Raw genomic sequence first — 266329 nt, 5'->3', positions numbered from 1 at the left:
TTTAGTACAGGTTGGAATTTTCTGTTGACTTTCTTGCTACAAATTTGTGATATATATTTTCCTAATTGAATATGAATTAGGGTTACTTATGTATACCTAATTAATTGGATATTTTTAAAATTTTCAATTATTTATGATATTCAAGTTGCTTCTCATTGATGTCAATTCACATCTATTTACTACTTTTTGTATAAAAATACAACCATGGCCAAATGTTAAAAAAATGAATAACTTGAAATTTGATCATGCCGTAATAAAACAAAATCCACCTATAGGGACTTGAAACAAGACATGAATCTCAACGAAAGCCACGCAGAACTACCAGGCTGCATGCATTTTCATATTGAGTATGACAAATAAAATAACATATTCTTTTATGAAAAATTTATAATATTAAATAAAATAAAATAATATTTTTAAAAAAATTATAAAACTAGTTAAAATAAAACAATTTAATTTTACTTCAATTCCAATATATTTACATTTAAATAATATACATATTATATTTAATAATATTTAAAATATTAGTATATTTATAGTTATGCATGATTTTATTTGATAATATAAAATATAAAAAATAAATATTATTGATTTTAAATTTATATGTATGTATTATTTTTAATTTTAATAATATATAAATTATATATTTATGATGTATAAGTTAATCCTGGTTCATCCCACAATAATCTTTATTGGTTTATTGTCCAATCCGATTATCAAAATATTGATTTCACTTCATCTTCATTTCTATGAAAGATGAAATATAAATATTATTGATTTTTAATTTATATACATGTATTATTTTAAATTTTAATAATATATAAATTATATATTTATGACGTCACAGGTTGAACCACAATTCATCTTGATTCATCTCGGTTCATTGTCAAAACATTGATTTCACTTCAACTTCATTTATACATAAATCGCCGGACAAAGAATCCAGGAATTTTATGTTTACGTCACCCAGAAACCTGACGGAATACGGACCTGGATTTCGTTTGTGGCCCCACAAGGCAAAAACCTAATTTGGGCCTATCTTTTGTGGGGGCTGTCTCTTGGGCTCAAAATTCGGACCTAACTTATGGACCTGGGCTCAAACCCAAACCTGCGGGTTTGAATTGGGTCAGGATGGACCCTCTTTCCCATATCTAAAGATCGAAGCTTGGCCGTATAGTAATGCAAAGAACTTATAATCTATGATATTTTGTGAACTATAAATTTCAACAGCTTATTGTATTGCAAGGTATGATTTGTGAATTATATTATAGCTGTATAATTTATATATTTATGAAATATAATTTATAAATTTCAATAATTTTTTTTAATTCAAACTTATAATTTATAAGTTATGAAAACTATAAGATAAAAAAAAAAAACTATATTTATTAAAAAAAAATTCAAATATTATAATTCATATCAAATTAGATTTTTTATTTATTTAAAATATACCACTAATTTCATTATTAATCAAAATCACAAGTATAAATTTGTGAACTATGGAATGTAATGCACATGCAGAATGACTTAGCTGCATCAATGATTCTTCTGGAGAGACACTTTGAAGGCTAAGCCAGAACTGCTCAACTTTTCTTGCATCAGAGTCTCAATCCGGTTTGCCATGGAAGGGGTTAGATAGTTGGCCCAATCTCCCGGTCCACTTGGCCCTTCCTGAAGTAAAACCTGTTCTCAACTCCCAAAGGCCTCTTTCTTCCCTTGTTCACTTCTAAATCTTTTATTCAAAACTACACTGCCTTGAATAAATATTTCCTCTATCACCCCTTATTTCTCTTCCTCCTCAGAAAAATTAAGGAAAGCCTAAGAAGTTGCCCAGGCTTTTGATGTGAGGGATGGTGTCCTCTTTCAGATCTTCATATTTGAGAAACAGCATCTTCTCAGCTCTCTCCATGCTTTCCTTCCAGTATCCCAACAGGTGATCCTAGACTCTCACAGTTACATGAACTCTTTCACAGAACATCTCAAAAGCATCCTCAAGCGGAAGTTGGTTTGAGAGTTCCAGGCGTTTGAGCTCGAATGTATACTCCCTAGCCCTTGGAAATGCCACTGTGAGATGAAGTGGTAAGCATATTTAGGGATTCATCACCTAGGAAATGTGCAGGAGTTCCCTCCTCTAGTTATCGCAGTTGGTTCCATTGTTAACTAGTCTTCATGATCTTCATATTTAGGGGAGTTAGTTGCTCTTTAAAGTATGTTTTATACTTTGGATCAAGATCGTGTTTCCTCTAAATTTTGGGCCTTGTGCTTTGGGAAGTAATATTTTTAGGGCGTCAAAGATTTAGATTCATGTCTTTGGAAAATCAACAAACTCATTTTATAATGTAGATTTTGTGTTTCTGAAAATTATAAAGTGACGTAGATTTGTTTCTTTTATTGTTTCAAAGGAAATCATTGAAGCTATTTATTCTTATTAATGTATGAGTTTCGAAAGTGATCAATGCATAAAATAAAAATATCTGAAAATTCTTAAAATGGAAAAGGTTACCTTTGGACAAATTGAAACTTCAATATATTTAATCCAAGAGTGAAAGTCATCACTTGCAAAAGTGAAAGACTCCCAGTAGAATAAGCAGCTATGGATGAAAGTAATGTTTCATTTTGTTCTAAAATTGCCTCCACGTACCAAAAAAAAAAAAGGGGGGAAGAAAAAGGAAAATTCCAAATTTTTGGAGAATTCTAAAGTCACGTAATATATATGAATAACTTTGTAAAAGAAATTAAGCCATGTAAAACAAAAAATCCAACCAGATGAAATTCAAATTGAATGTATTCTACTTTTGGATCTTAAATTAGTTAGTTAAAATAACAATATGAGATGAAATAAGAATTTCATGTTGTTAATGATTTAATTCTTTAAAAATAAAGATTTACTTTCTTCACTCATGATTTTAATCTTGAAAATCCTTTGAATTCTAGTAATTAAATTATTCCGATTATGTTCAAAGGTGGTTAATAATTTTTCAGGTTCTATTATATTTAGATTACTTAATTCGTAGTTAAGTTTATGAAAATTATAATTCAAATAGTGTTGAAGTATTTCAAGAAAAATGTTTAATCTTGAACTTTGTGAATTTAGGAATTTATTTGAAATTCCTTGTGAATTTGAACTTCCTTGTAACGATAAAATATATTTTAAAAAGTTGAGTCAATAAGATTTGGAATTTCATAGATTTACAATTTTCATGATGTATTAGAGAGAAAATATTTTGTTATATGGATATTTGATATTTTATCCCTCTGGATTATTTTATCATTCGTAAATTTCTTACATTTGTCATTTTTGTGATAAAAAGAGAGAGTAACTAGGTTTATTAAATTTATTGATTATATTATTTTTCTATTTTTTCCATAGTATTTTTATTATAGGTTTATTGTTTACATGTGTGTAGATTATAAGACATTGTCTTCATAGCTTAAAAAATGGTTTAGACTAGGATTGGGATTGGGTTCAATGAGGTTTTATTAGGATGAAGGGCCTTAGTATATCTTTTTTTTTTTTGTTACAAAATTGCCAAAGGGGGTGATTGTTAGTGTATTTAATTTAGTTGTTAATTTTGTTCATCTTTTATTAATTAGATCCAACTTACTTTCCCGAGTCTTATTTGCCTCAAGACAACTTTGAACTTCATTTAATTCAGATTTGAGTTATTTGGAGTTATAAAATTTAAAGTAAATATGTAATTATGATTGGTAAAGTTTTTGCAATGGGTAATACAAGAAATAAGAAAGAAAATGGTTAATATTTTTTTAACTTGGTTTCTCCTATGTTTTTAATCCAAAAAATTATTTTTGATAAGTTTGAAAGTTGTATTTATTTTTAAATTAATATTTGATTTGAGAAAGGATTTTTGGAATGTTTTATAATTAGAAAAGTCTTCATATTTCCAAAAATTGTTTTATAAATATAAATAAAGATATTTAATTTAAAATAAGTGCAAACTTTTATGAAGCCTAAGAGAGTGTAGCCATTTATCAAGGTTTCATCCTCTAACTCTCAAACTTTTAATATGTCTTAATAGTAACTTTCTTGATCAAAAACTAAAAAATTGCTTTGCAAAATTTCGATAAATAATTCGAAGGATCCATTAAAAAGAACGTTAGGGATGTGCAAACTATGTTTCTTCTTCTTCTTCTTCTTCTTCTTCTTCTTTTGATGTGAGGGATGGCGTCCTCTTTCAGATCTTCATATGTCAGAAACAGCACCTTGTCAGGTCTCTCCTTGCTCTCCTTCCAGTACCCCAACACATGATCCCAAATAGGCCCAAACGCATTAACTCCCTCACAGAACATCTCAAGAGCATCCTCATACGAAGTTGCCTTGACATCTCCAGGACTTTGAGTTCCAATACTGTCTACGAAATGCCAGTGTGAGATGAACTGGTCCAGTGGATTTCTACAAATATATACAATCCGACAGTTGGAATCCTTAACTGAGTGTGGCAGCAACGAGTAGGGCGCATGAGTTGCAAAAATTCTTGGGCTTGGAAGGCCATCAAGATTAATAGAATTCTGGTCATTTTCGAAAATATGAAACTTACAGCAAGGCACAAGCGCACGAGGGCTGGAAGTGTGCAGGGGGGTCTGTGCCGGAGCATAGTGGTCTCGGTTTACAATGGAGAAAGCGAGGGCCTTCAACCATGTGGTGCCTGATTTTGGGAGAGTGCACAGTAGAAAATCTGTGGCTTTCGCGTGGAAGTTTCGATGAAAGGAGATGATACCTTGAATCCAACAGCCTTGGTATTGATAGAAAAAAAAACCCATTCCAGGCCATCTTCAAAGTATAGCACCTCATTTAGCGATATAAAAATAGGTCCTCAACCCGAATCAGCCAGCCTGAAGGCTTTGAACCAGGTCAGCCAGCCTAACATGCAAATCAAAATTTTAAAATCTCTACACGTGACAGCTGTCATAACCCCCTCTCTCTTATTTATTTATTTTTAAATCCATATATATATATAATATTTAAGCCTGAAGCCAAAGTTCGAATATCAAGCCCCAACATTGAACTTGAGTCCTAAGCTTGAGGCCCGTAGGGCATGGCTTCGGCCCTTGGATTTGAGAGAATAGACTTGACCTCAAATAATCTCTGATCCAGCCCAAAAGGCCCATCCAAAGCTTGAATATTTGAACTTACGCCAGGGCCATTATAAAGATAGAATGAGAATGAATATTTTGTTTTTATTTTTTTTATTTTCATATTTAAATAATTTAACTCAAGAAAAAATTATTCCAATAGAAATGAAATCTCATTTATAAGTGGACTAAGGAGGTATTTTGATTTTCTAGCACAAGCTATTTTTGAAAACACTTTTCAAAAATTAAAACATTAAAAACCTTTTTGGATAAGTTATTTTTTTAAATATTTTTTTTATTTTGATTTTGTAAAAAAAAATTATAAATTCAATTTATATAATATAAACCGAGTTTGATTCACGTCTTATTAAAAAAAAAAAATTTAATTAAAAAATAAATTTTTTTTAATAAAATAAGAATATTAATAATATAATAAAATCATAAATTATATTTTTTATAAATATTATAAAAATATGAGTATTAACTTCTTATAAATGCATAATTGATTTATTTTGTTAAAAATAAATATTGATTATATTTCAAAATTAATAATCTCTAATAGTGTTTTGATATGATTTTATAAATTTTGTAAAGATATGAATATTAACATTTTTATAAAAACATAATTATTTTATTTATTAAAAATAAAGAATAATAATTCAAAATTAATGATTTCTAATACTATTCTATTTTAAATAAATTTAAAAACAAACAAGGTTTAATTTTTTTAAGATATAAATAAGTCAATGTTTTCCTTATATACATACATACATACATTTATTACTTAATTAAAGATATGGTATTTTAAATTTATAATCAATTAATTAGTTTTTTGAATTTTAAATTAGTCTTAAAAAATTATAATTTTTAGGTTCATTTATCAACAATAGTTTTCTTCTTTTACAATTTTTATAAATTTGTTTATAATTTATACTCTACATCAACTTCATTACTACGTATAAAACATAAATGAAAGAATTAAGGAGAATAGTGATGAATTTCATGTCTTCATCACCCAACAACTTGATGGGATGCGGAACAATTTAAACATAAATAATCAAGGATTTATTTATTTTTAATAGTTGAAAATAACCATGCTATATACAATTAATATATGCTTTCATTTGTCTCCTTATAAATTTCAATTTTGAGGCATTAAAATACTCAACCCACAATAATGGAAGTGAAAGCCACCTAGAAATCCATATTCCATGGGGCATAGCTCTTCAAGGTCCTTTAGGGTGTCCAAAAGTATAGTGTCTCGTGCTTAAAAAACAATTCAATTCTACGACTTCAAACACCCTTCTCGATCTTTTTTCTAACTTTAAGTGAAAAAAAAAATGGTATAAATCCACTTTTAATATTTTTTGGGATTATTATTTGTTTATCTACGGTTTAAAATCTCAATTTTTTATGAGAAGTTTGTTAGGGTTTTAGAGAGATTGAAAAAGAAAAAATGGAGGAAGAAGAAGAAGAAGAGGAGGAGAAAAATGGGTATGTACTGAAATTCAAAGATACTTTTAGACTATTTCAGTTGAAAAATGATGAGGATAGATATATGACACATTAAAAGGCAATTCTTCACTATCAAGAGACCTTTGGCAAAACATGCTACTAGTTGTTGTCTTCCAACCATTAATGCAGTCTAGAATTGGCTTCTCCATCTATCTACTTAATTTTTGTGAAGTCACTTACAGGCTCTGCGAATCTCTGTACAGTGTCAAGCAGGAAATAATCTTGTGGGGAGTAAAGAAATGAAAATATTTCTCCATCAATGGGACTACATAGAACTACGTACAATCTTCTCAAGTATACTCCTGAGGTGTCACACCCAAGGCAGGCATTTTTCTCTATGGAAGTAAATATGCCCTTGAAATTCCTAAACAATTGGGACTCCTTGGATCTCCCATTCTCTAGCTACTTTACCCATGGAAATTATATGGTATGTCCACATGGGAAGTCTCCCACTAATCTAATTCTATCTTCCTCGAGCATATGAGGTAAAGATCTCAATTGGCAATCTCTAAAAGCATAGTCCCGAAAATAAACCTCATTAAGTGTGAAAATTTGATCTCCTCTTATTAGTCTAAGCCAATTATCTTATCTTTCCAACTCAATTAATAATAAATATACTTTTCTTTTATAGCCAACTATAAGATCAGGGACGAGGAAATGGAAACATTTTTGCATATTAGATGATAAGTTTGTGGGATTGATTGATAATCAAATCACATACAAATAGAAAAATAAATATTTTTAACGTAGTTTGACGATCAATGTGATCCCTACGTCGAACCAATACTCAATAATATACTAATTAAAGGAAAATGAAAAAGTATAATAATGAAGCTCACAAAAAAAAAAAGAAAAAAAAAAGACCTCTCAATTATAACCATACTCTAAAAACACAACCCTAAAACAAAAATATTAAAATATACAATAGGAGTAAATTCGTTAATCATCACATAAAAAAATTTTCTTCAAGGGCGTTGCCTCCTTCAATTCCCAAACTGACTAAACAACTCAATTTTCAACGTCTCGAGCAAAGTGTAACAAAATTGATTTAAACTTCACAATTTAACATGGATTTGGTTGGATATGTTTTTAAGAATATTTTTTATTTTTAAAAATAAAAAACATGAAAACACATTATATTACCAATTATTTTCAAAATAGCCGGGTTTTCGTAAAATGGTTTTAAAAAATAAATTATTTTACGAGAATATATTTTAACTGTGTTTACTAGTTTATTGAGGTTGTTTTAGAAGATGATTGTGAAAATATAAATAATACTTGAAAATAAAGCATTATCAATAGAACTTACTTTTGGGAAATATTTTAAAATATAGAAAATAATTAAAAATATTTCAAATTCTCAAACAAACTTTAGATGTTCCAAAATAACAATTCAAACATTGACTACTTTTGCATGTTTGCTTTGGAATGAATTTCTATTATTTCTTACGTTTCATTGTAAGAGAATTTTGAACTTTAGCAAAACAAATATTTAACCATATTTTCTCATGATCCCAACGTAGAATGGATTTAAATATGAGTTTATCCTCAATTTTAGTGATCTCTTATACTAATATAGTTTTGAAAGATTTTAGGTTGGTTGAGAATTTCAAGAATTTATTTAAATTGGAAAAAGTATTTAATTTATTTTACTTCCATAAGCATGAGCCCCACGTTTTCTAGGTAAGTAAAAAATAATTTCATAACTATTTTTTCGGGGAGAACATATGGACCAGATTGCTAGTCTTGTCAAACCTTAGAGCTCGGAAAATGATGTTGATAAAAAAATTATTTAATCATACGCCTAAGACTAATGACAACATACAAGGAACAAAATGTGTTACTCCTCAATTTAATTTTTCTTTGTTCATATAAGCTATAAATAAAGTTTTAAAGTTTATTAATTTATATTAAAGGTAATCATAGATTCTGTGCTTATGTGAATAAATAAATTGTGTTTGAACCTCAATTTAAACATATTAAGTTAAATTCAAATTCAAATTCAACTTAATCCAACTCAAACTTGCCATTCAAAATTGATATTTAAATTTGAGACTCTTTTGATTGACTTTACATCACCAAGGCAATTGGTCAAGGCTTAGTCCGCCCTGAGAGATATCCCATGGTAGGGATGGTAACAAACAGGTTCGAGACGGGTCACTCACGTCCTAACCTCATTTGATTTATTTATTCAAAATAATTCTCATCCCCTGTTTTATTGAAAAAATTAAATGGGGTGGGACGAAACAGGGCAAGTAACTGGAAAAACTCACTCCATTGTCATCCCTATTCTATAAAGGTGGTGTGATAAAAATATTTGACTATATCACAGTCCCTAACTCCAAAATTTTAATGAAATTATGCAATTGGTATAAATTATGCCAAAAAAAAAAACATTTTTTTAACTCTTAAATAGTTTGTAATTTCACTATAATATATTTAGTTGAAAAAATAGGATAAGATAAGATATCAATTTTTAATATGATATGACATCCTTAAATATATATTATATCCCACCGATATGATATCTTAAGGTAATATATGTGATAGGATATGTTGTCTCATATTTATATTTAGTTTATAAAATGAATAAAAAATGAAATAAAATATGTATTGCATTTTAGTATTTGCCATTAAAAAAATATAAAATTTATCCTACATTTAGTGTTATTTAGAAATTGTTCAATAATTTAAAATTTAGTAATTTTTATTTATTTATTTACGATACTCGTGATTAAAATGTTTAAAATTTATGAATAAAAAATTTTATATTGTGTTATTTAATATAAATATATATATATATATATTAAATAACACATTTATTAGTTCTTCATTTTAATCACAAATTTAATTTTTAATCAAAATTTTTTATTTTGAAAAATAAGTAATGTAAAAAAAAAAGAACCGATAAAGAAAATAAATTTATGATATATGGGATACGTATATCTTATATTTTAGTTTAGGATTAACATATTTAATGTAAAAATGATATGAAAAAAATGATAGATAATATATGTTACCGTTTATCCTATCACATTTTTTTATTGAATATAGAATAAGAGGAGTTCTTATCACTGATATTGGAATAAAATATCTTCTTCCTTGATTTATTCGATCACATGCTACGTCGGATTAAACAAACAAGCCCTTAAAGTAATCAATATACATGCCGGGGATTTCTCTATTTAGAGAAGTCTTAGGATTGTAAGATTGCTAGAGCTGATGGAATATCTAAGATGACTAAGAATCTCTTTAGAAGTATGACTTTGGAAGGTTGTAAACATTTCATAATGTCAAAATATTTTTTCCTTTTTCCTTTTTTTTTTCAAAAAAGGATAAAATTTTAAAAATTAGTTTTAAAATTTTAGAGAATTCCTAAAAATTGATTTTTTGTAATTTACCTGAAAAAAAATACCATAATTTATTATTATTATTATTTATATTTAGAAATGAATGAATTTTTTATAAAAACATTTTTGGTAAAAATAAGACGTGCAAAGTGTAGTTTTTATAATAATCACTCCTACTTCTCAAACAACCCTAAGAGCCCTTTTAGCTGGCTTCTCCCTCCCCTACATGTCTTGGACATGAGTGCTTACCAGTTACTACATGGATCATTTGTAGAATCATTAGGGTTTTCGCCATAGATATGCCTGCATTTCATATTTTTCTACACCCAATTCATATAATACACAGCAAGCATCCTGGACTGCACCTTCGGTTAACACCCATGTGAGTTACGCCGTCTGTCGCGCTTTTTAAATACTAAATATCACAACCTTTAAGGCACGTACCCTCTGCAAATTGTTTTTAATTTGTTTTTAAAACGTTTTCTTTCTGTGTGGTAAATATATTTTCTGTGTTGAGACAGTGAGAGTATGCTTCTTCTTCACTGTACCTTGAAGACCTTGCAGCATTTGCATGAACTGTAGCCATGATTCGTCCAGACTCATTAATCAAATGCTGAGATTCTGAAATGAGAGACTTTGACAACTATAAATATACAGAAAAATGTCTTGTATATACAATAATATATGGATTCTTCGATCCCAACACACGCATCAAGCAACAGCCAACTAAGCCAGTGGCAGTATTTTATGGCTTTTGTACAATACCTACGTCACGTGCTGCGATACAATTTTGGACACGTTAGATTCTTAAATGTTTTGAAAATGGAAGTCCAATCTCTTGGGAATCTGTTGAAAAGCTAACAATATTAATCATGTAAAAAAATCAGTGTGTTTCAAATGTGATGAGAGCAAAGTCAGACCCCTAAATTTAAATGAGAAGCACAGTGTGTCTCTATATATATCAGAAGCAACAGTCCCTTTCCCCAGGCAAAACAAGATCCCGTGTAATTCTCTCCCACTGTCTGTTTGTGAGATTGAGGTACTGAGTGAGATCCAGAAATGGGCAGAGCTCCATGCTGTGCTAAGGAGGGGTTGAATAGAGGAGCTTGGACTGTTGTGGAAGACAACATTCTCACAGATTACATCCAAACTCATGGTGAAGGGGGGTGGAGGAGCATTCCTAAGAATGCAGGTATTTATGTTTGTGATTTGTGGGGTTGAGTAGTGGAGTCTATGTATTAGATTATGAAACTCATGGTCAGTGTTTGATATTTGCAGGTCTTAAGAGATGTGGAAAGAGTTGCAGACTGCGGTGGTTGAACTATCTGAAACCCGACATCAAGAGGGGCAACATATCCCATGCGGAAGAGGATCTCATCATCAGGCTTCATAGGCTCTTAGGCAACAGGTCTTTTTTTCATTGCCATTTTTTTATTCTTCTTCATTTCCATTCGATAAATTTGACTAATGTGTATTTATGGCATTGTTTTATGGTGTTTGTAGATGGTCCATGATAGCAAAGAGACTTCCAGGCCGCACAGACAATGAAATCAAGAATTACTGGAACACCAACTTAAGAAAGAAAGTAAAAGGCAAGGAATCCAACAAGGTTGATGAACCAGCTGGAGTCATTCGGACCAAGGCATTTAGGTGCACTGGGGTTTTCATCCCTCCACAGCCCCCCAAAGAGGAGACTGCTACTCTTGACACAATGGTGGTGCCAGAAGAACCCTCCATGATGAACCAAGATTTGGTGAATAATGCAGCAACATCTTTGGAATCACAATCTAATGATGGGGCCTTGTCCATGGCTGTGCCAGACATGAATTCATCCGATTTCTCTATGAACTTTGATATTGGAGATCATTCCCCAACTGATATCTTTGATTCTGAGTTTTGGAAGGCATGCAACCTAGACAATGTCCTGGAAGAAGGGAGTACCAGTGGTGATACAAATGACCCATGGCCTTCTTCAGACCAGTTTCTTATGTTCTCTGATGAGATGATCAAGGATTGGATAAAAGATGATTGATTCTAACCTAATAGTGTAGCTTCCTTTGCTTGTAATTGAAGAAATTATGAGATTAATTCCTAACTTCATGGCTCTCAAACCAATTTATTTTCCCCTTGCGGCTCTAGATATTCTGTGTGATAGGGGAAATCCAGGGCATTTCCCGATGTGTTGGAGGACCTCCACTAATCTATATATTTAATATCTTTGTATGAGAGTATGAGATGCAACTTACCATTCCTCCCATTTTCCATGGATCTAGTATTATATATATCTATATATATAAGATTATAAGTGGGGAAGCTTGATCTCTATAAAAAATCTAAGGCACCTAATCAAAACAACTTCTAAATACACACAATAACAATATATATATATTTTCATGGCTTGAACAAAATAAATATATAATAAATTTTAAATAATATAAAATTTATTGGATCATTCATGATCCTACAGTGTAACTAAACTAAGGTTATAAAAAGAAAGGATCTCATTATTGTATCATTTAGTACATACATATTGCTAAGTAATATTAATCAAATCTGGACATGTATATTCTTAGGTGGTGTTTTTTTTTTCTTTTTTTACTTAATTCTAATAGAATTTAATAACTAAATAGTACTAAATATAAAGTTATTTAATTATTTTTTAATATTTTGTTTCTAATTAAGTATTAGAATCCAAATAAGTCCTTATTTTTTCCATTTTACCCATTTTGTTATAGAAACATTTTGTAAAGAATATATCATCAATATAACATGTTACGAGTCTAAAATATTTTTTTTACTAAAAATTGCATATATCCATACTCAACTCCTAAGTCATATTTTCAATAATAAATTATAACTTTTCAACTCAATATTCATCTCCATTAAATTAAATAAAATAATCCAAAAAAAAATGCAATATTTCACTAAAGTTATAAGTAATAAAAACAAATAGCATCTTTTGAAAGTTAAAAATATAAAGGAATACCCTATAGCAAATACCTAAAAATACCATAAATTTATTATAAAAAATAACCTATTATCTGAAGAAAAAAAATTCAAAAACTATTTTTATGTAAAATTTTATCATGTTTTTTAAGTTTTTAAAATTGTTTTTAATTCTAAATAATAACAAATTATTTTCAATAACAATTCCCAAACATATCCTAAAGAACTCTAATTGATCGATTTGTTGCGGTTGCTAAGTTCCTAGATTAATAAGAAAATATCCTTGTACTAAAACTAATAAAGTTTCAACAAAAGACAAAAATTAGTACTTTACAAGCACGACAATATTTAAATACATAAATAAATATACTTCTTATATTCTCATCATGATCCATGCAATCATGTTTGTTAATAAAGCTTTTGTAAAAATTTTAAATGGTAAATCTTCCTATTAATTAATAAATATTGTTTTGTTTTCTTCAAAAATGTTGATAGTTTATTAATACATTTAAAATCAAATTTTAAATAATGGGATTTATATTTTATTTGTTTTGAGTCTTTAATTGTGTTTAAACTCTTGTAAAATATTTATATATTATGTTAAATACATAATAATAATAATTATAATAAAAAAATTTATAATTGTACTATATTGTTATTAATATATCATATAAATTACAAAATTTAAATTTAAGTACTAAAATTTTAATTTATAAATATTAAAAGTTATAAGTAATAAAAACAAATAATATCTTTTGAAAGTTATATTTTATATTTTAAATTTGATTCACAATTAATAGGATTTGTTAGGAATTTGAGACTAATCCAACCTATGGTAATCACCCTATAGGGGAGGTGAATAGGGTGATAGTCTCTTTTTCACAAATTTAAACTATGTGAAAGTAAGAGACAATTATATGCAAGTATATAATAAACAATATAAAGACAATTGCATATAATTTAAAAGAGTAGGAAAAAGAGAATGCAAACACGAGATTTATAGTGGTTCGGCGCAACCCGGCCTACATCCACTCTCCTCTAGCTTCAATCCCAAGCCTGAGGTTCCACTAATTCAAGGCTTCCAAACCAAGCCTTCAAGCTATACAATTGGATTATGGTTCCAATTCACCCTTTTGGACTTTTGGCCCCAAGCACCCTTTACACTTCTCAAGTGATATCCCACTCTTGAACAACCCTTCAAGTGATATCACACGCTTGAGAAACTTCATCTCAAAGGTTTACAAATAAAGATCTCACAAAATCTTAGCACAAAACTTTTAAGCTCAAATGATACAAGAAAACTAGGATTGAATGGTGCACTAAAGATAATTAAAAATTTTAAAAAAATAATAAACTTTATCTAAATTTTTACAATATCTATCAAAATTATGATCAACAAATAAAAATAATACATTAAATATTAAATATAAAAGTAATAAAATATAAAAAATAAATATAAAAAAATAAAAATTGAGAAGCTACTGTCATTGCACAGGCCGAGGAAGGGAGGGGGTGGGGGGTTACAACCAGGGGTTGGAGCAGCTACTGCCACTGCATAGGCCGGGGAGGGGGGTGGTGTGCAATCTACAGTCAGTGCCGGATGAGGGGTTACAGTGGTAGGAGCTTGTCGCGGCAGATTGGGGATGGGCCTGAAGGCTGGGCGGCAACTGCTGCAGATAGAAGAAGGTGGGTTGGAAGGAGGTCCTCTAAAACGACGCCGTTTTTATGCCAGAAACATCAAAACGACATTGATTTAATGCTGAAAAACAAAAAATAAATAAATTTAATTGAACCATCCGGTTCGAAGGGAACCAATTGATCCGTCCGGTTCATCGATTGAACTACCGGTTCAACCGGTCTGATCCCAGTTCATCCTATTTTCGGTCTAATTGACCAGACCGAACCGAAACCGTGACCGGCCGACGGTCGAACCAGCTGGTCCAGTTTTTAAAACCATGAACAATTTGAAAAATAGTTTTTGAGAACAATTTTTGAAAATTATTCTTTGATTTTTATAAAATAAAAATTTGTTTGAAAACCTAAATGTTTTTAACCTATTTTTAATATTTTTAAATATATTTTAAAAATAATTTTTATATCTAGTATTTTATTTTTAATCATTTCACATGTTTGTATAATTATTTATTAAAATAGCCTTCAGAAAACAAATGAAAACTTTCAGAAAACAACTAAAAATGTTCTTTGAAAACATCATGTTTTCTGTTCTTAAGAACAAAAAACAGAAAACAGTTTTTGGTTATCAAACGTATTTTCTATATTTTTTATTTTGGAGAACAGAAAACAATTCTCAAACAAACTCAAATTTGTTTTCTATTTTATGTTCTTAGAACATAAAACAAAGTGTTTTCAAATAACATTTTTTAATTATTTTCAATTGTTTTCATTTATTTTCTGATGTTTGTTTTAAAAAATAATTATACAAACATGTAGAATGGTTAAAAATAAAGCATTATGTATAAAAATTATTTTTAAAACATATGTAAAAGTATTAAAAACAAGTTAAAAATATTTCAAATTCTCAAACAAACTTTTGTTCTACAAAACATTACAGTACAGCTTTCAAAATTAGTTTTTCAAAACTGTTTTTTAAAACAATTACCAAAAAAGGCCGCTACAAGATGATCCAAGATAAATAGGTTTTATAAGTTTTAGGAATATAAACTAATAACAAAACTGTTTTTTAATGAAATTGTATTTCATTGTAATTAGATTGTTAGTAATGAACGCTTCAAAACTATAATATAAAAAGCATAATTATTTTTTATCTACTTTCATAAAAACTTAAACTTGTAGGATTTAGACCCGATAATATGTAATCTAACAATTATAACCCCTTTATAAGGCTAAAGTCTACCTCTTTTTTCTTTTTCTTTTTCTTTTTTCATTTCATCTATTTTTGAAGAAGAATGATATTTCACTTTTAAAAAATGCAATCAAGTTGTTACATGACCACTTTAACTCTTTTGAGTCAGTGTCACATGGAGAGCATATTATTAAGAGACATAATTTAAAGTACCTAAAAATGTAGTGAATTCATCAGATGGAAAATTTACCTACTATAAATAAATGAGGGACTTGGTATCGTGATGAACATGTAAGGTTATAAATGAAATTTCACTATTTATGAATCTTGTGGCATTATTCAATTGTACATAAGTGATTTTGTACCATTAATGTAAGAAGCATAGGATCTGTTGATCTTAAGGTTAATTTCATTCACATCTCCTAAGGTTTTGGTTAAATACATCTCGATCCTACAAGTTTGAAATTTCATCATACACTTCTTTTATTTTGAGTGAGAGAGGAGATGAGTGAAAATAAGAAATGAAAAGGATATAGGGGGTATTTGATGAAATTTCAAACCTATGAAAATTAGACGTATTTAGTCAAAACCACTAGAGAGATGAATGAAATTAACCCTTGATATAATAATTAAGTGGTTAATGAAGTGAACAACTCATAGGAAGAATAAGTAAACGAGAGAGTGATGAAAATAATAAAAGTTGAAGAAGAGAATTAATATCTACAAAGTTTTAGGAATAAGGCCCATAGAAAACATGTATATCGGTGGGATGTTACAAAATTTGAATCTAATTAGGGGCTTCAAAATTTGTATTGAATTTTTGGGATTGGGTTTGTTTATCAAAAGTTGATGGAAAATTTTGAAAAAATAAGAAGAAGAAGAAGAAAAAGAAAGAGAGAAATGGTTTTAGAGCATGTGGGAATGTTTTTAAAAGTAGTTTTTAAAAATTAATTTTTAAAAACAATTCTTAAAAATAATTTTCAATTTTTTTTTAAGGAATAAAACTGTGTTTGGAAACCCAAATATGAACAATAGTTTTATTAACTTATTCTATGCATTCAATGTATAAAATTATTAAAGTATTTTCCATATTTTCAATTATTACTCAAATATTTCTTGGAAAATAACTAAAATACATCAAATTTGTCAGTTTATTTTTCTATCAATAATTTACCAAACATATTTTCGAAGTTAAAAAAAGGGAAATTGTGTTTGCAACCAGCTATTTGAAAGTAATATCACAATTAAACTCCAATAAGTTGGAATATGAGATTTAATTGTCAAAGGGGAAAATATTATCTTTCTCATGCACTCTTTGTTGACTCCATTTTATGTTCCTAGATTGTCCTTCCATGCCTCCATGTTAGCTGCAACCCTGTCTCCATATCAGCAGCAAGCCCTCCATGTCACAGGAGAGCCTAAAAATTAAAAAAATGAAAAAATCTGAATTTGAAATTTATGAAAAATCACACAACCCGACAACCAGTTGTTATTTCCCTAATCTGAAACCTTTCTTCTCTCTTATTTGGGAACATTTCTCTATCTCTTTTGGCTTCATCACCCACACAATTCCGAGACCCATCTAAAATTTCCCAAAAATTGTCTCATTTGAGAGAAAAAAACCATTAATCCAAAACTCCAACTTGCGTGTTTCTCTCTTGTCCACATAAAAGTGCAACGAAATGGAGCATTTCATCCTAAGAACGCCCGATTAAAAGACAACTTCAAGAGGCACATATGTGATTGTGAATTTACTATAGCAGTGCGTACCCAAATGGAAAACTGGAATCCAAAATATTGGCTTCATCAACCAGATATCTCTTCCTATCATTGAGTCGCATTTTGCCCTAACCCGAAATTGAAATTTGAAGGTAAATAATTTTTATTTATTGTTATTTAGTTCTTTTGTTTGAAATGAAGCACATCAACGATTTTGTAGTCGTTGGTGGACTTGAACTTTTGTGTTGGGTTGTGGAAACCATATTATTCCCAAATAACCATATGACCTACAAGTCACATTGAATCTAGATGGAACTTACAGCATATCCGGTTGCAAGTCGCATTGTTATTTTGGAGACTGTACCTTAGGTACTACCTTAATAGCTCTTAGGTACCACCTTAATGTACCTTAGGTACTACCTTAGTTGAAGTTGGGTACTACCTGTCCGAAGCCTCAGAATTTCATTTGTGACCGTTAGAGCATGCCATTATGTGATTTTTTAGTGTGTTCAATTGGTTCACCTTTGGTATTTTGGGAACTGTACCTTAGGTACTACCTTAATAGCCCTTAGGTACCACCTTAATCAACCTTAGGTACCACCTTAATCAACCTTAGGTACTACCTTAACCGACCTTAGGTACTACCTTAGTTAAAGTTGGGTACTACCCATCCGAAGTCTCAGAACTTCATTTACGACCCTTAGAGCATGCCATTATGTGATTATTTAGTGTGTTCAATTGGTTCATCTTTGATATTTTGGGGACTGTACCTTAGATATTACCTTAATAGCCTTTAGGTACCACCTTAATCTACCTTAGGTACTACCTTAACCGACCTTAGGTACTACCTTAGTTAAATTTAGGTACTACCTATCCAAAGTCTCGGAACTTCATTTGTAACTCTTAGAGCATGCCATTATGTGATTATTTAGTGTGTTCAATTGGTTCACCTTTGGTATTTTGGGAACTGTACCTTAGGTACTACCTTAATAGTCCTTAGGTATCACCTTAATGTACCTTAGGTACTACCTTAGTTAAAGTTGGGTACTACCTGTCCGAAGCCTTGGAACTTCATTTGTGACCCTTAGAGCATGTCATTATGTGATTATTTAGTGTGTTCAATTGATTCACCTTTAGTATTTTGGGGATTGTACCTTAGGTATTACCTTAATAGCCCTTAGGTATCACCTTAATGTACCTTAGGTACTACCTTAACGAAGCTTAGGTACTACCTTAGTTAAAGTTGGGTACTACTTGTCTGAAGCCTTAGAACTTCATTTGTGACCCTTAGAGCATGTCATTATGTGATTATTTAGTGTGTTCAATTGGTTCACTTTTGGTATTTTGGGGACTGCACCTTAGGTACTACCTTAATAGCCCTTAGGTATCACCTTAATGTAACTTAGGTACTACCTTAACGGAGCTTAGGTACTACCTTAATTAAAGTTGGGTACTACTTGTCCGAAAACTTGGAACTTCATTTGTGACCCTTAGAACATGGCATTATGTGATTATTTAGTGTGTTCAATTGATTTACCTTTGGTATTTTGGGGACTGTACCTAAGGTACTATCTAAATAGCCCTTAGGTACCACCTTAATTAACTTTAGGTACTACCTTAACCAACCTTAGGTACTATCTTAAGTGACCTTAGGTACTATCTTATTTAAACTTGGGTACTACCTATCTGAAGCCTCGAAACTTCATTCACAACCTTAGCTTGTTATATTTTGAATTTTGTAGTTAATCATCACTGTTATTATCCTAAAATACGGTATACATGTGTGAATTATATACTTTTTGTACTATCTTTTGCAACAGTCATTACTTGATTGATTATCAAAAATTAACCAACAACAATTATGTCATCAGATGACGAACATGCAAACATACTATGTAGTGTTTATGGGTCACAGACATGGAGTGTATGATTTTTGGGTTGAATATCAAAATAATGTGCTCATTTATACAGGGAGTGTTTACAAAGCATATACTTCTAGAGAAAAAACTGTTCGAGCTTGGGTGTTCTATGAACCAAGATGGAAGAGAAGTGATGAATGTTCATCAACTGGCAAACCAAAGTCCGAACATGCAATTTATGATATCCATTCCTTACAAAATATTTCATATACATATGTAATCAATTTCTTTGTTGGCTTCTTTGTAGCATGTGTTTTGCCACTTATAAACTGTTATGTCTCTTCCTCAATGGACCCTCTATCCTTTTTTTCCCCATTTATTTTTTCATTTTCATCATAGAATAATAAGATGGTTAAAAATTCTTTATTTTTTCAATCCAATTGCTCTTTTGATTTTGGAAAAAAAAAAATATCTTTATCAATATTAATTTGGCTAGAAGGAAGACAAATTTACCCAAGCATAGCATTACAACCAAAATATAAAAATAATAATAGAAATAAAAAAAACTCATGGTTTGAAGCATCTTGTTTTGGTACCCATTATTAAAACCCATGAAGTCTGGGTAGCAAATGAAGGAACTAAAACTTGTAGAAGAAATGATATTGATCATTCAAATAATTCACATACACAAATAAATGTGGGTTAGTGTAAGAGGCCATAGTTGTTTCATCATGAACACAATTTATATTATTTTCCCTTCTATGCTTTCGTGATTCAGCCACAAATTCAGTTTCAGCTCATTTAACTATTGCAGGGGAAAGAATCACATGAGCTCGCATGGAAGCCGCAAGTCCATTACCCTGTGACCCATACTTCACAACGATGATCATATTTATTCATTTCAAATAGACAAATTGATTCAGAATCTGACTATATTATTAAATATATTAAAATAAAACTAAAAACCACTTCTGCAAAAGCATAACCACTTCATTCCAATAAACTACCACATTAAAAAAACCCAAATAAACAAAAAATCTAATTTTCATCTTCATGAAGCATCTCAAACGATATATTTTATAGATTATATAAATTCTAGCTGGTATACTAAGAAACTCAAGTGTTTTCAACACAAAATGAAACATATGAGAGGATTTTGTGTTCAAGATTTGACATCATAGTTGATGCCAGGGAGATGAATTTTTTCATGGTCTCACATGCATGTAGTACTCTTGACTCTTGAGAGAACTCTTAGAGAAGACTAATCCTTTTTGTGCTTGTGAAAAGAATACCATCAACAATATCAATCCATATGTAGTGCCTTAATAAGATATAGTAAAAAAAAATAAAAAATGAATTAAAAAATTTACTCAATTTGCAATATTTGTGTATTCAAACTAAAACCTTGTGGTGGAAGATTCTAAGGCATTTTGCTACCTTTCAAATGTCAAACTTCAAGATTAAATCTACAAATGTCCACGCATCTCCTCAAAGAATCTTGACCCATACAACAAACTCTAATTAGGTCTGAGGTTTGGTCCTTGAGTCTTAGTTCAATTTATGGATATAGAGAAATTATCTCCCCTTATGGATGACCTATTGCCTCTCCTTTTACACATTCCTTTTCCTGTCAAGGAGTTGGATATTCCTCTTAACCCTAAAGTTGATTGTAATCAATCTTCTAAGGTAGTCTATATTCATGATTCTATGACACTTCTTCTGTGATTACTCCTTCTGGGGACTCTTTAATGAATGTAATAAACTTAATTCTTTTAGAACACTTATCAAATGACAATTTTTAACAAATGGATTAGACATAATGGGCCTTTTATCCATGGTATTGAGAGAGAGAGAAAGTTAGAGCCATACCAATTCTTTTACATCCTTCTTCTACTGCCAAGTAGGATTGTCTAGAAACTGAAAAGTTGAAAAAGTTTCTGAAAAATTCAATCTACTTTAAAGTATCAAGAGAACAATCAAGATAATTTTTTTTTTTTTTTTAAACTAAAACATTTCATGAGGTAATACATACAAACCAGCAATAGTGGCCGAGTTTTGCAGCATATAATCTAAGTGTACAGTGATTCTCATACATAGAGGATTTCCATGTAATATGGAAGGTTACTAAGCTACTACAGAAGCAAACACAGACATTAACACTTCTGCCTTTCCATTATGCTCAAAGTTGACTCAAGGTGAATAACCAAATGCCTTCAGATGGTATTAAGACTCAGGGCACTGATTTACTTGCTTTAATTGAAAGTTCATAGACTCGATCTAATAGTGCAAAATTGTAACAGTATTCCTAAATTACAAATTATCAAGTTTGACTACTTAAAGTACATGAAGCTGTTAACATTATTGCATAAACTCACTGAAAATGTTTTTAATTATTAAAAATTATATTTTAAAAAATAAAATAAAACTAGAAAATTAAGTTTTAATTCTAAGTAAATCAAATTTTGATTTTCTAGTTTTAATTATAAAACTAGAAATAGTTTTTAGGGAAAAATGATAAAATGAACTTTTAATTGACAAGGTATTAAACAACATATCTATAAAATTTTTTTCCTTATATAAAACCCTCAGCAAAGGAGAAAATGACTGATTGCTTCAATAACTATGCTGATAACAAATAATGACCGGCCAACAATTCTGCACTAAGACCAGTAAGTATTTCTAAACCATCTACTTTGAAACAACTATGGATGGTGATGAAGCTCAAAAGAACCAAAATTCTAGTTCATGCTAGTTGTTTTATTATAGATATTTGATTTTATATAAATAATTAAATAAATCAAAGTTTTCAAGAACTTCAAACCCAATCATCAAATCTTGTCAAATAAAACTGTGAACTGATTCAAAGAAAATGATTTGCTTAAATTGAGAACTTACTGAAAATTAAAAAAAAAAAAAGAGTAAAAAAAGTACATGCTTGGAATTATGGAAAGAAAATTTCACTTTTATTTTCTAGGTAACCAAACAAAGAACTGAAGAGAGGGAGAGAGGGAGAGAGAGAGCGTGTACCTCGAGTTCTGGGTTTTCAGAGAGTCAGGTCGGAGCCATCATTGGTGCACTAGATCGGACAGGCAGTCAGAGCCGTTGTCGGTGTACCAGATCGAAGAGGGCGAAAGTTACCTTTTTTGTTTGTTAGGGTGAGAATGAGACTAAAATTAGGGCTTTTCTTAAAATTTTCCTTTTTTTGTTTAATTTTTTGGCATTTTTTAAGTTTCTAATGTGGACATTGAGCTGGCCCAAGGGGAGGGCAATTTCGGTATGAAATAACACCTCACATCAGAGTGCATAAAATGAAGAAAAAAAATTCTATCAATGAACATATCTTGAGTAATGCAAAGTTGGGTTTTGAAAACAACATTATTTGCAAATGGGCCTCCCAAAATACAAGTTTCCCTTAAAAAAAACTATTTTTTATTTTTTTTAAAATTATTTTTAAGAACCATTGTTAATAGGGCCTTGGTTTTTTTTTCTTTTTTAATAAAGATGAAGAGTAGATGAAACATAAAAATAAAAATAAAAATAAAGAACTAGAACTCATTATAATTTGACTTAGATAAAGGCAAAATTGTAAAGTCACATGCTCAATTATTTTCCCACTTATTCTACACTAGTATAAGGTACGCATAGATGTGCTGCACTTATACTTGCTATTTAACCATGTGCTCTTCACTATGTTGCTCACTCTGCACCCACATTTTCATGGAGAAAATGGAAAGCTCCGCAATCCCCCTTTTTGAAGAAGTAGATTTTGAGAAGCTTAGCGATGAGTGTCAACAACTACTCGCAACCCTTCCTAGAGAAAAAACCTGGGATGGAAGCTATTACTATCTATATCAAGGCTTTTGGTTCCGGGCTATACCCCTTCATGGCATCATTCTCTTTCAGAAACACTTCCAGGTAGAAGACGAAGATGTATTAATCATCACTTCTGCAAAATCAGGCACCACTTGGTTGAAGGCCCTCACCTTTGCCATTGCCAACCGAAAAGATTCCCCACTCACTCAGAGCCCTTTGCTCACTACCAGCCCTCATCAACTGGTACGTTTCCTTGAATATGACCTTTATTACATGAAATCGGAGTATCCCGATCTCCAGACCTTCCTCGCCCTAGATTCCTTGCAACCCACCTACCATATGAACTGTTGCCGCCGTCCATTAAAGATTCTAAGTGTCGGATTGTGTACATGTGTCGAAATCCAGTAGACAAATTCATTTCACTGTGGCATTTCGTAAACCACAATCGCCCTGAACCCCTGCAGCCAGATTCACTAGAGGCTGGTCTGGAGATGGTGTGCAAGAGAATTGAAGGATGTGGACCATACTGGGATCACGTGTTGGGGTACTGGAGGATGAGTAGGGAGAGACCAGAGAAGGTGTTGTTTCTGAAATATGAAGATTTGAAAGAGGACATCATCTATCAATTGAAAAGGTTAGCCCACTTCCTGGGCGTTCCTTTCTCTGAGGAGGAAGAGAGACAAGGGATGATAGAGGAAATATCAAGATTGTGTAGTCTTGATAGCCTTAAAAACTTAGAGGTGAATATGAATGGAATGCACACCAGTGGACTTAAAAATAGCAGTTTCTATAGGAAAAGAGAGGTGGGAGATTGGGTTAATTATGTAACCCCTTCCATGGCAGAGCGAATTGAAAATGCTTTTGAAGAAAAGCTCGGTGGCTCTGGTTTATCCTTTAAAATGTCCTGCAACACTAAGAACGAGGATAATTGAGTATTACTTTGTTAGTTGGATTTATATTTAATGTTTTAAGTTTCTTGGTGTTATGCATCCTTGTATTTTAGACTTTTATGTTGATGTAACAGTATATAACCATGAGTGTTGATTTTCTATGCATTCACTCTTTTGCATTATAAAGTTTTCATTTTTTTCATTCATTAATTTCTTTGGAAAGTGTATCATGATTTGAAAATATCAGGTTTGATCAATGTTTTAAGAACCAGACTAGTGATTGAATCGAAAAAGTTACCGGCTCATGGTTCATTGTTTAGATCAGTGGTCGAACCGCGATCAAACCGGTGACGTCATAAATATATAATTTATATATTATATAAAATTTAAAATAATTGTAAGAAATTAAAATTATATATAATTAAAAATTATAATAATATTTCATTTTTATATTTGACATATCAAATTAAATGATGAAGATAAATATAAATGTATTAATATTTTAAATTTTATTAAATAGAACATATATAATATTTAAATATAAAGATATATCTAAAATGAAAAAAAATTATAATATTTAATTTCATTTGCATGTCTTTGTATTTTATTATTTTTAAATTATTATATTAATTAATTTATATTATTTTTATAATTATCATTATATAATTATTATAAAAATAAATGTGAAAGGGTTTTATACAATAAAAATTTGAAAAAAAAAATTAATTTTTTTATATATTTTTATTTGCAAATATAATATAATGAAAAGGTTTCATAACTTAATGGTTCAGCCTTAATTTTTACACCCAAAGGTCCCATACTCGAAAATGGATCAAAAATATGTAAGGATCATGGGGTATAAAAGGCATACAAGAATTTTTGACTTGAAAGACTAAAAGCTTATTGGAGTTGATGACAAATGGGATGGATGGGATCCTCATGGAGTAATATAGTTTCATCAAAACGACGTCCTTTTGGCTTAAAAAAATAAAAAATAAACAAAATGTTCGATTCGTTAAGAGCCACCTGGTTCAAGCGATTCACTTATTCAACCACTGATTCACAAGCAATTAGATGACTAAACAATTTGCTAGGGTGGATCGAACCGATTTGTTCACCGGTCGATAGTAGGATTGGTTGGTTTGATTCAGTTTTTAAAACATTGGTTTTGACGGATACATCAATAACTTAATTTTATGGATATCAACAGTATTGATGGATATTTTAACACAAAATATAAGTGAGACAAAAATTAATAAAAAATAAAAACTCATAAAAACGTTGGAAAAACTCAAAAAATGATAGAAAAATAATAATACATTTATTGAAGTTGTTTTAATAAGGAAATTAATATATATCAAAAGATATAAAAGAAATTAAGATATATAAGTATTTTTTTCATTTAAAATGTTGATAATTTTATTTATAAAATTATATTTATTTTATATTAAATTATTATATAAAATACATAATAAAAAATTAAAATTTATTTATTTATAATATTTTTTATTTTAATTAATTTATAATATAATATATAAAAGATTTTATATTCTCATTTAACCTAGTGGTAAAGGTTGTTGATTTCAATCTCAAGGTTTTTAGTTGAAACCCTACCTTGCATAAGTAATTTTTCTATTTAGGTTTGAAAAAAGTAATCCCACATAGAAAGTGGGAAAGAAAGTGGTGTTGTATTGAATAGGTTAGTGCCCCACATGCTTCCACATATCCTATTGGGCTCAAGCACTAGGTTAGTGCTATTAGGACGGCCTATATGCATGATTTGAAATTGCATGTTAGTCTGAAATTATTGAAGTCTTGAAATCCCTACTACTCCTTTACTTGATAACGCTATCGTCTGAAATTGTTGAAATCTTTAAACTCTCATTGCTTGTGCCTAAGAAGACAATCTTTAAATCTTTGAAGTACTTAATTCAAATATCTTGATTAGAGAGATTTATCACTGATCCATTAAATGGCTTTAGCTTTTACTTATTTTGCATTTGAGAAGTTCTATTCTCTCATTTCTATAATAAAAAAAAAAATTGTACATGAAAAATGATAAGAGCAATTGCATGATTGGTACATAATCACACGGCCAAAAACTTTTGTTAGGAGAGGGGCAATGAGAAAATTAATATATGGTCATCATCTATAAATTATAATGTAATTAATGGTATTCATTATTGTTAAAAAAATAAATAATGATTGAAATTAATTATGAAAATTTATCAACTTAAACAACCAAAATCCTAAGAACATTGAAAAAAAAGTTTTAAGGTTTATAAAAAAAATTATCAAGAACATTTGAAGGAAAATTTCAAAAGAACTAAAAATAATATGAGAATTGATTAGAAAATTTCAATAATTTTGATAAATTTTGTAGGAAAAATACTTAATTTAAGTGTCTAGTTATAGTATCAAAGAGGTACCTACCAAAAAAGTATGATCAATCTAGTATCACACTACATTGAAGTTTCATTTTTTTGTTCTTTAATCTCATTCATTTATACCTTAGTTTTATCTTTATATACCTTCATCCAATAGCCTTTTTTTTTCTTTTTTCTTTTTATACTTTCATCAGTGGAGATTGAGATTTCGGTAGATACCAAATCTATACCTTAGTAAATTCTTTTTTTAAATAACTAAACTTTAAGATAGTTAAGAGTAAAGTTTTGAATTTAAAACTTATGTAAAATTTGATAGCAAATTTTAGAAATGTATAATGAGTAGCTACTTTCTTTTTTTTTCAAATTTCTCTATTTTATATAGGAGTTATTAATATTATTATAGAAAAAAGAAATATATCAAAAGAGCCTCTTAACATTATAACTTAATATTAAAAATAATTTGAAATAATAAATTAAAATAAATAACTTTTTTGAAAATAAATTAAAATAATGCCTTAGTTGTATTTGTTTCTTTGGTTGAACCACATGTTTTTGCTTAAAGCTTTACCGTTACAAGGCCCATCAATATCTTTTCTCACTACCATAGGTAAATACATATCCCCATTTAAGATCAAGTTTTGTGGGGTTTTTAAAGATAACCAAGATCTCCATATCCAAGTAATTAAGATTCTAACCCTTTCGAATAAAATAGACTCATGTTGGTTGTTCCACAAAGATATTGTAGTACATGTTGGACTCAATTCCGTTTATAAGTTGGCGTGGAACTATATCTTGCAAACAAGCTTACAGATGATGCACTCTTTGGTCATATATAATTTGTAAGATACATCAATGCACCAATAGCATTGAGATATGATATTTTTGGACCAAGTAGTTCTTCATTATCTTCATTAGGACGGAATTGACTTTTTTCATTTTAAGTGAACAAACTACCATCAAACAACATAATTGAAGTGATTTATCTATATCAAAGCGCTTCAAGACTTTCTTTGTTGACTGATAGACTAACATTCCATTTAAAAAAATTTGTGATATGTTGGTTGAGACAAAACTTTGTTTTTCTAAAACCTTTCATCCTAAATTCTTTCTTCAAATAATTTGCTATTCTTGTGAGCTCTTCAGAAGTCTCAATAAAATTTAACTCATCCACATATATTGCAATAATTGCAAATATGGTTTTTGATTTCTTAATGAAAATGAATGGACATATAGATTTATTCACATACCACTCTTTTAGTAGGTATTTTTTAAGGCGATTATGCCACATACGTCCAAATTATTTTAATCCATATAAGGATCGTTGTATCTTGGTTGAGTACATGCTACGAGGATTTGTAATGTTTGCTTCAAGCAATTTAAATCATTCAGAGACTTTCATCTATATATCATTATCAACGTATCCATATAAATGTGTCGTGACAACATCCATGAGACACATATCTAGTTCTTTTGAGACTGTCAAAATAATTAAAAATCGAAATGTGATTGTGTCTATGACAGGAGAGTATGTTTCCTTATAGTCAATACTAGGTCTTTAGGAGAAATCTTGTGCCACTAATTGCTTTATATCTTATGATTTTATTTTCCTCATTGTTTTTTCATAAAATAAAAAAGAAAAAGAAAAAACACACACACACACACCCATTTGTGCCTAATAAGCTTTACGTCTTCAAGCATTTGGACTATAAGTCCGAATACTTCTTGTTTTGTTAATGAGTTTAGCACTGTTTGGATTGCTTCTTTCCATTTTGGCCAATCATACCTATGTCAACATTCATCCGTAGTTTTTTGTTTAGGATCCTTATCATTTCTTTGATGTTAATAGCCACTTGGAAAGAAAATTATTATCAATAACAAGAGTATTTCAATCCCATTTTTTTATAGTATGGAAGTAACTAATTGAGATCTTGTTATTTTGAGGTATTTATGCCTCTTTATGGGATAATTATATAATTTGTTCCTCTTCAAGGACCATTTGATTGTTAACTTAGGATTGATCAGTCAATTTTAATAACCCACTTTCGGGTATAACTTCTACAGGAGTGTCCACCTATTCATATGTTTTTTCTTGTATTTTCTTTTTCTAGGGAATTACATCTTTTGAGTTGACAAGTTTACCATGCTTCAGACATGACTTAGATTTATTTGCTTTGATATTACTTAATTGTCCTATAAGGACATCAATCCGTGTTGGAGTATTTACTTTGGTTACTTTCTTAGCATCAGTGAATGCATCTAGTAGTTGATTCACAATTTTTTGCAAGTGAATAATCTTTTGAACTTTTAGTTCATATTGATTTGTTTGAGGATCAAGGTGAGCAAAGCGAATGCATTTCAAGTTATTTTATTATTTTCAAGTCTTTTTTAAAATAATTTTACTCTCCCTAAGGACAAGAAAATTGTCTCAGCAAAATTGCAATTGACAAAACATGTCATAAAAGCATCACCTATTTGGGGTTCCAAATATTGAATGATAGATGGAGAATTAAAATCAATATAAATCCTAAGACACCTTTGAAGACCCATCTTAGTCCTTTGAGAAGGAGCAATAGGGACATGGATAACACAACCAAAAATTTGTAAGTGGGAAACATTTGGTTATTGATCAACTACAAGTTGTAAGGGGTGAGAGATTACAGTGAGAAGAAGGTCAAAGATGGATTAAGGACACAATATGGAGTATAGCATGACCCCCAATAGAAAGAGGTAATTGAGTTTTGAGAAATAATGGTTGAGCTATCAATTGAAGTTTTTTGATAAAGGATTTAGCTAAATCATTTTTGGTATGAATATGAGCAATAGGATGTTCAATGTTAATACCAATTGACACACAATAGTTAATAAAGAATTGGGATGAAAATTCACCCGCATTATCAAGATGAATTTTATTGATAAAGTAATATGGAAATTGTGCTCTTAAACGAATGATTTGAGAAAGTAGCCTTGCAAAGGCGACATTATGAATAGAAAGAAAAGAAACATGTGACCACTTAGTAGAGACATTTATTAAAACTATAAAATACTAAAATTGTCTACATGGAGGATGAATGAGGCCACATATATTCCCACAAATTCTTTCTAAAAAGGTTGTGAATTCTAAAACAACTTTGGTAATAGAAAGTTTGATAATCAATTTACCTTGTGAACATGTAACACAATTGTAATCATTGGGCAAAAGAATCTCTGGGTTCTTTAAAGGGTGCCCATGAGAGTTGTTAATGATACGCTGAATCATGGATGATCCTAGGTGACCTAGTCATTCATGTCAAAGCATAGAGGTATTTAGGTCATATAACTTTTGGTTCATGACAACATATACTTCAATAGATCTAATGGTCAACCTATAAAAAAAAGAAAAATTAGGGACCTTCTCTAATAGATGCTTTTGTCAAAAAATAAATGAAGTAATATAGAGATATTTTATATTTTCATAGTTTTAATATGATATCTATTTCAACTAATATCTTTGAAACTAAGAAAATTTCCTTTGGATTTAGCAGAATATAATGCATCATCAATGGTAAATTTGATTCCACCAAGTAATATAATAATGACTCTTTTAAAGCCTTGAATCAAGTTTACAAAACCTGATATTGTATTTACATTGATCAGTGGAAATGTTAAGTTTGAAAAATAATTTTTATCTCAAAGAATTGTATGTGTTGTTGCACAATCCACAAGTCCTATATCTTCATTATGTGTTGTGTAATTAGGAAGATCCATATTTCTTATCATATAGAAGTTTTTGAAAATACATGGGATTCTAGACCTTGATATAGTCTTGTTGCGTGCTCCTCTATTATATCCGAGTGCTCTCCTATTGTGTTGATAACGTATCGTAGAAAATCAAGTGGAAGGAAAAGAAAATGAGAAAAAAGGAAATATAATGTCATGGAGGAAATTGAAGGAAAATTCATTAAAGGTCTTCCCCTTTTATATAGTCATAAAGAGATTTACATTATCACGAATGATCATCCATAAATTTACACGACGCAACAAATTCTCAATTATAACAAGGTCTACTCATTTTTTGGTGTTTATAATTTTTGGTTCTTTTTTCTATATTGTTTTAAATTAGTGAGTAAAAACCCATTTTTTCCTTTTATAAATGTCCCTATTTTCATACCTAACTTTAATATTTTTTTAGAATATTGTGATTGAAATATAATTTCTTTTTATTTTAATTTGATAAAAGTTAGAAGTCTCATTGGAATAAAATTATTATTTTAGATTTTTAAAAAGTTTAGGAAATATTGTGTCTAAGAAATTCTATTTAAACAAGATTAATAATGTTTTTAATTTCTTAAAATTTTAAGAAAAAAAGCTTGTAAGACAAATAATAACATATGCTTGTTTATTAATAATCTTAAAATTTAGGAAATTTTAGACCGTACTCACCCGCTCTACACATAATAATATATTTTTATTTATTAAACAATAAAAAAAATTAATTACTTTTAATTTGATATCTAGTTTTTTTATTTTTATAGAGTTGTCATGATAGTATAATATTTTTTAAATATAAATACTTAAAAATGCTTAAAATTTTAAAAATTTTGTTTTATTTTTTCTAAATTAATTTTTTTTATAATTTTTATTAAATAATTAATAATAATTAATTCCTTTATGGAAAATATTAAAATAGTTATAAAAAAAAAATGCTGATGTGTTTTCTATTTTAGTTATTTTCATTTTCATGTAAAATTAGGGACTGAAGCTCGACGACGTCGTTTAGTTCGGTTAACCTTTGTCTCCCTCCTCACTTCAAGCTGGATGGTACCTTCTGCAACTGGTCCATGACCTGCGCCGGAGAAAAGGTGTTCTCATCCTTACCCTCCTCTTTCTTTACTCAAATTTCCTGCTCCGCTTGGTTGCTCAGAAACCCTAGGAAAACGAAAGACAGGATAAGAACAAGAAAGATTAAGCCTTCTAGCTTCTCGTCTTCATTTCAACTTCCATTGAATGCTGTGCAATTCCTCTAGTGATTTGATTTTTAACTAGTAAACAGAAGAGCAAAAAATGCAATTTTATTTTATTTTCCCTTTTCTTTTCCGCGGTTTGAAAATGATACCAGATAGGTCGAATTTTTTCTCATGACATTTTTAGCTTTGGAAATTCAGGGCTCTGGAATTTTTGTCGTCTGATAGTTGGTGATTTATTCGACGTTGTGGTTGAATCTTTGACATGGTAAGTCCTTTCAATATAAACTGTTTCATTTTGGTGGTTCTCTTTGGTGGCATTTTGTAGCTTTGTGTCTTGCTGATTTACTTTTGATATGCCATTGTGATAATGTCGTGGTTTATTTTCTTTTATTAATTTGTTTCTCTTTGGTTTTTCTGTTTATGTAATCGTGTTAGCATTTGTGTATTCTTCTCAGGAAATATTCAAGCAGGCCTTACTGAAACCTGGGCCACCGGAAAGTTTTGCTCTCCAGGTAGTGCAAGAGGCCATAAAACCTCAGGTACTTGCCCCAAATCCTTCTCTTTGAAATGATATATATATATATATATATATATATATATATATATATATATATATATATATATATATATATATTTTCCCTTCCATGTTTCTGGCGATCTGCACATATGGATGGTTTGCTTCTTTGTTCAACTTGAATGTAAAATTTGAAATTCTTTATGCCCGTACTTTTGCACTTTTCTAGACTTTCCTGATAACCTTGGTTTAAGTCCAGTTCTGTGAATGATCGGAATTTTTTTTCGGAAAAGTTGGAGCTTAAACCTTGGGTTTATAGCATTGACATGCTAAATAACTTCATTCATTAGAGGGTGTCATGGTAGCTTGCTGACAAGGTTTCGGGGAGGTTTGATGGGATTGAGTCCTTCCTCAATATGGGTTTAGGGGGGTCATAATTCTGAAAAGAGCCCCATTCTGGATCCCATAGTGGCCTTTGGAAGAAACCCCAATTACATTGTTCCTCTTTGGCTTGCTAGTCAAAGTTCTCCACTTTTATGTCTGAGATTGATCGTCAGATGGATTTTTCTTTGATATTCAAATAAGAATATATATATATATATATACTGGAAGAAAAACTATGGCAGTTACATTTGGTAGCATTAATTTCTTGACATTTTAGTATATGCAAATCTTCCATTTTTGGGTTTATGATGATATGCATTCCGACTAAAACAATGACTATAACAAACCAGTACAACATGCTTAGTTTCTTTATTTTGCATGTTCTTTATATGGAGTCATCTTGTTTAGTTTGATCTGACCAGGTGAATTGACTTTCTCGACAGAAGCAAACAAAACTAGCTCAAGATGAGAATCAATTGTTAGAAAATATTCTTCGGAAATTACTTCAGGAACTGGTGGTATGTAATATTACCATACTGGCCCATAGAATTTTACGGTTTATTTTCATTACACTTTTGCTTTTGCATTCAAGTGTAACATATTTCATTGTCATTGATTCATGAACAAGTACAATGGAATATCATATGAAAGAAAATCAATCCTGAATGGTCATGATTCTAAGTAAATTTGCTCTTCTTATCCATTTTCTTTGAGTCATTATTTCATTGGAAGGAAACAAACACTAAGGCAGCAAAGAAGCGTACTACCATTCAGATGCACCATCTAAATTATGTAATACATACCATAACAATTTAGTTATGTATAAAATTGTACTTGTTTACAGCTGCATTGATGTAATGCTTGCATACTAACATGCTTGCCTTGCTTGGTGCTTTGCTAAAGATCCCATTCGGCTGCAAGTCAGTAGAAATTATACGGCCATAAGTTTGGATGTCATCTTTGTGAGAAGTAACATTTTTTTCCTTTACATGCTTCAGTTTTTTCATGAAAACTTATTGCCATGTAATTTTAAATTGAAGAGAGGCAGAATGAGTTGCAGATAGGTATAAAAATTGCATTTGGGTGAGTCAGCATATATTGGAGTTACTGTGGTCAGTAAAATTCAATTTTCCAAAGAGAGAATGACCTAGACAACTTGCAAGTGGTATGATTTGTAGTTTGATCTTCTTCAAATCAGTGGAAATGAAGTGGCCATAAGTTATGTCATCTTTTTATGAAGTAACGTTTTTACTTTGATATGCCTTATATCCTTTCATGCAAATGGGAGGCAGAATGAGTTGCAGTTGGGCATGTTTTGAAAAAATTGGATTCAGGTGAGTCACAATATATTGGAGTTGGTTGCCCAGTCAATTTCAATCATCCAAAGAGAGCCATGGCCCTGAAAACTTTCAAGTGGCATGAGTGATAGTTTGATATTTGGCTTTAGCTGAGAAGGAAACAACTATTCTTTTCCCCTCCCCACCTTACCTCCTTCCAAGTTCCAACTTTTTCCCCTAGAAGATGATTTTGAATAGAGAATGCTGATGAACTTTACTGCACCTAATAAGAGTTTCTTTGGTTCTGAACTTCAAATATGATTGGATATTGTACTTTGATGTCCATGATGAAGTTATTGTTGTGGATTGTTTGGGATTTATAATAGTTTGAAGAATGCAGGAATTGATTGGGGAAATACCATGGTAAAATTGGGGCCCAGTGATATTGACCAAATCCATCAAGGTCCAAAATGAAGGGAGCAAGTGTGTTGCTGCAGTGTAAGGGAAATCTGCAGTTTGATTTTTAAGAGTCTTGTACTGGTCAATATTAAATTTTGGCATTCTTTAGGGGATAGTTACAGGGGTTTGTTTAGGAGACACTTTGGAGAGTAATTGCCACAAAATAAGGAGTTGCTTATAGTGGATGAAATCCCAAGGTAGTGAGTGCTCTGCTGGTTGTGGCCTCTGTGGGGCTATAAATGAGGAGCCTTACTTTTAAAAAAGGTGTAGAACTCAGGGTGGCTTGTAGAAATTCAATTAAGTTTTGGAATGATATGTTAATGGTGATGGTGCATTGAAGACCAATGGGTTCACCAATATGGAGGATAGGAGGAATGACATAGTTCCAGTTGAAGGCAACAAAAGGTTGAAAAGAAGGCCAAAGAAGATGAAGGTCAATGTAGTAGAAAAAGCATGTTTGTCCATGATCTGTGAAGGTATAGCTCTAAATGGAGTTGAATGGTGAAATAAGATTTATATTGCCAATTCCAAGTTGTTGGGAGTAAGGCTTGGTGGAGTTAGCTTGGGTGGTATGATGATGCGCCTCTTTGATGGAAATTCCTTGAGATACTTCGTCCCTACTTACCATTATTATGATGTGCTACTTTGAGTTGGGTGGAAAATGATGTAAGAAGATAGGTATTTGAATATCAGTCTTCTTTTTAGTAAAAATTTTCGCTCATTATTGTTTGGCTTTTTTTTTTTTTTTCATAGGTCTCATTATTGTTTGGCATTTGAATATTATAATTTCAAAATTTAAAAGAGAGTTGAAGAGAGTAGAGTGCATTGTGAAATTCAAGGGTTTTTCAGGTAGTGGGGCTGGTTGTGGCAAGGAAGGCTGGGATCAACTTCAATTTGCAAATGAAGTTGAGAATTATTTCTTAACATGTGAGGGGGGCTAAGGATAGTGATAAGAGAAAGATAATCATGTATGTGATTTGTATGTAGAAAGTTGATTTAGTTTGCTTATAGGAAACAAAAATTTAGGAAATGTCGAGGGAGCTTTTGAGGAGTTTAGGGCTGGGAAGATTTTTGGAATAGGGAGTTGTGGGTGTAAGGGGAGCCTTTGGTGGGGTGCTAGTGTTTTGGGATAATAAGGTGTTGGAGCTTGTGGGTAGGGAAGAGGGTGAATATTTGATTTCATGTCGATTCAAAAATTGCGAGGATGGCTTTGTTTGGGTGTTTATAAGGGTGTATAGGCCCATCTTGAGGAGGGAAAGAGAGGGTTTTAGGCAAAGTTGGGGGCCATAAAGGCTTGTGGGATGACCCTTGGTGCATTTTATGTGATTTTAATGTAGTAAGATTCCAAAAAGAATGCAACAAAGGTAATAGATTGTCTTCAGTTTTTTTTTTTTTTGATCAGTAAGAAAATATGTGTATTGCAAAAGAGGCGCTAAAGAAGCGACTCAAATAGATACAGAGAAGAACAACTCACCCCCTTACAAAAGAACCCAAACCAATAAGAAAGCACAAAAAAACCCTCTCCTTTATCGTATACACACTCATTCAATAAAATCTATTAAGGTCGAAGGCCCATCTTTTATCCACAATTTGGTTTCCTACCAAAGTAAATACACAAAAGAAATTTTCAGCTTTTGGATGGACAACACACCGTCCTCAAAAGCAATTGAATTCCTAGTCTTCCAAATAACCCAAAACAAGCATAACGGCCCCAAAAGCCACGCCACCTTCCTCTTCTTGCCCACAAAGGAGCCTCTCCAACCTATGAGAGTTTCCTTCACCGAACGCGGAAAAACCCAAGAAACTCCAAAGAAAGAGAGGAGCAAAGTCCACACCTCCCTTGTTCTTTCACAATGAAGGAGAAGGTGGTCAATCGACTCCCCACACTTTTGACAAATAAAACACCTATTTGCCAAAACCCAACCCTTCTTTTGCAACCGATCCAGAGTCAAAACTCTACCCCACAAAGCCTCCCACACAAAGAAGATAATCTTGGCTGAGCACATGACCTCCAAATAATCTTTGAAGGGAACAAAGGTGAAGAAGCCGACTGCAGTGCCTTATACAAGGACTTTATCGAAAAAACCCCGTCCTTTGATTTCACCCAACTCACTCTGTCCTCCTCATCCACCCTCACCATCTTCCCTTCTAAATAACCAAGTAACCTTCCCATTTCTTCCATCTCCCAATCATTAAACGACTTATTGAAAGTAGGAGTCCAACTTCCCCTCCTATCCCTCTCGGCTGTCCAAACTTCATTTACCCAAGCCTCTTTTGACGTTGCTAATGAAAAAAGAGAAGGGAAAGCCTCACATAAAGGGCTGGTACCACACCACTTATCTTTCCAAAACCTCACATTCTTACCATCCCCCACCTCAAAGCCAAAAAATGGGGTTACAAGCTGTCCCACCTTATTTATAGCTTTCCACAAGCCAACTCCATAAGCCTCCCTTATCTCACTAGATCTCCATCCTCCAATTTCCTCCCCGTACTTCCTTCTGATCACCTGATTCCAAAGAGCCTTTTTTTCGTTAGCAAAGTGCCAAGACCATTTGCCCAAGAGAGCCTTATTGAACAAACCAAGGCTCTTGACCCCCAAGCCTCCTTTACTTTTGTCTTCACACACAATCGACCACCTTACTAAGTGAGGTTTTTGCTCAAGAGAGCCACCTCCCCACAGAAAATTCCTTTGTATTTTTTCCAACCTCATTCTAACCGCCCTAGGTAAATGGAAGATGGACATGAAATAGATCGGAAGGTTGGACAGAGTACTCCGAATTAAAGTAATCCTTCCTCATTTTGAGATGTATTGACGCTTCCACATAGCCAATCTCTTTCTGAATCTTTCCTCTATTCCATCCCATACACCGATAGATTTGAAAGGGGCACCCAAAGGCATTCCTAAATAGGTGGAGGGTAAATTTCCCACTTTATATCCATATTCAGCCGCAAACTCTCCCACATTTTCAACTCTACCAATTGGGATCAGTTCACTTTTTTCCATATTCACTTTTAACCCTGACAAAGCCTCAAACCACATTAACAGCCAGCACAAGTGTGTCAACTGATCCTCTTTAGCTTCACAAAACACCAACGTGTCATCAGCAAACAATAAATGTGTAATCTGGACCCCTTCACCCCTTCTTCCTTGCACAATACAAGGCGTCAAAAAACCTCCAACAACTGCTCTTTTCATCAAACAGCTAAAAGCCTCCATCACTATTACGAATAGATAAGGCGAAAGGGGGTCTCCTTGCGTTAAGCCCCTTGAGCCCTGGAAAAAACCCGTTGGACTGCCATTCACCAAGACCGAAAAACTGACAGTGGATAAACACCACTTTATCCAACTACACCACCTTCCTCCAAATCCCATTTTCCCCAACACCGCTAATAGAAATGACCAATCCACATGATCATAGGCTTTCTCGATATCTAATTTGCATAAAATTGCCCCATTATTACTTTTCAGAATTGAATCTATTGCTTCATTTGCGATCAGAACTGCGTCCATAATTTGCCGCCCCTCCACAAAAGCATTTTGAGACAAAGATATCACTTTGGCTAACACTCATTTTAACCTGTTAGCCAAAACCTTAGCCAACCATTTGTAAAGCCCTCCCACCAAACATATTGGCCTAAAGTCCTTCAAGTCCTCAGCCCCCCCTTTCTTAGGAATCAAAACTAAGAAAGTTGCATCCAAGCTTCTTACAAATCTCCCCGTCTCATGAAACTGTCTAAAGAAATTCATAACTTCCTCCTTCACAAAGTCCCACGCAAACTGCCAAAAGGCCATTGAGAAGCCATCCGACTGTGGTACTTTTTCTCCACAACAGTCTGCCAGCGCCTCAAAAACCTCCTCCTCTGAAAAGGGCTTCTCCCTCTTCACATCCCCCACTTCCAGCCTTTCAAAAATTAACCCATCTATACTAGACTTCCATTCACCTGGATCTGTCAACAGCTCTTGAAAATTTCTACCAATCTCCTCTTTGATTTCACTTTCCTCAGTTAAACACCTCCCATTCACCTTTATTCTATTCAGCTGATTCCTCCTTTTGTGAGCATTTGCTATTTTATGAAAAAACTTGGTGTTTTTGTCCCCCTCTTTCAGCCAGATTTCCCTGGACTTTTGCCTCCATGAGACTTCTTCCAATAAAGCCCACTTCTTATATAACTCCCTTGCCTCTTCTTCTTCCATTGACAGAGAACGAACCCTCTCTTCCTTGTCCCAATAAGCTATTAAAATCCACGCTTTTTGCTTCTCGCAGTCAATCTGACCAAACACCTCTTTATTCCAACTTCTTAACAAAGGTTTTAAAGCCTTCAATTTTTCAGTCAAAATGAAACTAGCTGATCCGCTCACTTGAATCCCCTCCCACCACTGTTTTAGCACCTCTTTAAAGCCCTCACTTTTCAGCCACATATTCTCAAATCTAAAAGGCGTGGGTCCTCTCCTCATTCCTCCCCCATCCAGAAGGACTGGGGCATGATTAGAAACCGGCCTAGCCAAAACAGTTTAGACCGCTCCTTGGAAATGAGATTCCCACTCGTCAGAAATAAGGAATCGATCAATTCTTGACTTTGATCGATTATTGAGACCTCCACACCACGTGAAACTCCCCCCTTGAAGAGGCAAGTCCCTTAAATCTAGCTCCTCGACCACCTTTGAAAATCTCATCTCCTAGGACAATCGACCCCCTCTACTCCTCTCATAGGGGAATCTGATCATGTTGAAATCTCCTGCTACGCACCAAGGTTCATTCCATATCCCTCTAATTGCCCCCAACTCACTCCAAAGTTCTTTTCTCTCAGCTTTCACTGTGGGCCCATAAACTCCTGAGAAACACCAACAGAAACCATCCTCACAGTTCTTAAATCGGCAAGAAACAGTAAATTTGCCCACCTCCATCTCCTCTAATTGCAATACCCTGTTATCCCAAAACACCAAAACCCCCCCAGCCGCCTCCCTGGAATTTAAAACACCCCACTCCAAGCATCTTCCAACCCTGAGGCTTTTGACCAAACCATTCGACATCTCTTTGATTTTTGTTTCTTAGAGACACACTAAGTTAACCTTCTGTGATTTAATCACCTCCTTTATTAATTTTCTCTTTTCCCTATTGTTTGCTCCCCTTACATTCCACGACAGGATTCTTAGCTTCATCTAACAACCTCTTGATGGCCCCGATCCCCTTCTATTCCACCATAATTCACCGACCACTCTAGTTTCTTTAACTCCCAGTCAAATTTCGATAGTCTCTGGCCTTTCCTCTTTTTTCCGGTGATCCTCTCAGAAACATCCCTTCTTTCCCTAATTCTGTTGAGGAGTTTCAAGATCTCTCTTTCAAAGCCCTCCGTAGGCATTCCCAAGCACTGACAAAATCTTGCCAGACAACTATACCTCCAAGACTCCTCGTCATCATCTTCTTTCTCAGCCTTGTCGTCCCTCCCCTCTTCCACCAAAAAAGAAATACCCGCTCCCATCTGATCGTCCCTTTCTTCCGCCGGACACACTCTCAACGGAGTAAAGTTTAACCTCCCTTCACTTTCCTTCACCACAGTGCCAATATCACATCTTTCCTCCATTGCCATCACAACCCCCTCCCCCCCCCCGAGAAAGTAGATGAAGAAGAGACCCGTCCCCCCCACAAGCAAACCGCAGAAGGCTTAAGAGTGGAATACCTGGCATTTTCCTCCATCAACCACTCGTCCGTAAACGAAGCCCTTCCATTCTCACTTCTCTCCGCTGCACCAGCCATCTCGCCAGGCAGGAGCTGCACTTCGAACCAGTTTATTGAGAGCGGCCGACCGAAATAAGCCCTAGCTTCTTTTAAACGACTTTCCTTTGTGGGCTTAAAAGAATGGCAAGCCCACTAAGCTTCACTTGGTTGTTCCTCTGAAAGACCCAGACTGGGCTTGCAATCTACCCCATCCGGCCCAAAACAAGGAGGGCTTGAATGGCCATCACTATAGGCCCGCCCCGACCCTCCGTTGGACTGCCCCTTTTCCCAGTAGTCCGTGGCCCACTTAGCTTCTCCCTCACTTTTAAAGCCCAATCCATATGGACTTGAGAGACTTCAAGCATGGACTTACACTGATCAGGCCTAATAACCCCTTCACTTAAGCCCACCTCTCCTTTCGCTTTACCACCATTCTTCTTCCCCAAAGCTGAAAAAGTTTCAGCTGTACCAACCGTCCCGTCTCCATCAAGTTTTTCTTCCCCTCCAGCTTTTCTGACTGAATCTGCCCCCACAACCTCTGCAACACGCCACATTTCCTTTCCTTTGCTACTGCTACTCTCCGTGCGTGAGCCCACTTCCCTTTCTTCCCTTGCCTTCTCCTTCTCTCCCCCCTTCATCTTCTTCATCGACACCACCTTAGATAACCATGGCAGCCTCTCCTACCACAGCTGTAATGCATAGCAGTATTCATCAACCGCTAAATGCATAGTTCCCGGAAAAAAATTCCCCCTGTTCTTCACCAAAATTATGGCCTACTGGAGCTAAGAGTAGTTCTTTGTTTCTCCATCCACCTCAACAAAGCCTCCGCAACAATCTCCTATTCTCTTAAAAATTTCTTCACTCCAGCAATGAAACGGGAGTCCCACCACTCTTACCCCGACATCTTTTGTTTGGCTTCCTGCCTTTAAGCAGCCTGCCTCCACGCTCCATCTCTCTAAATGCAACACTTTGTCCTTAAATTTTCGCGTCCCCCTCTTTAGTGTTCTCTCTGCCTCTTCTTCATCTTCGAACTCCAGCATCATGAGAGGTCCTCCCATACTCAGCACTCTCAATCCTTTTCTTAAGTTCCAAACGTGCTCCCCCCATTTTCTAAACGTCTGCAACTCCGGTTTCCCCACTGACCCGATACCCCAACTACCAACAAGGCACCTGCCCAGTCCCTTCTCCCTATTCCTTAATCCTCTCCCTCCAACTTGAAGCCATAAAGCATCTCCTTGCTTTCCAGCCGGCTCCTTGGTCACATCCGTAAAAGACTTCTTCTCACCCACCGCCTTCTTTTCAATGCAGTTTTCTTCCTTATTTTCTATTAACACCCCTTTCAATTTTGACTCACCTCTTGAGGCTTCTTTCAACTTTACTTCCTCTTGCGTTACTACCCCTAAATCCTGTAGTTTCTCAGCAAACAAAGCCCAACCTCCTGGTAAAGCCTTACCTTCGGGACCACTAAACAAAACCTCTTAGACTCCACATCAATACCATAACAGAGAAAGTATCTCCCTGCCCCATTTTCGTGTCTTTCCACTTTAAACTTTCTACCCTCTTCCTCCCACACTTTTGCTAACCTTCCTTTCCTTTCCTCCCTGCAGCATTCTTCAAGACCTTCAAGAAAATTTCTCAAACTTGTCACCCTAAATCTGATCCAAGAGGATAAACCTCTACTCCTTTCCACAATGGTACCTCGTTTCTTCCCTCTGGCTTCCTCTACTGAAACCTCAAACGTCTTCGACTCAATCGCAAACCACCTCTTTCCCCCTCTCATCTCATTTCCCCGATGTTTAAATGTATGAACTATATTGTTGTATATGACATAGAAAAACACATTTAGATTGTCTTCGGTTATGAGAAGGTTCCCGAAGGTGATTGAAGAGTTGGAGTTGCAGGATCTTCCATTGTTAGGGGCTTAAGTGTGGGGAACCGAGTTATCAGTCCTTATTGAGATTAGACTTGTTTTTAGTGGTTGAGAGATGGGAAATCCATTTTAGTGGGGTGGTTTAGAGCACTTTGTTGAAGCTTGTTCTAGATCATGTGCCTGTTTTGCTAGATGGGGATGGGATGAGGAGAGGAAAATATGTGGTTAAAGGGGGAGGGTATCAAAGAATTGCTTAAAGGGTGGTGGATGGGGTATGATTTTAGTGTATCTCCTTTTCGTTTCGGTAGCAAAGTTGAAAGCTTTGAAATAAGACTTGAAAATTTTGAAACAAAGAGGTTGTTGACAATGTTTCAATTAGGAAGAAGATGACCTTAAATTTGGTGGGATTTTAAGATTCTAAGGAGAGAGAGGGGGTCTTTTCTCAAGAAGAAGAGGAAGCGAGAAGCACAACAAGGGAAGAGTTTTGCAAATGGGCCCTTTTCAAAGAAGCTTCGTAGAAGTAGAAAATCTAGGGAGATTTTAGTAGAACTAAATTCTTCCACAAATAGCCAATGCTCATAGGAGAAGGAATTTTTCGGCCGAAGTGAAGGTTAATGGGGCATGGCTATTTAAGGATAATGATATAAAGGAAGGAGGACATTGACCTTTCACAACCTTTTGTCTAATCTAGAAGAGTAGAGACCTAGCATTGATTGGGTGGCTTTCAATACTCTTAATGGGCATCGATTGGGTGTTTAGTGCTTTGTTGGAGTTGAATGGGAACAAAAACCCAGGTTTGAATGGGTTCTCAATTGAATTGCAATTGGGATTTTGTGAAAAATAAGGTGACGAGGTTTTTCAAATTGTTTTTTGAACGAGGGAGGTTTGAGAAAAGTCTCAATGCTACTTTCTTGGTATTAATCCCCAAAAATGAGGGAGCATAGGATCTGAAGGACTTTAGACCTATTAGCTTGGTGGGAGGTTTATATAAAATTCTTGCTAAAGTGTTGGCAAAGAGATTGCAGCGGGTGGTGGGAAAAGTAGTTTCCAAGTTCCATAATGTTTTTGTAGAGGGAAGACAAATTCTTGATGCAGTGGTGATAACTAATAAGGCAGTTGACTCTGTGTTGAAAAGTGAGGGATGAGACATTATGTGCAAACTAGGTATTGAATAGGCTTATGACCGTGTTACTTGGAACCTCTTAGTAATAGTTCTTGAAAAGATGATTTTTAGGTAGAAATGGAGAGGATAAATTAGATGGTACATTTTCATTGTAAAATTCTCAATTTTTGTTAATGACACGACACCTTTTCTAAATTTTTTCAAAGCTCCAAGGAATTGAGAGAGGGGAAATCTATTCCCCCTACTTATTTGTCATTGTAATGGAGGTCCTTAGTTGTTTGCTAAAGAGGGAAAAGGAAGGAGGCTACTTGTTAGGTTTTAGGGTGAGTGGGAGAGGAGGTGAGGTGGAGAAGGTGTCTTATTTGTTGTTTGCAGATGATACCTTTGTTTTTTATGAGGCTAATTAAGATCAAATGGTTCATTTAAGTTTGGTTGCTCATGTGGTTTAAAGTTATATCAAGTTTGAAAATTAACTTTGAAAAGAGCAAGTTGATTTTAGTTGGAAGGGTGGACAATACAGAGGAGTTGACCTATGAATAGGGATGTAGGCTAGGAGAACTTTTGTGTGTTTACTTGAGGCTTTCATTGGGAGCTTCAATAGCCACTTAGGATAGAGTGGAAGAGTGGTTTTACAAAAGGCTATCGATGTGGAAAAGAAAATATATTTCTAAGGGGGGGAGGCTTGTTTTGATATGAAACATATGTTCTACCTTACACCTATATTTCATATCATTGTTTTTAATTCCAAGATCAGTTAGAATGAGTTCGAGGCTTGAGAAGATTCAAAGAAACTTCCTCTAGGGAGGAGGGCCTTTAAAGAAAAAAATTCATCTAGCGAAGTGATCAACTATTTGAACGAAGAAGAGAAAGGGGGGTTTAGGCATTAAAAGTTTTTCTTTGCTAGATAAGGCTTTTTTGGCCAAGTGAAGTTGGTGTTATGCATCAGAAAGGAACCTTATGGAGATAGGTTAAAAGTGGAAAATATGGAGAGGAAGAAGGTGGGTGGTGATCTTATGATGTAAGAGATAGGTACGGTGTGGGGTTATGGAAAGCTATTGTGGAGGAAACGAACTATTCATCTTTTGTATTTTAATGTAAACAGGAGGGAAGAAAGCTCTATAGAAAAATGGTAGTTCAATTTGATATTGTCTTACAAGAAGTTAGAATATAGGTGTGGGCTAAGTAAATCAATGGACAAAGATCCTATTGAAAAAAAACCAGTGGAATTGAAGATTGGGTTATAAATACTATGGATAAAAGTATTAATAATTGGAAAATAACAGTTCTAGTTATAGTAAACTTTTTTAATAAATAGGAATGAAAATTTCAATTTAGAAGTTGAAGAAAATTTGATAAAAAATAAACTACTAATACAATAAGAAGACTTTGTATATGACCATGAGTTGTAAATCTCGCCCATTCCAACATGGAAATTACTAAACTTATTTTTTCTCAAATGAACATTTATTATGGCTCATCTTGACTAGACTTAACTGTGTAAGGTTCCAAGAAGAACTTGAATTGAGTCTTAACCCTGTAAGCTTCCAAGAGGAACTTTAATCCTTGTCTATATTCCAAATTAAGGCCTATGCGTTGGGATTAGTATTCCACTTCTCTTGTAAGTCCTCAAGGGTGCTTCCATAATGTTTCTCATTAGGAATTATTATCTTCAATTTGTTTTGGACTTTAGGAAAGAGCATCAATACCGGGTTACGACTTATGTTGATAAGAACTTCTTTATTGCTACTTATCTATGGGTTACTCATGAAGGTATGTAATGTAACTGGCAAGGGGATTAGGTGGGCAGTCCCTTTGGTTGTTTTCAGGTTGTTTCTTGGGGATGTTGGGCCAAATGGGGTTAAGTACTGTTATGGAAATCACCATGGGAATAGAGCTAATTGTCACAGGATGCACAAATGACCCTCCCCATGGGCTTATATAGGAGGAGGGAAGCTTCTGGTAACTCCTGGAGCCATCTACACTAAGCAATTAGTAGGAAGAGTGTGGAAGCTTCTAGAGAAGTCTAGAGATGTCCACACATCTCTACACTATGGTAGAAGGCATGAGAAGAGTCTAAGGCTTTCTAGAGAGTTCCAGAAGTCTCTTGTATATTCTTGTACATAGGGTTGTACATAGAATTGTGTAGGGTGTTCTAGAATATTCATGAATTGTAAGGAACCCTCCAAGGTTCCAAAGAGTTCCATTGGTGCCTAAAAATAGGTGAGGGCCTCATTTGGCTAAGGCACCAAGCAAGTGAGCTTTCAAGCATTGTATAGCTTCCTTTGAAAGCAATAAAGCTTCCATTCTTTAAGTGTTGCCTACTATGCCCTCTAAAGCTTCTAAGTCGGGTGCATCTCAACCTAGCAAGCCAAACATTGAGAGTAAGGTTGACTTAGCAAGATTAAGTATCTTGACTTGTCTAAGTGCTGCACGAGCTTAGGAAAAGATGAAGTCCGTGACAGTTGGTATCAGAGCACGGCTATGAAGCAGGCATAGTGAAGGAAGCATGTCAGGCTCCAATGTGGATGAGACTAGTGAGCAAACCTATGGGAGGGAGATTGAGCCTGCTGCACGGGGCAAGGGCAAGAAGGATAAGTCTCGTGATGCCTTAGCCAACATGGAGGCAAGGTTAGCCAAGGTGGAGCTAACCATGGCAGACACTCGGGATGGGGTGGACTTGATTGAGCAAGGCATAGAGAAGAGCTTAGAGGATCTTAGGGAGCAGATCTAGGACCTTTGTGAGGGGGTGCTTGTCTCACAAGTTCAACTAGTGTCACACGAGGATTTCATGTCCTTGCAAGACAAGGTCATGAGCATGTTTGTTAGCATGGAGTCAAGGGTGGAGGCCTTGGCTGCACACATGGAGGCTCGAGACCAAGAGGTTCGACAAGAGCTGACCATTTACAAGACCGCAGTGTCAGCACAGGTTATGACCACTTATGAGGCACCAAGGGTGGAGGTGCCAAAGCCACACACGTTCAGTGGCAAGAGAGATGCTAAGGAACTAGACAACTTCTTGTGGCACATGGAGAGGTACTTTGAGGCTATCGCACTAATAGATGAAACCACTAAGGTACGTACCGCGACCTTCTACCTCACCGATAATGCTACTCTATGGTGGCGTCAGAGGTTTGTCGATATAGAAAAGGGGACCTGCACCATAGACACATGGGATGCCTTTAAGCGAGAGATCAAAAGGCAATTCTACCCTGAGGATGTGGTGTACTTAGCAAGGAAAAATATGAAGCATCTCAAGCACATGGGCTTGATCCGTGAGTACCTTAAGGAATTCTCTACGCTAATTCTTGTGATTCCCAACATGTCCGAGGAGGAGCTACTATTCAACTTCATGGACAACCTACAAAGTTGGGCCGAGCAAGAGTTGAGGCGACGTGGTGTCCAAGACCTAGCCACGACCATGGCGGTAGCGGAGTCCTTGGTGGAGTATAAGAGGGGAGACTCCTCCAAGCCCAAGCCACAATCCAAGGGTAATCATGCCAAAGGTGGGGGAGACAAGGGATCACGGGGCTACACTCCTAAGGAAAGATCAAGCAAAGGCCCTAGTGGCAAGGATGGCAAATGCAAGGACAAGCGGAAGGAATTCATGCCTAGGACCAATTGCTTCCTATGTGATGGTCCACATTAGGCATGAGATTGCCCCAAGAGGAAAACCCTAAATGCCATGATCGAGGAGAAAGAAGAGGGCGCATAGTTTTAAAAGACTCAAGGCGCACATAGGTGCAAAGTAGTCCTGGAGCCTGAGGCGCAAGACACACCTAAGGCACGAGCTTTAGTGAAGTGAGACGTACCCTAATTTACATATATCTTTCCTTTATTTTTCTCATTTTTTTCCTCTATTTTTCCTCCTCTTTTTCGTCTTCTTCACTTCTCCACTGCACAACTAAGGCCAGGCCAAAATTTGGGAGAGTTGTCAGGTTGAAAACAACCAGAAAAGGGGGCTGGAAGGGAAAACAGGGCCAAAACGACGTCGTTTTGGCTTGTTTTTTATTTTAAAGGAACAGACTCCAAAACGGCGTTGTTTTGGCTTGTTCTTTTTAAAATAAAAGAGTCAAAACGACGTCGTTTTGATTTTAAAAAGTTCTAAAACGATGTTGTTTTTGACCTTGCTCTTTTAAAAGAACAGGGACCAAACAACATCGTTTTGGTCCCAAAAAATAAAAAAAGAAATTAGGGCTTTTCTTTGCCCTCTGCAACCTGGCGCTGGAGAAGAAGAGAAGGAGAAGAAGAAGGAGAAGGAGAAGAAAGAGGTAGGGGATCGAGGGGCACCTGTGGACTGCATCGCCCCTTGCCGGAGGCGAGCGCCTTGCATGCCTAAGCGGCGCCTTTGTGAAGAGGCGTCGTGCCGCCCGGAGCCTAGGCGCGCTTTTCACAACTATGGGAGAGCGATGCTCATGTGGGATCGTTACAACTCCTAAACGCCCTCAAGGCCAAGCCGGTGCCTAAGACACCTCAAAGCAAAGGGCTAATGTATGTAGAGGCCCTGGTGGACATTGATGCCACTCATAACTTTGTCTCGGAGGATGAGGCAAAGAGGTTAGAGCTCTAAGCATCCAAGGAAGGAGGTTGGCTCAAGGCAGTTAATTCAACCGCCAAGCCATCACATGGTGTAGCACGCGGGGTGACTATGCGCATTGGCTTATAGGAAGGAAGGGTTGACTTCACAGTGACACTCATGGATGAATTTAAGATGGTATTGGGAATGGACTTCATAAGGAAGGTCAAGGCTGTGCCACTACCCTTCCTATGCTCGATGGCTATCTTGGAAGAGGAGAAGCCATGCATGGTCTCTACGGTCATTGAAGGTTCGCACAAAACCCCCATGATATCGGCTATGCAAGTTAAAAAGGGGTTAAAGAGGAAGGAGGTGACCTACTTAGTCACCCTTAAGGAGGAAAAGGACGATGGGTCGATGGAGCCCATGCCTAAGGAAATCAAGGGAGTCCTTGATAAGTTCAAGGACGTGATGCCGCCCGAGTTGCTCAAGAGACTCCCACCTAGAAGGGAGGAAGACCATAAGATCGAGTTGGAACTGGGAACTAAGTCCCCTGCTATGGGGCCATATAGGATGTCACCGCCCGAGCTGGAGGAGCTAAGGAGACAACTCAAGGAGTTGTTGGACGCGGGATTCATCCAACCTTCTAAAGCTCCCTATGGCGTGCTGGCCTTGTTTCAAAAGAAGCATGATGGGTCCTTATGGATGTGCATCGACTACCGGACACTCAATAAGGTAAAGGTAAAGAACAAGTACCACTCATTGCTGATCTATTTGATCAACTTGGTAGGGCAAGGTACTTCATTAAGTTGGACTTGAGATCGGGCTACTACCAAGTGAGGATTGCGGAAGGGGACGAGTTGAAGCCTACATGCATGACCCGGTATGGCTCATACGAGTTCTTAGTGATGCCCTTCGGTCTTACCAATGCACCAGCAACGTTCTGCACACTCATGAACAAGATCTTCCATCCTTATCTAGACAAGTTCATGGTGGTATACTTGGATAACATAGTCATCTACAGTTGCATCCTAGAGGAACACGTGGAGCATCTAAGGAGAGTCTTTAAGATCCTAAGGCAGAATGAGCTATATGTAAAGAAGGATAAATGCTCATTTGCTAAGGAGGAGGTGAGCTTCTTAGGACAACATCACCATGGACTTCATTATTGGGCTACCTAAGTCGGAGGGCTTCGGTTCAATCATAGTGGTAGTGGATAGGTTCTTTAAGTATGCTACCTTTATAGCAACCCCTACTGACTGCACCACGGAGGAGACGACAAGGCTTTTCCTTAAGCACGTGGTTAAATACTGGGGGTTGCCTAAGTACATCATCAGTGATTGTGACCTGCGCTTCACTGGGAAGTTTGAGACGGAGCTCTTCAAGCTTATGGGTTCCGAGCTTCATTTCTCTGCAAGCTTTCACCCACCGACGGATGGGCAAACTGAGGGTGAATGCTTTGTTGGGATTATACTTAAGGCACTTTGTGAGTGCCAACTAGAAGGATTGGGCTAAGTTGCTAGATGTGGTACAATTCTCATACAACTTACAAAGGAGTGAGGTGACCAACAAGAGCCCGTTCGAGCTAGCTATGGGGCAGCAACCACCGACTCCTCACACACTAGCGATGGGCTATATGGGGGGAAGTCCAGCGGCTTTCAAGTTTGCTAAGGGGTGGCACGAGCAAGCCGATATAGCTCACTCATACTTGGACAAGGCCGCTAAGAAAATGAAGAAGTGGGCTAACAAGAAGCGATGTCACACAGAGTATAAGATTGGAGACATGGTGCTTGTCAAGCTCTTTCCTCAACAATTCAAGTTGCTAAGGCCGGTGCACAAGGGCCTTGTGAGGAGGTACAAAGGACCCTTCCCCATACTTGGGAAGGTTGGCAAGGTATCCTATAAAGTTGAGTTGCCATCAAGGTTGAAGATTCATCTTGTCTTCCACGTGAGTTACTTAAAACCATATCATGAAGACAAGGATGATCCAAGCCGAGGGTTATTTAAGAGGGCACCTACAACTGTAGTGAACTCCTATGATAAGGAGGTAGAGTACATCATCGCAAATCGAGTCATAAGGAGATGAGGGGTGCCTTCGGCTACAGAGTACTTGGTGAAATGGAAGGTACTACCAGAGAGCGAGGCTAGCTGGGAGCCAGGGGACGAACTATGACAATTCCAGGAGTAGATTAAGCGGTTTTGAGCGGAGGGCGCGATGAGGACGTCTGCGATTTAGGTGGGGGAGAGTGTCATAGGATGCATAAATGACTCTCCCCAGGGGCTTATATAGAAGGAGGGAAGTTTTTGGAAACTTCTGGAGCCATCTACACTAAGAAATTAGTGGGAAGAGTGTGGAAGCTTCTAGAGAAGCCTAGAGATGTCCACACATCTCTACACCATGGTAGAAGGCATGAGAAGAGTCCAAGACTTTCAGAGAGTTTTAAAAGTCTCTTGTGTATTCTTGTACATAGGCTTGTACATAGAATTGTATTGGGTGTTCTAAAATATTCATGAATTGTAAGGAACCTTCCAAGGTTTCAGAGAGTTCAATTGGTGAGGCCAAGGTACCAAGGAAGTGAGCTTCCAAACATTGTATAACTTCCTTTGAAAGCAATAAAGCTTCCATTCTTTAAGTGTTGCCTACTATGCCCTTTAAAGCTTCTAAGTCGAGTGCATCTTAGCCTAGCAAGCCAAGCATCAGGAGTAAGGCTGACTTAGCAAGATCAAGTGTCTTGACTTGTCTAAGTGCCACACGAAAGACTAAGTCCATGACATAATGCTCTTTGCTAAAAAATGGTGATTTCAAGGGGAAGTGCGTTGAAGACGTTGAAGGTCTTGGTGGAGAGGAAGACCTCTTTGGTTAGGTTGGAAGGCGAGCACGGAGGAAAGTGGTGCTCGATTACAGAGCTCAGTAGAGGCTCTGTTTTTGTCTTAGGTTTTGAAAAGGATGCAGTCGGGTGGATGATTGAACATCTGACGAAAGCCATCGAAATGAAGAGCCACCTGGGTTTCAACAGAAAGTTCAGGGGAAAATGCAGTGTCCACCTGATGGAAGTTGGCTTCAACAACCACGGAAGGTTCATAAGGATCTCGGAGTTCGCTACCAACAGAAAATCTTCTTTTTTGATTATTCCCGAGGGCAACAAGGGCAAAGGTTGGTAGAATATTAAAAACGCGCTGTCTTCAATGATGGTGGTCCCCTCTTCGAATGCAGTCGAAAAAGAAAGGAAATTTAGAGGGGAAAGCTGTTCCCACAATCACGTGGGTTCTCTGCACCGGTCCTACGTGAAAGCAATTAGTGGTGAAGGACCAAGAGGAGGTGGTCTTGTTCCAGTTGGGAGGTGGGCGCAAACCGTGGTATGTGAAAACAATGATGATAGTGTTAATTGGGTTGAGGTTGGAAGATCGGTGGCGAGAAGCATAGGGAAGAAAGGCGTTGTAACGATTGTACCCATTTCAGGTGGAAAAGGAGTATTTTTCGTTGAAACAACTGAGGAAGCTATCTTTCTCCATGATTTGAGGAATTTAAGGGTTGAGGAAAGGAATATAGTCCAATTGCGAAGGTGGTCGCCGAAGGAAAATGCGGAAATAGAGGGGAAGTTCAGAGGAGGCTAGATTGAATTACGGGGGTTGCCATTTCATCTATGGCCTGAGGTATATCTGAAGAAAATTGTGGAGCAATGGGGAACGGTAACTGATATTGATTGGCGAATGTTGAAGTTGTTCAATCTTAGCAGGGCGAGGTTAAGAATCGCAATGAAGGATAGGGCAGTCCTCCCAGCTTTGTTAGAGGTGACAGACGGGGATTGGGTGTTTACAGTTGCCGTCGTAGTGGTCGGAGATGAAGAAGGCCGGAGAGGTAGTGTAAAGGGTGAGCTGACTCGGGAGGCTTTTGCATCTCACTAGGGGACAGGTGGAGGAAGACGAGGGGAGAGAGTCAGATCAACGACGGGGGGAAGATACCGTGTCGGGGAAGATAGCAGATTGAGGAAGGGGGGAGAAAGGGGTATGGCTGTGCTTTTCTCAGAGGGAACACGTGGCAAGGGCTGTCAGTTTCCATCGCTGACTTGTTTGAATTCAAATAAGACGGTCAATGAGACTGAGGAAGCGGGAGGAGATAGGGCCGGAGGACACGAGGCCACCGCCGTTGTGGGCTGTTGGGCCTATGAGAGGAAGGCCCAGTCACTGTCTAAGACTGGTCCAAAATTTGCTAAAATGGGCTGCAAGTCCAAAGGCCCGTCGGGGTTGGGCCTAAGCCTAGAAGAAAATAACCCAATTGAGACGGTGGTGTCGTTACGAAAGGAAGAAGATCCTTCTATAGCCGGAAAGGGGAAAACAGCTCCTGGACTCCTTGAGGTTCAGTCGAGTAGCTCCGCGAAGAAGAAGGTGATGTTCGATTCAAGCTGTGGTCAACCCTCTTTCCCCTAAGCTCTGAGCGCCGATAGGGAATCCGGTGTTGCAGCGAGCCCCTATTGCATGGAAAGAACTAGGCTGACAGCGAAGAAGACCCAAAGGAAGAGGCTTCAGGGGTCGATTTTCAAGCAAAACGAGGATCTAGTGCAAGTCCTCTCTTTTCTCGTCGATTTCCAAGGTTTCGAAAGAAGAGTTTAGGGGAAGGGGCTTCGGCATTGAGAAACGAAGCGACTCTGAACAATTTCTCCTTCGACGAAGACATGGAAGGATTATCGGGCCGAGTGGGGTCCGATTCTCGTGGCTTAGCAGTCATGGTTTTGCCCTCTTCGCCAGAAATCAGAGGTAAAGGGCCTAGCTTTATGGGGAATTGTGGATTGATAGTTGCGGAAAATCTGGAGGTAATATCGTCATCACATTTTTAGTCTCCTTCGTCATCTATACCCCCTTCTTGTGGTTTGACTTATTCCTCTCTGAGTCCTTCTGCTCCCATTCTTCCCGGTTCAGCCTTTCAATCTCAGGTTCCTATGGAAAATCGAGTAAATTCTGATTTTTTTTTTCTAAAAAGACGACGATGCTTATGAAGGTCAAACTTATATCCCTAATCTAGAAATGGAGGTAATCCAACCTGCTTTTCCATACCAGATGTTCGAGTGTGTCAACCCTCTTTCGCCTAAACCAATTTCGCCTATTAAGGCCTCCAACATGGTTACAGTTAATCAGGGAGTTACTGCGGGCTCCCCTTCGGGTGAGTTCCAAATAGAAGGACTGTCCCCCTAGAAAATGGCAAAAGTGTGTGAGGTTTTAAAGTCTCTGGATATTAAGGTATATTCCAAGAGGAAAAGCAGATGCTCCACAGGATTGTGAGACCTGTTGGAATTGGATTGGAGATTAGGGTCAGTAAGTTTTATACATGAAGATAATCAGTTGGAATACCGGGGGTTTGGGTTCAAGGAAAAAGCGAAGGGTGGTTAAAGATTTTCTGAGATCAGAAAAGCCGGATGTAGTGATGATTCAAGAAACAAAAAAGGCGGAGTGTGATAGAAGGTTTGTGGGTAGTGTATGGACAGTCAGAGATAAGGATTGGGCAGCCCTTTCGGCGAGTGGGGCTTCGGGTGGGATTTTGATTATTTGGGACTCTAAAAAATTGCGTAGTGAGGAGGTAGTATTAGGCTCCTTTTCGGTTTCAATCAAGTTCGCATTGGATGGATGCAAATCATTATGGTTATCTGCAGTTTATGGCCCAAACAACTCAGTACTTAGGAAGGATTTTTAGGTGGAGCTTTCAGACATTTTTGGTCTTTCTTCTCCGCGTTGGTGTGTGGGCTGCGATTTTAATGTCATAAGGAGAAGTTCAGAAAAACTGGGAGGTTCTAGTTTAACCCCAAGCATGAAGGACTTTGATGATTTCATAAGAGATTGTGAATTGATAGATTCACCTTTAAGGAGCACACCATTCACTTGGTCAAACTTGCAAGAGCATCCCGTATGCAAGACATTAGATCGTTTCCTTTACTCAAATGAGTGGGAACAATTATTTCCTCAAAGTCTTAAAGAAGTTCTTCCAAGATGAACATCGGATCATTGGCCGATAGTCTTGGAAACCGATCCATTCAAGTGGGGCCCAACATCGTTCAGGTTTGAGAATATGTGGTTGCAACATCCTAGTTTTAAGGAGAGCTTTAGAAGTTGGTGGAGAGAGTTTCAAGGAAATGGGGGAAGGTCACAAGTTCATGAGGAAATTACAATTCGTTAAGGCCAAATTGAAAGAGTGGAATAAGGCTTCTTTTGGAGAGCTAAATGAAAGGAAAAAAAGTATCCTGTCTGATTTAGCTAACTTTGATACCTTGGAGCGAGAAGGGGGTCTATCCCCTGAACTTTTAGTCCAGAGAGCTTTAAGAAAAGGGGAGCTAGAGGAGTTGATTTTGAGGGAAGAAATACATTGGAGACAAAAAGCTAGGGTGAAATGGGTTAAGAAAGGGAATTGTAACTCAATTTTTTTTCATAAAGTGGCTAATGGCAGGCGAAATAGGAAATTTATCAAGGTGTTGGAGAATGAAAGAGGTCTAATGTTGAATAATTCAGAGAGCATCAAAGAGGAGATATTAAGGTATTTTGAAAAACTCTACACGAGTCCTTCTAGAGAGCCTTGGAGAGTGGAAGACTTAGATTGTTCCCCTATATCTGGTGAGAGTGCGTCTAGGTTGGAATCCCCTTTGCAGTGTTTCAAGATTGTTGGGAAGTGATCAAGGAGGATCTAGTGAGAGTGTTTGCAGAGTTTCACAGGAGTGAGATTATCAATCAAAGCACTAACGCTTCCTTCATAGTTCTGTTACCCAAAAAAAGCATGTCAAAGAAAATCTCAGACTATAGACTTATTAACTTGATCACCAGTCTTTACAAGATAATAGCCAAAGTGTTAGCAAGGCGTCTAAGAGGGGTACTTCACGAAACCATCCATTCTACTCAAGGAGCTTTTGTTCAAGGGAGACAAATTTTGGATGCAGTTCTCATAGCCAATGAGATAGTGGATGAGAAAAGACGATCAGGGGAAGAAGGAGTTGTCTTCAAAATTGACTTTGAAAAGGCTTATGACCATGTGAGTTGGGGTTTTTTGGATCATGTGTTGGAGATGAAGGGGTTTAGTCCTAGATGGAGGAAATGGATGAGAGGCTGTTTGTCCTCGGTATCTTTTGTAATCCTAGTGAATGGTAACGCGAAAGGGTGGGTTAAGGCATTTAGAGGTTTATGACAAGGAGATCCTTTATCCCCTTTTTTGTTCACTTTAGTTGCAGATGCATGGAGTAGGATGTTATTGAGAGCTGAGGAAAGAAATGTCTTGGAGGGTTTCAGGGTGGGTAGGAACAGAACAAGGGTATCCCATTTACAATTTGCAGATGATACCATCTTCTTTTCTAGTACTCGAGAAGAGGATATGATGACCCTCAAGAGTGTTTTGCTAGTGTTTGGGCATATTTCTGGGCTGAAAGTTAACCTTGACAAAAGTAATATCTATGGCATTAATCTTGAACATAATTATCTTTCTAGGTTGGCCGAGATGCTTGACTGCAAGGCTTCTGGGTGACCTATACTCTATCTGGGTCTTCCTCTGGGAGGGAATCCCAAGTCGTGTGGTTTTTGGGATCCTGTGATTGAGAGGATCTCAAGAAGATTAGATGGGTGGCAAAAGACGTATTTATCTTTTGGAGGCAGGATAACTCTCATTCAATCTTGTCTCACCCATATGCCATGTTACTTTCTCTCCTTGTTTAAGATTCCCACCTCAGTGGCAGCAAAAATTGAGAGATTGCAAAGAGATTTTTTATGGTCAGGGGTTGGGGAAGGCAAAAGAGATCATCTGGTTAGTTGGGATGTAGTGTGTAAGCCGAAGACGAAAAGGGGATTGGGATTTGGAAAGATTTCTATAAGGAATTTCGCTCTCTTATGGAAGTGGTTGTGGAGATATCCTAGGGAGGGTTCAACTCTGTGGCATCAGGTTATTTTAAGCATTTATAGATCACACTCCAGGTTGGGATGCCAACAATATAGTCAGATGGTCACATCGTTGTCCTTGGAAGGCCATTGCACAAGTCTCCCAAGAGTTTTCCAAATTTACTCAGTTTGTGGTAGGAGACGAATAGAATTCGGTTCTGGGAAGACTTGTGGTGGGGGGACCAACCTTTGGGGGTCCAATATCCAAGACTACTTAAACGGATAAAAATACTCCTATTTCTTCAATTCTTGGATCTACTCGCCCATTCTCTTGGAACTTTAAGTTTCGTCGAAATCTTTCTGATTCTGAGATAGAAGATTTAGAAGGCCTCATGCGGTCTCTTGATCGTTTACATATATCACCTTCGGTTCCAGATATGAGATCCTGGTCTTTATCTCCTTCAGGACTTTTTACAGTCAAATCTTCCTTTCTTGCTTTATCTCAATTTTCTGATTCGCCTCCAGTTTTCCCTACTAAGTTCGTCTGGAATTCTCAAGTCCCCTTCAAAGTCAAGTCCTTTGTCTGGTTGGTGGCTCACAAGAAGGTTAATACTAATGACTTGCTACAGTTGAGAAGACCCTACAAAACACTTAGTCCCGACATTTATAAGTTGTGCATGAAGCATGGAGAAACAGTAGATCATCTTTTTCTCCATTGCTCTTTGATGATGGGGTTGTGGCACAGATTATTTCAATTAGCAAAGACGGATTGGGTCCTCCCAAGGAGCATCTCTGACATGTTATCTACTAATTTTAATGGTTTTGGATCTTCTAAGAGAGGGATTGTTTTATGGCAAGATGCGTGCATCGCGTTAATGTGGGTGGTGTGGCGGGAAAGAAATGCAAGGATTTTTTAGGATAAAGCAAGGAATTTAGAGAATCTTTGGGATTCTATTCGTTTCCTAACTTCTCTTTGGGCTTTTTGTTCTAAGGTTTTTAAGGGGATTCCTCTTAACGTGTTACAACTTGATTGGTTAGCCATGTGTAATCCCAATGGGTTGGTCTAACTAGAGTGTTTGCTTGTTTTTTCTTTGTATTTTCTTATATTTGATTCCTTATAGTTTTGTTTTTTTTCTGATGGGAGGATTCCTCATCCTTCTCTTGTACTTCCTTTTTATCAATATATTCCTTTGTCGTTTCCTATAAAAAAAAAATAATAATGCTCTTTGCCAAACTAATCAATTTTACTGTAATCATTGAAATTGGGATATTAGGCTCAATGGAAGTATTGATGGAGGAAGCAGATGTGGGCATTAATAATTTTTTGATGAGAAACTATACAAGTTTTCTAATAGAAAAGTAAGTAATTGTCAAAAGAAAGAAGGATGAGAAATCCTTCCCAACCCCCACCCCCCCCAAAAAAAAAAAAAAAAGAGACGTATTCAAGAGTATAAAAATAGAAAAGCAAAAGAGAAGTCCCTATAGTAGAAAGTCTTTGGCTTCCCGACCTTATGGGAAAAGAGCAATAAAACTCTGGGGGGCAGCGGCGGCGGCATAGGCATGAGATCCCAATAAAATCAATAGAGGAAGGGGCTTCTCTCTTGGCCATCCTATCAGCTTATTGATTGGTTGATCTAGGTCTCCATAAGCAAGAGAAAAAGAAGAGTCTCTTCTCTTGGGTACTAATGATTTTCATGTAGAAAGGGTCAAGACATTGTTCTATCCTGGTTATCTCAAAGCAAGAGGGTCTTGGAGATGGTGTTTGGATTGACAAAATTCCTGACCTTTTAGGGGGTATGGTTGCTCTTCCTACAGCGGTCAGCCATGTAGGGGACGAGTTGGCTAAGTATCAAGCCTCATAGCTAGAAAAGTTTGGTGGAAATTTCTTGCCATTATATATTTTTGTCAGTATTTTTTTTTTCTTGTTGGATCTTGAGAAATTCTCTACCATGTGGGCAATATGCTGCATTTGAGACATTAATTGCTGTTTCTTCTTCTTCTTCTTCATTTGAGACATTAATTGCTTCATTTGCTTCTTCTCTACCATCCCTGTACTGTGTATCCGTTCGGTGACTTAAATTGCTTGTATTTTGTGCAGTCATGTGCCGTTCAATCAGGGGAGAAAATTATGCATTATGGGCAATCAATTGATGATGAGGAAGCAATCCAGAGTCAAATTCCACGCCTTTTGGGTCTGTACATGCTTTTACTATTTTTGTAAATAATGCATAAAAAGAAAAATTGTCAAATACCCAAAGTTTGAATGCAAGATATCTCATCTTGGATTCAGCATCCCGATGCATGAAGGGAATTATGAAGTCATCCCATAAAGTGTGATAAAATACCTAGAAACCAGATAAGTTCTTTAGTTAAGTAGCCAAATAGAAAATTGAAATGCATTTCTTTCCTTCTATAGATTGATTGACTCTAAGAAAACTGAAATGAGAACTAGAATAAAGCAATTAACTTTACTCTTCAGTTGCTTCTTGAAAATCATCAAATTAAGATAAAAAAGAGCATGGGCTCCTAGCATGTAGAAAAATGCATTGACTTGGGGCATGTGGTGTGTGCAAGCAACAAATCAAGTATTCAACATATCATTAAGCATAACATGGTTGTGTACCAATAGATAGATGATAATAACATTATGCAATCTGAACATGAAGTAAGAATAAGCAAATAAATCTACTTACCCAGTATGTTTACATATCATCATGTCAAGTAATAAATTAATAATCCCAGTGTCACTCTTGAGCAAGTAGAAATAGAATACTCTTGACAAACAAACACATTCAGTGCTACCACAATGTGAAGCAGAATTTGATCATTAGTGCACAATAACTAAGGAAACAACTGCAGGAATGTCCTGAAAACAATCCAAATTGTAAAGTCCAGAAGTAGTAACAATGCAGTAGTTCATATGGGATGTCCTGATCATTAGTGCACCTCACTATTCTAGATAGGTCCAATGTTCTCTTAATCCAATGATCTTATCTACAAGATGGTGGGAAATTTTCTTGTATCTTGAGTCAACAAGGAAAGTACTGTTGTTGACTCCTTTTCACCATTTTTGAGATTCCCAAATGAATGAATGTTGATACAAAGAAGAAATTGACCCAAAACTGATGTGATTGCACTATTATTTCTAATTTCACGATTGACAGTGATCATTAAAATTGGGAATATTACAAAGTACAGAAATGAAAAACCATAAGAGAAGAAAAGCCCTCGCCTTCTCTTATCCTATAACTTTTTGTTTTTGTACTTTGTAATATTCTCAATTTTAAAGATCATTGTTAACTATGAAATTCGAAATAATAGTGCAATCATAGGCGTTGCTTTGTTAGTCTTTCACTAGTGAGCATTTGGCTATGATAGTAGTATTGGATGGTCTCACGACATTCATTTCTTTGGGAGTCTCAAAAATGGTGGAAGGGGGTCGACAATAGTACTTTCCTTGTTGACTTAAGGTACAAGAAAATTTCCTACCCTCTTGTAGATAAAATCATTGGATTAAGAGGATATTAGACCTGTCCAGAATAGTGAGGTGTGATCTATTCAGGAGGTCTAGAGAGGCACAACAAGAAGCTGATAGACTAGTCAAGAGAGGAGCTTCAACCCTCTATTCCTTTGTAAGGAACCACGTTGCCCTCCATTGCTTCAATCTTGTTTATCATCTATCCCTACTTATTTCATTTCAATTTTTAAGGTCCCAATTAAAGTGGCCTCTAGGATTGAGAAATTGCAAGAGACTTTCTTTGGTAAGGTTTTGGGAAAGGGAAAAGAGATCACCTAGTTGGTTGGGATCATGTGTGCAAACCCAAAAGGGATGGAGGATTGGGGTTAGGGAGAATCTCCTTAAGGAATAAAGCCCTTCTAGATAAGTATTTGTGAGGTTACCTATAGAGAACACCACTTTTTGGCATAGAGTCATCTAAGTATTTATGGGTTGCACTCCAATGGTTGTGATGCCAACATTGTTGTTAGGAAGTCATATCATTGTTCTTGAAAAGCTATTTCTCAGATTCTTGACAATTTTTCTATATTTACTTAGTACTTAGTGGGAGATGACACTAAAATTTGTTTTAAGAGGATACTTGGTTGGGCAAATGACCTCTCAAGTTTCAATTTCCAATTTTTTTTACAGTTATAAGGTGTAGAAATGTGCCTGTTTCATCAACTGTAGATCGATCCTCTACTTGTCAATCTTAGAATTTCAATTTTTGATGGAACATTTCTGATCTAGAGCTTGAGGAATTAACTATGTAGCCTCCTTTCCACCTTATTACATGTGTAATCACCTTCCTTTTTAGATGAAAGGGTTTGGTTTTTGACTCCCTTAGGGCTTTTCTCTATGAGCTCATTCTATAAAGCCCTCTTAGTTTATCTTGCTTCTCTTGTCTTGAACCCTTTTGCTCCCATTAAGTTAATGAACTTAAGAGCTCCACCAAAGCTCAAGGCTTTCGGTTAGCTTCTGACTAATAAGAAGGTTAATGCCAATGATTTACTTCAATTGAGGAGGCCTTACCTCTCAACCTAGATTAGTGTGTTGTGTGATCAAATAGTAAAGAATCACCTAATCATCTTTTTCTTCGTTGTCCCACTACACTAGAACTTTGGCATAGATTGTTCGGCATAGCCAATCTCAAGTGGGTTCCTCCCAAAGGCATAGAGATGTTGAGAATCTTCTTTAAAGGCTTTGGCAGCCTATCAAAAGGGAAGACTCTTTGGTAGGTGGCTATCTTATCCTTGATATGGTTCATATGGTTAGAGAGGAATGCATAGATGTTTGAGGATAAATAGAGTCTGTGGATCCCATTCGTGAGTGGATTTTCTTCTTTTCTTTTGTATGGACCTTGATTGTTGAACCTTTTGTGGATATTCCTTTATATATTTGAATGCTCGATTGGAAGAGTGCTTGCTACTTGAACATGTCAAAAAAGAAAGTTATGATTCATTTGTTACCCCTTAGGAAGGTTTGGTAAAGTTAAACTTTGATGGATGTTCTTTAGGTAATCCTAGATAGATGGGTATTAAAGGAGTGATCATAGTTCTCTAACTCTCAAGAGAACCTCACTTTTTCACTCAAAAGAGTTGTACCACTCTTTTTCTCTCAACTCTAGGATGGCTAGAATGAGGAGAGGAGACCTTTATTTATAGGCTCCTACCACCACTAGGTTTTCCATGTAGATCACACGGTATTGCCAAATATATGAATGAAAATATACAATTCTGATTTGATTTACATGCTATTGCCAAATATAAACGGCAATACACGATTTTGTTTTGCTTGTGTCCATAATTTCCTCATCCAACATTCTTTATATATATCATACACACACAGATATATGGTTGTGAGATTCTCTGTGTATATTTCGTGTCCTAAAATCAAGGACTTTCTGACCAACAATATGGTTGTCCATGTTAGCAAGTGGGCGCAACCATGTGGTCATCCACATGCTAGACAATAACTTCCCCAACTAAAACATAGCAATTTGACATCCAAGTGGTTGTCCACTTGTTCTCTCACCCAATATATTCCTCAAAGTTCATGCATTGTTTTGGGACTAAGACCTTCTTTTACTAACACATGAATTTAGACCACCTTTGAACAAATCTTAATCGATATTTTGAGAACTTTTCAAGTATAAATAACTTCTAAGGCACTTCATTTAAGTCGGTAATGTTGTTAAGAAACATAAGATATTTTCATGAAAAGTTTGAGGTTCAAGGTAGTCTCTTAGACTAGGTAAGTCTTGCCATCCTCACTTGGAGCACAAAAAACTTCAATTACATGCAAAACAGCTCAAAGACAAGCTTAACTAAGGTCTTCATGAAAATTATAAGGTCCTCTTGCACCTTCCTCTCAAGTCTTGCAAATTGTCTTGCTTCTTGAAAGAGATACTTGAATTTTGTAGTATATATGATAATGCAATCCTTTTGAACCTATGCACTTAAACAATAGACTTATTACTGTTTTTTAACCTTTGCTTTGTTCTCATCAAAATTGAGATTACTCAATCCTAGGCTAACACTTTCGAACCAACATTTGTACATCTTTGAAGGATTGCTCATCCTTCTTATATTTATTATTTAATGCATGAAGATATTTGTTTTTCTTCCAAAGAAAAGGTTTAAGAGCTTTGGACTTTTGACCACTTTGCTAGCTTTCTCCTTTCTCTTTTTGGATGTTTCTTTTTTCCTTGACCTTTTGATCTTTTCAGTTGTTTATCCTGATTACATCTTATGTATGCTTCAATGAATTAATTTTACCCTTAAATGACATTATTGTAATTATTCTCTCTCTCTCTCTCAATTTTTTTGGTTATTACTAGACATTGTGCTGTATCTTTGTGAGAAAGAACATGTTGAGGGTGGTATGATATTCCAGCTATTGGAAGATTTAACAGAAATGTCTACAATGAGAAACTGTAAAGACATCTTCGCTTATATTGAGAGTAAACAAGATATATTGGGGAAGGTATGCTCTGATGTAATTGTCGGGTGGTGAAATTCTTTAGTTCATGTTATCCATGCATGGCCATGATGCATTCTTCTTAAATTTGTGTTTCCATTACACACAGCAAGAGCTCTTTGCACGTGGAAAGCTTGTGATGCTGAGGACGTGCAATCAACTTCTTCGTCGTCTGTCAAAGGTTGTTTTAATATACCTTAACTTATTTTCAAATATTCCATTTTAATTGGTGTCAGTATCGCTAGGCTGCTAGCAAGGTTTTAATGCACCTCTCTGCAAAGGTGCATTTAAATAAAATATTGGGCATAGTCATTGTCTGCTAGGTGTCTAGTTTCTAACATGTAGGCATCATTGTGATACATATCCTAGGACTTAAAATCATATAAACAGCTGAAGAATAGGGTTTCACGGGAATAATATTCTTTCATTGAGATTATTCTTTTATGGAGTTTAGAGCATATACAAATCCTTCAAATTAGGAAACTAAATCACTGATTAAAAGGAAAGAATAACTCCTAACAATTACTTTCCTAAAAATACAAAGATTGACAACTAATAAATAATTTACAGCTTTACAAAGTTATTTCTTTCCATATCAGTTTCGGTTTTCCAACACTCCCCCTCAAGCTGGCTTAAAGATATCTTCCATACCCAGCTTGCCAACTAGAAAATCGAATTGCCTCTTGTGTAGTCCTTTGGTGAAGACATCAACCACTTGTTCTTCAGTAGGGATATAGGTCATACAGACCAATCCATTGTCTATCTTCTCTTTAATGAAATGCTTGTCCACTTCCACATGTTTGGTGCGGTCATGGAGAATCGGATTGTGAGCTACTGAAATTACTGCTTTGTTGTCACAATACAACTTCATAAGAGATGAACCTGTCATCTTTAACTCTTCCAGTAATCTTCTTATCCACATAATCTCACAAATACCATGAGCTACAGCTCTAAACTCAGCCTCAACACTACTTCTAGCAACCACGTTCTGTTTTTTTACTTCGCCACGTAACCAAGTTGCCACCTACAAATGAACAGTACCCAGAGGTGGACCTTCGATCCACTATGCTTCCAGCCCAGTCTACATCGGTGTATGTTTCAATTTGTAGGTGTCCTCGTGACTTGAACTAAAGACCTCTACCTGGTGTCCCCTTTAGATACCTTAGAATCCTGTAAACAGCTTCAAAATGCTCTGGTCTAGGCGCATGCATAAACTGACTAACCATACTCACTGAGAATGCTATGTCAGGGCGTGTATGAGATAGGTAAATCAATCTCCCAACAAGTCTCTGATAACGATCCCGGTCCTTCACATTCTTGGCTTTTGTAGGTTGCAGTTTTACATTCAGCTCTATAGGTGTTTTAGCAGGCTCACATCCTAACATACCTGTCTCATCAAGAAGATCAAGAACATACTTCCGTTGATTTACAAAGATATCTTCTTTGGACCTAGCAAACTCCATCCCAAGAAAGTATTTTAATGCCCCCAGGTCCTTAATCTCAAATTCCTCAGCAAGTTTCCCTTTCAGCTTCTCTAGTTCATTGCAATCATCCCCAGTTAACACAATATCGTCAACATACACAATTAAGATGGCTACTTTACCTTCATTTGAACGTTTGTAGAACATCGTGTGATCAGCTTGACTTTGAGTATATCCATAATGCTTTATTACTTTGCCAAAGCGCTCAAACCAAGCTCTAGGTGACTGCTTCAGTCCGTATAAGGACTTCTTCAATTTGCACACTTTCCCAACTCCAAAACTTTCTTCAAAACCAGGTGGAGGACTCATGAACACTTCCTCCTCTAGGTCTCCATTAAGAAAGACATTTTTAACATCCAATTGGTGTAAGGGCCAATTGGAATTTACTGCAAGGGACAACAAAACTCTAATCGAGTTTATTTTAGCTACGGGGGCGAAAGTCTCTTGGTAGTCTATCCCATAGGTTTGAGTAAAACCCTTTGCCACAAGTCTGGCTTTGTATCTCTCAATACTTCCATCTGCTTTACTCTTTATTGTAAACACCCATTTGCACCCTACAACTTTTTTTTCCCTTGGTAAATCTACAACCTCCCAAGTGCCATTCTTTTTTAAGGCATTCATTTCCTCAAACACTGCCAATTTCCAACTCGGTTCATCTAGTGCTTCTTGAATATTTCTAGGTACCACAAGTTTTGAAATATTTGTAGTGAATGCTCTATAGTTGTCAGAAAGGTTACTATAGGAGATATATTTGGCAATGGGATGTTTAGTGTAGGCTTGGATTCCCTTTCTAAGAGCAATAGGGAGATCAAGGTCAAGGTCCTATGTAGGAACAATTGGGGCTAATCCTAAACCGGGTTCGAGTGCAGATATTTCTGGACTTGGACCAAAGTGTGATGGTAAACTTAGATCAGTAACAGAAGAAGAAGAAGCATGTATATGAGTAGGAATAGAAGGAGGGTTACCTGAGACATTTAGAGAGCCATTGCCCAAGGCTTTCGGTTGACCATGTGCTAGGATGATCGGCTGGTCTTTACTTTTTCCAGGGACTTTTTTCCTTGAATAAACCACAGGCTCAAGATTGTTTTTATTTTTTTTTCATTCGTAGTATTTCTTCTTCTGACAGACCAATTTCAAATTCGGATTCAGTAGGCTTAATTTCCTTATTTTCTTTTTCAAGAGAGATATCAAGAATTACACTAGGCAAAGGTTCAACAATTTCCCAACAATTTGGTTCCACTAATTTCTCCCCTTGAAGTAAATTTTTGGTAAAATATGTGACATTTTCCATAAAGGAAACATCCATAGTTGTGTAAAAATGTTTTGTAAGGGGATTAAAACATTTGTAACCCTTTTTATTAGGAGTATATCCTACAAAAACACATTTTTCTGCTCTTGGGTCTAACTTAGATCTTGACCTTTTTGGAATGTGTACATATGCAGTGCAACCAAATATTTTCAAGGGTAATTCAGAATTAATTCGAGATTCTAGAAATACCTTTTTCAAGCACTCCAAAGGAGTGGTATATTGCAAAATTTTTGTAGGCATCCTATTGATTAGATATGAAGCAGTTAGTATGGCATCCCCCCATAAGTATTTTGGAATATTCATGTAAAACATCATAGCCCATGCTACTTCTAACAAGTGTTTATTTTTACGTTCAGCTATTCCATTCTGTTCAGGGGTATCAGAACACGAGGATTGATGTAAAATTCCTTTCTCGTTTGAAAAGGTTTCCAAAACTTTATTAAAGTACTCGGTCCCATTATCAGATCTCAAAATACTGATTTTTGTTTGAAATTGGTTTTCAATCATTCTGTAAAATTCTTTAAAAATCCTTTCGACTTCAGATTTTTCCCTCATTAAATATACCCAACAAAGACGTGTATGGTCGTCTATAAAGGTCACAAACCATTTTTTTCCTGAAATTGTGGTTACTTTTGAAGGTCCCCAAACATCACTGTGAAAAAGATAAAATGGTTTTGATGCATAGTAGGGTTTTGGAATGTAAGTTTTTCGTTGGCTCTTTGCCAATAAACAACTTTCACATTGAAATGATAAATGATCAACCTTTTGAAATAACACTAGAAATAAATGTTTTAAATAAGAGAAACTAGGATGACCTAATCTGCAATGCCAAACCATTATTTGATCACGAACAGAAAGAGAACTAATACTACTTAGTCCTTGAGCAATTTTATTACTAGGTAAATTATCCTTGAAATAATAGAGACCATTGATCATCCTAGCACTACCAATTGTCTTCCCCGAGCTCTGGTCCTGAAAAATACAATGGGATTCATAGAAGATAACACAACAATTAGAATCTCTAGATAATTTGCTAACAGACAAGAGATTACAAGTAAGTTTAGGAACATGGAGAACAAATTTAAGATCTATTCCCTCAGAGATTTTTATTAGACCTTTTCCTGCAATAGGTTAGAAATTACCATCAGCTATCCGAACCTTTTTATTTCCAGGACACGGTGAATAGGATTCAAACATGTTTGAGGAATTGGTCATGTGGTCGGATGCTCTAGAATCGATTATCCATGGAGTAGATTTAAAACAACAAGATAGAGCATATAATTCATTACCTGTGTGTGCCAAAGAAACACTAGAAGTACCGGATGTCAAGTTGGATTTCAGCAATGCAAGAAGATGCTCCCCTTGTCGTATCTCACCAAGTTTGAGGGTTAATTCAAAGATCTGTGATTGATTCCCTAAATTAGAATACATCTGATTTACATTCTCCCAAAGCTCTTGTGCTGTTGGATAGCACATGTAATTAGAGCTAATGTCTTCTTCCATAGAATTCACAAGCCATGTCATCACCATGGAATTCTCAGCATCCCATATAGCATAGTTCGGATCATCCACTGTAGGAGCCTTCTTTTCATCCATCAGGTAGCCCATCTTTCCACGTCCTCTGATGTACATCCGAACTGATTGAGACCATCTCAGAAAGTTGTCACCATTCAAGCGAATCGTGGTGATTTGGATAGAGTGAGATTCCGAGGTGGTAGGACTGATTTTTGAAGAATCAGTGATGATGGGATTGTTCAGAGGAGGTTGAGGAACAGTAATGGACTTGTTTGAAATATCCGACACGATTTTAGAGAATAGGGATTGAAAGAGAGGAAGAAGGAGGATTTTGGCAAGCAAATTGCTAGCTCTGATACCAAGCTGAAGAATAGGGTTTCATGGGAATAATATTCTTTCATTGAGATTATTCTTTTATAGAGTTTACAGCATATACAAATCCTTCAAATTAGGAAACTAAATCACTGATTAAAAGGAAAGAACAACTCCTAACAATTACTTTCCTAAAAATACAAAGATTGACAACTAATAAATAATTTATAGCTTTACAAAGTTATTTCTTTCCATATCAGTTTCGGTTTTCCAACATAAACAAAACAATTTTCAATTTCCACTGGCATGCCAGATGTCTCTTACCTTTGGATGAATGTACTGCATAACCACCTCCGTATCTTTTCCTCTGTAATAGTGTTGCATTTTTTGGACATGGATGTCTACTTATGAGTAGATGACCAAATACTTTAGATGCCCATGAAATGGGAATGCTTGTCATGGAGGTTGTTACAACTCCTAACTCACCTCTAAAGGCAATGCCATATGCGTCCAAAGGGAATGACTATGTCCTTGTTGCCTAGAAAATTGGTCTATGTTCCTTCAAGATGGCTAATAATCTCTTGTGCCCGATACTTCCTTAACACAATGCTCTCATACTAATATACTTTTCTAAGCTGCAAAGAAAACTTGGGGTTCCAATGAATATGGGGTTGGTGTACCTTACTAGCAGAACTGACCCTTCCAGCAATGCGTACTTTGGGATGGTTTGTGTTTTTTTTTTTTCTTTCCAGAGTAGGAGGTTCATAAGGCAGGATTGACATGCATCATGCCCAATTTAACCAGAGTAGGTGGGATCCACCAGCGTGTGCAAGACAGTCACCATCTCTGACAGTGTCCATCTCAGCATATTACAAGTAACAGGAGTTACTTTTTGGGCCACTATAAAAAGCTTCACTTCATAGAGTACAGATGAATAAAACTGAAACTTGCTCTTGCTTTTCAAGAGTCTCTTTAAATTTAAGGTCTTCCTATGTGTCAGCTTCCCACAGGTTAGCACTGCCACTTTTTCCATCTCCCTTATGTCACTTTCTCCAGCTCTCTTGCCTCTTGCTTTGCTTCAATCCCCCATGAACCTGGATGGCTTACTATTCCACTGGCTGACCTCTAAATTAGAAGTCAGCATAAACGCTCACAATAAAACAATGTGAATGTAATAGAAAATTATAGGGATATTTTACTAGAAGTTGAGGATAAATTATAAGAGTTATTCTGATGTTTTTATTGAGACTGTAGATCAATATTGTTGAAATAATGCCAAAGTTAGGACTTTAATTTAGGAATAAAAAAGGAGAGATCATTTAGGATATTTCCTTATGATTTAGTTTCCTAATTTTAGGAGAGAATTAAGCTAGATTGATTCTTTCTTATTCAGTCATTTGTGTATATATATGTGTATGGTGTGTACCGATTATTCATCAATAAAGGAGTTCAGAAATTCTTCATGGTATCAGAGCCAGTTTTCTGAAACCCTAATCCCTTCTGGCCACCTCTTATTCAGGCCATCACTCATTCTGGCCAAATCTCTCTAGCCATATCTCAATCCGATCATCTCTCTCTCTCATTCCGGTCATCAGTCCCTGTTCTTAGAGCCAAAGGAGAAAACGCTTTCCGATCAGTCGAATCGTCATCAGAAAACACTCACCGCCGGCAAAATTTTCCGGCGAACTTTCCGGCGACGGTTTTTTCTACACCGCAAGGAGCGCCTGGAGGAGATCTCCAATTTGTCCCAAAGCACCGGAACCAGAAACCCATCCACGCGCCGCCCACGCGCGTTTTTCCGTCCGGCGACTGCATCTCACGCGCCGGCGCGTGAGGGCGTGTGAGCCACTTTCCGGCGACGCGCTTCCTCCTCCAAGCTCGCCTGACGCCGACCAGCCACCCTTCCTTCCTGTTTGTGCAATCCAAGCCCTGCACGTGCCTCTTTTGGGGTTCTTTTGCTTCCGCGGGCCCTCTGATCAGATTTTCCGGCGTCCTCCGGCTATTTTTTCTCAACTCCAGTCCCTGCACGTGCCTTGGGAAGTGTTCTTCTACCTTTCCGGTCCATGACAAAATACGGAATGGCATCATCACAAGTATCCAGCGTCACGTCACCAGAATCAGGGGGCAGATCTGAAATTCCAAACCTTGGTGGCAATGATTCCTCTCCTATTCTCATCACAGGACACAAATTAAATGGCCATAACTATTTACAGTGGTCACAATCTGTGTTGCTGTTCATTTGCGGTAAAGGAAAGGATGAGTACCTCACTGGAGAAGCAGTCATGCCAGAAACTACAGAACCGGGTTTCAGGAAGTGGAAGATTGAAAACAGCATGATCATGTCATGGCTTATCAATTCCATGAACAATGACATAGGCGAAAATTTCTTGCTGTTTGGGACTGCAAAGGACATATGGGATGCAGCCAAAGAAACTTACTCAAGTTCTGAAAATACTTCAGAACTGTTTCAGGTTGAATCAGCTCTACATGACTTCCGCCAAGGAGAGCAGTCAGTTACTCAGTATTACAACACACTCACAAGGTATTGACAGCAACTTGACTTATTTGAGACTCACTCATGGAAATGTTCGGATGATGCAGCAACATACAGGCAAATTGTGGAACAAAAGAGACTGTTCAAGTTCTTCCTAGGACTAAACAGGGAATTGGATGATGTTAGAGGCCGAATCATGGGCATTAAACCCCTGCCAAGTCTCAGGGAGGCTTTTTCAGAGGTTAGGCGTGAAGAAAGTAGAAAGAAAGTGATGATGGGATCAAAAGAGCAACCTGCCCCAACATTGGATGCCTCTGCCCTTGCTGCTCGGTCATTTAATAGTAGTGGTGGAGATCGTCAGAAACGGGATAGACCTTGGTGTGATTATTGTAAGAAACCAGGCCATTATAAGGAGACTTGCTGGAAGCTTCATGGCAAACCGGCTGATTGGAAACCAAAGCCACGGGTTGACAGAGATGGCAGAGCACATGTGGCTGCCAACTCTGAGAGCACATCTGTTCCCGAGCCGAGTCCATTCAACAAAGAGCAAATGGAGATGCTACAGAAATTATTAAGCCAAGTTGGCAGTGGCAGTACTACCGGTGTAGCCTTCACTGCTAATCGAGGAGGAATGAGGCCGTGGATAGTAGACACAGGTGCTTCTGATCACATGACAGGAGATGCTGCCATTCTTCAAAATTACAAGCCAAGTAATGGTCATTCATCCGTCCATATTGCTGATGGTTCAAAGTCAAAAATTGCCGGGACAGGTTCTATAAAACTTACTAAAGACTTATATCTTGACTCTGTCCTCCATGTTCCAAACTTGGATTGTAATCTTTTGTCCATTAGCAAATTGGCTCGTGATCTCCAATGTGTTACTAAATTCTATCCAAACTTGTGTGTTTTTCAGGACTTGAAATCGGGGAAGATGATTGGCAGTGCTGAACTGTGTTCCGGGCTCTACCTCCTTTCATGTGGCCAATTCTCAAACCAAGTCTCTCAAGCAAGTTGCGTACAGTCTCAGAGTATGTCAGAGTCTTTCAATTCTGTGTCAAATTCTAAGGTCAATAAAGATAGTGAGATTATAATGTTACACTATCGCCTTGGTCATCCTAGCTTTGTTTACCTTGCGAAATTGTTTCCCAAATTATTTATCAATAAAAATCCAGCATCTTATCACTGTGAAATTTGTCAGTTTGCAAAGCATACTCGAACAGTATATCCTCAAATTCCATACAAACCTTCAACTGTTTTCTCTCTAGTACATAGTGATGTGTGGGGTCCCTCCCGGATAAAAAATATTTCTGGCACTCGATGGTTTGTGACATTCGTTGATGATCATACTCGGGTAACATGGGTTTTCCTTATGAAAGAAAAGTCAGAGGTCGGGCACATTTTTCAAACCTTCAATCTTATGGTTCAAAATCAATTCAATTCCAAAATACAAGTCCTCAAGTCAGATAATGCAAAGGAATACTTTACTAGTAGTCTCAGTACTTATCTTCAAAATCATGGCATTATCCACATAAGTTCTTGCGTTGACACCCCACAACAAAATGGGGTGGCTGAACGCAAGAATAGACATCTCTTGGAGGTTGCCCGGTGCCTTATGTTTTCCTCTAATGTTCCAAACTATTTCTGGGGGGAAGCTATTCTCACAGCTACCTATTTGATTAACCGTATGCCATCCAGAGTGCTTACCTTTCAATCCCCACGTCAACTTTTCTTAAAACAGTTTCCTCACACCCATGCCGCCTCTTCTGATTTACCACTCAAAGTATTTGGTTGCACAGCATTCGTTCATGTGTATCCTCAAAATCGTAGCAAATTTGCTCCTCGAGCAAATAAGTGCATTTTTCTAGGGTATTCTCCAACCAAAAAAGGGTACAAATGCTATTCTCCAACCAACAAAAGATTTTACACCACCATGGACGTCTCTTTCTTTGAACATGTCTTCTTCTATCCCAAATCTCATGTTCAGGGGGAGAGCATGAATGAACATCAAGTTTGGGAGTCTTTTCTTGAGGGTGTACCTTCTTTTCACTCAGAGTCACCAAATCCTTCCCAATTCGCGCCCACTGAGTTGTCCACACCCATGCCGCCATCAGTTCAGCCAGCCCAGCACACAAATGTTCCTTCTCCCGTGACCATCCAGTCTCCCATGCCTATTCAACCTATAGCCCCACAACTTGCTAATGAGAACTTACAAGTTTACATCAGGAGGAAGAAAAGACAGGAATTAGAGCACGGATCACAGTCAACATGTGGCCAATATATTGACTCCAATTCAAGTCTTCCTGAAGAGAACATAGGTGAGGATAGAGATGGAGAGGTGTTAATTCCCAGCATTGATGATTCTACTTTGCCAATTGCATTGAGGAAGGGTGTTAGGAGATGTACAGATCATCCAATTGGGAATTATGTTACGTATGAAGGGTTATCACCATCTTACAGAGCATTTGCTACTTCTCTTGATGATACTCAGGTTCCCAACACAATACAAGAGGCATTAAAAATTTCAGAATGGAAGAAGGCAGTACAAGATGAGATTGATGCACTTGAGAAGAATGGGACGTGGACTATCACAAATTTGCCGGTTGGGAAGAGGCCTGTGGGGTGCAAGTGGATTTTCACCATAAAATACAAAGCAGATGGATCAGTCGAAAGATTCAAGGCTCGTTTGGTAGCTAGAGGGTTTACACAATCCTATGGGATAGACTATCAGGAAACTTTTGCTCCTGTTGCAAAACTGAACACTATCAGGATCCTTCTCTCATTGGCTGTCAATCAAGATTGGTGCTTGCAACAGCTGGACATAAAAAATGCGTTTCTAAATGGGGACCTGGAAGAGGAAGTCTACATGGAAATACCACCTGGTTTCGAAGAAAGTATGGCAAAGAATCAGGTTTGCAAACTCCAAAAATCCTTGTACGGCCTTAAACAATCTCCTCGAGCCTGGTTTGATAGATTCACAAAAGCAGTCCTGAAGCTGGGCTACAAACAAGGTCAGGCTGATCATACTCTATTTGTCAAGAAGTCTCATGCCGGGAAATTGGCCATATTGATAGTCTATGTCGATGATATTATTCTATCTGGGAATGATATGGGGGAGTTACAGAATTTGAAGAAATATTTGTCAGAAGAGTTTGAAGTTAAAGACCTTGGAAATTTGAAATATTTCCTTGGTATGGAAGTGGCTAGATCAAGGAAGGGAATCGTAGTCTCTCAAAGAAAATACATACTCGATCTTCTTAAGGAGACCGGTATGCTTGGATGCAAACCAATTGATACTCCTATGGATAGTCAGAAGAAACTTGGTATCGAGAAAGAAAGTACACCGGTAGACAGGGGGAGATATCAGCGGCTTGTCGGGCGCTTGATTTATCTCTCACACACTCGGCCAGATATTGGCTTTGCAGTGAGTGCTGTAAGTCAATTCATGCACAGCCCCACTGAGGAACACATGGAAGCAGTCTACAGGATTCTTAGATATTTAAAAATGACACCAGGGAAAGGCCTATTCTTCAGAAAGACAGAGAACCGTGACACTGAAGTATACTTAGATGCGGATTGGGCAGGAAACATCATTGACAGGCGGTCCACTTCCGGATATTGTTCTTTTGTCTGGGGAAATCTTGTTACCTGGAGGAGTAAGAAGCAATCAGTTGTAGCCAGAAGTAGTGCAGAAGCTGAGTACAGAGCTCTTGCACAGGGAATCTGTGAAGGGATTTGGATAAAAAGGGTTCTTAGTGAACTGGGACAAACGAGTTCATCTCCAATTCTGATGATGTGTGATAATCAGGCAGCTATAAGCATAGCAAAGAACCCCGTGCATCATGACAGGACCAAACATGTTGAGATTGACAGACACTTTATCACAGAGAAGGTGACTAGTGAGACGGTCAAATTGAACTATGTTCCTACCAAGCACCAAACCGCAGACATCCTCACCAAAGCTTTACCTAGGCCTAACTTCGAAGACTTAACTTGCAAGCTGGGATTATATGATATATATTCTCCAGCTTGAGGGGGAGTGTTGAAATAATGCCAAAGTTAGGACTTTAATTTAGGAATAAAAAAGGAGAGATCATTTAGGATATTTCCTTATGATTTAGTTTCCTAATTTTAGGAGAGAATTAAGCTAGATTGATTGTTTCTTATTCAGTCATTTGTGTATATATATGTGTATGGTGTGTACCGATTATTCATCAATAAAGGAGTTCAGAAATTCTTCAAATATTTATAAATTTCACTTGAATTCCTCTTTAGAAATTCCTCTAGCAGTACTTTTGGGCTAAATTTTTATTTAGAATGTCATAAAGATATCTTTATCTCATCATTTATCATTTGGAAAATGTTATGAGAATTTCAGTTTTTCTGCTGATTCATGGGAAAACTGACTTTGTAGGCAAACGATGTGGTTTTTTGTGGACGAATTCTCATGTTTCTGGCTCATTTCTTTCCCTTGTCCGAGCGTTCAGGTTTTGTTTGAATTTGTTCCTGATCTTTACTTTTAAGTGATCTCTCTCTCTCTCTCTCTCTCTCTCTCTCTCTCTCTCTGTATATATATATATATATATATATATATATATATATATATATATGTGAGCATTTGTGTTACCTCTGTTTTTTGTTTTATGCTTACAGCTGTGAATATAAAGGGGGTTTTCAACACATCTAATGAAACAAAATATGAGAAAGATGCCCCTGAAGGTACCTCCATGCTGCACAGGATTTTTAACCATCTTTAAATTCCATTCCTTCTAGTTCTATTTATGTGTTATTGTTGTAAAGGTCTCTGGCTGAAGTGTAAATAATAAATTTACTATTTTTTTTCCAGGAATTTCTATTGATTTCAACTTTTACAAGACTTTTTGGAGTTTACAGGTAAAATATGCAACTTAAGGAAGGAGAGAGTTTTCTCATTTATCCCAAGTATCTTACCATTGTTCTATTTAATAAAACTTTCAGCAGAATGGGTCCATTGTGACTATGCTAGGATCTACTTATAATTAAAAAATGAAGCACGAGTTTAAACTAAAACCAGTTAATTTCCTCCTATCTTGCTGGGGAAAAAAATTATCAATTTGTAGCAGAGAAAGGCGGTGATTTAGGTTAAATATTTTACAGTTAGTAAGTTTGGTTATCTAGTTTAGGTAAGATCCTAGTGTGTAAGCCGGAGTATGGAGGTTTAGGATTAGGGAAGGTTTCTCTGAGGAATCGTATCATCTTAGGGAAGTGGCTATGGAGGTTCCTAGGGAATGTTTCACCCTTTGGCATCAGCTCACTTTAACCATTTATGGGACACATTCTAATGGATGAGACACCAACATTCTAGTGAGATGGTCACATTAGTCCCACTAGAAGACCATTGCACAAGTTTTTCAAAATTTTTCTACACACACTTACTTTGTGGTTGGTGGGTCAACCTTTATGTTCTCAATTTCGAGGACTTCCTAGGGTAGTCTTAGAGAAAAACCTTTCCATCTTAGCTATCCTTGGGAGCTCTTCCCTGTCTTCTTGGAACCTTAGTTGTCATCATATTCTTATTGATTTGGAGATTGAGGACCTTGAAAGATTTGTGTCTTCTCTTAATTGTATGCATTTGTCTTCAACCATTCCAAATGCGAGAGCTTGATCTTTATCCTTCTCAAGTTTGTTCTTAGTAAAATCCCTTTTTGTGGCCTTGTCCAATCTATCAAATTTATGTCCCTTTTCTCTAGCCAAATTTGTATGGCAGTCTAAAGCCCCATCTAAGGTCCAAGCCTTGCTTCTGCACATAAAAGGGTAAATACCAATGACATACATCTATTGAAAAGACCTTACAAAGCCTTTAGCCCTAATAGGTGCATTTTGTGTTTGAGAAGTGGAGAAATGGTTGATCATCATTTTTTACATTGTCTCGTGACAATGAGGCTATGCCACCATCTATTCAAACATGCTAGGTTAGACTGGGTTCCACCTAGGAGTATATGTGACATGATGATTATCTCATATAGGAGTTTGAGGAGTTCCCTAAGAGGCAAGTTGTGGCAAATCACTTGTCTCACACTGATGTGGTTCATGTGGCGAGAGAGCAATGCTAGGGTCTTTGAGGTTAAGTGGAGGATGAAGAGACACTGTGGGATCTAATCCACTTCTATTATTCTTTGTGGACCTTTTGTGCATTTGCCTTTTAAGACATTCCTCTTAATGTTGTTCAGCTTGATTGACCCTTAGTGTGTAGAACAAAAGGGTTTGAATAGCAATGAGATGTTTCTTTTTATTTTTAGTCTACACCGGTTGGCTACGTTATGTCTCCTTCATGTACTTTTATTCATTTTTAATATAATGAAAAAAAGATCCTAGTGGTGTGTGATTGTACCCTCTACATGAAGTTGGAATGATTAGGGGGTGGTGCTATCAAAGTTATATTGGCAAAAGATGCAATTTCATACCAAAATAGGCATTGGTGAAGTTGAGAAGTAAATTAAATGTAGTGCATCATACCAAAATAGGCATTGGTGAAGTTGAGAAGTAAATTAAATGTAGTGTGTTAAATTTGATGCAAAAAATTAGTGTGTTTAATAGAAGCTTCAATTGCTTGAAATGGCATTCTAGATTTCCTAACATGTGTTTTGTCTTGCTGTCTAGTTGTCCTTTAAGAGAATTCAGGCTTTGTTTGTGAAAGGGTAGAAAAGGAATTAATTTCATGGAGGAATACACTTTTCTTTCCTTGGTGAAAGTATAGAGGATGGGGTATATAGTAGATGGGTGAACTGTTGTGGGCCCTGGAATTCTCTGTTTTTTTTTTGATTTGTTGGGTACTTTTCGATCTTCAAAAGAATTGCTCCTTGGTTGATATGGAAGTTCTGTTGAAAGGGGCCACAGGATGTTTTCAAGGTTTGCCACTTTGTTTCTAATATGATGCTTATGAGAAGAGTGCAAAAGAGTTGTTTTGAGGTGTAGAAAGTTCAGGTTTATTGGTGAAGATTTTTGTTTTTATTTTGACAAATTTGTATTCTTGGTCTAGTGTCTCTTTAACATATATACATATTTCATTGAATGATAAATACAAAGAATGACAATTGATTCTTGCCAGAGTAGAAATTGGAAACACATATTTCTCCACAAAAAGCTAAAACTATTTGCTCATACTACAGGTAGAAAAAACAATATGCACACCTTATCAACTCTCTATACACAAAGGGAGGAAAAAAGTCTCTTCAAATCTGTCTATGTTTCAAAAATTAGAGAGAGAATGGCAAGGACATTGAAGGTCTCTGTGGAGGGGAAGACTTTCTTGGTTAGGTTCGAAGGTGAATCCGGTGGAAAATGGTGCTCGCTTATAGAGCACTGTAGAGGCTCTATTTTCGCCTTAGGATTTGAGAAGGAAGAGGTTGGATGGTTGATTGAACATTTGACGAAAACCATCGAGCTGAAGAGTAGCATGGGTTTCAATAGAAAATACAGAGGAAAATCCAGAGTCCATTTAATGGAGGTTAGCTTCAACAACCATGACAGGTTTATAAGGCTTTCAAAGTTCGCTTCCAATAGAAAGTCAACTTTCCTGGTAATACTTGAGGGAGAGAAGGGCAAAGGATGGGAGCAAATAAAGAATGTGATGTCTTCAATGCTGGTGGTCCCTTCCTCGAGTATAGTTGAAAAGGGATGGCAGTGCAGGGGAGAAAGGACTTTTCACAAACATGAGGGTCATTTGTACTGGTCCTTCACGAATGTAGTCAGAGAAGAAGGACCGAGGAGAGGAGGTCTTGTTCCAATTGGGAGATGGGCGAGAGCTGTGGTGTGCGAATGTCATGTTAATTTTGTTAACTAGGCTGAGGTTGGCCGTGCTTTGGCGAAAAGATTAGGGCATAAGGGTGTGGTGACTATTGTCCCCTTCCCCGGCAGAAACGGATTATTTTTTGTAGAAACCATAGAGGAAGCTTTCTCACTCAACGATTTAAGGTTTATCAGGATTAAGGGAGGGCTTATAGTCTTGTTGAGAAGGTGGTCACCAAAGGAAAATTTAGAGGTCGTGGGGAAATTCAGAAGAGGTTGGATAGAATTACGGGGATTGCCTTTTCATTTATGGTTTGAGGAACATCTGAAGAAAATAGTGGAGCAATGGGGGACGGTGACAGAGATCGATTGGCGAACATTGTAATTGTATGATCTTTGTAAGGCAAGGGTGAGAATTTTAATGAAGGAACAGTAAGTTCTCCTAGCTTTGATCGAGGTGTTAGATGGGGGATGGGAGTTCACAATTTCAGTTGCAGTGGTTGGAGTGGAAGACGACAGGCGAGACAGAGAAATGGGTGAGTCAACTCGGGAGGAGTATGAGCCTCACTTGTGGACAGGTGGCAGAAGGAGGGTTGAGGATGCAAGATCAACGGCTAAAGGAAGGTCTCCTGTTGGGGCAGTTGGTAGATTGAAGGAGAGAGGAGTTAGTCAAAAGGTTGAAGCTATTTTCATGGGGATACTTGGCAAGAGAAGACCGAAAGTGGGGAACAACTGGTTCCAACCTTCCTCGTCTTTCATTTTGAATTCAAATAATCAGAGAGCAAGGTTTGTTGGGCCAAAGCAGGTTGGCGAAGGTTGGGCTGGAGGGGACAAAGCCCACTCATCTGTTGAGGAAGGGCATCGGGCCTCTAAGCAAGTGAGAAGGGCCCAATCTCCTTTTAAGCCTAGTCCATTGGTTGAAGGAGACTTGGGCTGGAAGAGGGGTGCTATTTTAAAAGGCCCGTTTTCGAAGTTGGGCCAACAAATGGGAGGTAAGTAGCCCATATCTGAGAAGGGCTCTTCACGCAGAGAAGACTTCTCTGCAAAGGGAAAGGGGAAGTTAGGTTCAGAGGTTTCTGAAGCTCAGATGAGGGGCTCCGCGTTGAAGTTTGGTTCAAAGAAGCTGTGGACTGCTCTGTTCCCTCCAAGTTTTGGATGCCGACAAGGGGTTCGAAGTCGAAGCGAGCCTTTAATGCTTGAGAAGCCATTGTCATATTGCGATGCTCTTCCAAAGGAAGATGCTTTTGAAGCGGGAACACAGTTGGATCGAAGTTTTAGTGCGAGTCCAATCACTTTTAGTCGTTCGACAGGGTTTCGAAAAAGGTGCTCTGGGGAAGGGACTTCGTCGTCAAGAGGAGACGCGGATGATCATCAAAGGTTTCATTTTAAAGCTTATATTCTATCAAAGGGGAAGGAGAAATTGCGCAAATTCTCTAAAGATGAAGACAAAGTAGGTTCTAAGGGTTTCGAGGGTTTTGTTCATCGTGGCTCATCAGTCACAGTTTTTCCTTCTAATCCAGTAACCAGAGGAAAAGGGCTCAACTCTGTGGGGACTTGTGAAATGATAGTAGTGGAAAACTTTGAGGTATTTTCTTCTCCACATTTTTTTTCTACTTTGTCTTCTTTTCCCCCTTCATCTGGCTTGGCACTTCCACCTCTGTGTCCTTCTGTTCCCGTTCTTCCCAATTCAGTCATTCAGTCTCAATATCCTACGAAACCTCGAGTTATACTTGAAATATTTTCCAAAAAAAATGACGATGGGGCTTTATGTCATGAGCCTGTTGGCAATTCCAACCGAGAAGTTATGGAGTCCCAGTCAGCTAGTCTGAACCAATTGTCCGAGGGTTTTAACTCTTTTAAGACCAAGCCCAGCACGCCTTTTGAGGCCCCCAACCTGGTTATAGGTAGCCAGGGTGAAGCAGAGTTCTCCCCGATGGGCGGGTTCTAAATAGAAGGCCTTTCCCCCAGCAAAATGGCTAAAATTTGTGAGGTCTTAAGTTCCCTGGATATTAAGGTGTATTCTAGGCGAAAGAACAGATTTTCCACAGATAATTGAGACCTGTTGGTTTTGGTTCGGAGGTGTTGAATATAATGTATTTATAGTATATTATCTTTCCTTGTTAATATAGGTCACATGTATGGTAGTTAGGACTCCTAGCCTTGTATATATATATATATATATCTCAATTGTAAGTGCACGTTTTACATGAATGAGAATTAAGGTTTTTCTCCTTTCTCTCTCTCTCTCAACAGGAGGTTTAGGGTCAGATAGGTGTATTCATGAAAATCATCAGTTGGAATACTAAGGGTTTGGGATCTAGGAAAAAACGAAGGGTGGTTAAGGATTTTTTACGGTTTGAGAATCCGGATGTTGTGATGTTTCAGGAAACAAAAAGGGAGGTGTGTGATAGAAGGTTTGTAGGTAGTGTCTGGCCGGTTAGGAATAAGGAGTGGGCTGCTTTTCTGGCGTGCGAGGCTTCAGAAGGGATTTTGATTATTTGGGACTCAAAGAAACTGTGCAGTGAGGAGGTGGTAATAGACTCTTTTTCTGTCTCAGTCAAGTTTTTGTTGGATGGATGTGAACCCTTGTGGCTGTTCGCAGTTTATGGCCCAAACAGTTCCTTACTTAGGAAGGATTTTTGGGTGGAGCTGCTAGACATTTTTGACATTTCTTTTCCTTTATGGTGTGTGGGCGGTGATTTTAATGTTATAAGGAGAAGTTCAGAAAAATTGGGTGGCTTTAGTTTAACTTCTAGCATGAGGGACTTTGATGGTTTTATAAGTGATTGTGAGTTACTTGACCTTCCTTTATGGAACGCCCCATTCACTTGGTCAAACATGCAAGAGTCACCTATGTGTAAGAGATTGGATCGGTTTCTTTATTAAAATGAGTGAGAGCATTTCTCCCCTCAAAGCCTTCAAGAAGTTCTTCCTAGATGGACATTAGATCATTGACCGATTGTTTTGGATACCAATCCTTTCAAGTGGGGCCCAACACCTTTTAGGTTTGAGAATATGTGGCTGCAACATCCAAGTTTCAAAGAGTGCTTTAGTAGTTGGTGGAGAGGTTTTGAAGGAAATGGTTGGGAAGGTCACAAGTTTATGAGGAAGTTGCAATATGTTAAGGCAAAATTGAAAGATTGGAATAAGAATTCTTTTGGAATGCTAAAGGAAAGGAAAACAAGCATCCTGGATGAAATAGCTAACATTGATGTTGTTGAGCTAGAAGGGGTTCTTTCTTCTGATCTTTTAGCTCAAAGAGTTTTAAGAAAAGGGGAGCTAGAGGAATTAATTTTGAGGGAAGAAATTCATTAGAGACAAAAAGCTAAGGTGAAATGGGTTAAAGAAGGGGATTGCAATTCAAATTTTTTTCACAAAGTGGCTAACAGCAGACAAAATAGGAAATTCATCAAGTTTTTGGAGAATGAAAGAGGTTTAGTGTTGGATAATTCTAAGAGCATCACAGTGGAGATCTTACTGTATTTTGAAAAGCTTTACTCGAGTCCTTTTGGAGAGTAGAAGGCTTAGATTGGTCCCCTATCTCAGAAGAGAGTGCTTGTAGGTTGGATTCCCCTTTTGCTAAAGAAGAGATCTTTAAAGCCATTTTTCAGTTAGATAGGGATAAGGCGCCGAGGCCTGATGGTTTTATCATTGCAGTGTTTCAGGATTGTTAGGATGTAATCAAGGAGGACTTAATGAGGGTGTTCGCAGAGTTTCAGAGAAGCGGGATTATTAATCAAAGCACCAATGCCTCCTTCATAGTTCTTTTGCCCAAAAAATGTCAGACAAAGAAAATCTCAGATTTTAGACCTATTAGCTTGATCACTTGTCTCTATAAGATAATAGCCAAAGTTCTATCAGGGCGATTAAGAGGAGTACTACACGAAACTATCCATTCTACTCAAGGCGTTTTTGTTCAAGGAAGACAAATTTTGGACGCAGTTCTTATAGCCAATGAGATAGTGGATGAGAAAAGATGATCAGGGGAGGAAGGAGTTGTCTTCAAAATTGACTTTGAAAAGGCTTATGACCATGTGAATTTAGATTTTTTGGATCATGCGCTGGAGAAGAAGGGATTTAGTCCTAGATGGAGGACCTGGATGAGAGGATGTCTGTCTTCGATCTCTTATGCAATTCTAGTGAATGGAAATGCTAAAGGGTGGGTCAAGGCATTTAGAGGATTAAGGCAAGGTGACCCTCTATCCCTTTTTCTGTTTATTATTATAGCATATGTGTTGAGCAGGATGTTGTTGAGAGCTGAGGAAAGAAGTATGTTGGAGGGTTTCAAGGTAGGTAGGAATAGAACAAGGGTGTCCCATTTGCAATTCGCAGATGATACCATCTTTTTTTCTAACTCATGTGCGGAAAAACTGCAAATCCTCAAGAGTTTATTGTTAGTGTTTGGGCAAATTTTTGGGCTTAAGGTCAATCTTGACAAGAGTAACCTTTTTGGCATCAACCTTGATGAGAATCATATCTCTAGGTTGGCCTTGATGCTTGATTGCAAGGCTTCTGATTGGCCTATACTCTACTTGGGTATTCCTTTGGGAGGGAATCCAATTGCTTGTGGATTCTGGGATCCAGTGATTGAGAGAATCTCGCGGAGATTAGACGGGTGGCAAAAGGCTTACTTATCTTTCGGTGGTAGGATAAGTCTTATCCATTCATGCCTTTCCCACATTCCTAGCTACTTTCTATCCCTGTTTAAGATTCTCGCTTCAGTGGCTGCAAAAATTGAGAGATTGCAAAGGGATTTCCTTTGGTCAGGGGTTGGGGAAGGTAAAAGAGATCATTTTTTTAGTTGGGATGTAGTGTGTAAACGAGGGTAAAAGGGGGATTGGGGTTTGGGATGATTTCTTTAAGGAATCTTGCTCTTTTAGGGAAGTGGTTGTGGAGGTTTCCTAGGGAGAGTGCAACTCTGTGGCATCAGGTCATTCTAAGCATTTATGGGATACATTCCAATGGTTAGGATGCCAACACTTTAGTCAGATGGTCACATCGTTGTCCTTGGAAGGCTATTGCACAAGTCTTTTCGGTTTTTTCCAAGTATACTCGGTTTGTGGTAGGAGATGGGGAAAAAATTTGCTTTTGGGAAGATTTGTGGTGGGGGGATCAGCCTTTGAGATCCCAATATCCAAGACTATTTAGAGTAGTCACGGATAAAAATATTCCTATATCTTCAATTCTCCGTTCTGCTCGCCCATTCTCTTGGAACTTTAATTTTCGTCGTAATCTTTCCGATTATGAGATAGAAGATTTAGAATGCCTCATGCGTTTTCTTGATTGTATGCATTTATCCTCTTCAGCTTCATATGCGAGATCCTGGTCTTTATTTTCTTCAGTATTGTTTACAGTCAAGTCTTTCTTTTTAGCCTTGTTCCAACTACCCGATTTATCTCCACTTTTCCCTTTTAAGTTTGTATGGAATTCTCAAGTCCCTTTTAAAGTCAAGTCCTTTGTCTAGTTAGTGGCACACAAGAAGGTAAATACTATTGACTTGCTACAATTGAGAAGACCCTACAAAACTCTTAGTCCTGACATTTGTAAGTTGTGTATGAAGCAAGGAGAATCAGCAGATCATCTTTTTCTACATTGTTCTTTGACGATGGGGTTGTGGCACAGATTATTTCAGCTAGCCAAGATGGATTGGGTTCCTCCGAGAAGCATTTTTGACATGATATTCATCAATTATAAAGGTTTTGGCATTTCCAAGAGAGGGATAGTTTTGTGGCAAAATGCGTGCATTGCTTTAATTTGGGTTGTGTGGCGGGAAAGAAATGCTTGGATATTTGAGGATAAAGCTAGGAATTCAGAGATTCTATGGGATTCCATTCACTTCCTTGCTTCTCTTTGGGCTTTTTGTTTCGTGGTTTTTAAGGGCATTCCCCTTAACGTGTTACAACTAAATTGGCTAGCAGTGTGTAGCTCCAATGGAATGGTCTAGCCAAGAGAGCTTGCTCGTAGTTTTCACTTTGTAGCATCTTGTTCTTTTATTGTTGTTGTTTAGTTTTTTCTTTGGTGGGAGGATTCCTCATCCTTCTTTTGTTCTTCTTTTTTCTATCATTATATCTATTTATTGCTTCCTATCAAAAAAAAAAAAAATCTGTCTATGTTTCCTTACTTGATTTTATTGACTTTCTTAGAAGATGTTAGATTTTATGATACTCTTATTGTTCTTATTGTTAAGCCTTTGACTCTCTTTGTATACTTCCTATGTACTTGGATTGCACTCCTAGACAACCCTTTTTAAATGTGATTTTTTTTTTTTTATTTATTTAAAAAAAGTTGTTGTACGGTGGTTAACATAGTGCTCCTAAAAGGCAATTTCTGAGGTTTTCTCAGACTTCTTAAGTTCATGCATTTCATAGCATGTGATGGCTCCAAAGTTTGCTCCTGGATGTTGTTTGGTGGGGTATCGGATTCTCAATATTCTTTATCCTAATCCCCATCTCATTTGAAGGGCTAAGAATGTTCCTATGTCTTATGATAAGTCATATTCTTCCCTCTCTTGGAATTTTGACTTTCAATTTAATTTGCCTAATTGGAAAATTGGCAACCTCTTCTCTTTTGTTCTCTGTGCACAATGTGTAACCTCTTTTCGACATTTCCAAATGAGAGGGTTTATACTTTAGGTTCATTAGGCATCTTTTCCTTTATGCCTTTCCCCTCATGCCCTTTCTAAGAGTGATTCTCTTGCCATTTCTCCTTAAGCTATTTTTATCTGTAAAGCTAAAACTCCTCCCAAATTTAAAGCTTCTGCTTTGTCAGTGGCTACTAAATACTAACAATTTACCAATTGAGAACTTATCTAGTTTTTTGTCCTTAAAGTTGTGTGCTTTGCTTTGCATATGACAAAAACATGGATCATCTTTTCCTTCACTGCCTTGTCATTTTGGGACTGTGGAGAATACTTTTTGGATTGGGGCTTGTCTTAGGTTCCCTTGAAGGTATTGCAGATTTGATGCTAGTTTTTTCATAGACTTCAGGATTAGTACAAGGGGTAGAGTGATTTGGCAGGGCAGTGCACTTGCTTTAAGTTGTGGGTCATTTTGGTTGAAGTGGAATGCATTAATTTTTTAAGACAAGTGGAGGCCTCAAGAATTAGTTTAAGAAGCTATCCACTATTGTTTTTTGGTAAGTAAATAATATATATATATATATTTGAAGAATTTCTGAACTCCTTTATTGATCATGAATCGGTACACACCATACACATATATATACACAAATGACTGAATAAGAAACAATCAATCTAGCTTAATTCTCTCCTAAAATTAGGAAACTAAATCATAAGGAAATATCCTAAATGATCTCTCCTTTTTTTTTATTCCTAAATTAAAGTCCTAACTTTGGCATTATTTCAACACTCCCCCTCAAGCTGGAGAATATATATCATATAATCCCAGCTTGCAAGTTAAGTCTTCGAAGTTAGGCCTAGGTAAAGCTTTGGTGAGGATGTCTGCGGTTTGGTGCTTGGTAGGAACATAGTTTAATTTGACCGTCTCACTAGTCACCTTCTCTGTGATAAAGTGTCTGTCAATCTCAACATGCTTGGTCCTGTCATGATGCACGGGGTTCTTTGCTATGCTTATAGCTGCCTGATTATCACACATCATCAGAATTGGAGATGAACTCGTTTGTCCCAGTTCACTAAGAACCCTTTTTATCCAAATCCCTTCACAGATTCCCTGTGCAAGAGCTCTGTACTCAGCTTCTGCACTACTTCTGGCTACAACTGATTGCTTCTTACTCCTCCAGGTAACAAGATTTCCCCAGACAAAAGAACAATATCCGGAAGTGGACCGCCTGTCAATGATGTTTCCTGCCCAATCCGCATCTGAGTATACTTCAGTGTCACGGTTCTCTGTCTTTCTGAAGAATAGGCCTTTCCCTGGTGTCATTTTTAAATATCTAAGAATCCTGTAGACTGCTTCCATGTGTTCCTCAGTGGGGCTGTGCATGAATTGACTTACAGCACTCACTGCAAAGCCAATATCTGGCCGAGTGTGTGAGAGATAAATCAAGCGCCCGACAAGCCGCTGATATCTCCCCCTGTCTACCGGTGTACTTTCTTTCTCGATACCAAGTTTCTTCTGACTATCCATAGGAGTATCAATTGGTTTGCATCCAAGCATACCGGTCTCCTTAAGAAGATCGAGTATGTATTTTCTTTGAGAGACTACGATTCCTTTCCTTGATCTAGCCACTTCCATACCAAGGAAATATTTCAAATTTCCAAGGTCTTTAACTTCAAACTCTTCTGACAAATACTTCTTCAAATTCTGTAACTCCCCCATATCATTTCCAGATAGAATAATATCATCGACATAGACTATCAATATGGCCAATTTCCCGGCATGAGATTTCTTGACAAATAGAGTATGATCAGCCTGACCTTGTTTGTAGCCCAGCTTCAGGACTGCTTTTGTGAATCTATCAAACCAGGCTCGAGGAGATTGTTTAAGGCCGTACAATGATTTTTGGAGTTTGCAAACCTGATTCTTTGCCATACTTTCTTCGAAACCAGGTGGTATTTCCATGTAGACTTCCTCTTCTAGGTCCCCATTTAGAAACGCATTTTTTATGTCCAGTTGTTGCAAGCACCAATCTTGATTGACAGCCAATGAGAGAAGGATCCTGATAGTGTTCAGTTTTGCAACAGGAGCAAAAGTCTCCTGATAGTCTATCCCATAGGATTGTGTAAACCCTCTAGCTACCAAACGAGCCTTGAATCTTTCGACTGATCCATCTGCTTTGTATTTTATGGTGAAAATCCACTTGCACCCCACAGGCCTCTTCCCAACCGGCAAATCTGTGATAGTCCACGTCCCATTCTTCTCAAGTGCATCAATCTCATCTTGTACTGCCTTCTTCCATTCTGAAATTTTTAATGCCTCTTGTATTGTGTTGGGAACCTGAGTATCATCAAGAGAAGTAGCAAATGCTCTGTAAGATGGTGATAACCCTTCATACGTAACATAATTCCCAATTGGATGATCTGTACATCTCCTAACACCCTTCCTCAATGCAATTGGCAAAGTAGAATCATCAATGCTGGGAATTAACACCTCTCCAGCCCTATCCTCACCTATGTTCTCTTCAGGAAGACTTGAATTGGAGTCAATATATTGGCCACATGTTGACTGTGATCCGTGCTCTAATTCCTGTCTTTTCCTCCTCCTGATGTAAACTTGTAAGTTCTCATTAGCAAGTTGTGGGGCTATAGGTCGAATAGGCATGGGAGACTGGATGGTCACGGGAGAAGGAACATTTGTGTGCTGGGCTGGCTGAACTGATGGCGGCATGGGTGTGGACAACTCAGTGGGCGCGAATTGGGAAGGATTTGGTGACTCTGAGTGAAAAGAAGGTACACCATCAAGAAAAGACTCCCAAACTTGATGTTCATTCATGCTCTCCCCCTGAACATGAGATTTGGGATAGAAGAAGACATGTTCAAAGAAAGAGACGTCCATGGTGGTGTAAAATCTTTTGTTGGTTGGAGAATAGCATTTGTACCCTTTTTGGGTTGGAGAATACCCTAGAAAAATGCACTTATTTGCTCGAGGAGCAAATTTGCTACGATTTTGAGGATACACATGAACGAATGCCGTACAACCAAATACTTTGAGTGGTAAATCAGAAGAGGCGGCATGGGTGTGAGGAAACTGTTTTAAGAAAAGTTGACGTGGGGATTGAAAGGTAAGCACTCTGGATGGCATACGGTTAATCAAATAGGTAGCTGTGAGAATAGCTTCCCCCCAGAAATAGTTTGGAACATTAGAGGAAAACATAAGGCACCGGGCAACCTCCAAGAGATGTCTATTCTTGCGTTCGGCCACCCCATTTTGTTGTGGGGTGTCAACGCAAGAACTTATGTGGATAATGCCATGATTTTGAAGATAAGTACTGAGACTACTAGTAAAGTATTCCTTTGCATTATCTGACTTGAGGACTTGTATTTTGGAATTGAATTGATTTTGAACCATACGATTGAAGGTTTGAAAAATGTGCCCGACCTCTGACTTTTCTTTCATAAGGAAAACCCATGTTACCCGAGTATGATCATCAACGAATGTCACAAACCATCGAGTGCCAGAAATATTTTTTATCCGGGAGGGACCCCACACATCACTATGTACTAGAGAGAAAACAGTCGAAGGTTTGTATGGGATTTGAGGATATACTGTTCGAGTATGCTTTGCAAACTGACAAATTTCACAGTGATAAGATGCTGGATTTTTATTGATAAATAATCTGGGAAACAATTTTGCAAGGTAAACAAAGCTAGGATGACCAAGGCGATAGTGTAACATTATAATCTCACTATCTTTATTGACCTTAGAATTTGACACAGAATTGAAAGACTCTGACATACTCTGAGACTGTACGCAACTTGCTTGAGAGACTTGGTTGGAGAATTGGCCACATGAAAGGAGGTAGAGCCCGGAACACAGTTCAACACTGCCAATCATCTTCCCCGATTTCAAGTCCTGAAAAACACACAAGTTTGGATAGAATTTAGTAACACATTGGAGATCATGAGCCAATTTGCTAATGGACAAAAGATTGCAATCCAAGTTTGGAACATGGAGAACAGAGTCAAGATATAAGTCTTTAGTAAGTTTTATAGAACCTGTCCCGGCAATTTTTGACTTTGAACCATCAGCAATATGGACGGATGAATGACCATTACTTGGCTTGTAATTTTGAAGAATGGCAGCATCTCCTGTCATGTGATCAGAAGCACCTGTGTCTACTATCCACGACCTCATTCCTCCTCGATTAGCAGTGAAGGCTGCACCGGTAGTACTGCCACTGCCAACTTGGCTTAATAATTTCTGTAGCATCTCCATCTGCTCTTTGTTGAATGGACTCGGCTCGGGAACAGAGGTGCTCTCAGAGTTGGCAGCCACGTGTGCTCTGCCATCTCTGTCAAACCGTGGCTTTGGTTTCCATTCAGCAGGTTTGCCATGAAGCTTCCAGCAAGTCTCCTTATAATGGCCTGGTTTCTTACAATAATCACACCAAGGCCTATCCCGTTTCTGACGATCTCCACCACTACTATTAAATGACCGAGCCGCAAGGGCAGAGGCATCCAATGTTGGGGCAGGTTGCTCTTTTGATCCCATCATCACTTTCTTTCTACTTTCTTCACGTCTAACCTCTGAAAAAGCCTCCCTGAGACTTGGCAGGGGTTTAATGCCCATGATTCGGCCTCTAACATCATCCAATTCCCTGTTTAGTCCTAGGAAGAACTTGAACAGTCTCTTTTGTTCCACAATTTGCCTGTATGTTGCTGCATCATCCGAACATTTCCATGAGTGAGTCTCAAATAAGTCAAGTTGCTGCCAATACCTTGTGAGTGTGTTGTAATACTGAGTAACTGACTGCTCTCCTTGGCGGAAGTCATGTAGAGCTGATTCAACCTGAAACAGTTCTGAAGTATTTTCAGAACTTGAGTAAGTTTCTTTGGCTGCATCCCATATGTCCTTTGCAGTCCCAAACAGCAAGAAATTTTCGCCTATGTCATTGTTCATGGAATTGATAAGCCATGACATGATCATGCTGTTTTCAATCTTCCACTTCCTGAAACCCGGTTCTGTAGTTTCTGGCATGACTGCTTCTCCAGTGAGGTACTCATCCTTTCCTTTACCGCAAATGAACAGCAACACAGATTGTGACCACTGTAAATAGTTATGGCCATTTAATTTGTGTCCTGTGATGAGAATAGGAGAGGAATCATTGCCACCAAGGTTTGGAATTTCAGATCTGCCCCCTGATTCTGGTGACGTGATGCTGGATACTTGTGATGATGCCATTCCGTATTTTGTCATGGACCGGAAAGGTAGAAGAACACTTTTCAAGGCACGTGCAGGGACTGGAGTTGAGAAAAAATAGCCGAAGGACGCCGGAAAATCTGATCAGAGGGCCCGCGGAAGCAAAAGAACCCCAAAAGAGGCACGTGCAGGGCTCGGATTGCACAAACAGGTAGGAAGGGTGGCTGGTCGGCGTCAGGCGAGCCTGGAGGAGGAAGCGCGTCGCCGGAAAGTGTCTCACGCGCCCTCACGCGCCGGCGCGTGAGATGCAGTCGCCGGCCGGAAAAACGCGCGTGGGCGGCGCGTGGATGGGTTTCTGGTTCCGGTGCTTTGGGACAAATTGGAGATCTCCTCCAGGCGCTCCTTGCGGTGTAGAAAAAAACCGTCGCCGGAAAAATTCGCCGGAAAAGTTCGCCGGAAAAGTTGCCGGCGGTGAGTGTTTTCTGACGACTATTCGACTGACTGGAAAGTGTTTTCTCCCTTGGCTCTGAGAACAGGGACTGATGGCCGGAATGAGAGAGAGAGAGAGATGATCGGATTGAGATATGGCCAGAAAGATTTGGCCGGAATGAGTGATGGCCTGAATAAGAGGTGGCCAGAAGGGATTAGGGTTTCAGAAACCTGGCTCTGATACCATGAAGAATTTCTGAACTCCTTTATTGATCATGAATCGGTACACACCATACACATATATATACACAAATGACTGAATAAGAAACAATCAATCTAGCTTAATTCTCTCCTAAAATTAGGAAACTAAATCATAAGGAAATATCCTAAATGATCTCTCCTTTTTTTTTATTCCTAAATTAAAGTCCTAACTTTGGCATTATTTCAACAATATTCCATACAGATTACTACTAAATACAATATCTTTTAATTTCATTGTCATCAGTGAAAATTTCAAAATGATCTTATGCATAACTTTTCACTTTGCTTGGGAAGTGTTCGGAGTATCACAAATATCCTCTAGCCGTTCTTACCAAGAGCATGTTGTCCACCCTGAGGATCAATCAAAGCAAGATTTCAGCATGTCAGAGCCTTGCATTCGAACTGGAGGTGGTCCAACCTAATACTCATTTCAAATATTCCCACCCATTCCCTCTCTCTCTTTGTTGGGAAGAATGCTCTTCCCTCCTCTTTGTCTAGTTGGTCCCAACAAGAATAGAGGGATGAAGGGAAAGACCTTCCCCACACTCCTAGTTTCATAAGGCAAGCTGCTTAACTGCCCCTGCATTCAAGATAGACCTGGTCTAGGGTCTTCCCTTTCAAATATGAATATGGTGACAGTGGATTCAATGTAAAAATGGTTATGGATTAAATTATCCAAAAACTTGGAAGTCAAATGTATATAAAATGCCAAACAAAAGGAGGCGAACACAATACACATGAAAGTATACATGTGAGAAAACAAAAAGAAGCAACTTACAACCACAACCCCAATCTAGCACTCAATAAAATCTATCAAGTTTAGTGGAGCAGCTTGACCATCAACTAGAATATACTCGTGGTACCACATTTATAAATTAAATATAAGGGAGTCCTTAAGAGATTGGTTTGTGCACTGCACCCCTTAAAAGATTCTTTGGTTGCGTTGCTTCCAAATTGTCCATAAAAGGCAAAGAGGAGTTGTTCTCCAAGCCTTTCTTCTCTTCTTGCTCACAAAGCTCCCATTCCAATCCATTAACAAGTCCTTCACGGAATATGGGAGAACCCACAAAATGCCAAATAAAGAGAATAAAAAGTGCAATCCTCTAGCTTTCCCACAATGGATGAAGAGATAGTCTATTGATTCTTCTGCATTTGTATGCATACAACAATAACCCATCAAAAACCATCCTCTCCTTTTAAGTTGGTCCATGTTTAGAATTCTTCCCCAAGTTGCTTCTCATGCAAAAAAAAAACCCACTTTGGTAGGAGTCTAAGAGCTCTACACTATATTTGAGGGGAAAGACACTTCACCTTCTAACTCCAAGGCTGAGTAGAAAGACTTCATCAAGAATTCCCCACTTTTGCTAGCCTTCCACACCATTCTGCCCTCCTCTCCTCTACCTCTTCCTAACGTGTAGAGGTTTCGAAGAAACTCCTCAACATTATCCATCTCCCAATCTTGGAAATATCTTAAGAAGCATGGGTTCCACATGACCATCCTACCCTCTACCTCTCGAAACATTCACCCATGCCTTCTAGGAAGCTATGAGGAGAATAGAGATGAAAAAGAGTCCTTTAGGGGAACATCATCACAACCACACATCATGCCAAAATTTTATCCTTCTCCCATTGCCCTCTTCAAATCTCGTTTTGGCTTGAAAAACTCCCCACCCTTTTAATGCTTTCAGCTTGGAAGCTAAGAAGAAGCTATAGGATAACCTTCCCATCGCCCCTTCACCATATCTTTGAATCCTTCTGCCTTGGGCCACATGCTTTCAAATCCGAAAGGGGTCATACCCCTTCTTACCCCACCTTCCTCCAGTAAAATAGGGGAATGATCAAACATTGGCCTTGGCAACAAGATTAGCATTATATTTGTGAAGTGGTCCTCCTAATTGCCCGTAATAAGGAAATGATCAATTCTTGACATTGATTGCCTATTCAATCTTTTGCACCACATGAAAGGGCCTCCTGTCAAAATCAGCCAGAGGAAGCTCTTTTGTAAAGTTGGAAAATTGTCTCATGGTTGGGGAAATTATAACATGGTATTCACTATCATACTTCTCTTTAAGGGGTGGTTTTCTTGGAGTTTATTGACTTTTCTATTGGCAAGATTTTTGTTTGATTGGAGAAAAGTTTGTTGAGGCAGGACTCGGATTGGGGTTGCAGTTGTATGGGAGCCTCCACTAGTGGGGAGTCTAAAACTTATACGCTCTTTGGGATATTTGGGCCAGATGGAGGTTTCATGTTTAGAGATCAAAGTGTTAATGTGGTTAGAGCTTTCTTGAGTCTTGCTGGTTCATGCTGGCTATAGATGAAGAGATTTAGCCTTGTGGGAAGGTCTCTTTAGGCCTCAGATTATGGGTATTAATAATCATGTTGTGGAAGGTAATGCAAGCATTCTTGTGCATTCTAGTTTCTTTGGTGGCCCTAGGTAGAAGAGGTGCTTGGAGAGGAATGCCTAGATTTGCAGAATCTTGGATCTCCCAAGAAAGGTGGGATGCTTTTTTCACAGGATGGTTGGCATAGCATGGGGCCTCCTCATTATAGATTTCCGTATGGAACGTCCTTCCCATTGGATGTTTGTGGAGTGTATTAAGCTTTTGAAGTTTCTCTTGACCTTTGGTTTGCACTTTGCTTCCTGTTTAGCTGAAGGATAGCTTCATTGCATCTTCTTTCTATTTTGGTAATGAAATGTTTGCTTACTGCGAAAAAGAAATGCTTGTTTTGGTTGTCAATTCCAGTTTCTGGAAAAAAGTTTTCTTTCATTACCATTCAAGAAAAAAAGGGTTGTTGAGTCCCCTAACAAGCTAAAGGGGAACGAGGCACTTTTGACTGCATCTTTGTGTTCGAAATGACCAGAGTTTGTCCTAGAAACTTAAAAAAAATTTTGAGTGATATTTAAAAGGAAAAAATGGAACAAAGCTCAAGAGTTAGACAGCATGAACTGATTGATACATTATCCTATTATAGTAAATTTCCTGATAAATCTGTCTTACTGGTTTTCAGGAACACTTTTGCAATCCTGCTTCTATATCTCTTGCTCCTACCAAGTGGCAGAAATTTACATCCAATTTAATGGTATATCTTTTTCTCTGTGGAAACCAGGTTTTTATGTTGTTGCTTGTCTTCATTATGTGTCTATATTGCATCACAAGTTACATCAATTGCTTTCTTGAATTATGATGTTTAGGTTGTGTTGAATACCTTTGAAGCTCAGCCTTTGAGTGATGAAGAGGGTAATGCTAATAATCTGGAGGAAGAGGCAGCAACTTTCAGCATAAAATATCTTACAAGCAGTAAACTAATGGGTTTAGAGGTAAGAAATTCTGAGAAGTGTTGATGAATTAATTTTTTTTTTGCAGAGAAGTTGTTTCTGGTTTTGGTAGATCCTCTTGGTTCTATTAATTTCTTTTTCCTTTTCTTTTTCTTTTTCTTTTCTTTTACATCAGTTGAAAGACCCAAGTTTTCGACGCCATATTCTTGTTCAATGCCTCATATTGTTTGATTATCTGAAGGTACTGATGTTCATCTCTTGGTCTTTTTCATAATGTGCACGTTTCAAAGAGGTTACTGTTTTATTGTTAATTATGTTACATGATGATGTAAATTTGAATGTTGTATGTTTGAACAAGGCTAACTTAGAGGTTGAATAATCACACTACCCTAAGAGCATTTGTGATGCTAAGAATGCTGTCTCAATCATACTACCCTTAAAAGCATTTTTGATGTTGATTAGACTGTCAGCATTAATTCTTGAGACTGTGTGTGATCACTTTTGCTTGTGCCAGCATGCCCACCTGTCACATATGCAGGAGTTGCTGGTACATTGTTTATAGGTCAATTGGTAGTTTAACATGGTAATGAAATTCTGGTTAGTTGGAGCTCTCATATTTAAGTCTTTCATTGATCTGTTATTTGTAATCCGTAATCTCTTATTTTCAAAATTTGGTGGTTTGGACACATTGAAGGATTATAGCCTATTTATCTGGTTAGTACTACATAAAATTTCCTGGGAAGTTATTTCTTCTTACATAGGAGGTAATGGATTGACTTTTGTCCTTAACTCAAGACTGCCTTGGTCAGTGGAATTGAAATGATTGATCAGATGTTAACTGGCAAGGAGTGCATTTATTCAAAATGTGGAGAGATTCTTAGGATCGGTGTGAATGAGTGATAGTGAAAGGCTTATGGCCATGCCAATTAGGATTTTTTGATTAATTAATTTCGGAAGGCATTGAAGGATTATTCCCTATTTATTTGGTTAGTATTGTTTATAAAATTGTCTCGAAAGTTATTTGCTTCTCTCTCAAGAGGAGTGATTGGTTGACTTTCTTAATTCCAACCACCTTTGTTAGTGGAAGCGAAATCATTGATCAGGTCTTAATTTTTAATGAATGCATTTATCCAAGATGCAGGGTGATTCTGGGTATATGTGAAAGAGTGACATGGGAAAGGCATATAACCATGTCAACTGGGACTTTCTGATCAGTGAATTTGGAAAATAGTTCTTGATAAGTAATGGAGAAGTTGGATGTGTATCTGAGATTTTCTACTGCTGTTCTCTCTTCTTTTCAGCGGTTCCCATAGATTTTTTACCTAGATTAATCTTTTTCCTTTTTTCTTGGTTCTGGAGTGAAGGCAAAGACGCAAAGGTGAGATGTCTTTGATGTGCATAGACTGTTGTCTTGTAAACAATATCACAGCAAATTAACTTTCCTATACCTCCTGGATTATTCTCTAGGTATATTGGTTGGTTTTTAAGTCTTATCCAGAATTTATCTTAAAAGGTGTTGTTATCATGTGAGAATTAGAGAGTGAGAGTAGTGGAAAACAACATTTAAAATGTTTTGGGGATTTGTAAGAAGGCTGGTAATTCTTTTTGGATATCTATTTTGAACTGGCAAGTTTATGCGGCTTATTTTCTAACTCCTTACTTTATTGGAATTTTTTCTTGGCATATATCCATGAGATGTTAGTGCACATTTTCTTCTTTCAGTATCATTTAGAGTACTTCATGTTTCAATTTTTTCATGGTATACCTTGTTGGCTGTTTTGACCGGAATTTAGAACTTAGAGTTCCTTCTCCAAGAGCATCACCATGCCCTAGGGCTATGGCTGGGATTTTTTTTTCTTCCTTTTTTTGATTAGCTGTGTATTTTTTTCTTTCTGAACTACTACAATACTTATTATATACTTATAAAGCACTTGTTCATTGTTCTTTTGATGTGGCATAACATTATCATGGGAGAACTTCGATCAGGGGATTCTGTTGTTTTAGATTTTGTAAGGCAAATGTGCTGATAAGTGTAAAATGTTTTTATGGAAAACTTGAAAGGTTCAAATTCTTGGATGTTTTTCCTTTTACCTTTTGGTTTGGGAGAGCAGATCTTGTTGGTCTTATATGTGACTTCCATGTTACTTTTTCAATGTAGTAGTTAACAGATTCGACTCTTGTTATCTTTTTGTTCTTAGCAAAGCTTTCCTTTTCCATCACAAGTTAGTTGTCAACTGATTTGACTCTTATTTGTGTATAGGCCCCTGGAAAGAATGACAAAGACTTGCCATCCGATAGTATGGTTAGTGCAAATTTTTTATAAACTCCTAAGATATGCTTTATGTCTTTCTTTAATTATGGAGTCTGTTGAATATAATGTATGTATTGTATAGTATACTATCTTTCCTTGTTAATATAGGTCACATGTATGGTAGTTAGGACTCCTAGCCTTGTATATATATATCTCTCAATTGTAAGTAGAGATTACTATGAATGAGAATAAGGTTTTTCTCCTCTCTCTCTCTCTCTCTCTCAACATGGTATCAGAGCCAAAGGAGAAAACCTAATTTTTTCGGTTTAACCGTGTACTCAATTCCGGCGAACCGTCAAGTGACCGTGTTTTCACTCCGGTCCCCTCACTCTCTTTCCGAACCACCCCGGACAACCTCATCGCCGTCGGATCTCCACCACGCCGGCAACCTTTTCCGGCGAAATTTTCCGGCGACCTTTTTTCCGGGAAAAGACCACATATTCCGAACCGCCGGAGGCTGATCTACACGCCAGTGGAAACCCCACCGGCAACCGGCATCTCACGCGCCCCCACGCGCCGCCCTTCTCCGGCCTGTCACCCACGCGCCGGCGCGTGACGGCGCGTGGCTCACTTTCCGGCCACTTCCGACACCTCTCCAGGCTCGTCCGGCGCCGTCTTGGCCTTCTAGCCCTCCGGCAGTCCTCCCCGAGCCCTGCATCTCCATTTTTTCCCTGTTTTTGGCTTTCTTGCCATTCCGGCCACCTCCGACAGGGCTCCCCCTCCATCCCCGAGGCTTGGGTGCTGCTTCTCTTCCTCTCCAGGCACGTCACGACTTTTTTTCTCCATTGATTGCACCTCTCACAGCCATCTGAACCCATCTTAGGGCTCTCTTCGATCCAAATACGTGAATATGACCACCAAAAATCAGATCTTTACGTCTGTTCTCTCTGGATCTCCTCTGATTACCTCAGAGAAATTGGTTGGCAGTGAGAATTATCTCTCCTGGTCTGCCTCTGTTGAACTTTGGTTTATGGGTCAAGGATATGAGGATCACTTGGTTACCCAGGAGGCAGATATTCCTGAGGTTGACCGCGTACAGTGGAGGAAGATAGATGCACAGTTGTGTAGTGTATTATGGCAATCGGTTGATCCCCGGATTCTTCTTCATCTTCAGGCCTATAAAACTTGTTTTAAATTTTGGACTCAGGCCAAAGGATTATACACGAATGATATCCAGCGTCTTTATAAGGTGGCTTCTGCTATTGTCCATCTCAGCCAATAGGACTTGGATCTATCTACTTATATTGGTCAGATTGCCTCGCTTAAGGAGCAGTTCTTGACTGTGATGCCTCTTACTCCTGATGTTGGGGCTCAACAAACACAGCTTGACAAGTTCTTCATGGTCCTTACTCTTATTGGCCTCCGTCCGGATCTTGAGCCTATTCGTGATCAGATTCTTGGTAGTTCATCAGTTCCGTCCTTGGATGATGTGTTTGCTCGCCTCCTCCGTATCTCGTCCACTCAGACTTTGCCATCTGATAGCGCTTCAGATTCTTCTGTGTTAGTTTCTCAAACTACCTCTCGAGGAGGACGCAGTGGTACCCGAGGTAGAGGCCAACGTCCTCATTGCACCTATTGCAATAAACTTGGCCACACTCGCGATCGTTGCTATCAGTTACATGGAAGACCTCCTCGCACTGCCCATATGGCCCAGTCCTCTGATTCTCCGCTGCCTCAGCCTCCGAGCTCCTCCGCATCTCAGACATCTCAGGCTTCTATTGCCTCTGTTGCCCAGCCTGGTAATGCCTCTGCCTGCCTTACCCACACATCTTCTCTTGGACCCTGGATTCTAGATTCTGGAGCATCTGATCACCTATTTGGTAATAAGGATCTTTTCTCCTCTATTACTACTACCTCTGATTTACCTACTGTTACCTTAGCTAATGGTTCTCAAACTGTGGCTAAAGGTATTGGTTTGGCCCTTCCTCTGCCTTCTCTACCTCTCACTTCTGTCCTTTATACTCCTGAATGTCCTTTTAATCTTATTTCCATCAGCAAAATCACTCGTACTCTTAATTGCTCTATTACCTTTTCTGATAAATTTGTGACCTTGCAGGACCGGAGTACGGGGAAGACGATTGGCATAGGACGTGAGTCTCAAGGCCTCTATCACCTCACCTCAGATTCATCTCCTGCAGTTTGCATTTCCACTGATGCTCCTCTCCTCATTCACAATCGTCTGGGCCACCCTAGTCTCTCCAAGTTCCAGAAGATGGTTCCTCGTTTTTCAACTTTGTCGTCGCTTCCGTGTGAGTCATGTCAGCTTGGGAAACATACTCATGTCTCGTTCCCAAAGCGTTTGAATAATCGGGCAAAGTCTCCTTTTGAGCTTGTCCACACTGATGTTTGGGGTCCTTGTCGGACTGCGTCTACTTTAGGATTTCAGTATTTTGTCACTTTCATTGATGACTATTCTCGATGTACTTGGTTGTTTTTAATGAAAAATCGAGCTGAGTTATTCTCTATTTTCCAGAAATTTTATACTGAAATCCAAACCCAGTTCAATATTTCTATTCGTGTGTTACGCAGTGACAATGCCAGGGAATATTTTTCAGCCCAATTTACTTCGTTTATGTCTCATCATGGGATTCTTCATCAGTCTTCTTGTGCTCATACTCCTCAACAAAATGGGGTAGCTGAACGCAAGAATCGACATCTTGTTGAGACAGCTCGTACTCTCCTCCTCCATAGTCATGTTCCTTTTTGCTTTTGGGGGGACGTTGTTCTTACCGCTTGTTATTTGATTAATCGTATGCCCTCCTCTGTCTTACACGATCAGATTCCTCACTCCCTTCTTTTCCCTGACCAACCACTTTATTTCCTTCCTCCTCGTGTCTTTGGTTGTACTTGCTTTGTTCATATTCTCACTCCTGGACAGGACAAGCTTTCCGCCAAAGCCATGAAGTGCCTCTTCTTGGGATATTCCAGACTTCAGAAGGGTTATCGTTGTTATTCCCTTGAGACTCATCGGTACTTTATCTCCGCTGATGTCACCTTCTTTGAGGACTCACCATTCTTTTCCACCACTTCTGAGTCTCTTCCTGTTTCTGAAGTCTTGCCCATTCCCATTGTCTCCCCACCTGATGCTATGCCCCCTCGACCACTTCAGGTTTATCATCGTCGCCCTCGTGTCGTTGCTCCTCTCCCTTTTCCTGAGGCACCTGCTGACTCACTTCCTATCCCTTCGGCTTCACCTGCCCCGGCTCTGCCTTCTCCTAATGACTTACCTATTGCTGTTCGGAAAGGTACTCGCTCTACTCGTAATCCTCATCCTATTTACAATTTTTTGAGTTATCATCGATTATCTTCACCCTATTCTGCTTTTGTTTCTGCTATATCCTCTGTTCCTCTTCCAAAGAGCACCCATGAAGCTCTTTCCCATCCAGGCTGGCGACAGGCAATGGTGGATGAAATGGCTGCTCTGCACTCTAATGACACTTGGGATCTTGTTGTTTTACCCTCTGGTAAATCTACAGTTGGTTGTCGTTGGGTCTATGCAGTTAAGGTTGGTCCTGATGGTCAGGTTGATCGCCTTAAGGCCCGTTTAGTTGCTAAAGGCTATACTCAAGTTTATGGTTCTGATTATGGTGACACATTCTCCCCTGTTGCCAAGATTGCTTCTGTCCGCTTGCTTCTCTCCATGGCTGCTATGTGTTCTTGGCCTCTTTATCAGTTGGATATTAAAAATGCCTTCCTTCATGGTGATCTTGCCGAGGAAGTTTATATGGAGCAACCTCCTGGTTTTGTTGCTCAGGGGGAGTCTGGTTTAGTGTGCAGGTTACGCCGTTCTCTATATGGCTTGAAACAATCTCCTCGAGCATGGTTTAGCCGTTTTAGTTCTGTTGTTCAAGAGTTTGGCATGCTTCGCAGTACAGCAGACCATTCAGTTTTTTATCATCATAACTCCTTGGGGCAGTGTATTTATCTGGTTGTTTATGTGGACGACATCGTCATTACAGGCAGTGATCAGGATGGTATTCAGAAACTAAAGCAACATCTTTTTACCCACTTTCAGACCAAAGACTTGGGGAAACTCAAGTATTTCTTGGGAATTGAGATAGCTCAATCTAGTTCTGGTGTGGTCCTTTCCCAAAGGAAGTATGCTTTAGACATCCTGGAAGAAACCGGTATGTTAAACTGTAAACCGGTAGACACACCTATGGATCCGAATGTCAAACTTGTACCAGGACAGGGGGAGCCTTTCGGAGACCCCGGGAGATATCGACGGCTCGTAGGTAAATTGAACTATCTCACCATTATTCGTCCAGACATTTCTTTTCCTGTGAGTGTTGTTAGTCAATTCCTACAGTCACCATGTGATAGCCATTGGGATGCCGTAATCCGTATCCTTCGATATATCAAAAGTACACCAGGCCAAGGTGTATTGTACGAGAACAAAGGTCATACTCAAGTTGTTGGTTACACAGATGCAGATTGGGCTGGCTCACCCACAGATAGACGTTCCACTTCAGGGTACTGTGTTTTTATTGGAGGTAATCTAATATCTTGGAAGAGTAAGAAACAAGATGTAGTGGCCAGATCTAGCGCTGAAGCCGAGTATCGAGCTATGGCTTTGGCAACATGTGAACTCATATGGTTGAGACATCTTCTTCAGGAGTTGAGATTTGGAAAGGATGAACAGATGAAACTCATCTGTGATAATCAGGCCGCATTACATATTGCATCCAATCCAGTCTTTCATGAAAGGACCAAGCATATTGAAGTTGACTGTCATTTCATTAGAGAGAAGATCGCATCAGGATGTGTTGCTACAAGTTTTGTCAATTCAAATGATCAACTAGCAGACATCTTCACTAAATCTCTCAGAGGTCCTAGGATTAAATATATTTGTAACAAGCTTGGTGCATATGACGTATATGCTCCAGCTTGAGGGGGAGTGTTGAATATAATGTATGTATTGTATAGTATACTATCTTTCCTTGTTAATATAGGTCATATGTATGGTAGTTAGGACTCCTAGCCTTGTATATATATATCTCTCAATTGTAAGTAAAGATTACTATGAATGAGAATAAGGTTTTTCTCCTCTCTCTCTCTCTCTCTCTCAACAGAGTCATGTGTTTGTATATTTGATATCCTGTTTCATCAAGAAACAAAGGCCCTTGGTATCTCTTGTTGCTAGTTCTGAAAACTGTTGAAATTGGTGGCTGCTCTTCTTATTGAACTCTTAGTGGCAAGTTTTCAAATGTCAGCCTCAGAAAATCTGGGGTGTTGTGACTGAAAAAATATGTAATGTTGATGGATCTATTGATATTTAGGATAATGTATAAGCATTTGTGGATGTACAAAAAACAGGGAAATTTTTAGTAAGAAATACTGCTAGACAACTAAAAATTGATGATGTGGCCAAAAAAAAAAGGAAAAAAAAAAAAAAGAAGATATGGCACAGTTATGAGGTGGAATTGTTTGTGGACAAGCATAGCTGATATGCTAACATGTTTAATGACATCTTTATCTTATGATCAATGAATGAATTTTGGATAAAGTATGTAAAAGTTTTTGCATCACATTGAGAGCTTTAATAACTTCTTTATCTTATGATCAAACATGGAATAGCTTTTGTGCCATGTTGTAGGGTGGGGAATCTACCCACTACATACTTAGGCTTGCTTATGGGAGCTCCTTACAAAACAACAAGGGCTTGGGATGTGATGGAGGAGAGATTTTAGAGAAGGCTCACTCTATGGAAGAGGCAATACCACTCAATACTTTGATTAGAAGTACACTATCTAGCCTACCAATTTATTTCATGACTCTGTTTGTCATTTCGAATAAGGTAAGCTTAAGATTGGAGTAGATCTAAAATAAATTCCTTTGGGGTAAGGATGCACTTGCAAACAAACTCATTTGGTAAATTGGTCTATTGCTTGCTTGGATAAAAAGAATGGAGGCCTCGACGTTAGAAATCTATTCACTCTAAACAAGACTCTCTTTGGCAAGTGGAATTAGGGATATGTAATTGGGAGAGTTCCTTTGGAAATGGGTTATGAGGTACAGTTGTGGAAGACAATCAGAAACGGGTGGAAGGTCTTTAAAATTAAAAGTATATCTCACTTCATATTTTTCAAGAGGAGTTAAATTCAGAAAGATAGATGGTATAGAGACTTGTCTTTGGAAGAGTTTTTCCCTACATTATTCTTTATAACCACCGCTAAAGATACATGGGAAGAAGAGGGGTGGGAGCAAGTTGGGGAGAAAGGTCAGTGGAGTCCTCACTTCTCAAGACAGTATCGTGATTGAGAACTTGAAGGAGTGACAACCTTTTTACAAAGATTGCAAACAAGCTCAGTCAAGCAAGATGAAGAAGATAGAGGGGGTTGGAAGGAATCCAAGTGTGACAAGTTCTCTTTGAATACTCCTCCCTAGCCTAAGGAAGAAGAGAACCCTATCTGGCAAACATAGTTTGGAATCTCTAGGTACATGTGGAGGTGGGATTCTTTGCATGGGAAGCTTCTTGGGGAGGGATTTTGACAATTGATCAGCTCAAAGGGAGGGATGGATAATGCTGAAGAGATGCTATATATGCAAAGATGAAGAATAATCGATTGATGATATGCTCCTTCTCTGCTCCAACACAAGTATCCTGTGGCAGCTAGGTTTTTCTATGTCTAGTATGGTTTGGGTGATGCGCTCTACAATAAGAGGAACTCTATTGAGTTGGCATGGATTATTCATGGGAAAGAAACAAAATTAAGCTCCCTTTTGCCTGTTTTGGATGTTATGAAAAGAAAGAAATAGGAGGTCATTTGAAGATCTCGAACAGTTGGTCATTTGAAGATCTTGAACAGTCGGATCAAGCAATTCAGTCTTCCTTGATGAGTATATGGTTTAGAATGTACACAGATGGTCATTCATTGATCATGATAGACTTTGTTGATTGGCTTAGTTCCAAGTAAGATGAGGGAATTTTTCCCCCCTCCTTTTTCTTACTTGTTGGTGCCTATTGTATACATATGTGCTTTGGCGTGCCATTTGTTTAGGTACCGTTAGCTTTTATCAGGTTTTTGCCTATCAAAAGAAAAATATTTTTCAAAAAATAAATAAAACAAAATGAACAAAATATGGACTATTCATAATTATCAATAAATAAATAAAATATGGACTATTCATAACTATCAATAAATAAATAAACAAACAAACAAACAAATAAATATGTGGACCCTTGGTGTCAAACAAAATTAAACTTTGATAAAAGGAATTTTAATTGTTCTAGTTTGATTCTAAAAGGCACTGTTAGGTAATTTTCTTCTTCTCTTCCGGTTATTCTCTAATTATCTGAACATCTGTATTCTTTATTTAATTTCATAAAACAGTCATTGCTTCTCATTTCTCCAATCTACTTTACTATTCCTAAGCTTCTTTTTACCTTTGGATTGACCTAAGCACCATAGACCCTTAATTAATTGTTGCCCATAAATTCTAGCAAGAAATTTGAGCAACTAATTATATCTAAACTGTGTTTAGTTCCCACACATATTTAACCAATAAACCTTAAAAACTTTGTTGAACGATGCAAACATTAAAACTTGAAAGTTCCTAAACCATGAAAGGCCCGCTCTAGAGAAAAGAGGATATTAGGGTTTTCCTTCATAAGAAGCTATGGATATGGTTTTGTTTCAAGAAACTAAGGCAGAATAAAAAAAATACATTAGAAGTGTTCAAAAGGTTAGGCGTAGAGAGGGGGCTAAATTCCCCTCTTGGAGCACTCAAGGGGTTGTTTTGATTTTTGGAATTGCAATTCAGTTAAGGTGAATGAGTTCATAATATGATCCTTCTCAGTGTCTGCTAGATTTTCTCGGGAATTCTTAGGGAGTTAGGGGATTTACTTGTCTTGACTTATTTGGTTTGTCTGTTTGTACTCACTTTTGTTGAAATTTGGCATTCAAAGTTAGGGTTTTAATTTAGGAAAGTATTTTAGGAATAAAAAAGGAGAGATCATTTAGGATGATTCAATTTCCTAATTTTAGGAAAGAATCAAGCTAGATTGATATTTTCTTATTCAGTCATTTGTGTATATATATGTGTATGGTGTGTACCTAAAATATCAATAAAGGAATTCAGAAATTCTTCATGGTATCAGAGCCAGTTTTCTGAAACCCTAATCCCTTCTGGCCACCTCTTATTCAGGCCATCATTCATTCCGGCCAAATCTCTCTGGTCATCTCTCAATCCGACCATCTCTCTCTCTGGCCATCTCTCATTCCGGTCATCAGTCCCTGTTCTCAGAGCCAAGGGAGAAAACTCTTTCCGGTCGGTCGAATCGTCGTCAGAAAACATTCACCGCCGGCAACTTTTCCAGCGAACTTTTCCGGCGAACTTTCCCGGCGACGGTTTTTTCTACACCGCAAGGAGCGCCTGGAGGAGATCTCCAATTTTTCCCAAAGCGCCGGAGCCAGAAAACCATCCACGCGCCGTCCACGTGCATTTTTTCAGCCGGCGATTGCTTCTCACGCGCCGGCGCGTGAGCCACTTTCCGGCGACGCGCTTCCTCCTCCAAGCTCGCCTGACGCCGACCAGCCACCCTTCTTACCTGTTTCTGCCATCCGAGACCTGCACGTGCCTCTTTTGGAGTTCTTTTGCCTCCGCGGGCCCTCCGATCAGTTTTTCCGGCGTCCTCCGGCTATTTTTTTTTAACTCCAATCCCTGCACGTGCCTTGGGAAGTGTTCTTCTACCTTTTCGGTCCAAGACAAAATACGGAATGGCATCATCACAAGTATCCAGCGTCACGTCACCAGAATTAGGGGGCAGATTTGAAATTCCAAACCTTGGTGGCAGTGATTCCTCTCCTATTCTCATCACAGGACACAAATTAAATGGCCATAACTATTTACAGTGGTCACAATTTGTGTTGCTGTTCATTTGCGGTAAAGGAAAGGATGAGTACCTCACTGGAGAAGCATCCATGCCAGAAACTACAGAACCGGGTTTCAGGAAGTGGAAGATTGAAAACAGCATGATCATGTCATGGCTTATCAATTCCATGAACAATGACATAGGTGAAAATTTCTTGCTATTTAGGACTGCAAAGGACATATGGGATGCAGCCAAAGAAACTTACTCAAGTTCTGAAAATACTTCAGAACTTTTTCAGGTTGAATCAGCCCTACATGACTTCCGCCAAGGAGAGCAGACAGTTACTCAGTATTACAACACACTCACAAGGTATTGGCAGCACCTTGACTTATTCGAGACTCACTCATGGAAATGTTCTGATGATGCAGCAACATACAAAAAAATTGTGGAACAAAAGAGACTGTTCAAGTTTTTCCTAGGACTAAACAGGGAATTGGATGATGTTAGAGGCCAAATCATGGGCATTAAACCCCTGCCAAGTCTCAGGGAGGCTTTTTCAGAGGTTTGACGTGAAGAAAGTAGAAAGAAAGTGATGATGGGATCCAAAGAGCAACCTGCCCCAACATTGGATGCCTCTGCCCTTGCTGCTCGGTCATTTAATAGTAGTGGTGGAGATCGTCAGAAACGGGATAGGCCTTGGTGTGATTATTGTAATAAACTAGGCCATTATAAGGAGACTTGCTGGAAGCTTCATGGCAAACCGGCTGATTGGAAACCAAAGCCACGGTTTGACAGAGATGGCAGAGCACACGTGGCTGCCAACTCTGAGAGCACATCTATTCCCGAGCCGAGTCCATTCAACAAAGAGCAGATGAAGATGCTACAAAAACTATTAAGCCAAGTTGGCAGTGGCAGTGCTACCGGTGTAGCCTTCACTGCTAATCGAGGAGGAATGAAGCCGTGGATAGTGGACACAGGTGCTTCTGATCACATGACAGGAGATGCTGCCATTCTTCAAAATTCCAAGCCAAGTAATGGTCATTCATCCGTCCATATTGCTGATGGTTCAAAGTCAAAAATTGCCGGGACAGGTTTTATAAAACTTACTAAAGACTTATATCTTGACTCTGTCCTCCATGTTCCAAACTTGGATTGTAATCTTTTGTCCATTAGCAAATTGGCCCGTGATCTCCAATGTGTTACTAAATTCTATCCAAACTCGTGTGTTTTTCAGGACTTGAAATCGGGGAAAATGATTGCCAGTGCTGAACTGTGTTCCGGGCTCTACTTTCTCTCATGTGGCCAATTCTCAAACCAAGTCTCTCAAGCAAGTTGCGTACAGTCTCAGAGTATGTTAGAGTCTTTCAATTCTGTGTCAAATTCTAAGGTCAATAAAGATAGTGAGATTATAATGTTACACTATCGTCTTGGTCATCCTAGCTTTGTTTACCTTGCAAAATTGTTTCCCAAATTATTTATCAATAAAAATCCAGCATCTTATCACTGTGAAATTTGTCAGTTTGCAAAGCATACTCGAATAGTATACCCTCAAATCCCATACAAACCTTCGACTGTTTTCTCTCTACTACATAGTGATGTGTGGGGTCCCTCCCGGATAAAAAATATTTCTGGCACTCGATGGTTTGTGACATTCGTTGATGATCATACACGGGTAACATGGGTTTTCCTTATGAAAGAAAAGTCAGAGGTCGGGCACATTTTTCAAACCTTCAATCTTATGGTTCAAAATCAATTCAATTCCAAAATTCAAGTCCTCAAGTCAGATAATGCAAAGGAATACTTTACTAGTAGTCTCAGTACTTATCTTCAAAATCACGGCATTATCCATATAAGTTCTTGCGTTGACACCCCGCAACAAAATGGGGTGGCTGAACGCAAGAATAGACATCTCTTGGAGGTTGCCCGGTGCCTTATGTTTTCCTCTAATGTTCCAAACTATTTCTGGGGGGAAGCTATTCTCACAGCTACCTATTTGATTAACCGTATGCCATCCAGAGTGCTTACCTTTCAATCCTCACGTCAACTTTTCTTAAAACAATTTCCTCACACCCGTGCAGCCTCTTTTGATTTACCACTCAAAGTATTTGGTTGCACGGCATTCGTTCATGTGTATCCTCAAAATCGTAGCAAATTTGCTCCTCGAGCCAATAAGTGCATTTTCCTAGGGTATTCTCCAACCCAAAAAGGGTACAAATGCTATTCTCCAACCAACAAAAGATTTTACACCACCATGGACGTCTCTTTCTTTGAACATGTCTTCTTCTATCCCAAATCTCATGTTCAGGGGGAGAGCATGAATGAACATCAAGTTTGGAAGTCTCTTCTTGAGGGTGTACCTTCTTTTCACTCAGAGTCACCAAATCTTTCCCAATTCGCACCCACTGAGTTGTCCACACCCATGCCGTCATCAGTGATTCGTGCCCAATTGGTGTCTCAGCTGATTCGTGTCCAGCTGGTGCTCCTTGATTGAGGGAGTGATCAACAAAATTTATAACCTATAACACCATATACTAGGGTAGCAAAGAAAAAGCTACTATAGTATAGTGGCTCTAGGATCGTTCACTGGGATGGGTTTTCACTTCACAAATGATATCAATTCAAAGCTGAATTGGTGCCTTTTCATTTCAAGGTTAGCTTTAAAATAAAACATAAAGATGTTTGAATGAAAAAGGTTGGTTTTAAGCTAACCAAAAGTAGTAACTAATTTTACTTATAAAGAAAAGTGTTTCTTGGAGTTCAGATCACTAGGCTCGTTCCTCATACAAAAAGGAGAGTTCCGGTCACTTGTTTCTTTTCCTCGCATTAGAGAATTAACATATAGTTCCTTCTCCAACCGGTGTTGTACAGATGCTTCCTATTAATGGGTTCAAACACTAAATCCCTCTCACTGATGCAACTTGCAATGGTTCATGCCTCTCACGAGCACTTACCATTCAAGATGATCTTTAACCTTGGACTTCCCTTCAAAAGCTCGCAAGAGATAACTAATGGATGTCTCCTTGGAGTCCAAAAGCTTACCAAGTGTTGGCTATTCTAGAAAATCCTATCTTCAAGTCACCTCCCAAAGGCTCGCAAGGGGTAAACTAGTGCATTTCCATGGTTGGAAATCACTTGCCTTACCAAGTGTTGGCCCAGGTGACTCTAAGGTGTTTTAAGTTAACTAAAAACATAGAAATCACTAACGGGTTACACTTTCTCTTCATTAAAAACTAAAACAACAAAACTTCCAAATTATGCATGTGGAAACTTACCCGGCTTTCCTCACTCCAAGAGACAAAAAGCTTAGCCTCTCATCCTCTGTGGAAAAATCCTCAGAGTTTGGTTGGCTAGAAAATGAAAATGAAAGAGAAGACAAGAATATATATCAAAAACAGAGCAAGTGCTCTGTTCGTTGATTCTATATATTAGATTACATGATATCATTACATTGGATGCAAGGGAATATATATAGAGGAGTTTTTCCAACCTTCCTAACTAAGAAATCTTATGGTTGGTGGCTTACAAGGAGAAGAATGGAAATTTATACAAAAATATCTGAAGAAAAGATCTAAAAGAGTCGGTGCACAAATATCAGGAAGCACTAAGGACCATTTCGCAGGAGAAAATGGTGTCTGCGAGATTTCGCAGACACTCAAGAGGGCTGCGAAATATTTTTGCAACAACAAGTTAAACTCGCAGGGCTGCGAAATTGGCTTCCACCTTGAGGTTCTCAGCGTTCCAGCTTGCGGCATGTATCGGGTAGCTTCAGGAGGAATTCCATAGCACTGTACAAAAAGGCTGCGAAATTCTCGCAACAAAAGGCTGATTTCGCAACACTTTGGAGTGATCTGCTTGCAATGGCTGTAACTTCTTCGTTTCAACTCCGAATTGCGCACCGTTTGAAGCATTGGATTCTTGACTTCCTGAGCTTTGAAATGGTATATAGAATGTAGAAAATGGACTTCGGGAAGTGCTCCAAAAGTGCGCATGAAGACTGCAGCTGCTTGTCCTCTATTTTCTTCACTCTGTTTTTCCTTTCTCCTTGCTTCTCTCCTTGCATACTTTGAACGACTATGGCAAAGGGATATGGGGCTCCAAAGCTTGGTTCTTCATGAATTTGAGCTCTTCATTGCTTTGCCATGAACTATATACAATTCTCCCTCATTCTTGGATTGTTTTGGTGATCAAATTACTAACAAAAACACCAAAACTTACACAATTTGATTAGAAATGATTGCAAGGGTCCTTAACATGTTAATTGGGTTAAAAGACAATAACTACTACTCAAAAGTGTTTAAAAGGATTAATTACAAGCTATGAAATTGCACTTTTTGAGTAGTAATCAATCAGTCCAGCCAGCCCAGCACACAAATGTTCCTTCTCCCGTGACCATCTAGTCTCCCATGCCTATTCAACCTATAGCCCCACAACTTGCTAATGAGAACTTACAAGTTTACATCAGGAGGAGGAAAAGACAGGAATTAGAGCACGGATCACAGTCAACATGTGGCCAGTATATTGACTCCAATTCAAGTCTTCCTGAAGAGAACATAGGTGAGGATAGGGCTGGAGAGGTGTTAATTCCTAGCATTGATGATTCTACTCTACCGATTGCATTGAGGAAGGGTGTTAGGAGATGTACAGATCATCCAATTGGGAATTATGTTACGTATGAAGGGCTATCACCATCTTACAGAGCATTTGCTACTTCTCTTGATGATACTCAGGTTCCCAACACAATACAAGAGGCATTAAAAATTTCAGAATGGAAGAAGGCAGTACAAGATGAGATTGATGCACTTGAGAAGAATGGGACGTGGACTATCACAGATTTGCTGGTTGGGAAGAGGCCCGTGGGGTGCAAGTGGATTTTCACCATAAAATACAAAGCAGATGGATCAGTCGAGAGATTCAAGGCTCGTTTGGTAGCTAGAGGGTTTACACAATCCTATGGGATAGACTATCAGGGGACTTTTGCTCTTGTTGCAAAACTGAACACTATCAGGATTCTTCTTTCATTGGCTGTCAATCAAGATTGGTGCTTGCAACAACTGGACATAAAAAATGTGTTTCTAAATGGTGACCTAGAAGAGGAAGTCTACATGGAAATACCACCTGGTTTCGAAGAAAGTATGGCAAAGAATCAGGTTTGCAAACTCCAAAAATCCTTGTACGGCCTTAAACAATCTCCCCGAGCCTGGTTTGATAGATTTACAAAAGCAGTCCTGAAGCTGGGCTACAAACAAGGTCAGACTAATCATACTCTATTTGTCAAGAAGTCTCATGCCGGGAAAATGACCATATTGATAGTCTATGTCGATGATATTATTCTATCTGGGAATGATATGGAGGAATTACAGAATTTGAAGAAGTATTTGTCAGAAGAGTTTGAAGTTAAAGACCTTGGAAATTTGAAATATTTCCTTGGTATGGAAGTGGCTAGATCAAGGAAGGGAATTGTAGTCTCTCAAAGAAAATACATACTCGATCTTCTTAAGGAGACCGGTATGCTTGGATGCAAACCAATTGATACTCCTATGGATAGTCAGAAGAAACTTGGTATCGAGAAAGAAAGTACACCGGTAGACAGGGGGAGATATCAACGGCTTGTCGGGCGCTTGATTTATCTCTCACACACTCGGCCAGATATTGGCTTTGCAGTGAGTGCTGTAAGTCAATTCATGCACAGCCCCACTGAGGAACACATGGAAGCAGTCTACAGGATTCTTAGATATTTAAAAATGACACCAAGGAAAGGTCTATTCTTCAGAAAGACAGAGAACCGTGACACTGAAGTATACTCAGATGCGGATTGGGCAGGAAACATCATTGACAGGCGGTCCACTTCTGGATATTGTTCTTTTGTTTGGGGAAATCTTGTTACCTGGAGGAGTAAGAAGCAATCAGTTGTAGCCAGAAGTAGTGCAGAAGCTGAGTACAGAGCTCTTACACAGGGAATCTGTGAAGGGATTTGGATAAAAAGGGTTCTTAGTGAATTGGGACAAATGAGTTCATCTCCAATTCTGATGATGTGTGATAATCAGGCAGCTATAAGCATAGCAAAGAACCCCGTGCATCATGACAGGACCAAGCATGTTGAGATTGACAGACACTTCATCATAGAGAAGGTGACTAGTGAGACGGTTAAATTGAACTATGTTCCTACCAAGCACCAAACCGCAGACATCCTCACCAAAGCTTTACCTAGGCCTAACTTCGAAGACTTAACTTGCAAGCTGGGATTATATGATATATATTCTCCAGCTTGAGGGGGAGTGTTGAAATTTGGCATTCAAAGTTAGGGTTTTAATTTAGGAAAGTATTTTAGGAATAAAAAAGGAGAGATCATTTAGGATGATTCAGTTTCCTAATTTTAGGAGAGAATCAAGCTAGATTGATATTTTCTTATTCAGTCATTTGTGTATATATATGTGTATGGTGTGTACCTAAAATATCAATAAAGGAATTCAGAGTGGGGGAAGGGGGGATGATGTTGGGCGTTTGACTTTAATGTTTTAAAGAGATCATTGAAATTGTTTGGAGGCTCTAAAGTTACTACAAGCATGAGAGAATTTTATAAACTTGTCGAAAGTTGTGAGCTAGTTTGATTTTGAGGAATGCATCTTCACTTGGTCTAATAATCAGCATGACCTTGTAAGACTTTTGCCATCTATTGTTTGGGAATCAAGATTCCACCACTCTTCAAAAGGCTTTTCCAAGTCATATTTTGAACCGTTATCCTTTTCTTTATTCCCCCTTATTTTTATTGTAAACAAACAATTCATTAATGTTAAAAGAGAGAGAGAGAAAACCTTAATTCTCATTCATGTATTAACTTCTTACAATAGAGAAATATATATACAAGGCTAGGTTGAACTAACTACCATATATGTGACCTATATTAAGAAAGGAAAGAAAGATTGTACACTATAAATACATTATATTCAACAACAACTAACCTTGATAGAACCTAGATTCCTAAAAACATTCAAAAAGCCTTGGAGATTCCAAAATAGAATGAGGCAATGATGGAATAAATAAGGGCATTGAAAAAAATTGGGACTTGGGAAGTGATGAGTTTGCCAAGAGGGAAGAAACCAGTGGGCTGTAAATGGGTAATCATAGTGAAATATAAGGCGGATGGCATAGTAGAATGATACAAAGCTCGCCTAGTTGCAAAGGGGTTCACTTAGACCTATGACATCGACTATACCGAGACATTTGCACTAGTGGCAAAGCTGAACACTATACGAGTTCTTTTATCCTTGGCAGCAAACCTCGACTAGCCACTTCATCAGTTTGATATCAAGAATGCCTTTCTGAATGCTGAGCTAGAAGAAGAAGTGTTTATGAGGCTACCACCAGGGTTTTGTAAGGAAGAAGAAGAAACCAGGGTATGCAAATTGAAGAAATCTCTGTATGGTCTCAAGCAATCACCAAGAGCATGGTTTGATAGATTTGCAAAGGTGATTAAGAACCAAGGATACCAACAGGGATAGTCGGATCATACTATGTTCTTCAAACAATCCAATGATAGAAGGATGACCATCCTAATCGTGTATGTCAATGACATCATTCTCACTGGAGATGACACAAGAGAAGTAGAGAGGTTGAAGAATGTCTTAGCCACAGAGTTCAAGGTAAAAGATCTGGGTCAAATGTGGTATTTCCTAGGAATGGAGGTCGCCAGATCAAGGAAGGGAATTAGTATTTCCCAAAGAAAGTATGTACTTGACTTGTTGACTGAGATTGGCATGCTTGGTTGCAAGCCAAGCGATTCCCCTATCAAGGCAAGCAAAACGACGGAAAGCGACGGAAAACCCGTGGATAGAGAGAGATATCAGCGACTAGTAGGTCGACTGATCTACCTTTCTCACACTAGACCAGACATTGCTTTCGCCGTAAGCGTGGTTAGCCAGTACATGCATTCACTAAAGGAAAGTCATCTAGAAGCAGTGTATAAAATCCTCAGATACCTAAAGGGTTCTCCAGGGAGAGGACTATTCTTTAAAAAGAGTGACAGTAAGAAGGTAGAGATCTATACAGATGCAGATTAGGCAGGATCATCAGATGACAGAAGGTCTACTACAGGCTACTGTACCTATGTCTAGGGGAATCTACTAACATGGAGAAGTAAGAAGCAGAGTATAGTAGCCAGAAGCAGGGCTGAGGCTGAATTCAGAGCAGTTGCACAAGGTATGTGTGAAGGATTATGGTTGCAGAAACTGTTGGAAGAACTACACATTACGATAGAACTCCCCATCAAACTCTATTTCTCATAATCCTGTTCAGCATGACCGGACCAAACATATAGAAGTGGACAAACACTTTATAAAGGAGAAAATTGAGAAGTGGACTATTTGCATGACTTATATCCCTACAAGGGAACAATTGGCAGATATATTCACCAAGGGGTTACAGAAATCGAGCTTTGAAGATTTTATTTACAAGTTAAACATGATTAATATCTATGATCCAACTTGAGGGGGAGTGTGGAAATCTGGTATGATTTGAATGGTGATTTATAGGATATTGTGGGAAAGTTTGAGGCTCCAATTGTGGCAGATATTGTAGTGATTTTTTTTTTTTCATATTTGTATTTTTTCCATATTTTGCTCTCTGTGTACATGTTAAATAGGGACCCGATTATGTACAAACACACAATTGAATGAATATTTGAGTGACTCTCAGTTTCTTCAGTCCTCATGCACACTCTCTCTCTCTCTCTCTCTCTCCCTCCCTCCCCTTTGCGACCACCCTCTCTCTAAATTGGACCATCAAGAAGAGAAAAGGGTGCACTCTTGATTAACTTTCTCCCAGCACTCAAATGTATTACACAAGGCCTTAAAGTAAGGTGAAAAAGAAGAAAAAAGGGGCCACTCTTGATTAAAAATTGGGAAGAGCACAGGTAGATAATCTTCTATAATGGAAGGTAAAGAAGTACCTCATAATTAGTTCTTCAGTGATATCTGCTGAAAAGTCAGAAATCTGAAACACTTTCATATGGAAGCATCCTCCACAATTTCTGCCTTTTCCAAACCAAGCTGTGACATGGTAGTACAAGGAAACTTCCTTAGGCGGCTGGAAGAACCCTAGTGCCCAGTTGAGGAAATTACTTCAAGTGTTAGTAGTCAAATTAACTAGACATGGTTGATCCACTCCGGATTTGCCTTATACAACATGACAATTGGGAAGAGTGCATCTCAATAGGATGATCAAAACCTGTCATCCAGACAAATAAACACCATGATGAGGACCAATCTGTATGTCACGGTCAGTACTGAGAAGACACCTTTCCCCACTCCAACTAGCTAGCGGAGATAGGTAGTTTATTGTGTAACTTCTGAGATACAGGGAACATAGGCTTTCCTATTTGGAATGATCAAACCATTGCAAGCAACTCTCTTCTCCCATCCTGCTGACCCATTTGGTAAATTGGATATGATAGGACACCATGAGAAGAAACTTGGAACAGTTACCTACTAAGGTGATATAGTCCACAATGATAAGAAGGATGTGCATAAAACTGCAGGCAGGCAACTGAGCAGATCGTTGTCACCCAATATTCACCTGCTGACCTTTAATCACATCATATTCCACACTTCTGGCAAACAATACACTTATTATATGGTTTCTTCCTATGGAAGTTACTGGAAAAGTAGTCAGTCCCTAGTCATCAGTCATCCAGTTGATCTGCAACAATTTCATTTGGGTTGAGTTGAAATTATGAGTTCATTCTTGTGTGTCTTTCCTATGTGATAAGATTATAATTGCATGCTATGTTACATGTGTCATTGTTCTCTCATTATTCTGTATACTTCTCCAGCAGGCCTTTAATGTTGCTGGAATGTACTTAGAGCATCTATGCTTTGTGTTCCTTTTGATTTCATTTCTATTCACAGCTTGAAAGAACATTATTAATTTTTGGTTTAAGGAAGAAAGTTACAAAAGCATCTTTACTGCCCCTATTTTCTACAACAATGTATCACTATTGGTACTTATTTACATGTCTGCTTAAGTAGAATGATATGTATGCTTGTAGACATGGCTAGACATATGTACATCTGTTTTTTTTTCCTTTTTCTTTTTCTTTTTTTCATGTGCAATTTTCTTCAACCATATTTCCTTGCTGATTTCAGAAAGAAGAGATAAAATCTTGTGAAGAGCGTGTGAAGAAACTGCTTGAGACGACCCCACCGAAAGGGAAAGAGTTTCTTCATAACATTGAGCATATACTAGAACGTGAAAAGAATTGGGTCTCTCTCTCTCTCTCTCTCTCTATATATATATATATATATATATATATCCCCTCCCTCCACCTTTTCTTAATTGTGATAATTGTCATCTAATTTCCTTTATTCTAACACTTTCGTGCTTTTAGGTATGGTGGAAACGTGATGGTTGCCCACCATTTGAAAGACAGCCAATAGAGAAGAAAGCTGTTCAAGATGGTGCCAAAAAACGGTAGGCTGTATAGTGGTTAATTTGTTTTCAGTATGTTATCTATAATCTTATGGAGAATGTAGATATTGATGTGATTTAAGTAGAATAACAAAAGATGGGAGAACAGAAAGAAGTCTTTCCAATTTGTTGGACTTGTGTTTCTATCCCAGACAGTTCATGTACATTGGATAAGTATTTTGGAATGATAACCCGCTAGTAATTGATGCCCGCCAGATCCCACAATGGAACTGTAGGCCTCAGTCTATTGTTGAAAATCTTGGCATTCTTCTCTAGCCAATCTTCCTCTGACAACAAATGAAAGGGAATACCTCTCACCTCAACCTGCCCAAGCTGGAAAACCCCCACAGCCCCACTTGAACACCACTATCAAAGATTTACTTGAATTATATTTTTCAAAACAAGTTTGCCGATCCCACTTAAATATACTGCACCCTCCATGAATTCAATAAAGAAGACCCCTTTTTTGCCGAGAAATGGCTGATATAACTGTTCATTTAATGCCTGAGGTCTCTAATTCATCCCAGCTAAAACCCTCTTTCTTGCTGCTAAATGCTTTTTCACAAATCAATGCTCTCATCCATATGCTGACTGCTGCTCAACTACCATTACATGGACTCTCATGTGAAACATTCATGAAAGTGTGGGATGGAGAACACTGCCTCACCATGAAACTTTTCAACCTCAGGAATGCCCTTGGACCAAACTGCACTTCACCCTTCTTCTTGGTGTGAGAAAGGAGAAAATCAGGAATTTCAAATTAATCCAGCTGCTGCCATTAGGCCCCTTCAGAATTCTCAAAGGGGTGGGCCTTCTGTTCATCATAAATTCTGATAGGCTAATTGAATCTCTCATTCTTGTTCAAACCAATTTCAAATAAATGTGTCCTTGATCTTCCTCTAAACTTCCTGTAAAACCCCATATCCCTTGCCAAAGAACATGCCCTGTTCAACTGTTCTGTAGCCCTTCCAGTTGAACCCCTTGTCCCTTTCCAAATAAAAGTCTTCTGAGCTCAAGCAATTTCCTCTCCACTGCACAGAATCTCCTTTCAATCTTTAGACCTCTTTCTCAGTCCTTCAGTTAATCTAAGAAATCTCTCATTAGAATTACCTTTTCCCTTGTCGAACACACGTATTATACAATTTTGGGAGTTGACACCAATGTGGAGTTTAGGTTTTAAGGTTCCTTTCGTCATCTATAAAATCTTTTTCTTTTTTCCCTCTCAATTACCCAGAAAGATCTCTTGCATGCGTATTTCTTAAACCAGAAAAAAAATTCCCTATTTATTTTGTTTAGAACTTATTCTTTAAGAAAAAAAAATTGTAAAATAATTTTTCATTAACTGAGATTCAACCATGAAATGTATCAATCAATCACATTCAGATAACTTTACACTACTTAGATTCTAACCAATTATATCCATTTCAAATTATAATTGTTCTGATTTTCTGAAGTTTGCTTAGAAATTTTGTTTTTTCAGAAATTTCAATTACTGGCAAACATTGACCTTAAAATAAGACATAGTTAAGAAGCGGAATCCACATGAGATCTTTGACTTTGATTCAAGAGGGAATTATATTCCAATTATTTTTACACTTGTAAATCTGAATGACTTCAAGATCTTTGACAGAGAGTATGTCAGTGGATTCTTAATATGGTGAAAATTCAGTACAAAATGGATTTTCATTTTGTAATCAGAGGGTTAATATGTATCCAGTGATTTTCTTTTTGCTTTTAATGTGTTTATTTTTTCCTTGTATCTATGCCAACCAATTAAATTTGGAAAATGCATAATCAACTATATATCATCCTTGTCATTGAGCAATCATGTTTATATTAAAATTTAAAAAAATGTTTTACTAGATCCATCTACAGCTGCTGATGGAATATGTATTTCTTTTCCAGTAGGCCAAGGTGGAGAATGGGAAATAAAGAACTCTCTCAGTTGTGGAAGTGGGCAGATCAAAACCCAGTATGTTTTATTCTCTCATTTACTCAATAGTTTTGGATGATAGGCAATAAATTAAGGTTGCCATTCATTTATACATTGTGCAGCTCTCTCCATCATAGAAAGAAATAGTATGATACTTCTTTGAATGTCAAAACATTTAATTGAGAAAGTCTGCATCACAGCATGACTGTGATCTCTACTCTCCAGAAAACCCTCAATTTCCAACTAGCCTGGATTCCCTGGGGGCCTGCATTTGTCTTTGCTGATCTTGGCATTGCTCTCATCAAATAACCCATAGCATGGAAAACTTGATTCTCTGCCAGGACACTCCATCTCTTCAACTGACCCCAAAGCTAACTAAGATGGTGTTTGTTTTTTTTTTTTTTTTTTCCTTAATCCTAAATAGAACTTAAAACTAAATAGTATTTAATAGTGTTGAGTATTAGGTTGTTGGTTTTTGTAATATTTTATTTCTATTAAGCATTAAAAAAATAAAGAAAAGCCAATATGTTACTTTTTTCATTTAGAAAAAGCAAAAAAATTTGGATTTTTCTATTCAGCCAAAAATTTATAATAAGTCATAAAAAGTAGAAAAACAAACAACTTAAAGTTTGAAAGCAAATTGCTTTCTACAAAAATTTATAAAAACAAACAGTCTCTAAGTTTTTGAATGAAATGCCATTTCATTAAAAAGAAGTGAAAATTAAAAAAAGAAAGAAAGAAAGAAAAGGAAAGGAAAAAAAGAAAAGTTCCTCAGTACATAATTTCCCATTCCCAAGGAGCTTTTGATATGGTTCAATGAACTTCTAATGCAAGTCATAGCTAACAAAATCTTGGAACAGAAGGTGTTTTTCAAAATGGGCTTTAAGAAGACAATCATGTTGATTTTGATTTCCTGGACCATACTAGGAATGGGAACTGCTTTAGCATAAGATGGTGTTGGTTGATCAGGGTTTTTCTAGTCCTTGATGATCTAGCTGATGTACATGACAGGATAGCTAGGTTTGGATTAATGCTTCTAGGAAGCCCTAGAAAAGGGGATGTTCAATCCCCTTTCTTTTCTTGTTAAAGGGTGCTGGTGGTTGTACTTGAGAGAATGATTAATAGGGTGAAAGGTTTTAATTTTAGTCAAGAACGAATTATAGTTACCCATCACTTCTTTGCAAATAATACAACTTTTTCTCTTCTACTGAAAAGATTATATAGCCTGAAGCCTATCTTAAAATCTGCAGGCTGGTGTCTAGTCTTTAAAAAAAAAAATTAACCTTCATTGAGTGCCTTGTGGAGGAATCAACATCCATCAGGAAGACAGCATAAAAATAGCCTCCTTCAATGGGCTATGAGACTATCAAGATGCCTTTGAAATATGTAAAGGTATCCTGCTGAGAGGTGACATTAAAAGTCCAGGGATTTTGAGATCTATTTAGTTTAAGTGTTGAAGCAGCTTGATTGTTGGAAAAAAACCTCTGTCCTTTAAGGGATTACTTTGATTTAGTCTTTCTTGGCCGACCGTCCAACCTGCTTGTTCTCTTAGGATTCCGGTTAGTGTACCTCCAGAATTGAAAGATTGAGTGAGATTCACTTTGGCCAGGTCATGGGGAATCTAGCTGAAATCATTTGGTTGGGTAGGAGGTGGCATTAAGCCAAAGCACAAGGAGGGTTCAGGTCTTGGGAGGTTCCTTTAAAGAATAGGGCACTTTAGTGTAAATAGCTTAATTGCCTAAGGAGCACAGTAAAGATTCCTTCTCTCAAATCACACTCAGAAAAGTTGGTCTATCAATGTTGTATGGATCTTTTCACAATCCTCTTTTCTAGATGTATTTTCCTCAAATTCTGTTACCTTTTATTAAACAGGTTATTACCCTTTGTTGGTCCTATATATGAGGATTGGATTCTGTCTAACCTCGTGCATTTTTGCACACAATGATTGCTATCAGGAGACAGATGTGCACATTTGTACTTTGCTGCATAATATATTACAATTGCACATGGTCTTAGCCCCTATTCTAGTACCTAATGATTATTAATTTTATGGAAAAGGAAAAGGCTTTTATATTATAAATTTTACGCACGTATTAGTCACTAGAAAAGTTTCTCACTTGACATGTGTTGCCCAATGAAATCCTCTTACTCATAACAAACATAAAGTGAGCTAGCTATCTAACAATAACTAATTCATAAAAATCCACATCTCACAATTCATAACTTCCTATTTCTTTTCCTTGTCGAGTGATGATCTCATTGTTGGTTTTTTTTTTTTCAAGGTTTCTTTTTGTTTAGGAAGTTGAATATTTGTTAGGAATATTTTTTTACTGGAAGTCAAGGATGAGATTTAATGCTTAATACAAAAGATGGAACTTTCTTGGTTAAGTCTCTTTACACTTTTCTTCAGCTTAGAAGATCAGTGCCTTTTCCAATATGAGTTGTTTGGAATCCATGGGTTCCTCCTAAGGCGTGTATTTTTTGCCTGGGAGGCGCCTTGGGGAAAAGTACTGACTCTTGATCAGCTCTAGAGAAGAGGATGGGTATTAGCAAATAGATGTTCTCTTTATCTTGTTGAATAGGAGTCAGTTGATCACATTTTTCTACATTGTGAGAATGGGGGCTTTTGTTATCCCTTTTTGGTGTTTCTTGGGTGGTGTTGTCTTCTGTAAAAGCAACTTTGCTAGGGTGTCATGGCTCCTTTGTTGGAAGGAAATGGAAAAAAGTGTGGGAAGCAGCCCCATTGTGCCTTTTTTGGACATTGTGGAAAGAGAGAAATAGAAAAGCTTTTGATAATGAGGAACTTTCGGACCAAGGACTAAAAACTGGGTTTATTTGTAGCTTTTGATAGGTGAAGGACCATTGTCCTTATTCGATTTCATTGATTGGTTGGGTTCTTGTCGAGAAAGGGAGTATTTTTGTCTCCCTTGTCCTTTTTTGGTGCCTTGTGACGACTATTGTATATGTCCTTTATACTTTGGTGTGCCTCTTTGGTGCTTTATTAATTTTATGTAAATTTACTTATCAAAAAAAAAAAAAAAAAGTATAGGGTTGAATTTGGATCAAAAGAAAAAGAAAAAATATTAGTATAGGGTTGAATGGTCATGCTTACCAGCTTGTTAAACTAACTTACGCTTGGATTTTCCAACTTTTCTTGAGGAAGTGTAAAAAGGGCTTTCTTTCATATCCAGAAACTTAATTCTTAAAATGTTCTTACTCACACTCACCCTCCTAACAAACTTTCTACGTTCCTTCCAGACTCCAGAGCTTTGTTTCTATAAGACAAAAAGTTTTCTTTGTTTAGAAAAGTAAGATTCATTGGTTTGGGGAAAAGAGAAGAAATGAATGTTGAAGAGGAGCAATTTTACAATTCATTCATCCAGGCATAAGTATAAAAAAGGGGGCTTGATTAGAGGAGGAATGGAAGTTCTCTTGAGTTTTATGAATTTTGAAGTTGCTATTGGACAAACGTGAATTTTGGAGTGATAAGTGGTGCAGGGTGAGGTTAAGGCAAGCAGGTTATTGGTGAGATCAGGAGGAAATTAGGGTGTCGTTAGAAGCTGAAAGGGTTAAATGTGTTGAAATAGTTTTTGGCTTAACAATGGGCTGAAAAATGCTGCACAACCCCATTTGATTTTTAAGTTGAGTGTGGTTACTGTTTACTAGTAGGACAAAAATTGGATTGTGATAGTGATTGATGCATCTGGAACATGGTGTATTTAAGAATTGTAGTCAAATTTCAAACACTTCAAAAGCCAAAATAATTAAAGTTCAATAGAGAAAAATTGTGGTCCAGTTGCACAATTGGTCCATGGGGCCCATAAAATCAATGCAAACTAGGCCCTAGACAGCACATCCTTAGTAATGAGAATTAAATCATTACAGGACTTTCATCTTCTCTCTCTCTCTCTCTCTCCCTTTCTCCCTCTTTTTCAATTTAAATCTCAGGTTGATTGCTATGATATTTTAATTTCCAGATCAATAGTATTATCAAGATCAAGAATGAAGTGGGCATTGATGTCTGATCAGGGAAAAAAAAAAGTGGGCATCGATGTGCCTCATAGCCACAAGATACCAAGATGGTTGTCTGTTTTTACCTTCCAACCATTTTAATTTAAAAAGTGTGTTATGAGATAGTTAGATCCATCTTGTATAACTTTGCTAATTCCCAAGTTACCGATCTTTTGAGTGTTTCATAATACATTAATACTTGTTTTTTTTCTGATTTTGATATGAAGGGACATTCTAACATAATATTATTTGATAGTTTTGGATAATCATTCTACCGTTCTCATGCCTTGGTTTTTATTTGCCTGTCCAGAATGCTCTTACTGATCCACAGCGTGTCCGCACTCCCGCTGTCTCAGAGTATTGGAAACCCTTGGCTGAAGATGTGAGCATCCTGTGTTACTTCTACATTTCAAATTAATATAGTGATCTTTTTTACTTTTGATTCCTTTTTTCCCTTCATAACATAAAAAAAAGTTTTCTGGAGTTTTTCTTTCTGATCTTAAGCTTTTACTTGACCATGTGAACTATCATAATGAAGTTAATTTCTTGTTGGAATTGCAGATGGACTCATCCGCTGGAATTGAAGCTGAATATCACCATAAAAATAACCGGGTAGATGGTCTTACCCTATACATTTAGGTTCCGTTGGTTTGCATTCCATATGGTGTATTTACTCTATGGCCTTTTGGCAATTTGCTTGGGATTTCGTGAAGGCTGATGTGATGTGTTTTTTCAAGGAATTCTACGAAAATGGTAAATTTGTTAAAAGCCTAAATGCAACTTTTATGGTTCTAATTCCAAAAAAAGCAGGGGTTGAAGCTTTAGGGGATTTTAGGCCTATAAGCTTGGTGGGAAGCTTGTACAAGTGGCTGGCCAAGGTCTTAGCCAATAGGCTAAAAAAAGTGGTTGGAAAGGTGGTTTCCAAGGCTCAAGGGGCGTTTGTGGAAGGTAGACAAATCTTAGATGCAATGTTGATAGCTAATGAAGCCATTGATTCGATCATCAAGAACAATGAGAGTGGCATCTTGTGAAAACTGGATATAGAGAAGGCGTATGATAAAGTGGACTGGACTTTTATTCTCACAATTATGCAGAAAATGGGTTTTGGGGAAAAATGGATCAGGTGGATTAAGTGGTGTATATCCACTGCAAGTTCCTCCGTGTTGGTCAATGGAACCCCTACAAGCTTCTTCCAAAGCTCCAGAGGTTTGAGACAGGGCGATCTCCTTTTCCCTTACCTCTTTGTGATAGCTATGGAGGTCTTTAGTGCTTTTCTCAACAGGGCCATAGAGGGAGGTTTCTTATCGGGTTGTAGGGTGAAGGGTAGGAGTGAAGAAGGGGTCCTAATTTCCCACTTGTTGTTTGCTGACGATACACTGGTGTTCTGTAAACCTTCTCAAGATCAGTTGACTTATCTCAGTTGGTTACTTATGTGGTTTGAGGCCATTTCGGGATTGAGAATGAATTTAGAAAAAAGTGAACTCATTCCAGTAGGGAGGGTAAAGTATATGGATGATCTTGCTTGGGAATTTGGTTGTAGTATGGGTAGTCTTCCAACCACCTATTTGGGGATGCCCTTGGGTGCTCCTTTTAAGTCGTTACAGTTTGGGATGGTGTGGAAGAGCGCTTCCGAAGAAGGTTAGCCATGTGGAAGAGACAATATTTATCCAAGGGAGGAAGGGCAACTCTTATTCAAAGCATGTTATCGAATTTACCCATCTATCTAATGTCATTGTTGTACTTACCAAGCTCAGTCAGATGGAGATTAGAGAAAATCCAAAGGGACTTCCTTTGGGGTAGGGGCAATTTGGAGCGAAAGCCTCATTTAGTAAGATGGGAGTTGGTATGTTTAAGTAAGTCGAAAGGAGGTTTGGGGGTCAAATGTCTTTCCTTTCTCAACAAGGCACTTCTTGCTAAATGGAATTGGGGTTTCGCAAATGAGAGAGAGGCTTTGTGGAATCAAGTGATTAGAGGGAAGTATGGAGAAGATAGAGGGGGTTGGTGCTCTCGGGAAGCGAGAGAGGCTCATGGTATGGGGTTGTGGAAAGGAATAAGGATGGATTGGAAGTTGGTGAGCGATAGGATGGTTTTCAAAGTTGGTAATGGGAGAAAGGTGAGATTTTGGAGGGATAGATGGTGTGGGGATTCTCCTTTGTGTATGTCCTTTCCTTCTCTTTTTGCTTTGACTGTTGAGAAGGAAGCGTGGGTGGCAGATATTTGGGACCCCTTGGCTGAGGGGGTTGGAACCCCTGTTTTTTAAGAGCGTTCAATGATTGGGAGGTAGAGGAGGCGGAAAGATTTTTGGAGAGGCTACAGGGTAAGAGAGTTATTGAGGATGTGGAGGATATGGTGTCTTGGACTGAAACTAAGAGTGGTAAATTCTCGGTCAAGTCTCTCTATGTAGCCCTTGAAGCGGGTGGTTCATCTCTATTTCCTTCAAGCTATATTTGGAATGTGAATGTGCAGCCCAAGGTTAGTTTCTTTGCATGGGAGGCTACATGGGGCAAAGCCTTGACCTTGGATATAGTCCAGAAAAGAGGACGGGCATTGGCAAATAAATGCTTTATGTGTCTTGAGAAAGAGGAGAACATAAACCATTTTCTCCTTCATTGTTCAAGAACAAGGGTGTTATGGGATCTACTTTTTACTTTATTTGGGGTGTCTTGGGTCTTACCTTCTTTAGTTAGAGAAACCCTTCTAAGTTGGAATGGTTTTTTCTTGGGCAAAAAATGCAAGAAGGCGTGGAGAGCTGCTCCTCTTCACATTTTCTGGACGGTTTGGAAGGCGAGGAATAGATTGGCTTTCAAGGATGACATGTTGTCAATTCAGAGACTGAAACACTCTTTTATCCTTTCTTTTTGGTCTGAGACTAAGTTGCTCATAGATGATTGCTCTCTAACTATAGCTAATTTTATTGATTGGTTGGGCTCTAAGTAGGTTTGTGGTGTAGGGCTATCTTTGTTTTTTGGGCCTTATTGAAGGCGAGTGTATAGGTATTGTATACTTTGAGTCGCTTTTTTAGCGTCTCTTTTATATATGAAATCTTATTTACTTATCAAAAAAAAAAAATAATATGGGAACACCCAGTGAGAAGATGTTTTAGGAACTTTTACTTTATTTGGGGTGTCTTGGGTCTTACCTTCTTTAGTTAGAGAAACCCTTCTAAGTTGGAATGGTTTTTTCTTGGGCAATGTTGAGAGAGAGAGAGAGAAAGGAGAAAAACCTTATTCTCATTCATATGTTTTCTACTTACAATTGAGAGATATATATATACAAGGCTAGGAGTCCTAACTACCATACATGTGACCTATATTAACAAGGAAAGATAATATACTATAAATACATTATATTCAACACTCCCCCTCAAGCTGGAGCATATACGTCATATGCACCAAGCTTGTTACAAATATATTTAATCCTAGGACCTCTGAGAGATTTAGTGAAGATGTCTGCTAGTTGATCATTTGAATTAACAAAACTTGTAGCAACACATCCTGATGCGATCTTCTCTCTAATGAAATGACAGTCAACTTCAATATGCTTGGTCCTTTCATGAAAGACTGGATTGGATGCAATATGTAATGCGGCCTGGTTATCACAGATGAGTTTCATCTGTTCATCCTTTCCAAATCTCAACTCCTGAAGAAGATGTCTCAACCATATGAGTTCACATGTTGCCAAAGCCATAGCTCGATACTCAGCTTCAACGCTAGATCTGGCCACTACATCTTGTTTCTTACTCTTCCAAGATATTAGATTACCTCCAATAAAAACACAGTACCCTGAAGTGGAACGTCTATCTGTGGGTGAGCCAGCCCAATCTGCATCTGTGTAACCAACAACTTGAGTATGACCTCTGTTCTCGTACAATACACCTTGGCCTGGTGTACTTTTGATATATCGAAGAATACGGATTACGGCATCCCAATGGCTATCACTTGGTGACTGTAGGAATTGACTAACAACACTCACAGGAAAAGAAATGTCTGGACGAGTAATGGTGAGATAGTTCAATTTACTTACGAGCCGTCGATATCTCCCAGGGTCTCCTAAAGGCTCCCCCTGTCCTGGTACAAGTTTGACATTCGGATCCATAGGTGTGTCTACCGGTTTACAGTCTAACATACCGGTTTCTTCCAGGATGTCTAAAGCATACTTCCTTTGGGAAAGGACCACACCAGAACTGGATTGAGCTATCTCAATTCCCAAGAAATACTTGAGTTTCCCCAAGTCTTTGGTCTGAAAGTGGGTAAAAAGATGTTGCTTTAGTTTCTGAATACCATCCTGATCACTGCCTGTAATGACGATGTCGTCCACATAAACAACCAGATAAATACACTGCCCCAAGGAGTTATGATGATAAAAAACTGAATGGTCTGCTGTACTGCGAAGCATGCCAAACTCTTGAACAACAGAACTAAAACGGCTAAACCATGCTCGAGGAGATTGTTTCAAGCCATATAGAGAACGGCGTAACCTGCACACTAAACCAGACTCCCCCTGAGCAACAAAACCAGGAGGTTGCTCCATATAAACTTCCTCGGCAAGATCACCATGAAGGAAGGCATTTTTAATATCCAACTGATAAAGAGGCCAAGAACACATAGCAGCCATGGAGAGAAGCAAGCGGACAGAAGCAATCTTGGCAATAGGGGAGAATGTGTCACCATAATCAGAACCATAAACTTGAGTATAGCCTTTAGCAACTAAGCGGGCCTTAAGGCGATCAACCTGACCATCAGGACCAACCTTAACGGCATAGACCCAACGACAACCAACTGTAGATTTACCAGAGGGTAAAACAACAAGATCCCAAGTGCCATTAGAGTGCAGAGCAGCCATTTCATCTACCATTGCCTGTCGCCAGCCTGGATGGGAAAGAGCTTCATGGGTGCTCTTTGGAAGAGAAACAGAGGATATAGCAGAAACAAAAGCAGAATAGGGTGAAGATAAGCGATGATAACTCAAAAAATTGTAAATAGGATGAGGATTACGAGTAGAGCGAGTACCTTTCCGAACAGCAATGGGTAAGTCATTAGGAGAAGGCAGAGCCGGGGCAGGTGAAGTCGAAGGGATAGGAAGTGAGTCAGCAGGTGCCTCAGGAAAAGGGAGAGGAGCAACGACACGAGGGCGACGATGATAAACCTGAAGTGGTCAAGGGGGCATAGCATCAGGTGGGGAGACAATGGGAATGGGCAAAACTTTAGAAACAGGAAGAGACTCAGAAGTGGTGGAAAAGAATGGTGAGTCCTCAAAGAAGGTGACATCAGCGGAGATAAAGTATCTACGAGTCTCAAGGGAATAACAACGATAACCCTTCTGAAGTCTGGAATATCCCAAGAAGAGGCACTTCATGGCTTTGGCGGAAAGCTTGTCCTGTCCAGGAGTGAGAATATGAACAAAGCAAGTACAACCAAAGACACGAGGAGGAAGGAAATAAAGTGGTTGGTCAGGGAAGAGAAGGGAGTGAGGAATCTGATCGTGTAAGACAGAGGAGGGCATACGATTAATCAAATAACAAGCGGTAAGAACAGCGTCCCCCCAAAAACGAAAAGGAACGTGACTATGGAGGAGGAGAGTACGAGCTGTCTCAACAAGATGTCGATTCTTGCGTTCAGCTACCCCATTTTGTTGAGGAGTATGAGCACAAGAAGACTGATGAAGAATTCCATGATGAGACATAAACGAAGTAAATTGGGCTGAAAAATATTCCCTAGCATTGTCACTGCGTAACACACGAATAGAAATATTGAACTGGGTTTGGATTTCAGTATAAAATTTCTGGAAAATAGATAATAACTCAGCTCGATTTTTCATTAAAAATAACCAAGTACATCGAGAATAGTCATCAATGAAAGTGACAAAATACTGAAATCCTAAAGTAGACGCAGTCCGACAAGGACCCCAAACATCAGTGTGGACAAGCTCAAAAGGAGACTTTGCCCGATTATTCAAACGCTTTGGGAACGAGACACGAGTATGTTTCCCAAGCTGACATGACTCACACGGAAGCGACGACAAAGTGGAAAAACGAGGAACCATCTTCTGGAACTTGGAAAGACTAGGGTGGCCCAGACGATTGTGAATGAGGAGAGGAGCATTAGTGGAAATGCAAACTGCAGGAGATGAATCTAAGGTGAGGTGATAGAGGCCTTGAGACTCACGTCCTATGCCAATCATCTTCCCCGTACTCCGGTCCTGCAAGGTCACAAATTTATCAGAAAAGGTAATAGAGCAATTAAGAGTACGAGTGATTTTGTTGATGGAAATAAGATTAAAAGGACATTCAGGAGTATAAAGGACAGAAGTGAGAGGTAGAAAAGGCAGAGGAAGGGCCAAACCAATACCTTTAGCCACAGTTTGAGAACCATTAGCTAAGGTAACAGTAGGTAAATCAGAGGTAGTAGTAATAGAGGAGAAAAGATCCTTATTACCAGATAGGTGATCAGATGCTCCAGAATCTAGAATCCAGGGTCCAAGAGAAGATGTGTGGGTAAGGCAGGCAGAGACATTACCAGGCTGGGCAACAGAGGCAATAGAAGCCTGAGATGTCTGAGATGCGGAGGAGCTCGGAGGCTGAGGCAGCGGAGAATCAGAGGACTGGGCCATATGGGCAGTGCGAGGAGGTCTTCCATGTAACTGATAGCAACGATCGCGAGTGTGGCCAAGTTTATTGCAATAGGTGCAATGAGGACGTTGGCCTCTACCTCGGGTACCACTGTGTCCTCCTCGAGAGGTAGTTTGAGAAACTAACACAGAAGAATCTGAAGCGCTATCAGATGGCAAAGTCTGAGTGGACGAGATACGGAGGAGGCGAGCAAACACATCATCCAAGGACGGAACTGATGAACTTCCAAGAATCTGATCACGAATAGACTCAAGATCCGGACGGAGGCCAATAAGAGTAAGGACCATGAAGAACTTGTCAAGCTGTGTTTGTTGAGCCCCAACATCAGGAGTAAGAGGCATCACAGTCAAGAACTCCTCCTTAAGAGAGGCAATCTGACCAATATAAGTAGATAGATCCAAGTCCTGTTGGCTGAGATGGACAATAGCAGAAGCCACCTTATAAAGACGCTGGATATCATTCGTGTATAATCCTTTGGCTTGAGTCCAAAATTTAAAACAAGTTTTATAAGCCTGAAGATGAAGAAGAATCCTGGGATCAACCGATTGCCATAATACACTACATAACTGTGCATCTATCTTCCTCCACTGTACGCGGTCAACCTCAGGGATATCTGCCTCCGGGGTAACCAAGTGATCCTCATATCCTTGACCCATAAACCAAAGTTCAACAGAGGCAGACCAGGAGCGATAATTCTCACTGCCAACCAATTTCTCTGAGGTAATCATAGGAGATCCAGAGATAACAGAGGTAAAGATCTGATTTTTGGTGGTCATATTTACATATTTGGATCGAAGAGAGCCCTAATACGGCTTCAGATTGCGGCGTGGCACCACCGAAAAAGGGAGACGGCCTCAGATCGCGACGTGGTACCACCAGAAGGGTAGAAGAACACTTCCCAAGGCACGTGCAGGGATTGGGGTGGAGAAAAAGTAGCCGGAACTTCGCCGGAAAGGCTGTTTGGAGGGCTGACGGAGACAAAAATCCCCAAAAGAGGTACGTGCAGGGCTCAGATGGGAGAACCAGGTAGGTAGGGATGCTGGTCGGCGTCAGGCGAGGCTGGAGGAGGAGGCGCGTCGCCGGAAAAGGTCTCACGCGCCCTCACGCGCCGGCGCGTGAGATTCAGTCGCCGGCCGGAGAAGTGCGCGTGGCCGGAGCGTGGAGGGTTTTCTGGCTCCGATGCTTTTGAAGAAGTGGGAGATCTCCTCCAGGCGCTCCTCTTGGTGTGGTCGGTGTCGGAAAAAGACGTCGCCGGAAAAGTTCGCCGGAAAGTTCGCCGGAAAAGGTTGCCGGCGTGGTGGAGATCCGACGGCGATGAGGTTGTCCGGAGTGGTTCGGGAAGAAAATGAGGGGACCAGAGTGAAACACGGTCACTGGATGGTTCGCCGGAATTGATTACACGGCTAAACCGGAAAAATAATTAGGTTTTCTCCTTTGGCTCTGATACCATGTTGAGAGAGAGAGAGAGAAAGGAGAAAAACCTTATTCTCATTCATATGTTTTCTACTTACAATTGAGAGATATATATATACAAGGCTAGGAGTCCTAACTACCATACATGTGACCTATATTAACAAGGAAAGATAATATACTATAAATACATTATATTCAACAGGCAAAAAACGCAAGAAGGCGTGGAGAGCTGCTCCTCTTCACATTTTCTGGACGGTTTGGAAGGCGAGGAATAGATTGGCTTTCAAGGATGACATGTTGTCAATTCAGAGACTGAAACACTCTTTTATCCTTTCTTTTTGGTAAAAATTTGGAAACATGAAAAATGCTTAAAACATATGATTTCACAAAAATTAGGAAATATCATAACATTTGGAAATGTAACTTGAAATCTAGTGGTTTCACTTGCATCTCAGTTGAAGAGAAGAACAGAACATAAGCCTAACATGATATTTTTTTAGTATCCAAAACACTCCCTGATGGGGAACAACGATGGAAACATCCTTTGAAGACTTATAAGAGAAGGGTTAAGGCTGGTTCTAATGTCCAAGCCTTAATATGGCATAGTTTGTTTGTTAAGTTTCTATTTTAGTTAGTTAGGTTTTTATTATAGTTGTCAGCTTTTGTTAGGTTTCTATTTCTTTAGTTTCTAAATGATATTCCTTTCCTATATCTTTTCGTATTCTTACAAGGGAAAATAAGGAATTAGGAGAGTTGTCCTATTAGGAAAGGGTCATTAGGACAGTTGTCCTATGTAACTTTTCAAAGTGAGAAAAGAGAATTTAGTAAAAGATTCAGCATCCATTATGCTTCTTTTAAGGGTGTAATTGCATTTTTCCTAACTGTGATTGCCTAGGAACCTTTGTATGATTGCGAAGGATATCTTTTTATTTTTCCAATCCATCTTTTAGTTTCTTCACCTTATTCCATAACACAAGAAAGTTGCATAGTGCTAGAAATTTTAGGATCCTACATCACTCCCCATCATTAGCAGTCAAACATCCTCAACATAACTTCCGAGCTGATTATAACAATAAACAGTTCTTATAAAAAGGAAAATAGCATATTAAACAGTATATGTCATTACAACACTATATAACCCTAAATTATGGTGTTTAGGTTGTTGAATGAAATCAAAATAGTCACATGATCAGTGATCTAAGCATAAAAAGAAATTTTTACATATCTAGATACCAAGATCTATGGAAGTTAAGGCTGGATGAAACAACTCAAAGACACATACAATCAAGCAAAAAAAATTTTAAAAAATAATGAAAATCTGATTCATATATGCATGGATGAAAATTTTGAAACTATTGCTGAAATCTCACATATAATTTCAAGTATCACTTTATCCCAATGTGTTATCCATCTAATAAGATATCCTCGATTGACTTTTTAGTGAAAATCTCGAAATATTGTCAAAACACTGATGATTATCACATAACTGCTGGGAACATGTGAAATAAGTGATGCATGTGCTAGACGCATGTAACATTCATGTTTCATTGAGCCATTGTGCAATTGAAAAGTGAGGAGCTGATGGTTGGACCAAAATTTCCATTATCAAATGCTTAGATTTTGGGTGGCCCTTGTTTGAAGTCATGTCAGAAAATAATTACAAACTTTTAATGACTTTTTCTCTCGTTCTCTTTGAGCTTTGTGCTTTGTTGGTTTACTTGGGTTTATAAAGATGAGAGGTTCTGGAAGAAGATGAAATTTCCCTTTAAGGAACAGAAAAGAAAAAGGGAAAATAGCACTGTTGACCATGAGAGTAGCATCAGGTAAGATTGCCAATGTTGTGGTCAGAAAATTGCAACAATACCCCTGAAAATCTATAGCCTCGTGTTATCTGACTTCATTAGTCATATTCATCTTCTTGTCACTGATGGATCCTCTTAATTCATTTCTAGAATTATCTATGGTTGGGAAGACCATCCCTTATGCCATCTCTTCCATCGCATTTTTTCTCTTTTGAGTTTGAGGTGTCTCTGCATTGCTACCAGAATCCTGAAATTCTGGATGAACATTTAGATTGAGTTATCAAATTTCATTTGGGATCTTATTTATCCTAATGAGCAAATATGAAGATTTCTTAGTATAGTAAGTTATCAGTGACTGCATTGTGGGAGAAAACTGGCTTCTCACAAGTTCCTATATTTCAATTGCCAAGGAGTTTTCAAGAGTTCCCTATATCTATATATCTATACCTATATATAAAGTAGGGTGTCTCAAAATGTTGACATAAGAGATTGTGCTCTGTCGACATTAAAATGTGGTTGACAGATCCACCATCTTGCTTTCTTCAAAAGGTGCATTGAGTTTTTCATGTGTTATGCAAAGCATGAATTTTAGTATTTTATTATATTTGTAATGTTGGTCATTTGTCTTTATGTCAACTTTCCTTTATATAAAAATGTTTTGCTTATTTATGATGCAGGTTTATTGCTGGAAAGGTCTTCGATTTGCAGCTCGGCAGGACTTGGATGGATTTTCTAGAGTATGATTTACTTTTTCTACAAGATACTAGTTAATTAAAGAAGTGGGTTAACATTTGATTTAACAGAATGGGTTGGTTTTGCTGCAGTTTACTGAGTATGGAATTGAAGGGGTTGTGCCTATGGAACTTTTGCCTTCAGATGTCCGGTCCAAATATCAAGCTAAACCAAGTGACAGGTCTAAACGTGCTAAAAAAGAAGAAACAAAAGGTGCTGCACAACAAGCAGAGGAAAACCAGGTATTTTTGGCAGTATTAAGCTTTCCAATGTATTTGAATCATTCCTGAAAGTTGATTGTGGAGCTAACATGATTTTACAGTACTGTTTTTTAATGGGAATTTGAAAAAAGCTTATCACCTCTGCCTTTGTAGTGCCCTTCATAACAAGCCAGGGGCCCTACATTGATCTTTCACTGGGGCTGAGGATCCTCTGGCCAAATTGAGTCACTTCATTCTGAATATATTGAATTTTTTATACTTTCTCAGCCAGCCAATATCATGTAGGTCCTAAGGTCAAAGAACAATATTTGGAGCTTGTACTACGAAAATCTTCTGCCGAAGGTCTTGATTGGTCTTGTGTTAAACACAAGTGCAGTCGCATTACTGGCTAAACTTAGTAGAAACTAAGCAGTATGAAACAAGACTGAAATGCATGGATGAAGGGTGAAATCACACATTTGATGCCTACTTTATTCTGTGTCAGAGTTTGCTAGAAAGTATAAATATTGGTACCAATTTGGGCATATTTTGTACTAGTTATGGTCATATGGTAGATTTGCCGGGATCTGCAGTAAGATTGCCAACTCATTTATTTATTCCTTGTGATTGTGGTTCTCAAAAAAGAACCTTGCTGTGTTTTAAACTTCAGGATAGATCATCTTTGATTTGGTAAGTTTTGAGAGTTTAAGATAGGTAAGGTATAAGTTCAACCGTTCAAGGAATGTTAATTTTATGAGTTAAGCCTTCCTTGAATTATGGAGTGTCAACCTTTATATCTCTCTGCTTCCTCCTGTATTACCTGCCCTTTTTGAATCATAACTTGTAAGAATACAGTTGGCCACCTTTTCTAAAATTTAGCTGCTAGAATTTTGTTTTAAGAGGCTATATGCATCAATTTTCAGAAATTTTAGTGGATTCTGTATTAGTGTATTGCCTTACAAAGAATTACCTCCGGGATTGAAAGTTTGTATGGTCATTTTTTTGCCTTTTTGGTGGTTTTTAGATGTTTTGTTTTATTGTTATTGCAAGATCGCAACACCTGCAAGTGAGATTGATGGGGAGGGAACCAGAGTTGATCTTGAAGCCTCAGCGGCACCAATGGACACTGATGTCACAGCCACAACTCCAACAGCAGATGAAAATCAGAAGCAAAGCTCTGACACCGATGCAGGTCAGGAGGCAGGGCAGTCAGAAGCAGATGCTGAAGCAGAGGCTGGAATGATAGATGGGGAGACAGATGCAGAGGTTGATTTAGATGCAGTTGGCTGAGACATGCAGGACCGGCTTTCTGGACTGGCCTTAGTAGCTGACCCAAAGCCAAAATTACAGTGCTAGCTGTTTATCTCTCTTTACTAAACAAGGCAGTAAGCATTATATCACTGATAAATGCAATAATATCGTCACAATTTTTTAGGAACATTTCTTTGTAACATTAATTCCAAACTTTGCAAAAGCATTTGATTCCTTTCTCAAAACACAGCCTTGTGTTATGAAGAAGTTTCACCACTACAACAACACATCCATTGAAATATAAATACTCAAATCATGAAATCCCCATTCCACCCACAAAATGAGCTTGACGAAATAAGATATATTCACTTCATGAAATCCTAAAATGGTAATATTTTAAACAAGTATCAAGCAAGTAGAAACGATGGTGTTCATCTCAGCAGGATTAAATGCCATCCCTTGGTGAAGAAACACATTCCGAATTTTGAAGATACTGTGTTCTGAAAACATGGGCAGCACAAGTCCCTTAGCTTACTGTGCCACGAACCCCATCATGCTTTCTGCAACAAAAGTGATTTATGGTTATTGACAGCAAATGAAAAGCAAGTAGAATCCAATTTTATAGTTATTTGACCAGGTGATTGGCTATGGTACCTGCATTGGGAGATACAGTTTGAATTCTGGTGGGAGTTCTTCCGAGCAAAGGGGGTCAGAGAAATAAATTCATCTCAGCTGGCAATTTGCATGAATCTGGACTAACAATGTCTCAACATGGTCTGTTCCATATGCTCTTCTGATAAAATCAGCAAGATTCAACTGGATTGTATTCCATCCCTCATCCATTCTCAATGGCATACTGCATATATATGGCTTCACTCCAGTCATGGCCTACAACATAAAAAGAAAAGAAAAAACAGATTCACACAAGCAGCATTTTCACTTATGGTCCCATAATTCTGTCATATGATCTCTTACATATGAATAGGAAGTGCACATCACCAAAACACCATGTTCAATTCAAAAATTGATTTTTTTTTTTCTTTTTCAGGGAATGTGATGAACATGAAAAGTAGAAATTTTGGCGATTGACAATTAAAGATATTTATATATATATATATATATATCAACAACACATGTATTCAATATACATGCGCATCTATACATAGTTTAGAAGAGAATATCAAGGTGCAATTCTTTGAGACCCTGTAAAATAAAAAATGCTGCAGCTTAACTAAATGAAAGGAATATAGTTTCAATAAGAAAAATTACTATAAAACGAAGCATGATATAAAACATTCCCATGTTTCAGCAGTCAGCCTTTGGAAGTGACTTTAATTTGGATTCCATTTGCATTATCTTCTACTTAACACAAAGTCCTGAAACTAATACTAAAGAGGATAAAATTTGTATATCATGAATAGGTGCACCTGCTTGCATCTAAGGTGAGAATGGACAGTTCTACCTGTGGTTCTTACTGATAGGAGTTTCAGTTAGATGCAAAAGGTGGTAGAGGCACCCTAAGAAAAGTTGAGAATCCTTCTATCACACTGCAGGGCCTTCATGTTAGTTGCAGTCTAGAATCTTAAGCACCTTAAGAAAGAGGTGAACTTTTCTCTCTGAAACAACATGAAAAAAAAAGAAACATCATGCATCATTCACCCAGCATATTAAGCCCATGGACTCCTTTCAATTTCAAAAAAGTGGATCCTTTAGAATAATGTATACCTAGCCTTTAACTCGAAAAGCTCATGAGACCATGCATCCTACATGAGACTAATGGCAGAGACCATCTGCAGTGAGTGGTTTAGAATAACATAAGTCCTAAAGATGGAAATTTTATATGATAACTATAAAAAGAGGAAAAGATTCTATCAGTGAAAGGATTAATGAACAAATGAAAATGGGAAAATAATTATCAGTAAAAATATCAATAAACATAAGAAAGTAACATTAACCTTGTAGAAAACAATGCAGTTAAGAGAACAGTAGCTGATACAATAAAAATATGGTAATCCGTTCTTTTGACAAACTTGCATGCCCCAGAGAAAAAAGATGGAGTCATTAGTTGTTACTATAAATTCCAGTACATTATTAAATTTAAAAAGAAAAAAGTTATTTTGTCATAACTAAGAAAAATTTGTTGATAAAAACTGTTTGTTCATCGTCTTTGCTGATGGCAAGATGAAAGTGTTATATCTTCCAATTCTAGAGTCTTCTGAAACAAAGAGGGGGGTAATTATTTGAGTTCAGTCATAATACTAATGACAGAGGATAAATGCCATGACAAGATATAATAACAAAGAAACTTCACAAGTTCAATTTTGCTGAAAGCTTACTGCAGTTTAAGAAGTATGTGGATTATATTTCTTCAAGTCCAAAAGAATTTGTAGTTGTAAGTATGGTGCACCCTGCATTAGTGAAAATATAGAGGGAATGATGTACAAGTATGAAAACATTAAAAACAAAAGAATGGAGATTAAAGGCAAAGAAGCTAGTCCACATAATTTTATTATTTGCGTGTTGTAGGAGATTAAAAAGGGAATAAAATCTTATAGGAAAGCCATTTGTTCCGTATAAAGAGAATGTCAATCCCATACTATTTTGAAAACCCACCCTTCTGTCAAATTGTTGAAAGAAAAATGTAATGAGTAGCTAAGATGAGAATAAGATGCTAATAAAGATATACTACATAAAAAACAAGCTTTTTAGCCTAGAAAGCAAAGAAGGGGTGACTTCAAAATTTAGCACTGTCTATTAATCACTTGAAAAATTAATATCTTGGACAGATTACTTTGCAAATCAATGTTCACAGTTACCTGAAAAAGGCCCAAAAAAATAAGTTGCACACTGTTATTAGTTTAGTAGGAGTTGCACATATATTTGGTTGCACATTGTCATACAAAGATAGTTTCCATAAGGATGCTTGTTGAGATTAAATACATTGGAAACATGTAAAGGAAATTAATTGTGTATGAAAGAATTTACCTGGAATAACTTCTTGAGCCCATGGTTAGGAAATTTTGAACTTCTTTGACCTTCCTATTTTTCTCCTTTTCGTCCTAAATTTACATCGGAGAATTTGATGAACATGAAAAGTAAGAAGTGGCATAACAGATAAGATAGGACATGTGTGTTCTAAATGGTGAATATAAGGAGGGAAAATGGTCTCTGCTAATATTTCTTTAATGGTGACCGAGTAAACTATCATTTCAAAGAAAATGTATTTTAGAAGAACAAGAGCAAGCAAACACCTTTTCCTATAACAAATAAAAAACTTTAGCAACTCCTTGATCCATAGCCTTCAAGAGATAAGAAAAGGAAAGAAAGTGATGTAATTAATCCTAAACAGATAAGATGAAAAACAATACATTGCAACCAGTTGGAAAGCATTACAAAATTTGCCAGAATGTTGCATAACATGATTAATTCAGAAGTTTGAGAAAATCAACACTGCCCACCTCCCTTTCTGCAGGCCAAATTTTCAAGTCGGTGGAAAAATCTCTCCCAATTTTGAATAAAATAAGATCGGTTTCCTGCAATATTAACATACAAGACAAAGTCAATTATTAGAAAGCATTCCTTATTATCAAATGCAAGCAGATAAATTTCAAAATCAGAAAAAAATAAATAAATAAACTTTATCATCAAGGACGCCATTAGTTTCCTCGCAGGGGATACAGAAGATATTGGTAGGATGAAACATAAATTAATATATATTTCCAATAAACAAATATTGCCCAAGATTCAACACAAAAGTGAAAAAGATGCCCTGGGTTCCACCTTTTCCTCTTTTTCAACTTTCATGTACAGTAGGTGATTCAATGAATATGAAAGAAGTGGCAAGTTTCATACCAGATAAGGTAAGAATTATATTCTATGAGATCATCTCTGCTTAGACTTCCATGAAGAGAAACTAGGATTCTTAATGCATACATAGGGGATGTGGTCAGATGTGGTCATCATCACTATAATCTTCTCCTTTCTCTTGAAAGCACCTATATTTAAGATTGCCTTTTGGTCTTCCTCTAGAAATTAAGCAATGTCAAAGCCTAGGATCCTTCTCAACCTATAATGCTTCAAGAGAGCTGCAAACTTGGGAGATCCTTTAGTCCTTGAACCTACTACCTTGTACCAGCCCACAAACTGCATAAAAAGGACTGAAGCCTAAATGAAATTGAATTTGGAAGTAACAATGTCATTTTATTAGCCAAATTGAAAAACACACCACGTACATGAGTTATTAACAATTATGTTTTTGTTAGGAGATTATTTCCTTCTGCTAATCCTACATGTATCGATGAACTGCAGAGAATCACTTTAATATTGAAAAAGGTAAGAGTTTTACATTGCCAATAATATACCTGATTACATATAAGAGAGGGAATGGATGGCTCTACTTCTGCATGTACTTGTCATCAGATATGGGGTTCAATAAGATGCAAGAGTCTACGAAGGCATCCAGTTAAACTTCCCATTGCTAAAGACCCAACTGTGAAACGCTTTAAGGTACCGATTTGTAACATATAACTTTCCTTAAAACAACTCTATTTGCTTACAACCAGAATCTTGAAGATTTTCAAAATTCAGTTGTAACTCAACTCTCTCGAGCAACATCAAAAGCGAATAGAACTTAATCTCTCAGTATTAAGGAGAACTACTGTTGTTGTGTGGCCTTCTCAAGTATTCAAAACAGAGCAAACAGAGTCAAAATCAGATGAATGGCCAAAATGTGTGACTTTTTGGATATTCACAGAAGTTTGAACAATAACTAAATAGTCATCAACTTCCATCAAATCCCAGAAACAAAATCATTCTTGTAGGTGGTTTCTTCAGATACAATCACTTAGCACAAGACTTCTTAGCTTCGATGGTAAACTATAGCATTAGCAGCATAAGGCTACTACAACAACTCTTTCTGCAACAAGTTTTCAAGAAAATAACCTGAGTCACAATGATGAAACTTTGGATGATCATTATGGAAAAAGTAAAACAAAACTAATTAAATGTATAAAATAAACAAATGAAAAGTAGCCCACCTTATTCTCACTGGGTTACCCTTGATTCACTCATTGCACTGTAAACATTGCTTTGTAAAGAAGATAAACAACCGAGAAATAGCAAGTGTCCACACAAGATTCACTCCAAACTTAAGAGTCTCCAACATGAAGTCCAAATTCAATTGGATAGACCTACAAATTCCAAAGAAGAAATAAATATGGTGTTATCATGAATAGATTAAAGGCCAAAAAACATTTTACTTTGAGTACATGTCTAATGAGGGAAAAAATGTTAAGATTTAGCATTTTTGTATTAGTATTTATTAGTTGTGTTCCAATTATGCAGAAAATTGAAATTCAAGTTGAATGAATAATTGTGGTCCATAATGCCTGTAAATTCTGTCAAAAGCATCTCCCAATCGAAGTTCAAATAAATAAATAAATAAATAAAACAAAGTGAAAGAATAAATTAAAGAATAAAAAGTATTGCAGGAAAATTATATGCGGTGACATTTGTAATTAGAAATCGAAAGAGTAAGATTTTTTGTTGAGTGTTGAAAATGGGAAGGACCTGGTTGAATAACGTCTGCTCTTATTTGTTTTGCAGAGAGAAAATTGAGTGAAGGTCTCAATTGCCGCCTATATGAATGGCGGGGATGTGGGCAACGTGGGGCCAATCTTTTCCTCTGCCCTTTAAGCACCTCTTTTCTATGATAGGACAACCCTGGATCTCAATATATCCGAGTGTTGCTGGCAGCCCTTCCTTTGGCAAAAACTGCTGGAGCTTTGGACAATCCGAGATACAAAGATCTTCAAGGGAAATGAGGGTCGGGAGAGGCAGGGAGGCCATGGATTCCAGATTCTGGAAATCTCCAATGTGAAGACGGGTGAGAGATGTAGGAAGACGAAGGTGGCAGTCATCATGATCATGTGAAAATGAAACCACATTTTGATATCCACCTGGAGCAATGGTGAGGTTTTTGAGAGAGAGGAGCCTGTTGAGTCCCCACTCTGACAGAGGCGTCTTCAGATTCTCACAATCGGTAATGTCAACATCTCTCAAGTTGGGGGCGAAACCCAAACCCCCTTCCGGAAATGACTCTAGACTCGGACATCCACGTATTTTCAGATATTCAAGAGAAGTGAGGTTTTGCAAGTGATGATGTTTGAGACCCTTACATCCCTTAATATTAAGATATGTGAGGTTGGGCATGTGATCCGGCAGCAATTCCAGATTCCCACAATTCCAAATGACGAGGTGCTTAAGGGTGGAGGGTAACTCACCACTTGGAAATGAGGTCAGAGATGAACATCCCTCGATATTCAACTGCTCGAGATTGCAATTGCGCATAATACCCTCCGGTAGGGACTTGACATTTTCACAATCTTCAATTATCAGTTGTTTAAGTGAGGTGGGTAATTCACCTTTTGGAAAGAAAAGGAGAGATGGACACCTCATAATTTGCACTCTTTCAAGGACACATGAGGAGTTGGTGTTGTCACCATCCATCCTCATCATCATCCAATCACCTGGTAGTGCCTTGATACCCTCACAATTATACACTTCAAGTTTCCTTAGCATGGGCGGCCACCCTTTCTCCAGAATGTTCATAAGCTTCGGACACTTTCGGATTACTAACTCAGTTGCTGACCTGAGACTTTGCAATTCATTTGGCAGCTTCTCAAGATTTTCACACCCTTCTATTTCCAGATAGTCAAGACTGCATGGTAGAGCTGGCTCCTCCAAGGATACGAGTCCATCACATCCACACACCCTTAAACGCTTCAGCCCGCCAAGCTTTTCTAATCTCAACCATCTAACCTCTTTGCAATCTCTAATTTCTAAAGCTGCAAGGGAGTTGAAATCAACTCCAATTCTGCCCAACACTACTTCGTTACATGCTATTAATTTTAATTCATGGAGAGATAAAACTTTTGGAAGCGGAGGAATCAACTTTGGACATTGCGTCATCATAAGCTCACGGAGGCGAGGAAATAATCTTTCATCATCAATGAAACTGGGAGAACGCCATTCTTCCCACTCTGGCATATCCGAAAAGGTTAGAGACTCCAACGATTGAAAAGACTCCACATTCTGCCCGTAAAACTCAACATCTATATTTTTTATTCCACTCATTCCTTCAATGCGCAAGTTTTTGAGCGAGGACAATTGCCCAAGAGATGGTAACAGTGTGCAGTTTCTGCAACCTTTGAGACACAACTGCACCATCAGTGAGAATGAAGGGTTCCTCATCCAACTTGGGAATATTCCTCCACCATAAAATGAGATGGTGAGTTTTTCCAGATTTTTATGGGGTTGAAGCAACTCCAAAACTTGCATTTCATTCTGTTCATTGCGAGTATCATCAAAATCATTGCCCCATTCCATTGTTAAATCTTTAATGTTATGCTTCCCCTTCAAATCCACATCCATTGCATCTTGAGCATCCGCCACATTATGCAACCCTAAAATGGAAAGTGTCCCTCTAATATTCGACAACTTCTTCAATTCTTTTATACTTGACGAGCTATTATTTTTCTCCACGATAAACTTTGGTAGTGTTTGCAAATTTACCAAGTTACCTAAGTGCGGAGGCATCTTTTTTAAGCTCAGTGTATCGGTAATATCCAGATGTCGAAGATCAACCAAATTCCCAATGCTCGTAGGTAGCATTCTAAGAGAACGGCATTCACGCAATATTAGTGCTTGTAAATTGTAGAGCTCACTTATCGATTCTGATAGCCTTTCAATTTCAGTTCTGGACAAATTAAGATACCGTAAATGCTTTAAATCTCCTACTGAGTTTAGTAACTCTTTTATAAAATACCCACTCAAAGATAGCACTCTTAAATATCTTAGTTTGGGGAACAAGCAACTAAACACCATACTAGTTAAGCTACACCAAAGAGGTCTACCATAAATTGGTAACGCTATAAATGTTCGTAACTTCTCCACTTCGTTGAGAGCTTCAAATTTTTTAAAGATCTCAAGACGATAACGATTGTATGACACATGGCGAGTGTCTTGTAAAATGATATGGTTCTTATCATGCTTCAACTTATCCTCCAAATTGAAACATAGTTGTCCAGCAACTGATTGAGCAAGATCACTAATGAGGTCGTGCATGACGAATTGTGATCCACCATTTCCAGACTGTTGGAAAAATGACCTTGACACCAATTCACGAAAGTACTCAGCACCTAAATCTTCCATTTGCTTATTTCCTTCCAATGGTTGAATTAATCCCTCCGCCATCCATAACAAGATTAGCTCAGTTTCCTTAAATTCGTAGTCTTGAGGAAATGTTGCGCAATAAACAAAGCATCTTTTTAATTGCGCTGGAAGATGATGATAACTCAACCTCAATGCAGGAATGATGCCACATTCGGTATCCGGTAAAATCCAAATTTTGCTATTCAATATATGCTCCCATTCATCGTCTCGGTGTTTAGAGCGTAAGAGACCACCAAGCACCTTTGCTGCTAACGGCAAGCCATCGCACTTTTCAACAATCTTCTTGCCTATTGATTTTAAATTCGGATGTTCTTGGATGTCTCTGTTTTCAAATGCATGCTGTACAAATACCGACCAACAGTCATCATATGATAAAGGCTTAAGAGAGTGGTGGTAGGTAACAGATGGTTCCATCATTAATGCCACATGTGTATTGCGTGTGGTTACTATGACTTTACTTCCTTTAGCCCCTCCCTTGAAAGGGGATCGCAAGTTATTCCAATCTTCATAGTTCTTGTTCCAAACATCATCCAGGACAAGCAAAAACCTTTTTCCAGCTAATGATTGGCTTAATTCAACTTGGAGTTTATTGAAATCGTTGGAATCGTTGCTCAGTTGAGAGATGGCGCCGAGAATAGCCTTCGTTATTTTCACCACATCAAACTCATCAGACACACAAACCCATGCTCTTGGACTAAAATGCTTCACCACCGCGTCATCGTTATAAGCAAATCTAGCCAATGTGGTTTTACCCAACCCACCCATACCAATGATGGGGACAACAGCAGATTCATCGCTGAGCAGCAAATCTACGATCTTGTTTTTGTCATCATCTCTGCCATGAACTTGTGGTTCATTAAACAAAGATGTGGTGGGTGTTCTTTTCCAAGTAGTAGTTGTTGTTCCTGCAACCTTTTCCAAACCCAGTTGGGCTTTGCGAGTGGAAATATCTTCCAAGCGGCTGGTGATATCCTTGATCTTGGACCCCATGCTAACATTAAAAGTAACATGACTGGGAGTGAAACTAGTACAGCAAGTAGGGATGAGACTCCATACCTTGCTGGTGGTGGCGGCGACGGCGGCCTGAGGTTGCACTGCCAGCTTGCGTCGCAGCATTTCGGTGTTGAACTCGTCGAGGATGTCCTCCATGTCATAGGCCAAGATCCTGAGCTCAGCAAGCCAGAGTTTGACAGAGGAAGTTGCAATCTGCTTATCCTCGGCGTCGTTGAGCACTTCACGAATATTGAAGAGTTGGGTCTCCCACTTTTTGAGTTGAGAATGAATGTGTTCTTGGCGGGCAAAGGTGAGGAGATCAGAGGAGGCCAACTTATTAAACAGCACTTGAAAGGCGGCAGAAAGAAGGTGTCACGCCCCAAGACCCACTCCAAGGGCGTGACGGTCATTTCACACCTCAAACCCGAAGGCTTAAAGTATAATTTGACCCGAACAATCATATTGTAACTAGATATTACCAATTACCAAATACCTGTTCAGAGTAGCGGAACAAAATCTAAATTCCTCAAAATTCAATTTCCAAATAACTTCCAAATATCAAATGATCCAAATAAACATAACTAACAGTTAAACAAAATCCAACATAAAATCCTAAGTCAAATCCTAATGATGACCATTCTTCAGCCTAGTCATCACTCCTCACCCGAACTAAGAGTACCTGAAAATTTTCAACAATTGGGAATGAGCTCACAGCCCAATAAGGAATATTAATTCAATTCATGGATCAAATATTTTCATTTCAAATAGGAGATATCAATTTTTTTTTTTCTCATCAAATATCAGAGTTCCAAAAATACCAATATATTCAAAATTCAACCAACCAATTTCATATCAAATTCAAACACTTTCACATAAGATTCAATCAAATTCATTCAAGTTTCATTACTCTGGTTATCAAATATCAAATGCCCAGTTAGGTGAGACTTTTCAATGGGTGGCTAGCCTCAAATTGTTCCTGGTGGACGGAACCAAACACTACTAGTACTAGTAACCTCTAACCAAACCCCTAGAGGCTGGGGTCCAAATCAATTACATTCCCACCATGAAATGTAAAGGTCGACTATTATATCCCGTTGACAGGGCCGAATAGTCAACTATTATATCCCGTTGACAAGGGCCAAATAAACCAGAGTGATGTTTTTGTTCAAGTATTCAAATTTACACAACATAATATCTCCATATTTTGTGTCATAAATAAAACAAAATATTCCAACATAACATTCAGTGCAAAACAATTTGATCCATGCATGGTAACAAAATATCATTTTCTTTTCCACAATTCAAAATAACGTACAAAATAATTTAATTTTATAAATATTACATTAACTTCCCTTACCTCAAAAGAAGTCCTTGAAAGCTTGGGAGAAGAATAATTCTGAAAAAAAAAATATAATCTACTCTTCACCTAATATAACATAAGAGAAACAATTATTACTATTTATTTATAATTTAACTAATCTATTCCTTATTTAAATAAAACTAATAAATTTCCAATTTGTTTCTAATAACACATTACTAATTTAATTAAATTACAATTTTATTTCATTATAAAATTCTATATATATATATATTTTGCTAAATCTCTCATTCTATTTAAAAAAAAATACCATTATTACTATTATCTTATTCATTAATCTAAAACTAAATATTATTATTTTAAATTAACCAATTCAAAAGCCACTAAACCATTACCTAGTTGTCTCGGGTACACCAAACCACCAAACCAAAAAGCAAGTGTTTTTTTTTTTTTTTCCATTGCCATCATCATATTCATTATATATATATATATATATATATATATATATATATATATATATATATATATATATATATATATTAAAGGCTTCCATTTGCTTCCGGTACACGTACGCCCCCCATTTTTTTATTTTATTTTTTTTTTCTTCCTTCCTTCCTTCCAGTGTTGTGCACACGCGTTCTCCCTTTTTTTTTTTTTTTTTTATTTAACCCTAACCTAAAATCGAAATATTCCAAGCATTTTTTTTTATTTTAATAAAACTTAAGATCTCCCAAATTCCAATACTAAAATCAAAATATTAAATTTTCACTATTTGATATTAAAACGAATTAAAAAAATAATCTAACCCTAATCTAGATTTGGGGTTTTCCAAAAAAAATATATCTAATGCGTTTGAAATTAATCAATGAATCTAAAATATTAAACTAGGGGTTAGAATCTTACCTATAGAGATCTGTTCTTCAACCCTGAAATCTGACTCCAACCTTACGTTCTCTGGAATTCTGCGAATAGGAACTCTATTCAGAAAAAAAGGGAAAGAATAAAATTTCTAATTTATACCTAGGGTATTTATTCGTAAAATTACACTTTTACCCCTCTTCCACTTTATTAAATTAATTAATCGATTAATTTAATTATTAATAACAATTTCCTAAATTACCCTTAAAAGAAAATGTCTGGGCGTTACATCCTCCCCTCCTTAACAAAAGTTTAGTCCTCTAAACTTGACATACCTGAGTCTTGGAATAATTGAGGATGCTTTTCTCTCATCTCTTCTTCTAACTCCCAAGTGGCCTCTCAGATACTATGATTGCTCCACTGGACCTTTACCAACTTGACAACAGCATGTCGTAGTACCTTATCCATCACATCCACAATTTGAACGGGTACCTCTTCATAGGTCAAGTCCTCAAAAATTTGAATAGGCTCCAACTCCACAACATGAGAAGGATCATAAATATACTTCCTTAGAGTCGAAACATGAAACACATTATGAACCTTAGACAGGCTTGGGGGCAAGGCTACTTTATATGCCAAAGTGCCTACTCTTTCTAATATTTCAAACGGACCCACAAAACGAGGACTAAGTTTTCCTTTTCTCCCAAATCTCATCACAGACTTCATAGGTGAAACTTTCAAGAACACATGATCACCCACCTCAAACTCCAAATCTCGCCTACGATGATCAGCATAACTCTTATGTCTACTTTGAGCTGCTTTTAATCTTTCTTTAATCAAAGCAACTTTTTCAACAGTCAACTGCACAAGTTCAGGTCCCAAAAGTTTCCTTTCACCAACATCATTCCAACAGATAGGAGATCGACATTTCCTACCATACAATGCCTCAAAAGGTGTCATCCCAATGCTAGCTTGAAAACTATTGTTATAGGCAAACTCTACTAAAGGTAAATGATCATCCCAATTACCTTGCAGGTCCAAAATACAAGCTCTCAACAAGTCTTCCAAAACCTGAATTACCCTTTCTGATTGGCCATCAGTTTGAGGATGGAAAGCAGTACTAAAACTCAACTTAGTGCCCAAAGCTTTTTGTAGACTACGCCAGAATCTAGAACTGAAACGAGGATCTCTGTCAGACACTATAGAAACTAGTACTCCATGCATTCTCACAATCTCCTTCACATAAAGAGAAGCTAAACGATCTAAAGAAAAGTTGACTTTCATAGGCAAAAAGTGAGTAGACTTTGTCAACCGATCAACAATCACCCAAATAGCATTATTACCCCCTAAGGTTCTTAGCAATCCTATCACAAAATCCATGGTAATATGTTCCCACTTCCACTCAGGAATAGCAAGTGGCTGCAAAGACCCTGCCGGTCGCTGGTACTCAGCCTTCACCTGTTGACACACTAAACACTGAGCCACAAATTGTGCAATATCACGCTTCATACCTTACCACCAATAGTTTTGCCTCAAATCCTTGTACATCTTTGTCCCTCCTGGGTGGATTGCAAACTTGGAACAATGAGCTTCCTCTAAAAGCTCCCTCCTTAAGTCTTCATCATTTGGGACACAAAGTCTAGTCCCAAATCTCAAGATCTCATCATCTGACAAAACAAAATCAGGCTTACTGCCCCTCTTAACCTCCTCCATAACTTGCACTAATTGGGAATCATTCTTTTGTAGGGTCTTAATTCTCCCAACTAAGTCTGGTTGTACTCTGAAATTTGCTACAAGTGCTCCTAAGCCCATAACTCGAAAGTGGACTTGTAAACTCCTCAACTCTTCAAGTAACTGCCTTTGACAGCCTCTAATAGCTGCTAGAGAACCAACTGACTTCCTACTCAAGGCATCAGCTACAACATTCGCCTTCCCAGGATGACACTGAATAATACAATCATAGTCCTTAAGTAGTTCAATCCACCTCCTCTGTCTCATGTTCAATTCCTTTTGGGAAAATAAATACTTCAAACTCTTATGATCTGTGAATATCTCACAAGTTTCACCAAAAAGAAAATGTCTCCAAATCTTAAGTGCAAAAACCACAGCAGCTAACTCCAAATCATGAGTAGGGTAGTTCCTTTCATAAGGCTTCAACTGTCTAGAAGCATAAGCTACAACTCTCCCATGCTGCATAAGAACACAACCTAAACCCTGATAAGAGGCATCACTATACACCACAAATCCTCTTGAACCTGAAGGGATAGTCAAAATAGGAGCTGACACTAATCTATTCTTCAACTCTTGGAAGCTACATTCACAATCATCATACCACTCAAACTTAACTCCCTTCTTTGTCAACTTAGTTAAAGGTAGGGCAATCTTAGAGAACCCTTCTATAAACCGCCTATAGTAACCAGCAAGTCCCAAGAAACTTCGAATCTCAGTCACAGTACTAGGTCTTCTCCAATTAGCTACAGCATCTACCTTGTCAGGGTCAACTGAGATGCCATCATTGCTTACCACATGTCCAAGGAAAGAAATTCGGTCTAACCAAAACTCACACTTCTTCAATTTAGCATACAACTGCTTATCTCTAAGGGTCTGTAATACAATACTCAAATGACCCTCATGCTCCTCTCTACTTCTTGAGTATACCAAGATGTCATCTATAAAAACCACCACAAACTGATCTAAATAGGGTTTGAATACCCTATTCATCAAGTCCATAAAAGCAGCAGGTGCATTAGTCAAACCAAAAGGCATAACAAGAAACTCATAGTGCCCATACCTAGTTCGAAAAGCAGTCTTGGGTACATCTACCCCTCTAACCCTCAACTGGTGATAACCCGATCGAAGATCTATCTTAGAGAGCACACAAGCACCTTGTAGCTGAATAAACAAATCATCAATCCGAGGAAGGGGATACTTATTCCTCACTGTCACCTTATTCAACTCCCTATAGTCAATGCAAAGTCTCATTGAGCCATCCTGTATGGGGCCTTAGACATAGGACCTGTTCCTGGTACCAGATCGATAGTGACTCCACCTCTCTCTCTAGTGGCAAGCCAGGCAAATCCTCTGGAAAGACATCAGGATACTCCCTTACTATGGGTATGTCTTCCAACTTCAAATCACTTTCATTACTCACCACACTATCCAAAAATCCTTGGCAACCCTTCTTAAGCAAGCTACTAGCTCGCAAGGCTAAGATCATACGTAGTGGTCTGTCCACATGCTTCCCTTCAAAGCTAAACTTAGGCTGACCAGGAATACTAAACGTCACCCTTTTCTCAAAACAGTCAACAAAGGCATGGTAGGAAGCTAACCAATCCATCCCCAAAATCACATCAAAATCCTGAAGGTCAAGGAGTACTAAGTCAACTGGCATTTCCTTATAACCAATCATCACAATACAATTTCTAAGCATTCTACTGGCCACAACAGAATCTCCCACAGGAGTAGCAACAATCAAATCAAAGTCCATGCTAGCAATAGGCAAACCCAACAAACCAGCAAAAGATACTGAAACAAAAGAGTGTGTTGATCCAAGATCAATCAAGACTCTAGCAAATAAGGTGTGGATTCGAAGAGTACCTGTCACCACATCAGAAGTGGCCTGAGCATCTCGATGAGTCATAGCAAACACCCGTCCTTGGGCTTTAGGTTTCTGTTTATCCTCCTTATTTTCCTCTTTAGGCTTCCCAGTGATGAACTTCCTATTCTCTGGACAATCTCTGATCAAATGTCCTTGCTTCCCACAACCAAAGCAAGCTCCAGTCTCTCTATAGCATGGCCTACCCCATGCTTCTTACCACAAGTAAGACAAGCCCTATCTAAATTATGCGTTGCCTTCCCTTTATTCTGATTTCTTCCTGATGTAGACCTTCGCTGTGCTTGATTACCATGAGCACCATCACTCCTATTTCGCTTCCTTTGCTGTTCCTTGTACTGATGAAGCTCCTCATTATCTTTCTCTGCTATAAGGGCTTTGTCAACAACATCTAAATAGACACCAAGCTTCAGAATAGATATCTTGTTCTTCAAATAAGGCTTCAACCCATCCTGAAACTTTAATGCCTTTTCCTCCTCTGTAGCAATCAACTGTGGGGAAAAACGTGATAACTCTGTAAATTTGGCCTCATACTGAGCCACAGTCATATCCCCCTGTTCCAAACGAATAAACTCTCCCACCTTCTGCCGCCTAACACTGTCAGGGAAATACTTCTTGTAGAAAGCCTCCCTAAATTGTCTCCATGTTATGGGTCCCTGATCCTCCAAAAGTCTCCTAGTCATACGCCACCAATGATCTGCCTTTTTATCTAACATAAAAGCTGCATAAGAGGCTTTTTGCTCCTCAGAGCAATCTATGACACCAAAGAATTTCTCCATCTTAAGGATCCAAGCCTTTGCCTCTGTGGGATCTGTAGCACCAGAAAAGTAAGGAGGACCCAATTTCTTGAAGTCATCAAAAGAGCTACCCCTAGAAGATGAAGACTGTCCCTAAACATTAGTCCCAACAGCTCGAGCTTGGCGTTCAACTAAACCAGCTAGTGTCCCAAGATACCTATAGATCCCTTCTGCACTCACGGGAGGCAAACCCTCAACTGGAGGTACATCATCATTAGCCTGACTGTTTTGGGAAGATGCAGGTCTCCTTGGTGGCATGGTGTCCTATAAAGCAATAGGTGTAACTAAATTAGTCACTAAAAAGTCAAATAAGCAAATCAGAATTGTAAGGAATAAAAGGAATCAGACTAGATGAAGTTGAAACTTAAACTAATACGTCACTCATCTATTCCCAAAGGTACACTAAACAAGTTCCCATCAAGATCACAACCTAGTGCTCTGATACCACTCTGTCACGCCCCAAGACCCACTCCAAGGGCGTGACAGTCATTTCACACCTCAAACCCGAAGGCTTAAAGTATAATCTGACCCGAACAATCATATTGTAACTAGATGTTACCAATTACCAAATACCTGTTCAGAGTAGCGGAACAAAATCTAAATTCCTCAAAATTCAATTTCCAAATAACTTCCAAATATCAAATGATCCAAATAAACATAACTAACAATTAAACAAAATCCAACATAAAATCCTAAGTCAAATCCTAATGATGACCATTCTTCAGCCTAGTCATCACTCCTCACCCGAACTAAGAGTACATGAAAATTTTCAACAATTGGGAATGAGCTCACAGCCCAATAAGGAATATTAATTCAATTCATGGATCAAATATTTTCATTTCAAATAGGAGATATCAATTTTTTTTTTCTCATCAAATATCAGAGTTCCAAAAATACCAATATATTCAAAATTCAACCAACCAATTTCATATCAAATTCAAACACTTTCACATAAGATTCAATCAAATTCATTCAAGTTTCATTACTCTGGTTATCAAATATCAAATGCCCAGTTAGGTGAGACTTTTCAAATGGGTGGCTAGCCTCAAATTGTTCCTGGTGGACGGAACCAAACACTACTAGTACTAGTAACCTCTAACCAAACCCCTAGAGGCTGGGGTCCAAATCAATTACATTCCCACCATGAAATGTAAAGGTCGACTATTATATCCCGTTGACAGGGCCGAATAGTCAACTATTATATCCCGTTGACAAGGGCCAAATAAACCAGAGTGATGTTTTTGTTCAAGTATTCAAATTTACACAACATAATATCTCCATATTTTGTGTCATAAATAAAACAAAATATTCCAACATAACATTTAGTGCAAAACAATTTGATCCATGCATGGTAACAAAATATCATTTTCTTTTCCACAATTCAAAATAACGTACAAAATAATTTAATTTTATAAATATTACATTAACTTCCCTTACCTCAAAAGAAGTCCTTGAAAGCTTGGGAGAAGAATAATTCTGAAAAAAAAATATAATCTACTCTTCACCTAATATAACATAAGAGAAACAATTATTACTATTTATTTATAATTTAACTAATCTATTCCTTATTTAAATAAAACTAATAAATTTCCAATTTGTTTCTAATAACACATTACTAATTTAATTAAATTACAATTTTATTTCATTATAAAATTCTATATATATATATATATATATATATTTTGCTAAATCTCTCATTCTATTTAAAAAAAAATATCATTATTACTATTATCTTATTCATTAATCTAAAACTAAATATTATTATTTTAAATTAACCAATTCAAAAGCCACTAAACCATTACCTAGTTGTCTCGGGTACACCAAACCACCAAACCAAAAAGCAAGTGTTTTTTTTTTTTTTTTTTCCATTGCCATCATCGTATTCATTATATATATATATATATATATATATATATTAAAGGCTTCCATTTGCTTCCGGTACACGTACGCCCCCCATTTTTTATTTTTTATTTTTTCTTCCTTCCTTCCTTCCAGTGTTGTGCACACGCGTTCTCCTTTTTTTTTTTTTTTTTATTTTATTTAACCCTAACCTAAAATCGAAATATTCCAAGCATTTTTTTTTATTTTAATAAAACTTAAGATCTCCCAAATTCCAATACTAAAATCAAAATATTAAATTTTCACTATTTGATATTAAAACGAATTAAAAAAATAATCTAACCCTAATCTAGATTTGGGGTTTTCCAAAAAAAATATATCTAATGCGTTTGAAATTAATCAATGAATCTAAAATATTAAACTAGGGGTTAGAATCTTACCTATAGAGATCTGTTCTTCAACCCTGAAATCTGACTCCAACCTTACGTTCTCTGGAATTCTGCGAATAGGAACTCTATTCAGAAAAAAAGGGAAAGAATAAAATTTCTAATTTATACCTAGGGTATTTATTCGTAAAATTACACTTTTACCCCTCTTCCACTTTATTAAATTAATTAATCGATTAATTTAATTATTAATAACAATTTCCTAAATTACCCTTAAAAGAAAATGTCTGGGCGTTACAGAAGGAGCTCTCCAACAACCTCCATGGTTGGTCTGAACTTTGAAGGGAAAATGCAGAGAGAGAGAGGGAGAGAGGGATGAGAAGGAAGTGAAGAAGAAACAGATAGGTTGCCAATCAATTATGAATTTCAGCTGTACTTTGGGCTCATGCATCGTCTCTTTTGGTTGTCGTAACGTACAAAATAATAGGGTAGGAATCAAATTAAAGTTTTGTGACAGTGACTATAACTTATATTATATTTTTCAGGTGGACTTCCACCTCCCTTCTCATATGGGTTGTGGAGGGATGCGCCTAGATATTCTATTCAATAAGACATTTGCCGGCCATAATAATATTTTTTTTTAAAAAAAGTTAATAAAAGTACAAATAAACCTAATTGGCTGATTAATTATTTTTTATCATGAGACTGATTTAGACATAATTAAGACTTATTCATTTATTTATTATTTTTATAATATAAAAAATTATATTTTATAATTTAATTCTTTACCTTTAGACGTAATAATATTAGAAAGACTCAAGGCTCTATCCATCAGGATGAACCTCAACTCGCAATGTTTCAACATAGTTGGTTTGGTTCCATATGCTCGATCGCTTGGTAAAATCAGCAAGATTCAATTGTATTGTATTCCACCCCGCATCCATCCTCAATGGCATACTGCATATATATATATATATATATATATATATATATATATATATATATATATATATATATATATATATATATGGCTTGACTCCACCCACGGGCTACAATCTGCAGCATTAAAAATAAAAATAAAATAAAAAGGTTATTTGATTAAATGGTAAATTAAAACTTAATTTTTGAAATTTAACCATTTGTCTTTTTGCTTTTTTTTTGTCTCATTTTAATAAAATGTCCGTGTTATTTTTTTTTTTAAATAATACTTTCTTTAAAAACCTATATGAAAATACTTGAAATGGTAAAGAGCATTTATGGAAAAAAAATATATTACTTTTGAAGTAAAGATATAGAAATAATTAAATTCACAATTTAAGGATTATTTCATCCTATTTTAAACAAATATTTCTATAAAAAATAAAAAAATAAAAGGGCAGTGGCAACATTTTTACTTACAGTTCCACATGTTCTCTTAAATATGAATGGAAATTGCACTTCACCAAATAATTATAATGCAATTATACAATATATATATATATATATATATATATACCTTTAACTATTTTTTATAAATATATAAAGATCTTATAAATTTATCATAAAAGGAAGAAAGGTAAAATAGTCTTATATAAAAAAACTACATTAATCTTATTGTCAAAAGATCATATTTATTTTTTTAATAATTTTGTAAACAAGGTACACATATTGGATGTGTCCTGTTGTCAAAAGACCATAAAAAAAAGGGTTATGCTAAGGTACCGAAAAGTGGTTTTTCGGTACCATACCCACTTTTTTGGGCTCACAAGATGAAGACACATGGCATGGAAAAATAATAAAAAAGTAAACAAAACCAATTCTTCAGGTTGGTAACCGGTTGCCATGGGAATTAATCCCATGCAACACACATTTTTACATCCATTACAATAACCAATTATAAATTCCTGTTTATTGTAATTATTTTGTTTGGGGAATTTTTTTTGTGCAACAGAAAAATAAAGAGAAATTTGAAAAAATAAATAGCAGTTTCTTTTTTGTAATATAAAGTGATTAAACCCAAGATAATAATTAAATTTTAAATAAAAAAAAATTCAAACTAATTTGGTGATAAAATTTATAAATTAAGGAAAAGTAAATATAATTTATTTTAACATCAAATAATTTGTTGACAAAATTTGAAAAATATTTGAAGTGTGAAAAGCAATATAATTTGTTTATGAAGTGAAAAAAAAAAGAAAAAATATAAATAAATGAGATAAAATATAAATATTAAATTTATATTAAATTAATTGTGTACTAATTATTAATTGATAATATATGACCAAATTATTTCTTAGCGTTTAAATTGAATTACAGAAAAAAAATTAGTTGAAATATTGAAAATACGAAAAATGTATAATTACTAACCATATGGAAATCAAAACGCCTCACAATATTTTTTCGTACATTTCCATTTTGAATTTTGAAGAATCCATTTCACACCCTCATACAAGCGGAAAATGGTGAGGATTTCTCACAGTCTTCGTACCCCGTCCAATTTGATAATATTTTTGGATTTGGATTTTTTCGGGACTCATTCAAACACCGCCTAAGTGGAATCAACCTATTTAAACAATATCCAAGGCAAATAAAGTCCAAAAAAATTTTTAAAACTTCAAAGAAGTGGAGATTTGGGAGAGTATGAAGAATGTGAGGATTCCTCACATTCTGCGTACCTTGTCTAATTTTTTAATATTTTTGGCGTTTAATTTTACCGGGACTCATTCGAACACCACCTAAGTGGAATCAACCTATTTAGACAATATCCAAGGCATATGAAGTCCAAAAAAATTTTTAAAACTTCAAATAAGTGAAGATTTGGGAGGGTACGAAGAATGTGAGGATTCCTCACATTGTTCGGACCTTTTCTAATTTTTTAGTATTTTTAGCTTTTAATTTTTTCGGGACTTATTCGAACACCGCCAAAGTGGAATCAACCTATTCAAGCAATATCCAAGCCATATGATGCCCCAAAAAATTTTAAAAAGTCCAAAGAAGTGGCGATTTGGGAGGGTACGAAGAATGTGAGGATTCCTCACATTCTTCGTACCCTTGTGAATTTTTTAGTATTTTTAGATTTCGATTTTTTCGGATATCATTTGACCACCTTCTAAGTGTAACGAACCTACTTAAACAAGATCCAAGCCATATGATGCACCAAAAATTTTTAAAAAGCCCAAAGAAGTGGAGATTTGGGAGGGTACAAAGAATGTGAGGATTCCTCACATTCTTCGTACCCTTGTGAATTTTTTAGTAATTTTCGATTTCGATTTTTCCGGATATCATTTGACCACCTTCTAAGTGTAACGAACCTATTCAAGCAACATCCAAGCCATAGGATGCCCCAAAAAATTTTAAAAAGTCCAAAGAAGTGGATATTTGGGAGGGTATGAAGATTGTGAGGATTCCTCACATTCTTAGTACCCTTGTGAATTTTTTAGTATTTTTGGATTTCGATTTTTCCGGATGTCATTTGACCACCTTATAAGTGTAACGAACCTACTTAAACAACATCCAAGCCATATGATGCCCCAAAAATTTTAAAAAAGCCCAAACAAGTGGAGAATTGGGAGGGTACAAAGAATGTGAGGATTCCTCACATTCTTCGTACCCTTGTAAATTTTTGAGTATTTTTCCATTTCGATTTTTCCGGATATCATTTGACCACCTTCTAAGTGTAACGAACCTACTTAAACAACATCCAAGCGATATGATACCCCAAAAATTTTAAAAAAGCCCAAACAAGTGGAGAATTGGGAGGGTACAAAGAATGTGAGGATTCCTCACATTCTTCGTACCCTTGTGAATTTTTGAGTATTTTTCGATATCGATTTTTCCGGATGTTATTTCACCACCTTATAAGTGTAACGAACCTACTTAAACAACATCCAAGCGATATGATGCCCCAAAAATTTTAAAAAAGCCCAAACAAGTGGAGAATTGGGAGGGTACGAAGAATGTGAGGATTCCTCACATTCTTCGTACCCTTGTGAATTTTTGAGTATTTTTGGATTTCGATTTTTCCGGATATCATTTGACCACCTTCTAAATGTAACGAACCTACTTAACCAACATCCAAGCCATTTGATGCCCCAAAAATTTTAAAAAAGCCCAAACAAGTGGAGAATTGGGAGGGTACGAAGAATGTGAGGATTCCTCACATTCTTCGTACCCTTGTGAATTTTTTAGTATTTTTCGATTTCGATTTTTCCGGATATCATTTGACCACTTTCTAAGTGTAAAGGACCTATTCAAGCAACATCCAAGCCATATGATGCCCCAAAAAATTTTAAAATGTCCAAAGAAGTGGAGATTTGGAAGGGTACGAAGAATGTGAGGATTCCTCACATTCTTCGTACCCTTGTGAATTTTTTAGTATTTTTCGATATCGATTTTTCCGGATGTCATTTGACCACCTTATAAGTGTAACAAACCTACTTAAACAACATCCAAGCGATATGATACCCCAAAAATTTTAAAAAAGCCCAAACAAGTGGAGAATTGGGAGGGTACGAAGAATGTGAGGATTCCTCACATTCTTCGTACCCTTGTGAATTTTTGAGTATTTTTCGATTTCGATTTTTCCGGATATCATTTGACCACCTTTTAAGTGTAACGAACCTACTTAAACAACATCCAAGCCATATGATGCCCCAAAAATTTTAAAAAAGCCCAAACAAGTGGACAATTGGGAGGGTACGAAGAATGTGAGGATTCCTCACATTCTTCGTACCCTTGTGAATTTTTTAGTATTTTTCGATTCCGATTTTGCCAGATATCATTTGACCACTTTTTAAGTGTAACGGACCTATTCAAGCAACATCCAAGCCATATGATGCTCCAAAAAATTTTAAAAAGTCCAAAGAAGTGGAGATTTGGGAGGGTACGAAGAATGTGAGGATTCCTCACATTCTTCGTACCCTTGTGAATTTTTTAGTATTTTTCGATATCGATTTTTCCGGATGTCATTTGACCACCTTATAAGTGTAACAAACCTACTTAAACAACATCCAAGCGATATGATGCCCCAAAATTTTTAAAAAAGCCCAAACAAGTGGAGAATTGGGAGGGTACGAAGAATGTGAGGATTCCTCACATTCTTCGTACCCTTGTGAATTTTTGAGTATATTTCGATTTCGATTTTTCCGGATATCATTTGACCACCTTCTAAGTGTAACGAACCTACTTAAACAACATCCAAGGCATATGATCCCCAAAAATTTTTAAAAAAGCCCAAACAAGTGGAGAATTGGGAGGGTACGAAGAATGTGAGGATTCCTCACATTCTTCGTACCCTTGTGAATTTTTTAGTATTTTTGATTTCGATTTTTCCGAATATCATTTGACCACTTTCTAAGTGTAACGGACCTATTCAAGCAACATCCAAGGCATATGATGCCCCAAAAAATTTTAAAAAGTCCAAAGAAGTGGAGATTTGGGAGGGTACGAAGAATGTGAGGATTCCTCACATTCTTCGTACCCATGTGAATTTTTTAGTATTTTTGGATTTCGATTTTTCCGGATATCATTTGACCACCTTCTAAGTGTAACGGACCTATTCAAGCAACATCCAAGCCATATGATGGCCCACGAAATTTTAAAAAATCCAAAGAAGTGGAGATTTGGGAGGGTACGAAGAATGTGAGGGTTCCTCACATTCTTCGTACCCTTGTGAATTTTTTAGTATTTTTGATTTCGATTTTTCCGGATATCATTTGACCACTTTCTAAGTGTAACGGACCTATTCAAGCAACATCCAAGGCATATGATGCCCCAAAAAATTTTAAAAAGTCCAAAGAAGTGGAGATTTGGGAGGGTACGAAGAATGTGAGGATTCCTCACATTCTTCGTACCCTTGTGAATTTTTTAGTATTTTTGGATTTCGATTTTTCCGGATATCATTTGACCACCTTCTAAGTGTAACGGACCTATTCAAGCAACATCCAAGCCATATGATGGCCCACGAAATTTTAAAAAGCCCAAAGAAGTGGAGATTTGGGAGGGTACAAAGAATGTGAGGATTCCTCACATTCTTCGTACCCTTGTGAATTTTTTAGTAATTTTCGATTTCGATTTTTCCGGATATCATTTGACCACCTTCTAAGTGTAACGAACCTATTCAAGCAACATCCAAGCCATAGGATGCCCCAAAAAATTTTAAAAAGTCCAAAGAAGTGGATATTTGGGAGGGTATGAAGATTGTGAGGATTCCTCACATTCTTAGTACCCTTGTGAATTTTTTAGTATTTTTGGATTTCGATTTTTCCGGATGTCATTTGACCACCTTATAAGTGTAACGAACCTACTTAAACAACATCCAAGCCATATGATGCCCCAAAAATTTTAAAAAAGCCCAAACAAGTGGACAATTGGGAGGGTACGAAGAATGTGAGGATTCCTCACATTCTTCGTACCCTTGTGAATTTTTTAGTATTTTTCGATTCCGATTTTGCCAGATATCATTTGACCACTTTTTAAGTGTAACGGACCTATTCAAGCAACATCCAAGCCATATGATGCTCCAAAAAATTTTAAAAAGTCCAAAGAAGTGGAGATTTGGGAGGGTACGAAGAATGTGAGGATTCCTCACATTCTTCGTACCCTTGTGAATTTTTTAGTATTTTTCGATATCGATTTTTCCGGATGTCATTTGACCACCTTATAAGTGTAACAAACCTACTTAAACAACATCCAAGCGATATGATGCCCCAAAATTTTTAAAAAAGCCCAAACAAGTGGAGAATTGGGAGGGTACGAAGAATGTGAGGATTCCTCACATTCTTCGTACCCTTGTGAATTTTTGAGTATATTTCGATTTCGATTTTTCCGGATATCATTTGACCACCTTCTAAGTGTAACGAACCTACTTAAACAACATCCAAGCCATATGATCCCCAAAAAATTTTAAAAAAGCCCAAACAAGTGGAGAATTGGGAGGGTACGAAGAATGTGAGGATTCCTCACATTCTTCGTACCCTTGTGAATTTTTTAGTATTTTTGATTTCGATTTTTCCGGATATCATTTGACCACTTTCTAAGTGTAACGGACCTATTCAAGCAACATCCAAGGCATATGATGCCCCAAAAAATTTTAAAAAGTCCAAAGAAGTGGAGATTTGGGAGGGTACGAAGAATGTGAGGATTCCTCACATTCTTCGTACCCATGTGAATTTTTTAGTATTTTTGGATTTCGATTTTTCCGGATATCATTTGACCACCTTCTAAGTGTAACGGACCTATTCAAGCAACATCCAAGCCATATGATGGCCCACGAAATTTTAAAAAATCCAAAGAAGTGGAGATTTGGGAGGGTACGAAGAATGTGAGGGTTCCTCACATTCTTCGTACCCTTGTGAATTTTTTAGTATTTTTGATTTCGATTTTTCCGGATATCATTTGAACACCTCCTAAGTGTAACGGACCTACTTAAACAACATCCAAGCGATATGATGCCCCAAAAATTTTAAAAAAGCCCAAACAAGTGGAGAATTGGGAGGGTACGAAGAATGTGAGGATTCCTCACATTCTTCGTACCCTTGTGAATTTTTGAGTATTTTTCGATTTCGATTTTTCCGGATATCATTTGACCACCTACTAAGTGTAACGAACCTACTTAAACAACATCCAAGCCATATGATGCCCCAAAAATTTTTAAAAAGTCCAAATAAGTGGAGATTTGGGAGGGTACGAAGAGTGTGAGGATTCCTCACATTCTTCGTACCCTTGTGAATTTTTTAGTATTTTTCGACATCGATTTTTCCGGATGTCATTTGACCACCTTATAAGTGTAACGAACCTACTTAAACAACATCCAAGCGATATGATGCCCCAAAAATTTTAAAAAAGCCCAAACAAGTGGAGAATTGGGAGGGTACGAAGAATGTGAGGATTCCTCACATTCTTCGTACCCTTGTGAATTTTTGAGTATTTTTGGATTTCGATTTTTCCGGATATCATTTGACCACCTTCTAAGTGTCAGGAACCTACTTAACCAACATCCAAGCCATATGATGCCCCAAAAATTTTAAAAAAGCCCAAACAAGTGGAGAATTGGGAGGGTACGAAGAATGTGAGGATTCCTCACATTCTTCGTACCATTGTGAATTTTTTAGTATTTTTCGATTTCGATTTTTCCGGATATAATTTGACCACTTTCTAAGTGTAACGGACCTATTCAAGCAACATCCAAGCCATATGATGCCCCAAAAAATTTTAAAAAGTCCAAAGAAGTGGAGATTTGGAAGGGTACGAAGAATGTGAGGATTCCTCACATTCTTCGTACCGTTGTGAATTCTTTAGTATTTTTCGATATCGATTTTTCCAGATGTCATTTGACCACCTTATAAGTGTAACGAACCTACTTAAACAACATCCAAGCGATATGCTACCCCAAAAATTTTAAAAAAGCCCAAACACGTGGAGAATTGGGAGGGTACGAAGAATGTGAGGATTCCTCACATTCTTCGTACCCTTGTGAATTTTTGAGTATTTTTCGATTTCGATTTTTCCGGATATCATTTGACCACCTTCTAAGTGTAACGAACCTACTTAAACAACATCCAAGCCATATGATGCCCCAAAAATTTTAAAAAAGTCCAAACAAGTGGAGAATTGGGTGGGTACGAAGAATGTGAGGATTCCTCACATTCTTCGTACCCTTGTGAATTTTTTAGTATTTTTCGATTTCGATTTTGCCGGATATCATTTGACCACTTTTTAAGTGTAACGGACCTATTCAAGCAACATCCAAGCCATATGATGCCCCAAAAAATTTTAAAAAGTCCAAAGAAGTGGAGATTTGTGAGGGTACGAAGAATGTGAGGATTCCTCACATTCTTCGTACCCTTGTGAATTCTTTAGTATTTTTCGATATCGATTTTTCCGGATGTCATTTGACCACCTTATAAGTGTAACAAACCTACTTAAACAACATCCAAGCGATATGATGCCCCAAAAAATTTAAAAAAGCCCGAACAAGTGGAGAATTGGGAGGGTACGAAGAATGTAAGGATTCCTCACATTCTTCGAACCCTTGTGAATTTTTGAGTATTTTTCGATTTCGATTTTTCCGGATATCATTTGACCACCTTCTAAGTGTAACGAACCTACTTAAACAACATCCAAGCGATATGATGCCCCAAAAATTTTAAAAAAGCCCAAACAAGTGGAGAATTGGGAGGGTACGAAGAATGTGAGGATTCCTCACATTCTACGTAGCCTTGTGAATTTTTGAGTATTTTTCGATTTCGATTTTTCCGGATATCATTTGACCACTTTCTAAGTGTAACGGACCTATTCAAGCAACATCCAAGGCATATGATGCCCCAAAAAATTTTAAAAAGTCCAAAGAAGTGGAGATTTGGGAGGGTACGAAGAATGTGAGGATTCCTCACATTCTTCGTACCCTTGTGAATTTTTTAGTATTTTTGGATTTCGATTTTTCCGGATATCATTTGACCACCTTCTAAGTGTAACGGACCTATTTAAACAACATCCAAGCCATATCATGCCCCAAAAAATTTTAAAAAGTCCAAATAAGTGGAGATTTGGGAGGCTACGAAGAATGTGAGGATTCCTCACTTTCTTTGTACCCTTGTGAATTTTTTAGTATTTTTCGATTCCGATTTTTCAGGATTTCATTTGACCACCTTCTAAGTGTAACGGACCTATTTAAACAACATCCAAGCCATATCATGCAACAAAAAATTTTAAAAAGTCCAAATAAGTGGAGATTTGGGAGGGTACGAAGAATGTGAGGATTCCTCACATTCTTCGTACCCTTGTGAATTTTTTAGTATTTTTCGATTCCGATTTTTCCGGATTTCATTTGACCACCTTCTAAGTGTAACGGACCTATTTAGACAACATCCAAGCCATATCATGCCCCAAAAAATTTTAAAAAGTCCAAAGAAGTGGAGATTTGGGAGGGTACGAAGAATGTGAGGAATCCTCACTTTCTTTGTACCCTTGTGAATTTTTTAGTATTTTTCGATTCCGATTTTTCCGGATTTCATTTGACCACCTTCTAAGTGTAACGGACCTATTCAAGAAACATCCAAGCCATATGATGGCCCTCGAAATTTTAAAAAGTCCAAAGAAGTGGAGATTTGGGAGGGTACGAAGAATGTGAGGATTCCTCACATTCATCGTGCCCTTGTGAATTTTTTAGTATTTTTCGATTTCGATTTTTCCGGATATCATTTGACCACTTTCTAAGTGTAACGGACCTATTCAAGCAACATCCAAGCCATATGATGCCCTAAAAAATTTTAAAAAGTCCAAAGAAGTGGAGAATTGGGAGGGTACGAAGAATGTGAGGATTCCTCAGATTCTTCGTAACCTTGTGAATTTTTTTTGTATTTTTCGATATCGATTTTTCCGGATGTCATTTGACCACCTTATAAGTGTAATGAACCTACTCAAACAACATCCAAGCGATATGATGCCCCAAAAATTTTAAAAAAGCCCAAACAAGTGGAGATTTGGGAGGGTACGAAGAATGTGAGGATTCCTCACATTCATCGTGCCCTTGTGAATTTTTGAGTATTTTTCGATTTCGATTTTTCCGGATATCATTTGACCACCTTCTAAGTGTAACGAACCTACTTAAACAACATCCAAGCCATATGATGCCCCAAAAATTTTAAAAAATCCCAAACAAGTGGAGAATTGGGAGGGTACGAAGAATGTGAAGATTCCTCACATTCTTCGTAACCTTGTGAATTTTTTAGTATTTTTCGATATCGATTTTTCCGGATGTCATTTGACCACCTTATAAGTGTAACGAACCTACTTAAACAACATCCAAGCGATATGATGCCCCAAAAATTTTAAAAAAGCCCAAACAAGTGGAGAATTGGGAGGGTACGAAGAATGTGAGGATTCCTCACATTCTTCGTACCCTTGTGAATTTTTTAGTATTTTTGGATTTCGATTTTTTCGGATATCATTTGACCACCTTCTAAGTGTAATGGACCTATTCAAGCAACATCCAAGCCATATGATGCCCCAAAAAATTTTAAAAAGTCCAAAGAAGTGGAGTTTTGGGAGGGTACGAAGAATGTGAGGATTCCTCACATTCTTCGTACCGTTGTGAATTTTTTAGTATTTTTCGATTCCGATTTTTCCGGATTTCATTTGACCACCTTCTAAGTGTAACGGACCTATTTAAACAACATTCATGCCATATCATGCCCCAAAAAATTTTAAAAAGTCCAAAGAAGTGGAGTTTTGGGAGGGTACGACCCTCACATTCTTCGTACCCTTGTGAATTTTTTAGTATTTTTCGATTCCGATTTTTCCGGATATCATTTGACCACCTTCTAAGTGTAACGGACCTATTCAAGCAACATCGAAGCCATATCATGGCCCACGAAATTTTAAAAAGTCCAAGGAAGTGGAGATTTGGGAGGGTACGAAGAATGTGAGGATTCCTCACATTCTTCGTACCCTTGTGAATTTTTTCGTATTTTTGGATTTCGATTTTTCCGGATATCATTTGACCACCTTCTAAGTGTAACAGACCTATTTAAACAACATCCAAGCCATATCATGCCCCAAAAAATTTTAAAAAGTCCAAAGAAGTGGAGATTTGGGAGGGTACGAAGAATGTGAGGATTCCTCACATTCTTCGTACCCTTGTGAATTTTTTAGTATTTTTCGATATCGATTTTTCCGGATGTCATTTGACCACCTTATAAGTGTAACAAACCTACTTAAACAACATCCAAGCGATATGATGCCCATAAAATTTTAAAAAAGCCCAAACAAGTGGAGAATTGGGAGGGTACGAAGAATGTGAGGATTACTAACATTCTTCGTACCTTTGTGAATTTTTGAGTATTTTTCGATTTCGATTTTTCCCGATATCATTTGACCACCTTCTAAGTGTAACGAACCTACTTAAACAACATCCCAGCCATATGATGCCCCAAAAATTTTAAAAAAGCCCAAACAAGTGGAGAATTGGGGGGGTACGAAGAATGTGAGGATTCCTCACATTCTTCGTACCCTTGTGAATTTTTTAGTATTTTTGATTTCGATTTTTCCGGATATCATTTGAACACCTCCTAAGTGTAACGGACCTATTCAAGCAACATCCAAGCATTATGATGCCCCAAAAAATTTTAAAAAGTCCAAAGAAGTGGAGATTTGGGAGGGTACAAAGAATGTGAGGATTCCTCACATTCTTCGTTCCCTTGTGAATTTTTTACTATTTTTGGATTTCGATTTTTCCGGATATCATTTGACCACCTTCTAAGTGTAACGGACCTATTTAAACAACATCCAAGCCATATCATGCCCCAAAAAATTTTAAAAAGTCCAAATAAGTGGAGATTTGGGAGGGTACGAAGAATGTGAGGATTCCTCACTTTCTTTGTACCCTTGTGAATTTTTTAGTATTTTTCGATTCCGATTTTTCCGGATTTCATTTGACGACCTTCTAAGTGTAACGGACCTATTCAAGAAACATCCAAGCCATATGATGGCCCTCGAAATTTTAAAAAGTCCAAAGAAGTGGAGATTTGGGAGGGTACGAAGAATGTGAGGATTCCTCACATTCATCGTGCCCTTGTGAATTTTTTAGTATTTTTCGATTTCGATTTTTCCGGATATCATTTGACCACTTTCTAAGTGTAACGGACCTATTCAAGCAACATCCAAGCCATATGATGCCCTAAAAAATTTTAAAAAGTCCAAAGAAGTGGAGAATTGGGAGGGTACGAAGAATGTGAGGATTCCTCACATTCTTCGTAACCTTGTGAATTTTTTTTGTATTTTTCGATATCGATTTTTCCGGATGTCATTTGACCACCTTATAAGTGTAACGAACCTACTCAAACAACATCCAAGCGATATGATGCCCCAAAAATTTTAAAAAAGCCCAAACAAGTGGAGATTTGGGAGGGTACGAAGAATGTGAGGATTCCTCACATTCATCGTGCCCTTGTGAATTTTTGAGTATTTTTCGATTTCGATTTTTCCGGATATCATTTGACCACCTTCTAAGTGTAACGAACCTACTTAAACAACATCCAAGCCATATGATGCCCCAAAAATTTTAAAAAATCCCAAACAAGTGGAGAATTGGGAGGGTACGAAGAATGTGAAGATTCCTCACATTCTTCGTAACCTTATGAATTTTTTAGTATTTTTCGATATCGATTTTTCCGGATGTCATTTGACCACCTTATAAGTGTAACGAACCTACTTAAACAACATCCAAGCGATATGATGCCCCAAAAATTTTAAAAAAGCCCAAACAAGTGGAGAATTGGGAGGGTACGAAGAATGTGAGGAATCCTCACATTCTTCGTACCCTTGTGAATTTTTTAGTATTTTTGGATTTCGATTTTTCCGGATATCATTTGACCACCTTCTAAGTGTAACGGACCTATTTAAACAACATCCAAGTCATATCATGCCCCAAAAAATTTTAAAAAGTCCAAATAAGTGGAGATTTGGGAGGGTACGAAGAATGTGAGGATTCCTCACTTTCTTTGTACCCTTGTGAATTTTTTAGTATTTTTCGATTCCGATTTTTCCGGATTTCATTTGACGGCCTTGTAAGTGTAACGGACCTATTCAAGAAACATCCAAGCCATATGATGGCCCTCGAAATTTTAAAAAGTCCAAAGAAGTGGAGATTTGGGAGGGTACGAAGAATGTGAGGATTCCTCACATTCATCGTACCCTTGTGAATTTTTTAGTATTTTTCGATTTCGATTTTTCCGAATATCATTTGACCACTTTCTAAGTGTAACGGACCTATTCAAGCAACATCCAAGCCATATGATGCCCCAAAAAATTTTAAAAAGTCCAAAGAAGTGGAGATTTGGGAGGGTACGAAGAATGTGAGGATTCCTCACATTCTTCGTACCCTTGTGAATTCTTTAGTATTTTTCGATATCGATTTTTCCGGATGTCATTTGACCACCTTATAAGTGTAACAAACCTACTTAAACAACATCCAAGCGATATGATGCCCCAAAAATTTTAAAAAAGCCCAAACAAGTGGAGAATTGGGAGGGTACGAAGAATGTAAGGATTCCTCACATTCTTCGTACCCTTGTGAATTTTTGAGTATTTTTCGATTTCGATTTTTTCGGATATCATTTGACCACCTTCAAAGTGTAACGAACCTACTTAAACAACATCCTAGCCATATGATGCCCCAAAAATTTTAAAAAATCCCAAACAAGTGGAGAATTGGGAGGATACGAAGAATGTGAGGATTCCTCACATTCTTCGTACCCTTGTGAATTTTTTAGTATTTTTGATTTCGATTTTTCCGGATATCATTTGACCACTTTCTAAGTGTAACGGACCTATTCAAGCAACATCCAAGGCATATGATGCCCCAAAAAATTTTAAAAAGTCCAAAGAAGTGGAGATTTGGGAGGGTACGAAAAATGTGAGGATTCCTCACATTCTTCGTACCCCTGTGAATTTTTTAGTATTTTTGGATTTCGATTTTTCCGGATATCATTTGACCACCTTCTAAGTGTAACGGACCTATTTAAACAACATCCAAGCCATATCATGCCCCAAAAAATTTAAAAAAGCCCAAACAAGTGGAGAATTGGGAGGGTACGAAGAATGTGAGGATTCCTCACATTCTTCGTACCCTTGTGAATTTTTGAGTATTTTTCGATATCGATTTTTCCGGATGTTATTTGACCACCTTATAAGTGTAACGAACCTACTTAAACAACATCAAAGCGATATGATGCCCCAAAAATTTTAAAAAAGCCCAAACAAGTGGAGAATTGGGAGGGTACGAAGAATGTGAGGATTCCTCACATTCTTCGTACCCTTGTGAATTTTTGAGTATTTTTCGATTTCGATTTTTCCAGATATCATTTGACCACTTTCTAAGTGTAACGGACCTATTCAAGCAACATCCAAGGCATATGATGCCCCAAAAAATTTTAAAAAGTCCAAAGAAGTGGAGATTTGGGAGGGTACGAAGAATGTGAGGATTCCTCACATTCTTCGTACCCTTGTGAATTTTTTAGTATTTTTGGATTTCGATTTTTCCGGATATCATTTGACCACCTTCTAAGTGTAACGGACCTATTTAAACAACATCCAAGCCATATCATGCCCCAAAAAATTTTAAAAAGTCCAAATAAGTGGAGATTTGGGAGGCTACGAAGAATGTGAGGATTCCTCACTTTCTTTGTACCCTTGTGAATTTTTTAGTATTTTTCGATTCCGATTTTTCCGGATTTCATTTGACCACCTTCCAAGTGTAACGGACCTATTCAAGCAACATCCAAGCCATATGATGGCCCACGAAATTTTAAAAAATCCAAAGAAGTGGAGATTTGGGAGGGTACGAAGAATGTGAGGGTTCCTCACATTCTTCGTACCCTTGTGAATTTTTTAGTATTTTTCGATTTCGATGTTTCCGGATATCATTTGACCACCTTCTAAGTGTAATGGACCTATTCAAGCAACATCGAAGCCATATGATGCCCCAAAAAATTTTAGAAAGTCCAAAGAAGTGGAGTTTTGGGAGGGTACGAAGAATTTGAGGATTCCTCACATTCTTCGTACCCTTGTGAATTTTTTAGTATTTTTGATTTCGATTTTTCCGGATATCATTTGACCACCTTCTAAGTGTAATGGACCTATTCAAGCAACATCGAAGCCATATGATGCCCCAAAAAATTTTAAAAAGGCCAAAGAAGTGGAGATTTGGGAGGGTACAAAGAATGTGAGGATTCCTCACATTCTTCGTTCCCCTCTGAATTTTTTAGTATTTTTGGATTTCGATTTTTCTGGATATCATTTGACCACCTTCTAAGTGTAACGGACCTATTTAAACAACATCCAAGCCATATGATGCCCCAAAAAATTTTAAAAAGTCCAAATAAGTGGAGATTTGGGAGGGTACGAAGAATGTGAGGATTCCTCACTTTCTTTGTACCCTTGTGAATTTTTTAGTATTTTTCGATTCCGATTTTTCCGGATTTCATTTGACGACCTTCTAAGTGTAACGGACCTATTCAAGAAACATCCAAGCCATATGATGGCCCTCGAAATTTTAAAAAGTCCAAAGAAGTGGAGATTTGGGAGGGTACGAAGAATGTGAGGATTCCTCACATTCATCGTGCCCTTGTGAATTTTTTAGTATTTTTCGATTTCGATTTTTCCGGATATCATTTGACCACTTTCTAAGTGTAACGGACCTATTCAAGCAACATCCAAGCCATATGATGCCCTAAAAAATTTTAAAAAGTCCAAAGAAGTGGAGAATTGGGAGGGTACGAAGAATGTGAGGATTCCTCACATTCTTCGTACCCTTGTGAATTTTTGAGTATTTTTCGATTTCGATTTTTCCGGATATCATTTGACCACCTTCTAAGTGTAACGAACCTACTTAAACAACATCCAAGCCATATGATGCCCCAAAAATTTTTAAAAAGTCCAAATAAGTGGAGATTTGGGAGGGTACGAAGAATGTGAGGATTCCTCACATTCTTCGTAACCTTGTGAATTTTTTAGTATTTTTCGATATCGATTTTTCCGGATGTCATTTGACCACCTTATAAGTGTAACGAACCTACTTAAACAACATCCAAGCGATATGATGCCCCAAAAATTTTAAAAAAGCCCAAACAAGTGGAGAATTGGGAGGGTACGAAGAATGTGAGGATTCCTCACATTCTTCGTACCCTTGTGAATTTTTTAGTATTTTTGATTTCGATTTTTCCGGATATCATTTGAACACCTCCTAAGTGTAACGGACCTATTCAAGCAACATCCAAGGCATATGATGCCCAAAAAATTTTTAAAAAGTCCAAAGAAGTGGAGATTTGGGAGGGTACGAAGAATGTGAGGATTCCTCACATTCTTCGTACCCTTGTGAATTTTTTAGTATTTTTGGATTTCGATTTTTCCGGATATCATTTGACCACCTTCTAAGTGTAACAGACCTATTTAAACAACAACCAAGCCATATGATGCCCCAAAAAATTTTAAAAAGTCCAAATAAGTGGAGATTTGGGAGGGTACGAAGAATGTGAGGATTTCTCACATTCTTCGTACCCTTGTGAATTTTTTAGTATTTTTGGATTTCGATTTTTTCGGATATCATTTGACCACCTTCTAAGTGTAATGGACCTATTCAAGCAACATCCAAGCCATATGATGCCCCAAAAAATTTTAAAAAGTCCAAAGAAGTGGAGTTTTGGGAGGGTACGAAGAATGTGAGGATTCCTCACATTCTTCGTACCGTTGTGAATTTTTTAGTATTTTTCGATTCCGATTTTTCCGGATTTCATTTGACCACCTTCTAAGTGTAACGGACCTATTTAAACAACATCCAAGCCATATCATGCCCCAAAAAATTTTAAAAAGTCCAAAGAAGTGGAGTTTTGGGAGGGTACGACCCTCACATTCTTCGTACCCTTGTGAATTTTTTAGTATTTTTCGATTCCGATTTTTCCGGATATCATTTGACCACCTTCTAAGTGTAACGGACCTATTCAAGCAACATCGAAGCCATATCATGGCCCACGAAATTTTAAACAGTCCAAAGAAGTGGAGATTTGGGAGGGTACGAAGAATGTGAGGATTCCTCACATTCTTCGTACCCTTGTGAATTTTTTCGTATTTTTGGATTTCGATTTATCCGGATATCATTTGACCACCTTCTAAGTGTAACAGACCTATTTAAACAACATCCAAGCCATATCATGCCCCAAAAAATTTTAAAAAGTCCAAAGAAGTGGAGATTTGGGAGGGTACGAAGAATGTGAGGATTCCTCACATTCTTCGTACCCTTGTGAATTTTTTAGTATTTTTCGATATCGATTTTTCCGGATCTCATTTGACCACCTTATAAGTGTAACAAACCTACTTAAACAACATCCAAGCGATATGATGCCCATAAAATTTTAAAAAAGCCCAAACAAGTGGAGAATATGGAGGGTACGAAGAATGTGAGGATTCCTCACATTCTTCGTACCCTTGTGATTTTTTTAGTATTTTTGATTTCGATTTTTCCGGATATCATTTGAACACCTCCTAAGTGTAACGGACCTATTCAAGCAACATCCAAGCCATATCATGCCCCAAAAAATTTTAAAAAGTCCAATGAAGTGGTGATTTGGGAGGGTACGAAGAATGTGAGGATTCCTCACTTTCTTTGTACCCTTGTGAATTTTTTAGTATTTTTCGATTCCGATTTTTCCGGATTTCATTTGACCACCTTCTAAGTGTAACGGACCTATTCGAGAAACATCCAAGCCATATGATGGCCCTCGAAATTTTAAAAAGTCCAAAGAAGTGGAGATTTGGGAGGGTACGAAGAATGTGAGGATTCCTCACATTCATCGTACCCTTGTGAATTTTTTAGTATTTTTCGATTTCGATTTTTCTGAATATCATTTGACCACTTTCTAAGTGTAACGGACCTATTCAAGCAACATCCAAGCCATATGATGCCCTAAAAAATTTTAAAAAGTCCAAAGAAGTGGAGAATTGGGAGGGTACGAAGAATTTGAGGATTCGTCACATTCTTCGTACCCTTGTGAATTTTTGAGTATTTTTCGATTTCGATTTTTCCGGATATCATTTGACCACCTTCTAAGTGTAACGAACCTACTTAAACAACATCCAAGCCAAATGATGCCCCAAAAATTTTTAAAAAGTCCAAATAAGTGGAGATTTCGGAGGGTACGAAGAATGTGAGGATTCCTCACATTCTTCGTAACCTTGTGAATTTTTGAGTATTTTTCGATTTCGATTTTTCCGGATATCATTTGACCACTTTCTAAGTGTAACGGACCTATTCAAGCAACATCCAAGGCATATGATGCCCCAAAAAATTTTAAAAAGTCCAAAGAAGTGGAAATTTGGGAGGGTACGAAGAATGTGAGGATTCCTCACATTCTTCGTACCCTTGTGAATTTTTTCGTATTTTTGGATTTCGATTTATCCGGATATCATTTGACCACCTTCTAAGTGTAACAGACCTATTTAAACAACATCCAAGCCATATCATGCCCCAAAAAATTTTAAAAAGTCCAAAGAAGTGGAGATTTGGGGGGGTACGAAGAATGTGAGGATTCCTCACTTTCTTTGTGCCCTTGTGAATTTTTTAGTATTTTTCGATTCCGATTTTTCCGGATTTCATTTGACGACCTTCTAAGTGTAACGGACCTATTCAAGAAACATCCAAGCCATATGATGGCCCTCGAAATTTTAAAAAGTCCAAAGAAGTGGAGATTTGGGAGTGTACGAAGAATGTGAGGATTCCTCACTTTCTTTGTACCCTTGTGAATTTTTTAGTATTTTTCGATTCCGATTTTTCCGGATTTCATTTGACGACCTTCTAAGTGTAACGGACCTATTCAAGAAACATCCAAGCCATATGATGGCCCTCGAAATTTTAAAAAGTCCAAAGAAGTGGAGATTTGGGAGTGTACGAAGAATGTGAGGATTCCTCACATTCATCGTGCCCTTGTGAATTTTTTAGTATTTTTCGATTTCGATTTTTCCGGATATCATTTGACCACTTTCTAAGTGTAACGGACCTATTCAAGCAACATCCAAGCCATATGATGCCCTAAAAAATTTTAAAAAGTCCAAAGAAGTGGAGAATTGGGAGGGTACGAAGAATTTGAGGATTCGTCACATTCTTCGTACCCTTGTGAATTTTTGAGTATTTTTCGATTTCGATTTTTCCGGATATCATTTGACCACCTTCTAAGTGTAACGAACCTACTTAAACAACATCCAAGCCAAATGATGCCCCAAAAATTTTTAAAAAGTCCAAATAAGTGGAGATTTCGGAGGGTACGAAGAATGTGAGGATTCCTCACATTCTTCGTAACCTTGTGAATTTTTGAGTATTTTTCGATTTCGATTTTTCCGGATATCATTTGACCACTTTCTAAGTGTAACGGACCTATTCAAGCAACATCCAAGGCATATGATGCCCCAAAAAATTTTAAAAAGTCCAAAGAAGTGGAAATTTGGGAGGGTACGAAGAATGTGAGGATTCCTCACATTCTTCGTACCCTTGTGAATTTTTTCGTATTTTTGGATTTCGATTTATCCGGATATCATTTGACCACCTTCTAAGTGTAACAGACCTATTTAAACAACATCCAAGCCATATCATGCCCCAAAAAATTTTAAAAAGTCCAAAGAAGTGGAGATTTGGGGGGGTACGAAGAATGTGAGGATTCCTCACTTTCTTTGTGCCCTTGTGAATTTTTTAGTATTTTTCGATTCCGATTTTTCCGGATTTCATTTGACGACCTTCTAAGTGTAACGGACCTATTCAAGAAACATCCAAGCCATATGATGGCCCTCGAAATTTTAAAAAGTCCAAAGAAGTGGAGATTTGGGAGTGTACGAAGAATGTGAGGATTCCTCACTTTCTTTGTACCCTTGTGAATTTTTTAGTATTTTTCGATTCCGATTTTTCCGGATTTCATTTGACGACCTTCTAAGTGTAACGGACCTATTCAAGAAACATCCAAGCCATATGATGGCCCTCGAAATTTTAAAAAGTCCAAAGAAGTGGAGATTTGGGAGTGTACGAAGAATGTGAGGATTCCTCACATTCATCGTGCCCTTGTGAATTTTTTAGTATTTTTCGATTTCGATTTTTCCGGATATCATTTGACCACTTTCTAAGTGTAACGGACCTATTCAAGCAACATCCAAGCCATATGATGCCCTAAAAAATTTTAAAAAGTCCAAAGAAGTGGAGAATTGGGAGGGTACGAAGAATTTGAGGATTCCTCACATTCTTCGTACCCTTGTGAATTTTTGAGTATTTTTCGATTTCGATTTTTCCGGATATCATTTGACCACCTTCTAAGTGTAACGAACCTACTTAAACAACATCCAAGCCAAATGATGCCCCAAAAATTTTTAAAAAGTCCAAATAAGTGGAGATTTCGGAGGGTACGAAGAATGTGAGGATTCCTCACATTCTTCGTAACCTTGTGAATTTTTGAGTATTTTTCGATTTCGATTTTTCCCGATATCATTTGACCACCTTCTAAGTGTAACGAACCTACTTAAACAACATCCAAGCCATATGATGCCCCAAAAATTTTAAAAAAGCCCAAACAAGTGGAGAATTGGGAGGGTACGAAGAATGTGAGGATTCCTCACATTCTTCGTACCCTTGTGAATATTTGAGTATTTTTCGATTTCGATTTTTCCGGATATCATTTGACCACCTTCTAAGTGTAACGAACCTACTTAAACAACATCCAAGCCATATGATGCCCCAAAAATTTTTAAAAAGTCCAAATAAGTGGAGATTTGGGAGGGTACGAAGAATGTGAGGATTCCTCACATTCTTCGTAACCTTGTGAATTTTTTAGTATTTTTCGATATCGATTTTTCCGGATGTCATTTGACCACCTTATAAGTGTAACGAACCTACTTAAACAACATCCAAGCGATATGATGCCCCAAAAATTTTAAAAAAGCCCAAACAAGTGGAGAATTGGGAGGGTACGAAGAATGTGAGGATTCCTCACATTCTTCGTACCCTTGTGAATTTTTTAGTATTTTTGATTTCGATTTTTTCGGATATCATTTGAACACCTCCTAAGTGTAACGGACCTATTCAAGCAACATCCAAGGCATATGATGCCCAAAAAATTTTTAAAAAGTCCAAAGAAGTGGAGATTTGGGAGGGTACGAAGAATGTGAGGATTCCTCACATTCTTCGTACCCTTGTGAATTTTTTAGTATTTTTGGATTTCGATTTTTCCGGATATCATTTGACCACCTTCTAAGTGTAACGGACCTATTTAAACAACATCCAAGTCATATCATGCCCAAAAAATTTTAAAAAGTCCAAATAAGTGGAGATTTGGGAGGGTACGAAGAATGTGAGGATTCCTCACATTCATCGTACCCTTGTGAATTTTTTAGTATTTTTCGATTTCGATTTTTCCGAATATCATTTGACCACTTTCTAAGTGTAACGGACCTATTCAAGCAACATCCAAGCAATATGATGCCCTAAAAAATTTTAAAAAGTCCAAAGAAGTGGAGAATTGGGAGGGTACGAAGAATTTGAGGATTCCTCACATTCTTCGTACCCTTGTGAATTTTTGAGTATTTTTCGATTTCGATTTTTCCGGATATCATTTGACCACCTTCTAAGTGTAACGAACCTACTTAAACAACATCCAATCCATATGATGCCCCAAAAATTTTTAAAAAGTCCAAATAAGTGGAGATTTGGGAGGGTACGAAGAATGTGAGGATTCCTCACATTCTTCGTACCCTTGTGAATTTTTTAGTATTTTTCGATATCGATTTTTCCGGATCTCATTTGACCACCTTATAAGTGTAACAAACCTACTTAAACAACATCCAAGCGATATGATGCCCCAAAAATTTTAAAAAAGCCCAAACAAGTGGAGAATTGGGAGGGTACGAAGAATGTAAGGATTCCTCACATTCTTCGTACCCTTGTGAATTTTTGAGTATTTTTCGATTTCGATTTTTCCGGATATCATTTGACCACCTTCTAAGTGTAACGAACCTACTTAAACAACATCCAAGCCATATGATGCCCCAAAAAGTTTTAAAAAGTCCAAATAAGTGGAGATTTGGGAGGGTACGAAGAATGTGAGGATTCCTCACATTCTTCGTAACCTTGTGAATTTTTTAGTATTTTTCGATATCGATTTTTCCGGATGTCATTTGACCACCTTATAAGTGTAACGAACCTACTTAAACAACATCCAAGTGATATGATGCCCCAAAAATTTTAAAAAAGCCCAAACAAGTGGAGAATTGGGAGGGTACGAAGAATGTGAGGATTCCTCACATTCTTCGTACCCTTGTGAATTTTTGAGTATTTTTCGATTTCGATTTTTCCCGATATCATTTGACCACCTTCTAAGTGTAACGAACCTACTTAAACAACATCCAAGCCATATGATGCCCCAAAAATTTTTAAAAAGCCCAAACAAGGGGAGAATTGGGAGGGTACGAAGAATGTGAGGATTCCTCACATTCTTCGTACCCTTGTGAATTTTTTAGTATTTTTGATTTCGATTTTTCCGGATATCATTTGAACACCTCCTAAGTGTAACGGACCTATTCAAACAACATCCAAGTCATATCATGCCCCAAAAAATTTTAAAAAGTCCAAATAAGTGGAGATTTGGGAGGGTACGAAGAATGTGAGGATTCCTCACTTTCTTTGTACCCTTGTGAATTTTTTAGTATTTTTCGATTCCGATTTTTCCGGATTTCATTTGACGGCCTTGTAAGTGTAACGGACCTATTCAAGAAACATCCAAGCCATATGATGGCCCTCGAAATTTTAAAAAGTCCAAAGAAGTGGAGATTTGGGAGGGTACGAAGAATGTGAGGATTCCTCACATTCATCGTACCCTTGTGAATTTTTTAGTATTTTTCGATTTCGATTTTTCCGAATATCATTTGACCACTTTCTAAGTGTAACGGACCTATTCAAGCAACATCCAAGCCACATGATGCCCTAAAAAATTTTAAAAAGTCCAAAGAAGTGGAGAATTGGGAGGGTACGAAGAATTTGAGGATTCCTCACATTCTTCGTACCCTTGTGAATTTTTGAGTATTTTTCGATTTCGATTTTTCCGGATATCATTTGACCACCTTCTAAGTGTAATGAACCTACTTAAACAACATCCAAGCCAAATGATGCCCCAAAAATTTTTAAAAAGTCCAAATAAGTGGAGATTTCGGAGGGTACGAAGAATGTGAGGATTCCTCACATTCTTCGTAACCTTGTGAATTTTTGAGTATTTTTCGATTTCGATTTTTCCCGATATCATTTGACCACCTTCTAAGTGTAACGAACCTACTTAAACAACATCCAAGCCATATGATGCCCCAAAAAATTTTAAAAAGTCCAAATAAGTGGAGATTTGGGAGGGTACGAAGAATGTGAGGATTTCTCACATTCTTCGTACCCTTGTGAATTTTTTAGTATTTTTGGATTTCGATTTTTTCGGATATCATTTGACCACCTTCTAAGTGTAATGGACCTATTCAAGCAACATCCAAGCCATATGATGCCCCAAAAAATTTTAAAAAGTCCAAAGAAGTGGAGTTTTGGGAGGGTACGAAGAATGTGAGGATTCCTCACATTCTTCGTACCCTTGTGAATTTTTTAGTATTTTTCGATTCCGATTTTTCCAGATTTCATTTGACCACCTTCTAAGTGTAACGAACCTATTTAAACAACATCCAAGCCATATCATGCCCCAAAAAATTTTAAAAAGTCCAAAGAAGTGGAGTTTTGGGAGGGTACGACCCTCACATTCTTCGTACCCTTGTGAATTTTTTAGTATTTTTCGATTCCGATTTTTCCGGATATCATTTGACCACCTTCTAAGTGTAACGGACCTATTCAAGCAACATCGAAGCCATATCATGGCCCACGAAATTTTAAAAAGTCCAAAGAAGTGGAGATTTGGGAGGGTACGAAGAATGTGAGGATTCCTCACATTCTTCGTACCCTTGTGAATTTTTTCGTATTTTTGGATTTCGATTTTTCCGGATATCATTTGACCACCTTCTAAGTGTAACAGACCTATTTAAACAACATCCAAGCCATATCATGCCCCAAAAAATTTTAAAAAGTCCAAAGAAGTGGAGATTTGGGAGGGTACGAAGAATGTGAGGATTCCTCACATTCTTCGTACCCTTGTGAATTTTTTAGTATTTTTCGATATCGATTTTTCCGGATCTCATTTGACCACCTTATAAGTGTAACAAACCTACTTAAACAACATCCAAGCGATATGATGCCCATAAAATTTTAAAAAAGCCCAAACAAGTGGAGAATATGGAGGGTACGAAGAATGTGAGGATTCCTCACATTCTTCGTACCCTTGTGAATTTTTTAGTATTTTGGATTTCGATTTTTCCGGATATCATTTGAACACCTCCTAAGTGTAACGGACCTATTCAAGCAACATCCAAGCCATATCATGCCCCAAAAAATTTTAAAAAGTCCAATGAAGTGGTGATTTGGGAGGGTACGAAGAATGTGAGGATTCCTCACTTTCTTTGTACCCTTGTGAATTTTTTAGTATTTTTCGATTCCGATTTTTCCGGATTTCATTTGACCACCTTCTAAGTGTAACGGACCTATTCTAGAAACATCCAAGCCATATGATGGCCCTCGAAATTTTAAAAAGTCCAAAGAAGTGGAGATTTGGGAGGGTACGAAGAATGTGAGGATTCCTCACATTCATCGTACCCTTGTGAATTTTTTAGTATTTTTCGATTTCGATTTTTCCGAATATCATTTGACCACTTTCTAAGTGTAACGGACCTATTCAAGCAACATCCAAGCCATATGATGCCCTAAAAAATTTTAAAAAGTCCAAAGAAGTGGAGAATTGGGAAGGTACGAAGAATTTGAGGATTCCTCACATTCTTCGTACCCTTGTGAATTTTTGAGTATTTTTCGATTTCGATTTTTCCGGATATCATTTGACCACCTTCTAAGTGTAACGAACCTACTTAAACAACATCCAAGCCAAATGATGCCCCAAAAATTTTTAAAAAGTCCAAATAAGTGGAGATTTGGGAGGGTACGAAGAATGTGAGGATTCCTCACATTCATCGTACCCTTGTGAATTTTTTAGTATTTTTCGATTTCGATTTTTCCGAATATCATTTGACCACTTTCTAAGTGTAACGGACCTATTCAAGCAACATCCAAGCCATATGATGGCCTAAAAAATTTTAAAAAGTCCAAAGAAGTGGAGAATTGGGAGGGTACGAAGAATGTGAGGATTTCTCACATTCTTCGTAACCTTGTGAATTTTTGAGTATTTTTCGATTTCGATTTTTCCCGATATCATTTGACCACCTTCTAAGTGTAACGAACCTACTTAAACAACATCCAAGCCATATGATGCCCCAAAAATTTTTAAAAAGCCCAAACAAGTGGAGAATTGGGAGGGTACGAAGAATGTGAGGATTCCTCACATTCTTCGTACCCTTGTGAATTTTTTAGTATTTTTGATTTCGATTTTTCCGGATATCATTTGAACACCTCCTAAGTGTAACGGACCTATTCAAGCAACATCCAAGCAATATGATGCCCCAAAAAATTTTAAAAAGGCCAAAGAAGTGGAGATTTGGGAGGGTACAAAGAATGTGAGGATTCCTCACATTCTTCGTTCCCTTGTGAATTTTTTAGTATTTTTGGATTTCGATTTTTCCGGATATCATTTGACCACCTTCTAAGTGTAACGGACCTATTTAAACAACATCCAAGCCATATCATGCCCCAAAAAATTTTAAAAAGTCCAAATAAGTGGAGATTTGGGAGGGTACGAAGAATGTGAGGATTCCTCACTTTCTTTGTACCCTTGTGAATTTTGTAGTATTTTTCGATTCCGATTTTTCCGGATTTCATTTGACGACCTTCTAAGTGTAACGGACCTATTCAAGAAACATCCAAGCCATATGATGGCCCTCGAAATTTTAAAAAGTCCAAAGAAGTGGAGATTTTGGAGGGTACGAAGAATGTGAGGATTCCTCACATTCATCGTGCCCTTGTGAATTTTTTAGTATTTTTCGATTTCGATTTTTCCGGATATCATTTGACCACTTTCTAAGTGTAACGGACCTATTCAAGCAACATCCAAGCCATATGATGCCCTAAAAAATTTTAAAAAGTCCAAAGAAGTGGAGAATTGGGAGGGTACGAAGAATGTGAGCATTCCTCACATTCTTCATACCCTTGTGAATTTTTGAGTATTTTTCGATTTCGATTTTTCCGGATATCATTTGACCACCTTCTAAGTGTAACGAACCTACTTAAACAACATCCAAGCCATATGATGCCCCAAAAATTTTTAAAAAGTCCAAATAAGTGGAGATTTGGGAGGGTACGAAGAATGTGAGGATTCCTCACATTCTTCATAACCTTGTGAATTTTTTTAGTATTTTTTGATATCGATTTTTCCGGATGTCATTTGACCACCTTATAAGTGTAACGAACCTACTTAAACAACATCCAAGCGATATGATGCCCCAAAAATTTTAAAAAAGCCCAAACAAGTGGAGAATTGGGAGGGTACGAAGAATGTGAGGATTCCTCACATTCTTCGTACCCTTGTGAATTTTTTAGTATTTTTGGATTTCGATTTTTCCGGATATCATTTGACCACCTTCTAAGTGTAACGGACCTATTTAAACAACATCCAAGTCATATCATGCCCCAAAAAATTTTAAAAAGTCCAAATAAGTGGAGATTTGGGAGGGTACGAAGAATGTGAGGATTCCTCACTTTCTTTGTACCCTTGTGAATTTTTTAGTATTTTTGATTTCGATTTTTCCGGATATCATTTGAACACCTCCTAAGTGTTACAGACCTATTCAAGCAACATCCAAGCAATATGATGCCCCAAAAAATTTTAAAAAGTCCAAAGAAGTGGAGATTTGGGAGGGTACGAAGAATGTGAGGATTCCTCACATTCTTCGTACCCTTGTGAATTTTTTAGTATTTTTCGATATCGATTTTTCCGGATCTCATTTGACCACCTTATAAGTGTAACAAACCTACTTAAACAACATCCAAGCGATATGATGCCCATAAAATTTTAAAAAAGCCCAAACAAGTGGAGAATATGGAGGGTACGAAGAATGTGAGGATTCCTCACATTCTTCGTACCCTTGTGAATTTTTTAGTATTTTGGATTTCGATTTTTCCGGATATCATTTGAACACCTCCTAAGTGTAACGGACCTATTCAAGCAACATCCAAGCCATATCATGCCCCAAAAAATTTTAAAAAGTCCAATGAAGTGGTGATTTGGGAGGGTACGAAGAATGTGAGGATTCCTCACTTTCTTTGTACCCTTGTGAATTTTTTAGTATTTTTCGATTCCGATTTTTCCGGATTTCATTTGACCACCTTCTAAGTGTAACGGACCTATTCTAGAAACATCCAAGCCATATGATGGCCCTCGAAATTTTAAAAAGTCCAAAGAAGTGGAGATTTGGGAGGGTACGAAGAATGTGAGGATTCCTCACATTCATCGTACCCTTGTGAATTTTTTAGTATTTTTCGATTTCGATTTTTCCGAATATCATTTGACCACTTTCTAAGTGTAACGGACCTATTCAAGCAACATCCAAGCCATATGATGCCCTAAAAAATTTTAAAAAGTCCAAAGAAGTGGAGAATTGGGAAGGTACGAAGAATTTGAGGATTCCTCACATTCTTCGTACCCTTGTGAATTTTTGAGTATTTTTCGATTTCGATTTTTCCGGATATCATTTGACCACCTTCTAAGTGTAACGAACCTACTTAAACAACATCCAAGCCAAATGATGCCCCAAAAATTTTTAAAAAGTCCAAATAAGTGGAGATTTGGGAGGGTACGAAGAATGTGAGGATTCCTCACATTCATCGTACCCTTGTGAATTTTTTAGTATTTTTCGATTTCGATTTTTCCGAATATCATTTGACCACTTTCTAAGTGTAACGGACCTATTCAAGCAACATCCAAGCCATATGATGCCCTAAAAAATTTTAAAAAGTCCAAAGAAGTGGAGAATTGGGAGGGTACGAAGAATGTGAGGATTTCTCACATTCTTCGTAACCTTGTGAATTTTTGAGTATTTTTCGATTTCGATTTTTCCCGATATCATTTGACCACCTTCTAAGTGTAACGAACCTACTTAAACAACATCCAAGCCATATGATGCCCCAAAAATTTTTAAAAAGCCCAAACAAGTGGAGAATTGGGAGGGTACGAAGAATGTGAGGATTCCTCACATTCTTCGTACCCTTGTGAATTTTTTAGTATTTTTGATTTCGATTTTTCCGGATATCATTTGAACACCTCCTAAGTGTAACGGACCTATTCAAGCAACATCCAAGCAATATGATGCCCCAAAAAATTTTAAAAAGGCCAAAGAAGTGGAGATTTGGGAGGGTACAAAGAATGTGAGGATTCCTCACATTCTTCGTTCCCTTGTGAATTTTTTAGTATTTTTGGATTTCGATTTTTCCGGATATCATTTGACCACCTTCTAAGTGTAACGGACCTATTTAAACAACATCCAAGCCATATCATGCCCCAAAAAATTTTAAAAAGTCCAAATAAGTGGAGATTTGGGAGGGTACGAAGAATGTGAGGATTCCTCACTTTCTTTGTACCCTTGTGAATTTTGTAGTATTTTTCGATTCCGATTTTTCCGGATTTCATTTGACGACCTTCTAAGTGTAACGGACCTATTCAAGAAACATCCAAGCCATATGATGGCCCTCGAAATTTTAAAAAGTCCAAAGAAGTGGAGATTTTGGAGGGTACGAAGAATGTGAGGATTCCTCACATTCATCGTGCCCTTGTGAATTTTTTAGTATTTTTCGATTTCGATTTTTCCGGATATCATTTGACCACTTTCTAAGTGTAACGGACCTATTCAAGCAACATCCAAGCCATATGATGCCCTAAAAAATTTTAAAAAGTCCAAAGAAGTGGAGAATTGGGAGGGTACGAAGAATGTGAGCATTCCTCACATTCTTCATACCCTTGTGAATTTTTGAGTATTTTTCGATTTCGATTTTTCCGGATATCATTTGACCACCTTCTAAGTGTAACGAACCTACTTAAACAACATCCAAGCCATATGATGCCCCAAAAATTTTTAAAAAGTCCAAATAAGTGGAGATTTGGGAGGGTACGAAGAATGTGAGGATTCCTCACATTCTTCATAACCTTGTGAATTTTTTTAGTATTTTTTGATATCGATTTTTCCGGATGTCATTTGACCACCTTATAAGTGTAACGAACCTACTTAAACAACATCCAAGCGATATGATGCCCCAAAAATTTTAAAAAAGCCCAAACAAGTGGAGAATTGGGAGGGTACGAAGAATGTGAGGATTCCTCACATTCTTCGTACCCTTGTGAATTTTTTAGTATTTTTGGATTTCGATTTTTCCGGATATCATTTGACCACCTTCTAAGTGTAACGGACCTATTTAAACAACATCCAAGTCATATCATGCCCCAAAAAATTTTAAAAAGTCCAAATAAGTGGAGATTTGGGAGGGTACGAAGAATGTGAGGATTCCTCACTTTCTTTGTACCCTTGTGAATTTTTTAGTATTTTTGATTTCGATTTTTCCGGATATCATTTGAACACCTCCTAAGTGTTACAGACCTATTCAAGCAACATCCAAGCAATATGATGCCCCAAAAAATTTTAAAAAGTCCAAAGAAGTGGAGAATTGGGAGGGTACGAAGAATGTGAGGATTCCTCACATTCTTCGTACCCTTGTGAATTTTTTAGTATTTTTCGATTCCGATTTTTCCGGATTTCATTTTACCACCTTCTAAGTGTAACGGACCTATTTAAACAACATCTAAGCCATATGATGCCCCAAAAAATTTTAAAAAGTCCAAATAAGTGGAGATTTGGGAGGGTACGAAGAATGTCAGGATTCCTCACATTCTTCGTACCCTTGTGAATTTTTTAGTATTTTTGGATTTCGATTTTTCCGGATTTCATTTGACCACCTTCTAAGTGTAAAGGACCTATTTAAACAACATCCAAGCCATATCATGCCCCAAAATATTTTAAAAAGTCCAAATAAGTGGAGATTTGGGAGGGTACGAAGAATGTGAGGATTCCTCACTTTCTTTGTACCCTTTTGAATTTTTTAGTATTTTTCGATTCCAATTTTTCCGGATTTCATTTGACGGCCTTGTAAGTGTAACGGACCTATTCAAGAAACATCCAAGCCATATGATGGCCCTCGAAATTTTAAAAAGTCCAAAGAAGTGGAGATTTGGGAGGGTACGAAGAATGTGAGGATTCCTCACATTCATCGTACCCTTGTGAGTTTTTTTAGTATTTTTCGATTTCGATTTTTCCGAATATCATTTGACCACTTTCTAAGTGTAACGGACCTATTCAAGCAACATCCAAGCCATATGATGCCCTAAAAAATTTTAAAAAGTCCAAAGAAGTGGAGAATTGGGAGGGTACGAAGAATTTGAGGATTCCTCACATTCTTCGTACCCTTGTGAATTTTTGAGTATTTTTCGATTTCGATTTTTCCGGATATCATTTGACCACCTTCTAAGTGTAACGAACCTACTTAAACAACATCCAATCCACATGATGCCCCAAAAATTTTTAAAAAGTCCAAATAAGTGGAGATTTGGGAGGGTACGAAGAATGTGAGGATTCCTCACATTCTTCGTAACCTTGTGAATTTTTGAGTATTTTTCGATTTCGATTTTTCCCGATATCATTTGACCACCTTCTAAGTGTAACGAACCTACTTAAACAACATCCAAGCCATATGATGCCCCAAAAATTTTAAAAAATCCCAAACAAGTGGAGAATTGGGAGGGTACGAAGAATGTGAGGATTCCTCACATTCTTCGTACCCTTGTGAATTTTTTAGTATTTTTGATTTCGATTTTTCCGGATATCATTTGAACACCTCCTAAGTGTAACGGACCTATTCAAGCAACATCCAAGCCATATGATGCCCCAAAAAATTTTAAAAAGTCCAATGAAGTGGAGATTTGGGAGGGTACGAAGAATGTGAGGATTCCTCACATTCTTTGTACCCTTGTGAAATTTTTAGTATTTTTGGATTTCGATTTTTCCGGATATCATTTGACTACCGTCTAAGTGTAACGGACCTATTTAAACAACATCCAAGCCATATCATGCCCCAAAAAATTTTAAAAAGTCCAAATAAGTGGAGATTTGGGAGGGTACGAAGAATGTGAGGATTCCTCACTTTCTTTGTACCCTTGTGAATTTTTTAGTATTTTTCGATTCCGATTTTTCCGGATTTCATTTGACCACCTTCTAAGTGTAACGGACCTATTCAAGCAACATCCAATCCATATGATGGCCCACGAAATTTTAAAAAATCCAAAGAAGTGGAGATTTGGGAGGGTACGAAGAATGTGAGGGTTCCTCACATTCTTCGTACCCTTGTGAATTTCTTAGTATTTTTCGATTTCGATTTTTCCGGATATCATTTGACCACCTTCTAAGTGTAATGGACCTATTCAAGCAACATCCTAGCCATATGATGCCCCAAAAAATTTTAAAAAGTCCAAAGAAGTGGAGTTTTGGGAGGGTACGAAGAATTTGAGGATTCCTCACATTCTTCGTACCCTTGTGAATTTTTTAGTATTTTTCGATTCCGATTTTTCCGGATTTCATTTGACCACCTTCTAAGTGTAACGGACCTATTTAAACAACATCCAAGCCATATCATGCCCCAAAAAATTTTAAAAAGTCCAAAGAAGTGGATTTTTGGGAGGGTACGACCCTCACATTCTTCGTACCCTTGTGAATTTTTTAGTATTTTTCGATTCCGATTTTTCCGGATATCATTTGACCACCTTCTAAGTGTAACGGACCTATTCAAGCAACATCCAAGCCATATGATGGCCCACGAAATTTTAAAAAGTCCAAAGAAGTGGAGATTTGGGAGTGTACGAAGAATGTGAGGATTCCTCACATTCTTCGTACCCTTGTGAATTTTTTAGTATTTTTGGATTTCGATTTTTCCGGATATCATATGACCACCTTGTAAGTGTAACGGACCTATTTAAACAACATCCAAGCCATATGATGCCCCAAAAAATTTTAAAAAGTCCAAATAAGTGGAGATTTGGGAGGGTACGAAGAATGTGAGGATTTCTCACATTCTTCGTACCCTTGTGAATTTTTTAGTATTTTTGGATTTCGATTTTTTCGGATATCATTTGACCACCTTCTAAGTGTAATGGACCTATTCAAGCAACATCCAAGCCATATGATGCCCCAAAAAATTTTAAAAAGTCCAAAGAAGTGGAGTTTTGGGAGGGTACGAAGAATTTGAGGATTCCTCACATTCTTCGTACCCTTGTGAATTTTTTAGTATTTTTAGATTCCGATTTTTCCGGATTTCATTTGACCACCTTCTAAGTGTAACGGACCTATTTAAACAACATCCAAGCCATATCATGCCCCAAAAAATTTTAAAAAGTCCAAAGAAGTGGAGTTTTGGGAGGGTACGACCCTCACATTCTTCGTACCCTTGTGAATTTTTTAGTATTTTTCGATTCCGATTTTTCCGGATATCATTTGACCACCTTCTAAGTGTAACGGACCTATTCAAGCAACATCCAAGCCATATGATGGCCCACGAAATTTTAAAAAGTCCAAAGAAGTGGAGATTTGGGAGGGTACGAAGAATGTGAGGAATCCTCACATTCTTCGTACCCTTGTGAATTTTTTAGTATTTTTCGATTTCGATTTTTCCGGATATCATTTGACCACCTTCTAAGTGTAATGGACCTATTCAAGCAACATCCAAGCCATATGATGCCCCAAAAAATTTTAAAAAGTCCAAAGAAGTGGAGTTTTGGGAGGGTACGAAGAATTTGAGGATTCCTCACATTCTTCGTACCCTTGTAAAGTTTTTAGTATTTTTCGATTCCGATTTTTCCGGATTTCATTTGACCACCTTCTAAGTGTAACGGACCTATTTAAACAACATCCAAGCCATATCATGCCCCAAAAAATTTTAAAAAGTCCAAAGAAGTGGATTTTTGGGAGGGTACGACCCTCACATTCTTCGTACCCTTGTGAATTTTTTAGTATTTTTCGATTCCGATTTTTCCGGATATCATTTGACCACCTTCTAAGTGTAACGGACCTATTCAAGCAACATCCAAGCCATATGATGGCCCACGAAATTTTAAAAAGTCCAAAGAAGTGGAGATTTGGGAGGGTACGAAGAATGTGAGGATTCCTCACATTCTTCGTACCCTTGTGAATTTTTTAGTATTTTTGGATTTCGATTTTTCCGGATATCATATGACCACCTTCTAAGTGTAACGGACCTATTTAAACAACATCCAAGCCATATGATGCCCCAAAAAATTTTAAAAAGTCCAAATAAGTGGAGATTTGGGAGGGTACGAAGAATGTGAGGATTTCTCACATTCTTCGTACCCTTGTGAATTTTTTAGTATTTTTGGATTTCGATTTTTTCGGATATCATTTGACCACCTTCTAAGTGTAATGGACCTATTCAAGCAACATCCAAGCCATATGATGCCCCAAAAAATTTTAAAAAGTCCAAAGAAGTGGAGTTTTGGGAGGGTACGAAGAATTTGAGGATTCCTCACATTCTTCGTACCGTTGTGAATTTTTTAGTATTTTTCGATTCCGATTTTTCCGGATTTCATTTGACCACCTTCTAAGTGTAACGAACCTATTTAAACAACATCCAAGCCATATCATGCCCCAAAAAATTTTAAAAAGTCCAAAGAAGTGGAGTTTTGGGAGGGTACGACCCTCACATTCTTCGTACCCTTGTGAATTTTTTAGTATTTTTCGATTCCGATTTTTCCGGATATCAGTTGACCACCTTCTAAGTGTAACGGACCTATTCAAGCAACATCCAAGCCATATGATGGCCCACGAAATTTTAAAAAGTCCAAAGAAGTGGAGATTTGGGAGGGTACGAAGAATGTGAGGATTCCTCACATTCTTCGTACCCTTGTGAATTTTTTAGTATTTTTGGATTTCGATTTTTCCGGATATCATTTGACCACCTTCTAAGTGTAACGGACCTATTTAAACAACATCCAAGCCATATGATGCCCCAAAAAATTTTAAAAAGTCCAAATAAGTGGAGATTTGGGAGGGTACGAAGAATGTGAGGATTCCTCACATTCTTCGTACCCTTGTGAATTTTTTAGTATTTTTGGATTTCGATTTTTTCGGATATCATTTGACCACCTTCTAAGTGTAATGGACCTATTCAAGCAACATCCAAGCCATATGATGCCCCAAAATATTTTAAAAAGTCCAAAGAAGTGGAGTTTTGGGAGGGTACGAAGAATGTGAGGATTCATCACATTCTTCGTACCGTTGTGAATTTTTTATTATTTTTCGATTCCGATTTTTCCGGATTTCATTTGACCACCTTCTAAGTGTAACGGACCTATTTAAACAACATCCAAGCCATATCATGCCCCAAAAAATTTTAAAAAGTCCAAAGAAGTGGAGTTTTGGGAGGGTACGACCCTCACATTCTTCGTATCCTTGTGAATTTTTTAGTATTTTTCGATTCCGATTTTTTCGGATATCATTTGACCACCTTCTAAGTGTAACGGACCTATTCAAGCAACATCGAAGCCATATGATGGCCCACGAAATTTTAAAAAGTCCAAAGAAGTGGAGATTTGGGAGGGTACGAAGAATGTGAGGATTCCTCACATTCTTCGTACCGTTGTCAATTTTTTAGTATTTTTGGATTTCGATTTTTCCGGATATCATTTGACCACCTTCTAAGTGTAACGGACCTTTTTAAACAACATCCAAGCCATATCATGCCCCAAAAAATTTTAAAAAGTCCAAAGAAGTGGAGTTTTGGGAGGGTACGAAGAATGTGAGGATTCCTCACATTCTTCGTACCCTTGTGAATTTTTTAGTATTTTTGGATTTCGATTTTTCCGGATATCATTTGACCACCTTCTAAGTGTAACGGACCTATTCAAGCAACATCCAAGCCATATGATGGCCCACGAAATTTTAAAAAGTCCAAAGAAGTGGAGATTTGGGAGGGTACGAAGAATGTGAGGATTCCTCACATTTTTCGTACCCTTGTGAATTTTTTAGTATTTTTCGATTCCGATTTTTCCGGATTTCATTTTACCACCTTCTAAGTGTAACGGACCTATTTAAACAACATCCAAGCCATATGATGCCCCAAAAAATTTTAAAAAGTCCAAATAAGTGGAGATTTGGGAGGGTACGAAGAATGTGAGGATTCCTCACATTCTTCGTACCCTTGTGAATTTTTTAGTATTTTTGGATTTCGATTTTTCCGGATTTCATTTGACCACCTTCTAAGTGTAACGGACCTATTTAAACAACATCCAAGCCATATCATGCCCCAAAAAATTTTAAAAAGTCCAAAGAAGTGGAGTTTTGGGAGGGTACGAAGAATGTGAGGATTCCTCACATTCTTCGTACCCTTGTGAATTTTTTAGTATTTTTGGATTCCGATTTTTCCGGATATCATTTGACCACCTTCTAAGTGTAACGGACCTATTCAAGCAACATCCAAGCCATATGATGGCGCACGAAATTTTAAAAAGTCCAAAGAAGTGTAGATTTGGGAGGGTACGAAGAATGTGAGGATTCCTCACATTCTTCGTACCCTTGTGAATTTTTTAGTATTTTTGGATTTCGATTTTTCCGGATATCATTTGGCCACCTTCTAAGTGTAAGGTACCTATTCAAGCAACATCCAAGCCATATGTTGCCCCAAAAAATTTTAAAAAGTCCAAAGAAGTGGAGTTTTGGGAGGGTACGAAGAATGTGAGGATTCGAAATCCAATTTATTATTTTTATAATATTTATAGTTTAAATTATTTATATTCAATTCGACCTTTATTATTAACGCACCTTCACATAAAATATATAACCGCTTGCACGCAACTAAATGTTGGTTTAGATGGATGTTCGTTTACCATAATGATGTCCCTTCAAAGAAAGAGCAATTACATGTAGCAAAATGCCAAATGGCCTATCAATAGACGAATCTATGGAAGAATCCAAACAAATTACAAGTTATACCTGGAAATGTGAATCTGTCGACCGGTTATCTTCTACCGGTTTCCTACTTGTCTCGACCGGTAGCCACTGCCCATTTGAGAATCAAGCAACCAAAAGGGCCAATGGCTACCGATTGAGAAAATTACGCAATCGGTAGAAGATAACGGGTCGACCGGTTAATATCATTCACTTCTTTGGCCTTTTTTAAATTTTGTGGGGCATCATATGGCTTGGATGTTATTTAAATAGGTTCGTTATACTTAGAAGGTGGCCAAATGATATCCGGAAAAATCGAAATCCAAAAATACTAAAAAATTCACAAGGGTACGAAGAATGTGAGGAATCCTTGGGATTTTTTTAGTATTTTATGATTCCGATTTTTCCGGATATCATTTGACCACCTTCTAAGTGTAACGGCCCTATTTAAACAACATTCAAGCCATATGATGCCCACAAAAATTTTTCGTACCCTTGTGAATTTTAAAAACTCCAAAGAAGTAGTATTTTTTCATTTCGATTTTCCGGAAATCATTTCACCACCTCCTAAGTTTAATGAACTTATTTAAATAATATCCAAGTGATATGAAGTCCCAAAAAATTTTAAAAACTTCAAACAAGTGGAGAATTGGGAGAGTTCGAAGAATGTAAGGATTCCTCACATTCTTCGTTCCCTTGTTAATTTTTTAGTATTTTTGGATTTCGATTTTTCCGGAAATCATTTCACCACCTCCTAAGTGTAATGAACTTATTTAAATAATATCCAAGTGATATGAAGTCCCAAAAAATTTTAAAAACTTCAAACAAGTGGAGAATTGGGAGAGTACGAAGAATGTAAGGATTCCTCACATTCTTCGTTCCCTTGTTAATTTTTTAGTATTTTTGGATTTTGATTTTTCCGGAAATCATTTCACCACCTTCTAAGTGTAATGAACCTATAAATACAATATCCAAGCCATATGAAGTCCTAGAAAATTATAAAAACTTCAAACAAGTGGAGAATTGGGAGGGTGCAAAGAATGTGAGGATTCCTCATATTCTTCGTACCCTTCCTAATTTTTTAGTATTTTTGAAGTATGATTTTTTCGGGCATCATTTGAACACCCCTTTAGTGTAATGAGGCTATTTAAACAATATTCAAGTCATATAAAGTCCCAACAAATTTTAAAAGTATCAAAGAAGTGGAGAAATGAGAAGGTACGAAGAATGTGAGGATTCCTCACATTCTTCGTACCCTTCCTAATTTTTTAGTATTTTCGGATTTTGATTTTTTCCGGCATCATTTGAACACCTCCTAAGTGTAATCAACCTATTTAAAGAATATCCAAGTCATATGAGGTCCCAAAAAATTTTAAAAGTATCAAAGAAGTGGAGAAATGAGAGGGTACGAAGAATGTGAGGATTCCTCACATTCTTCGTACCCTTCCTAATATTTTAGTATTTTCGGAATTTGATTTTTTGCGGCATCATTTGAACACGTCCTAAGTGTAATGAATCCTCACATTCTTCGTACCCTTCCTAATATTTTAGTATTTTCGGAATTTGATTTTTTGCGGCATCATTTGAACACGTCCTAAGTGTAATGAACCTATTTAAACAATATCCAAGTCATATGAGGTCCCAAAAAATTTTAAAAGTATCAAAGAAGTGGAGAAATTAGAGGGTACGAAGAATGTGAGTACCCTTCCTAATTTTTTAGTATTTCGGATTTTTATTTTTTTCGAGCATCATTTGAACGCCTCCTAAGTGTAATAAACCTATTTAAACAACATACAAGTTATATGAAGTCTCAAAGTTTTTTAAAAGTATCAAAGAAGTGGGGAAATGAAAGGGTACGAAGAATGTGAGGATTCCTCACATTCTTCGTACCCTTCCTAATTTTTTAGTATTTTTGAAGTATGATTTTTCCGGGCATCATTTGAAGACCCCTTTAGTGTAATGAGGCTATTTAAACAATATTCAAGTCATATAAAGTCCCAACAAATTTTAAAAGTATCAAAGAAGTGGAGAAATGAGAAGGTACGAAGAATGTGAGGATTCCTCACATTCTTCGTACCCTTCCTAATTTTTTAGTATTTTCGGATTTTGATTTTTTCCGACATCATTTGAACACCTCCTAAGTGTAATCAACCTATTTAAAGAATATCCAAGTCATATGAGGTCCCAAAAAATTTTAAAAGTATCAAAGAAGTGGAGAAATGAGAGGGTACGAAGAATGTGAGGATTCCTCACATTCTTCGTACACTTCCTAATATTTTAGTATTTTCGGAATTTGATTTTTTGCGGCATCATTTGAACACGTCCTAAGTGTAATGAACCTATTTAAACAATATCCAAGTCATATGAGGTCCCAAAAAATTTTAAAAGTATCAAAGAAGTGGAGAAATTAGAGGGTACGAAGAATGTGAGTACCCTTCCTAATTTTTTAGTATTTCGGATTTTTATTTTTTTCGGGCATCATTTGAACGCCTCCTAAGTGTAATAAACCTATTTAAACAACATCCAAGTTATATGAAGTCTCAAAGTTTTTTAAAAGTATCAAAGAAGTGGGGAAATGAAAGGGTACGAAGAATGTGAGGATTCCTCACATTCTTCGTACCCTTCCTAATTTTTTAGTATTTTTGAAGTATGATTTTTCCGGGCATCATTTGAAGACCCCTTGAGTGTAATGGACTCATTGAAACAATATCCAAGCCAAAAGAGGTGTTACCTAATCACATGCCCAAAAAAACTACTTTCTAATAAGTGGAGAACAATCTATGCATGAATCCAACACTTTAACATCTTATTTCATTATATATGAAGCGGTCGAACGGTGAAATGCTACCGGTTGACCTATTTTCTCAACCGGTAGACACTGCTATTTCTTATGATGAAACACCAAAATGGCCAGTGTCTACCGGTTCCAAAAAAATTGCAACCACTTCGTATGGTGGTCGACCGGTACACGAATATCCTTTAGATGTCATTTAGGTTTTTGATCCGGTGATTCGTACACTCAAATGGTATTACCCAGTTATGACATAGATTGCATAATTAATGGTAGAAATCCAAACCCCTAGTTTATTGTTAAAGAGCAAAAAAAATTATAGAAATACCTTTTTTTCTTGGGCCTCCTTATAAATAATCACCAGTCCAACAAAAATACCACCTCAATTTGTGAAAAGAAAGCACTATCAGAGAAACAACAAAGACGTATTCAATTGGCATGCAGTGATTATCAAGAAGCTACATTGAGCGACCATTTGTATTGTTTTGTTTTGATAAATTAGAAAAAAAGTTTAATTTAACAAAATTGCATGTCTGTTCCCATTTGAAGGCTAGTGAGTTACTTAGTGCAGCAACAACCATTAAGTTCCATTTGGTTCTTCATATTTGAAAAAATACTAGGAAAAAAATATATTAAAAAAATACTTTCCTCATATTTGATTTCACTATAAAAAATTATAAAAGAAAATCAAATATAATTAAAATTAATTAAATTTTTATATATTTTTAAATTATTTAATCTTACTATAGTAAAAAAAAAAAAAAAAAGCACAATGAGCTTAAATATATAAAAATAATTTATTAAATTTAAATTTATTTTTTATTTTCCTTTATTTTTTCTTTCCATTATACTTTTCCTTTACTTTTCCTTTCTATTTTCTTTCATTCCCATTTTCCCTCGAATTTTCCGAAACCAAACATAACCAAAAGTTCAATTATATATATATCATAAAAGCTTTTCTTATCATTTGGCATTCTACTCTGCTTCTACAAACCATACAATCAAAAACTGTTTTTTCTCATACCTTACTTCCACTTGGAAGATTATTGAAAGGCTGACAAATTTTATCTTGAAAGATACTGTCAATTGATTGATCCTTGTGTCCAAAGTTTTCTAGTCATCCATTTTTCTTTCTTCCATCCAACATAATTTTCCATTTTTCCTGTTCTTTGAGATTCTTCCCAGTAGTTATTACACTGCTGATCCATATTTGCCACCAAGCTAGTAGCACAGATCTTAAGTTCCTAGAAGTCGACACATTTAATAGAATTGTTCCCTCAACTTTTGAGGATACAATAACAGACAACTTAATGTTTATTGGCACCTTACAGATCATGAGATTCAACAAGCATTGAATTGATCTAAGATGAAGTCTTTATTCCTTCTTAGCATATGCCTCTGGTAGAAGGCTTTGATCCTTCCAAGTCCATCTTCGAGAGAAGGTCGATCAATGGCAAAAGTTACTCGAGGCCAGTTCTTCATTCCCATAGCTACACCTGCAACAAATACCCCAAAATGATTAGACCCACTTCGTTTTTGTAATCCACTATACAAGCAACTACAACTAAAGTAGGGTTGCAACTCCGATGGGTACAGTCCGGTTGATAGCTAACGCAAACCTAACCTGAATTAAAAAACAATTAATCTAAGTCCAACCCAACTCCCCCTTTAATATAAGGTTCTCAACCTTATTTTTCTAAGCTCAAAATGAGTTTTGAGTTATATAGAATAACATGCATTATAAATATTATAAAAATATCAAATCGGTCTAGAGTTAGGCTTTGGTTATTGGATCATTGACCCATGTCTAACCCAAAATGAGTTAGGTTGAAAAAATTTGACTCAAGTCTGTCCAAACATCGAGTTGGGTCGGAACATCCTAAGCTAACCAAGGTTGCTTGCTTCTTACCTGTAAGGACAATCACTGATTCCTCTTTAGACAGCTTCATACACTACTCTACATCATCATCAATGTCTTCCAATAGAGACAGGTTCAGCTTGACCTGCAAAGAAACCATAATTGACAATAATCATCTCAATATTCTGAAGTGCAAAATATATCATGTTTTCTTTCTCCCTTTACCATTACAAACATGGATCTTTCTCCCGATTGTAGTAAAAGTGAACCGGTCGACCGGTAATTGGCAACCGGTTGACCTGTGAACTTGACCGGTAGACACTGGTCATTTCTTCATGCACCACTCAAACTGATCAGTGGCTACCGGAAGCAAAAAAACTTGGTACCGGTTGATGCATTTTGTCGACCGGTTGGTAACTATCAGAGAATCAAAAAATGCGGTAATTTATATTTATTTAATATACTAACACTATTTATCAATGATATTTAACTTAAAAGTGGTCTAGTTCTTAACTTAAAAGTAATAGTGCACTACATTTGAATGATCCTTACAATCCAAACTCTTCCTTTCTTTCACAGTTTGCATTGCTGGAGAGTTCTTCAGTTGATGATGATCTTGCAAGCTTGAAGAAGGAACTATCTAGGAGCTCAAAGGTATTGTCACACCCATTTATGTTTAGCTGGAGCTGTAGTACACTGTTTATCTTGATATAGATAAGAATGGCTTGTTCTTCTTGTTTTGCTGTATAGTCTCGACTGTTGGAGCTCCTTTTGGTTACTCCTTTTTCTATGGCAACCATAATTTTGTAGTAGATTTGGTTCCATCTCAATGCGAACACTTTCTTCTATTCATTTTCCTGATGCTCTATTTGATTGCTAAGAAAAAGGAAAAAGGGTGCACTAGCAACCTAAGAATTTAGTTAGAATTGGCCTGGTGACCAAGAGATCATTTGCTGTCCATGGTGAATGCTTCCAAACCATAGCCAGCACATATCAATTATCATATCAGTTTTCTTTTGTGTCAAACAGAAAGGAGAGCTGCCACCTGGGAGAACCGCGGTTGCCTCAAACACAGCATTCCCTTTCCGAGACTCTGAGATTGAAAAGGAGCTGAATGAACTGAGGAGAAAAGCAAGTGAGTTCTAGAACCCATGTTCACACCCCAAAGATCCACTTTCTACTCCAAGAAAGTTGTGTTTCTTTCACCAGAAAATTCTGCAAGTACTTTGCATAACCATTAACAGTGTACATTTACCAGTATCTCCTGAACAATGTGAGGTAATCTTCAGCATTTTATTGTTGTACATGATCCCCTTACAGACTTTCTTTTACTATGGATGATTTTTTTCATAATTCTATATCATCTAATACCATATTTAAGTTTTTGGTTCTTCATGTCATTTAATTGTGAGCATTTCAATTTATCATGATCCCGTAATTGGTAGTTTAACATGGTATTAGAGTTTTGGTTAAACAGTCTCTCCAACAACTCATACCGTTTGAATTGTCTAAGAATGCCAATGGATATTCTCAGATGGATTAAACCCAAATTTTAAATGCCATGCAAAATTTCAATAGGAGACAATGTGAATTCTGAAAATATCATATCATATATAATAATATCGCATATACACAACACAAGACTAATGATATGGAAATGTCATGCATGTGTCAACATAAAAAAGAAACGAAGGGGAGGAGGGGGGGTCTCGAACATATCAAGGCGGAGGTGGAGGAAACACTGAGCGAAGGTAGGCCATCATCTCCTCATGCTGGTGATCCATACGCTCCTCAAGACGCCCAAGTCTCTTATCGAGATGCTCAAACTGAGAGGTCATCTCCTCATGCTGGTGATCCATACGCTCCTCAAGACGCCCAAGTCTCTGATCGAGATGCTCAAACTGAGAGGTGAAGTCGGTCTGATACTCATCTATGCGATCCTCCATAGACTGGAAATGAGTATCATTGACGACTGCAAGCTCCTCCATACGAGTCCCGAGAGAACTGATCTGAGCGGATAAATCCATCCAAGGCGCATGATCGGGTGCATGAGGTGCCTGAAATGGTATCTCTGCGTGAGAAGGCTCAAATGGTCCAGATGTGTATGCCGGCTCAGATATCATCGACTGAGGAGGAGGAATGTCGCACTCAGGCATGCTCTGCTCAAAGTCCCCCTGAGGGTCTAGGCCACCCTCCATCTCTCGAATCTCGTCCTCCTCCTCATCTACATCATGCATCTGTCCCTACCCCTGGTCCTGTGGCGGTGGTCGCTCAGCTCTCCTGATCCAAGAGCCATCAGGGGCCTTCTCAAACTTCATCCGGCCCAGAGACTGCTCGTCATATGTGTCATACGTGGTTGGGGCCTCCAAATCTGTCTCGCGGCTCAAATCAACCCCGACATCCTTGAATAATCTCGTGAGGAAGCGACCATAGGGGAGGACGCGGGTCTTGCTCTCACAGCAAGATATCATATGCATCATCATCAGGTACCCGACATGAATCCGTCTGCCTGTCAAAATGGAATCCACTATGAAAGCCTCGAGGTAGGATACCTCGTCTCGATGTCCGCCCCGTGGCAACAGAATGCAGCAGACCATGTGATGAAGGATACGGCTAATCACTGTCAGACTATGTGCAGAGGGTTTGCCCATCCCCTGGGCATTGGCAAGTCCACACAGCCTCTGAATAGCCTCTCTAGGCTCAAATCCCGGGACCGTGGGCCACACCTTGGACTCATACACCCTGAGTCCAACTGATGGTATATCGAAAATCCGACAAATGCTCTCCGGACTCAAGGTGATCTCAACTCCTCTGACAGTGGACGTGATCGGTCCTCCAACCCCGTAGGTCACCCGTGAGTAGAAAGTGCTAATCAGAGTCGGGAAGATAGGCTCCGAAATAGTCACCACTGGCAGCCATCTCATCCGTCCAAATATCGCCTCAAATCCAAAGTACTTAAGCTGGGAGAAATTGATGCTTCTCCCTGGAATAACTTTCCGCTGGGCAAATTTTTGTTTATATCTCTGGTAGTCTTCGACAGAGCCGAAAAGAGCGGTGTCGTACCTCGCCTTTCGGCGAGCCTCGGACTGATCTGCCTGAGATGGCTCAGCAGGGCGCTTGCCCTGAGCCCTGGAAGCGGCTGACTCTCTCCTAGGTGCCATCCGAAAGGCTAAGATGAAGGAGACGAGGCTGAAGAGAGGGATGCACACACACCTGAAAGGCCTCAAGCGCGGGAAAACACTGACGCAGGGTCTGACGCGCCAACTATGAGGAAATCGCCCAAATGCGCAGGCCTGAGTCCCAAAATCCAAAAACCCTAGACTCCACAATCAAATCCGTACGTCTCAGCAGGCTGTTATGGCGTAAAAAATCCCTTCAGGGCAGCTGGAACGACACAAGGCTTGAAGCACCAGAAGAAATGGGTGAGAAACTGAGGCGCGGGAAGCGCTTTAAATTCTCACCCCGACGAACCGGTCGACCGGTCCGCCCCCCGGTCGACCGCCGGGCGCCCGGTCAACGCGGTCAACGCAGCGATTTATGTCCTTTTCCTTGTCTCGTGATCCTCCCCCTCCCCTTTTCAGTTAAAATCCCCAATTTTTGTGTTCACAAGGCTTAACATGTTTTTTTTTTTTGTTCATATCTTAGTTATTTTTAAAATTTGCATAGAACCACTATGTTATTTTAAATCTCATTTATTTAATATTCAAAAATAATTTTTTCTTTTAACCTTTTTATATAAATTTTAGATTTCATAATTTATAAATTGATATATTGTTTTTGTTGATTTTCTTATAGATTCTAACTTTAATATTGAAAATTTATTATTAAACATAAAAAAATGACATGCAATTGTGTTTAACTACTAATATAATATAAGATTATTACAAACATATATATTCAAGCTTGTTTAGTTTAAAGTTATAGACCTTATGAAAAAATAAACAAAAATTGAAGAAAAGCAAAAAAAAAAAAATTATTTATTAAAAAACTCATAAACGACAAATTAATATATGAAAAAAACTAAAATTATTATTATTATTATTATTATTATTATTATTATTATTATTATTATTATTATTATTATTATTGAATTTCAAAAGTGTTAACTCCTTTTCGAACTATATTTATTAATTTAAAAAATAAGTTTTTATGGATACACGAATAACTCGTTATTTTGCCATAAAATATTGGTGAGACGTAATTAACCAGAACTTTAAAAAAGTGATAGAAAAAAAAGTAATATGTATGTAGGGGCTGTTTTATTAAACAAATTGATATTTATGTCAATGATATTAATAAGCCTAAAAGAATAGAGGACAAATTCAAACGAAGCCCCCATCTTAAACTCAGTTCAACTAGGCTTGCTACAATGTGGTAATATTAACTATCTACAGAATCATATGTTCGGAAATTGTATGCTTAATTGATTTGATCGACTGCAATATGGCATGCAGACATTGACTTACCATCAATCTGGACTGGTTGTTCTGTTGCATTATTTATTAGTAGTATTACTGCAAGAAGTTGCTATCATGTATTGATGACTGTTACTTGCATGATTGAGATAATCTCATGAAATTTCTTTTGTAAGGAATGATATAGACAAAGTGTAAGGTTCATTCAATGGCTTCTTATGAATTGTGAATATTTGGTCCTGAGACGTTTTGCTGCTTGATTTTTTTGTTTGTAATCTATTTGAACTAATTCATTTACAAACATCAGGTGCTGAATCTGCTATCAAATTCTCTTTCCTTTCGCCACCCTCACTATGGACCAACATCTTCCTATAAGAAGCAAAGGACTCCTCCACCTTCCATAGGGCAAGGGAGACACCAAGGTTTCTCAGCTTGTCAGACAAAATCTTCCACCCCCTAAAAATCCCCTTGCTTCAGGAAACACTAAGGAGAACCTCTTCTCTTCCACTGACCAAATAGTGCAAAACAAAAACCGTCTTGCTCTATTACTATGCAACTCCAAGTAACGTTTACCCCCTTCCACCCAAACCTTTCTAAAGGGTTCCCCATCCTTAACAATGCAATAGGTCTCAACCCCTTCCACAAGCAAAGTCAAGCCCTTTCAACCTTAACTTAGCTGATACTCTAGGCCCTTCACCTTCCCTAAGAGTGGAACACTTGGACTCTCATTAGATACCACTAGGCAAAACCATCAATTAAAGCAAACAATCAGTATGTCCATCAAATTAAAGCACAGAGCCAAGACCATCCTCACTCAAAAGTCTATTGAATGAAACTAATTTAGATATATTCTTCATTGGCCAACACAAAATATGTAGATAACCCTTTTTCCCCTCACTTTTGGATGAGAACTTGGAATCTCAAACATCCCCACTTGAGTCCAAAATAAATGATTTTAGGCCTTATAAAAAGAAAACTAATTCCTGACCGATTTCGTGCTCATGTCACATTGAGGTACTGCAGAAGAAATAACTGCAAAGTCTGATCAACTATATTGTAACACTCATTTGTTTGTATAGACAAAAAGAAAGAGCACAGCCATTTGCAGATAAAAGCATTCAGCTATATTTCCTTCATATAGAAACCCTGATAATGAAACTTGAAAACTTTTTGACCCTGTTCAAAGAAGAACACTTCAACATTTTAATTCAATTTTCAATATTGTATAGCTATGTTACCTAAAAGATTGAACTGCACTATCCAGAAACAGGTGGTAGAAGTGACATTTGCAAGGAAATGGTAGCTCTCTACTTCTGTGGAACTTGCAGATCCATCTTCAAACATAATGTTAATAGGCAATTGCTATCTTCTTACTTCAGTGGTTTCAATAGAAGTAGGTCACAGGGGGGCAACCCATTTCCAGCAACTCTCAAATAGTACATGCCCTTAAGTCTCAAGGAAACATTCTGATCTAATGAGGCAAATCTCAATGATCAAGAGGGAGAGTTCATGGCCCAAGTGAGGGCACCTTCTTCAAACCATTTCATTTTCAATAACTATCTAATCATATCATTCTGAGATACAGAAGTAAAAATTAATCCACCAAGATATAAGCTTAATCTCAACCCAGAGAAAAATGGGAACCTAGTTGCTTTCTCAAGGAATAAGAATGATTATTTTTGCCTTATCACAGTCAACAATCAGTAAGTTAGATTCTCACGCCTCCTTTCTTGGCATGGATCAAAGATTAGATGTGAAAAAAAACTGAATACCTCCTCCTTGGAAGCCATTAATTCAGCATCTCTTGTACTTAGCAGCTGGGTTTGAACAGACAATTCTAATTCCAGCTGACCTGCCAGTAAGAAAGCATGAAACTATGTTTTCTCAAATATAACTAATCAAATGAAAATCACAGTGAGGTAAACAAAAACAGAAAATACTTCTGATCTTTGCTGCTTCAATTTCAGCTCATATGCAGTTACTCTTAGCAAACTCCAGTTTTGTTTTTAGTGCCTGGGAGGCAGCTTCCCAACTCTCTTTTTCTTTCTCCTAAATGCATCACACTAAAAAATGTTATGCATGCAGGCTAACAAAGTATCCAATGGCTGAGGAAACTTCAATAAGATTTACATGGTTGGTGCTAATGTCATTTGGAAATTAATGGTCAACAATATGGTTTGACATCAAATACAAAGTATTGTAGTTGGCATCAAATATAAAACATTATAAAAATTTAAAATACCAAACTTAAACACGGAAATTTGAATGAAAAATAAACAGAAAAAACATCATAGATATTAGGATGCTCAGCTCCTCCCAGCAGGTTGCTGAGGCATTTCCTCTTCAGGGAGGAAGCAGATGGGTGGCTGCTAGATTAAATGGGGGAACCTTTTGGAGAGTGACTGCAATATGGTTTAGCTTGAGTCTAAACAACTCCACCTTTAAATGTAAAGGCCACATGTTTAGGCTGTTTATTTAAAGAGCATGCTTCAACAGTTTAATTCAATTTTCAATATTGTATTGAAAATTGATAAAAATAACTTCTATCTATACAAATTATTCTCTATTTTATTTTATTTTTAAAAATTATTTTAAAAGAACAATGGCCAAACAATATTAAAAAATAAATAAAACAATATTTTTAAAAACAGAAAACTATTTTTAAATTATATGTGAAACATGCTCCTATCTTCTCATATTCTTGTGTGCATTTGCAAAACCAATTATCCTGGTTTAGATAGAAAATTTAAAATTAAAAGTTAATATGACTTTTTGTTTTTAAATTATTTTTGAAATAATTTTAAAAGAAAAATCTTTCCAAGTCTTTGAGAAAAATTGGAAAATAATTTAATTTAAGGATTTAAAAAAGAAAACAAACCTAAAAAGGAAATTTTTTCCAAATATTTCTAAGATTTTTAAGTTTTGTAAATTGTTTTTTTTTTTTTTGGTAAATATGATTTTCAAATTGATTTGAGTATATGTCCGTGAGTGAATCTTCTTAAGAACTCATACACAGATTTAAGTCATTATCTTTTATATTTAACATGAAACTTGGTCTCCAAAAAGACGTCTTACATCCAAGGACTAAGATGTTAAATAAAATCATTAGCGAAAGGGGTGTCTTGATAAGAGATGTGTAGGATGTCTTGATAAATCTATTACTCTTTATATTGAAAAGACTAATTTTGTATAATTCTTATTGTCCAAACACTTATTAGAGTTTGACAACTTTAAACCTAATTTAGAGATTAAATAATAAGCAATATTTTAGACTTAATTTAACAACTTCCAAAGGTCAATCTTTGAGGATGATACTTGAAGTATTGGCATACACAAAGATCTGGTGGAAGTGACTCTCATTTTGTAATGCTACTGGTTTGCTCAATTCTCCATTTAAATGACCAAGCTTGCCTTTGCCATCTATTGGTAGGAGGAATGAAAAGAGTTGGGAAAAAGCGTGTAGTAAGGATGAACCGGTCGACCAGTTATATGTAACAGGTAGACCTGTGTCCTCGACCGGTTGACACTGGCCATTTCTTGATGCACGTCCCACAATGGCCAGTGGCAACCGGTTGCAAACCAATTTGCGACCGGTTTAAGGTGTTCCTCGACCGATTGACACTCCCAATTTTTTCCCCAAAACCCAAATGGCCACATGCTACCGGTAGCAAAACAAACTACTACCGGTTGATGCATTGCCTCAACCGGTTGAAACTGCCCAAGTTTTATGGAAAAAAAATATATTAGGCTGACCGTATTCCTAGACATTATAGTAGATTAGACCAAGGGAGGAGAATACATACGTTTTACGAGGAACCAATACTCAATATAACCTTCATAACGCATGATTCTTCTATGCTTTTGAAGGAAGATAGAATTGTAATCCATGAATATCAATATTCTAGTTAGGCAAGCACCAAAATATTGGAAGTTATTCAATTCCATTTGCATAGTTTACTTTAATTGGACACCTAATAGTAGCCCAAATCTTTCATATGATATTTTGGAGTTTCTGAGGTAAAGTGAGAGCGCTTCTCTGAGATTTGGATCAACTTCCATGATCTGCTACCTGAAATTTCCAGTTTCTGCAGTAACCATTTTCTCTCTCCTTGTATGTGGTTGTATGATGACTCATCATCCAAGCTTCCTTGTTGATCTGACTTCTTTCCTGATAATTTGCTGCAGAAAATTGACAAGATGTACGCTGCTTTTACTGGCCAACCTCTCGACCAAGTGCAACAATACACTGAGAGGGATCGTTTCTTATCTGCTTCTGAGGTACATTGCACTTTTATCTATTTATTTTTGTATGTGATATCAATTCCAATTTCTTGGTAATAACCTGTACAAATCCACTCCTACCTGTAAGTTTTTAACTGGGTTGCTTTTGAAAACATCATGAACATCTATCCTATGCAAATAAACTTGAAAACACCAATGATTTATCCATCACATCCGATGTAGATTCTTACATACAGATCTGAAATTCCTTTTTTTTTTTGTGGTTATATGACATCTGGTAAATTAGCATGTGTCTAGATCTCTCTGGGGCTAACTTTGCTGTTAGTTCATATTTGCATATTGTAAATCCACCCTGTCACAACAATACTAACCATTAACCTGCCATTGTCGCCTTGTTTTCCAGGCCATGGAGTTTGGCTTCATCGACGGTATCCTAGAAACCGAGTATTAAAATTCCAGCCATCCATGGAAGATTATTCAATGCAAATTTGGAACTTGGTGCTGCAGATTGCTGTTTTGAGGATGATCAATTGTAGCTTCATGTGTGATGTCGCAAATGGTGCCATATCATGGTGCCTATCGATTTTAATGCTAATTAGTTGAGGTTCTGATTATAGAAATACAAGATTGTTTTATTTTAACTCACTTTTTGTCAGACTAATTTATTGATTTTATTGTTGAGTGGAAATTAATCCCTAAATTTCATTTATATCCTAAAAAACTAAGATATTAAAATAAATAATATAAATTTTAAAAAAATTTAAAATAATATTTAAGTAGTAAATTCATACTTTTCATACAAGAGTTAATCATATTTTATTTATATTTTAAAAATAAAAAATAGGAAGTGTATCCAAATGAAACTCAAGAGAACCATATTTTGATAATGTAAGTGAAATTCACCCACATGATTGAAATAATAAACAGAAATATCTTTGATGTCCAAAGATGGATTTAAATTCAGCAATTTGCACAAAGGTTTATCCAGGCAAATATTGGGGATTTCAGCATTTGATACTTCCCAACTTTCAGATTGGAAGCTTAATGGACTTGTCTACATTGATGCAATACAAATAATATTATAAAACTTCATGGGCAGATGCTGAATACTCCAGCATTGTCCTCAAAATTTATATAGTCTACAGCCATTGTTGGGAACTTGAGCATTTCCCTGTCATCCAAGCATGACCCCAAACTCTAAAATAGATGATGTCCTCAAGTTATACTAATTTATGAACCTGATACAACAAGGAGATTGCAGAACAACTCAATACAATAGAATGGTTCAATTTTTAATTGTCCATTCCAAATGAATGCAAAGTTTTCTGTAATGAGATGTAAATACGATTCATTTTTAACCAGCAATGGTTCAATTTTGAAGGATTTAAAAGGGTCTTTCAGAGCAAAAAGGAATTTCTAAATCTAAACCTACTTACCATAGTTTTGGTGCACCATTGAGAACTTGTAGATAGCTTTTAATAAAGAGCCATATTTCATGGACTTCAATGGCCCCATATGTTTGTAACACAATAGTAGGGTCATAACTCAATCCAAGGAATAGACAGTGGTTAGAGAATACCGTACACATGTGTTCAACTTCATTTGCAAAGTAGTGTTTTGTTAAGTGTTGAGAGACACCTAATACCCAAGGCCTCCTTCAATTGTTTCTGAAGAAACAATTGCTCACATTAGTAAATGTGATTTTCTTTCAAGAGCCCCTGCCTTCCGAAGGGAAATCCCTTTGAATTCACTCCAACCTCAATTTGATTGTCCTTGGCATGCAAAATAAAGACACAAAATAGATAGAAGAACTAAATAAAGGGTTTTGAATTAGAGTGAGCCTTTCTCCTTTAAAGATATATTGTCTTTTTCTTATATCTAGTCTTTTGTGGAACCTCTCTTTCACTCCATTTGAAGCCACCATAGATTTAAAAGGGGTACTAAGAGGAAGACCTAAGTAAGTAGACAGAAGACCACCCGCCTTATAACCAATCTCTAAAGCCCACTCTTCTAAGTTCTCCATCATTTCCATTGGAATTAATTTGCTCTAATCTAGATCAATTTACAACCTAGATATAGCCTCAAACCACATAAAATCGAGTAAAATAAGTCATTTGGTTCAAAGTAGACTTACAGAAAAAAATAGGATCAACAACAAACAAATTGTTGGACAGAAGTAAACACTACAGCTGCAGTTGGATGTGTAATGGAAATTTAAAGGCTCACAACAATGGAAATCAATGGCTCACAAGTGAGGATTAAAAATTAAAAGTTAAAACACTGCCCTTAATGGGGAAGTCAAAATTGATGCAATGCCATCGGCTTGTTACCAGCAATCTCATTTTCATTTATAGCACCATTCTAGAATTGATATTTGAACTTTAAATCTATGCAAAACACAATGGAGATATTTGTTTTCATAAGACATCCAAATGCACCTCAAATAAAAATGTATTTAAAATAGTAAATAAAGAATGGGTTTAATAAGGAAACCAAAGGGCCAACAGGCAAGCATAGCTCACCCAATTGTCTAAAGTAGTAACCGGTCGATCGGTTGTATTCTACCGGTTCAACTGGGAACTCGACCGGTAGACACTGGTCATTGCTAGGTGCGCGTCCCAACATGGTCAGTGGCTACCGGTTGCAAACCAACATGCGACCGGTTGATGCTATTTCTCGACCGGTTCACACTGCCATTTTTTTCCCCCCAAAACCAAAGGCGGGACTTGCTACCGGTTGATGCATTGCCTCAACCGGTTGAAAATACCCAAGTTTTATTCAAAAAAAATATAGTAGACTGACCATATTCGTAGACATTATAGTAGATTAGACAAAGGGAGGAGAATACATACGTTTTACGATGAACCAATACTGAGTATAACATTCCTAACGCATGATTCTTCTATGCTTTTGATGGAAAAAGTCATAACCTTCCTTTTGCCATCCGAAACCAGGGATTTCAGACTCAATATTTAAAAGACAAAAATATTCATGGCACCCAAATGGGAACCTAAATTATGTGATGTCTACCAACAATTTAAAATATACAGAAGAAGGTTTAAAGAGATGAAAATAACCTATATATCAAGAGCGATAAACAAAATAAGATAGGTATAATATATACATGTAGAGGAAAATACATCATCCATATACCATCATTTGCATTGAGCTAATACATTTATGCCATTTATGTGAATGGCCGATGACAACATCCATAAGTAATACGAGAAGTCATAATAACAAAAGGGCATTTATATTAGCCAAATTTCAAAAAATAGAATGAAAGTTTACTAACTATAAAACTAGTATAAAATGTAGAAGGGGTCATTAATGGTCTGGTCCATGAAGCGGGAAGTGGGATCGGAAGAAGACCATCAGCTCATCATGCTGGCGTCGTATAACTTGCATACCCTCTTTCACTTCCTCGTGTAAACCATCAATGCGATTCTCCAGAGATGTCAAACGTCGGTCATTGGCTAATACAATCTCCTCCAAGCGGGTACCAAGGGACTTAATCTAGGCATTGAGGTTATCTGATGCCTCAGAGTTGTCCGGTCCAATTAGTGAAGGATGATTTGTTAACGCCCTAGCTCTTACACCACCTGTTGACGGTATTTGTGTGACATTTGCTTTTGCATGAGTTCTTCCCTGTACATCCTGATCTTCATATTCTTCATCGTCCGAGGGCCCATTGTCTGAAGAGACATCAACCTCTGAGAGGGGAACGGAAGACTTCCTTGCCCATGAACCATCTTTCTTCCGTACAAAATGCATGCGCCGAAGTGAAGCCCGATCATATGTATCAAATGATTTGAGTTTTTTCCCGTCTGTCTCATTGCGCAAATTGACATCGAAGTACTTGACAATCTTTGTGATAAACATGCCATAGGGGAGAACTGAATCTTCGCTGATTGAACATGCTTTCATATGTTGGAAAATTATGTAACCAATATTAACCTTTCTTTATGTGAGAATGCTGTCAACCAAAAAAGCCTCCAAGAAAGATACATCATCACGGTGCCCTCCTTTAGGGATGAAAATGTAAGATATCATGTGATGTAGGATACGACTCAACACAGTCAACAAATGGGAAGTTGGTCTATTAGCTCTCGGGTAACCACATAGCCTCTGTAAAGCTTCTGCAGGTTTGAAACCTTCCACCCTTGGCCACTTCTTAGCTTCATACAAACAAACCCCTTCGTTTGGAATCTCTAAAATCCGACAAACATCAAACCGTTAATCGTGGTAGTAATGGGTCCTTCGTCTTCGAATGTCATATTGGAGTAGAAACATTTCACAACCTTGGGATAAACGAACTCATTGACGGAGACAATCGGAAGCCAACCCATTCTCGCGAAAAGCACATCGAAATGGAAATAACTGAGCTTTGCAAAAGCAATGTTCCTACCCGGGATTACGGTCCGATTCGCAAAGTGAAGATGAAATCGTTGGGCTAGGTCAGGGGTTGCGAACATAGATCGATCAAAGGTGGCCTTCTTACGAACCTCCGGACTTGCTTCCACGGCCGGACGTTTACCAATGTTGGGGGTGCGTTTTGCTCCATCGGAGGTGTTGTGGGTGCTTTCGCTTGGTTGTTGTCGGTCGGAGGTCTTTTTGTTGGTCCCGCGCATCCTTGATACCGCCGGCCTCTTCCCTTTCCGACCGAGTGAGGATGCTTCGACTGGTGCTCGTTTTGGGGGCATGAGTATTCAGATGGGCTTCAGCTATTGCGTGAGGATGAAGAAGACTGAAGTGGAAGACGGACGGGTTCAGGTCTCGCGCGAGGATGAAGAAGAATGGAGTAGAAGACAAAGGGGTTGAGGGGTAGAACTGGTTTGAACATCGGTCGACCTTCGTGGAAAGACATCCAGTTTATGAACTAATTAAATTTTAATTAACTTAATGTCTTACATTATATTTGCTACACTTTTAATGTAAAAGTTTCCATATGAAGTGATTAAACCTATAATGGATTAAATGAATAAATATTTTGATGTACCTTAAAGAAATTAATTGAAGTTAATTTCACAAAATTTATATTAAGAAAAATAAAATATGAGAACTTAAGTTAATTAAATCATATAAATTAACTAATCTTTTTGATTGGTACGGTATAGTCTAATGAACTCACTAAGATATAGTCACACCTAATAGATTAAAATTGTAATTAACTAACATATACTACCATAGGGGCATCAAAATTAATTATGGTTGTATGACAAAATGTTCGAATAAGTACGATATACCATGGTGAGTGAAATAAATTAATGAATCTGAATTTATTTAAAATTTCCATAAGTAGAATATCATAACTTATCTCATTTTACGTAATTAAGTGTAATTAACCTACCTTTCTCATGTCAAGGATATATTATGAAGCATTAATTAAAAATAAATTACGTTAATTCATGCAAAAATATAGTGTAATGAACTCACTAAGATATACTCATACGTATTAGATTAAAATTGTAATTAACTAACATATATTATCATAGGGGCATTAAAATTAATTATGGTTGTATGACAAAATGTTCGAATAAGAACGATATACCATGGTGAGTGACATAAATTAATGAATCTGAATTTATTTAAAATTTCCATAAGTAGAATATCATAACATATCTCATTATACGTAATTAAGTCTACTTAACTAACCTTTCTCATATATAGGATATATTAGGAAGCATGATTTTAAAAAAAAAATACCGTTAATTGATGAAAAAATATAGTAAGTAGGAAACGGTATCAAAACATAGTTACAATAAATTGGCTAAACAACAGTAACAAATGTCAATATTATCAATTAAGTCCATATCTCCCCTTTATATTTTCTTAAGTTATACAATTATCCATTTGCAATGGGTGTAAAAAATAACCACATTAGGCTGACTTTCCCAACTGATATAAATGTTATATTTAATGGCACATAAAAAACTGATGCAAATATCCAAACTATCAACCACTAAGTGTACCATTGTGGTGGTAGGTTTTCAACATGTGGTAGCCTATTAAAAAATGTAATAACTCCAGCAACCAACCACATACATATCTTAGTATATATCTGGGGGAGTTTTAGTATTGTAAGAACCTTAGCATCTGAACGAGGGCTGCTATTTGTTGGAGAACAGGTCACAAAAAACATCCAGAAGACAAATCTTCAGGTCAAGCTGCATCACACTTGGACCTTCCATTTTAACGGTATGATCTTTAACTCAATAAAGAATAGGTAAACAAATCCATAATACATTTTTTAAGCTTAATGCCTTCATCTTTGAAATGGATGGGGGAATATTTCGAAAACCTAATAGTGATTTTTAAATGGTATGTATTGATGTTAAAGAGTTTGGATTTTGATTGTCTAAAGCACATTGTTAGTAATATGCATCAGTGATCTGTTGAACAGTTGAGATTAATTTAGTTAATATAAGTGAGTCATGTTGGCTGTCAAAATCACAACATCATCAAAATTATAGGGTAATACATATTCAAATGACTTAAAAAGAGAGAATCAACCTTAAGAAATGTGTATTATTGACTCCCAATATGGGGTAAGTTTGGAATAAGTTTGGCGGTGTACCCAAAAGCTTCCGTGCTTTTAGATAGAATTATATAAAAGTCATTTTCCATGTTTTAACATATGTGACTGGCAACATTAAACATAAAGCAATTAGCCTAAATAGGGCAACCTCATAAGGCTAATTGTTTCCGTGTTATTTTAGCCTAAACCGATCCATGTTTCCGTGTTATTTTAAAGAAAGTGGATGAGAGGTATTAATTATTGTGACTGGCAAACTCCTTGAAGATGGCAACTAAGATTAATGTTGGAAATTTTGTTAACATAGTATGCCTAAATAGGGCAACATTATAACGTTCTGATAAGGAATGAAGGCCTTAATGAAATCAACAACGAAAAGAAACAATTAGCTAATCGGTTTAAATATTAAAACAGTGAATACCGGATGAGGAATTTCTCAACCGGTTGAGAAAATTCCTCAACCGGTAGCAACTGGTTAAAAAAATACTCACCCGGTTGAGAAATTTCCTCAACCGGTTGAGCCATTTCCTCAACCGGTTGAGCAACTGGTATCAACCGGTTGATGTTTTTTTTACCAGTGCCTACCGGTTGAGGAATTTCCTCAACCGGTTGACGAAATTCCTCATCCGGTAGCTACTGGTTTAAAAAGTCCACATACGGTCGACCGGCTTAATTCGACCGGTCGATAGATCTTCTGAACCAAATTTTGTGAACACCACCAAAATGCATCTCAACCACATTATAATAGCTTAGAGCAAGGGAAGATAGTAGATTCGGGTTACGAGGAAACAAACAATTGTACCGATTGTTTTTTTATGCTCATCAAGACCAACAACACCATCTGCTACCAAAAAAAAGTTGGACAATCTAAAATATTGTTATTGCACAAGGACCTCCAAAAGCACTACAACCTTAGCCCTTAGCCCCAACAGCAGAACCATGTCTACGAAGTTGAACTTAACTATTACTTCACTTGGTTGTCTAAGGACAATTTAAATTATGGTGCGTTTCTGTATAGATGTCAGACGTGGATCATTGTCGAATGCCATCTTTTGAGGGTATTGGTGTCGCACTTGCATTTGTCACAAGTTATTTCCTCAACATAATGATTTGTAAGTGATATTTAATGATTTTAAAAAGTTTTGCTTATGATTGTGTATAGCAGAGTAGTATCAATTTTGCAACATATGACCTTTTAAATGGAAAATCATGGGGAAATTATCACGTCTGCAGTATACACCGGTTCTATAATTTATCAAATTCCTAATTTTTTTTCCCAAAAAATGAGAATCGATGACGTTGTCGAATTCGGTTTATCTTCAAGTATGCAATCAATTGATACAAAAGTGATACGATAATTTTTGAAAGTATTATTGGGGAATTTTTTTACCTTATTTATGTAATGTAGATGATGCAATCGGTGAAGGAGAAAACAATCAAGCGGGAGTTTGAAGTGAAGGAGGAGGACGTCGTCAATGACGATGCATTTATCGGTGCCACGTACGACCTGGGTGGAAACGGCTTGAAACAGAAGGTGTTGAAGGGTATTTCAGATGAAGAAGTCTACAAATTGCAATTCGATCGCATAGATGAGGCTGAAACATTTTACAACATGTTAGCTAGAGTAGCCGGATTTAGTATTCGAAAAGATGATTTGAAGCGAGACAAGAATGGAGATATAATATCTCGAAAGTGGGTGTGTTCTAAAGAAGGGCAGCGAGCGACAAAGTTTATTGAAAATGACAAGCGACAGCGTGAGCCACGATCATTGACTAGGGTTGGATGTGAAGCTGCATTTCGTGTAGGCTTGAATAGGAAAGATGGAAAGTGGATTGTAAAGGAATTTATAGGAGATCATAATCATAATTTGGTCGATGCTATCAACACACAATTCCTTCGGTCTCATCAAACAATAAGTAATCCCGATAAGGCACAAGTTGATGTTTTGCGTAAAGTAGGTGTTAAAACCACACAAATTATGGACTATATGGTAAAACAATCAGGGGGACATGAGCACGTCGGTTTCACACAAAAAGATATATACAATCACGTTGATGCAATGCGTAGAAGTGAAATTAAAGACGGTGATGCAGAAGCGGCATTGGCTTATTTGTGTGGAAAGGCAGAAATGGATTCTTCATTTTTTTATAAATTCAACATTGATGAAGAAAGTCGACTAGCAAATTTGTTTTGGGCTGATTCAACTGCTCGAATGGATTATGCGTGTTTTGGAGATGTCCTAGCATTTGGCACAACCTATAGGACAAATGCCTATAAAAAGCTTCTAGTAGTGTTGGTCGGTGTTAATCATCACCATCAAACTGTTGTATTTGGTTGTGCATTATTGATAGATGAAAGTGTTGGGACATATGAATGGGTGTTGGAGACATTTCTTGAAGCAATGATGAATAAGAGACCCATATCTGTTGTAACCGATGGGGATAAAGCTATGCGTAAGGCAATTAAAAAAGTATTACCTGATACGTGTCATCGATTGTGTTCATGGCATTTGCAACGAAATGCATTCACGAATGTGCATATTAAGGACTTCTCAAGCATATTTGCAAGGTGCATGTTCATGCGTGGGAATGAAGAAGAATTCGAAAAGGTTTGGCATGAAATGGTTGCAAATTTGGGACTTAATGAGAATCGTTGGGTGACCGAGATATATGGGAAACGTAAAAGATGGGCAGAGGCGTATTTACGTGGAAATTTCTTTGGAGGGATGAGAACCACACAAAGGTGTGAGAGTATGAATGCATATCTAAATAGATTCTTAAAAATTCGCTTGCGACTCTATGAGTTTGTACAACAATTTGATAGAGCCATACTGAGAATACGGCAAAACGAGGCAAAGGCAGAGTTCGAGTCGAACAATTCTTCACCCGTGCTTTCAACCAAACTAGCCATACTTGAAAATCATGCTGCGACGGTATATACAAAAGAATCTTTCCTTAAATTTCGTGAGGAGATGAAAAATGCTGAGTTATTCTTTGTGGTTGGTGTTGTAAGTGATCATTCAATGCGGGCATACACATTATCTAAGTTTAGACACCCGAACTTAAATTGGGAAGTACAATTTTGCCCGGATATTGTAACATTAAAATGCTCATGCATGATGTTTGAGTCAATTGGCATCCCATGTTGCCACATGGTGGTGGTTATGAAGGTGGAGCATTTGGAAGAGATTCCTCAGTCATGTATTATGAAGAGGTGGACAAAGTTAGCAAAGGTGTATACAAGATCAGTACTAGTGAATGAGACGGATAACAACATGGATCGGTTTGTACGATATGGTTCATTGAGTTCGATGTGCAACAAGCTCTCCTACTTTGCGTCAGATACGTCATCTTCATTTATAGAGGCCAAAAATGAAATACAAAATTTGACGACGAGAATGTAGGAACTCTATAACTATAATTTGAAAGGGAAGAAAATAGCATCAGATGGAGCGACAGGTACTAACCAAGTTCGTGATCCAAATATTGTGAAGACTAAAGGGAATCCAGGCAAAGTGGCAATGAATGTTCAAAAGGGAAGACGATGCAGTCGTTGTAAAAGAGTGGGTCACACAATTCGAAAGTGTCCAGAAGCTACAATCCCTCAAAATGCTCAGCCGGGTTATATGGTATGTCATATTCAATAAAAATTGCCCCTAAGATTAATTTTTGTAGGTGTACTAACATAAATGACTAACATAATTGTTTTGATGGCATTATGAGTACGTAGGAGGAAACTAATTTGTCTTCCCAATGTGACATTCAAAGGGAAATGATGCCTTCAACAAATTCATCAGTTGACATTTTTGCAACCTTACATGTATGTACAATAGGCTTGTTATATAATTTCCAAACATTGATAACATATAATTCAATAATAATTGACAACACTTAATTATTGAAACATGCAGGGAATGTTAGGGGAGCAGTTGCCGAATGACCCATCTGACATGTACATAGATTGGGGTGAACTTAATAATGTAAGATCGGGCATGAAGAAACACTTTTGACATGAATTTCAGATATGCATTATTTAATGATTAGGTTTAATTAATTGGGATGGAATTGGGTAGCTGAAAAAAACAATGAAATGTGCATGTGCAGATAGCAGGATTTCAGCAACATGAACAAAGTATGTCACACCATGTGAAGGTGGGGATCCAAACAAATATCCAAATGAAAAGGATATGCAACCTTTTTTTTATTCCTTAGCGGAGTAAGGGATGGTAGGTATTAAATCAGTATTTATATTAGTTGACGTTATCACTTCCACTAATGTGTACTTTTAACTTAACTATTTAATGAAAAGTTTGAATTTTGATCAAGAGTCAAGTTGATTGATAGAATGCAATATCCTCTACATTTATAATTTAATTGATAACAAGGGATAAAATTATTGGTAAATGGAGAAACCGATTCATTTATATCATGTCGAAAAAAACGGTTAATTATGCGGATTTAATTAAATTCAATTGTGGTTAAAGTTTGACAATTAGGTGGTTATGAGTTAACTATAGGAAAGTAATCAATATGATGTAATTCACATGAAATAGGTAAATTTAGTGATTTTACTCAAAATGGGTAAATCGTAGTTAGGTCAATTGTAATGCCAGTTTCCATCAATTTCAAACCTTATAATTGAACTTAATGTTACATTGTCGAATGTTTCCATAGTGAAAATTTATTGGTACAACTCATAGCATACCCTTTTTGTGCACAATAGCATTGCAGGAGGAAACCGGTTGAGGAAATTCCTCAACCGGTTGAGGCATTTTTGACCAGTGGCTACCGGATGAGGAATTTCCTCGACCGGTTGAGAAACTTCCTCAACCGGTAGCTACTGGTTAAACAAATCCTCAATCGGTTGAGCAAATGGCCATCAACCGGTTGAGGATTTTTGTGACCAGTGGCTACCGGTTGAGAAATTTTCTCAACCGGTCGAGGAAATTCCTCATTCGGTAGCCACTGGTAAAAAATGCCTCAACCGGGTGCTCAACCGGTTGTGCCAAGCCGGTCGACCGGTTCTAGCCGTCCTCGACCGGTTGAAGTTGGCTAACAATATACGCAACCGGTTGAACAAATTCCTCAACCGGTTGATGCCCATCTTCACCCGGTTGCCACTGGTTAAAAAAACATGAACTGATTGAGCAAATTCCTCAACCAATTTGCTATATTTGTCAAACAGTTCCCACTGGTCAAATCATTCGTCAACCGGTTGAGACAATTTCTCCATTGATCAACCACTTTCCACAACTGAAAATATGAGGAATGTTCTCAACCGGTACGAATAATGCGTATGCCTATGAAAAGTGGACATAGATAAATCGTTGGACTGGTTCTTACCGGCTGAACGGCATTCGTCAACTAGTGTAGTAATGTACTAACTATATATTGTTAGTATAGATAAATGAATAATTACAGATCTGATTAGGTTAAAGATCGTACAAAATCACACACGTCGAACATGAATGATACCAATATATTACAATTTCATTTTGACGACCATATTGAAAGAAGAGTATTTGGATATTGAAATAAAATGGACTTAATCATTAATAATGTATGGTCATCGAAGCTCACAACTTCCCAATAAACATGACGATATGTGGATATGGAAATGATAAATATTTGAAAAATAAAAAATATCATAATAATAATTTTTTCATTGCTCGTGTCGACGTCTTTGTACAATAATAGCCACAATGGTTTGTTTTTCTCTATTTCCCTCGTGTAAAACTAAATCACATGCTATTTCTCAACATATTTTCATAGAATTACAAAAGTCGGAGCTCGTCATCGGATCACCATTTTTGAATCTCTGCATATGTCTAATGACATGCACTCCACAGTCCCACCTAAGAAAGAGAAAAGAAAAGCAAAACAACTTATTCAATGGTTGTCTAATTATACCTCAGGAAAAGAATAGTAATGTGAGTTATGTATTCATACTAACCCATTCTCTTGGGTCGGAATCGAAGGAGCTCAATCAATGGAGAATTGGAAGACATCTTTCCCTATGTCAGATAGTTTGAAGAACGTTTGACAAAATTCAACCTAATTTATTATGAAAGTGTTAATAAATATGGAAGAGGAAAAAATAGAATAGAAGAAAAATATAAACATGAAAGCATACCACTGTTTTGACACTCTGAAACCGGAACTTGTCTCGATTCTTCGATCGTAATGAGTCCAAAATTTGGGTATGAGAGTTTTTGAAGTCAATGACGCACAGATACCAATGACCAGGGCATTCATCATGCATTGGAATAAATAGCTGTAAAGTTAGAAAAACAATATATATGAGTTGGGGCAAAAAAAAATCTACTATATTATAGGTGAAAACAATATCTATTCTAAATTTCATATATGCAATTAAACATTAGAAATAATTACTAACCTGCTCGCAATCATCCAATTCACTAATGTACTTACTAACGATGGATGTTTTTCTATCGAAAAAAGGATGAGGACTCCCGCACAAAATCATTTGCTAATAAGAAAACATAATACGAACATTACTATATTGTACTTAATATGTAAGTAAACAACAAGAGAAATATGAGCTTACTGAAAATGTCGTGGGAAGATAGCATCTTATACTTCGTATGCCTATGAATTGTCTTTCAAAATAATTTAGCTTTGAGGCTTCTAAATTTATTACCTGTTGTTGAACAATAACTTCAATAAATTTATTTAACTAATATAGGATGCATTTGATATAAATGAAGTAGGTACTTACAACATCCATCAAATTTTGTCTAGGACGTAAGCATGCAAAATCTCCACGAACTCCATGTTCATGACCAAAGTCAACAAGAAGCTCACTAAAATAATAATATGTTCAAACAAACTTCAGTAAATTGGAAGCATATGAAGGCAAAAATTGTAACAACACATCTATGAATGTTCTAGACGCGACAAACCTTTTTGACAACGCTTTATTGAAAACATAATCAACGACAAGAGATTGAAGTACATTGAATGATTGAGTATCCACCACGTCTTCACGAATGGACATGGGGATTGACTAATTCGAAAACAAGACATAATTATTAACTACATATGTTAAGTATCAAAAAATAAGAACAATGATATTAAACTATTTGTATTATACCTCTGATGCTTCACGTTTTACCATCTTCCTTGATTTCTGTACAAACGGGGAGACCTTGAATTTACTTGGTTTCCTCTCCCTTGATGAACGTGTTTTCATGACATGATTAGGATAACCACATAGTGCTCGTAATGGTTCCTAATATGGAAAATGTCAGTAATATACATCTATTTACTATGTAATGGTTAAGTAGTTGTAAAGAAAATAATTTTTTCTTTTATATGATACATACCTTTCCATAATCTCTTGTACTCCTTTTGATTGGAAGTGGTAAGATATTTTCATTTTCGTCTGGAATGATATGCACTTCAATTGATGTAGCACATGCATCTTCATTCTTTTCATTCAAGTCCTCGGTGCATAACTTCTCATTTGACAAAGTGTGAAGATAATGTTCATTCACATTCATATTGTTCGTATCTTCCAAACTTCTCTCGCATGAGAGGATGTCATTCTTCGTTCCTTCCTCGTGCATTCTCAAAGGTTTTCCGCTTGACCTAAGGAAGAGACCTTTCACTTGAGTATAATTCTCCTCAAATTTAGCCAAAATTTTATCACAACTACTACTACTTGCACCATAAGCCATATCAAGTAGATGTGTCTTTAATTGTTGAAAGGTTTTATCCATCTCCATTAACTTCCCACCATCAACCTAGTGATATATACGAACGTGATTAATAACATCATAATACAAAGGTTCAATGCTAATATAGATAGTCACGATGAATATTGTAAAACACTTACTCGTTTAATAACATCTTTGTTTAGATTGGATACAAATTTCTCATCGTCCTCATTCTCACTCGCCATTGTCGTTACATTTCCATCAACGCAATCCCTTATCTCATTTTCTATCACCCATATTTTGAGCTACAATATATTCATCAAAATATAATACATATCAGATTTTAAATCACTAAAAACTTAAATCAATAGTAAACGACTTTCAAAACTATAACTTACATCCTCATTTGCATATCCACCAAGTTTTTTCAATCTTCGTTTCCTGTCCAAAACTTCATCATCTCCCCAAGCAGTAATCCGAGGAGAATGTCGAGTATATAGCGGTAGGAATTTCTCTTCAAAGGATATATGCTCGTGGTAGAATAACTACGAGTATATTTGACATAGATATATAGTTAGTTCATAAATTATATTAAAACAAAATCGTATTTCACTATGATGTAAATTAATTACCATTAAAAACAATAAGCAACCGCAAACCCCACTTTGTTGTTTCTTCTTAAACTCTTCAATCCCGTGCACAAGATAGGACAACACAAATTCTGTCCAATTCATCTTCTTTATTGAATCGATGTCTTCCACAAGATGTAAGAAAGAGCGATTCACAAAAAGCTTCATTGTTGGGCACAATAATGCACCCAACACAAATAATACAAAACGAACTTTAAAATCGTTTCCTCCCTCTTTATCCTCCCTAATTTGATTTTCTAACATCACTAATGGCAATCGCCCTTTTTTATCACAATATTTTTTACATAAATCATTCTTATGACCAACATCTTTGTTCATGCCAATCTTGAACCCTCTTGCCCTCAATCCCATAATAAATTCAACATCAATGGGGGATAATTTGATACAAGTATTATACAACTGTAACATATAAGTGTTCGGATTAAAACTATTTATCAACCAAAGACATAACCCATGATCAATTTTCCTACATCGAAGTTGCAAGAGGCTACCAAATCCTATTTCTTCTATGGCTGCCTTTTGCTTTGGTTCTAAATTTTCAATCACTCTAATAACTCGCTCGGGGGAGCATCGAGTCTGAAGATATAACTGAAAAGATACACAAACATCAAACATGTTTACATTAATATAATTTCCAACAAATACATAAGTAAAGAAATTAAATATTCATTACAAAAAAAAATACCTTTGGAACCACACCCTTTTGAAGTGAATATTGTTTTGAACTTTCTTTGGACTTTGCCATGAAATTTTCTTTTTCTACTTTTGAAAGTGCATTCCACTTCTTGCCCAATTTTTTCCTCAACTACATTAATTGCTCACATAATTTAAATTCTTATTTTAAAATGTAATTATATTAGACGTAGCAAAATTACTCCTTACATCATCATTTATCTTGACTCCTTTATCCTTCTCTTTCATCATGGCTAATTGATCATTACTACAAAACAATTTCAAACAAATTTAACAATAACAACCACAAAAAATACATTAAAAAACATATTATTTTACATATTTCTATTTTGCCTTACTAGTAATGTATCCAAGCGCCGATAGGCCTCTTTGGATTTCTAACAACTGCAAGTCCATCGCGTTCACTCCTAAAAATTAAATCAAAGCATTTAAGTCAATGTGTATAATATGATTTCAAATATAATAAATCAAACATACTTTCACCACCACTACAAAATCCTCCCTAAATCTATGTACATTTTAAATGGTCACAAAATTAGCATATCAATCTTTTTCAATCTCCAATTATGGATCTAACCACATTATTTTCATTAATGTCATCAATCCATAAATCTCACAAAAACCATGAAATATAATCGCTACAATATTGTAAAACACATTATCAATACTCACATTTTTTTTTTCTTCTTCTTCTAGTTATGTCTTCAATTCGGGTCTTCAAACCACGAAATTTAAAAGCCGAAAACACCCCTTAAACAAAATATAAAATATGAACAAAATACAAGGGTTATGGATAGGAGGGAGGGAGCGGGAATATCGTACTCTTTACTTCAAAACCCGAAAAAACCCCAAATATGAAAACTAAATATGGACATAATCAAAGGGGATACTAAAAAAGCCAGAACTCAAAAAGATGTCCCCCGAAACAGCTACAATATCTTACCCGAAAACACCCAATAACACAAAAACATCCAACAATACACAAAGACAACTTAAAGCACCTGAAAATAACAGTCGATGGAGATACCTGAGAAGAGTCGAGTATGGAGAAGAGAGGAAAATATCGGGAAACTCCGTAAAAAATGGAGAAAACAGAAACTCGACTGAAGATTAATCGTGAGAGGGGTCTCTATCTCCTTCTTCAGTGCTTTCTTTCCCCCATTTCTTCATTGTCTCGCATTTGCCTCTTAGGTTTCTTCCGAAGATAGGATTTCCTTTTTTTTTTCTGGAGTAGATTGAGAAAGGGTTGTGAATGTGGAGACGGGCTGGTGATAAATTTGGCACTAGACACTACTTGAATGAAGAGAGGAAAAAAAAGGAAACTAGACCCGGCTGTCGAGGATGAGTGGAGATCAGAGCACGGGGACACAACCGACTATGGAGGACAAGACGGCCGCCTATGGAGGAGTGTGGAGATGAGAGCACGAGACACAGCCAACCAACCTATGGAGAAGCGTGGAGATGAGAGAGAGCACGAGACACAGCTGGGGGAGAACGAGACACAGCTGGGGGAGATGAGAGCACGACACACAGTTGGAGGAGAAGACGCTCGGCTATGGAGGAGAAGAGAGGGGCTGAAGACGCTCGGCTATGGAGGAGAAGAGAGGGGCTGAGAGGGGTTCAAATGAGGGAAGAGAGGGAACAAACGGGAAATGGGCTGAGACCGGGAGACAACAGGTAGCCACAGGTAGCCAGTTTTTCCTTTTTTCATTTTTTTTTTTTTTTCAATGGCTGAGATTAAAACTATTGCATCCAACGGCTACAAAAAATCTGAGGTATGGTACCTCCCTCAGCACCATAGAACTTTCCTAAAAAAATATATATATTTGAATAGTTTGAACGTTGACATTCAAAATGATGATGATTTAAATGTGATGACCAACATGAAAAGCTAAAATTTCATAAATGACAAGTATATATATATATATATATATATATATATATATATATATATATATATATATATATTAACAATATGTATAAGTACCTTATTAGAATTTGAAATTAAAATTGAAGCTAAAATTAAATTTAAAAGCTTATTTTTGTAAATTTTGTGATGAACTTGTATATTGAACACATATTTTTCATTAAATTTAACTTTTTAAAACTCTACTATTCAATGTTTTTGTATAGTATGATACAACTACATTTTTTATAGAAAGCTTATCAAATGCAAGTAGATCAATTTCAAAATCAGAAGAAAAAAAAAATCTTTATTACGAAGGATGCCATCAGTTTCCATGTTGAGCCAACCTTCTTTCTCCATTGAGCAGAGTGCTTTGGATAAGGAAAGTCCTTAATAAATAGTTGGTAGAGTGAGCTTTTGCAAACCCATTGAAGACAGATTCTGGAGAGTCTTTGCTTATGTTTGATTTTTGAAAAATATTAAGAAAAGAAAAAAAAAATATTAAAAAAAATTATTTTTTTATATTTGATTGTCTTATAAAAAATATTTAAAAAAAATCAAATATAATTAAAATTAGTTAAAAACTTTTTGTATTTTTAAATTATTTAATCTATATATTGATGAATTAAAATAAGTTAAATGAGTGTAAATAATAAATAAAAATAATTTATTAATTTTAATTTATTTTATTTTTTTTCACTTTTTCTTTTCTTTTACATTTTCTCTTTATTTTCTCTCTCTCTTTTTTTTTTTTTTTTTTCGTTTTTACATTTTTCCTCAAATTTATTAAGAACCAAATGTAATATTTAAGGAAGGGTTTTTTCAAAGTATTTAGAAGGAATTAATCCCTCCTGACTACAATTTAAGTCAACTAATGCAATGATATTTTTTGAAAAATTTGGTTTGATAAAAATTCTTATTTTGATATGCCAATTTTGTCTTATCATTCTTGTTATAGAGTTTACAAACAATTGAGAGGATTCTCCTTCTTCCAATTGTTATTCTTCTTTTGATTCTTCAACCCTTTGTTTTCTTTTTTCTAAGGCTTTTATCCTTTCAGCTAAATCTTCATTTTATTAAGCATTGCATTAATTTGAAGTTTGATTTCACTTATCTCCTGTTGGAGTTCTTAGATTCCTACAGGTTTAGGTTTATTGGAAAATTTGTCTAACACAGTTTTTAGGCTGTATTCATTGTTATTTTCTAACTTCTTTTGACCATTTTGTCTTTGAATTTCTAAGAATTTTTTAAAATATTCTTTTTGAAGGTTTGGATCAGGAATGTTATCTATGATTTCTATGAGAAAATTGTTTTCACTAGATATCATATTAACCTGATGTATTTGACAAAGACAGTTTTCTACACAGTCACATGAAGATTTTGAAGACGAGCTATTTGAATCACTAGAAGAACTATCTTCAAGGAGAAGAACCTGATCATCACTAGACTCAGAGGACTGGCTAGATGAATTAGAATTTGTTTTGATAAGATTTAACATTTGCTTCTTAAGACGTTTTCCTATGTCTAAATCAGCAATGATTTCTTTAACTTTGCAATTAGGGGCAATATGACCCTTCTTGCCACATTTGAAACATTTGACATTATCCTTTTCTTTCTTTTTGGAAGAATGTTTTTGATATTTTTTATTTGAATGCTTTTTAGTCTTAGACTTCTTATAATATGGATCTTCTCTATCTTTTGAATGCTTTTTATCTTTTCTTTTAGACTTATGGGACTTTTCTCGTTTTGAAGGAGGAGTAAGGGTATTGTACCCGTATTGGGAACAAAAAGATCCTAACTCTTTTGTGGCAGATTTGAAGTCTTTTTCAATGGTGGCACTAACCTTGGCTAAAGAACAAAGATTCAATGCTTCTTGACTGACAAAGTTTGCCAGTTGTCCATATGTTAAAGAATCATAAGGAATTAAACCATTGTACATTTCTTGGATTCTTAACTGAACCCTTTGACTAAAAACTTTGGGTAACCCATTTAGAAATCTCTCTTTCCAATAGGGTTGATTACAATCAGTTCTTGAGTGTACTTTGGCAAAGTATACCTCCTTATACCATCTGTAATCACTCAACTTATGACAGTGTAAATTTTGAAGAATCTCAGAACTGTGAGATTGGAAGGAAAGGGGATCTCCTAAGAAGTGTTTGGTTATAGCATAGATTAAAGTATGAACCGCATTCGGGCTTCCACTTTCATTTGTGCTGTGTTGGATGAATCTCCTTTCTTCATCAATGAGAGCATTATCCCACCATCCTTTGAGTTGTCCAGTAAATCCTGCTATCAAATGAAAGCAGATTGTTGGATCAAGATTTCCTCTTGACTTGTAGGCTATAGAGGCCATGATCATTTCTTGGAGAATGTTGAGGACCTGATGGTCACTTACTCCATCTATGTTCCATTCATAGATGCCATCTCCATCATATTTTGATTGGACTATTTGACTTCTTTCTTCATATTGAAGATCAGGAGGAGTGGGTCTAGGATAGAAATTCTTAGTCCTACTTTGTTGTTTGAACTTATGAACAATCTTATTTATCTGAGGATCCTTATCCTCAAACATAGCCTGTATCTCATCTACATTCTCAGGAGTAATTTCTTCTATGACATTGATTGATTTTGTATTTGAAGATGAGGCTTTGTTTGACAAATCTAATTGTGCAATTTTAATTGTTAATGTTTGAAGTAGATTATGTTGGTCATTTGAAAATTTTAACTTATGATTCCCTACCTCCGCAGGTTTGAAAATTGGACAATTTTTATCTAGATTTCTATCTAGAAAATGAGGAGTAACTATCTGTCTAGAAGTTTGATGGTCTTCTAACTTATCTTCTATCCTATCAAGCTGGAGAGAGATAGTTCCTAACATTTGATTTGTAAAATTATTCTGTTGTTGGAGATTTTTACAATCTTTTAAAATAACAGATCTTTTTTCATCATCTTTAGGGTTTATGATTTTGAACGGAGAAGCTATTACTTCCATGTTTTGAGCAATTATGGTTATTTCTTCTAAAGGAGGATGGTTTGCTACAACATTTTTGGACGCATTTTTCTAAACTTGTCCCTTTTGAAACATATTGACTTCTCCAAAGGGATAGTCAATATCATTATTTGAAGCATATATTTCAAAGTATGTAAACATAGGAATATTTATTCCATTGTTTTCCATACATTTATACCATGCATCCCTAAACTCATGTCTAGTTTGGGTGGTAAGTTTTGTAGAGAAAAACCATTCTCTTTTTTCTCTATGCTTTGGAAGGTGCAATTCTTGCTTAGATACTCCTTATTTATTTTGAAGGGTTCTGTAACATCATCAATTACCATTAATTGATGAGGTTCCTCAGGTGGCATCATTTGAGAAGGTGTAGGAGAGGTTGGAGGTGAAGATTCCTCTTTAACATACCTAGGATAAGGAATATTAGGGGTAAAATCTACAGTATCCAATTTGACAGACGGCTTCCTGGAATCAACAGAGTATCTTGGAGGAGAAGAAGTTGTACTCTCCTATGCAGATCCTTACACAGAGATCCTACTACTCTGTTTAAGTTCTTTTGAAGGAAATTGGATAACAACATCTCCTTTGTCATCCTGGGTAATATAAAGTGGCTTCCTATGTTTTATAGGTTTTGGCGCACTTATCTGTTTGAAATTCCAAGTATTTGAATGAGTTAGAGATTCCCAAGGGATCTCTAAGGGTGTCATGACCGAAGAATGTTCTTCATTGGCCTGGAATAGAATAGTCATTCCTTTTCTAGGTTTGACTAAACATTTTGCATCCACGGCAGTGGTCATTGTCTTATAGTATATTCTATACACTATAAGTATATTTTTGGCTCTAGGATCCATGTCATAACCTTTAGTTTGAACATTTAGAGTTAAGGCCTTTTGAATAGATAAATCATCTATACAACTTAACTCTAAGTCAGGGAAACAGTTGAAATAAACAGGGCTATGTGCCATGTTTGATTCAATGACTCCTAACAAGGAATCATCAAAGTTGTTGTGTCTTGCATCTCTGAGGCAGACACACACTGGTTTGTTTAACCCTAATCTGGTTAAAGGTTTGATGGCTACTTGTACGGCTTCTATATGAAGAATTTTGAATTTTTCATTTCTTAAGACTTCTATGTCTCTTGGTTTGAAGAGTTCTATAGTCTCTGTTTGAGATCCTATGGAATGAGTATTTTCAGACACTTTGATTTTGTAAGTGGCTTTGAATTCAAAGGTTCCTATTTGACATATCTTTGTTTTTTCTTGTTTGGGCATCTCCCAAATTTTTATATATTTTTCAAGGACATCAATTGATACATTCAATTGATTTTCAAACTTTGAAGTGTTTTCTTCTACCATTTTGAGATCATTTTCCATCCTGGATATACTTTTATTAGAACTACTTCTACGAAGATTTCCAAATAAATTTGACATTTTGAATTATGTTTTCTTTGTTTAAGAGGACTGTTTATCGGGACCACCAGCGGGAACACCTAACGCCTACCATGGCTCAAACGGCTTACCAACGCTTGACAAAGGCTGACCAACGCTAAACAGTTGGGACTTAAACAAATATGCATAAACAAATGGCAAATTCAATTTGAAAATAAACGCAGTAAATGGCTCTGATACCAATAAATGCAGGATCGAGGATGATTTGAAAATGAATAGAAAATAAACACTTCAGCTTGAATATCAATAAGTAACTTTGAAGAAATCTCCCAGTTAAATCTGGAGGAGTCACAGCGGTCTCGCTTAAAACCCAGATAACTTTGACAAAGCTTCTTAAAGTACTTAGACTTTCAAGAAGAAGATGAAGGAGAAGATGAATATGATGCACAATAGAAACAATTGACTATTCAAATTTGAAATTTGAAATTTCATTCAAACTATGAACATATACAAGATCTTTGAAGCAAGCTTTAAACAGAACTTTGAGCTCTTCTCAATACAAGGCTTTAGAGAGAATTCTAGTGAGAGAAACTTGTGAGAATCCCTCTAAAGCCTATTGAGAAGAACTCAAAGTTTTGTTTAAAGCTTGCTTCAAAGATCTTGTATATGTACTTAGTTTGAATGAAATTTCAAATTTCAAATTTGAATAATCAATTGTTTCTATTGTGCATCATATTCATCTTCTCCTTCATCTTCTTCTTGAAAGTTTAAGTACTTTAAGAAGCTCTGTCAAAGTTATCTGGGTTTTAAGCGAGACTGCTGTGACTCCTCTAGATTTAACTGGGAGATTTTTTCAAAGTTACTTATTGATATTCAAGCTGAAGTGTTTATTTTCTGTTCATTTTCAAGATCTTATTGGTCACCTTCATAATGCTTCAATTTTCTCAAAATTTAACAACCAAATGTAATATTTAAGAAAATAACAATTATATCATAGAAAGAAGCAAATGAAAATGACAAATTATAAGGGATCCTTTTCATGGAATGAGTCTATCTGTGGTCAAATCCTGAGGCTATTGTCAAATGCCCCCTTCAACTTAAATTTTTTTACTTTGGCATATTCGATTAAATCTATCAGATTTACAAAAAATATGTAAATATAAAAATAAGAATTGTGATTGAGAACAAGCAAGGGACATGGCAATTACTGAACAAGCTTTGTCTTTCAATATTTGCACCTTTTCCAGAGAATATAAGGAGTGAAAAATGGTCTCTACTAATATTTTTGTGAAGAGAAATAGGATTCTTCAACAATGATCAGGTAATCAATCATTTCAAACAACATTTATTTCAGAAGAAAAAGAGCAAGCAAAGCTCCTTTTTTTTTTTTTTTTAAGACTAGAAAATTTGAATTCAAATTGCATCTTTTTCCACATTTGATAGAAGGAATTCAATTAATATGACAAACTGAAACTTGTATTAAGAGTCAGCACTGTGTCAGTAATGGATATACCTGATTGAGAACAAGCAGGGAGTGTGGCAATCTTTCTTCTGAAGAGCTAAAGAGAATTTTTTTTTCTTTTTAAGAAAGTATTCAAATAAATTTAAAACAGGTTGTAATTTATTTATTAAAGAAAATTATGCAAGCATACATTGTAAGGTGATTCATTGTTTCATGTTGGGAATGCTTTAATAAGTCCAGTTATTTTTGCTATTTGGGATATCTTTTATACAAATGAGCCCCATTGGGATATCTTTTATACTATGGTTTTAATATGAAAAATTAAAAACAATATTATCAAAATATTTTTTATTATATTTATATATGATAAAGATTTACAAATTAAATAATTGTTTTATTTAGTAGTAATATAAAAAAAATTTAAATCCCAAACCTTTAAATAATAAAATATAATTTTTAAATCTAAATTTAAATTATCAAATATATTATTTCTGAGATAATATTTTTATTTTTTGTCCATTATATTTCTATTTATCTTTAATTTACTATCATTAATTATTCATTACATATTATTAAAAAAAATGAAAAAAATGAAGAAATAAAAATTTTGAAATTAAAAAGGTTTATGAAAGAAGATGGTAGCATATCAAAAAAGAAAGAAAATGTGACAAGCAGTTGCCAAAGCAAGGGAAGGTGATATGAGAAAAAGAATTTATATAAAATAACAAAAAAGTGCATTTATGTGGCCGACAACATAAAATAAATAAATAACACAGATTTTCACTTATGATCACTTAAATATGAATAGAAATTGCACCTCCCACTAAACAATCATAATACAATACATGATATAAAGGTACAATCGTACATACAAATTCGATTATTTTTCATATCTTTTATCATATTAATTGTTTAAATGTACAAAAAAAATTATAAATTAATCATAAAAGGAAGAGAGGTAAAATAATCTTATATGACAAAAATACATTCTTATTATTAAAAGACCATTTTTTTTTAATGGATAATGGTATAATTTTGTAAACAAATCGGACATAACAACCTAACAAAGGTACATATATCTGAAGCATACATCTTGCTGTCAAAAGATTATATTGGAAGCGATGTATTTTTTCTTACAATGAATAATAGAGAATTTTCATTGGAATGATATGAATATTGATATTAAAAGAGAATATTTGCATTTGATAATAAGGAATGTTTTCTAATTGACTTTGTTTTGTATGTTAATATGGCAGGAAACCTATCTTATTTTAATATCAAAATTAAGAAAGATTTTTCCACCGACTTGAAAAGGAGGTGTTGATTCTCTCAAACTTTTGAATTAATCATGTCATGCAGCATTTTGACAAATTTTGTAATGCTTTCCAATTGTTTTCACTGTATTGTTTCTCATCTTATCTGTTTAGGATTAATTACACTGCTTTTTTCCCTTTTCTTGTCTCTTGAAGGCTATGTTTGGTTCCCGAAAAATGTGAGAAAAAGTAAATTTGGAGGAAAAATAGAAGGAAAGAAAAAGTTAAGGAAATGAATATAATTTTTTTTCACTTGTTTGGTTATCCATGGAAAATTCAAGGGAAAAAAAAAAAGAATTTATTTTCTTTTGTTTGGTTAACCAAAAAAAAAAAAGTAAGGAAAAATTGAAAGAAAATAAAATCAACAATTTGTTTTAGATGGTTATTAATTTGTTGAATAATTAAATAAATTAATCCAATAAAAAACTGTTGAAAAACATGAATTTTTCGACATAAAACATTGCTCATAAAAAGTCCATGCTATTATTTTTTTATTAATAATTATAAGATTTATGTATAAAATTTTCCTCATGCAATACAAATAAAATATACGAGTAATAACTATTTTTTATTTTCGAGGGAACATTTATAGCTAATAAAAAACTCTTAAAAAAATTCAGAAGCATTTTCGAAATCAAAATTTAAAAATAAAATATGTTCATATAATGTAAAAATAAAAAACTACTATATAAAATATAAAATTAAAAATTAAAAAGGATTTTCTAAATCTAAATTTAAAAATTAAATTTATAAAAATAAAAAGATACAATATAAAATATTTTTTATTTGTAAAATTAAAAAATTGTAACTTTTTATTTTTACATATTTCGATCTTACATTTAGCCAAAACTCACTAAGGAGCTCCTTCAAAATCTCCAAATTCCCCCCTCTGGTAGTAGCATGAACAACTCTATTTATCATCTTCCACTTAAAAACAAAAGGGATCTCCCCAATTTGCTCCTCCATCTCTCCACCTTCGTCGGTGGAGAACCTTGGGGGGACTACAAAATAAAAAACAAGCCTAAAAACCTCACAATTCTTTCTCCTGGCAGCAGCATAAAGTATATCAGTGACACCATATTCTCCTTCTCCAAAAACAAGAAGAGGGTCTCTTTCAAGCAGTTCCTGAACAAAACCCAAGTCTCCAGCCGAGGCAGCAGTATATAGAAACCATCCACCATAGCCAGACCTGAAACTTCAGATTAATCCAGCAATTACAATGGGGAAAAAGATAGTTTGGGGCGTGGGCCTCACCGGAAGTTCTTTGCATAAGATAAAAAAAGGAGAGGGCAGACATGCTATATATTAATTGGCATTAAACCCTAGCTACTAACATAAAGTATGAGCCATGACCTATGAAGATAAGCAAGAGTAAATGACACTAAAGATGACAAGCTTGGAATTTTAAATAATTTGGAATTCTGGAATCATTCAAGCTTAATTAATTATGAAAGAATTAATTGGTAGAAGGTTATTTAAATCATGTTGGACAAACATGAATTCAGTAGGAATCGAGATCCCTCCTAGCATACTGCCAAATCTGGGACTGGAGAGTCCATGAGGATTCCGGACTTGGTTATTTAAGATTGATTTCATAAGATGCAAACAAACACTAAAATAGTTTTCGAGTTATTTGCATTATTAGTAAAGCATGCTAAATGCTTCATAGTTTATGCTTTCTGCAGTTTTTAAGGAAGCCTGCATCATTGTATATAACAAGATCACCTAAACCAGTGGCCAACCAAAAGAACAAAACTGGCCACAGTATTTAAAATCATGTCTCAACCATGTCTCATTAGGAGTTAACATGGAGGACAAACCAGGTTTAAAATCTTGCACTAGAAAAAAACTTGGGTGCAATTACAGAAATTCCAGAATCACCCTAGAATGAAATGGGCAGAGCAGAGCAGGTTTCCCAGTTTCATATGTTCTATTGCCACCTCTATTTTAGACAAAGTCCCCATATCAAAGGACAAAGAATCCAAAACCCTTAAATTGTTAGCCTATTGTTGCCAGTCTATTTTCACTTCTCAAAGCCAAGAAAGATACACAATCATCAAATATCTAAAAAAATTTATCCATCACCATAAAGTGGGCGGCATTAAACCAAACTTATCCAACTAAAAAAGACAATTAAACTTTTCTTATATTAGAACTGAAAGACTCTTGCAACTTTGTGCCCAATACTCCCTCAGAAGCTATATAACATTGCTGAAAATTTTCCATAGTGCTAATATAAATAGTACACGCACTCCTCCACAACCCATAGAAAAACAAAGAGCCGAAATTCATCATCAACACATTTTCCCTCCATAAAATCATTTAAAAAAAAAGCACAGATCTCTAGTAATCAGATCTCAAAAACCCTAATGCTCCAGTAAACAAATACAATCAAGCATTTGTAACAGCACAGATAGATTCAAACAGAGAATGCGGTTCACACTGAAACAGAAACCAAAGTAGAATAGGACTGCTTCGGTAGTTTCCCCCTTTTTTTTTTCCATATGGACACACAGATTTTTCATTTTGGGAAGAAAAAAGCCTTGCTGGTTGTGTTCTATTTGATAACCTGATTGAGATCCATGCCACCCCTTGGCCTGCTAAGGTTCTAAATGGTATTCTTGCACAAATTACTCAACATGGCCCTTAAATTTCATTTTGGGAAGCATCCCTTAGGTTGCAATTAATTATCGAAACTGAGGCATACTAATTAGTAATTATTCAAGTTGCAGCTCCATAGCCGATAAGAGCGCATTTGAGCCCGAATCAATAATAAGAATCCATGAAACTATCTCCCTAACACCCATGAACTTCTTCAATTCAATATGTAGCCTTCACTATTACAATCCAAATCTGTCCTTATTTTCTTTCTGGTTCCTTTTTAGTTGTCAACTTGTCATGCCCCAAGCAGAACACTTCCCTGAGCTCTAGTAAATTTTCCCATCACCAGTAGTATCAATGAGCTTAAACTCTTGCTTGATCAGCCAGTTAGACCTTCCATGGCAGCAAACGATGAGCAATTACAACTCCAAATTAAACTAGTAAGTATTATCCTGGGCTCTCTTCTCTTTTCCATCCTTTTAACATCTCTGGAGGCTTTGAAAGATGAAGACAGTTTCCACCCACTTGTCTGAACAGGCTTAGGTGAAGAAACACTAGGAGAGTTGGGATGGCAGAGTGAATAAAAAAGGAAACCCTAATAACATTCAAAATCCCCATTCCGAAACCTGAAATCACTGGTCCATAAAGCCCTGAGAAATAACTCAAATCGAATTCAAACCCTCATTTGAAGGGGAAAAAAATAATTTTAAAAGCAAATATCAATCCAAACAAACTCAAAATTCCCATTAGAAACCTTAAACCCTAATTTCTAGTCAGTTGTATGGAAAAGGCTGAATGAGGGAAAGAGATCATAAAATTAAACCAACATCAAACACAGAGAAACTCGCAAGGAATGGAGCGATTAGAGAGAAAAAAGAGTTTGGAGACAGATTACGCAGAATGCGGTTTGATTCTTAATCCAGTTAATTGACGTTGGGAGGTAGTTTGACTGATAATGGGATTCAATTCATAAGGTGTGAGGTTAAGAGAAAAAAGTTCAATTCATACCTGACTTGAAGACATGGATCCGAATACATTCACTGGATTTGAAGAATTTATTTCATCCATGGGAACTTGATTTTAAGAACGCACTTCATCCATGGGAACTCGGATGCCTGAAAATGGTAGGTTTTCAGAGGCACTGGAAGGTAGTCGGAGTGATAGTGGTGGTCGTTGAAAGGGTCGATGACGGTAAGAAGCCATAGCCACCGATGAAGAGGAAGTTAGAGATGAAGCCATGGTGAACAAGAGCACGACAAAATTTTCCTCCCCTTTTCCCTGCTCTTTTTCTCTTATATTTTCTTCATTGTTTTTTAAGGAAAATTTACAATATTTTCTTTAATATTTTCCTTCATCTTTTTTTTTCCATCATATTTTCCATGTCATCCAAACTAAAGAAAATCATTTTCCTCTGCATTTTTTTTCCTTTCCTTAGCATTTTCCGGGAACCAAACATAGCCGAAGGCTATGGATCAAGGAGTCCTAAAGTTTTTTATTTGTTATAGGAGAAGGTGTTTGCTTGCTCTTGTTCTTCTCAAATACATTTTCTTTTAAATGATGGTTTGCTCAATCATCCTTAAAGAATCCTATTTCTCTTCACAAAAATATTTTCCCTCCTTATATTCACCATTTAGAACACACATAAGTCTATTTGAATGAAACTCCATTTGCTCTAATACTACCAAGACAGACTTTATTTATACTATTGGATCAGTGATCACCAAGCTAAGCTTGCACAGCAAAAGAACAATCATTTCAACCAACAACATGCAGCCAGCATTCTGCAAAATCATTTGATTCCTTGCTCAAAACACAGCCTTGTGTTATGAAGAAGTTTCACTACTACAACAGCACATCCATTGAATTGTGACCACAAAAATTACAGTATGAAATATAAATACTCAAATCATGAAATCCCCATTCCACCCACAAAATGGGCTTGACGAAATAAGATATATTCGCTTTATGAAATCCTAAAATGGTAATATTTTAAACAAATATCAAGCAAGTAGAAAAGATGGTGCTCATCTCAGCAGGTTCAAATGTCATCCCTTGGTGAATAAACACATTCTGAATTTTGAAGATACTGTGTTCTGAAAACATGGGCAGCACAAGTTCCTTAGCTTACTGTGCCACAAACCCCATCATGCTTTCTGCAACAAAAGTGATTTATGGTTATTGACAGCAAATGAGAAGCAAGTAGAATCCAAATTTATAGCTATTTAAGCAGGTGATTTGGCTATGGTACCTGCATTGGGAGATACAGTTTGAATTCTGGTGGGAGTTCTTCTTGGAAGCAAAGGGGGTCAGAGAAATAAATCCTTCTCAGCAGGCAATTTGCATGAACCTGAACTCACGATGCCTCAACATGGTCGGCTCCATATGCTTTTCTGGTAAAATCAGCAAGATTCTACTAGATTGTATTGCATCCCTCATCCATCCTCAATGGCATACTGCATATATATGGCTTCACTCCAGTCATGGCCTACAGCATAAAAAGAAGAGAAAAAACAGATTCACACAAGCAGCATTTTCACTTTTCGTCCCAATAGGAAGTGCACATCACCAAAACACCCTGTTCAATTCAAAAATTGTTTTTTTCTTTTTTTTTTGTTGTGGGAATGTGATGATGAACATCAAAAGTAAAAATTTTGGAGATTGACCATATATATATGTATCAACAACACAAGTATTCAATATAAATGTATACATAATTTAGAAGAGAACACTAAATTTCAACTTTCAAGCCATAATGGTCTTCCCCTGGAAAAGAATATCAAGGTGCAATTCTTTGAGACCCTGTGTAAAAAAAATGCTGCTGCTTAACTAAATGAAAGGAATATAGTTTGAATAAGAAAAATTACAATAAAACGATGCATGAGATAAAACATTCCCATGTTTCAGCGGTTGGCCCTTTGGAAGTGATTTTAATTTGCATTCCATTTGCATTATCTTCTACTTAATACAAAGTCCTGATACTAATACTAAAGACGATAAGAGTTGTATATCATGAATAGGTACACCTGCTTGCATCTAAGGTGAGAATGGACAGTTCTACTCGTGCTTCTCACCGATACGAGTTTCAGTTAGATGCAAAGGGCTGTGGAGGCACCCTAATAAAAGTTGGGAATCCTTTTATCACACTGCAGGGCCTTCATGTTATTTGCAGTCCAGAATCTTAAGCTCCTTAAGAACGAGGTGAACTTGTCTCTCTGAAACAGCATGAAAAAAAGAAACATCATGCATGATTCAGTCAGCATATTAAGCCCATGGACCCATTTCAATTCCAAAAAATGTGGATCCTTAAGAATAATGTATACCTAGCCTTTAACTAGGAAAGCTAATGAGACCATGCATCCTGCATGAGACTAATGACAGAGACTGTCTCCAGGAAGTGGTTTAGAATAAGTCCTAAAGATGGAAACTTTATATGATAATTATAAAATCAGGAAAAGATTCCATCAATGAACAAATGAAAGTAATGGTTATATCACTAAAAATATCAATAAACATACAAAAGTAACATTAACCTTGTACAAAACAATGCAGTCAAACAGTAGCTGACACAATAAAAAGATGGTAATCCATTCTTTTGACAAACCTGCATGTCCAGGAGAAAAAAGATGGAGTCGTTAACTATTACTGTAAATTCTAGTACATTATTAAATTTAAAAAGAAAAAAGTTATTTTGTTGTAACTAGGAAAAATTTGTTGATGAAAACTGTTTGTTCATTATCTTTGCTGATGGGAAGATGAGAGTAGATATCTTCCAATTCTAGGGTCTTCAGAAATAAAGAGGGGGGTAATTATTTGAATTCAATCATAATACTAATGACAGAGGATAAATGCCATGACAAGCTATAATAACAAAGAAACTTCACAAGTTCAATTTTGCTGAAAGCTTACTGCAGTCTAAGACTTATGTGAATTATATTTCTTCAAGTCCAAAAGAATTTTTAGTTGTAAGTATGGTGCACCTGGCATAGTGAAAATATAGAGGGAATGATGTAGAAGTATGAAAACATTAAAAACAAAAGGATGGAGATTGAAGGCAAAGAATCTAATCCATATAATTTTATTATTTGCATGTTGTAGGAGATCAAAAAGGGAATAATATTTTATAGGAAGGCCATTCATTCCGTATAAAGAGAATGCCAATCCCATCCACCCTTTTGTCAAATAGTTGAAAGAAAAATGTAATGAGAAGATGAGATGAGAATAAGACGCTAATAGAGATATACTACATCAAAAACAAGCTTTTTAGCCTAGAGAGTGAAGAAGGGGTGATTTCAAAATTTAGCATTGTCTATTAGTCACTTGAAAATTTAATATCATGAACAGATTACTTTGCAAATAAATGTTCACAATTACTTGAAAAAGCCCCCCCCCCCCCAAAAAAAAAAAAAAAAACAAAAAAAGAAGTTGCACACTATTATTAGTTTAGGAAGAGTTGCACATAGATTGGGTTGCACACTGTCATACAAAGATAGTTTCCATAAGGATGCTTGTTGAGATTAAATACATTGGAAACATGTAAAGGAAATTAATCGTGTACAAAAGAATTTACCTGGAATAACTTCTTGAGCCCATGGTTAGGAAATTTTGAACTTGTTTGACCTTCCTATTTTTCTCCTTTTCATCCTAAATTTACATGGGAGAATTTGATGAACATGAAAAGTAAGAAGTGGCATAATAGATAAGATAATACATGTGTGTTCTAAATGGTGAATATAAGGAGGGAAAATGGTCTTTGCTAATATTTCTGTGAAGAGAAATAGGATTCTTTAATGATGACCGAGTAAACTATCATTTCAAAGAAAATGTATTTCAGAAGAATAAGAGCAAGCAAACACCTTCTCCTATAACAAATAAAAAACTTTAGCAACTCCTTGAACCACAGCCTTCAAGAGACAAGAAAAGGGAAGAAAGTGATGTAATTAATCCTAAACAGATAAGATGTAAAACAATACATTTCTTACAGTTGGAAAGCATTACAAAATTTGTCAGAATGCTACATAACATGATTAATTCAAAAGTTTGAGAAAATCAACACTGCCCACCTCCCTTTCTGCAGGCCACATTTTCAAGTCAGTGGAAAAATCTTTCTCAATTTTGATAATAAAATAAGATAAGTTTCCTGCATATTAACATATAAGACAAAGTCAATTAGAAAGCATTCCTTATTATCAAATGCAAGTAGATAAATTTCAAAATCAGAAAAAAAAAAAAACTTTATCATCAAGGACGCCATCAGTTTCCTCACAGGAGATACAGAAGATATTGGCAAGATGAAACATAAATTAATATATATTTCCAATAAACAAATATTGCCCAAGATTCAACACAAAAGTGAAAAAGATGCCCTGGGTTCCACTTTTTCCTCTTTTTCAACTTTCATGTACAGTAGGGGATTCAATGAATATGCAAGAAGTGGCAAGTTTCATACCAGATAAGGTAAGAATTATATGCTGTGAGATCATCTCTGCTTAGACTTCCATGAAGAGAAACTAGGATTCTTAATGCATACATAGGGGATGTGGTCAGATGTGGTCATCACCACTACAATCTTCTTCTTTCTCTTGAAAACACCTATATTTATGATTGTCTTTTGGTCTCCTCTACAAATTAAGGAATGGCAAAGCCTAGGATCCTTCTCAACCTATAATGCTTTCAAGAGAGTTGCAAACTTGGGGGATCCTTTAGAGTTCTTGAACCTACTGACTTGTACTAGCCCGCAAACTACATAAAAAGGACTGAAGCTTAAATGAAATTGAATTAGGAAGTAACAATGTCATTTTATTAGCCAAATTGAAAAACACACCACGTACATGAGTTATTAACAATTATGTTTTTGTTAGGAGATTATTTCCTTCTGCTAATCCTACATGTACCGATGTACTGTAGAGAATTTAATATTGAAAAAGGTAAGAGTTGTACATTGCCAATAATATACCTGATTACATACAAGGGAGGGAATGGATGGCTCTACTTCTACATTTTCTTGTAATCAAATATGGGGTTCAATAAGATGCAAGAGTCTACGGAGGCACCCGGTTAAACTTCCCATTGCTAAAGACTCGACTGTGAAATGCTTTAAGGTACCGATTTGTAACATATAACTTCCCTTAAAACAACTCTATTTACTTGCAACCAGAATCTTGAAGATTTTCAAAATTCAATTGTAACTCAACTCTCTCAAGCAACATCAAAACTGAACAAAACTTAATCTCTCAGTATTTAGGAGAACTACCGTTGCTGTGTGGCCTTCTCAAGTATTTCAAACAGAGTCAAAATAAGATGAATGGCCAAAATGTGTGACTTTTTGGATATTCACAGAAGTGTGAACAATAAATAAATAGTCATCAGCTTCCATCAAATCCTAGAAACAAAATCATTCCAGTAGGTGGTTCCTTCAAATACAATCACTTAGCACAAGACTTCTTAGCTTCAATGGTAAACTATAGCATCAGCAGCATAAGGCTATTGCAACAGCTCTTTCTGCAACAAGTTTTCAAGAAAACAGCTTGAGTCACAATGATGAAACTTTGGATGATCATTATGGAAAAAGTAAAACAAAACTAATTAAATGTATGAAATAAACAAATGAAAAGTAACCCACCTTATTCTCACTGGGTTACCCTTGATTCACTCATAACACTATAAACATTGCTTTGTAAAGAAGAAAAACAACTGAGAAATAGCAAGTGCCCACACAAGATTCACTCCAAACTTAGAGTCTCCAACATGAAGTCCAAATTCAATTGGATAGACTTACAAATTCCAAAGAAGAAACAAATATGGTGTTATCATGAATAGATTAAAGGCCAAAAAACATTTTACTTTGAGTACATGTCTAATGAGGGAAAAAATGTTAAGATTTAACATTTTTGTATTAGTATTTATTAGTTGTGTTCCATCTATCCTGGAAATTGAAATTCAAGTTGAATGAATAATTGTGGTCCATAATGCCCGTAAATTCTGTCAAAAGCATCTCCCAGTCAAAGTTCAAATAAATAAATAAATAAAACAAAGTGAAAGAATAAATTAAAGAATAAAAAGTATTGCAGGAAAATTATATGCGGTGACATTTGTAATTAGAAATTGAAAGAGTAAGATTTCTTGTTGAGTGTTGAGAATGGGAAGTACCTGGTTGAATAACGTCTGCTCTCATTTGTTTTGCAGAGAGAAAATTGAGTGAAGGTCTCAATTGAGGCCTATAACAATGCAGGGATGTGCGCAATGTGGGGCCAATCTTCTCCTCTGCCCTTTAAGCACCTCTTTTCTATGATAGGACAACGCCGGATCTCAAGCCGTCCGAGTGTTGCCGGCAGCCCTTCCCTTCAAGGGAAATGAGGGTCGGGAGAGGCAGGGAGGCCATGGATTCCAGATTCTGGAAATTTCCAATGTGAAGACTGGTGAGAGATGTTGGAAGACGAAGGTGGCAGTCATCATGACCATGTGAAAATGAAACCACATTTTGATATCCACCTGGAGCAATGGTGAGTTCTTTGAGAGAGAGGAGCCAATTGAGTCCCCACTCTGACAGAGGCGTCTTCAGATTCTCACAATCGATAATGAGAACAGCTCTCAAGTTGGGGGCGAAACCCAAACCCCGTTCCGGAAATGACTCTAGACTCGGACATCCACTTATATACAGACATTCAAGAGAAGTGAGGTTTTGCAAGTGATGATGTTTGAGACCCTTACATCTGTGAATGGAAAGCAATGTGAGGTTGGGCATGTGATCCGGCAGCAATTCCAGATTCCCACAATTCGAAATGACGAGGTGCTTAAGGGTGGAGGGTAACTCACCACTTGGAAATGAGGTCAGAGATGAACATCCCTCGATATTTAACTGCTCGAGATTGCAATTGCGCATAATACCCTCCGGTAGGGACTTGACATTTTCACAATAATAAATTATCAGTAGTGCCTTGATACCCTCACAATTATCCACCCTAAGTTTCTTTAGCATGGGCGGCCACCCTTTCTCCAGAATGTTCATAAGCTTCGGACACTCTCCGATTACTAACTCAGTTGCTGACCTGAAACTTTGCAATTCATTTGGTAGGTTCTCAAGATTTTCACACCCATGTATTTCCAGATATTCAAGACTGCATGGTAGAGCTGGCTCCTCCAAGGATACGAGTCCATCACATCCACACACCCTTAAACGCTTCAGCCCGCCAAGCTTTTCTAATCTCAACCATCTCACCTCTTTGCAATCTCTAATTTCTAAAGCCGCAAGGGAGTTGAAATCAACTCCAATTCTGCCCAACACTACTTCGTTACATGCTATTAATTTTAACTAATGGAGAGATAAAACTTTTGGAAGCGGAGGAATCAACTTTGGACATTGTGTCATCATAAGCTCTCGGAGGCGAGGAAATAATCTTTCTTCATCAATGAAACTGGGAGAACGCCATTCTTCCCACTCTGGCATATCCGAAAAGGTTAGAGACTTCAACGATTGAAAAGACTTCACATTCTGCCCGTAAAACTCAACACCTATATTTTTTATTCCACTCATTCCTTCAATGCGCAAGTTTTTGAGCGAGGACAATTGCCCAAGAGATGGTAACAGTGTGCAGTTTCTGCAACCTTTGAGACACAATTGCACCATCAGTGAGAATGAAGGGTTCCTCATCCAACTTGGGAATATTCCTCTACCATAAAATGAGATGGTGAGTTTTTCCAGATTTTTATGGGGTTGAAGCAACTCCAAAACTTGCATTTCATTCTGTTCATTGCGAGTATCATCAAAATCATTGCCCCATTCCATTGTTAAATCTTTAATATTATGCTTCCCCTTCAAATCCACATCCATTGCATCTTGAGCATCCGCCACATTATGCAACCCTAAAATGGAAAGTGTCCCTCTAATATTCGACAACTTCTTCAATTCTTTTATACTTGATGAGCTATTATTTTTCTCCACAATAAATTTTGATAGTGTTTGCAAATTTACCAAGTTACCTATGTGTGGAGGCATCTTTTCTAATTTCACTGCATTGGTAATATCCAAATGTCGAAGATCAACCAAATTCCCGATGCTCTTAGGTAACATTGCAAGATATCGACATTGACACAATATTAAGGCTTGTAAATTGTAGAGCTTACTTATTGATTCTGGTAGCCTTTCAATTGCAGTTCTGGACAAATTAAGATACCGTAAATGCTTTAAATCTCCGACTGAGTTTGGTAACTCTTTTATGTGATACCCACTCAAAGATAGCACTCTTAAATATCTTAGTTTGGGGAACAAGCAACTAAACACCTTACTAGTTAAGCTACACCAAAGAGGTCCACCATAAATAGGTAATGCTATAAATGTTCGTAACTTCTCCACTTCCTTGAGAGCTTCACATTTTTTAAAGATCTCAAAACGACGACAACAATTGTATGACACATGGTGAGTGTCTTGTAAAATGGTATGGTTCTTATCATGCTTCAACTTATCCTCCAAATTGAAACATAGTTGTCCAGCAACTGATTGAGCAAGATCACTAATGAAGTTGTGCATGACGAATCGTGGTCCACTATTTCCAGACTGTTGGAAAAATGACCTTGACACCAATTCACGAAAGTACTCACCAACTAAATCTTCCATTTGCTTATTTCCTTCCAATGGTTGAATTAATCCCTCTGCCATCCATAACAAAACTAGCTCAGTTTCCCTAAATTCGTAGTCTTGAGGAAATGTTGTGCAATAAACAAAGCATCTTTTTAGTTGCGTTGGAAGATGATGATAACTCAACCGTAATGCAGGAATGATTCCACATTCAGTATGTGGTAAGGTCCAAATTTTGCTATTCAATATATGCTCCCATTCATCGTCTCGCTGTTTGGACACACAAGCTATATATAGATACATATGGTAGCAGCATGAAGAGTTGGACTCGAAGTGGGATTGTAGGCCCAACATGAGTAGGAGTCTCATTCGAGTAGGAGTCTCATTCCTATTGTTTTTGTAATTATAGTTTGAGTAGGACTCAAAGTCCTAGTAGGAGTGGTTGGTGTCACACCTCTTAGGAAGAGTCCTAGTAGGACCAGGAGGAAGAGTCCTAGTAGGACTAGGATGAGGAGTCCTAGTCTAACAAGGAGTGGGTGGTAGCCACTCTATAAAAGGGGGATGGGAGAGCCTCATTGGCACACACATTTGGAGAGATCTAGAGAGGGAGGTCTAAACTGAGCATGGACTCACTAGTGCATTTGTGGGAGTCATGTTAATTCATGTCTTATATTCTTATTCCGTGTAGCAATAAAATACAAGTTAGGTTTGGTGCCCTGTAATTTGGTGTGTGCTTGTGCCGGTTCCTTAATTTAATGTCGTGTGAGTTTTGGAAGGCTGGCTTGGAGGGCTGTCTAAGCGCTGCACAAATGTGAAAATATATACGAGTGTTTTTGCTCTTGTGACAACAATCACCAATGGATTCACAAACAAGATTACAACCTATCTAGTGACATCTCCATGGGAAATTAAAGAGCGAGCACACATCTTTGTAAAACCAAAGGTCAAATGAAGGGAACATGAGGCATTGACTCATTCCATAAAACTATTGATATGATGCACCTGCTTAAATTCTCAGTAAAACTCTTGGAAAGATTTTTTGTTGGGAATAATTGTACCTCATTCGATATAAGGACAGAATGATCTCTACATAAATGTCCATAAGGACAAACTAGGATTTAATGAACAAGTATACCTTTTCCTCATGCAAAGGGGATGTGAGTCATCATGAAGACCATCTTCTCCCTTGTTCTGCAAGCAACTATAATTCAAGCCACAAAAGCATCTTTTTGGTCTTCCCCTGGAAAAGAATATCAAGGTGCAATTCTTTGAGACCCTGTGTAAAAATAAATAAAAATGCTGCAGCTCAACTCAATGAAAGGAATATAGTTGAATGAGAAAAATTACAATAAAACAAAGCATGAGATAAAACATTCCCATGTTTCAGCAGTTAACCCTTTGGAAATGATTTTAATTTGGATTCCATTCGCATTATTTTCTTCTTAATAGAAAGTCCTGGAACTAATACTAAAGAAGATAAGAGTTGTATATTATGAATAGGTGCACCTGCTTGCATCTAAGGTGGGAATGGATGGATAGTTGTGCTTCTGACTGATATGAGATTCAATTAGAAGCAAGAGGCTGTGGAGGCAGGCCTTCATGTGACATATTGATCTGTTTAATATCCTATCTTAAACAAACTCAAAGGGGCAGGCCTTCTGTCCATCATAAATTTTGATAAGCTAATTGAATCTCTCATTCTTGTTCAAAACAATTTCAAATAAATGTGCCCTTGATCTTCCTCTAAACTTCCTGTAAAACCCCATATCCCTTGCCAAAGAACATGCCCTGTTCAACTGTTCTATAGCCCTTCCAGTTGAACCCCTTGTCCCTTTCCAAATAAAAGTCTTCTGAGCTCAAGCAATTTCCTCTCCACTGCACAGAATCTCCTTTCAATCTTTAGACCTCTTTCTCAGTCCTTCAGTTAATCTAAGAAATCTCTCATTAGAATTACCTTTTCCCTTGTCAAACACACGTATTATACAATTTTGGGAGTTTACACCTATGTGGAGTTTAGGTTTTAAGGTTCCTTTCGTCATCTATAAAATCTTTTTCTTTTTTCCCTCTCAATTACCCAGAAAGATCTCTTGCATGCATATTTCTTAAACCAGAAAAAAACTTCCCTATTTATTTTGTTTAGAATTTATTCTTTAAGAAAAAAAAATTGTAAAATAATTTTTCAATAACTAAGATTCAACCATGAAATGTATCAAAGTATCACATTCAGATAACTTTACACTACTTATATTCTAACCAATTATATTCATTTCAAGTTATAATTGTTCTGATTTTCTGAAGTATGCTTAGAAATTTTGTTTTCAGAAATTTCAATTACTGACAAACATTGACCTTAAAATAAGACATAGTTAAGAAGCGGAATCCACATGAGATCTTTGACTTTGATTCAAGAGAGAATTATATTCCAATTATTTTTATACTTGTAAATCTGAATGACTTCAAGCTCTTTGACAGAGAGTATGTTAGTGGATTCTTAATATGGTGAAAATTCAGTACAAAATGGATTTTCATTTTGTAATCAGAGGGTTAATATGTATCCAGTGATTTTCTTTTTGCTTTTAATGTGTTAATTTTGTTCTTGTATCTGTGCCAACCAATTAAATTTGGAAAATGCTTAATCAACTATATATCATCCTGGTCATTGAGCAATCATGTTTATATTAAAATTTTAAAAAATGTTTTACTAGATCCATCTACAGCTGCTGATGGAATATGTATTTCTTTTCCAGTAGGCCAAGGTGGAGAATGGGAAATAAAGAACTCTCTCAGTTGTGGAAGTGGGCAGATTAAAACCCAGTATGTTTTATTCTCATTTACTCAATAGTTTTGGATGATAGGCAATACACTAAGGTTGTCATTCATTTATACATTGTGCAGCTCTCTCCATCATAGAAAGAAATAGTATGATACTTCTTTGAACGTCAAAACATTTAATTGAGAAAGTCTGCATCACAGCATGACTGTGATCTCTACTGTCCAGAAAACCCTCAATTTCCAACTAGCCTGTATCCCCTGGGGGGCCTGCATTTGTCTTTGCTGATCTTGGCATTGCTCTCATCAAATAACCCATAACGTGGAAAACTTGATTCTCTGCCAAGACACTCCATCTCTTGAACTGACCCCAAAGCTAACTAAGATGATGTTTGTTTTTTTTTTTTTTTTTCCTTTAATCCTAAGTAGAACTTAAAACTAAATAGTATTTAATAGTGTTAAGTATTAGGTTGTTTGTTTTTGTAATATTTTATTTCTATTAAACATTAAAAAATAAAGAAAAATCAATATGTTACTTTTTCTATTTAGAAAAAGCAAAAAATTTTGGATTTTTCTATTCAGCCAAAAATTTATAATAAGTCATGAAAAAGTAGAAAAACAAACAACTTAAAGTATGAAAGCAAATTGCTTTCATCAAAAAGTTAAAAAAACAAATAGTCTCTAAGTCTTTGAATGAAATGTCATTTCTTTAAAAAGAAATGAAAATTTAAAAAAAGAAAAGTTCCTCGGTACATAATTTCCCATTCCCAAGGAGCTTTTGATACGGTTCAATGAACTTCTAATGCAAGTCATAGCTAACGAAATCTTGGAACATAAGGTGTTTTTAAAAATGGGCTTTAAGAAGACAGTCATGTTGATTTTGATTTCCTGGACCATACTCGGAATGGGAACTTCTTTAGCATAAGATGGTGTTGGTTGATCAAGGTTTTTCTAGTCCTTGATGAAATAGCTGATGTACACGACAGGATAGCTAGGTTTGGATTAATGCTTCTAGGAAGCCCTAGAAAAGGGGATGTTTGATCCCCTTTCCTTTCTTGTTAAAGGGTGGTGGTGGATGTACTTGAGAGAATGATTAATAGGGTGAAAGGTTTTAATTTTAGTCAAGAACGAATTACAGTTACCCATCACTTCTTTGCAAATAATACAACTTTTTCTCTTCTACTGAAAAGACTATATAGCTTGAAGCCTATCTTAAAGTCTGCAGGCTGGTGTCTAGTCTTAAAAAAAAAATAAAAAATTAACCTTCACTAAGTGCCTTGTGGTGGAGTCAACATCCATCAGGAAGACAGCATAAAAATAGCCTCCTTCAATGGGCTATGAGACTATCAAGTGGTCTTTCAAATATGTAAAGGTATCCTGCTGAGAGGTGACATTAAAAGCCCAGGGATTTTGAGATCTATTTAGTTTAAGTGTTGAAGGAGCTTGATTGTTGGAAAAAAACCTGTGTCCTTTATGGGATTACTTTGATTTAGTCTTTCTTGGCCGACCTTCCAACCTGCTTGTTCTCTTAGGATTCCGGTTAGTGTACCTCTAGAATTGAAAGATTGAGTGAGATTCACTTTGGCCAGGTCATGGGGAATCTAGTTGAAATCATTTAGTTGGGTAGGAGGTGGCATTAAGCCAAAGCACAAGGACGGTTTAGGTCGTGGAAGGTTCCTTTAAAGAATAGGGCACTTTAGTGTAAATAGCTTAATTGCCTAAGGACCACAGTAAAGCTTCCTTCTCTCAAATCACACTAAAAAAAGTTGGTCTATCAATGTTGTATGGATCTTTTCACAGTCCTCTTTTCTAGATGTAATTTTCCTCAAATTTTGTTGCCTTTTATTAAACAGGTTATTACCCTTTGTTGGTCCTATATATGAGGATTGGATTCAGTAAGGTGCTAACCTCGTGCATTTTTGCACACAATGACTTCTATCAGGAGTTAGATGTGCACATTTGCACTTTGTTGCATAATATATTACAATTGCACATGGCCTTAGCCCCTATTCTAGTACCTAATGATTATTAATTTTATAGAAAAGGAAAAGGCTTTTATATTATCAATTTTACGCATGTATTAGTCACTAAAAAAGTTTCTCACTTGACATGTGTTGCCCAATGAAATCCTCTTTACTCATAACAAACATAAAGTAAGCTAGCTATCTAACAATAATTAATTTATAAAAATCCACATCTTACAATTCATAACTTCCTATTTCTTTTCCTTGTCGAGTGATGATCTCATTGTTGGTATTTTTTTTTTACAAGGTTTCTTTTTGTTTAGGAAGTTGAATATTTGTTAGGAATATTTTTTACTGGAAGTCAAGGATGAGATTTAATGCTTAATACAAAAGATGGAACTTTCTCGGTTAAGTCTCTTTACACTTTTCTTGAGCTTAGAAGATCAGTGCCCTTTCCAATACGAGTTGTTTGGAATCCGTGGGTTCCTTCTAAGGCGTGTATTTTTTGCTTGGGAGGCGCCTTGGGGAAAAGTACTGACTCTTGATCAGCTCCAGAGAAGAGGATGGGTATTAGCAAATAGATGTTCTCTTTATCTTGTTGAATAGGAGTTGGTTGATTACATTTTTCTACATTGTGAGAATCGGGGCTTTTGTTGTCCCTTTTTGGTGTTTCTTGGGTGGTGGTGTTTCTGTAAAAGCAACTTTGCTAGGGTGTCATGGCTCCTTTGTCGGAAGGAAATGGAAAAAAGTGTGGGAAGCACCCTCATTGTGCCTTTTTTGGACATTGTGGAAAGAGAGAAATAGAAAAGCTTTTGATAATGAGGAACTTTCGAACGAAGGATTAAAAACTGGGTTCATTTGTAGCTTTTGATAGGTGAAGGACCATTGTCCTTATTTGATTTCATTGATTGGTTGGGTTCTTGTTGAGGGAGGGAGTATTTTTGTCTCCCTTGCCCTTTTTTGGCGCCTTGTGGTGACTATTGTATATGTCCTTTATACTTTGGTGTGCCTCTTTGGTGTTTTATTAATATTATGTAAATTTACTTATCAAAAATAAAAAAAGTATAGGGTTGAATTTGGATCAAAAGAAAAAGAAAAAAATATTAGTATAGGGTTGAATGGTCATGCTTACCAGCTTGTTCAACCAAGTTACGCTTGGATTTTCCAACGTTTCTTGAGGAAGTGTAAAAAGGGCTTTCTTTCATATCCAGAAACTTAATTCTTAAAATGTTCTTACTCACACTCACCCTCCTAACAAACTTTCTACTTCCTTTCGAGACTCCAGAGCTTTGCTTCTATAAGACAAAAAGTTTTCTTTGTTTAGAAAAGTAAGATTCATTGGTTTGGGGAAAAGAGAAGAGATGAATGTTGAAGAGCAGCAATTTTACAATTCATTCATCCAGGCATAAGTATAAAAAATGGGGCTTGATTAGAGAAAGAATGGAATTTCTTTTGAGTTTTATGAATTTTGAAGTTGCTATTGGACAAAGGTGAATTTTGGAGTGATAAGTGGTGCAGGGTGAGGTTAAGGCAAGCAGGTTATTGGTGAGATCAGGAAGAAATTAGGGTGTCGCTAGAAGCTGAAAGGATTAAATGTGTTAAAGTAGTTTTTGGCTTAACAATGGGCTGAAAAATGCTGCACAACCCCATTTGATTTTTAAGTTGAGTGTGGTTATTGTTTACTGGTAGGACAAAAATTGGATTGTGATAGTTATTGATGCATCTAGAACATGGTGTATTTAAGAATTGTAGCCAATTACTTCAAAAGGCAAAATAATTAAAGTTCAATAGAGAATAATTGTGGTCTAGCTGCACAATTGGCCCATGGGGCCCCTAAACAACACATCCTTAGTAATGAGAATTAAATCATTACAGGACTTTCACCTCTCTCTCTCTTTCTCCCTCTTTTTCCCTTTAAATCTCAGGTTGATTGCTATGATATTTTAATTTCCATATCAGTAGTATTATCAAGATCAAGAATCAAGAGGGCATTGATGTCTGATCGGGAAAAAAAAAAAAAGTGGGCATCGATGTGCTTCATATGGTTGAAATGCCACAAGATACCAAGATAGTTGTCTGTTTTTACCTTCCAACCATTTTAATTTAAAAAGTGTTTTATGAGATAGTTAGATCCATCTTGTATAACTTTGCTAATTCCCAAGTTACCGGTCTTTTGAGTGTTTCATAATACATTAATACTTGTTTTTTTTTTTTTTTTTTTTTTCTGATTTTGATATGAAGGGACATTCTAACAAAATATTATTTCATAGTTTTGGATAATCATTCTACTGTTCTCATGCCCTGGTTTTTATTTTCCTGTCCAGAATGCTCTTACTAATCCACAGCGTGTCCGTACTCCTGTTGTCTCAGAGTATTGGAAACCCTTGGCTGAAGATGTGAGCATCCTGAGTTACTTCTACATTTCAAATTAATACAGTGATCTTTTTTTTTTTTTACTTTTGATTCCTTTTTTCCCTTCATAATATAAAATAAAATAAAAAAGTTTTCTGGAGTTTTTCTTTCTGATCTTAAGCTTTTACTTGACCATGTGAACTATCATAATAAAGCTAATTTCTTGTTGGAATTGCAGATGGACTTATCCGCTGGAATTGAAGCTGAATACCACCATAAAAACAACCGGGTAGATGGTCTTACCCATAAACATTTAGGTTCCGTTGGTCTGCATTCCATATGATAAGCTTTCAGGAGGATATTACATCCCACTTGGTTCAATAACATGGGAACACCCAATGAGAAGATGTTTTAGGAACTCTGGAAATGCCATAAAAATTTTGGAAACATGAAAAATGCTTAAAACATATGATTGCATAAAAATTAGGAAATATCAGAACATTTGGAAATGTAACTTGAAATCTAGTGGTTTCACTTGCATCTGAGTTGAAGAGAAGAACAGAACATAAGCCTAACATGATATTTATTAGTATCCAAAACACTCCCTGATGGGGAACAATGATGGAAACATCCTTTGAAGACTTATAAGAGAAGGGTTAAGGCTGGTTCCAATGTCCAAGCCTTAATATGGTATAGTTTGTTTGTTAAGTTTCTATTTTAGTTAGTTAAGTTTTTATTATAGTTGTTAACTTTTGTTAGGTTTCTATTTCTTTTAGTCTTCTTATTGTATTAGAAAAGTTTCTATTTCTTTGGTTTCTAAATGATATTCCTTTCCTATATCTTTTCTTATTCTTACAAGGGAAGATAAGGAATTAGGAGAGTTGTCCTATTAGGAAAGGGTCATTAAGACAGATGTCCTATGTAACTTTTCAAAGTGAGAAGAGAATTTAGTAAAAGCTTCAGCATCCATTATGCTTCTTTTAAGGGTGTAATCGCCTTTTTCCTAACTGTGATTGCCTAGGAACCTTGGTATGATTGCTAAGGATATCTTTTTATTTTTCCAATCCATCTTTTAGTTTCTTCACCTTATTCCATAACACGAGAAAGTTGCATAGTGCTAGAAATTTTAGGATCCTACATCACTCCCCAACATTAGCAGTCAAACATCCTCAACATAACTTCTGTGCTGATTATAACAATAAACAGTTCTTATAAAAAGGAAAATAGTATATTAAACAGTATATGTCATTACAACACTTTATAACCCTAAATTATGGTGCTTAGGTTGTTGAATGAATTCAAAATAGTCACATGATCAGTGATCTAAGCATAAAAAGAAATTTTTACATATCTAGATACCAAGATCTATGGAAGTTAAGGCTGGATGAAACAACTCAAAGACACATACAATCAAGCAAAAAAAATTTTAAAAAAGAATGAAAATCTGATACTTATATGCATGGATGAAAATTTTGAAACTATTGCTGATCTCACATATAATTTCAAGTATCACTTTATCCCAATGTGTTATCCATCTAATTAGATATCCTCGATTAACTGCTGGGAACATGTGAAATAAGTGATGCATTTGCGAGACGCATGTAACATTCATGTTTCATTGAGCCATTGTGCAATTGAAAAGCGAGGAGCTGATGGTTGGACCAAAATTTCCATTATCAATTGCTTAGATTTTGGGTGGCCCTTGTTTGAAGTCATGTCAGAAAATAATTATGAACTTTTAATGACCTTTTTCTCTCGTTCTCTTTGAGCTTTGTGCTTTGTTGGTTTACTTGGGTTTATAAAGATGAGAGGTTCTGGAGGAAGATAAAATTTCCCTTAAAGGAACAGAAAAGAAAAAGGGAAAATGTAGCACTGTTGACCATGAGAGTAGCATCAGGTAAGATTGCCAATGTTGTGGTCAGAAAATTGCATCAATACCCCTGAAAATCTATAGCTCCATGTTATCTTGACTTCATTAGTCATATTCATCTTCTTGTCACCGATGGATCCTCTTAATTCATTTCTAGAATTATCTCTTCCATCACATTTATTCTCTTTTGAGTTTGAGGTGTCTCTGCATTGCTACCAGAATCCTGAAATTCTGGATGAACATTTAGATTGAGTTATCAAATTTCATTTGGGGTCTTATTTATCCTAATGAGCAAATATGAGGATTTCTTAGTATAGAAAGTTATCAGTGACTGCATTGTGGGAGAAAACTGGCTTCTCACAAGTTCCTATATTTCAATTGCCAAGGAGTTTTCAAGAGTTCCCTATATCTATATATATATACCTATATATAAAGTAGGGTGTCTCAAAATGTTGACATAAGAGGTTGTGCTCTGTCGACATTAAAATGTGGTTGACAGATCCACCATCTTGCTTTCTTCAAAAGGTGCATTGAGTTTTTCATGTGTTATGCAAAGCATGAATTTTAGAATGTTATTATATTTGTAATGTTGGTCATTTGTCTTTATGTCAACTTTCCTTTATATAAAAATGTTTTGCTTATTTATGATGCAGGTTTATTGCTGGAAAGGTCTTCGATTTGCAGCTCGGCAGGACTTGGATGGACTTCGATTTTCCAATGGACACTGATGTCACAGCCACAACTCCAACAGCAGATGAAAATCAGAAGCAAAGCTCTGACACCGATGCGGGTCAGGAGGCAGGGCAGTCAGAAGCAGATGCTGAAGCAGAGGCTGGAATGATAGATGGGGAGACAGATGCAGAGGTTGATTTAGATGCAGTTGGCTGAGACATGCAGGACCGGCTTTCTGGACTGGCCTTAGTAGTTGACCCAAAGCCAAACTTACAGTGCTAGCTGTTTATCTCTCTTTACTAAACAAGGCAGTAAGCATTATATCACTGATAAATGCAAATAATATCGTCACAATTTTTTAGGAACATTTCTTTGTAACATTAATTCCAAACTTTGCAAAAGCATTTGATTCCTTTCTCAAAACACAGCCTTGTGTTATGAAGCACTACACCAACACATCCATTGATTACAGTATGAAATACAAGTATCAAGCAAGTAGAAACGATGGTGTTCATCTCAGCAGGATTAAATGCCATCCCTTGGTGAAGAAACACATTCCGAATTTTGAAGATACTGTGTTCTGAAAACATGGGCAGCACAAGTCCCGTAGCTTACTGTGCCACGAACCCCATCATGCTTTCTGCAACAAAAGTGATTTATGGTTATTGACAGCAAATGAAAAGCAAGTAGAATCCAATTTTATAGCTATTTGACCAGGTGATTGGCTATGGTACCTGCATTGGGAGATACAGTTTGAATTCTGGTGGGAGTTCTTCCGAGCAAAGGGGGTCAGAGAAATAAATTCTTCTCAGCTAGCAATTTGCATGAACCTGGACTAACGATTTCTCAACATAGTCTGTTCCATATTCTCTTCTGGTAAAATCAGCAAGATTCAACTGGATTGTATTCCATCCCTCATCCATCCTCAATGGCATACTGCATATATATGGCTTCACTCCAGTCATGGCCTACAACATTAAAAGAAAAGAAAAAACAGATTCACACAAGCAACATTTTCACTTATGGTCCCATAATGCTGCCATATGATCTCTCAAATATAAATAAGAAGTGCACATCACCAAAACACCATGTACAATTCAAAAATTGATTTCTTTTCTTTTCTTTTCTTTTTTTCCTTTTTCTGGGAATGTGATGATGAACATGAAAAGTAGAAATTTTGGAGATTTACAACTAAAGATATTTATATATATATATATATATATATATCAACAACACATGTATTCAATAAACATGCATATCTATACATAGTTTAGAAGAGAAAACACTAAATTTTAACTTTCAAGTCCCCTAGAAAAGAATATCAAGGTGCAATTCTTTGAGACCCTGTAAAATAAAAAATGGTGCAGCTTAACTAAATGAAAGGAATATAGTTTCAATAAGAAAAATTACTATAAAACGATGTATGAGATAAAACATTCCCATGTTTCAGCGGTCAGCCTTTGGAAGTGACTTTAATTTGGATTCCATTTGCATTATCTTCTACTTAACACTAAGTCCTGAAACTAATACTAAAGAGGATAAGAGTTGTATATCATGAATAGGTGCACCTGCTTGCATCTAAGGTGAGAATGGATGGTTCTACCTGTGATTCTCACTGATAGGAGTTTCAGTTAGATGCAAAAGGCGGTAGAGGTACCCTAAGAAAAGTTGGGAATCCTTTTATCACACTGCAGGGCCTTCATGTTAGTTGCAGTTTAGAATTCTCTCTGAAACAGCATGAAAAAAAGAAACACCATGCATCATTCACCCAGCATATTAAGCCCATGGACTCATTTCAATTTCAAAAAATGTGGATCCTTTAGAATAATGTATACCTAGCCTTTAACTAGGAAAGCTAATGAGACCATGCATCCTGCATGAGACTAATGGTAGAGACCGTCTGCAGTGAGTGGTTTAGAATAACATAAGTCCTAAAGATGGAAATTTTATATGATAACTATAAAAACAGGAAAAGATTCTATCAATGAAAATATTAATGAACAAATGAAAATGCGAAAATAATTATATCAGTAAACATAAGAAAGTAACATTAACCTTGTAGAAAACAATGCAGTCAAGAGAACAGTAGCTGATACAATAAAAATATGGTAATCTGTTCTTTTGACAAACCTGCATGTCCTAGAGAAAAAAGATGGAGTCATTAGTTGTTACTGTAAATTCCATTACATTATTAAATTTAAAAAGAATAAAGTTATTTTGTCGTAACTAGGAAAAATTTGTTGATAAAAATTGTTTGTTCATTGTCTTTGCTGAAAGCTTACTGCAGTTTAGACTATGTGGATTATATTTCTTCAAGTCCAAAAGAATTTTTAGTTGTAAGTATGGTGCACCCTGCATTAGTGAAAATATAGAAGGAATGATGTACAAGTATGAAAACATTAAAAGTAAAAGAATGGAGATTAAAGGCAAAGAAGCTAGTCCATATAATTTTATTATTTGCGTGTTGTAGGAGATTAAAAAGGTTATAAAATCTTATAGGAAAGCCATTTGTTCCGTATAAAGAGAATGCCAATCCCATACTATTTTGAAAACCCACCCTTTTGTCAAATTGTTGAAAGAAAAATGTAATGAGAAGCTAAGATGAGAATAAGATGCTAATAAAGATATACTACATAAAAAACAAGCTTTTTAACCTAGAGAGCAAAGAAGGTGACTTCAAAATTTAGCAGTGTCTATTAATCACTTGAAAAATTAATATCTTGGACATATTACTTTGCAAAATCAGATGAATGGCCAAAATGTGACTCTTTGATTATTCACAAAAGTGTGAACAATAAATAAATAGTCATCAGTTTCCATCAAATCCCAGAAACAAAATCATTCCAGTAGGTGGTTCCTTCAGATACCATCACTTAGCACAAGACTTCTTAGCTTCGATGGTAAACCATAGCATCAGCAGCATAAGGCTACTGCAACAAGTTTTCAAGAAAATAGCTCGAGTCACAATGATGAAACTTTGGATGATCATTATGGAAAAAGTAAAACAAAACTAATTAAATGTATAAAATAAACAAATGAAAAGTAGCCCACCTTATGTCATTGGGTTACCCTTGATTCACTCATCGCATTGTAAACATTGCTTTGTAAACAAGAAAAACAACCGAGAAATAGCAAGTGCCCACACAAGATTCACTCCAAAGTTAGAGTCTCCAACATGAAGTCCAAATTCAATTGGACAGACCTACAAATTCCAAAGAAGAAAGAAATATGGTGTTATCATGAATGGATTAAAAGCAAAAAAACATTTTACTTTTGAGTACATGTCTAATGAGGAAAAAATGATAAGATTTAGCACTTTTGTATTAGTATTTATTAGTTGTGTTCCAATTATGCAGGAAATTGAAATTCAAGTTGAATGAATAATTGTGGTCCATAATGCCTGTAAATTCTGTCAAAAGCTTCTCCCAGTCAAAGTTCAAATAAATAAATAAATAAAACAAAGTGAAAGAATAAATTAAAGAATAAAAAAATATTGCAAGAAAATTATATGCGGTGACATTTGTAATTAGAAATTGAAAGAGTAAGATTTTTTGTTGAGTGTTGAGAATGGGAAGGACCTGGTTGAACAACGTCTGCTCTCATTTGTTTTGCAGAGAGAAAATTGAGTGAAGGTCTCAATTGCCGCCTATATGAATGTCGGGGATGTGGGCAATGCGGGGCCAATCTTCTCCTCTGCCCTTTAAGCACCTCTTTTCTATGATAGGACAACCCCGGATCTGAAGCCATCCGAGTGTTGCTGGTAGCCCTTCCTTCGGCAAAAACTGCTGGAGCTTTGGACAATCCGAGATACAAAGATGTTCAAGGGAAATGAGGGTCGGGAGAGGCAGGGAGGCCATGGATTCCAGATTCTGGAAATTTCCAATTTTTAGATAGGTGAGAGATGTAGGAAGACGAAGGTGGCAGTCATCATGACCATGTGAAAATGAAACCACATTTTGATATCCACCTGGAGCAATGGTGAGTTTTTTGAGAGAGAGGAGCCAATTGAGTCCCCACTCTGACAGAGGCGTCTTCAGATTCTCACAATCGGTAATGTCAACATCTCTCAAGTTGGGGGCGAAACCCAAACCCCCTTCCGGTAATGACTCTATAATCGGACATCCAATTATATACAGGCATTCAAGAGAAGTGAGGTTTTGCAAGTGATGATGTTTGAGACCCTTACATCCCTTAATTTCAAGATATGTGAGGTTGGGCATGTGATCCGGCAGCAATTCCAGATTCCCACAATTCGAAATGACGAGGTGCTTAAGGGTGGAGGGTAACTCACCACTTGGAAATGACGTCAGAGATGAACATCCGCAGATATTTAACTGCTCGAGATTGCAATTGCCCATAATACCCTCCGGTAGGGACTTGACATTTTCACAATCTTCAATTATCAGTTGTTTAAGTGAGGTGGGTAATTCACCTTTTGGAAAGAAAAGGAGAGATGGACACCTCATAATTTGCACTCTTTCAAGGACACATGAGGAGTTGGTGTTGTCACCATCCATCCTCATCATCATCCAATCACCTGGTAGTGCCTTGATACCCTCACAACCATACACTCTAAGTTTCCTTAGCATGGGCGGCCACCCTTTCTCCAGAATGTTCATAAGCTTCGGACACTTTCCGATTACTAACTCAGTTGCTGACCTGAGACTTTGCAATTCATTTGGCAGCTTCTCAATATTTTCACACCCTTCTATTTCCAGATATTCAAGACTGCATGGTAGAGCTGGCTCCTCCAAGGATACGAGTCCATCACATCCACGCACCTTTAAACGCTTCAGCCCGCCGAGCTTTTCTAATCTCAACCATCTCACCTCTTTGCAATCTCCAATTTCCAACGCTGCAAGGGAGTTGAAATCAGCTGCAATTCTGCCCAACACTTCTTCGTTACATGCTTTTAATTTTAATTCATGGAGAGATAAAACTTTTGGAAGCGGAGGAATCAACTTCGAACATTCCACTATCTCTAGCTTTACGAGGGAACTTAACGAACTGGGTAACTTCCCAGCCAATTTTGGACATTGCGTCATCGTAAGCTTACGGAGGCGAGGAAATAATCTCTCTTCATCAATGAAACTGGGAGAACGCCATTCTTCCCACTCTGGCATATCCGAAAAGGTTAGAGACTCCAACGATTGAAAAGACTCCACATTCTGCCCGTAAAATTCAACATCTATATTTTTTATTCCACTCATTCCTTCAATGCGCAAGTTTTTGAGCGAGGACAATTGCCCAAGAGATGGTAACAGTGTGCAGTTTCTGCAACCTTCGAGACACAACTGCACCATCAGTGAGAATGAAGGGTTCCTCATCCAACTTGGGAATATTCCTCCACCATAAAATGAGATGGTGAGTTTTTCCAGATTTTTATGGGGTTGAAGCAACTCCAAAACTTGCATTTCATTCTGTTCATTGCGAGTATCATCAAAATCATTGCCCCATTCCATTGTTAAATCTTTAATGTTATGCTTCCCCTTCAAATCCACATCCATTGCATCTTGAGCATCCGCCACATTATGCAACCCTAAAATGGAAAGTGTCCCTCTAATGTTCGGCAACTTCTTCAATTCTTTTATACTTGATGAGCTATTATTTTTCTCCACGATAAACTTTGATAGTGTTTGCAAATTTACCAAGTTACCTAAGTGCGGAGGCATCTTTTTTAAGCTCATTGTATAGGTAATATCCAAATGTCGAAGATCAACCAAATTCCCGATGCTCTTAGGTAACATTGCAAGATATTGACATTGACACAATATTAAGGATTGTAAATTGTAGAGCTCACTTATCGATTCTGGTAACCTTTCAATTGCAGTTCTGGACAAATTAAGATATCGTAAATGCTTTAAATCTCGGACTGAGTTTGGTAACTCTTTTATAGAATACCCACTCAAAGATAGCACTCTTAAATATCTTAGTTTGGGGAACAAGCAACTAAACACCTTACTAGTTAAGTAACCCCATCCATGATAAATTGGTAACACTATAAATGTTCGTAACTTCTCCACTTCCTCGAGAGCTTCAAATTTTTTAAAGATCCCAAAATAACAACGATTGTATGACACATGGCGAGTGTCTTGTAAAATGGTATGGTTCTTATCATGCTTCAACTTATCCTCCAAATTGCAACATAGTTCTCCAGCAACTGATTGAGCAAGATCACTAATGAGGTCGTGCATGACGAATCGTGATCCACCATTTCCAGACTGTTGGAAAAATGACCTCGACACCAATTCACGAAAGTACTCACCACCTAAATCTTCCATTTGCTTATTTCCTTCCAATGGTTGAATTAATCCCTCTGCCATCCATAACAAAACTAGCTCAGTTTCCCTAAATTCGTAGTCTTGAGGAAATGTTGCGCAATAAACAAAGCATCTTTTTAGTTGCGCTGGAAGATGATGATAACTCAACCGTAATGCAGGAATGATGCCACATTCAGTATCTGGTAAGGTCCAAATTTTGCTATTCAATATATGCTCCCATTCATTGTCTCGCTGTTTGGAGCGTAAGATACCACCAAGCACCTTTGCTGCTAACGGCAAACCACGGCACTTTTCAACAATCTTCTTGCCTATTGATTTTAAATTCGGATGTTCTTGGATGTCTCTGTTTTCAAATGCATGTTGTACAAATATTGACCAGCAGTCATCGTCTGATAAAGGCTCAAGAGAGTGGTGGTAGTTATCAGATGGTTGCATTATTAATGCCACTCCTCGATCACGTGTGGTTACTATGACTTTACTTCCTTTAGCCCCTCCCCTGAAAGGGGATCGCAAGTTATTCCAATCTTCATAGTTCATGTTCCAAACATCATCCAGGACAAGCAAAAACCTTTTTCCAGCTAATGATTGGCTTAATTCAACTTGGAGTCGATTGAAATTGTTGAAATCGCTGCTCTGGGGAGAGATGTCGCTGAGAATAGCCTTTGTTATTTTCTCCACATCAGACTCAACAGACACACAAACCCATGCTCTTGGACTAAAATGCTTCACCACCGCATCATCGTTATACGCAAGTCTGGTTAATGTGGTTTTACCCAACCCGCCCATACCAACGATGGGGACAACAGCAGATTCATCGCTGAGCAGCAAATCTACGATCTTGTTTTTGTCATCGTCTCTGCCATGAACTTGTGGTTCATTAAACAAAGATGTGGTGGGTGTTCTTTTCCAAGTAGTAGTTGTTGTTCCTGCAACCTTTTCCAAACCCAGTTGGGCTTTGCGAGTGGAAATATCTTCCAAGCGGCTGGTGATATCCTTGATCTTGGACCCCATGCTAACATTAAAAGTAACATGACTGGGAGCGAAACTAGTACAGCAAGTAGGGATGAGACTCCATACCTTGCTGCTGGCGGCGGCGGCCTGAGGTTGCACTGCCAGCTTGCGTCGCAGCATTTCGGTGTTGAACTCGTCGAGGATGTCCTCCATGTCATAGGCCAAGATCCTGAGGTCAGCAAGCCAGAGTTTGACAGAGGAACTTGCAATCTGCTTATCCTCGGCGTCGTTGAGCACTTCACGAATATTGAAGAGTTGGGTCTCCCACTTTTTGAGTTGAGAATGAATGTGTTCTTGGCGGGCAAAGGTGAGGAAATCAGAGGAGGCCAACTTATCAAACAGCACTTGAAAGGCGGCAGAAAGAAGAAGCTCTCCAACAACCTCCATGGTTGGTCTGAACTTTGAAGGGAAAATGCAGAGAGAGAAGAAGGAAGTGAAGAAGAAACAGATCGGTTGCCAATCAATTATGAATTTTCCAGCTGTACTTTGGGCCCCATCCATCGGCTCTTTTGGTTGTCGTAACGTACAAAACAATAGAGTAGGAATCAAATTTTTTAAAGAATTTTTATCAAATAATCCAATAAACATGCTGTCAAAGTAATATCACTAAAAGTTCAAAACTGCCCTTTTATCCTTTTCTCCTCCTCAAGCCCCTTAATCTATTTGTTTTTTTTTTACCCTTAAATGACAAGTAAAAAAAACTCCATACTTACTCAAAATTGCCACATTATTTTTCATTATTTTTTTTTACCTTTTATTGTTATTGATTTTAATCATTTAAATACACTTTAAATAATAATAATAATAATATATGATAAATAATTAATAAAAAAATTAACATAAAAATCAATACATAACACAAATTTAGATGTTTAAAATATAAGATTTTATATATTTATACTAAATAAAATATTTATTTATTCAATAAATCTTATCATATAGATTAAATAAAAATACATTTATCATATTATTTTGTTGTTTCTATTTTTTAAAATTTTTTAAATTTTCATATGAAAATCAAAATCAATTATCATGATTTTTAACTTTTTGCTTATGATTCTTATTTGAATGTAGTTTTAACTTTTTTTCTTAGTTAAAATATTTAATATTTTTAATTAAAAAATATAAAAATTTTGTTGTGGTTCTAATATTTTGTTTTGTTAAAATTTTAAATTTTTTATTCATATAAAATAAAAATAAAATATATTTTTCATAAAAATTGTATTTAATCATTTATGTTAATTTTCTCTAAATTTATAAAAAAAAATTTAAATTTTTTGGGTACTAAACTTGTTCATTGAAATGCATAACTTAAAAAAAAGAAGATACCTCTCTTTTATTAAAAATAAAAAAATAACATTAAAGTAGGTTAAAAGTATCATTTACTTTTAACTCACTTTAGTATTACTTTTTTTTAATAAAAAAAATGTTGTCTTTTTCATAAAAAGTGGTACCTTTTTTTCTAATGGTTGTGTTGATAGGATGAGTCGGTATACTAAAATTTTAATTTTTAATAAAATTAAGAAAAATTAATATAAATAATAAAATACATTTTTTAATGAACAATATAAATTAAAAAATTAAAATTTTAATAATGCAAAATATTAGAACTACAACTAAAATTTGTCTTCTTTAATTAAAAATATTAAATATTTTAGCTAAGAAAAAAATTATATCCCAAATTTTACTTATGATTTATATCAGTTAAATTCATAAACAAAAAGTTAAAATTATATTCATTAGGTATGATTTTCACATGGATATTTAAAATTAAAAACAAATATAAACAATAAAATAATATGACATTTATAAAACAAATAAATATTTTATTTAGTAGGATATGGAAAATTTTATGTCCTAAATCTTAAAATTTATTCATTATGTATTTATTTTTATATTACATTTATTTTCATTAATTATCTATTATATATTATTATTTTATATTTAAAAATATTCATAAATAATTAAAATCAATAAATATAAAATTATGAAATATTAAAAAAAATTAAAATTAAATCATATTTAATAGTGTTAAGTATAAGATTATTTGTTTTTATAATATTTTATTTCTATTAAGCATAAAAAAAAATCATATGTTATTTTTTCATTTTAAAAAAAAAAGTTAAATATTTTGATTTTTTTATTCAGTCAAAAATTTATAATAAATCATGAAAAAATAAAAAACAAATAACTTAAAATCCAAAAGTAAATTGCTTTTAGTAAAAGGCTAAAAAAGCTAACCCCCTCCACTTTTAAAATAAAAATATCCTTTCAAATTTAAAGCTATTTTATTTTTATTTTTTTGGTTTGCTGGAAGCAAGCATCAAAATGATTGCAAAAAAGCACGTATTTACATCTGATTTTTTCAAAATTTCTTATAAAATGAATAAAATAGAAATGGTCACTAGAAATAATTGATGGTATTCATGATTCTAAGTAAACCAACCTGAGAATATGGGGATAGAATCATATCTATCTTAAAAAAAGGAATACTAACTACATTGGATTTGGCTTAAAAAGAAGGGAATAATCTCGAATTTGTGATGATCTATAAACACATTTATTTTACTTAATTTCCTCATTTTTATTTTAAGTAAGAATGTGAATAAGATAGGATTTTTGCATCAAAACTGCCCTTTTATTCTTTTCTCCTCCTCAAGCCCGTTAATCTATTTGTTTTTTTTACCCTTAAAGGAGAAGTAAAAAAAAACCTCCATACTTAATCAAAATTGCCACATTATTTTTCATTATTCTTTTTTCTTCATTCTACCTAGAAAATAATGCATTTTTTTTTTAAATTTCATTTTTGTTCACTCTTTCACCTTTTCATAGTTATTGATTTTAATCATTTAAATACAATTTAAATAATAATAATAATAATATATGATAAATAATTAATGTAAAAATATATACATAACACAAATTTAGAGGTTTAGAATATAAGATTTTATATATTCATATTAAATAAAATATTTATTATTCAATAAATCTTATTAGATTAAATAAAAATACATTTATCATATTATTTTATTGTTTCTATTTTCTAAAATTTTTTAAATTTTCATATGAAAGTCAAAATTAATTATCATGATTTTTAACTTTTTGCTTATGATTCTTATTTGAATGTAGTTTTAACTTTTTTTCTTAGTTAAACTATTTAATATTTTTAATTAAAAAATATAAAAACTTTGTTGTGGTTCTAATATTTTGTTTTGTTAAAATTTCAAAATTTTATTCATATAAAATATAAATATAATATATTTTTCATAAAAATTGTATTTAATCATTTATGTTAATTTTCTCTAAATTTATAAAAAAAATTAAAATTTTTGGGTACTAAACTTGTTCATTGATATGCATAACTTTTAAAAAATAAGATACCACTCTTTTATTAAAAATAAATAAATGAATAAATAACATTAAAGTATGTTAAAAGTATTATGAAAATGTATTACTTTTAACTCACTTTAGTATTACTTTTTTTAATAAAAAAAAGTGGTGTCTTTTTCATAAAAAATGGTACCTTTTTTTTCTAATGGTTGTTTTGATCGATGAGCCATATCAATATACTAAAATTTTAATTTTTAATAAAATTAAAAAAAAATAATATAAATAATAAAATTCATTTTTTTTATGAAAAATAAAAATTAAAAAATTTAAATTTTAATAATGCAAAATATTAGAACCACAACTAAGTTTTTGTCTTCTTTAATTAAAAATATTAAACATTTTAGTCAAGAAAAAAATTATATTCTAAATTTCAATTGTGATTTAGATGAGTTAAATTCATAAGCAAAAAGTTAAAATTATATTCATTAAGTGTGATTTAAATAATTAAAATCAATAGATATAAAAATATGAAATATTAAAAAAATTGAAATTAAAAAGCTTTCATCAAACTAACATATTAAAAAAAAAAGCAAAAAGAAGAGGATATTATAGAGGAGGGGAAAAAGAAAGAAAAAAGAAATGTCATGTGGTATAGTGATGGCCACGTGTCAAAGTAAACTTTTTAATAAATAATAATAATAATAGAAATGACGACCTCATTTGTCTTGTTGAAGTGAAAAAGAAAATAGAAAAAGAAAAAGGAAAAGTCGTTTTGATTCTCCCTTTTATTTTTCAGGTGGACCTCCGCCTCCCTTGTCACATGGGTTATCTTCTTACCAACCCATATTGTGGATCCATACCTAAATATTCAATTTAATAAGACTGTTACAATAAAAATAAATAAATAAGAGTACAAATAAACCTAATTGGCTAATTAACTAATTTTTGTGATGAGACTGGGATGAAGTCTGTTTTTTTTTTTTTTTTACTTAATTTAAAATACAAATTAAAATTAAATAATATTTAATAGTGTTAAGCATAAGATTATTTGTTTTTATAATATTTTATTTATATTAAGCATTAAAAAGTAAATAAAAATTTACATGTTATTTTTTCATTTTAAAAAAAATTAAATATTTTGATTTTTTTATTTGGCCAAAAAATAATAATAAATCATGAAAAAGTAAAAAGCAAATAACTTAAAATCCAAAAGTAAATTACTTTTAATAAAATGTTAAAAAAAACAAATGCCTTGAATTTTAAAATAAAAATGTCCTTCCAAATTTATACCTGTTTTATTTTTATTTTTTTTGGCTCACCGAAAGCAAGCATTAAAATGATTGCACAAAAGCATGTATTTACATCTAAGTTTTTCAAAATTTCTTATAAAATGAATAGAATAGAAATGGTCACCATAAATAATTGATGGTATTCATGATTCTAAGTGAACCAACCAAGTTGTTTGGGGCAAATTTTGACCATACTTGAGAATATAGGGATAGAATCATATCTATCTAAAAAAAAAGGAATACTAACTACATTGGATTTGGCTTAAAAAGAAGGGAAAATCTCCATGCTCCAAGGGAATTTGTGATGATCTATAAACTCATTTTTTTTACTTAATTTCCTCATTTTTATTTTAAGTAAGAATGTGAATAAGATAGGATTTTTGCATCAAAATTGTAGCAATATTCATTATTGAAAGCAGGCTGATGGCAATGCCATTTATAAGTGGCCATTGATTTTTTGAGCTAACCCCATTTTAGTTTATAGTGAATTTTTTTTTTGTGAATTATGATGATTTTTTTTTTTAATTATTGTTGTTGTACTTTCTAGGGGTACTTGGGGCCTAATGTGGAGCTAAAAGTAATTAAAAGAGAAACAAGAGGATCAACCCAAAGTGGGAGTAGAAGCAACTATGAGGAACATATATATGTGCCCAACTCTGAAGACAATAAGGTAAATAGGGTGTGTAGCCTAAGCCAAGGTCTATAAGGAAATATGGTGGACATGATCTTTGACTGATAAGGCGATCAAACTCAATGATGATTCTAAGATTTCGTGGAGAAAATTGAATTTAATTCATACAATATTGAGATTGCAACATGATCATGATTCATGGCCATAACCATAAACTCAAATCAATCATTAAATCATCAATCCGATGCACAAAATGAGCTTGACGAAGTAATATTCACTTCATGGAATCATAAAATGGTAGTATCTCTCAAATGCAACCTTGAAGCCTGACAAGATTGAATGCAATCCCTTGGTGAAGACTGAAGAAACACCTTCTGATTCCCATAGCTTTTATTGTGGCACAAACAAGTATGGAGTAGCTCATTCAGTTACACACTACCTGCGCCTTATTTACCTCTTCTAGATTAATCAATAAAACAACCTTGCTGTAGAACAAAATAAGTTATGCCCGCTTTGAAACCACTTACATCAAAACAACAGATTAAATAACTCATAACAAGTAGATGCTATGAATAAGAGATACAAGTTCCGGCACTTAGAAAAACAGCTATAGGACTGCTAGTATGGGTTTTGTCTTTCCATTACCTGACATCTAAACAGGCTGCTTAAAACAAGGAATAGATCGAAGAGTTTGATATGTTACTGTATATTTTCTCAACTTGCAAACCAATTTGGATATAACCAGTTGATTGGCTCAAAGAAGATGTGGAAAACATGAATATCAAGGATGGCCAACTCTTCCGATAGGATAGTTTTTTTGAGACTCATCATGCTTTCGACAACAAAAGTGACTTATAGTTCTTGACAGCCAATGAGAAGGGGCAGTAGAAGCCAAGTTTATAGTTACCAAGTAGGAAATTGGCTCTGGTACCTACATTCGGAGGTACAGATTAAAATTTTGGTGGGAGTTCCTCTTCTAAGTAAAGGTGGTTAGAGACATAAGTCATCAGCCGACAATTGGCAAGAACCTTAACTCTCAATGTCTCAACATAGTTAGTTCCATATGCTCTTCTGCTAAAATCAGCAAGATTCAACTAGATTATATTCCATCTTTCATTTATCCTCAATGTCATACCACATATATCTATAGCTTTGCTCAAATCATGACCTACAACATTAAAAAACAGAATCCATACAATCTCTTCAAACATGAATAAGAATTGTACATCACCAAATCACCATGTTCAATTCAATAATCATATCCGTAAACTACTAAAGCAAGAACATTTGCTCACACAAACTTTTTTGGAGTAAAATATACAAGTATCATCTTACACCCTGCTTTCCCATTGTTCAAGAAGAATGGCCACAATACCTCCACCAAATATCTTAGCATTCAAAGAATGGTAGAATAAAGTTGTGTCTTTGTAATTATGTTGTTGCAGTAAAAACACAAATAACATATGGAAGACAAGCTCTTCACTTAGTCCCTTCCTTTTTAGCACAAGAGAATCCATTTGCCTAGCCCATAGGCTAAGGACCCTTCCCAAGAGGAAAACCCTGGACCTTTCCTTAGTGAGGAGCCACAAGATGCCACTAGGCTTCAAAGGCCAATTCTATTCAATTGCTTGAATGGAGAGATTAACCTATTACAGAGTGTTCATTAAAATCATGAGTTGATATTTTTACCACACTTAGTGCATGTGTCTGTGGTTGGGGTGGGAGGGGTGTTAGACTGTCTGTGCATTTGCCTACAGGTTTCTTCACTTATGACAATTGTCAATACTTATACCCTCACCCGAACACTGAGGCCACTAAGGGTCTTATGGGTGGACATCTTGCATCCATGAGGGAAGAAATAAGGTGACAGAGGGTTTGTGGCATCAAATAGGAAAAGGGGTTGTAGCACATGGGTGGGTGCACAACTAGCCACGTGCACGCATGGGGCCGCGTGCACGATAGGTCACACGCATATCAATAAGAGGCTTTCTAAGAAATTAATGGACTTTTGGAATTATTAAATAAATTCATTATTCCCCCCTTAAGCATAGATAATGTCTTCTCCATAAACTTCCAAGATGGCCTAAGATGCTCTTTAAAATAGGACAAGTAACTAAATATGAGACATGGTGGCTTGGGCGTGGCCACACCAAGGGGCCTGGTTGGCATCCACACATAGGCTCCACAACATGTGATGGTGTGCAACTCATGGCCACAATGGCATGGGGCTTGATGCGGAATCCTCTCCCAATTGTGGCACAAGGGTACAATGCCTTATGCAAGGTGGCTTAAAGAGCCATGGACGCAATGCCCTGGCCTATTGCTTGGATGCGGCATGGAGATGCAACAACAATGAAGCCAACTCAAAACATGATGTGGGATGTGATACATGAGGACCCAATGCCTCATGCATGGATGAGGAGTCATAGGCAAATGTCATGACTCGTTGTTGCACCAAGAGTAAGAAGGAACGTGGCATGGTGCCATAGCAGCAACATAAAGAGGCATGGGCTTCAGACATGAGCAAGGGATGGTAATGACCCTTGCTAAAACATGCAACAATGGGCAAGGAGCTAGGATGTGATGCATCTCATGGGCGTAATAACATGGGGTGTGCGCATAAAGACAAATGGTTGCCTAAGCTTGAATGAGACTTAGATGCATTGACCAAGAAGAGGGCTTGGCTTGCATAGGTGCATGCAGTAGCAACGCAATGAATGCAAGGACATGTTGCCTCAACACAAATGTGACTCGGAGGTGTGGACCAAAAGAGAGCTTGGCTGACACATGAGCCATATATAGATACATATGATAGCAACATGAAGAATTACACTCAAAGTGGAAGTGAGCACAACATGAGTAGGAGTCTTTTCCTATTGTAATTGTAATTATAGTCTAAGTAGGACTCCAAGTCCTAGTTGGAGTGGTTGGTGTCACATCTATTGGGAAAAGTCCTAGTAGAACTAGGTGGTGGCCACTCTATAAAGGGAGAATGGGAGAGCCTCCTTGACACACATTTAGAGGGATCTAAATAGGAAGATCTAGAGAGAACATGAACTCACTGGTACCATTGCGGGAGTCTTGTTAATTCATGTCTTGTATTCTTATTTAGTGTAGCAATAAAATACAAGTTGAGGTTAATGCCTTGTAATTTGGTGTGTGCTTGTGTGGGTTCCTTGATTTAATCTCGTGTGAGTTTTGGAAGGCTGGCCTAGAGAAGTTTCTAAGTTCCCATAGACGCAAGAAAAAATATGTGGGAGTTTTTGCGTCTGTGATAACAACCTCCAATGGATATATAAACAAGTTTTGGAAGGTTGGCTTAGAGGGGTGTCTAAGTGCCGCATAAACGCAAAAAACTATATGGGAGTTTTTGCATCTGAGATAACAATCTCCAATGGATTCATAAACAAGATTACAACCTATCTAGTGACATCTCCATGGGAAATTAAAGAGTGAGCACAGATCTCCGTAAAACCAAAGGTCAAATGAAGGGTACATGAGGCATTGACTCATTCCATAAAACTATTGATATGATGCACCTACTTAAACTCTCAGTAAAACTCTTGGAAAGATTTTTGTTAGGAATAATTGTACCTCATTCAATATAAGGACAAAATGATTTCTATATAAATGTCCATAAGGACAAACTAGGATTTAATGAAGAAGTATACCTTCTCACGATGCAAAGAGGATGTGAGTCATCATGAAGAGACTATCTTCTCCCTTGTTCTACAAGCAACTATAATTCAAGCCACAAAAGCATCTTTTTAGTCTTCCCCTGGAAAAGAATATCAAGGTGTAATTCTTTGAGACCCTATGTAAAAAAAAATACTGCAACTTAACTCAATGAAAGGAATATAGTTGAATTAAAAAAAATTACAATAAAATGATGCATCAAAAATAATTATGAACTTTTAATGATTTTTTTTTTCTCTTCTTTTTAAGCTTTGTGCTTTGTTGGTTTACTTGGGTTTATAAAGATGAAAGGTTCTAGAAGAAGATAAAATTTCCCTTAAAAGGAACAAAAAAGAAAAAAAGAAAATGTAGCACTGTTGACCATGAGAGTAGCATCGGGTAAGATTGCAAAATGTTGTGGTCTTGCATCAATATCCTTGAAAATTGCATCAACAAATAGATGTTCTCTTTATCTTGTTGAATAGGAGTGGTTTGATCACATTTTTCTACATTGTGAGAATGGGTGCTTTTGTTGTCCCTTTTTGGTGTTTCTTGGGTAGTGTTGTCTTCTATAAAAGCAACTTTGCTAGGGTGTCATGACTCCTTTGTTGGAAGGAAATGGAAAAAAGTGTGGGATGCAGCCTCATTGTGCTTTTTTTGGACATTATGGAAAGAAAGAAATAAAAAAGCTTTTGATAATGAGGAGCTTTCGGACCAAAGACTAAAAACTGGGTTTATTTGTAGCTTTTGATAGGTGAAGGACCATTGTCCTTAATCGATTTCATTGATTGGTTGGGTTCTTGTTGAGGGAATGAGTATTTTTGTCTCCCTTGTCCTTTTTTGGCGCCTTGTGGCAACCATTGTATATGTCCTATATACTTTGGTGTGCCTCTTTGGTGCTTTATTAATATTATGTAAATTTACTTATCAAAAATAAAAAAAAGTATAGAGTTGAATTTGGATCAAAAGAAAAAGAAAAAAATATTAGTATAGGGTTGAATAGTCATGCTCACTAGCTTGTTCAACTAAGTTACACTTGGGTTTTCCAACTTTTCTTGAGGAAGTGTAAAAAGGGCTTTCTTTCATATCCAGAAACTTAATTCTTAAAATGTTCTTACTCACACTCACCCTCCTAACAAACTTTCTACTTCTCTTCCAGACTCCAGAGCTTTGTTTCTATAAGACAAAAAGTTTTCTTTGTTTAGAAAAGTAATATTCATTGGTTTGGGGAAAAGAGAAGAGATGACTATTGAAGAGGAGCAATTTTACAATTCATTCATCCAGGCATAAGTATAAAAAATGGGGCTTGATTAGAGGAGGAATGGAAGTTCTTTTGAGTTTTATGAATTTTGAAGTTGTTATTAGACAAAAGTGAATTTTGGAGTGTTAAGTGGTGCAGAGTGAGATTAAGGCAAGCAGGTTATTGGTGAGATCAGGAGGAAATTAGGGTGTCGCTAGAAGCTGAAAGGGTTAAATGTGTTGAAATAGTTTTTGGCTTAACAATGGGCCAAAAAATGTTGCATAACTCCATTTGATTTTTAAGTTGAGTGTGGTTACTTTTTATTGGTATGAAAAAAATTGGATTGTGATAGTTATTGATGCATTTGGAACATGGTGTATTTAAGAATTGTAGCCAAATACTTCAAAAGGAAAAATAATTAAAGTTCACTAGAGAATAATTGTGGTCCAACTGCATAATTGGCCCATGGGGCCCATAAAATCAATGCAAACTAGGCCCTAAACAACACATCCTTAGTAATGAGAATTAAATCATTACAGGACTTTCTTTTTCTCTCTCTCTCTCTTTCTCCTTCTTTTTCCCTTTAAATCTCAGGTTGATTGCTATGATATTTTAATTTCCAGATTAGTAGTATTATAAAGATCAAGAATCAAGTGGGCATTCATGTCTGACCGGGGAAAAAAAATGTGGGCATCGATGTGCCTCATATGGTTGAAATGCCACAAAATACTAAGATAGTTGTCTGTTTTTACCTTCCAATCATTTTAATTTAAATAGTGTGTTATGAGATAGTTAGATCCATCGTGTATAACTTTGCTAATTCCCAAGTTACCGGTCTTTTGAGTGTTTCATAATACATTAATACTTGTTTTTTTTTTTTCTGATTTTGATATGAAGGGACATTCTAACATAATATTATTTGATAGTTTTGGATAATCATTCTACTATTCTCATGCCTTGGTTTTTATTTACCTGTCCAGAATGCTCTTACTGATCCACAGCGTGTCCGCACTCCCGCTGTCTCAGAGTATTGGAAGCCCTTAGTTGAAGATGTGAGCATCCTGAGTTACTTCTACATTTCAAATTAATACATTGATTTTTTTTTTTTACTTTTGATTCCTTTTTTCCCTTCATAACATAAAAAAGAAAAAAAGTTTTCTGGAGTTTTTCTCTTTGATCGTAAGCTTTTACTTTACCATGTGAACTATCATAATAAAGTTAATTTCTTGTTGGAATTGCAGATGGACTTATCCGTTGAAGCTGAATACCACCATAAAAACAATCGGGTAGATGGTCTTACCCATAAATATTTAGGTTCCGTTGGTCTGCATTCCATATGATAAGCTTCCAAGAGGATATTACATTCCACTTGGTTCAATAACATGGGAACACCAAGTGAGAAGATGTTTTAGGAACTCTGGAAATGACATAAAAATTTGGAAACATGAAAAATGCTTAAAACATATGATTGCATAACTTGAAATCTAGTGGTTTCACTTGCATCTCAGTTGAAGAGAAGAACAGAACATAAACCTAACATGATATTTATTAGTATCCAAAACACTCTCTGATAGGGAACAACGATGGAAACATCCTTTGAAGACTTATAAGAGAAGGACTAAGGCTGGTTCCAATGTCCAAGCCTTAATATGGCATAGTTTGTTTGTTAAGTTTCTATTTTAGTTAGTTAAGTTCTTATTATAGTTGCCAGCTTTTGTTAGGTTTCTATTTCTTTTAGTCTTCTTATTGTATTAGAAAAGTTTCAATTTCTTTAGTTTCTAAATGAAATTCCTTGCCTTTATTTTTTCTTATTCTTACAAGAGAAGATAAGGAATTAAGAAAGGGTCATTAGTTGTTCTATGTAACTTTTCAAAGTGAGAAGAGAATTTAGTAAAAGCTTCAACATCTATTATGCTTCTTTTAAGGGTGTAATCGCCTTTTTCCTAACTGTGATTGCCTAGGAACCTTGGTACGATTGCTAAGGATATCTTTTTGTTTTTCCAATCCATCTTTTAGTTTCTTCACCTTATTCCATAACACAAGAAAGTTGCATAGTGCTAGAAATTTTAGGATCCTACATCACTCCTCAACATTAGCAGTCAAACATCCTCAACATAACTTTTGTGTTGATTATAACAATAAACAGTTCTTATAAAAAGGAAAATAGTATATTAAACAGTATATGTCATTACAACACTATAGACCTTTGCTCAGCAGTGCTGGCACTAGTAAGGTCTGGAGGGCGATCCTCTCTTAATGCATAGTCCAAATCCATGTACCCCAAGCACAATTATAACATGTTCCTTCCATTTCTTGAAGTTTGTGCCATTAAGCACAGGAATGTTATTAACATTTGCAAATATAAAAGATGCTAAATTCATAACAATAAAGCTCACAATCAGTCATAAAAATATCATACATGCATGAATAAATAAAAATTTAACATATATATGTATATTCATGTGGGCCTATCACAAGATATCTAGCACAAACATTAATATTCAATCTTTAGACAAAAATATCAACTTGTAATTGGTATCATTTTCAAAATTAATTCATAAATATTGACAATAAAACCGAAGCAATATGTCTGTCTTTGGACTGACATACAACATACAAGATCAACTTTATATGTCACATATTTATGACTACTTTATTTATTATTATATTAAAATAATCTTCCTTTGGGACGATTATTTTTATATAATAATATGTTTACATATTATAAAATAAATAAATTATATAATATAAGTCACTTTGGCAACAAATATACATAATTCATTTATTTTAAAATGTTAAACACAAATATAGCAAGAAAAGGCTAAATCCATTATTTAAACTC

The 266329-nt window shown here is 36.5% G+C and overlaps 9 protein-coding genes and 5 long non-coding RNA genes across 41 annotated transcripts in view; 8 read left to right on the top strand and 6 right to left on the bottom strand.

Moving 5' to 3' along the window:
- Positions 1-4657, bottom strand: part of LOC100266153 (flavonol 4'-sulfotransferase-like) — an 8893-nt gene extending 4236 nt beyond the window's left edge. The window contains exons 1-2 of the mRNA XM_059741978.1: positions 4557-4657; positions 4222-4411 (exon numbers count right to left, since the gene is read on the bottom strand). Coding sequence (XP_059597961.1) covers positions 4222-4411; positions 4557-4657 — 291 coding nt within the window. The remainder of the gene's footprint in view (positions 1-4221; positions 4412-4556) is intronic.
- Positions 4658-11015: 6358 nt separating this feature from the next.
- Positions 11016-11988, top strand: LOC100260951 (transcription factor MYB1). The gene is made up of 3 exons (XM_002263759.1): positions 11016-11148; positions 11235-11364; positions 11460-11988. Exons 1-3 carry the CDS (start codon positions 11016-11018, stop codon positions 11986-11988), a joined length of 792 nt encoding a protein of 263 aa, XP_002263795.1.
- Positions 11989-23030: 11042 nt separating this feature from the next.
- LOC100255876 (cytosolic sulfotransferase 15-like) lies at positions 23031-24049 on the top strand. Its single transcript, XM_019224087.1, has 2 exons — positions 23031-23360; positions 23582-24049. Exons 1-2 carry the CDS (start codon positions 23031-23033, stop codon positions 24047-24049), a joined length of 798 nt encoding a protein of 265 aa, XP_019079632.1.
- A 7048-nt stretch (positions 24050-31097) lies between these two features.
- Positions 31098-131932, top strand: LOC100250474 (THO complex subunit 1). 3 transcript variants are annotated; one of them, XM_010660775.3, is made up of 22 exons: positions 31098-31232; positions 31536-31602; positions 31793-31876; positions 32679-32753; positions 57135-57228; positions 61372-61517; positions 61621-61692; positions 73034-73106; positions 73273-73338; positions 73466-73512; positions 91863-91934; positions 92047-92172; positions 92306-92371; positions 94391-94432; positions 113396-113512; positions 113638-113720; positions 115623-115689; positions 119972-120043; positions 120223-120273; positions 130182-130241; positions 130329-130478; positions 131487-131932. In XM_010660775.3, the coding sequence occupies exons 2-22, from the start codon at positions 31600-31602 to the stop codon at positions 131724-131726; spliced, it is 1806 nt and encodes a 601-aa protein (XP_010659077.1). In that variant the 5' UTR covers positions 31098-31232; positions 31536-31599; the 3' UTR covers positions 131727-131932. The 3 variants fall into 3 exon arrangements, with proteins under 3 accessions (XP_010659077.1, XP_010659080.1, XP_019079922.1); XM_010660778.3 differs by lacking the exons at positions 31098-31232; positions 31536-31602 and having other exon boundaries at positions 31792-31876; positions 32658-32753; XM_019224377.2 differs by lacking the exons at positions 31098-31232; positions 31536-31602; positions 57135-57228 and having other exon boundaries at positions 31792-31876; positions 32658-32753.
- A 60-nt stretch (positions 131933-131992) lies between these two features.
- On the bottom strand, positions 131993-141266 carry LOC104881264 (putative disease resistance protein At3g14460). Of its 12 annotated transcripts, none has more exons than XM_059741436.1 (9): positions 137256-141266; positions 136724-136876; positions 135540-136602; positions 135146-135220; positions 134673-134746; positions 134024-134095; positions 133115-133477; positions 132342-132575; positions 131993-132247 (listed from the first exon to the last, which is right to left on the bottom strand). In XM_059741436.1, exon 1 carries the CDS (start codon positions 141066-141068, stop codon positions 137313-137315), a length of 3756 nt encoding a protein of 1251 aa, XP_059597419.1. In that variant the 5' UTR covers positions 141069-141266; the 3' UTR covers positions 131993-132247; positions 132342-132575; positions 133115-133477; positions 134024-134095; positions 134673-134746; positions 135146-135220; positions 135540-136602; positions 136724-136876; positions 137256-137312. The 12 variants fall into 12 exon arrangements, with proteins under 12 accessions (XP_059597419.1, XP_059597420.1, XP_010659076.1 ...); XM_059741437.1 differs by having other exon boundaries at positions 134024-134746; positions 135540-135830; positions 136049-136602; XM_010660774.3 differs by having other exon boundaries at positions 134024-134746; positions 137256-137546; positions 137645-141265.
- LOC109123735 (uncharacterized) lies at positions 141170-150237 on the top strand. Its single transcript, XR_002031526.1, has 2 exons — positions 141170-141281; positions 150027-150237. It is a non-coding gene; the product is annotated as an uncharacterized LOC109123735 (long non-coding RNA).
- A 41242-nt stretch (positions 150238-191479) lies between these two features.
- Positions 191480-192331, top strand: LOC109123698 (uncharacterized). Its single transcript, XR_002031483.2, has 2 exons — positions 191480-191596; positions 191972-192331. It is a non-coding gene; the product is annotated as an uncharacterized LOC109123698 (long non-coding RNA).
- Positions 192332-199543: 7212 nt separating this feature from the next.
- On the top strand, positions 199544-200240 carry LOC109123703 (uncharacterized). The gene is made up of 2 exons (XR_002031489.2): positions 199544-199635; positions 200003-200240. It is a non-coding gene; the product is annotated as an uncharacterized LOC109123703 (long non-coding RNA).
- Positions 200241-207427: 7187 nt separating this feature from the next.
- Positions 207428-209537, top strand: LOC104881274 (protein FAR1-RELATED SEQUENCE 5-like). Its single transcript, XM_059741977.1, has 3 exons — positions 207428-207457; positions 207543-209141; positions 209304-209537. Exons 1-3 carry the CDS (start codon positions 207428-207430, stop codon positions 209535-209537), a joined length of 1863 nt encoding a protein of 620 aa, XP_059597960.1.
- Positions 209538-212545: 3008 nt separating this feature from the next.
- On the bottom strand, positions 212546-213425 carry LOC104881263 (uncharacterized). 2 transcript variants are annotated; one of them, XR_787289.3, is made up of 4 exons: positions 213248-213425; positions 212873-212957; positions 212702-212794; positions 212546-212623 (listed from the first exon to the last, which is right to left on the bottom strand). It is a non-coding gene; the product is annotated as an uncharacterized LOC104881263 (long non-coding RNA). The 2 variants fall into 2 exon arrangements; XR_009467424.1 differs by having other exon boundaries at positions 212589-212794.
- A 39-nt stretch (positions 213426-213464) lies between these two features.
- Positions 213465-215263, bottom strand: LOC132254913 (uncharacterized). Its single transcript, XM_059741976.1, has 5 exons — positions 215148-215263; positions 214445-215050; positions 214211-214357; positions 213992-214117; positions 213465-213899 (listed from the first exon to the last, which is right to left on the bottom strand). Exons 1-5 carry the CDS (start codon positions 215205-215207, stop codon positions 213465-213467), a joined length of 1374 nt encoding a protein of 457 aa, XP_059597959.1. The 5' UTR covers positions 215208-215263.
- Positions 215264-224993: 9730 nt separating this feature from the next.
- On the bottom strand, positions 224994-228103 carry LOC109123742 (uncharacterized). Its single transcript, XR_002031541.2, has 2 exons — positions 227841-228103; positions 224994-225426 (listed from the first exon to the last, which is right to left on the bottom strand). It is a non-coding gene; the product is annotated as an uncharacterized LOC109123742 (long non-coding RNA).
- A 508-nt stretch (positions 228104-228611) lies between these two features.
- On the bottom strand, positions 228612-253848 carry LOC100260835 (putative disease resistance RPP13-like protein 1). Of its 14 annotated transcripts, none has more exons than XR_009467238.1 (8): positions 249609-253848; positions 249082-249232; positions 231686-233330; positions 231400-231473; positions 230153-230433; positions 229856-230044; positions 229081-229317; positions 228612-228985 (listed from the first exon to the last, which is right to left on the bottom strand). XR_009467238.1 is itself a non-coding variant. In XM_010660773.3 (2 exons), exons 1-2 carry the CDS (start codon positions 253821-253823, stop codon positions 249850-249852), a joined length of 3876 nt encoding a protein of 1291 aa, XP_010659075.1. In that variant the 5' UTR covers positions 253824-253848; the 3' UTR covers positions 249726-249849. The 14 variants fall into 14 exon arrangements, 1 of the variants encoding a protein (XP_010659075.1); XR_009467242.1 differs by having other exon boundaries at positions 229904-230044; XR_009467240.1 differs by having other exon boundaries at positions 231893-233330.
- LOC132254848 (uncharacterized) lies at positions 239110-246453 on the top strand. The gene is made up of 4 exons (XM_059741445.1): positions 239110-239217; positions 243461-243532; positions 243727-243777; positions 246012-246453. The coding sequence occupies exons 2-4, from the start codon at positions 243462-243464 to the stop codon at positions 246244-246246; spliced, it is 357 nt and encodes a 118-aa protein (XP_059597428.1). The 5' UTR covers positions 239110-239217; position 243461; the 3' UTR covers positions 246247-246453.
- Positions 253849-266329: the final 12481 nt, after the last annotated feature.

Source organism: Vitis vinifera, chromosome 13, assembly GCF_030704535.1.
Source record: "Vitis vinifera cultivar Pinot Noir 40024 chromosome 13, ASM3070453v1".
NCBI lineage: Eukaryota > Viridiplantae > Streptophyta > Magnoliopsida > Vitales > Vitaceae > Vitis > Vitis vinifera.
This window is presented reverse-complemented; position numbering and strand designations above follow the sequence as displayed.

Coding starts and splice junctions, on each gene's coding strand:
- LOC100255876 (XM_019224087.1), top strand. CDS start 23,031: ATGGAAAGCTCCGCAATCCCCCTTTTTGAAGAAGTAGATTTTGAGAAG. Junction 23,361..23,581: donor CTACCAGCCCTCATCAACTG/GTACGTTTCCTT, acceptor GAACCCCTGCAG/CCAGATTCACTAGAGGCTGG.
- LOC100250474 (XM_010660775.3), top strand. Junction 31,877..32,678: donor AAGAGGCCATAAAACCTCAG/GTACTTGCCCCA, acceptor CTTTCTCGACAG/AAGCAAACAAAACTAGCTCA. Junction 61,518..61,620: donor AACAAGATATATTGGGGAAG/GTATGCTCTGAT, acceptor CATTACACACAG/CAAGAGCTCTTTGCACGTGG.
- LOC132254848 (XM_059741445.1), top strand. CDS start 243,462: ATGCTCTTACTAATCCACAGCGTGTCCGTACTCCTGTTGTCTCAGAGT. Junction 243,533..243,726: donor GGAAACCCTTGGCTGAAGAT/GTGAGCATCCTG, acceptor TTGGAATTGCAG/ATGGACTTATCCGCTGGAAT. Junction 243,778..246,011: donor ACCACCATAAAAACAACCGG/GTAGATGGTCTT, acceptor TTTATGATGCAG/GTTTATTGCTGGAAAGGTCT.
- LOC104881274 (XM_059741977.1), top strand. CDS start 207,428: ATGACGTTGTCGAATTCGGTTTATCTTCAA. Junction 207,458..207,542: donor CGAATTCGGTTTATCTTCAA/GTATGCAATCAA, acceptor TATGTAATGTAG/ATGATGCAATCGGTGAAGGA. Junction 209,142..209,303: donor TATTCTTTGTGGTTGGTGTT/GTAAGTGATCAT, acceptor GTGGTTATGAAG/GTGGAGCATTTGGAAGAGAT.
- LOC132254913 (XM_059741976.1), bottom strand. CDS start 215,207: ATGGCAAAGTCCAAAGAAAGTTCAAAACAATATTCACTTCAAAAGGGT. Junction 215,051..215,147: donor AAAAGGGTGTGGTTCCAAAG/GTATTTTTTTTT, acceptor GTATCTTTTCAG/TTATATCTTCAGACTCGATG. Junction 214,118..214,210: donor GTGGATATGCAAATGAGGAT/GTAAGTTATAGT, acceptor AATATATTGTAG/CTCAAAATATGGGTGATAGA.
- LOC100260951 (XM_002263759.1), top strand. CDS start 11,016: ATGGGCAGAGCTCCATGCTGTGCTAAGGAGGGGTTGAATAGAGGAGCT. Junction 11,149..11,234: donor GAGCATTCCTAAGAATGCAG/GTATTTATGTTT, acceptor TGATATTTGCAG/GTCTTAAGAGATGTGGAAAG. Junction 11,365..11,459: donor CATAGGCTCTTAGGCAACAG/GTCTTTTTTTCA, acceptor TGGTGTTTGTAG/ATGGTCCATGATAGCAAAGA.
- LOC104881264 (XM_059741432.1), bottom strand. CDS start 141,068: ATGGAGGACATCCTCGACGAGTTCAACACCGAAATGCTGCGACGCAAG.
- LOC100260835 (XM_010660773.3), bottom strand. CDS start 253,823: ATGGATGGGGCCCAAAGTACAGCTGGAAAATTCATAATTGATTGGCAA. Junction 249,900..249,997: donor AAAACTCACCATTGCTCCAG/GTGGATATCAAA, acceptor GGAAATTTCCAG/AATCTGGAATCCATGGCCTC.